Source organism: Antechinus flavipes, chromosome 5 (genome assembly GCF_016432865.1).
Source record: "Antechinus flavipes isolate AdamAnt ecotype Samford, QLD, Australia chromosome 5, AdamAnt_v2, whole genome shotgun sequence".
Taxonomy (NCBI): domain Eukaryota; kingdom Metazoa; phylum Chordata; class Mammalia; order Dasyuromorphia; family Dasyuridae; genus Antechinus; species Antechinus flavipes.
In genome coordinates this window covers 192,344,168-192,632,525 of record NC_067402.1, presented here as the reverse complement: position 1 = coordinate 192,632,525, position 288,358 = coordinate 192,344,168, and the positions used below count along the sequence as shown (strand labels likewise).

The window sequence follows — 288,358 nt, the reverse complement described above, 5'->3', positions numbered from 1 at the left end:
GTTGTGGAAAGACTTCATCTCTTTGGTGAGGTTATACAAATTATTATTTGATTGCTGGATAGTTTGAAAATCTAAAGACCAATATAATTTTATACATGTAATTGATTGTTTACAGGACAAATTCTCAATTTACAATAGAGAGATACATGAAGACAATAAGTAGGCCACTAACAAAAAATTCCATGAAAGGTGATTAAAAAGGATATCATTTGAGAGGGATAGGATAGGAAATTAAAAGCTATAGATTCATTACATGGAATTTTCCATATCTCCGATACCTAGGATAGCAAGTTCTTAAGAAATCTGGTAAAATATTGCTTTATTTTTTTACATTATTTTATATTCAATTAACATTATGATGCGTAATAATAATATTTTGTTATATATTATAATATTTATATATATTTTCTCTTTTCCTTTCTCTGTCTCCTCCTTCTTTTTCAATGTCATCATTGTCTTGCACAGAAGGGGAAATTTTATAATATCCCTTGTTAAACAATCTTGGAATTAAAAACCAGTCTGATCTTTAAAAAAAGTATTATAATACTAGTGACTTCTGTTTTACATATTTTTCATTGATTCTGCTTATTATCCCCGGCAAACTAATAGTGACTATTTCTTTTAAAAATAAGCTTTTTAATAATTGAGCAATATAGGGCTCTTGTGCCTATTTATGGACAATTCCTGTTCTTAATTTTGTTCTCAAAGACTTACATTGGTAACCAAAGAACGAAGACGCTACCACCAACAGTAGGCTTAGGATCCCCAGAATCACTGCAATGACTGCCCACAGAGAAAAGGTATTAGGAGCATCTAATAGAGACAAGTGAATAAATGTTAGAGGTGGTATGAATTTCTGTCTTGTGAATTAATGAAATAATTCTTTTTTTTTAAAGTAAATATAGCCTATCTCAAACTGCCTAAAGTTTGAAAATGACTTTCCAAATAAATGGAGGGGAAAAGAAAGAGGCTTGAAGGAAGAATTTATTTGAAGGGGAGGAAGAAAGAGGATTCATTTACAATACATTCTGACTTTAAAATATTCTTATAACTCACATATGACTAATAAAAGGATAAAAGTTTATGAATAAAAGAAATCACCAAAGATATAATAGAATAATAAAAGGGAAAGTATACCAATTTGGTATTAGAGAATCAAATCTTTCTCAGGATACTTATTATCTCCATAACTTTGGGCATGCAATTTAACCTCCAGTTAAATCAGTTTCCTCATCTGTAAAATGAGGGACACATACAGAGTAGCACACTCCTGTAATCTCTGTTGCCAAGGAGTCTTAGTCTGATGGGTTTTGAGCCCAGGAGTTTTAAGTTACTATCAGCTAAGCCAATCTGTGGTCCATCAAAGTCCAGGGACAATGTAATGAACTTCCAGGAGCTATCTTAGGAGGAATGAACTGGCAGAGAATGGAAATGACACAAGTCAATACTCCAATGCCAATAAATAGTGAGCCACGAATAGCCACTGCATTTCAAGATTAGAAGAACTAGAAGGACACAGTCTAAAATTTATATATATAAAATTTATTTATTTATGGAGTGGGACTAGATGATTTCTTTCAGCCCTAAATCTATGATCTTAAGAATGACAAAATTTCAGAGCTGGAACTTTCTTCAGAACTTTCTAATTTGATCCATCTCACACACCCCACCCCACCCCAAAAAATCTACTGCTATAATGTTTTTCCAAGATGGTGCACTGAACTGAATGTCAGAATGGGACAGAGTATGTAGAAATCCTCTAGTTTTACAGGTAAGAAAACGAAAGATTTGAGAGAGTAAAAGTAAGGTTTACAAGGCTTAGAAAAGTTGAAACTGAAACCCAGATATTCTCATTCCTGATAAAAATTCTCTTTCTACTGTAGCTTGTGCCTATTTTCTGGCAGTAAAATTATCTGCAACTAAGTTAAAATGATTATTTACTTAATTATTTTCATTTTCATGATTAATATGGACTTCTGCCATTGTCCCAAGTAAGTAGTGACGTATATGTATGTATGTGCATGTGTGTATGGATACATATAAACATATACACACATTTGTTGATATAGGTTAGGAGAGAGAATACAAATATTTATACATACATATTTATCTCGAAGATTTCTTGTGTTTCACAAAATGTTTTACCTTGGTTACAAATTTTTTTATTTACTAATTAATACATTCATGAATTAAGTCACTGTCAACAAAAAAATCTATTCTGTCCAACATTCTTATATTTATTCTTTCATAATATAAAAAACTTTTATGCACAAATATAAAAATTCATTATCTCTGGAATGCTAATAATATATAAATACATAATATATATATGTTACATATTAATATGTAATATATAATATAAAGAATCGTGATATAAGCCACTATGCAGAGAAATGTGGTTATAAAATGTAATGTTTTAATGAAATAAACACATATTCTCAAACATTTGTTAACATGAAACTTCATCAATACAACTGGCCAGACTGAAGGTTCTTTTCTTGAAATGAGAGTTGAGTTTGATCAATTCATGCTTCATTTTTGTCAATATGGATAGAATACAACCCAATTCAACAGACATTTTTAAGCGCCTACTTTCTATAAAGCACTGTGCTATTTTGTGTATTTTTTTCTTTTCTTTTTCTTCTTAATCTTTTTTTTTCCTGAGGCAATTGGGGTTAAGTGATTTGCCCAGGGTCACACAGCTAGGAAGTATTAAGTGTCTGAGATCACATTTGAACTCAGATCCTCCTGACTTCAGGGCTGGTACTCTACCCATTGTGCCACCTAGCTGCCCCATATATTATTTTCTAAAGATGATAGAATTTTAGATCTTTAAAGAATCTTAACAAATTATCTAGTACAGTCTATTTTCCACATGTGAAAACTGAGAGCAAAAGAGGTTACTTATAGTTAGTGATTAATCTAGGACTAGAACCCAAGCTTGTCCAGAGCTCTGCATTACACTATGCTACTGGAGAAATATATATATTTTAACCTTTTTGTTAGTAGACTTGGAATTTTTTTTATTTTGGTCTGTATATATTTCTTATTTACTTTTTAATCATAAGGACTCCATTTTTTGGCCTTATCTAAATTTTCATTTTGTACTATTAAAATTAGATCTACCAAACAGTAAAACATATAAAAGAAAAAATATGGACTGAGAACTGTAAATAAATGATACCTTTGATGAAGATGTCACTGGGGACTGGTCCCCACTCTTCCTTTGGTGCAGTAGAAAGAGGAGTGGTTAATTCCTGCTCTGTAGTTTCTGATGGTTAAAAAAGAATCTATAATTAGTCACACAAACATGGAAGAATGAGTGGGATTTGAATTGGGGTTGGAAGCAATTGAAATGATTAGGACTGAGAATTAATGTCAGAACAGAACAAAGATGAGTCAGAGAGAAGGCAAAGTAAAGGAAATAGAAACTTTTGGCATCAGTCCTAACTCATTCCACCAGGATGTAGGTGGGCATGCACTCTACCTTCATAACAACCTTAGGAATCAGAATGTGTGGTCCTGGTAGGAATCTGTTCCAAATGTCAGGAGAAAAATATTCTGCATGCCTCCAAACTCCATCCACTTCATAAGAGAGAGTGGAAAAAATGACACTAGTATGGTAATAGCACTCTGATAAGACATTTTAAGGCTTAAAAGTATTTTCCTCATAACAATGCTGTGAGTAATGAAAATTATTCCCATTTTACAAATGAAGTAATGAAAGACTAAAGGAGTTAAATGACTATGTCATTGTCACAATGCTAATACCAGAGCTAAGACTGGCCCTCAAGTTTCTCTGATACAATGCCTGATGTTCTTCCCAACATCCCACGCTTTCTCCCATCATCAATTACTTTTCTTACAGATTTGTTAAGAGAAACTTTAGGATGAATAATAAATAACTATATTTTGACATTTCAAATATGTGTGCTATCTCATTTGAGTTTTATGAGAATTATGTGAGAGAAGTACCATAGGTATTATTCCCATTTAACAGATGAGAAAACAGTAAGTTAAAGGAATTGAAGTCCTTTCTGAGTCTAAGTCAAGCAATCCTTCTGCAGACCACATTACCTAAGCCAGGAAGACAAATAATCCAGCTTTTACCCAACTTATCTATATAGTCACCCCCAAATCACCATAAGTAAATTCCTTCCTAGATATCCAAATTGAAAATTCATCGCCTTTCACTTTAATTTTACCAGAACCCAAATGTACTTCTCCCTTATAAATATATTTTCCATTATATCAAAATCTCTTCTTCAGATCCTAAAGAAACAAAGTTTCACTTATTCAACTTATTGACAGGATTTTTACTAGACTTGAGTATATAAAGATTAAATTTTCACAAAGAAATCCCAGAAAGATTGGATAGGAATACCTGTATCAGTATTTGGAGGTTCAAGTTTTGGTTTATCAGGGATGCTGGGAGGGTTTGTAATTGATGATTCCTCCATCCTGATTCTGTGTATGAATCTAAAAGGAAATAAAAAAGAGAAAGAAGCTGTTATCTTTGTCTAGTTGTCCAGAATTATGTGTAGATTGAGGCTAATGAGAAAAGATCATTTATAATAGCTATGTGATAGTGGTGAAAACCACAAAGGAAATGTACACAAGGTTGATATTTCCAAAGAGAAAGGGGCTTGCAATGAAAGAAATGATACCCATGACTTAGAATGAATTCCTTTGAACACATAAAAAAGGGTAATCCTAAATTATCAGTGGTATAGAGAGGATGTAAGAAAAGAAAAGTGAGGCAGAATGATAGAAGACTCATTGGATTTGAATATGTTAAAGCATACTTAACTGAATACCTATCCAACAATAATAATGATGATGATAGCTAACATTAAATATTGCCTGCTATTTGTCAAGCACTGTATTAAGCACTTTATAAATATTATCTCATTTGATCAAGCATGGGGCAGGTCATGCTTGCTTGACAACCCTGAGAACTAGGTGCTATTATCATCACCATTTTAAAGCTAAGGTAACTGAGTCAATTAGAGGTCAAGTGTCTTATTTAGGATCACACAGCAGTTAAGTGTCTGAGGTTGTATTTGAACTCATGTCTTTCTCATTACAAAGAGCATTGTATTCTACATATTATCTCATTCTCTGACATTTCCATAGCTTATCCTCAATAATGTTCATACTTTCTGTTCATGTGATGTTTTTACTTTTTTTTTTCACTGAGGGAGTTGGAGTTAAGTGACTTGCCCAAGGTCAAACAGCTAGGAAATATTAAGTGTTTGAAACCAGATTTGAACTCAGGTCCTCCTGACTTCGGGGCTGGTGCTCTATCCACTACTCTACCTAGCTGTCCTTCATGTGATGTTTTATAAAGCACATTCACATCTACTTTCTCACTTAATCAAATGAAATAATCTACATGAAGCATTTTACAAACCTTAAAGTGCTATATAAATGCTACCTATTATATTATTATTATTATTATTATTATGTCTTCACAAAATCATTCTGAAATATGTAGGATGGGCGTTATTATCCCAAGTTTGTGCATGAGGAAATCGAAGCCCAGGGTAGCAGACAGCAGAAAGAAGAGGTGAGCTTTAAATCCAGGTCTTTTTTCTCTGAGTCCAGCTTTTTTTCATGCTATGGTTTCTCATAAGAATGCCAAAATCCTTTCACCAGGATTCAGTATGTACAGAGCATCAGTGAGTGTTTCTATCCATTGAATGATGCAGACATGAAGTAGCAGGTCAAATGCCTAATCAACAATCCTGTTAATTGTTTTATGTGCTTGTCTGATTTAAGTATCACCAACCCAGCAGATTTTAAGAGTAAGTTACTGAATCCCATTTGGTTTCTTTATCAACTTAACACTTGTGAATATCCTGTGTTTAGCATTCTTTTTCTATGTAGAGTTAAATTACCTACCCCATGCTTGATTCATATTATATATACTGAATAACTTTTTTTCTAACTTCTTTATAAGAAGGTTTTTAGCTGAGATAGTGATCTTATGGACTAAGTATTCATGGGGTTTTCTTGTTAAAAATATTATGATAGCTTGCCATTTCATTCTCCAGTAGATCTTTCTGTCAGACAACCAAAGATTAAGTGACTTGCCCAGTCACACAGCTAGGAAGTGTCTAATGCTAGATTGGAACTCTGGTCTTTCTAATTCCAAGTCTAGTGCTTTATCTCTTGAGCCATTAGCTGCCTAATGAAGTCTCTAGATGTGCATTAATAATCAATCCTATCCCTAGAAAGGAAGATTTAACAAGTCAAAGAATGTGTGAGTAGAATACCTAATTCTTTTTGTGAGGGGCAGATTTTTCCAGAATTGAATCCACTCCAAATAGTGAATTTGGGTAAAGAAGAAAAGGGATATAGTATCTCAAGTGTCTCGGGCCCCAGCTGAATGGTTCCTCAATATTTGGAATGGAAATCCCAAAGAAGTAGAATCTTCAAGTAAAATTCTACCTTGAAATTAGCTGTGCTCCAGATCAAATATACATTATGATTCAGTGTGCTCATTATTACAAAGGCAGAAGCACTGGGATATTTGTTTAAAAAAAAATAGGATTGGGCAACCACAAGTAATAGATCTTCAGCTAATTGTTTATGACTCATGCATTCAATATTTAGCATCATATAAATCCTACAAATAGATGCGACTCTTCCTCATTGGGGTTGTAACCTCATAACTTGCTGCATTTGTTTTAAGCTGGTTAGGTTCAGACCACACAAAAAAAGCCTCAGATGCAGAGATCACTGCTGATATTCCACTGTCCTTATTATTGAGTTCATTATGAAGGCTCTTTCTTTTGCAACAGTCAGTGCAATCCCCACAAGGCTCTCCTCACTAAAAGTGAGGAGCAAAACCATGGCAACTGAAGTAGAAAAAAAAAATCTGCTTTCCATTGTGATATTGTGTACTAGGCACCAGTGAGAACTGGATTCAAATCTTGTACCTAATGTTTTTTAGCTATATGATCATGGGCAGGTCAATTCATGTCTCTGATCCTTAATTTTCCTAATTGTAAGACCAATATAGTAATACTAGTTAAAGCATTCTCATTGAGGTTTTTGAGATATAGTGAGAGAAATGAAAAAATAGCAAAATATTGTATAAAATGTCAACCCTCATTATTTCATTTTTCAGGCATAGATTCCAGATATGTTAGGAAGGGAAAGTGAAGAAAACTATTATGCAACTTTTAATGGCTTTTTGAGGATTTGAGAGCTGTCCAGTGAGTACCATGTCTTTAGGGCATGCTTGGATTTGTGCTTCCTGATGGGTCATATAGAGTACAATCACTTATTCTCTGCCTCCTTCCAATCCAAAATGTTGGAGATTTAGTGAAATTAATTCATTCAATGAGTCACTGAGGGGCTGGTTCTATGTGATAATAAGTCTTTTCATTGCTTCAGAGTAGAAAGAACGGAGAGAAGATATAGAAAGAGAGATACATTGCAGCTTAACATACGGGATAACATTTAAAATATAACTATACAACAATAAAATGGCTACTTTACAAGTAAAGTTATTTATTTATCTAAGTTGTAAAAGAGATTCTTTTTGGGAGGGAGTATTAATATTTTTTTTCCATTTAGATTTAAAAATTATAATTACATGTAAAAACAATTGACATTCTTTTTTTTTTAATTTTGAGTTCCAAATACTTTTCCTCTCTCTTCTTTCCCTCTCATTGAGAAGGAAGCAATTTAACACAGGTTATATCTGTATAGTTATGCAAAACATATTTCTATGTGTTATATTGTAAAGGAAAACAGACAAAATAGAAAAAGAAAGAAAGAAAAATTATCTTCAATCTGCTTTCAGACTCCTCCAGTTTTTTTCCTTTGGAGATAAACAGCATTCTATAAAGAGAAATCTTAAAATAACTGAGATATTGAACTGGATGGCCTTTAAAATCCCTTTCCAAGGATGTGGCTTCAGAAAGACCTGTGAAGACATATAAATGATACAAGTGAAGTGAACAGAACTAGAAGAGCAAGGTAACAGTAATAGCAATATTGTAATAATGATCAACTGTGAAAGACTTAGCAACTATGATCAACAGAATCATGTATAATACTTTCAAAGAACTCATATGAAAAATATTATACACCTCCATATAGAAAATTGATAGACTATTGGTGCAGGTGAAAACATATTTTGTTTCTTTTTTTCATGCTTTTTTTTCTCAACATGACTAGTATGGAAATATTATATGTTTTACATGATTTCATATGTATAATAGGTATCTTATTTGTTGCTTTCTCAATGGGTAGAAGAGGGGAGAAAAAAGGAAATATTAACACTGAAAAAAAATTAAAATTTGAAATTTTAATGGAAAAATATTTATAAATGTAAAAGGCTTTTAAAATTGCTTCCCAAAATAATATTCTGTCATTTTAAATACATCTGTCTAAGGAGCACAGTGGCTCAAAACTCATCCTCAAACTCTTGTCTCCTAAAAGCATTTTGAGGCAACTTTCTGTGACACCAAATTATTGAGTCTACTGGATGAGACAAACACAATGCCAGTGCCAAGATGGGTGAGTTACTTGGGATCAACAAATTCAACTATTCATCAAATATTTATTATACATTTACTAAAATCTCATAGCATGAAGCTTCTTATCCTTTGACTCCCTGCTGAAAGCTGCAGCAGAGAAGTAGTTCTCCATTACTCAATCTTTGGTCTCTGAACAGAATTCCACAGCCTTCAATTCCCCACAAGCCCTAGAAACTTTCCTGTGATGTGCCATTTGTTTAAAGTTCTGTTCTCTTGGGTGGAAGAGGAAAAGAAAAACAATTATCTGCACACAGATATTGTTCGAATTAATTTAACATATTTTATGACTTGAAAATGTTCATTTTTATCATTTACTGAGATTCCCATTAAATTAAAGAGAGAAATATTCTCTCTTTCTATCCTACAAAAGGAGAGAGGTGGTACCACAATTGTAAAATAGGACTTATAACAATACTTGCCTTAAAGGATTTGTTGTAAGGATCAAATAAGATAATATTTGTTACATTATCACAGTGTCTGATACATTTGTTGTAGTTGTTCTTTAGTTGCTCAATCATATCTGACTCTGATTCCATGGACCATAGGAAGCCAGACTTTTCTATCTTCCACTATCTCCTGAAGTCTGTTCAAGCTCTTGTTTGTTGCTTCCACAACACTATCTCTCCATCTCATTCAGTTTTCTTTATCCTTTTTACTTCCATCTTTCCCAAGACCCCAAGATCTTTTTTCAGTGAGTCCCATCTTTCCATTATATGGCTGAAGTATTTAAGCTTTGTCTTCAGTATTTGATCTTCCAGTGAATAGTCTGAATTGATTTCTTTGAGTATTGACTGGTTTGATCTTCTTCCTGTACAGAGACTTTCAAAAATCTCCAGCACTAAAATTTAAAAACATCTCTTTTGTGGTGCTCAGCTTTGTCCAGCTCTCTGGACTTACAAAGTCACATATTGCCATTGGAAAAACCATAGTTTTGACTAAATGGGCTTCTATGAGCAAAGTGATGTTTCTGCTTTTTGAAATGCTCTTTTATATTGGCCATAGCTTTCTTTTTTTATTATTTTAGCTTTTTATTTACAAGATATATGCATAGGTAATTTTTCAACATTGACCTTTGCAAAACCTTCTGTTCCAACTTTTCCCCTCCTTCCCCCCATCCCCTCTCCTAGATGGCAGGTAGACCAATACAAGTTAAATATGTTAAAGTATATGTTAAATACAATATATGTATACATATCCATACAGTTATTTTGCTGCACAAGAAAAATCAGACTTAGAAATGAGGTAAAAATAACCTGAGAAAGAAATAAAAAATGCAAGCAGACAAAAACAGAGGGAATGGAAATGCTATGTTGTGGTTCATATTTATTTCCCAGAGTTCTTTCACTGGGTGTAGCTGGTTCTCTTCATTATTGAACATGTGGAACTGATTTGGTTCATCTTATTATTGAAGAGAGCCATGTCCATCAGAATTGATCATCATATAGTATTGTTGTTGAAGTATATAATGATCTTCTGGTCCTTATCAGGGCTTTCATTTCATTTCACAGTTTAAGTCTCTCTAGGCTTTTCTGAAATCATTCTGCTGGTCATTTCTTAAAGAACAATAATATTCCATAACATTCATATACCACAACTTATTCAACCATTCTCCAGTTGATGGGCATCCATTCAATTTCCAGTTTCTAGCCACTACCAAAAGGGCTGCCACAAACATTTTTTCACATACAGGTCCCTTTCCCTTTTTAATATTTCTTTGGGATATAAGCCCAGTAGTAACACTGCTGGATCAAAGGTATGTATAGTTTGATAACTTTTTGAGCATAGTTCCAAATTGCTCTCCAGAATAGTTGGATACATTCACAATTCCACCAACAATGAATCAGTATCCCAGGTTTCCCACATCTCCTCCAACATTCAGCATTATCTTTTCCTGTCATCCTAGCCAATTTGACAGGTGTGTAGTGGTTTCTCAGATTTGTCTTAATTTGCATTTCTCTGATTAATAATGACTTGGAATATCTTTTCATATAGCTAGAAATAGTTTTAATTTCTTTTCCCGAAAATTGTCTGTTCATATTCTTTGACCATTTATCAATTGGAAAATGGTTTGATTTCTTATAAATTAGAGCCAATTCTCTATATATTTTGGAAATGAGGCCTTTATTAGAACCTATGATTGCAAAAATGTTTTCCCAGTTTATTACTTCCCTTCTAATCTTTTCTGCATTAGTTTTGTTTGTACAAAAACCTTTTAACTTGATATAATCAAAATTTTCTATTTTGTGATCAATAATGATCTCTAGTTTTTCTTTGGTCACAAATTTCTTCCTCCTCCACAAGTCTGATAGGTAAACTATCCTATATTCTCCTAATTTATTTATAATTTCATTCTTTATGCCTAGATCATGAACCCATTTTGATCTTATCTTGGTGTGTGGTGTTAAGTGTGGGTCAATGCCTAGTTTTTGCCATACTAATTTCCAATTTTCCCAACAGTTTTTGTCAAACAATGAATTTTTACCCCAAAAGCTGGGGTCTTTGGGTTTGTCAAACACTAGATTATTAAAGTTATTGACTATTTTGTATACTGTGAACCTAATCTATTCCACTGATCAACTAGTCAAATGGTTTTGGTGACTGCTGCTTTATAATATAATTTTAGCTCTGGTACAGTTAGGCCACCTTCATTTGATTTTTTTTCATTAGTTCCCTTGAAAGTCTTGACCTTTTGTTCTTCCAGATGAATTTTGTTATTATTTTTTCTAGTCATTAAAATAGTTTTTTGGGAGTCTGATTAGCATAGCACTAAATAAATAGATAGTTTAGGTAGTATTGTCATCTTTATTATATTCACTCGACCTATCCACCATAGCTTTTCTTTCAAGGAGAAAGTATCCATAGATGATAAGATCAGAAGCTTCACTAGACTGCCAAAGAAGTCTGTAACCCCAAAACTCTAGTCTAAAGTTTACAGTTTTATGTGTATGGTTTATAGTTGCTCAGAATATAAAATATGTTGAGGGCTAGTATTGTAAAATAAAGGTAGAAAAACATTTTGGTTACATGTTGTGGACAGTCTTAGAGATTATACAATCAAATAAGGATTACTATATGCAAAGCACTGTGCTATGGAAATATGTAGGGAAAAATAGTCCCTGGCCACTCTCATAGAGCTTACATTTTACTGGTGGCATCCAACATTTACACAAACAAACACAATATAATTGAGAAAGATGGAAGCTTTAAAAATTAGGGGAATAAGGAAAGTTTTAATGAAGGAGTTGGCAGTTGACATGAGCTTTGAAGGAATTTAAGGGTTCTGAGATATACATGTAAGTAGGTATCACATTCCAGTATGGGGATAAAGATCCAGCCTGCATAAAGATTTCGAGACTAGAGAAAATATTCTGAATTTTATAAATGAAAAGTAGATCAGCTTAATTTGGAATGTAGAGATTATGAAGGAAAGTAATAAAATAAGTCTATACAGATGAAGTGGAACCAGATCATGAATGACTTTTAAAATGGAAAGCTGAGTAGTTCATGTTTTATCATAAAGGAAATAGGGAGCCACTAACATCTCTTGAGCAGAATAGTTACATGGTCAGAACAGTGAGAGAAAGATTATTATGATAACTGTGTGGCAGATTGATTGGGAAAGAGGGCAAGGAGAACAACTTGGTGAATATTGCAATAGTCCAGGCAAGAGATTACAAAAGTCTGAAATGGAATGATGGAGAAAAGGAGAGGGATGTGAAAGATAGTTTAGAGGTAAGAATTAAGAAGACTTGGGAAATGACTAAATATGGGAAGAGATTAAAGAATTAAGGATAGCTGAATTTGTATGACTGAAAGGATGGTAGTGTCTTTAAAAGAAATAAGGACGTTTAGAAATAAGCAGCAGATTTGGGGAAAATCTCTATTTTATCTCTAAAAGTCCATTTTGAAACATGTTGAGTTTGAGATGGCTAATGAGCATCCAAGTCAGTATTTCCTTCAGAAAATTAGTGTTACAAGATTGGAGCTCCAGGAGAAGATTAGGGAGTCCTCTATATCAAGACTCAAATGAAGCACTACCCTCTGCTTAAGGAGTTTTGTTTGACCAAACACAGTAAATTCAGTTGGATGAAAAAATTTCCCTTGCCCAGATTTCAGCATATATTTGGATAGTTACAATAGGTCTTATCCATCAGTCCATACAACTGGGTCAGATGGTACAGATGGACTCATTTCAAAGATAAACAGGAGAGGAGAACAAATTAGATTACTTTCAGGAAAATTGCAAAATTTCTTTATGATGCCAACATTCCCATGAAAGCAAAGGCTCATGGATCAGATCTGTGATTTCACTGAATTAGAGAACTCCCAATAAAGAAATTTCTTCTATAAATATTGATAAACTATCTTGTCAAAAGATTTAAGTATGGAACTGATGGACTTGGAATGCAGATCAAAACATATTTTTTCACTTTATTCTTTCTAATTTCCCCTCTCTTTTGATCTATTTCTTCTTTTATAAATCTGACTAATATGGAAATGTTTTACATGTTAACATATATATAAACTATATCAAACTGCCTCCCCTCAGAAGAGGGGAGGAGAAAGAGAAAAAATTTGGAACTCAAAGTCTTGTAAAAAAAAAAAGAATGCTAAAAATCTTCTTGAAATATATGTTTAATTTTTTTAATATTTAAATATTCATTTATTAATGAGTCTCTCTTCCATAATGAAAAAGAAGCAAATGTTCATTTATTTTGTGGTTCCCTCCCTCCTCAGTTAAAAGTGATTTCTTAATTCTTAGATACTGTATCCTCTTTGGTTAATCTCACCAGCTTTAGTCCTTAATTTGGACTTTTGTACCCCTGTATTTTGAGTACAGTGATTGACCCTGCTTAGTCTTCTCTGGGTCACTTGGGTTCCTATGTTGAATGAAGTAATATATTTCATTTGAAAAATATAGATATGTAGTTGCCAACACAATCTGTCTAGTTTGTATGTAAAGTAGTTATTATTTAAATTCATAGATGAAAGAAACTGAGACACAGAAAAGGTTAGAATTTCAATTAGGAGTGCATAAGAAATATTTAATGCAGAACAAGATTGGTTTTCTGCCACTGGACAAGTTCTCATCACAATCCTAAAGAGCTTAAAGATTCTTAGAAGGCATATTGCCCTTTCAAATTAATAATTTAGAAATTTTCTTTCTTTCTTTCTTTTTTTCTGAGGCAATTGGAGTTAAGTGATTTGTCTAAGGTCACATAGCTAGGAAGAGTTAAGTGTCTGAGGCCAGATTTGAATCAAGTCCTCCTGACTTCAGAGCTGGTGCTCTATCCACTGCACTAACTAGCTGCCCCCATAGAAATTGTGATTTGATAATCTAATCCCTGAAGTGCTTTGGTAAATTTGAACTTAACATTGACACATTCTTTCCCTTTTTGAATTATAATCATATTAATGAAAATGAAGTATTTCTGACTTTATTGTTCCAATCACTAAACTTTTCTTTAAGGACTTGTACAACACCTCTTTGTCTAGCCCACTGACCAGCCAATTGTTTTCATTGTGTTTATAAAGGATTTTGGATGCTTTTAAGCTGGTATTAATAAAATACATTATGATTTTGATAATAGTTCAATCAGCTAAATTAATTAGAGTGAATTTTTAAAATCTATTTTTATCTAAGATAAAGTTTGATAGTGAAATTTCAAAAAGGTTCAACTGGAAAACTTGGATAACTCCTTCTTTTGTGCCCTTATCCTTATTTTCTTCTTTTTCTATAATAACTTCCCTTCCCCCCCCACCCCCCACTTCTTCCCTATGGTATCCTTTTCCTCTTTGAATTTTATCTACAACTGCTTTTCTTACCAATAGCATTTTCTTTCCCAAAGAAAACTTCTATCAGGCAGAGATGCAAAGTGTCTAGGTCATTAATCCCCAAAAATCCCACAGTATATATGTATGTATGTTATATATATATATATATATATGTGTGTGTGTGTGTGTGTGTGTGTGTGTGTGTGTACACACACACACACACACACACACACACACCTTCTCCTTTCTCCCTCCCTGCCCAGAAGAGCATTATAAGTACACTGGGAATTTAGTGTCAGAGAAACTGAAGAATGAGAATTTGAAGTTTTTCAATTGTCCTCAACAGATAGGAGTTATTTTCAAAAGTCAGTTGGTGGGTTTTTTTTTAATCAGTGATGATTTATTCTCTCCCTCCCCCTCAGTTGAACAAGAACACCAAGATCTCCCAGAAATAAATTCACATTGTTAAAAATGAAGAAAACTCCCTTTTTGACCTTGTCTAACAATGATTTTTTATTCTGCAGATTATGCCCATCACTTCTCTTTCAGGGGGTAGATGATATGCTTCATCATTAGTTCTCTGGAACTGTGATTTGTTGTTGCATTGAACAAAGTTCTAAAATCTTTTAAAGTTATTTTTCTCCATAAGATTGTTGTCATAAAAATTGTTGTCCTGACTCTGCTCACTCCATATTGAATCAATTCATATCAATTCTTCTTAGTTTTCTTTTACTGAATCAATTCATATCAATTCTTCTTAGTTTTCTTTTCTGAAGTGACTGTTCATCGCTTCATTTCTTATAGCACAATAATATTGCACAATTCTTTTAACCATTTCCCATTGGATATATACTAATCATCTCTCCCCTAAATGCACTTTCCAGTTTTATAAAAAGAATGGATGCAGTTATTTTTGTAGGTAAGGGTCTGTTCCCTCTGTTATTGACCTCTTTGATATTACTGCATTAAAAGATATGCACCTTTAAATGACTTTTGAAGCATTAATTTCAAATTGTTTTAAGGATGACTGTATCAATGCATAGTTCCATCAACAGTATACTGGTGAACCTGTTTTCCCATAGTGCTCCAACATGTGTCATTTTCTTTTTTCTTAACTTTGAAAACCAGATAATTATTAGGTAGAATCCCAGAACTTTAGTATTTTACTTTTGTAATTATTAGTGACATGAAGCATTTTCTCATATGACTACTGATCGCTTTATCTGTCTTTCACCATTTATCTATCATGGAATTATATCTTGTGATTACAAAATTGAATCTATTTTTATATCTTGTGCTACAAAGATCTATTTGTATCTGTATTTAGTAATTTATAATTTTCTTAGTTATCTTTTTTTGCTATAGGTATCAGGACAATGAGTATATCACAAAAGGAAACTGTAAGTCTCTTCTGTGGTGCAGAGTTCAGATTAAAAAGTATCCCACATAGAGATAGTTTTAAGAAATTTTATTGCTACTCACAAGGGAAGGAGGACAATACCTTCTAGCAGGGACAATCTCAATGTGTAAACTACATGCAGAGTGGACCGCATGCCTGAAGAGTATGTAGACCTTAATGAAGGCCCCCAAACCCTCAGAGCCTTAATTTAATTAATTTAAATATCATCTGAGACAAAAGTCAGGATTATACAATAGAAAACTATCTTATTACCTTAAAAAAAAAACAATAAAATGAGAGTATTTCTAATTCTAATAAGGAGCTTGGTATACAGAACTGAAAAGTAGAAATAAAGAATAAAGAAGTTGAAAACTTAAATCTAATGATGTCAGTTTTCTTTCCCTAGTTTTGCAAATAATTTTGTGATATTTGAATTGATTTTTCTTTTAATGTTTGACTTGTATTAATCGATTATAATTTCTTTATACTAGTTCACTTGTAAATCCTCCTGTTTTTGGAATTGTTTTTTTCTTTCAGGAATTTATTTGTGATTTGTTTAGTTTCTTTTTCCTGATATTGAATTATTGAAATGTTTCTTCTTTTTCTAATCAGAGTTTTTTACATTTTATGTTTCCTCTATTTCCTCTATATTATGAATTTTGCTGCCATGAAACTGAACAAAGAGATGATTTATGCTTTTCTCACTGATATTATTTATTTTCAGAAAAGGAGCTTTCAAAATATTCAGATGATTTCTAAGGAAAATTCCATAGACTTTTCACTTGACCATCTTTTTAGAAGTATATTTTAGCCATGTGGAAAATTCAATAACAATAAAACTAAAGAGTGGGAATTTAGGCTCTTTCAAAGTCCTTAAGATAAAGAAATAAAACTTTAACTCAGATTCAAAGTGTCTAATAACTGGAAATTTAAATTATTTTTCCATATGGTAACTTGAAGATTTTTAGCTCAAACAGTTGATGCAAGATAAAGTAAGTACATTTTCACTTCTGGAAGAGAAAGCCCAGCTAGGAAAGAGAATGATCCAAATATATTTTGTACATAAACAGTCAATATATCAATTTTAGGACAAAGTTTCTAAATGGAAATTTTCCTCCTTTGCTTCCTTCTAATCAGGAAAAAAAGTACGGATTATTATCCATAAGTCTTTCTTAAATGGATAGCTAAGGCAATAGAAGAGCATTTATGTACAGAATTCACAGGCCTTAATATTATAGCCCAAGTAATTCTCTTTTCCCTTTACTTTTTCTCCCTTCTTATTTAACTGCAGTTTCTCAGAAATGTCATCATTCTGGCATTCCCATAACTGCTGCATCACTGCTTAGGTAACTAATTCATTGTGAAATCAGAAAGGATCTAATTTTATATCAGTCTTTCCTCTATCAGTCACCATTCTTAAAGTAAACCCAAGCATCACTTCTTGGTTATTAAGTATTTTCACAAAAGTCATTTCACTAAGCACAGCTAGTGACATGTTCCTCATACCATTTTTACTATACAGAAATGACAAAAGAATGTCTGTCCAGACATTTTCACAATAAGCATGCTATTCATATGCTATTATCAGCCTGCCATTGCTATTAGTAGTATCCTGCCCTGGCAATGTGACCTGACAGACTACAATCATCTGTATGACCTCAGCTCTATTGCAAAATAGAAAAGGAATGAATATTAAGATACCTCTTATAATCTTCTTCCATGAGAGTTCTGTATCCTCACTAGCAATAATTTCTTCTTGCATGTTCTTTCTCTGCTGGTGAGTTTGGCAATAATATTCTACCATTTTATATGTCAGAGCAAAGTCAGTTGATTTATTTGATGAAAACAATTTACCTCATTGAAAGTAAGTAATAAGCTATGCAAATACTAAGTGGGAACAATCAGGAAATCAATCTCAGTCAGCTTTCTAAATCTACTTCAAGGGTACCTAACTAAAATGATTCTCAACTGACAATGTGGAGGATAAGCCCACCAGTAGGGACTCAAACTATGAAAATTAGAGAATCTCTATTCACTCCTCAGAGGTAAATCTTAAACCTTGGAGGAAAAGGAAAAACCTGTTCTGTGACCCAAGTATCACTTTTGAGAGTGGGAGCTGGAATAAAGATCCTCAGAGCTTATATGTGCTATATGCAGAAGAGTGACAATGGACTAAAAAATAATAATAATTGCTTTGTAGTCCATAGATCAATTCAACAAATATTAACTGCCTTCTATTTTTAAAAAATTCGCCATTCTGTGTTATGGAATATTATTGTTCTGTAAGAAATGACCAGCGGGATGAATACAGAGGCTTGGAGAGACTTACATGAACTGATGCTAAGTGAAATGAGCAGAACCAGGAGATCATTATACACTTCGACAATGATATTGTATGAGGATGTATTCTGATGGAAGTGGATTTCTTTGACAAAGAGACCTGAGTTTCAATTGATAAATGACGGACAAAAGCAGCTACACCCAAAGAAAGAACACTGGGAAACGAATGTGAACTATCTGCATTTTTGTTTTTCTTCCCAGGTTATTTTTACCTTCTGAATCCAATTCTCCCTGTACAACAAGAGAACTGTTTGGTTCTGCAAACATATATTGTATCTAGGATATACTGCAACATATCTAACATATATAGGACTGCTTGCCATCTAGGAGAGGGGGTGGAGGGAGGGAGGGAGGGGAAAAATCAGAACAGAAGCGAGTACAAGGGATAATGTTGTAAAAAAAAAATTACCCTGACATGGATTCTGTCAATATAAAGTTATTATAAAAAAAATTAATAATAAATAAATAAATAAATAAATATACCATTCTGGATGCTGAGAATACAGATGAAAAATATTATAGTCCATGCTTTCAAGGAGTTCACATACTAGTAGGCAGATAAGACAGACACAAGTAAATATAATACAAGTGAGGCAATGGGAGAGGTCAGAATGATATCTTCTGCATTTCACCTTTCCCAAATCCCTTATTATTCTCTCTTCCAAACTACCCTAAATTTAACTAGATTTTATATATTTATGTTTGTATACCTTAAATTTATGTAGGAATTTATTGTCTTACCTATTAATGTTTAAGTGTTTTATGAGTACAAATTATTTCTTTCATTACACTTGTATCCTTAGCATAGCATTGTATACATGGTAGACATTTAATAAGTGCTGGTTGATTGATTGGCCTGAATGATTCAAAGACGGATAAATTGCTTCTAACTAGGGAAATATTAGATGTTAAAAGAACATCCTAGGTAGCAATTAAACTGGATCTGGAAAGAAGAAAAGAATGTCCAGAGATAAGAGATGAGAGAATTTTTTCCAAGCATCGCATATGATAACTAGATCCCATTCTCTTTTTTTTTTCTACACAAGACATAATTATTATAGTCAAAAACATGGGACTGAGATTCAGGGGACTAGTTTCTATTCTGCCACCATTTTGTTTTGTAAATGACTTTAGGCAAATTACTTAATCTCTCCTAGTTTCGATTTCTTCATCTGTTTCCACCTATGAGAAGGGAGTTGGAGAGGGAAGAATAAACAAAATAAATTATAAAGTATCTTCTAGACCTAATATGTTGAACTAGAATATGAATCCTCTTTGTCAAGTACTATGGCACTGAACTGAATTTTACAAATTTTTAATTTCTCTAAGTCCTAGTGTAACTAAAAAACCCTCACCTCCAATCTCCTATACTGGTACACTTCCTATGGAGCTAAGCCTGTACTCAGGCCTTTTTTAGTAAGCCCTCTGTTTAAACCCCATACTAAAGGACATGGACAACTGTAGCTCCTGACTGATTCCCCATATTTCCTGTTGGGATATCTCAGGGATATGTCAAAGATGATAGGAGAATTCTATTTTAACTCACTATCTTTCGAACACTCAGCTTGGAGAGTTCTCTCTAGGTCTCTGACCATTCTCCTCAGACTTACAGTAGTGAGGAAAGAGGAATTTCTGTGTTCATTCCCCTTTTCAAGAAGCAGAAATAGTAGCTAGAGGCATAGGACAATGAAAGGACAGGAAAGTGAAAGACAAGAAAGTTTGCTTGGTCTAAATGAGACTAAAAATGGGTCTCAAGTCTCTGTCTGTCTCTTCTAATTTGTGTTTCTTTCCCTGTGCATAGAATACTGAACAGCAAGACTGAAAACCAGACTTTTCCATCCATGATAGCTACTTCATAAATTCTAGAGGTTTGGGGTTATTAAAAAGGTTCGTTGCTAATTGCCCAGCAGGATGTGCAAACACACCCATCCCATAAGAGATGATGTCCACAGACAAGAGGATGAATCATATATGCTTAGTTAGTTAAAAGATGTGACCTTGAATGAACTGCTCAGATCCAAGGTGAAAGTGAAGTTCAGCAGTCTCCAAAATTTTGGGGGTTTAAGTATCAGACTCCCAGGAAAATATAATAGAGGAAGGTGGGATATTGTTTGTATTTTAGGCATTTCTTTTATGGGAGGAAATTTATAGAAATCATTCACCTAATATGTACAAATTTTATACTGAATAATGTTTAAAACTGAGACCTTATAGTCTATTTTAGGAAGACCCTAAACATAAGGTCTTGGTTTATTTAAGTTTTTTTTTAATTTTATTTAAGATTTGTTCCCTGAAGTATAATGAGTCATAAAGGCTAAGAAAAAAAAAAAAAAAACTTGTCTTTAACCTTTAACATCAAGCCAAACCTGTTCTGTGGATATGCTGAACCCTTTATGGGTGAAAGTCATCACTAGACTTTGAGCAACAGCACTAGGTAGATTAGAAGAACAAAAGACTTATTAGAAAAACAATTAATTTTACTTCAAATGTAAAATTGTCATTCTAGATGTTATACATTAGTTACTTTTTTAAATTACAGCAGTACTTTTGTGGGAAAAAATGTCAACCAAGATAAATAAAACTGACATGCTAAATGTGTCAAGAAAGATATTAAAAATTCACAATACCTCAATAAATATTTAAAAAATTAATTTAATGAAAAAGTTTAACAATAAATCAATGGTCTCTTCAATATTAGAAATTGCCATTGTTCTATTTCTTAGTCATCCCATTTTATTTTCTTTGGGTAAGTCGTTTTGCCTTTGAGCAAAATAGTCCTCTTCTTGGAACCCTACTTTTGCCTCTTTTAGCAAGTGAAATAAAGCTCTAGATTTTGTAACTGCCTTGTAGGTTCTAAGAACCCACATTAATTAACAGTTGAAACTAAACCTTCTTAATGGACAATTGTCTTTTCCAACCTCCAACTACTAGCAGTGTCAAGAGGACTGATAAGAAATAAAAAGGACCATTTTTTCCTTCCTTCTAATTCTCAACCTTCTCACCCTATTGCATAAGTGAGAATCTTCTTTTTCTGTTTTTCCTATAGTCTCACATTAGAAAACAAGAGTTTCACATTATTTCTCCTAATTTTCTTGGAAGAAGTATTCCTTGGGTAATTCCAACTCTGCGCAAATGTTACCTATAATTCCCTTCTTCTTTCTATTCCCCTCATATTGACTTTCATTTGATTCTCAAATTCATAGATCTCACAATTAGAATTTAGTTGAAAAATGTTTCAGAAAGGAACTTGACTGGAAGCCACAATTAGAAAGCAGAAAGGTATTTCACTTGACCCCAGAAGCATTGTGGATTTGTAAAAATTTCCTTTGGAATATTATCCATTACACTCAAGCTGGGTCTTAAGGACCACCCAACAATCCAACTTCAGCTTCCAAGAGGTGATTTAGAAATTCATACCCAGCTCTGTCCAGAGAACATATTCAAAGAAATCTCTAGATCTGAAGTCTGAAAGGCAGCATAATAGTGGTAAGAGCACTGGTTCTGACCAACACTCAAATTCTACCTCCAGCACTTAGTACCTGTGTGACATTGGGGAAGTTATTTACTTTCCTGGGTTCAGTTCCCTCAACTGTAAAATGAGAGAATTGGACTAAATGGTCCCTTCCAACTTTTGAGAGCTATGATTCTTTGATTCATGCCCTCTCTCCCTCTTATCTTCCCCCATAATGTCCAATGTCCAATACAATTCCTAGGAGAATCAGTGCCCCAAGCATATCACTAGTGTTTTTTCATTTCAGTGATACATCAGAGGATACTGTAGCTAGAGGAAATACACTCTGCTCTGATGCCTGCTACAGATGCATACAGCTCAGGTACCACCAGCTCGGGTACCTGCAGCACAGCTTTATCATCTGCACCCTGGCTGGCAGCCTCTAGGCGAAGACGTAATTGTGTTGGGGAGGGTCGGCTGTCTTCGTGCCATTTCCAACAGGATTTCATGATGCTATACCTATAAGAAGGAGAAACAGAAGAAAAATTTGGATCTTTGATACAATGCCTGTCAGTAAGACTGCTTTTCCTTTTTACTGAATTATTTATTTCCTTTTAATATTGAAAATATCATTCCTTATTATTGTTCTATGAGAAATGAGGAGCTCTCAGAAAAACCTGAAAGGTTTTCCATGTGCTCAAGCAAAGTGAAAAAGATAATAGCAATGTTGTGGGATGATCAGCTGTGAATGACTTTGCTATTCTCAACAATACAATGATTCAAGACTACTCTCTGAAGGACTTATAATGAAAAAGGTATCCATACTCAAAGAAAGAACTATGTCTGAATACAGACTGAATCATACTTTTTTTTTCCTTGAGGGTTTTTTTTTGGGGGGAGGGGGGAAGAAGAAATCTATGTTTTCTTTTGCAACATGACTTTTATAGAAATGCTTCCCATAATTTCATGTGCCTTCTCAATGGGAGCTGGGGGATGGAAGGGAGAGAATCTGTAACTCAAAGTTTTTAAAACAAATGTAAAAAATTGTTTTACATGTAACTGGGGAAAAGTATTAAAACAACAACAAAAAGAAAATATTCCTCTCTGCTTTTCATCTTCTCCCTGATTGCTTTGCTTTTGTCATGCATGAGCCAATGAATAATTCACCTCTCCCTCTCTTTTGGTTCTTTCTTATGTGATTGCCTTCTCAAAATGGATAGTGGCTTTTGGATTTGGTTTTTGTTTCTTTGCTTGTTTTTTATAAAAGATCTTAGCTGAATATGATAACCAGCAAGATTGTTGTCAATTACTTCTAAGTTAGAGTAGTAGGAAAATTAGAATCTAGTTTTGAAAACCAGAATAGTAGAAAAATAGAAACCAACTCTGCCATTGCTATCTTTGTAAGTATCTTAGGCAAGTCACTTCCCCTCATCCTTAAAATGAAAGGATTGGATAGATGATTTCTAAATCATCTAAATGAAATCTTATGGCATGTCCAAGTTTCTAGGAAGATTTAAATAAGTAGTTTAGGTCTTCCTTCTGAGATATCTAATAGTTTGGCCACCCTTGATAATAATGCAAATTATCTCTGGATACAAGATTACTTTTTAGCTACTTGAAATTGGAGGAAGGAAGGTTAGGAAGTTTCAGAGGTGGAACAAGTCACTCCTTCCATCCTCAGCTTTTACATACACAGGGTATAGTAGATGCCTTGAAAAAAAGTTATTTCCAGAATTTTAAGTTGATCAGATTGAGGAAGTCTTTTTTTGCTTATTAGCAGGAAGGACTCCCTTGAATCAAAACTGGAGTCCCTATTGAGTCATGTTGACAGGATAGAATGATTTTTGATCTCTGGACAAAGCAGAATTCTTTTGACTCATACTTAGCAACTTCTTTAAAAGCAGGGCCACTTCCACTGAATAGAATATAAGTCCTTCACACTTAAGAGGGCAAAGTTAAGTAAACTTAGACCTTAGCTTATGATGCAACTTGACTGATAGGAGACCATGGGCAAGTCCAATCTCCTCTATAAATCTTTCTCCTCATTTATAAGGTGGGGGAATATGCTGCCTATTTCATAAGGTAATTATGAGGAAATTGCTTTATTAACCTTAAAAATAAATAGATATCTTTAGAGATATATCCTATACACACATATGAACTATTTCTCCTATCATATATGCCTCATTTTAACCTCAACCTGGTTGCTTTTAACTAGATAAACTTGCTAATTCACATCTCCATGACTTTCTTCATGCTATTTCTTTTCTCTTCTTTTCTTTTGTAATAATCACTATCTTTATAATGATTTTTCTTTCATTGTACAATTTTAGGAAAATAACACAAAAATGTTTTTTTTAAATCTAAACATTAGCATAGTTGTGACTATAATTTTGTTAAATGTAAAATTGATGTATTCATATAATTTTCATTTCGTTTTTCAAAATTAAATCCCCATGAAGTGCTTTTAAAAAAAAAAAACTATTTCCCATGAAGTATTGATCCCCATTTTCAGTGGATTCACATTATGTGACCTTTTTAAGTACTAATTATTCTTCAATAACAAGTATCACTTGTATATTTTTTGGTCTGATTATGAGTTCCTGGAAAAAATAGGTTTTGAGGGCACCTTAATGCCTTTAAATTCAACTTAATGTCATAGTTCACAAATATTAATATTTAATCCAACACCATTTTTCTTTTTAGAAAAACATTCATTTTTGAAAATTTAAAAGTTCCAATTCTCTCCCTACCTCAAGTACTACTACATTCTTTGAGTAGGCAAGCAATATAGCAAATATATATAGCATGCCATTTCTAATACCTGATGCATCCTTCCCTTCCTTTCTATCATTTCATATCCATATCTTCTGTCAACTTAATTCAAAATTTGCCATCACCAATTCTTCCCTCATTATCCTAAATTTTTCTGACATTCTTTTACAATAGAATTATGATACATAGTTGAAGTGCTCCTTATTGCTAATCATATTTCTTACATAATTATTTTCCCATTTCTCACATGAATATAGTAAGTTTACACATTACTGCACTGTACATAGAATACTAATTAAACTCCAGCCAAGGTCTGGTCAGAGATTGTACACATTAGCACAAAGAGAGCAATGAATGACCATTTTTGTTGTCTTTGAAGGAGATGCAACTAAAGAGGGTCATTGGGAAAGGGAGAAGGAAAAGGAAGAGAAGCATGTCCCAAAGGAATTGCTTACATGGTAGATGAGCAACTGGAGGGTCTTTTCATAATTTTTCTCCTCTGGAGATACTGTAGAATGCTGATAGGAGGGACCTCTGGATATGGTGGAGCCCCTGAATAGGGAGGGGGAAAGCAAAGCAGTGGGTGATTCTCCAGGAAGAATCCTGATTCCTATCTAATAAGGACTCTCCATTGCTAACAGTCTACTTCATCCTCCATACTCCATCTAGCTGAGTTAATTAAAAAAAAAAAAAATCAGTAAAGGTGCAAGAATTTTTTGAAACAGAATTTGTTTGCCATCTGATGGCCAAATCAAAGTATTGCAAGCAAAGGAAAAGGAACCGGTTGAAGGCACTAGGAACTAAAGGGAATATTGAATTCATACCAAGCAATTGTGCTTAGGAAAGTCAGAACTAAGGCCAAAAAGGGAGGAGATGCCATAAATCCTCAGTCAAATCAATCACCTAGGTTGAAGCCTGAGAGCAGTCATGACCATTATTTCGGGGTTGACCCACAGAATAGTTGAATGAAGGAAAACTTTAGAAATGGTTTATCTAGTCTGCAATTCTTAATCTGAAGTCTGTAAATTTATTTTATTTTATATTTTTATAACTATATTTAGTTATAATTGATTTGATTTATATATTTACATCCATTATTCTGAGAAGTGATTCATAGTCTTCACCAAGATTGCCAAAGGGGTCCATGATGGAAAAAAAAAATTACGAATTCCTAAAGGCTGATCCCTTCATGTTAAAGAGACCTATAGCTTGAAAACATATCTTGAGATTGGGGATGGGTGAGGGCAGGAAGCATTTTGAGCTGTCCTGTCAATTATAACAGAAATATTCAGGCCAAAGGCAGCATTCCTGTCAGCAACACTCCAAGTGAGCCCGAACCAGATTAAAAGGTATTGGGAAATTGTTAACAAAATAAGTAAAAAATACAATACAGACAACAGAAATATGTGCCAGGCAGGAATCCATATGTAGGATTTAGTGGCTATTGTTTTTATTTTGAGTTTTAAACACTGATTTATATCAGAATATGTCTAATACCCACCCACCCCCAAAAAAGAAAAATCAACAAACTGCAATAGATACAGCAGATCAATAGCGAGAGCTATTCCCTAGGAATTAAGTTTAAATTACTACACCACTAGTTTAGCTGAAAGTTCTTGTTTTATGCCCACCTTCCTTTTTCTAGGGATCATCCTTACCTAAAGTCACCATCTCATACAGCAAGATTCCAAAGGACCATCTGTAAGTCAAACAAAATTAACCTGCTCATTTTTTCATTTTTTTTTTCTATTTTGAAGTAATGTCTCACAATCAATACACATCAATAAGAGGGAAACATTAAGAATGAAGAGAAGAGGATTAAGGGTAAACATTGCCAGAGCTATAGCCTATCAAGGGTAAAAGGCTGACTTGTCTCTTCCATTCGATTTCAAGCTCCATGGGTTTAGGGGTTGTCTTGTTCATATCTCTCATCAGTGGGTTCCTAATTTGTTCACTTAGTTCTAAACACAGAAAAGGACAGAAATCTCCCACTATGATTTATTCTTTAGTTTCCCTCCCCATTTTTCCTTGCCTTCTCCCCCCACTCTCATTCTCTCCCAGGGGCCATACCACTCATTGTCTACCTTCTACTCCCTCCCCATTAGCTATTTCTCTTTTCTGCTTTTTCAGATTTCACTAGTCCATACAGAATAACTGAATGCAGTCAGCTTTACACACAAATGGAAGCAGTCTTTTTGGAGAGATTAAAGAGTTACTACACCCACTGATGTTGGATATATTATAATTAGCAATTCATTTCTTACAGTTTAACATTATCTGATTTTGATAGTACTCTAAATTTCCTCAGTGGAACATGGTGAGGAGAAAAACACACATAAAAGTCTTGAACACATTAATTTAGTATTAATGAATTTATCAGATTGTTTTCTCCTCTGGAAGAAATATGAGCCAGAGTGCTGGTATCTCAAGAGGAACCAGACACTGAAAGATGGGGGGAAAAACAAGGAAAGAGAAGAGGCTGAAGACAAACTGTTCACCTCAGATTTCTTTAGATTTAGTCCTTGTCACTAATTAGATGTTATATGATTATTGTTTTATAGATAAAGCCCTATATATGGTCTTCAGAAACATTCCATTGGTATGAGCTGAACAGAGTGAGTTTAGTGAGCAAAAACAAACCATACACATCTCCTTTGATTCCTGCAGGCTTCAGCAGGAGCCTCTCAGGAGCTTGCCACTTTAGGGGTACTATACGTTTGGAAGAGATGGCACCTCGAACGTGGACTTCATATGCCAGACCCAGCCCACAGAGTTTGGCAGTGAGGTCACCCTGGATCAGGATATTCCTGGCTGCTATATCTCCATGGAACAGTCGCTTTCCCTGAAGAAATTCCTGTTAGGATAAAAATGAATAAATAGGCTTTGAAGACCACTGAGTCGGAACAGAGGAAGAGAACAGTCCCTGTCTATCAGGTCATTCAACTCCTGTTAGACCTCATGAATAATAAACTTATGGCCCAATTATCTATGTTAATGGGTAGGAAAACCTGGTGTGTGTGACAAAATACAATGAATAATCCTCAAAGGTATGTATACTTTGTTTTGAAATGCAGTCAGAAACCATACACTAGATGCTGATTCATCCCTGATCTTTTCCAAGCATGAGTTGACTCAAGAATTGGAGATTAAGAAACTTTAAGGCAATTAAGTAATACTGAACTTAAGCAGGCAGTTTTCAGAAAAAACCTAGAAAGACTTATACAAACTAATGCAAAATGAAATGGAACAGAACCAGGAAAACACTGTATACAGTAGCAGCAACTTTGTGTGATACAATGATCAACTATAAATGACTTAGCTCTTCTTAATCACACAATGATCCAAGACAATTACAAAGCATTCATTATGGAAAATGTCATCTACATCCAAATAAAGAACTGATGGACTCTGAATGCAGATCAAAACATAACTTTTTTCATTTAATGTTTTCATGTATTTTTTCTCTTTGATTTGTTTTTTTCTTTCACAATTATAACTAATATGGAAATATTTTGCATAAATTGCACATATAAACTCTATATCAAATTGTTTATCATTTTAGGAAGAGTGCAAAGAAGAGCGAGAGGGAGAAAAATTTGGATCTCAAAATTTTGTAGAGATGAATGATAAAAAAAAAATGTGTTTATATATAATTGGGGGAAATACTGTTGTTTTTTTTTTTTTTTAAATGACAATCTTTAGGATACAAAGGAAGGTAACTAGTTGGTCCCTATCTCTAGAGAGGACCAGATGCTGTAAAAAGTTTATGCCACAGAGAAAAATGTCAGGAAGAACACTACAGATGTCTTTTTTTTTTTTTTTTAATGTAAAGTTAAAAGCAACGTTGGTGGGCTAACAATTGAATGGCATAGTGGCCTAAGGAACATTGGCAGTCAGTGCTGAGCTATAGGGGGTCAATATTTATACCTGCTTTTTTCCTCACCATCCTCTTGTACCTTCTTTCCCCAAAAGGTTGGAATTCAAACTAAATTTGGCTCAATATGAATGGTACAAAGACAGTGCTAGATTCCATGTTTGTATAACCAAACAACCTTGATAACAAAACATCATGACTAATAAGATTTCCCTTTAGGAGCATCCACACCCTCCTCTCTTTTCCTATCAGAAATTTTTCTAGATTCCAGATCTGTCTCAGCTAGCCACCTAGAATTCATCTATAAAATGAGGTTAAATTGTCATTTGTAGAGTCCCTTTTAGCTTAACACTAGAATTGTGAATATTTCTATGAGGTTTTTGGTTTTTGTTATTGGGGTTTTTTTTTTTTTTTTTTTTTTTTTGCTGAGGCAATTGGGGTTAAGTGATTTGCCCAGAGTCACAGAGCTAGGAAGTGGTAAGTGTCTGAGGGCAGATTTGAACTCAGATCCTCCTGACTTCAGGTCTGGTGCTCTCTGCACCGTGCCACCTAGTTGTCCCTCTTTCTATGAAATTTAAAGGAAAAGTTAAGGAGAGAAATTTGAGACTATCCATAAGAGAAATCAGTCAGAGTGAATACAATTATTTAGATAATTTAGGCTAAAGAGACTAGTATTACTTGAATAATTCAGGCAAAAATATATATTTCTTCCATAATTCTCAATTGCTTCTTTATTTTCTCTGCTTTTGTGGAGACCCAGAGTACAATGATGCCCTTTTCTCCATCCTTCCTTGTTTATGTTGTTTGTTTATTCTGTATTCTCCCTCCACCTCTTTAATCAGACCATATAACTAGTCTTCCATCAAAGAAGAGACAAAATCTCATGAGGAGGCCAAATGTAAACTTCAGCAATTTTGTTTGTTTTTCAAGTGTTAAAAATATATTTTTTCCATCAGCTCCTGTGGCCTTTCATCCACTCAGTTCTGTTCTAAATATCTTTTCTCATCTTACCGCCCAATTTATCCCTCCTCAATTCATAAATACTAAAAAGACACCTTAGTCCTTTAGTAGAACCATCTCCCCTGGGACCATCTTTTCTTTAGGACTGAAGAACTCTTCTAAATCCCTGCTATTGCTTCTGAAAAAATACAAATGGACTAGACTCTGAAATAAAGTTTGTAATTCTATATCTTTCTTTGTTACATACAGCGAGTATTGTTTACTTCCAATGGACAAAACATCTTTTCTCTTTCTTACCCTCTTTTATTTTCAGGGCAAGTATGGTAAAAGCTGGGTAGTTAAATGTATGGCTAAGAGCACAGGAATCAGATTTATAATTAGGAATTTCTGCACCAAAAGCAAATGCCACAAACTATAATAGGAAAAGATTGAAGGAGTATACTCTCAATTAGAGATAGAAGTAACAGATTTAAATGTGGAAATGGCTTTCTCATACCTACTGGGGATAGTTTATTTTAATTAGGTACTCTTGCCGACTACTTGCAAAAATCCTATTGCTTCTCCTGTCCTAAAGAACTACAAATGATTTGGGGCAATGCCTTGATCACCTCAATCTAATTATTGCTCTTCTTTCTCTTTCAAAATCTCTATGTTTGCCATGTCTCACCAAAGCCATGAGAATCTGCTGCCCAATATGATAGACTTGCTTCTCTGTGAGGTCATAGAGGAGGCCATCCATTGTCATCACATCCTAAAGAAAGTGAAGAAGAGAGGGAAAAATGGATTTTATCAAGAATATTCCAAAACAAGCTGGCCTAAGCACAGTAGCAAGAGAGGCAATTTAATAAAAGATACATGGAAGGCCAGAAACATTGAAAACTACAAGTAAAGGAATAAAGGCCAAGTGAAAAATATAGTAATATAATCAGTGACTGGAGAGATAAAGGAATTTACATTTTCAGATAGGAAATTCCTGAAAGAAATTGTAATGATCTAGAACTTTCCATGAAGAGCAGATCTTTCTCTTAATTCAGAAATTTTGCTGATATAGCAGTGAAACAGAAAATCCAACAGTAATTAAAAATGAATGTCACACACAGGGCAGTAAAGATTCAGATGGGGGATATATACAAGTTGCACATATAACAGTGAGGAACTAGGAAGAACAAGAAAAAAGAAATCAAAGAAATGTCATAAAAGAGATGTCATGTGGTGAGAGAGAGAGAGAAAGAGAGAGAGAGAGAAAGAGAGAGAGAGGTGAGTAGTAGAATATTTCACTGGTGTTGGGTGATATTGAGGAAGATATCCAGAACACTGGGAAGATCCCTCATGGTGAACATATGGTAGGACATAGATAAAAGTCACACAGAATTGGCAGACATGGGTGCATTTGGATCTACACTGGGGAGGAAACTTTCATATCAATTAGAATAGTTCCCATACTTAGCAGTGTCTAGTGATTAATACTTAATAATTAATAAATGCCAGTTTTACTGAATCAAATTTTATTTTCAAAGAAAAAGAAGGTAGGGGAGGATTCTGGGAAGATGGCAAAGTACGTTGGTGAATTTATTTCCTTTTTTTTTTTTGACAGATAATGAACAAATTTATTTTGCTTAATTATGTACATTTGTTACAGGTTTGTTTGTTTGCAATGAGAGTAGAAGGAAGAGAAGATAAATACTTGTTCATTGAAAAATAAAATTTAAATTTTTTTAAAATGTCTATTTTTTAAGTATAGCTTTTTATTTTTAAAATTAGAACACAGGTTGGTAAATTTCAAACTCTCCAGATTTTCCTCACAAACAGAACAAATTTGCACTTCCCAGCAAATACAACCTGGTAGAAAAAACAAAGACTTGGGGCAGAACCAGGGCAGAATCTGAGAAAATCTGAAGAAAAACCCCAGGCCTAGGATTAACCTGTATAAAGTGCAAATACCTCTGGGCCAACTCTACAGAAATTTCAATTGGAGAGCCCTAAGGCTAGTTAGGTGTGTATTTAACTTCAGCAGGAACCACAGAAACTTTCACCTCCTGGGCTGGGTATGGTGTCAGAGTATGAGTCTGAGCAGACTGAGGGAAGCTCTGCTACTTAGGAACACCAGGCTCAGCTGTGCTACAGAGATAAGGCCCTGGGCAAGAAGGAACCAGAACACTGGGTGAGTGCAGAGGCAGTGGGGCAGGGATGCTGCCAGCTGCCAGCATTTGCAAGAAGAGGAAGTTCTTGGTTTGGGGTTCCAGGTCAGAGGAGAGAGCTGAAGTGAAGCTAGAGATACCATCCTCCCACTTCACAATTAGAGGTGCTTACACTAATACTTCCAGTTAAAAAAAAAAAAACAATAAAAAATGAAGTAGCAAAGAAGAAAGAACCCAACCATAGGGATAAAACTTAATATAAGAATAGGAAAGACTGAAATTCATCTTCAGAGGAGGACATTGAAATAAAAAAATTTTTAAAAGCTTCTTCTATTCCAAAGAGTAATGTTAAATGGCTCCTTGCCCAGAGAGAATTTAAAAACTCAAAAAAAATAATAATAATTTAAAAATCAAATGAGACATTGAGGAAAAACTAAAATAAAATAAAATAAAAATCATTCAAGAAAAACAAGATTATGGGGGGGAAAAAAAGGTAACCAGGGCAGCTAGAGGGCACAGTGGATAGAGCACCAGCCTTGAAGTCAAAAGGACCTGAGTTCAAATCTGACGTCAGACACTTAATACTTCCTGGCTGTGTGACCTTGGGCAAGTCATTTAACCCCAAATACCTCAGCAAAAAAAAAAAAAAGAAAGAAAGAAAGAAAGAAAGAAAGAAAGAAAGAAAGAAAAAAAGAAAGAAAGAAAAAAAGAAGAAAAAAAAAAGAAAGAAAGAAAGAAAAAAGAAAGAAAGAAAAAAAGAAGAAGAAAAAAAAGTTAACCAACTGGAAAAGAATATACAGAGTCTCAATAATGAAAATAACTCTGAAAAGTATAATTAGGCAAGGCAAAGCCAATGGAGTTATAAGAATCCAAGAAATAACAAAACAGATATAAAAATGAAAAAGTAGAACAGAATGTGAAACATTTTGTAAGGAAAAAACAGATCTGGAAAACAGACCAAGAGAAAACATAAGAATAATTGGACTATCTGAAAGCTGTGATACAGTATAAAAAAAAATCCAAAAAAAATTGTCCTAAAGTAATAGAACAGAAAGAGAAAGTAGAAATAGAAAAAATCCACCAATCACCACCTCAGAGAGATCCTTTGTGGAAAATACATAGGAATATTCTTGCCAAATTTCAATACCATTAGATCAAAGAGAAAATTTTGCAAAAAACAAGTAAAAAACAATTCAAATACACTGGAACTACAATTAGAATTATACAGGACTTGGCAGCAGCCACAATAAAAGATCACAGATTCTAGAATCATATATACCAGTAATCAAAAGAATTTGGCCTATAACCAAAAATATGTTATCCAGCAAAATTATTTATAATATTGAATCAGAAAAAAGGACATTTAATGAACTTGCAGATTTTCAAGCCTTTCTATCAACCAAATCCAAAAAAGAATTTTCATAGAAAATTTAATATATAAGAGCCAATATCAAAAATCAATTTCAAAAAAATTAACATGGACAAATTGTTCATAATTTTTACATGGAAATTATGCCATATGTTTAAGATTGATATCAGCAAAAGAGAAAAATTGGGGCAGAGTTAAAGTAAAAATAGTAATTATGTTATAATGAGTGAAGAGGGAAGCAAAGGATGGGGGAAGATGAGGGATGGATGCATGGGAGAGGGGGAAGAGATTAAATAATATTAAGGCAAGTTAAGGATCAGAATTAAAGCAAAGAATTAGCAGGGATAGGAAAGACGTGTGTGCGTGTGTGTGTGTGTGTGTGTGTGTGTGTCTGTGTCTGTGTCTGTGTCTGTGTCTGCGTGTCTGTGTGTTGTGGGAGGACAGTGTATGTGTATATGTATATATCTATATAAGTATATATAAATATATGTCTACTTAATTGTATCCTGCTTGGGAGAGGTGAGTGGAGAGATGAAAGGGGAAAAAGAGAATTTTTAAAAGTATGTAGCAGAACAAAAGAATAATCTACAAAGAAAACAAAAAAGATGGACATTCATGAATATAATTTTTTCTACTATTATATATCCTTTCTTGAACTGGTAATTTATTGTTATATATTTTGAATCCTCCCTGATGTTCTGTTGAGCATATCTGTTTTGTTTTGTTTTCTGTTTCTGTTTTTCTTTTTTGTTATTCTTTTTTTTTATAAAATAAATTTTAAAATTTAAAAAGAATAAAAAAAAGAACAAAAAAAAAGAAAAAGAGGATATCAAAAACTACCCACCCTACTTTCTCAGCTTTTAAAAATTTAATAATAATAAACTATGTATAGATATCTTTGATGAAAACATTAGAAAAGAATAGGCAAGTTTATACAAACTTTTTTTTTCTATCACAGACCACATTTCAGAATAATGAATCATGCTGTTTATTGTTTGTTGATATGAGAAAAAAAAAGTATTTGATTCAATAAACCCTCCTCCAACCAGCCTCATCCCATGTAAATATTAAAATCACATAGAGAAAACAAGAGAAATAACTTAGCTCAACAATTTTCTTATAAAAAATCAAGCAATGCATAAAACAATAGACATGCTTACCAAAGATATCTCCCATTGTCACAGTATCTAAATGAAAAAAATTATTCTTCATATATTCTCAGACTCTCAATTTTCCTGTTAATGACTGACAAAGTTCTTCAAGCCATATAGTTTCCTTAGTAAAATCTAAGATGATTCAAAGGAGATGGATCTAACAGTTTGCCAAGGAAAAGCCAAGTTAATGAAGAAGGCCTATTGTTTATATTGTGATATTCAATTTTGTGAACAATCCACCTACAACTTTATATAGTTTAGAAAGGCAGTACAAATGGACAATGAGCTGCTCCTAAAACTGAATGGAATAGAAAAAATAGTTTGACTTTCATTTTTTAAACTATGTAGTGCTTTCAATGATCTTAAACTACCCCATTGACACCAAAAAAAGCCAATATTTACATTAGTATTCTGTTCATTGTTATCATGAGACCACCAGAATCTCTAAAGAATCAAGTGATTCAAAGAGAAATGGAGAAGATCAAGGGAGCTGTAAGTGGGTGACTACATATTAATAATGATGACTTGCATTAAAGGAAGGATATAAAATATACCAGCCTATAAATGTAGGATGGAAAATTTCCATAGGTCAGTCAAATAGCAGGAATGAATGCAGTAGGTGCCACCTGATTAGGCTAGTATTATTTAATAAAGATGTTTAGCTTTTTGGGTTGATATGCTATGGAGGATTCATTTCTGGACATGGAAGAAAATTAATAAGAAGGCTTAGATGTATTACAATTTAAGATAGGACCCACATCATTAAGATCATGAATCTACTGAAATATTGAAGCATAATATGAGATTGAGAAATAAATGTCAACATCTCTAGAAGCTAAGGTAAAACTTTAAAAAGAAGACAGAGTTTTGTCTTATGAAATAATTAAGAAAATGGAAGTTCCACAGCTTTCTTGTCCTTAACCCCAAACTTTTTCATGCACACACACACACACACACACATACACACACACAAACTTACTCGGCGGCAAGTCCAAAGAAAGTTGAGCAGGTCACCCTGGCTCACATCTTCCAATATCATGTAGAGGGGCAATGTCTGTGTACAACAACCTTCAAGTTGGACCAAGTTCTTGTGCTTGCCTAGAAGATGGTGGAATTGAATCCGTCCCAAAAAATCCTGTATCTCATGAAATCCTGCTGATTCTGCAGAAGATAGGAAACAGGGATGATAAACACAAAGATTACTATGGCTCTGGAGGAATTCATGGGATAAAGAATAGTGTAGCCTAAGATTATACTAAAGCCTCATGAAGGGAATATACATAGCTGGTAGTCAAGGAAGAACTGGATAGTCAGAAGGTTATTTTAAAGAAGCTGATATTCATAATGCTGAAATCTTTATTTACATTTTCTCATAGGGAACACCAAATCATAGATCTTAAAGCTAAAAGATACTACAACAGATCATTACATTGAAAGAATACTAAATTGGGAGCCAGGAGACTCAAAGTTGAGGACTGATTATTCAATTAGCTGCATGTCCTTGGACAAATCCCTTAACATATCCAAACCTCAGTTTCCTCATCTGTAAAAATGTTTATGGTAATATGGCATTCTGCTTTGGTTGAATATCATTCACAGGATCATAGATTTAAAGCTCTAAAGAAATTTAGAAATCATATAGTCCATTTTCCTCATTTTACAGATCAAGGATTTGAATTCCACAGTGACTTTTTACAAATGGGGAAACCAAGATCCAAGCTAATCAAGTGACAAAGGACACACTAGAATCCTGTTTCTTATAGCTTAGTGAGATATTCCTTTTACTGTATCATTTTTTTTCTGCTTGAGTATGAAAATGGGAGATCCATGTATGTTCTTATATGAAATGGTAACATAATTTATGTATGGCTTTTCAAATCAGGGATTTTCACATTAGAATATTATTACTTTTCAGTTGCCATTCCTGCTTTATTTTTCTTCCCATTTCCTACATTCCTCCCACAATATTGGACTGCCCATGAGAGAGACATAGTCAGGACAAGGTCATATATGGAGAAAAAAGAGAAATGATCACAACAAAAAACTTAATTAGACCACTAGATGTGCGATAGTATAGAGAACATGCTTCTAAGATCTGATTAGAAAAGGCTAAGCTGATTTCTAAAAGACATAGGACCCCTCCCAAGTTAACTAGAATAACAGGATAGGGAAATAAAAGAGGAATGAAGCTGGAGGAAACCTCCTTAGCTTACCTCTCAAAGTTTTAAGGACTACACTTTTAGGTTTAGCAGAGTCCCCGCTGTTCATCTTGGTTCGATAGATGGTTCCATAAGTTCCATTGTATATTTCCTCCAGGACTTCTGAAAGTTGCTCTCGAGGCACCTGTAACTTAGCCAATGTGGGTGCAGTGGCCTGTAAAAGGCCCTCTACTGAAGTTTGCTTCTGTCGTGCAAAGATGTTTCCTCCAAGCCCTGCTGCCTCCCAGCTCAGGCCCCGAGATGGAGGCATAGGGGCAATTCCTAAGGCAAAGAGAGGAAATACCTCAACTGAGCTTCAGGTCTTTGCTGAACTAGGATGCCAGAGAAAGAAGATCCAGGAGAAATATGTCAAAAAGATCCCTGCAACTTTTTCTTCTGACCAATAATATCCCCCAAGACCTACTTTTGCCACTATTTTCCAAGCTTTTCAGGTCCTCAGATACTCAAGTACTCATAGTAATTATTATGAGACAAAGGGAAATGAATTTACTTCAACCAAGTCAAACTAAGTGACTTCTATTCAGGGGGAGAAAATTATTCTTTTATCAGTTTCTCCTCTCTAGCCACTTTCATCTTTACAACCTATGCCCTTTCCCTAAAGCCCTCAGTCTATGAAAACCCTCTATATCTGTGATGTCAAACTCAAAGAGGCCATTGAATATATACATAAGGATCCCAATGAGCCATATACTAACTTAGAAAACTACATGTTACTATTATCTATATTTTATTAAACTCCTATTGATTTTACCCAGTGACATTTTAATCTGGTTCAGGCATACTTAGCAGCATTGTGGACCTGAGGTAGCCAGTGTTGATCCCTGTGCTCCAAACTATCTTATTATTTCTAGGCGAGATAATCTCTGTCCTAGTTGGGTAAAATTATTAAATACATCCAGGAAAAGAGAGCTTGCTTTTGTTATTAGTTTTTTTCTCTTTAAGGTCTTACATCCTTTCCAGGAAATATTTTGTGGGTAGGGAGGACTATTCATGTGATTTCATTGGCATAGGAAATCTCTATGAGAAAACTCCCTCTATCAATGCTGAACAATTTTCTCTCTGCCACTTCAGAGCTTTAAAGAAATGGTATTAAGAAGTGTCAGTCCCAAAGTAGGTATATGTCAGAGCCAGGATTTGAACCTAAGGCTTCCTGATTCCATGGCTGGTTCCCTATCCATTATATCACATTGCTTCTCATCTGAAAAGTATTCATTATATTTAACTTAAACATTTCTAGTAAATTCACTTCCTCTTATTGTATCTCCAGTGAAGCTAAAAATCAGCTGGTCATTTATCACCTCTGGTTTAATACCCATTCACAGACATATAATGTAATTAAGTCTACACACCTTCATCTATAAACTCTAAAAGAAAAAGTGGAATTGGGCTATCCTAGACGCCAGGATGGAAACACATCAAGCTGACAGAGTCTGAGTCCTCCCTTTTCAGCTCTATAATATTTTCTGATATCCTGTTGGAGGAAAAAGGGAATGGAACAGGAGACTTCCTCTTCCTTGAATATCTGCCATCGTAAATATACAACACTGCTTCTTTGAAATCCTGGGAAATAAGATCATTTTCATCCCACCTTCCATTTTAGGAGGGCATCCTGGTAAGACCCTTGAGCCGTTAGACATAAATTCATCTTCTCTCACTTTTCTCATTCTTCTGAAAAACCTTTACTGAGTTCTGAAGTCCCTTCTTCCGGGTTTTACCTTGGAGTCCAGATAGCTGTCTTTGGATCCTTTGTCCTCGAAAGTGGAGCCATAAAATGACCCCCAGAAGAATAAGGAAAATTGCAACAAAGATTGTGGGAACGATGACAACTTCATACTGGTTCTCCCGGAGAACTGGAGGTAATGGTAGAGAAAGAAAAGGAAGTATAAAGGAAATATGGCACAGAAGTCCCATAATCAACTTGATTCTTCTACTAACTCACATGCAATTACCTCTAAAGTGGAATATAGATGCTCCCCCACTGAGAGCTCTAAATGGCTTTGCTCTTTAGTCCTTCTATTAAGAAACAAAAATTCCACTTGGTTGAACTAGTGCTCTCCTTTATACAAAAGTTAAAATTATTGACATAGACAAAGAAGAAACAGAGCTTGAAACACCGATTGGCACTTTTTCATATAGAGAGAATATCAGAGTGTGCTAGAGCCAACTGGTGTTCAAGAACCAAATGTTAACTTTTCAGTGTGGGTATTTATACCTTAGTAATTGGCAATGGCTACAAATCAGGGCTTGGTTAATTATATAGACTAAATAAAAAGATTAGGAAAATGTTATTAACATAGATAAAAATACTATTATCCAAAAAAGGCAGAAGGAGGGCAGTGAGGTAGCATAGGATAGAGCACCAGAATTGGAGTCAGGAGAACCAGAGTTCAAATCTAACTTCAAAAATTAATAGCTATGTGACCTTGAGCAAGTCACTTAACCCCAACTGCCTCAAAAAAAGTCTTTAAGTATATTTTTTTTTTCTGAGAGCCCATTTTGAGCATTTACCAGCATACCATTGCTCTTCTGGAAATTATTAATACTACCTTCATTCCCTCTAGGTTTCCAATGTATGATTCCAAATTGCCTGAGTAAACTTGTCCTTGAGAATCTCGAATTGACATAAGTGATATGATAGTTTGAACTTACTGCAAAGTTTGTCAGTGAGGTTGCATTCCAGCAGCATCCTTGTCATCCCCCTTGAATCTCCCATTGCAATTGGGCTGCCACCTCCAGTGCCTGTTCTACAGGATGCATAAAATGTTCACAACTGTGAACAATCTCACAGGGCTTGATGACTGAAACATGGGAGAGTATATTTAGGTTTTTTTCTTGTAATTATTACAGATCAATAGTTATTAAATCGATAAGACTCTTATAGTTCTTGGAACCATCTCTCCCAAATCTTGAGGCATACATTTTCTTGCCAGCTTCTTGCCTAACATCTTTATTTTTTTCCTTAACAGTATTTTATTTTTCCTCAATTACATGTAAAGATAATTTTCAACATTCATTTTTGTAAGATTTTGAGTACCATATTTTTCTCCCTCCCTCCCTTCCCATCCCTCTCCAAGACAGCAAACAATCTCATATACAATCATATTAAACATATTTCCCTATTTTGCCTAACATCTAATTAATGTCTGTCATATTCTCTACTGTGGGGAGAATATGTTATCATTTGGGAGATTCTCCATTATGAAGAGGATATGGAACTTTTTTTTAATGAGTTCTAGATACTCTCATTTAAGCACAGAAATGTGTCCAAATTGGCATATGTATCACCAACCTAGCACACAATAACCAACTGTTGCCAAAAATTTTTGCTTCTCTCTTGTTACTCTTTTTAGATATCTTTAAAATCTATATTGTCCAGCCCCAAACCTCTGCTTTACAGATATAAACCTACATCAATAAAAAGGTGGTGACCATAAACCAGACCACAATTCCAAATATCATACGGGTTTCATTGCATTCACTGCAATCAAGGTCCAGGTTTGGGCATTCTATCCATCATCTATGTATACACTAGAGCTACCCAAACATCTTTATTATCCAGCTATACACTGTCTACATTACTGTAGCTATGGACTAAACGTACACCTTCTACTGTGTAACATATTGCATTGATGTCATTTCCCCTTGTCCTTACTCCAATATTCAGGTACCCACACAGTTTAGGCTGCCTTTAATCTATCTGAACATAACTCTCCCCTATTATCTTTGAGTGTACCAGACTTTCTCTACTCTTTGTCATACTTAATACTATATAATCTACCTCTCACATGAAATACTTTGATTCCAATCTTTCTTCTTTTGGTGGGCGTGACCTCAAAGTCCACAATGTAATGAATCCGGAGTTACTTGCCCTTTGGTCTGTATTTCAGCATATTTTACATTCTCTCTGCGATTACTTAGAACAGTCTCCTTGTTCTGTGAGGTCACAAAAAGTCTGCTGTCTTAAGGGCTATACTTCTTACTGATCTAGAAGATAATTATGGAGTTTGATTGTCTTTAACTATTAGCACATTTCACAATTTTATTGCTCTTTTGGTGGGAGTTTCCAGTTAACAGTACTTCCATTAACTGAATTTTACAGTAATACATTGTATCATGTTATGAAGATGAAACATTAGTTATACAGTCTTGCCTTATAAAACTTTATATTATGTATATATTGCATATAGTGCATACATTATACTTTGTGTTGTATTTATTTGTTCATTCTAATAATCATGGTGACACCGAGAACCAGATTTTTCCAGGGTTCAAAAAATGTACATTATCAGTACAAGGAATTTGCCACCTCTTAACCCTTGTCTCTAGTCCTATACATAGAACATGCAAATAGGAATGATATTTAATAGAGCTCTGAAAGGAGGGTCATGTGTGTGGCCTGTTGACAAAGGCCCAGGTTAAAAAAAAGCAGCCAAACTGAAGTATAGAAATTTTCAGCAGAGAGAGCTAAGTCTTAATAGGTTTTAGACTTAGTGAAGGACCTGGAAGTTAAAATGACTCTGGATAGCAGAAGCTCTATCTGAGGAAAAAGTAAGGGCAGAGAGGGCACTTGGGAGCTAGTGAGAAATTAAGGGTCAAGCAGAGGGAGGGAAATTTTGAATGTAAATATGAATTACTTCAAAGAATTATCTAGGAATGTCTATCTATCAGTTAGTTTTCTTATTACTAGGTCTCTTTGCCCTCCTTTTCAAAGTAACATCAAAAGCAATGGGGTCATTCAAATAGCCAGCTTAATGAATTTGAGCCTTTAGAGAACAAATCTTGAAAACACAACACAGGGACAAAGGTTCATAGATTTAATAATCATCTATTCCTACCTCCTCGTTTTGCAAATAAGGAAACTGAGATTCAGGGATTTTTAAGGGCTTTCTCAAAGGTACCCAAGTAGTATATAATAGGGAAAAGAGAAAGGGAAGGAAGTTGAACTAGGTCTTCTGAATAAAAATCTAGTGCCCTTTCCCTTACCAGCCTTGCTCAAAAGGCAAATGGAACCAAGGGTCATTTAGCAGTCAGCTCATATCTGCAAACTCTGCCCAGAAACCAAATGATACACCCATAGACACACACACCACAAAGCCACAGAGTCACATTTATCCCCATAAAACTCATATGGGGAAGCCACATTTGGATATGTATATATGAGTATACATCCCATAAAATGGGACAATAATAGCATTTACATTCCAGGATTCTCATGAGTATAAAATAAGATAGCATTTATTTATAAAATACTTTATAAATGATGATGTTGTCTCCCTCTCAAAAACATCATCCTCTGAACACGAAGTTAAGACTTGGTCAGGAAGAACACTTCCTAAATGCCAGCTCACACTATTAGTAGGACTTGTCTGTGGGGTGGTGCCAGATTGAGCGCCTAGCTATGTACTACTCCTATTACCTCACCTTGACAATAATGCTTTGAATGCGAAGAGGAACTGGAATGAGGGAACAAATTTCAGGGGCCATGATAGAAAGCTTTCTATGAGCTCATGATCTGGACATGTGTACAAATATTCCTTCAAATAAGCTGTACTGTGCTTTTTTGTACAGTTAAGGACAGTTTAACCTGGAGGTAAAGGGATGAACTTCATGTCTGACTCAGAATGTTTCTCAAACCTAGGATTCTGGTATTTTAAGATTATCCATACAAAAAGAAATGAAACAATAAAGGTGAGAAAACTCTTCAATTGCAGAGCTCATATAAACCAACTCCCCTGGCCATTCATAGACATGCGTGATTAGATTAAAGAAAAAATAGGTCTTTTTGGAGGTTTTTTCCCCCTGTATTTGGACTCTTTTCTCATATACTTGGCAATCCAATTTTTTAAAGATCCTTCCTAATAGTCTGTAAGGAGCTGTCTTTTGATGATTATTCAAAGCCCACTATTTGAGCATGTTGGATCTGACTTTCAAAAGGAAGTTTCTGGCAGAAGTTCCAAAACACGTTTCTTCCATTTGTATATGTCAATTTTCTCTGCATTCCTCATTAACAGTTTAATAATACTTTCCATTATAGATTCATCTCTTTTCCTACCCAGATTCTAATAATCTTAAGAATGGCAGCAACAGAATAGAAGTCAGTTAAGTAGGAATCAAAGGTCATAACTAAGTGTCAAAGAATTATTGGGAAGATTATGAATGCTTCCATAAAAGTATTTACACAGACTGTATTAATTATCCACAGCTATCTATTTTTAAACTGTATTATTTTTCCTCTCAAGTTTGTCATTTAAAAAAAATTTTTAGCTCTATGTAAGGAGAAAAAAGCATCACTTCTTCACAAAAGCAATATAACCTTGAACAGAAAATTACGAGTTTTTGCTCACTGAAATAGTCAAGTAGACGTTTGAAGGGCTTCAGTTGAAGCAGTTCCTGCCTAATGTTGTACTGGATGATTTCTGATGTTCCTTCCCATTCTGAAATTCTGTAGTTCTGTATTCTTTTCGATTTTTCTTCAGTAATTGACATGGAGAAAATTGGGGTGAAGAACGATGACAAAATGCTACCACAATTTTTATCTAGACTATAGTCTAAAAAACCACTCAGTCAATGAATTTGAATTGATATAAGTTAAATATTCAACACCTCCTTTGACATTCACATTCACAGAATAAGCCTAACACTCCTTCTGTACTACCCCACAATATATGACACACACTCAGAAATATCATGAGATACATTTAATTCACATACATGTTTGCCCATATTCTACCAGAAATTATTCCCGTATCTTACCCATGGATCCTCAGAAGTGAGGAAAAGAACTAGGAGGACCCAAGACATTATTTCCTACCCAGACATAAGCCCAAGCAGAAAATCTCTATTTCTGATATTCAATGACTTCATTCCAGAGAATTTTGATTAACTCTTCCACCCCAGCCTCACTCTGGCTTTTCTACCACATACTGAATACTGAGACCTGTGTTCCTTTTTGTTTTGTACCGTTTTTGTCTGAACCTCTGAACTTATTGGTATAGGGAACATTTAATGTGGAAAAGACTACCACTGCAAATTGACAACTTGTGTTCTAGAGTCACAGAAAATTGTCTTGAATATCAAAAGATAGAGTTCATTATTACACAGTTGTACATGGCAGAGGCAACACTTAACCATAGGCTTTACTGATAGAGCCTGGAATGCCAATATTTTTACCCAGAGTTCACAGGAATTTAGCATTGTCTTGAATTTAGCATTGATGAAGACACTGGGAAAAAGAAACATATGCATGGAAAATCCAATTTAGACAAACAATATGGGGTAGTGAAAGAAGGAAAGATGTGCTGCATATCTACTCATCCATCATATCTCTAAGGCTATCCAAAAAAGAAAGTAAATGGTTAGGGTCATTACCAGACTGAAGAGAAGACAGACTTCCCAAGGTATGAGCTTAAGCATCTAAGTGAAAGTGGCAAGTATTCTTATTCCTAGATTATGTACTAGTGCTTCTAAACTTATTCCTATTAGTATAAAAGAAAAATTGATGATCACTTACAGTGAATGTCATGATTTATTGATATTGGTTACTGAGAGTTGTTTTGCACCTAAGAAAATTCAGATCATTGCTGCCCAGCAAAACTGAGATAGGGAAAGGGAAGGATAGACTCTGAATCCCTGTGGAAGAGATCATTTCATCATCATCACCTAGATTTAGCAAGAGAAATAATTGAGGCTATACATTGTTATTACACCTAGAATGTTATTATATGGCCCATTTATGCTTAATCCATGGTAAAGCCTTCAGAGCTCATAAGTCTAATTAACACACTATACTTTAATCCCAATATAGTGATTTAGTCCCCTTTGAGAACAAAGGAGAGCAACCAACATCTAGAAGCATTGTTATGATACATGAGCACTCTTTTTCATGTAAGACTATATGTAGATGATGTGAGGTTCATCCTAAGCTTCTTTTTATGGGGAAATCTATCCTCTACATCCAGGAGCTTTCTTATAACTGGAAAATATATGTGAAAGTCCATTTTAAATACATATATTTACATACATATACATTTGAATATGATGTATGTGTATGTATACATATGTGGAAAGGCAGTTAGGTGTCTCAGTGGCCTTGGAATCAGGAAGACTCATCTTCATGAGTTCAAATCTGACTTCAGATACTTACTAGCTGCATCACCCTGGGCAAGTCACTTAAATCTACTTACTTCGGTTCCTTCTCTGTAAAATGAAGTGGAGAGGAAAATGGCAAACCACATTAGTGTCTTTGCCCAAAAAAACCTCAAACAGGGTCGCAATAAATCAGGCATAACTGAAACAATGCAACAATAGCTATATATGCATTGTGTGTATAATAGATAGAAATATAAATATATATATATATATCTGGATAGATAAATATATATCTATATCTAGATAGATAGATAGATGCATATCCCTGTCCATAGAGAGATACAAAATAATGATGATAGCTAACATTTTTTTAAATAACTTTTTATTGATAGAACTCATGCCAGGGTAATTTTTTACAGCATTATCCCTTGCTTTCACTTCTGTTCCGATTTTTCCCCTCCCTTCCTCCACCCCCTCCCCCAGATGGCAAGCAATCCTTTATATGTTGAATAGGTTACAGTATATCCTGGATACAATATAGTGCAGAACCGAACAGTTATCTTGTTGCACAGGGAGAATTGAATTCAGAAGGTATAAATAATCTGGGAAGAAAAACAAAAATGCAAGCAGTTTATATTCATCTCCCAGTGTTCTTTCTGTGGGTGTAGCTGGATAGCTAACACTTATATAGAACTTAGTATGTACTAAAAGCTACTGTGCTATATATATGATTATCTCATTTGGTTCTCGCAACAACACTTGAAGGTAGGTGCTATCATTTCCCTCATTTTACAAATGAGGAAACTGAACCAAACAATTAGTAATTGTCTGAGGCTGAATTTGAACTCAAAACTTTCTGATCCCAGGCCTAGCATTCTATCTATGGCCAGGAATAGTATAAGCTAGGATAACTGGAATTGTATCTGTTCACGATTATTGAACCTGCTGGCTATAAACACAAGCAAGGAAATTAAATATTGAGAAATAAGAAGAGAATAGATAGGAATTCTACTATTTAAATTTCTTTCTCGAATAAGTGGACTAATTCACAATTTCACCAGCAGTACATCAATTAGGGTATTTTACTATAGTCCTCCAACATTCATTTGCCATTTTCCTTTTTGTCATCTTTTCATATCTGCTGGATATAAGGCAGAACCTCAAATGGTTTAATTTTCACTATGGTAATTACTGGATTTCAATTTTTTTTCAATAAATCTATTTGTAATTTTCCCTCTTTATTTTGAAAACTGCCTGTTCATATCCTTTGACCATTTCTATTGGAGAAAAGCCACCATTCTTATATAATTGAATCAGTTCCTTCTACATTTGGAAAGCAGAATATTATCAAAAAAGGTTACTGCAAAGACTTTTCCCTAAGAACCATTCTCTCTACAAATTTTAACTACATTAGTTTTGTTAGTTTATCAATCAAAATAGTCTATTTTATCTTCTGTGATCCTTTCTGTCCCTGGTTAGAACATGAACTTTTCTCCCACCTTAAATTTGAAAGGTAATTTTATTCTTTTTCTTCTAATTTGCTTATGAGATTACTTTTTATGTCTAAATCATGTACCCATTTGAAATTTATCTTACCTATGGAATGAGATATTGGTCTTTCTGCCATATTGTTTTCCAGTTTTCTTAGCAACTTTGTTGAATTGTGAATTCTTACTATAGAAACTAAAATCTTTAGGCTGGTTGCCATACCATGCTACTTTTTATTTGCTTCTGTATTTTGTGTATGTAGTCTATTCCACTGATCAACCCCTTATTTTTTAACCAGGTTTAATTCGTTTTAATGATTTGTAATATAGTTTGAGATGCAATACTGCTAAGGCCCCTCATTTTCTACTTTGTTTCATTGTTTCTTTAGAATTCTTGACTTTTTGTTATTATTTTTTCTGCCTCTAGAAAATAATCTTTTGGTTGGCATGAAATAAGTAAACTAATTTAAATAATAGAATCATTTTTTATATTAGCACCGCCTTTCCATAAGTAATAAATATTCCTCCAATTATGTGAGTCCAACTTTATTTTTGAAAGTCTTTTATAGTTGTTCCTAGGTATGATTTGGATGTCCTCCCAAATAATTTATGCATTATCATCATTTTTGATTGACTTTCCTTTTCTATATCATTCTATTAGGTTTTATTGTAATATACAGGAAAGCTGATGCCATATAGATTTATCCTGAAAATTAGCTAAATTACAGGAATTTCATTTTAATTTTTCATTTCATTTTAATTTTTAGTTGACTTTCTATGGTTCTATAGATAGATCATTATATCATCTACAAAAAAGTGATCATTTTGTTTTTCTTTTTGCCTCTCCCCCTCAATTTCTCTCTCTCTTTTTCTTATTGCTATAGCTAGGATTTCTAGCACTATGTTATATAGTAATAATGATAATGGACATACTTTTCCCTTGACCTTATTAGGAAAACTCCAACTTTTCTCCATTACATGTAAAGCTTTCTCTTGGTTTTAGATAGACATTATTTATTTTATTGAAGAAAAGTCCATTTATTCTTATTTTTTCAATAGAAACTGGTATATGAATGTGTTGAAAGCCTTTTAAGTATCTATTAATATAATCACATAGGTTTTATATTACATTATGGTATATATAAAAATATGGCCTTTGTTTTTACAGTTTTTCTTATACTGAACTAGTCCTATATTCCTGATATAAATGAAACTTAGTCATAGAACATAATCTTTTAAAAACATTGTTGGAGTATATTTGTTCATTTTAAAAAGTTGTATCAATATTCATTAGGAATATTGGTAGTTTTCTTCTCTGCTTTGTCTCTCTCTGATTTAGGTGACCAAAGAAAAAATTGAAAGCCTCACTTTATTTCCTATTTTTGCAAACAGCTTATGTAACATTGACATTAATTGTTCTTTGAATGTTTGCTAAAATTTACTCTATAAATCCATCTGGTCCTAGAGTTGTCTTCTTTGAAAGTTCATTTATGTTTTGCTTAACTCCTTTGTCTGCTATTAGATTATTTAAATATCTGTGTGGTTTTTTTCTCTTGTATGTAGATTATTCTTGGGTTTTTTTTTAATATACGAGCCAATGGTTACAATATTTTCTTTGCCTTTGTTTGATATTCATAACATCCATTATTTTTTTCATCTCTTTATCAGTTATCTTGGAAATCAATCCTCCAAATAATCCCTCAAAATTGTGGTGCCTCCCACATAGACTTCCTCTCTATATATTTATTTTAGTCCTCCTACTCTACCTGTTTTTAAATGTCATTTTTATTTCCTGATGAAGAATATCAGGGATCATATTAGAATCTAGATACGATAAATTCACTGATGCAGAAATAAAAACTTTATCCATCTCCTCTTCCCCTCCAATTTTGTTTGTTATTCTCTTTCCAGACTCATTATCAATACTTTTAAGATGATCTAGATTGAGTCCCTTGTCAAGCTTTCTAGAAATTTATACTTTTTCCTGCTCTTTTTGCTCTTTACAAGACCATGCTATTCATATCTCATTCCATCCTCTCTTTACATTTTATAAGTGTGAATATTCTAAACTACTTTTGCCCTCACTTGACAAAGTGATTAAGTATATCCTACATAAGTTCATTTACAGACTCTTTTGACTTGCTCTGGCAATTGTTTTATAATTATTAAATGTCCTTAAGAAATTCAGTTGATGTCGTTTGGATTTTTTTAATCCAATGTCTATTTTTCAACATCTGCTATTTACATAAATCAGATTGAAAGTATCTCAATATGGGATATAGATTCTTATTTTTATTCTTATAACAAAGTTAATTTAGTGTTTTGCATCAAGTTGGTAATTCTGATTGTACAATGACAACTGATTCACAAGTGGCTCTCCTACCAGCATGTACTAGCAGTTTCCCTTCTGTTAAGAATTATTGATTCTTATTTTTGTGCAGTTATTTGTTACCATAACAAAAGACTCCTGACTCTCTTTTTTTGAAGAAAGCGAACATGATATATAAGCATGAAACTTTTTTTATAGTCTAATAGTCTTTGGCCTCTTTTCTTTCTTCACCCTAAACAATACTTTTGTTTTTCTTCTGTGTATCTATCTTTGTGCTAAAGTTACTAAGTGATAAAATATATTTATTGAATTATAGGGTTTTATCAAAGCCTTTGGAGAATTTCTCTACTTTCTTATCTTCTACAACATATTCTGGCACAGAAACTGAAATTAATGGGGCTCTTTTCCCAAATGCTTACAATGAACCCTACAATATGAAATGACCTAATAATTAAGAAACACTGTTTTTAATTACTGTGAGATATACAATAAAAGGACTTGTACTAATTCTTTTATATTCCACTCCATGAAGAATTCATATGAGCCATTTTTCTATATGGTTGTAATTTTGTTTTGTCTTCTGGTTTCATTTATGGTGAGAAAGTCAAGATTGATCTGATTCATTCCCTCCAATATTTTATCAACCTCCTGGTCATTGGAGGCCATAGTACTGACAGCAAAGTTAATGTTTCTAGATACTCCCCCAAACTACAATTATTAGCACTCTTTGAGACTACACTGATAGTAATAGAAGAGTGCCACACAGGATTGATAGCCTTCTTGCCCATAACCCCTCCAATGTGAAAGGGATAACTGTTTTATGTTCTGAGAAGATATTATACCCCCAGAGCAAAGATTCTTAACTTTTTTATGACATAAATTCCTTTGATCATCTAATGCAACCTATGGGTTTCACCAGAATGGGTTTTTTTATTTTTTAAAATAAAATTCCAAAGGAAAACAGTTAAATTTAAATAGTTATTTAAGTTTTTTTTTAATAAATTCACAGACCTCCAAATTAGTGGATTACCTCTTGCTGGAAGTCTTCGAGGTAAAAGTGAAGTAGTTATTTATTAAGCATATCAAAGAGAGAATTCTAATTCAGATAAATTTTGAAACAGATAGCCTCAGGGAATCTTCTCAAGATTTTGTGCTATCCCCCAAAGTATGTGGATTAACCAGTTGACACCTTAAATCCAGACAATCCCTGGTGAGTTTCTTCTCCTCTCGCTTTTAGCAGCTATTCAGAGATTATGATTATCTTGATCTTTTCTGCAAGGTTAGGGTTTGAAATGAACTTTAGGACTACTAGAAAGTAAATATTTGCCCAGGATTAAAAACTGGTCCATTGACAATAGAACTGAAGTTTATTAATTTTCCAGTTTCTTGAATCTGCCTATCTTCACAATCCCTATGACTAAAGAAGTATGTATCTGAGAAGGCTCATTCAGATCTTGTCATCTCCACTTCATGCACAAAGAAGAAACACAGTTGCTCAGCGAACAAACTTGTTGATATCTAGAAGCCTTTTCCTGTCTTTCTTAATCTTATGCCTTCTCTTTATTGATTATCTCCAATTTATCTTGCATATATCTTGTTAATGCGTAATTGTTTGTATGTTCTTTCCCACATCAAACTGAATTCCTTGACAGTAGGGACTAATTTTTGCCTTTTTCTCATATCACGACTACTTAGCACAGTACCTGTCAGACAGTAGGTGCTTGTAGATGTTTATTGTCGACTTGAGATAGAATTCATGAGGAACTTGCATTCTCCAAACAGCATAGAAAATATACACACCAAATCTTACTTTGTCTCATTCCTAGGTTCCATGTTACACACTTACTATCTTCAAATACAAAAATCCATAGCCATTTCCCCAAAAATGGACATTAACTGGGAACTTCACTTGAATAGAGAACTCTTTAGTAAAAAAGATCTCCTTCTACCAATGCAAATTGTCACCTCTTCTGCAATTTAGGATGCTAGAGGATTATTTGGGCCACAGGGAGGTTATGACTTGCCTGTGGGTTTGGTTCACATAACCATTATGTGAACCTGAGCCCAGCTTTTCCTGGCTTCAAAACTCATTCTCTATCTACTAAGCTGTGCTGTGAAGATGCATTCTTTCTATCCTCTAATAAACATCATTATTTTTTTTTCCTCCCCCAGTAATTAAGTGCTGGGAGAGAGAAAGAAAAGAGAACATTCCTACTTGAACCAGAAATGGAAAAAACTGAACAATCAACCACCATCTGAGACAAGCATATACACAGCAATACTAATCATCAATGTTTCATTTTTCCTACCTGAATGATAGGGCAAGGTTCATCAGCACCAACTGCTTAGAGCTACTTTCAAACAGATTGACTGTTCAACCTGAAGTCTTCAGGTACCTTATTTCCCCAAAGGATCAAGCTTTCTCTGATGCTCATTCCTGTTGTCTTCGGTCCTCTGATTTCAAAAAGGGATCTTCAGCATTTTCTTCCATTCTGTAGGGGCCTTAATTCTGTTACCTTTCTAGCATAATTATGCAAATTACCCTGTCCGCGAGCAAGGGATCAGGGAAGTAAAGTACCCTCCTCTCTCTTTCTCTGTCTTTCTCTTTCCCTGTCACTTTGACTCTTTCTCCCTGGTCTCTGTGTGTCTCTGCTTCTGTCTCTCTCTCTGTGTCTCTGACAGTCTCTCTCTCTCTGTCTTTGTCTCTCTCTCTTTCTCCTAATAGAGCCTCTGTCCCTAAGGCAGAGGTATGATTGTGCAATCAGGAAGCTACTGCTACTACCATTCACCTGAGTGCTGTGTCATGCTGGGTGTGTCACTGCAAAGAATCTGTACATAGGACTAATTGGTCTTAGCGTCACAATAAGGGCTGACACCCAAGGTCTGAGAGAGATGACAGGACATTTATGGGAGTACAGTACCCTGGAGCAAAGAGAACAAATTGCTACCTGGGGAGGTAGTCTGGGTGGTGAAGGGAGAGCCAGATCTGAAAGGAAAGGGAGGAAACGGTATTGACTCCAGGGATCTTGTCAGATCTAACTCCTAGTTCTAGTTTTGTAGATGACTGGATGGATAATCACCGTAGAGCATAGCACCTGATCTGACCATAGCTTGCCTTCCTCCTCTGAGTAACCCGGACTATATCTGTCAGAGAAAAGTTGATTCAGACACCAGAGTCACAGGTGCAATAGGAAAGGATTAAGATAGATAATTTCAAGGAAACAATGAACATGAACTTGGCCAGATTTTGAGAGATAGTGGAGTAATGTTAGTAGGTTCCAGCATGCATGGAATCACAGAGTTAGACATTACATTAGAATGTACAACAGCAATAACAACCAAAAGTTCACCAGATTAAATCAGCTAGGAAAAACTTGAAACACAGCCACTGAGGAAAATTTGTTCAAAACAGAAACTATCTATCTATCTACATAGGAAAGTGGTGATAAGAGATTAAGGATAGTATCCAGGAGGTAATAAAACACTAAACCTGGATTACAGCAACTACAGAGAGAACAACTTCAACATCATTCTTCCTTTTTGCTGATGCCTTCAATAAAAATGACCAAAACAGTAAATACATGCATGACAAAACCAGAGATGAACTTTAAGGCAGGTGGTCAATGAGTGATGGAACCCCAGTAGAATATTTACTAACCAAACCAGCTTCTCTCTTTCCATGGAAAGGTTTTTAGGTTGTTTGTTTGTTTGTTTTTGGTAGTCTTAAAAAAACAATATTCTCTGATCTAAGGACAGAGGAAGAATTAATCATTAGTGCTTCAGTATTTTCATTTGCAGTGGCTCTGCAAGAGGTCATGAAAGACCAAATCATTAAGAAGGAAAAAGAATAAAGGGATTTCTCCAGGAAAAGAGAGAAGGAAAAAAAAAAAAAAAGGAAGTGTTAAAAGCTTCATTTAGTTATCTCCTAATTATCTGTTAAGGTAGGAAGGAAAGATTAGAACTCAGCATCCAAAAAAAAAAAAAAAAAGTTCACCAAAAAAAAAAAAATATATATATATCTTCCCCTCAAATGTAAAATGGAAGCCATAATGTAGAGAATGCAGACTTTTCATTCCCCTGCATTCAAATTTTTATCTTTTATCATCTTTCCTCATCGATTAATCCTTATTGGTTTCTTCTTTAAAAAAAAATAATGAGCAAGCTGATTTTAGAAAAAGCTGGAAAGATTTATATGAATGGATACTAGAGAAACAGGAATACATTGTACACAGTAACAACAAGTTTATGTAAGGATCAACTATGAAAGACCTGGTTCTTCTCAGTGCTTCAGTGATCCTAGACAATACCAATAAACTTTGGATAAGTGAGGGATAAAAATCCTATCCAAAAATAATTACTCAGAGACTTCTCGAAGTAAAAAGAAGAAAAGTTGTTGTTAATAGATTCTCATAAGAATGAGCAATTCCACCGTGAGGAAGGAAAGAGAGAAAGCTCATGGTAGAAGGGCTAAAGAATTAGGAAAGATATACAGTTTTTATAGGTTTAGTTACAAAGAATTACATCATAGATTGGGGAGCATTGAGAAATAGGTTCCCTCTCCCCTTAATTGAATGTTAGATATTGGTGCCAAAAACAGATTAGAACAGAATGCTTTCAGATTTCCTGGTTCCAAGAGGAACCATACATCAGACCTTCAAATTCAGATTACCAGGCTAACAACATTTAACTAATAGTCTAAATATTGATAACATTGAACAGTGATAAATGTCATCATTTTAGGTTAAGTAAATATATCCAGAGTTTAAGTAAATATTGGCTAATACTCAACATACTTACACAGGTCACAGAGACATAGAAATAATGAAAAATAAAAATATAGAAAAGGAATTTAAACATTTCTGAAAGTTCTTCACTTTATCTCCATTCCACACAGATAGAAAATGCCACCTACATCCAGAAAAAGAACTATGGAGATTGACTATAAATCAACATATATTGTGTTCACTTCTTTTTTTTTCTGGGGCGTTTTTCCTCTCTCCTGGTTTATCCCTTTTGTTCTGATTTCTCTCTCCCAACAGGATTCACAAAGAAATGTGTGTTTTAAAAAGTTAATATACATGTATAACCAGAAAAAAAAATTAAAATAGAAAATTTTTTTAAAGTCCTCATTGATTTCTTAGTATCTATTAAAGTAGTAGCATCTAGAACCATAGAATATAACATTTGAGAAAATGAAGACCTGGAAAGAGGGGAGAATGTTTTTCCTAATCACACATATAATGAATAGAAAAGTTTAAATGAGAACTTCTAGATCCTCTGTTCTTTCCATTATCATACTAATCAGCAAACTAGGCCTCATATTAAATACTGTAGGTACAAAGGAAGAGAAAAAGTAAAAACAGTTCCTGTCTTCATGAAAACAGTGCACTAAATCAGTAGCCAAATGGCCTGGCTTCCCATCCAAGCTCTATCTCTGACTTAGGAGATTTGGGGCAACCCTCTTCACCTCTATGGGTGTCACTTGCCCCCATTTTTTTTTAAGTATAGTTATCATTGCACTAACTACTCAAAAAGATTTGGGAGTAAATACAACAGAAGTGACAGTTTTCAATTCTTAAGAAGATAAATGATAGAATTCAGGGGAGAAAAACTCAACATCTTCCAAATAGCTCCTGCCTCAAGAAACTTACATATTGCAAGAGGGATGAAGAGGCTATGTTAAGTAAGTGTAAAGTAATTAAAAGAGTAAATAGTGCGGTAAGGAGACTGAATAGGAAAAGGCTTTGTGTAGGAGGTGATGACATGAGATAAACTTTCAGTAATGATAAGGGTTCTAAAAAGAAGAAAGCCCAGCATTCCAAGTACAAGAGATAGTCTGTGTGAAAGTATGAAGAAATGGAATGGAAACTTCATGTAACCACTGGTAGGCCTGTTGGCTAGAACATAGAGTAAAGGATAAGAATATGAAAGGGAGAAGCCAGATTATGGAGTTCAAGGATGAGGAATATGTATTTTATCCCATTGGATCTGAAGATATTTGAGAGGGGAGTGATGAAGTTAGTTCTATGCCTTAGGGATATTATTTTGGCATCTTTAAAGAGTTGGACTGCAGAAGGAAAAAGCTAGAAACAAGCATCAATGGGGAGATGATTTATATAATCCAGGTAAGAGGTAATAAATCAACAACAGGCATTTATTGGGCTATTGTTATGTTCAAGGAATTGTGGAGTGTGCTTATGAATACAAAGAAAGGGGAAAATAGTCCCTACCCTCAAGGAGAGCATAACCTAAAGAAACAATATGCAAACAACTATATAAAGAAGATATGGTTAGTCTTTAACATTCCAGAATTTAATTTTCATGACTTCAAGCATTCCCATGATTTTAGTAATAATCTGATTGTCAGTTTTGCATTGACAGCTCAATTGAGACATGATACACACAGGTTTGTGGAATGACTAGAATTCTTCCAGGCACTTCCGTGGTCTTGTTTACCATATGATTGTAAAAAACTCCCTATGGTCTCATTTCTAAAATATATAAAGAATTGTGTCACATTTATAAAAATGTAAGTCATTCCCCCATTGATGAATGGTCAAAGGATATGAATAGACAATTTTCAGATGATGAAATTAAAGTCTTCTATAGTTATGTGAAAAAATGCTCTATATCAGTTATGATTAGGGAAAATGAAAATTAAAACAACTCTGAGGTACCACCTCACATCTCTTAGATTGGCTAAAATAATAAGAAAAGATAATGATAAATGTGGGAGGAAGTATGGGGAAAGCTGGGGTACTAAATACATGGTTGGCAGAGTTGTAAAATGATCCAACCATTCTGGAAAGCAATCTGGAACTATACCCAAAGGGCTATAAAACTGTGCATATCCTTTGACTCAGCAGTGCCATTAGTGGGTCTGTTTCCCCAGGAAATCATAAAGGAGGAAAAAAGATCCACATGTGCCAAAATGTTTGTAGCAGCTCTTTTTGTGGTAGCAAAGAATTGGAAAATAAGTGGATGCCCATCAATAGGGAAATGGCTGAACAAGTTATGGTATATAAAGGTGATGGAATATTATTCTTCTATTAAAAAATGATGAACAAATTGATTCTAGAAGGCCTGGAAAGATTTATATGAACTGATGCTGAGTGAAACAAGCAGAACCAGTAATACATTGTACACTATAACAGCAAGAATGTGTGATTATCAATTATAAAGGGCTTGGTTCCTCTTAGTGGTTCAGTGATCCACAGGAATTCCAATAGACTTTGGACAGAAAATGCCCTCTGCATCTAGAAAAAGAACTAAGGAAACTGAATGTAAATCAACACATGCCATGTTCACTTCTTTTTTCTGTGTTGTTTTTTTCCTCTCTCCCATGTTTTTTCCCTTTTGCTCTGATTTTTCTCTTCCAACATGATTCATAAAGCAATGTGTGTTAAAAAATAAATAAAAAATTTTTATTTAATTTTAAAATAATAAATAAAAACGTCCTATGAATAATTATATTTTCATTGTTACCAATACTATCATCAATTGCTGATTCAAAGCTAAAAGTCAGCGCTCTTCTGCTATGTCCCCATACTCAGAGACCCCTAAGGAGCCCAAACTGCATACGAAGCACATGTTGCTGATATATTATTTCAAGTTGTTTTTCGTTGTCATTTCCAATGCCATCCACCAGCAATGAAGGACAATGTCAAAGGACATGTCAAGACTTCATCCAGTCTCAGAGACTTCTGACAGCATTGATTTAAATCCCAGCAATCTCTCCCTTTATTTTCAGAAGGCAACCAAGATAAAAAGATTTCTAGCAATATAGTATAAAGTACAATATCCTAATACCACCATCTGACATGGTGAAAGTCATGATTCAAGTTTAAAAAATGTTTTCATTTTAAGAATGTTACTTGTACAATATTTATGGTATTATAGCTTTCATGTGTTATGAAAAGTGAATATTGTGAAATAAATATGTTTTGATATTGGGATATTAGTACAAAATGTCACAGAATTCTAAGGAATTACTAAAGAGAAAAAACTTTTGCATGTTAGCAATTTTATTTTTATGTACTGCATTTTATGATTTATTTTTTGTTAACTGTGTTCTTTAGGATTTAACTTGCTTTAATGGTGTCTTTCCCCTTAAGAATTGTGAGTTCCAGTAGAGTACTTAGTCTTCATCTTTCCTCTTGTTAATTACTAAAAATCCCTTTTCAAAATTAGCCACTGTCAGCAGAGTAATAAAATCTTTGCCTCTTGATTTGTGTAAGCCTACAAATTTTTTTGAGACACCTAGTGACACTGACCCCAAATCCCAATATTTTGGGGAGATTCAGTCCCTGCTCCCCAACATTTGGGAGACTGTAGGGGGAAATTTTGAAATCCCAAGATATTGGAGGATTCAGAGCTTCTGTGTCCCCATACTCCATCAGCAGTGCCATGATAAAACCTGATCTTTCCAGAGATCCAAAGATGGAGATCTTTAATCAGAGCATGTGAGTTGCTGGGGTACTCTAAGAGAATTATTTTTATTGGGTACTAAGACAGAAGGAATGACCAGGCTGCAGGTGAGAGGATAAGGCATCTAACAGATTCATCAGTTAAGTTGTTTTGTACAACAAGAAAAAGTCCACAAAGAAAGTTTAGGAATCTTCGTAGGGGAGAGTTTCAGAAATAAACAAAATAAACAGAGGCTAGAAGTGACCATGTCTGGTCAACCCTGGGCAATTCATTGGCCTGAGAATGGAGATGAAGGCAGCTTCAATTAGTTCTTACTCAACTGTATTTGTCATTTGCAAGAAAAGTTACAAAGGTAAAATTAACAGGATTTGCCAACAGATTAGACAGAAAATAGAGCTATGAATCCACAACAAATTTCTAGAAGAACATAAAATGTTAAAAGAACAGAACCAAAAGAAAGTTGGATAAGAGATGGTTAGTCCTCTCATGATAGAAGTACATTCTGCCCCTGCAGTCCCTCATTCTGATGGGTATCCCAATTCCATTTAACATTTTAAGAAAAGTGCTCAGGCTAGTGATATCTAAGTAGACAACATATAAAAGTAAACAAAAATGTTAATAGTTTTTGGTAGTCTAAAGACTCTAACTACTGGATGAGGAATCATTATTATATAAAAACTCCTGGGAAAATTAAAATGCAGTCTGGCAGAAATTGGGCATAGACTAATACTGCATGCCATATGCCACAATAAGTTCCAAAAGATACATGATTTAGTATGTAAATGGTCATATAAGAAAAAAAATTAGAGAAGAGAAAAAATATGCAACCATCCCCTCATTCTATTATATTATTGTAATGCTTATTTTATTTTTTAAGTTCATAATAAAAGGAAAAAAAAAGAAAATACTATGTATGATTAAAATAGGAGAAAAGTTCATGACCAGGCAGGGATAGAAAGTATCATATATGATGAAATGGATTATTTTTGATTACATAAAATTGAAAAAGTTTTACACAAACAAAATCTATATAACTAAAATAAGTAACTTAAAATCTGTGCAGTAATTTTTTCTGCTAATAGTCAGTTCTCTAAAATATATAAGGAACTGATTCAAACATATAAGAATTATTTTTTCCCCCAACTAAAAATGACTAAACTATACATGGTTCTAAAAATGAGAAATTTAAGCTATCAACAATGATATGAAATAAACTCTAAATAATTAATAAGAAGAAAAATGAAATTTAAAATAATTCTGAGGTTCTATCTTACATGTATCAAATTATCAAAATTGAAAAAAGAGAAAATAACAAGTATTGGTGGGAAAGTGAAGACTTGTATGAACTGATGCAACAGTGTACAAACCCTATTCAAGAGAACAATTTATCTTGAAATTTATACAGAAAAAAATTATAAAGAAAAATAACTTTGAATGACTCAAGAACTTTGATCAATGCAATGACCAACCATGATTTCAGAAGGCTATGTCTCCCAACTACTCCAATTGGTATATGAAGTATGAAGTATGATATTCTTCTCTTGACAGAAAGAAAGGAAGGGAAAGGAGGGAAAGAAAAAGGGAAGGGAGGGAAGGAGGAAAGGAAGGAGTGAAGAAAAGGAGGGTGGAAGGAAGCGATAGATTAGGAATCTTATGTTACAGGATCACAGAATACAAGGTGGAGTTGGGGTGGGATGGAATGAGGAGAGCAATTAAGAAGTCTGAAAAGATAGGAAAGGTCCAGATTATGAAGATTTTTGAATGCCAAACAAAAGATTGACTACCTTGGCTCCCACTGCTTCAGTACCAATTATGTTACATCTTACTTCTCCCCAAAGTTTTTTTTTAATACCTTTAAAGAGGTTTGGCTGTGTCTAGACTCTCTGCTATTGATTCCAGCCCCCCCTATGGTCTTTCTATTGTAAAGAGGATTCCTTGTATCCCAATTCCATTTAACCAGCAACAATCCAATTAGCTTTAACAAAGAAAAATTTACTTCAAAGGTATAAAAACAAATATCTAAAATTATTTCCTCAATACATGGGGCACAATCTCTCTTCCCCAAACTATTCTAGTCTATGGTGAAGGGAAGAAAGCTAAGTTCTCAATTTAGCTCAGTTTCTATTGAGTGTAGTCTTAGTTCCAAGTTAAAAGTCCTCATTGGGCTCATGTCCCAGACACCCTGTCTTGTTTGGGTTTCTTGCTGCTCAACTGATTAAATAGAACATTTCTCTTAGAATTCTAACTCTAAAGTGGTTATAGCTTAAACTCCCACCGCCATTTGATAATGAAAAGAGCAAAAGTAACAGAATGGAAACAATCTACTACAGACAACCTTTCCAAAGACACACACACAAAAGGAAGAAAATGTAAGATAAGCTAGTGGAAATGGACTAGATCAAATGGGATGCTAACGATGGAGGACACAGGAATTGGAGAGAGAGTAGGAAAGTGGCTATTAGACAAGAACTAAAGTTATGAAAGAGGGAAAGGAGGAAGGGGATGTCCTTCTGGAAAAGATGGGATGAAATGGATCATTTGTGCATATAGAGAGGTTTGCATTGGTGCAAAAAAGAGTCTCTTCTTCATGAGAGGTAAGGATAGAGGACGTAGTGGCAGAAGGCATTTGGGTCATGTGAGATGAGGAGAGGGGAACAGGGAGCTCTCAACAAACAACTTCAATTTTTTTCAAAAAAAATATGAGGTAAGGTTCTCGGATGAGAAAGTACTAAAAAGGACAAAAACGTTTGGAAGAGCTATTTTGGGGAGTAGAATAATGATTTAATTAGGAAAGTATAAAAGGATTGCTTTATTTGCAAGAAATATAGGTCAGTGAGTTTGACTTCAATTCTTTAGCAAAGATCTGGAACACAAGTATAGTGAAAGGGAGGAGAAGTTGGATGAGAACACTTCTCATATAGTTAGATATGCATATATTTTGACTCTATAGGAAGGGATATATGATCTGGTCTCTTTTTAAAACATGAGGGGAAGATCTGGATTAGTTCTTCTTCACAGAGTCAAAATGTACATTGCCATCTCCATGGGGAAAATGCTCTAATACAAGCTCCACAATCCTAGAAAGTTAATTAGTGTACATCATGAGTTAGCTTAACTTTGGCAAAAATAAGTCAGGTGAGACTAATCTGTTTTTTGTAAGGGTTATTAAGAGCTGGTAAACGCTGTGGATTTTTTTGTTTGTTTGTTTGTTTGTTTTATTTTTTACTATCACCTTTGAGATTTTATTTATTTAATATTTTCCCCAGGATGCAAGGATGATTTTTCAACATCAACCCTTGAAAAACTCTGGGTTCCAATTTCTGCCATCTTTCCTTCATTCCCTCCCCTAGATGGCAAGTAATTCAATATATGTGAAATGTGGTAATAAAAAAAAAATGTTAAAACCAATATAGGCATACATTTTTATACAATTGTCTTGCTGTACAAGAAAAATAAGATCAAAAAGGGAAAAAATGAGAAAGAAAATAAAATTCAAGAAAATCACAACAGTGCTGTGTTTTTAAACTAAATTTTAGCAAAGTGTTTTATAATGCATACTATTTTTGTGGAAAACTTTGAGAGCTCAATTCTACATTGTGGAGCAGTTAAATGGATTTTGAACTGATTGGATTCCAGATAATTCTTAACAATTCCATTTCATTTTGGAAAGATCACTATGTACTGGTGTGCCCCAGGGATCTGTATTTAGTCCTGTGTTACCTTAATATATCAGTGATTTGAACAAAGGCATAATAATATGCCTGTCAAATTCACAGATGACAAAGACCAGACAGATTACAGGCTGAATACAAAATGAAAAATCTTTTCAGATGATATAATTGGACTGACTCTAATATGATAAAATTTCATTGAGATAAATGTTAAAGTCTTACACTTGGGTTATAAAACTTTATCTTCATAAGTAAAAGGTGGAGTAGTTACGGTTAGATAACAGATTATCTGAAAAAGCAATCTGGAGGTTTTAGTGAACTTCAAGTAGAAGTTAATTATTTGATGTGGCAATAAAAAAAAGTCAATGAAATCTTGGGTTTTCTTTTGATTAGAAAAGAAAAGCTTTCAGAAATAAATTGGTAATAATCCCAATTTGTGTACACTCTGTTCTACTCAAATCACATCGAGAATATCTATTTGGAGCACTATGAAGGATATTGTTATGTCAGAGAATCAATCAAAATGGTAAAGTTTCTTCTGGCTGTACCATCAGATGGCCATTTGGAGGAACAGGTAATTTTAGATTGGAAAGCAGAACACTCACTAGAGACATAATAGCTTTCGAATATTTGAAAGGTTGCCATGTGAAGGAGAGATTACATTTGTTCTGTTTTGGCAGTACTAAGAACTGGTATAAAGTATAGGCTTATTGTCAGGAAGGAATTTCTAATTAAAAGTGAAATGAACTACCACTCTAGACAATGGGTCCCAGTCTGTGCAGAAACTTCAATTAAAGGGTCAGAAGGTGGTCAAGGATTAAACAAAGGAGACAGAAACAATGCGAAAAGTCAGAAAGAACCAAAAAACAGAGATCTCTGAAGCTGAATATGGATGACAATAGTCTGTACTCACTCCATAGCCATTAGTGTGGCAGAAAGGGATCATTGTCAGAGCTTTCATTCCCCTTCTAGCCAAGTTGTGCACAGGACTACCTTAGGAAGGTATGAGGACATAAGAAATGTCTTAACTAATTTCTTAACTAAGGTGAAGTCCTTAATTTCTGGAAAACTGTACCCCCAAAATGCTAAACATCTCCCAAGACCCAGAGTCAGAAATCTGAACCACTGCATACCGCAGAATCAAAAATCTGGGCCACAAGATGATTATATAATTAATTTGTTTGTGTTTTGATAATGGGCAATAAATTTTAAATTTCAGCTTTGATCAGCACTTATATGTAGACAACAAGGCACTGGAATATAGAGTTAAAAGAAGCTGTCTAGATCAATGAAGATGAATACTTTCCCCTTCCCTCTCCTTCTCCTCCCTCTTCCTCTCTCCTATTCCTTCCTCTTTTCTATCAGAGTTCTATCTAATAAAACAAGATTTCACAATCTACCTTGAACACTGCCCTGCTCTGATCTTAAAGTTCACAGACATAAAAACATTTGCTCTCAGACCAGTCTCTCTTGACACTGAATTTCCTCTCCTAATAGTACTTAGTCTCTTGCATATGGTAAGGTCTCAACTAATGTTTGTTGATGTTACTGCTGATAATTCTTTCACCCTACCCACAATGTCCCCCAGGTGAAAACAAAAATAAATGCAGGTTGTACTTTGAGAATGAACTAACAGAAAAATTAAAAGTTTTCTCCTATCAACAGGATCTTTTCTGCCTTCCCAAATCAGTTATTCTTTTTTTTTTAATCATAGCTTTATTTACAACATATATGCATGGGAAATTTTTCAGCATTGACAATTGCAAAACCTTTTGTTCCAACTTTTCCTCTCCTTCTCCCCACCCCTTCCCCCAGATGGCACGTTGACCAATACATGTTAAATATGTTAAAGTATAAATTAAATACAATATATGTATACATGTCCAAACAGTTATTTTGCTGTACAGCAAAATTCTTTTGTACAAAAAGAATCAGACTTTGAAATATTGTACAATTAGCTTGTGAAGGAAATCAAAAATGCAGGCAGACAAAAATAGAGGGATTAGGAATTCATAGTCATCTTCTTTCGCTGGGTGTAGCTGGTTCAGTTCATTACTGCTCTATTGGAATTGATCAAATCAGTTATTCTTAACCCTGTGAAGATAAGACAAGCTTCAGAAGAACTAAGAGAGGTTAACACAGAGTTCTGGGCTCCACCTCACCTCTTTTCATTAGTTCATTTTAGTCTTTATTATTAAGTCTTTATTTTACATTAGTCTTTATTTCACTTGCCACGTGTCCATGTGAACTATATTAAATAGTCCCAGAAAGTTACTATAAAAAAATTAACCTGATAGAAGAAATTCTAAAAACTCTGAGAATATCAAGATTTGCTGAAATCCCACAGAGTCTGAGAGTTGTGAAGGTCTTATATTACCATTAACTAAATACATTAGAAGGTTTTTATAAAATGACCAAGCCTGTATTTTAAATCTTTTATTGTTTAATTGAAAACTATTTTTGTTGTTTTGTATTATTTTGCAAAATCTTCAACCTCAAGTTGAGGACTAAATATCAGAGATAGAATGGATGGGGCAAGAATATAAATGAGTGGACATATCTTGCATGAAAATTCAGAAATAGTCTGTGAGAATTCTGACACTGAGGACATATAATACTCTGTCCCTCTCTAGGAAAGTGTCCTATTCAGAGTCAAACATCCTTCACACATTCCCATGATGCTAAGGCCCTAGGCAAAATTTCTAAGAGCATCAGATCATTACTAGTCCCTCTTTGTTTTGGAGCAGCATGCAAAGTAAGTAAAGTTAAGTATAGTTCTCTATTACTAAATGTCACATTGTTCCACTGAGGCAATTAGACCACTCCCTGTCCTCTGCAGCCACTCTCCCTTCACCCCTTGGGTGATCTGAGCTGCTCTACCTGCTAGGGAGTAGTAAAATTAACCAAGCTGATCAAAGAACCTCATTCTCAGTCCATTCTAACTCCCAAAATTTTCTCTGATTTATCAATGGGACCACTGTTTGGAAACCATCTACAAGTACCATATTTGTTTATCAATTATCAATTAGTTTATCAATTGATCTCTTACTGGTCAGGGCTGACCAGAGACTGAAGGAAAGAACCACCAAGTTCAATTCCCAAATGCAGGGCTTTCATCCTTTGGCACCCACAGCCAGATTATCACCGATTTTTTCTCTATCTGAGCCATCTTTATTACTCCCGGCTCCAGGATAGCCATCATTAAATTTTTACAGAGGCTTATCTCATTCACTATGTTTACACACAGTCAAAGGCTGCACAAGGGCCACAACCTTGCATCACTTTTGATTGCCTGAAGTTTATCTATACTGACTTTGTCATACAAAGTTCCCTAACCCCACAACTGCTGTCACTTTCTACTTCACATTATCTTAGGGAATCCACACTGATGTTATCCCAAGAGAATGAAAATAGAACTGTGTTGTAAAAAATGCAATACCCTGTAAACAATTTTAAACTTTTCATTAGTTGATCAATAATCTATGCTGGCACTATATGCCAGGAACTTTACTAGGGAATGAAGGTAAAAAGAAAGGCAAAAGACTCTCAAGGAATTCACATTTTAATGGGAGAGATCACATGCAAACAGTTGTGTGCAAGCAATCTAAATACAAGATAAATGAAATATAATCAATAGAGAGAAGGCACTAATGTCAAGGAAAATTAGGAAATACTCCCCATAGAAGATAAGATTTAGCCAGAATTTGACAAAACCCTAAGAACTTAGGAGATAGAATAAGGGAAGATATTCTAGGAAGAGGAAACAGCCAATGAAAACATCCAAAGTGTGAAGATGGAGTTCTTTATTTGAAACACACTAAGAAGGAATATTTTGGTGGGGATTAAAGTATTAAAATTGGAAAAGTAGGCATGGTCTAGATTTTGTAAAGAGTTTTAGAAGCCAAACATTCAAAGGATTTTATTTTTGATCCTGGAGGTGATACAGTAGACAATAACCATGATATCTTCCCAAAAACTTCAGGTTTGCAAAACTAGTTGAAAGTAATCTATGGCTACCTGTCTCTACAGAGTATGGTTCAGTGAATAAGAATCAATTCAAGTGTGATCCTGAGAAAGTTATTTAATCTCTCTCTTAAGTGTCATAGACAATGCTATAAGGTCATAAATTAAAGAACAGATGTTGATACATTGGTAGAAAAAGTTCCCAACAGCAAGTAGATTTCAGGTCTGATATGAAAAATCAATATTTCCCCAGTGATTTCTCATCACTACCAATGAATGGAATACATATCTCCCACTGCCATTCTTTTAGTTAGGCCATCCCTTTACTCATTATCATGATGTAGAATTGTTGAAGGCTGGATCTCAACAAATGTGGGAGTAGAAATCCCTCATCCTCCCTAAGGTGATATTGCTTTGTCAGGGATGTGACTTGTGGGAGGTGGGACAGTCAAACCTGCTAACCAGGGACATTATAACAAAGCTCTTAATTAGAAGGGTCAAAACTCTTCCCTTGAGTTGAAGTAAAAGGATCAATTTTCCAGTTGTGGAGAAGATAAGAATAATGTAAATCAAGGGCACAGAAAATGGCATAAAAAGCCCACTTGGGTAAGAGTAGCTAGCTATCTTGCCCTTAGTTGGGAGATCAATGTCTAGTGCCTATTGTAACGTGTTTTCATGGGTTTCATGTCCAGATTGTCAATAGATCAACTTCCCAATCAATGCTATACTTATAACAGTTTCACCCGATTATTTAATTTAGTAGAAGAGATATGATGTCTCTTAATGGATGCTGACATATCTCAACAAACACTATATAAGGTGGGAAGCATCTACAAATTTTTTCCATTGATTTGGACACCAAAGGGAAAAATCTTTGATTGCCCCAGACTACTTAGCCAAACCCAGGGCCACTGCCAAGGGATCAGCATAAGTGAACTATCCTTTGTATCCCATCTACGAAGTTCACAGCCCAGCCCAATACAAAGACTTGTCAGAAATTCCATTCTGCAGGATATCCTCTTTTACTATTTATAATGGCTGCTGAAGTCCAATTGCATAAATCTCTCTTGGGAAGGGGTAAGGGGGAATTACTGATGAACCAGACAAAAGAAATGCCTTAGGAACCAGAATTTCAAAAGTGGGATCCATTGGACTGATAGAAAATTGATGTAATTCTGAACATAATTCTGAACATCCTTTTAGGGAAGGATAGAAAAATATGAGGAATCTGATTTTAATAGGTCATCATGATTTTAAAAGATACATTCTCATTTGATGATGAAATCTTCCTGTGCTTTTCCCATCTTTTTAGAGACACCTTCTTGCATCACTCAACTCATAAAAGAAATTCTGGACAAAGGCTGTTTATATATCCCTCTGAACTCTGGACAAAGACTAACTAAAATGACTAACTGTCATTTTTTCAATAGCAACTAGGATTCAGAAACAACTAAGGAACTGCTTTTTGAGAAAGGAGGCCTTTATCAGAAACACTGGCTATAAAAATTGTTTCCCAGCTTTCTGCTTTCCTTCTAATCTTGGTTGCACTGATTTTGTTTGTGCAAAATCCTTTTTAATCCAAATTGTCCCTTTTGCATTTCATAATGTTCTCTATCTCTTGTTTGATCATACATTCTTTCCTTCTCCATAGATCTGATAGGCAAACTATTACTTGCTCTCTTAATTTGCTTATGATGTCATCCTTTATATATAAAGCATGTACCCATTTTAGTCTTATTTTCATGTACTGTGAGATGTTAGTTTATGCCTAATTTCTGCCATAATATTTTCAAGTTTCCCAGCAATTTTGTGAAATAATAAGTTTCTATCCCAGAAGTTGGAGTCTTTGGGCTTATCAAACAGTACTATAGTCATCGACTACTATGACTTGTGTACCTAACCTATTGGGCTAATCCATTTCTCAGCTACTATGAAATAGTTTTGATGATTGCCACTTTTTAATATAGTTTAAATATGACATGACTAAGCCCCTTTTTTGCTTTTTTTTTTCATTAATTTCATTGATATTCTTGACCTTTTGTTCTTCTGGATAAATTTTGTGATAATTTTTTCTAGCTCTATAAAATAACTTTTGATAGTTTGATTGATATGGCACTGAATAAGTAAATTATATTAGACAGAATTGTTATTTTTATTATATTAGCTCAGCTTATCTATGAGCAACTGATTTTTTCCCATTGTTTAAATCTGACTTTATCTGTATGAAAATTATTTTGTAATTGTGTTCATATAGTTCCTGGGTTTGTCTTGGCAGATAGACTCCCAAATATTTTATATTATTTACTGTTATTTTTAACTGGAGTTTCTCTTTCTACCTCTCTACTGATCTCTAGGCTTTATTGGTAATATAGAAAAATGATGATTGTTATATTGGGTTTATTTTATAACCCACAACTTTGCTAAAGTTGTTAATTATGTCAAGTGGTTTTTTAGTTGATTCTCCATGATTCTCTAAGTATGCCATTATATCATCTTGCAAAGAGTGATAGTTTTGTCTTTCCATCACTTCTTTTAATTTCTTCAATTAATTTTTCTTCTCTTATTGCTGAAACTAACATGTCTCATGTCATTTCTTACAGAACAATAATATTCCATAACATTCATATACCACAATTTACTCAACTATTCTCCAATTGATGGACATCCATTCAATTTCCAGTTTCTAGCCACTACAAACAAGGCTGCCACAAACATTTTGGCACATGTGGGTCTCTTTCCCTTCTTTTAAGATCTTTTTGGGATATAAGCCCAGTAGAAACACTGCTGGGCCAAAGGGTATGCACAGTTTGATAACTTTTTGAGTATAGCTCCAAATTGTTCTCCAGAATGATTGAATCCATTCACAGTTCCAGCAACAATACATTTCCCATTGAAATTTAATCAAATGAACTGATTGCTCCTGTATTGGTGGCAAGGAAGACCTAAAGCTTGATATCATTTGGATAGGAAATCTGCCTAGAGGGCAGTTAGTAATTGTCTCTTTCAAAGACACTGCCAACCACTGGGGAAGTGGGTGCTCCATAGCCACAATCAATTAAACCCATTTCTTTTAGGAATATCATACCACTACCTCTTTGCAGAGCCCCAATAGAAAATCAGCTATGACAGAAATTCATTTTTTGATCCAGGAATACACAGTTTCCCATCTTAAGTATCTGTGTGGAGATGAAGGAAGTTCTCTATCTAAAGGTTCTACCTGATTAAACTGCCTCTGCAAAAGGAAATCTTCTGAGAGCTGCCCAAATCAATAGTAATCTATCATCAAGAAAGCTTCCATATTGATTCCACTGGCCCATACCTTCAGTGGTAATTATTATTGCTAATTAATCATCAGATTGCTATTTAAAATTCTCTTTTAACCTCTCTACTTACTTGGTAAAAGTTCCTCCTTTATTTTCTCTATGGATGAAATCATACTCTGGGTGGCAGTAATAGGATAAATCCAGAATATTCTTGTATCTCGTTTCCAAGTTTCCTGCCCACTTTTGCTCTCTATCTTCTATCTTATAGTTCTGATCTTAAAAGAACACAGGACATTTTACAGTGAAAACTATGGGCTGAAGATGTATTTTCCACTCACAGTCCTAAACTATCAAATCCTGGTAGAGACCTGTCAGTTCTCAATATGATAATAATAATTGAAGTTATAATAAACAATAATAATTAATTGTTATAATTAATGTAACACTTACTAAATGTTGACCACTGTGCTAAGCACTTTACAATTATTATTTTATTTGATCTTCCCAACAATTATGGAAGGCAAGTGCTATTTTATTATACTTATTTTACAGATAAGCAAGCTGAGGCAATCAAAGGTGAAATGACTCATTTAAGGTTATACGATATACTTAACAACAATTTGAGCCAATGGTATTTCAATACTATTTTGCTCTAGCTGCTAATTATTCTAGTTGTAATAGCCTGGATTTGACTTAGTCCTGCCCCATGGTAGTTTGGTTCTGATATTGGATTGAAATGACCATTTGACAGTTTAAAAAAGGTTTACCTAATCATAACATAAAAAAGAATACAAAATAAGGATATCACTTAGGTCAGGTAAACAGATCTTTTCCCATGTCCATTCTAAAATGAATATCATTAGCAAGATATGGTGATGTTCAAAGCTTTAGGATATCTATCAACTCTGAAGTACCCTTCACATGCCCTTTATGATCTTAAGTGACCAGGAAGACTTGATGTGTCTTAAGCCCTAGTCCAATCAAGTCTTAGAGACAGTATCCTTGCTTTAGAAACAGATCTAGCCTAATCAATTGGAGGGGTTGGGAGACATAGCCATGAAGTAGATGAAAATCTTATTGAAAAATAGTTAACAAAAGAAATAAAAACATGGGATGGAGCCAAGATGGAGGAATAAAGTCAGGAAGCTGCTCAAGCTCTCCCAGTTTCCCCTGAAAACTACATAAAACCAAGCCTCGGAACAGAGTCTGATGGAATGAAACCACTCTCTAGTTCAAGATAAACTGAAAAAACTGCAAAAAAAGGTCATTCTCAACAAGGTGAAAAAGATGTTCAACCCAGATCAGATAGACTCTGGGAAAGCTTGTAGGAGTGTCTAAAATCACAATAAAAATCAGCAATTAAGACTCCCAGTCCTAGCTCAGTAGAGGAGCAAGTCAAGAGGGGCATCTTTTAGTTCCAGTTCAGAAGACAAATTCTGGGAAATCAAGCTATTTTCTGAAAAGAACAGGTAAAGCTACTCCCTCCAAACACAAGGGGCCCCTGCACTCAAAGCCAAGACTCAGAGCTGCACAGAAACCTTGGGACAGCACCATCTTTACCCCAGGAGCTGAGCTCTACCTTAAGAGTGAAAAAAAAAAAAAAAAAAAAGAGTAAATACCAAAAGAAAAGAAAATGAGCAAGAAACCAAAAAGAATCTTGACCATAGAAAACTACTATGGTGACAGGGCAGACCAAAACACAAACTCAGAAGAGGACAGAATGTCCCCAGAAGAAATCTCAAAGAGTGAGATAAATTGATCTCAAGCCCAAAGAGGCTTTTTGGAAGTGCTCATAAAAGATTTTAAAAGGCAAATGAGAGAGGTAGAAGAACAAATGAGAAAACAAATGAGAGATAAGCATGAGAAAGTTAATAATTTGGAAAAGGAAAGAAAAAATTGTCTGAAGAGAACAATTCCTCCTAGAATAAGACAAATGGAAAAAGAAATACAAAAGATAATTGAAAAAAATCACACATTAAAAACTAGAATACAGCAAATGGAAGCTAATGACTTCTTGAGACAATAAGATGAATCAAACAAACTAAAAAGAATGAAAAAATGGGAAAAAATGGGAAACACCTCTTTGGCAAAGTAGCCGACCTGGAAAATAGATCCAGATGAGACAATTTAAAAGTTATTGGCCTACCTGAAGGTCATGACCAAAAAAAGAGCCTGGATAACATTCTACAAGAAGTCATTAAGGAAAACTGCTCTGATTTTCTAGAAATATTCTAGGGGGATATATTCATTGAAAGAATCCATCCATCACCTCTGCAAAGAGATCCCATAAGGAAAATGTCAAGGAATATTGTTGCAAAACTCCCAAACTATAACCTCAAAGAAAAAATACTACAAACTGCCTGACAAAAACAATTCAAATATCAAGGAGCAACAGTCAGGGTTACTCAGGATCTAGCAGCTTCTACAATAAAGGATCTGAGGGCCTGGAATGCCATATTTCAAAAGGAGTTACAACCAAAAATTAACTACCCAATGAAATTCAGCATCATCTTTCAAGAGAGGACATGGAGCTTCAATGAAGTAAAAGACTTTAAATCCCTTCTATTGAAAAAACCAAATGAAACAGGAAATCTAATCTGCAAACAAAGGACTCAAGAGAACCATAGAAAGGTAAAAGGGGGGAGGGGATATAAATATATATATATTATATATATATTTCATTAGTTTTGGCTTTAAAAGGGAATAACTTAATCATTCAGTTGGATGTACAAATTTATCAAACCTTACAAAAAAGTAAGAGAAAGAGGAAAAGAAAAAAGAGGGACAGGATAGAAGGAAGAGAAGAATAACTAGGGAAAAAGGTAAGAGATGGAAGGAAGGGATGATGGAAGATAAAGTAGTGAGTGGAGTGGAGTGGGTTAAAAAAACTACTAGTAAGAGAAGGGGGTAAGTGATAGGAGATAAAGTAGTGGGTGGGATGGGTAAAAAAATCGTATGACTAAGGACAGAGTAGAAAAAGAGAAAAGTATATCCAGGGAAGAAAATAGATTGCAGGGAAATATAGAGCTGGTAATCATAACTGTTAATATGAATGGGAGGAACTCTCCCATAAAATGGAAGCAAATAGCAGAATGAATCAAAAAACAGAATCCTACAATATGTTGTTTACAAGAAACACATTTGAAGCTGAGAAACACATAGAAAGTAAAGATAAAAGGCTGGAACAATTTATTATGCTTCAGCTGAAGTAAAAAAAAAAATCAGGAGTAGCGATTCTGATCTCAAATAAAGCAAAAGTAAAAACAGATCTTATTAGAAGAGATAAGGAGAAAAAGTACATCTTGATAAAGGGTACCATAATTAATGAAGTAGTAATGATACTAAATATGTACCACCAAGTGGTAGAGCAGGCAGATTCCGAGAGAAGATTTTAAGCCAGTTACAGAAAGAGATAGACAACAAAACTATTCTGTTGGGGGACCTCAACCTTTCCCTCTCAGAATCATGCAAATCTAACCACAAAAATACACAAAAAAAGAAATTAGGGAGTTTAATAGAATCCTAGAAAATCTAGATATAATAGACCTCTGGAGAAAATTGAATAGGGACAGAAAAGAGTATACTTTTTTGTTGGCAATACATGGCACCTACACAGAAATTGTAATAGGGCATAAAAACATCACAATCAAATACAAAAAAGTATAAATAGTAAATGCTTCCTTTTCAGACCACAATGTAAGAAAAACTATATTTAATAAAGGGCCAGGAAAAGATAAACTAAAACCAATTGGAAATTAAATATTCAATTCTAAAGAACAAGTGGATCAAACAACAAATCACTGAAACAATCCACAATTTCATCCAAGAAAATGACAATAATGAGACAACATACCAAAACCTCTGGGATGCAGCCAAAACAGTTCTTAGGGGAAATTTTATATCTTTAAGTAGCTACATAAATAAAATAAAGAAAATTAAATTAAATTTGATCAAAAAAAGACAGAAAGAAAGAAAGAAAGAAAAATCATCAGCATCAAAAAGGAAAAGGGGGAACTTACAACCAATGAAAAAGAAATTAAAGAAATAATTAGGAGATATTTTGCCCAACACTGTGGCAGCAAGTCTGACAATCTAACCAAAATGGGTGAATATCTACAAAAAAGTAAACTGCCCAGATTAACAGAAGAGAAAATAAAATATTTAAATAGTTCCATTTTAGAAAAAGAAATTAAACAAGTCTTCAATGAACTCCCTAAGAAAAAATCTCCAAGACTAGATGGATTCACAAGTGAATTCTATCAAACATTTAAAAAACTATTAACTCCAATACTATGCAAATTATTTGGGAAAATAGTAAAAGAAGGAGTACTGCCAAATTCCTTCTATGAATAAATATGGCACTGATACCTAAACCAGGAAAGACCAAAACAGAGAAAGAAAATTATAGACCAATCTCCCTAATGAATATTGATGCAAAAATTTTGTGTTTTTTTTTCCCCCTGAGGCAATTGGGATTAAGTGATTTGCCCAAAGTCACACAGCTAGGAAGTATTAAGTATCTGAGACTGGATTTGAACTGAGGTCCTCCTGAGTTCAGGGCTGGTGCTCTTTCCACTGTGCCACCTAGTTGCCCCAAAGTAAAACTTTTAAATAAAATATTAGCAAAGAGATTATCATCAGGATAATAAACTATGATGAAGTAGAATTTATACCAGGAATGTAAGGTTCAATATCAGGAAAAATATTATCATAATCAACCATATCAATAACAAAACCAACAGAAATCATATAATAATTTCAATAGATGCAGAAAAAGCTTTTGACAAAATACAGCAAATTAGTACAGTTGCTTATGAGCTTAAACAATGATCAAATCTGCAAAAACCTGATACTGAGCCAGGAGAAAGCATGAACAGCACCCCTTTACCCTGAGGCCTTCAACAGAAACCATCCCTCAGAAAAAAGTGAAACTGGGTGAGCCTCAGTGAACACAAGAACAAAGAAATATCTGCACCGGGTGTTAGGAAGTGTCTGCCAATTATAGGGCGTGTTCAGTATAGTTTTCATACCTCAACTCTAGGTTAAATTAATGGAAGCCAATTTGAATTTTTGGAAAATATCTTGTATTTTTTGGCTCCCAAGAACTTATATAATGATCTCAGAATATATATAAATATACAGAAATGCAGCATATAGTCTCTGCTTTTTCTATTTCACATGATCTAACCTTGCTTTCTACCCATTGTCCTACTAGTCTCTCCATTCTTTCTTTCTAGAGCCTCTTCAGTTCTTGGTTCTCTCCTTTCCCCCTTTCCATTCATCTTTACCATGCCATATAACTTATTGGCATCGTAATGCCTCTGAGATAATAAGGAGTACTTGATCATCCTGATCTTGGCCTTCACTCAGTATCCCTTTAACCCAAGGATAACTAAATTCTTTCTGATAAATATTAGACCTTGTTTTCTTTCAGGACAGGGAGCCACTACTTTTACTTATCCTATCATCAGGGAAATTGAAATATAGGTAAAAATGGAAGAAAAGTACATGCCCATAGTCAAAAGGAAAAGAGGCAAATCTAGTTCCTTTAAAAAAGTAGATTTTATAATATAATACTTTTTTATCCTCTTTTTAGAAACTGAATAACTCTAATATGGAACTTCCCTTTTCTGGCCATGCTCTCTAAATAACCAATCAAAACAACAGCTGCCCAAAATGCTGCAATAAGATGACCCTGCAGTGGACAGAATGCTGAACCTAGAAAACTCATCTTCCTGAATTTAAAACTGGGTTCAGACATTTAGTAGTTATCCCTTAACACTGTTTGCCTCAGTTTCCCCATCTGTAAAATAAGCTGGAGAAGGAAATAGCAGATCCCTCCAGTATCTTTACCAAGAAAATCCCAGTGGAATTACAAAGAGTCAGGCACATCTGTAATAAATGAACAACAACAATATATGGAGGAAATCTTACCAGAAAATCTTTTTGCCATTGCTTTCCCTCCCAAATAGAGAATATGATTGGATGGATGGGCTAAAATGCTAACAAAGAGATAGAGAAAGGTGGCAAAAGGAAAATCACCCAGGGATGGTGAAGTCTAAAGTGTCTAAAGGAAAGTTCAGCACCATTCTAAGGTCATGAGAGTTCAATGAAAAAATAGAATTTAGAGTTGGAAAGCAAACCTTGTCCAAAAATTTTGGAAGTTGAAGAGTACTTGTGTATCCCAAACTTCTCATTTTACAAATGAGGAAACTGAGGTCAAATCAAGTGAAATGACTCGCCCATAATCCCACCATAATAAAAGAAAGAGCTGAGATTTAAACACAGCTGAAATACTTACAAATGGAGGTGGGGTGGGACTTATCCACACTTATTTATGTCTTCATTTTATCATCTCCTATTCACTTCTCAGCTTCTTGAAATCTACCATCTGACACTAGCTCTATAGTAAAACTGTTCTCTCTAAGGATACTAATGCTCTGTTTAGGTAGGTAGAACTACGTGTACAAAAATTTTTATAGCAATTCTTTTTGTGGTAACAAAGAATCAAAAATTGAGAGAATGCCCATCAACTAGGGAATAGTTGAACAACTGTAGTATGGCACTATAATGGAACACTATTGTGTTGTATGAAATGAAAAGCAGGAAGATTTCAGAAAAAATTGATAAGATTTATATGAACTGATGCGAGTAAAGTGAGCAGAACCAGAAGAGCTTTGTACACAATAATAATAACATTGTGCAATGATCAATTGAATAATTTAGCTCTTCTCATCAACACAATGATACAAGACAATTCCAAAGGATTCAGAATATAAAATGCTATCAATATCTAGAGAAAGAACTGTTGGAGTCTTTATGCAGATTGGAGCATACCATTCTAATTTTATTTTCTTCATTTTTTCCCCCTTTTGGTCTGTTTCTTCTTTCACAACATGATTAATATAGAAATATGTTTTACATACCTGTAGATATACAACTTATATCAAATTGCTTACTGTTTTAGGAAGGGCACAGAGGGAGAAATTTTGAAACTCAAAATTTTTTAAACTAATGTTAAAAATCTTCTTCACGTGTAATTGAAAAAATAAAATACTATTTTAGAAAAGGGAATAGATAGAACAAAGATAGCAGAGAAGCAGGAAGAATTACAACTAATCTCTCTCTACAACTACTTCAAATAGATATACAAAAATGTTCTAGATCAGTTTCTGATCAGGAAACAAACTGTTCTTGATGAATCCATGCTATCTCTTAGTGATACCTATTTACTTTTCTAGAAATTCACTAACAATCTCTTTAAAATTTTGTTTCAGGAGTAGCTAGACAATGTAGTGGATAGGGTACTGGCTCTGGACTTGGGAGGATCTGTGTTCAAATCTTAACTCAGACACTAAACATTTACTAGCTAGACTTATCCTGGGCAAGTCACTTAATCCCAATTGTCTTGCAATAAAATAAATTTCCCAAGGTATTGAAGTAAAAGCTCACCAGCTTATAATTTAAAGATTCTGTCATCTTTTCCTTTCTTTAAAAGTTTCAAATTCTCTTCATATTACCTGTTAGCCACAGAAATTTAAAAGACTTAGTAGAAACATAAAATACCTGGTAAAGTTGAAAGAAAAACAGCGTGGCATAATAGAATTAGCATAAATTTGGACCAAGAGAATATAGGTTCAAATTGTAATTCTTTGGCATGTCATTTAATCTCCCAAGATCACAGTTTCTTTTTCTATAAAAAAGAAGGATTGAACTAAATGAGCAAGCCTAGAAGGCAAGGAGGTAAATTTTATCTTAAAGATATCACTGAGATTTGAAGTGAAAAGTCTCATGACTGGAAAGTGGAACTAAAGGAGTATCTCTAATTAAAAAGCACCAGGATAGTTAAAATAGTAGTTTGGTAGTAGGAGAAGAAAATAACATTGTACATAGTAGAAAGCAATTGGGTGAAGATCAACAGAAGCATTGTCACTGGAGTATATTGCAAATAACCTAGACAAAAAGAAGAAAAAGATGATGTATTTAGGAAACAGATCATGAGACTTGCATAGAATCACAAAATAGACATGATGGAAGACTTTAATTATCCAGCCTACTGCTAGTGCTCTCTTTGTCAAAAGCTGAGCAACTAATAACTTAACTTGCCATAATAATAATTTCAACCTTCAAAAGTTTGAGGACACAACATAAGTATCACTGTTTTGGATCTGACTCATCAGTGAGCAAGAACTTACTGTTGGAATGGAAATTATGGGAACCTCAGTGTAGGGGATGATCAGACGTGATCACTCCATTCTATAATTTGTGAGAGAGAAGAAAAGGAAAGCTGAGAATAATCTGACAGGTGTACTAGATTTTGGGAAAGCAGATTTCAAAAGATTTAGAGGAAAGACATATAGGATTCCACAAACTAAAATTTTAGAGGAATAGTAATTAGGAGGTATAAGAAATTTCCAAGAATGAAATTTTGAGGATTCAGAGAGAAACAGCTTTGATTAAGATAGAAAGGAGATTTTTCTAAAGAGATTGATATTGATTTATAGCCAAATTAAATGAACCAAAATCCATCAACCAAATTAAATTTTTCAAAGAAATACAAAAAATTAGAAATATTGTATGGCCCTATGCAAGCTATATAATCTTGGTCAAGTCCTTTTTGGAAATATTTCTTTTTCTTTGAAATGACAGTCTCTAAGGTCCCTTTCACATCTAAATTTTTGATTCTGTGAGCCTAAGAATAAGAACTGTGAGCTCAATATGAGCTGAAATTCATAAAGAAAAGACAAAATAAGATATTAAAACACATGCAAATTGGGGAAAACAAGAGAATCATAAAAGAGATGTGACAATTGGTTAGGGTTGATGGTACAAAAGTAACTGGTAATCGAGGAAGAGAACATTCTAATTGATTATTATTTTGCTTTTATTCTTTTTTTGCCAAAGAAAATGTATTTTGTGTTGGAAAGGATGGAAGATAATGGCCCAAATGAGTGACAAAATAGAACATTTGGTTGCTGTTGATGAATTCTAGTTACCTAACCTATGTAAACTATCTTTTCACATACTGAAGTAAAATTGATAAATATATACCAGTCATTTCCCAAATGATAAAAGAACAAAGGATATGAACAGATAGTTATCAGATGAAAATTAAATCCATCAATAGTCATATGAAAAAGTGCTCTAAATTGCTATTGAGTAGAGAAATGCAAGTTAAAATATCTCTGAGGTACCATCTCACACTTATCAGGTTAACTAATATAACAGAAAAGGAAAATGATAAGTGTTGGAGAAGATTTGGGAAAATTGGAACACATTAATACATCATTGGTGGAATGGTGAACTGACCCAACCATTCTGGAGAACAATTTGGAACTATGTCCAAAGGGCAACCAAACTGTACATAGCCTTTAACCCAGAAAAACCACTACTAGATCTGTATCCCAAAAATATCATAAAAAAGAAAAAACTATCTACATGTACTAAAATATTTATAGCAGCTCTTTTTGTGCTAAAAACTGAGAAGATGTCTATTAATTGGAAAATGTTTGAACAAGATGTGGTATATGAATGGAATGGAATACTATTACACAGTAAGAAATGATGAACGGGCAGCTGGCAGAAAAACCCGGAAAGACTTGTATAAACTGATGCAAACCATGTGAGCAAAACCAAGAAAACATTGTACACAGTCTCAGCAACATTGTGTGGTGATCAGCTACCAAACATCATTAATGGTATGGTTAGCAAACACCTAGAAAAGAAAGTGATAGCTTCATCAAGAACAGGTCCTTCTAGACTAACCATTGCCTTTTTACAGAGTTATTAAAATATATAGATAGTTAACCTGGGTTTTAGGGTTATAGGGTGTGTTCAGGGAAGACAAGCACTTCTGGTGTGAAAGTTGCCAAGTACTCTCCAAGGCTGCTTTCCACCTTTGGTGTCCACCTGATCCACCTAACTCTCACCTGTGGCTCCAAGAAGCATTCATGTTGCCACAGACTCATAAAGCACTTCAGCAGACAGGCTAACCAGCTTGAGGGTAACCAAAGGCTCTCAAATATTACAGTGAGTTAGAAAGTGTCTATCCCTGATTTGTAAAGACTTCCCCTGGTGAAATGGGAGGATGAGAACAATTTGTTCCAATAGCCATAAAGGTGTTGCAGATAAAGCAGGTGTTGTGGAGTATTTAGAGCTTGGTTAGACATCAAAGTCATCCATGGCATCTTGAGTCATCATCAGTCATCTTATCTCTGTCCTGCCGGTAGACAATGTTGGCTTTAAAAGAGAGAATGAGACTGACCACTTTGTGTAACTCTGCCTCTCTTAAATTCAGTTTATACAGGAATCAAAAAATATCACCATATCACTTTACCATTTCTACCTATCTCAAAGCCTTGTGGCAACAGATGAGTGACAAAACAGCAGGTATGGATACATTGGGAGCTATAGTCACAACCTTGCCCATAGGCCATAGGGTGGTCTTCTCACAAAGCATCAGTGGAATTCAGCAGCCCCATGTGTGTTTGAGGAGTCTTTTAAGGATTGCAATGCTCACCTCCATGTGTGAGGGAGGGTCTAGAAAAGATACCTTAAAACTGTCTGCTTACCTAAACCTAGCCTGATTACCAGGGCAGCTGGGGAACCCACTCTGCAGTTGAGACACCAAAAAAATGTACAAAAGCTTCTGAAAAGCTTATTCCTCTCACCATTGGTACATGGAATGTACATACATTTATAAACAACACAAAATCTAGTAGACCTGAAAGAACAGCTCTCATTGTGAGAGAACTCAATAGGTATCACAACCAAATAGCAGTTCTGAGTGAAGCAAGACTAGCAAATGAAGGCCAGCTCACTGAAATAGGAGCTAGATATACATTTTTCCTGGAGTGGCCAATGAAAGAGACTGCCATGAAGCTGGTGTATGTTTTGCAATCAAAACTAATCTGGTAAACAAGCTCATTTGATGCCCCCCACTCCCCCCAAAAAAGAGGCTCAAGATAATGCAATTACTTCTTGCAGGAAAATGCTGTGCTACCATCATCAATGCCTATGTTTCCACCTTGATGAATCCTGATGAGGCTAAAAAAAAAAGTTTTATGAAGACCTTATCATTAATGTGCTAAAATAGGACAAGCTTATAATTCTGGGTGACTTTAATGCTAGAAGAGGCTCACACTACCAGAAATGGCACGGAGTCCTTGGGAGCAATGGAACTGGAAACTGCAACTACAATAGTCATTTACTATTGAGACTTATGCATCTCATGACCTTCTCTATATTCTGTTTATTTAAACAAAATAAAACTTCACGGATGCATCTAACAACAAACATTGGCATTTAGTGTATTTTATGATTGTAAGAAGAGACATACAGGATGTGAGAGTGAACAAGGCAATGTGTGGTGCAGACTACCGGACTGATCATAGACTTTTCTTCTCCAATATTCACATTCAACAAAAATGGTGGCTCCAAGGCAAAAAGACTACTAAAAGAGTTTATGTCAACAGATTAGAGTGCTTCTCTTTAAAGGAAGAGTTTGTTGCCAACTTGGAAGGTAAGTTGATTCAACACACAGTTGGCAACAATGGAGCATAAGAAAAGTGGATAACTTTCAGAAATTTGGTCTACAACAATGTATTTGCTCATTTGAATCAGAATACTCATAAACATAAAGATTGGTTTGATGAAAATGATGGGGAAATTCAGAAGCTGCTAAATGAAGAACGAGAACTCCAAAGAGTGTACCAGCAGGATAATTCATCCATCTCTAAGAAGGTAGTATTCAGTTACATCAAAAGTAAAGTACAATCAAAGCTTAGAGAGGTGCAGGATTCTTGGCTAAATAAAAAGACAGATAAAATTCAGTTTTATGCTGATAGCAACAATTGAAAGCATTTTTGATGCACTAAAAGCTATTTATGGGCCAAAGATCTGCTGGTACATCCCAACTATTAAGAGCTGATAGAGCCACACTGATTAATGATAAGAACATGGTCCTGGAGAGATGGGCTGAACACTTCCATAGTGTCCTCAACAGGCCATCTTCAATGCTGAAACTATTGACCATTTACCTTAAGTTGAAATCAATCACTCCCTAGTTGAAGTTCCAAGTGAAGAAGAGATTTTGAAAGTCATTAGGCTATTTTCGTGTTAAAGCACACACTACTCCAGCTGAGATTTACAAAGTGGGGGGTCCATTGTTCATGCAAAAACTGACTGAAATTTTCCAGATTATATGGCAAGTAAAAGTTATGCCCCAGAAGTTCAAGGCTACCCCCTTTACATCTTTGTAAAGGTAAAAGAAATAGATTGTCCTTTGATAATCATAGGGGAGTTTCTCAATCATTGCTAGCAAGATTCTTGCCAGAGACGTCCTCAATAGGCTGAACTTACACCTAGAAAAAGGTAATCTACCTGAGAGCCAATGTGGCTTCAGCAAGGGCTGAGGAACTGTCAATAGGATGTTTACCATCTAAGAACTCCAGAAAAAATTCCAGGAGCAGAACAGAGGTCTGTACACAACATTTGTAGAACTGACCAAGGCCTTTATTACTGTCAGTTGTGAGGGCTTATAGAAAATTATGTCAATATTCAGTTGCTCAGAGAAATTCATCATTATAATACATCAATTTCATGATGGCATATTTGCCCAAATTCTGGACAAGGGGCAATGCTCTCGAGCCTTCCCAGTCACCAATGGAATGAAACAAGTCGTGTGCTTTTACCATGATGGTTTCAGCCTTGTTGCAAAACATCTTCCATGAGAACAAACATGGAATCAAAGTCAGCTACAATACTAATGGTAAATGCTTCAATTTGAAAAAGCCAAAAGTGGAGGGAGTGTTAATGCATGATTTTTTGTTTGTGCATGATTGTGCACTCTTTGCAGCCTTTAAAGCTGAGATGCAGCAAAGTATAGATCAATTCTCTGCTGCTTATACTAATTTTGGCCTAACAGGTCCTCCATCAGCCAGCACCACACTATCCATGTGTGGAATCATCAGTTATAATAGATGATGAAGTCTTGAATGGTGTGGAAACGTTCACTTACGTTGGCAGTATATTTTCCAGGGATGTCCACATTGATAATGAGATTGACACATGCATTGCCAGAGCTAGCTCAGTGTTTGGGAGGCTCCCAAGGAAAGTGTGGGAGAGGAGAGGGATTAGACTGACTATCAAACTGAAGGTCTACTGATCCATTGTATTGACCTCATTTTTGCATGTCTGTGAAATCTGGACAGTATACTAGCACCATGCCAGAAAACTGAATCACTTCCATTTGTTTTGAGAAGATTCTGAAGATCATCTGGCAGGATAAGATACCAGACACTGAGGTCTTTGCTGAAACTAAACTGCCAAGCATTCCAACTCTACTGCAGATAGCACAACTCCACTGGACTGGCCACAGTGTTTGAATGCCAAATACATGCTTGCCAAAAATATTATTTTGTACAGAACTCCCACAAGCTCAGCACTCACAAGGTGGTCAGAAAAAGCAATATAAGAACATTTTCAAGGTCTCCCTTAAGAACTTAGATTCTCTCTTTGAACTGGTTGCACAACATGGGAGACACTGGTACAAGACTGCCTAGCACGGTGTGCTCTCATCAGAGAAGGCATTGTGCTCTATGAGAAAATAGAATTGAAATAGCCCAAAGGAAACACAAGATGTACAAAATTAGAGAAGCCACTCCAAACGTTCACAGGGACTATTTGTGTCTGACCTGTGGCAGAGCACTCTGAGCTCATTTGATCCGCTACAGTCAGACATCCTAACTTAGTGATATCATTTTGGTCCTCTTCAAGAATGAAGGGCAACAAAATGTTTGTGGCAGCCCAGTTTGTAGTGGCTAGAAGCTGGAAAATGAATGGATGCCCATCAATTGGAGAATGGCTGGGTAAATTGTGGTATATGAATGTTATGGAATATCATTGTTCTGTAAGGAATGACCAGCAGGATGAATACAGAGAGGATTGGAGAGACTTAACATGAACTGATGCTGAATGAAATGAGCAGAACCAGGAAATCATTATACACTTCGACAACGATACCGTATGAGGATGTATTCTGATGGAAGTGGATTTCTTTGACAAAGAGACCTAACTCAATTTCAATTGATAAATGATGGGCAGAAGCAGCTACATCCAAAGAAAGAACACTGGGAAATGAATGTGAACTATTTGCATTTTTGTTTTTCTTCTGTTATTTTTACCTTCTGAATCCAATTCTCCCTGTGCAACAAGAGAACTGTTCAGTTCTGCAAACATATATTGTATATAGGATATACTGCAACATATCCAACATATAAAGGACTGCTTGCCATCTAGGGGAGGGGGTGAAGGGAGGGAGGGGAAAAATTGGAACAGAAGCGAGTGCAAGGGATAATGTTGTTAAAAAAAATGATCCTGGCATGTATTCTGTCAATAAAAAGTTATTATAAAAAAAAAAAAAAAAAAGAATGAAGGGCAACAACCAACTACTTGGATTTTAACAAAACATTGGACAAAGTGGATCCTGCTATTTTTATGGAAATTAAGGGATGTGTATAACAATTATGCAGATTCTGAATTTGGTTGAACTGGCTGGTAAAGGCTCAGTGTCAAGAACATGGTCACAGTACTTATTGCTTATTCAGATATGGGAATAGACTAGATGCTGTGTGTTACCTTTCAGCTCTGAAACTCTATGAGTCTGTTAAACTGTTAAAACTGTTAAAAAGTAAAAACCTATCTTTTAAATCATTAGCAGTAAAAAAAATTAAAACCAAATCAACTTTGCTTTTTAATATCACACTCATGAGGATGTGCAAATGGACAGTAAAAAAAAAAAAATAAAACCAAATCAACTTTGATCTTTAATATTACACTCATGAAGATGTACAAATGGACATTTATATAGCACTTAATATGAGCCAGAAAATGTACTAAGCATTTTACATACATTATTTCATTACATCCTCACAGTACTGAAAGGTAGGTATGGTTACTATCTCTATTTTACAGCTGAGAAAACTGAGACAAAGAGAAGTTAAATGACTTGCCCAGATCACATAGCTTAGTATCTGTGTGTTAAACTCAAGCTTCCTGACTTCAAGCTCAGGGATTTATTCCTTATGCTACCTAGGTGCTTCTGGAATAAATTGGCCAACATGAAAAAAGAAACAATTGGTGTTGAAGGGATTGTGGAAAAATGGACATACTAATGCCTTGCTGGTGGAACTGTAATTTGGTATAATCATTCTAGAAAGAGATTCTGGAATTATGCCTTTTAAAAAAAGTGACAAAGTGCCCATATCCTTTGACACTGAGTTCCCATCAAAAGATATATCCTGAAGTGGTCAAAGTTAGAAAGGAAAGTACCACATATATCAAAATATTTATAGTTGTATTTTTTTATAGTAGAAAAAACTACAAACAATGATGAAGCTCCATCAGTTGGGGGATGGCTAAATAAATTATCTTCTTACATTCTATTCCTCTCCACATACTCTGCAACCCAGCTTCATTGGTATATATGTTGTTCCTTGTTCATGACACTCCCTCTCCAGACAAGATGCTTTTTCACTACCTATCCCACATACCTGGAATACTATTGCTCGTAATCTCTGATTTACTTGGCCTCTGTTTAAATTTTATCTTCTGTAAGAGGTCTTTCTTGGATCTCCTCACTTACTTCCTCCACCACCAGCACCTTGCCTCTAAGATCACTTTGCATTTATACTATATCTTATACAAACAGTTCTCATTAGAACGAGTTCCTGGAGGACAAAGAAGTGTTTTTGCTTTTCTTTATATCCCTAGCATATAGTCTGGCACATTTTCACCACCTAATAAGATTGCTGATTGACTGAGTGAATACTCAGAAGCATGAGAAGACATTTATACGAACTGATACAAATCGAAGTAAGCCAACAAAATATCCAATGACAGTGGAAATGCAAATAAAAGAGCAAAAAGAAAAACATTGTGTGGTGGCTAAGTGGCACAGAGGATAGAGACCACCCCTGAATGAGGGAGTTCAAAATACAGCCTCAGGCACTTACTAGCTATGTAATTCTGGGCAAGTCACTTAAATCCAATTGCCTCCAAAACGAAAAAAAGAAAAAGAAAAACATTTCAATTACAATTGCAAAGTATTAATCCTTTTTTTTTTTTTTAGAACCCACATGTGGAGTTAATTAGATTCTTTCTAAAAATGCAAGTTGTACAAGTAGTTGTTCAGTTGTGATCTTCTGTTTTTGATTCCATGAATGTAGAAATGCACACGCTCAATAAAATTTCTAAGGTTTCCCAGGTACAAAGTAACAAAATACAATATTTTTTGAAAAAATATAATCTTCAGTCTCTATGTGAAGGAAGAGGTGGGGAAGAATTCATTTTCCATTTGTGTTTTTGTCAACAGTTATGCTTTCAGTTACCTTTCTGTAAGAAGTAGAGGGGAATGGCTGGCAGGAGAAACTCAGGAAGGTGCGTTCTCATTTCTCCACTAGATTTTGCCAGTGAATTTTCTAGTGTTCCCAGAGATTCAAAGACCACAACAGGAGAATTCCTTATTCCTGATGTTGGCTGGTCTTTCTGAACTCATAGTATCCAGGAACTAGAACTATTCCTATAGAGTTCAATTCATCCTCATCACCAGCAAACATTTATTAAGATAATCTGGACTCACTTTCTCTCTCTAGTACTGAGTGCCAGGACTGAAATGCCATTACTCCCAAGAGGCTCAATTCTGGATAACTGAGCAACGCTCCTGAGCAAAACAGGATTCAGTCTTCCCCGGAGTTTCTAGTTTGCTGGCCCACAAGGTTCACAGGGTCCCACAAGGCCCTGCATGTGGTAGTCATTCACTAAATATGAGTGAGTGATTGGTAAAGCAGAGCAAAGGAGGTTAGTGGGAAAACCAAGGGCTTTGGCATTGCAGGTGCAGTAACCCTCTGGGATGAGGACCCAGAAAGGACTGTTTGGATTCGGATTATGGGGCCTTGAAAAGCTCTTCACTGGGTAAATAGCTTTCTCTTTCTAGTCCCTCTTTCTCCTGTCCCAGAGTTTCCACTGTCAGCTCTGAAACCCATGTTTTTCTGCTTTTACTCTGGCCTGCTCCAGGTGGGGAGACAGGCCCGGGCAAAGATCGCCCTGCACAGCCCATCTTCTCCACTGGGGTGGGGTCAGGATTGCATTAGGAGAACTCTAGTCCTGGCGCTGGGGGCCAGGGTGGAGGGAGGTCATCCGGCAACCTGCTTCAGGGAGTTCAGGCATGGACCCGCTCCCCAGTCACCTCTTTAGAAGAGGGATCTTCAAGAGCAAAGCTCCTGTCCCAGGTCAGGACAGTCTCCCTGTCTCCTGTGCACTGGGCCCTTTCCTGCCCCTCCTCCAGCAGCAGAGGGATACTGGGAGCCCGGCATTTCGGCCAGAGGCTTTATTTGGGGAGGATATCTAATAAAATCAAACCCCTTAGCCGAGGAAAAAACCTTTTGGTTTCCTGTGTGAAGAAATCAGAAGCTACAAAGTGAAGTGATAGAAGGCTGGAAGATGGAGTTGGGAGCTGGAGAATAGATGGGGCAAGGAACCTCGAGATTTTCTATTCACTTTTCTTCTCTCCCCGTGATTTCAAATAAATATAGGTCCGAAAGAGGTCTCGCTCACCTCTCAGGGAGCTAGCTACCAGGGGCGCCAGAGTCCGGAAGGTGGGGGGCCGGGAGGACAGCCGCCGGACCCCCGAGGAGAGCAGACCAACCGCATTCTATCTGGGGAGTCAGAGCGCAGATCTTTAGGGTTGCTGCGGGAATCCGGGGGAAGGTACTGGCCCGAGGCGCTCCGGTGCAGGTGCTCTCGGAGTCGGCTGCACACCTCGCCATCCAGGAGGCTGCAGGAGGGCAGGACCCGGGTCAGGCGGCTGAGGCAGGCCCGATAGCCCTCTCTGTAGCTGTCTGCTGAGGTGGGAGCCACGGGGCCATGGGACGTGTGCAGCTCCTGCAGGAAGCGCACAGTCATTTCTAGGACGTCTGCTTTCTCCAGCTTCGAGTAGCGGGAACTATCCTTGCCGATAAGGGGTGAGACCTTTGAGCTGGCTCAGGCTCTCGTTGATGCGCGCCCGTCGGCGTTTCTCCATGAGAGGCTTCAGGGTCTTTCACAGTTCGGCGGCGTCCCCTGGCCTTCAAGGGACGCCCATCTTGGGCTCGAAGGCCTAAAGTATTAATCCTGAAGAAGAAATAGTAAAATGAATTTCTCCTTTGCATATGTGTATGAGGGAAGCAAGGAATAATGCATATGGAACACTACAAATATTCTTTGTTAGAAAGAATAATTCGGTGGGTAGAGGAGGATGAGGGAATTGGGAAATAAAGATCATGTGAAAATAAGGATATAAATAATCTTTTTTTAAGGGAAATTTTATTTTTTTAAATTTTAGACAAGCATGAAAAAGACTCAAAGAAGTCACTAAAGTTCTTCTTTTCTATTATTTCCTGAATAATATAGGAAGTTCCATAAAAAAGATAAACTGTCCCCATAAGAATTTCATTATTGTGCCTTTATCTAAAATGTATCTCCTTGATAATCTGCTTAGAGTTGCTTTAAATTGGGTGGTAACATCATTTAAAATGTATTGGTATGACTCAGCCACAAACACTGAATCTCAAAATATCAAGACCTTCCTTTATTTCTGTTTAAATTATTTTTGTAATAACATTAATACAAGTTCTGTTTACATTTCAAGGTGGGTTAACTCTTAGATATTTAATGCATTTTGTTATCAGAAATGGCATTCTCTTTCTATTCCTTCTTCCTGGTTGGTTTGGGTTTATTTTTAGTAATATAAAAACAACTGATGGCATTTTGTGCATTTATTTTTGTGTCCAACTACTTTGCTGAAGTTGTTTAATGTGTTCATGAAGTCTTTTTTGGTGATATTGATTCTCTGGGACTCTAAATAAAGACGTTGCCAGCACAGGGCAAACAGGATTTTGCCCTGCTACATCAACCATAGAAGCAAACTTTCATCTTTCCTGTGAGTAATCCCCACAGCATTCCCAGGTCTCATGCCTCTTCACATGGTACTCTACTGATCTGCTCTGACATGCAGCATCACTTCCCTGGGACTTCTCCACCTAAGACCCCTTATTTAGGTGCCCTTCTTGTAGGAAGAGAAAATGTTTAATTGGAGGGAGAGCGGAAGAGAGTTGGTCTTTGAAAGTCAAAACCTAAATCACAGAAAAAAAAAAGTGGCAGGTAACAGGGTTCATTAACTCAGAGGTATTCCTAGGTTAGCAAAGCATAAAGATGTGTAAATAGTTACTCCTTTATAAAGTAGGATTATATCAACTACATGAAGGGGAGGGGAACCAGCCCTCCACCCCCACCCATCTACACTGTTATGAACTTCCACTCTCTGCTGTGAACTATTGATTTTCATATTTTTGTTTGGTTTTATTTCTAAAGAGATCCAACTCCAACGTTAGATGATGACAGTTTTTTAATTCATGTTCAGTTATGTCTGAATCTTCATAATTCCATTAGGGCGTTTCTTGTTCTTTCTTTTTTGGGGGGATATGAGGCAGAGTTAAGTGACTTTCCCAGGGTCACATAGCTAGTAGGTATTTGGGACTGGATTTGAACTCAGGTCCTTATGATTCCAAGATTGGTGCCTATCTATTACTAACTGCCCCATATTTAGAATTTTCTTGACAAAGATACTGGAGTAGTTTGCCATTTTCTTCTCCAGTTCATTTTACAGATGAAGAAACTGAGACAGAAGTCACTTAACTTGGCCAGAGTTACACAGCTAGAAAGTGTCTAAGGCCATATTTGAACTGAAGAAGATGAGTCTCCATGACTCCAGACCCAACACTCCTTGGATCACCTACCCACCTGGGAGAGCAACTGATTTAGAAACTGAAGAGATACAAAATTAGAAAATTAGAGACATTATATTATTCCTATTTGCAGACAATATGATAACTTACTTAAGAAAGCCCACAAAATCAGCAAAGAAACTATTTGAAAGAATGGATAACTTCAGTAAAGTAGCTATTTACAAAATAGATTCACATTTATATATAGTGCTAAGGCCAAGCTCTATGCTAAGTACTTAACAATTATTATCTCATTTGATCTTCCCAACAACCCTAGGAGGAAGGTGCTATTATTTTATGGATGTGGAAAAAGGTAAAGAGATTTGTTCATTGTCATATAGCCAGTAAGTATCTATTGATTTCAGGTGTTCTTGATTTTAGACCTGGCACTTCTATTTACTATGCCACATACCTGCATAGCAAAAATTATAACAAAAACTAGGAGGAAATAACAGAAATAGAAATTATATTCAAAATAAGTAAAAATTCATTAGATTAAAAGGCAATCTACAAAGATCTAAATCTATTTAGACCCTGCTCTTTACAAAAATGCAAGACCTAAACAATTGAAGAGGTATCCATTCTTTGTACTTGGGTCACAACATTATAAAAAAATACTACCTAAAGTAAATTTTTAGATATAATATTATACAAAACTATCAAGGATTATGCAAAATATCATCACTAAATTCATCTGAAAGAACAAAAATTCCACAATCTCAAGAGAAACAATGGGGAAAAAACCCAAAAGTTTAGTAATTAAGAATTCTACTCTTACCAAATCTCAAATTCTATTTAAAACAGTAAACAATAAAAGTGAGAGGCAACAGAGCACAATGTATGATGAATTTACTGTCAAATTGGGAAATCTTATATTCAATTCCATCTATGATACATAGCAACAATGATCTCACATTTACTAGCATCCCACAGAAAGAAGGTCTTTTAACTTTTCACTGTCCTCACAGAACTTTCTAAGACTCTGACAGAGTTTTTCTTAAATTGAATCTGTAAAGGGTGTTTCCTCACTAGGCGTCCACTGCATGGATGAAATCACAAGTGCAATACAAAAAAAAATCATGATGATATGATTCTTGTTACAGATTGGTGGTACCAATGAGATGGAAAGCTTCTAGTAAATGAAAATAATATATTAGTATTCAATCAAATCCTCAAATAAAAATTACTTGGGAAAGGATCTTCCTCCTAGTCAATTAGACCCATGGAAAAATGAAAAGTATATTATTAGAAAATAGATTCAATTACAATAAGCTCCAAATGGAAGCTCCTTTAGAGTAGAGATTATTTTTGCTTCTTATTGTGTCCTCATCTCTTAGCATGGTCCCTAGCATATTGTTAAATGCTAAGGAAAAGTTTGTTGATTGACCCAAATGCAAAAGGACAATTAATCTAGTGCTAGAATGGACCTCAGAGGTCATTTAGTTCAATCTTTCATTTTACAACGGGAGAAATGAGGAAAAAATATCTCATCATCTTAAAAAAAAGTAGAGGACAGCATAAAGACATAGTTTTTATAACTATATCTGGGGTGAATAATTAATAGAGAATCATTTGATTATTTCAATAAATAAAGAAAAAGCATTTGACAAAATCTAACACCCATTATTGTTAAAAAATAAAATAAAATAAAAAATTCTAGAAAGCACAAGAATAAATGGAATTTTCCTTAAAATGATCAATGGCATCTATTTAAAAGCCTCAGCAAGCATTATATGGAATGGGGATAACTAGAAGCATTCCTAATAAGATCAGGAGTGGAACAAGGTTGCCCACTATCACCATTACTATTCTATATTATATTAGAAATGATAACTTTGGCAATAAGAAGAAAAAGGAATTAGAGTAGGTAATGAGCAAGCAAAATTATCACTCTTTGCGGATGATATTATGGTATACTCAGAAAATCCTAGAGAATCAACTAAAAAAATTACTAGAAACAATTAACAACTTTAGGAAAGTTGCAGGATACAAAATAAATCCACATAAATCATCAGCATTTCTATGTTACCAACAAAGCCCCACAGCAAGAGATAGAAAAGGAAATTCCATTAAAACAACTGTAGATGATATAAAATATTTGGGAATCTACCTGCCAAGACAGTCTGGAACTATACGAACACAATTACAAAACACTTTCCACATAAAGTCAGATCTAAACAACTGAAAGAATATCAAGTGCTCATGTATTATAATAAAAATAATATATTAATATAAAATATAATATATGTAATATTAAAAAATGATACCTAAATTAATCTACCAATCTATTGGTGCCATACCAATCAAACTGCCAAGAAGTGGAATAGATTAGGTTCACAAGACACAACAGTCAATGACTATAGTAATCTAGTGTTTGATAAATCCAAAACACCCCAGATTCTGGGATAAAAACTCACTATTTGATAAAAATTGTTAGGAAAATTGGAAACTAGTATGGCAGAAACTAGGCATTGACTAATACCTAACATTGTATACCCAAATAAGGTCAAAATGAGTTTCATGGTTTAGATATAGTGACACTGTAAGCAAAGTAGAAGAACAAAGGATTGTTTACCTCACAGATCTGTGGAGAAGGAAGGAATTTGTGGCCAAAGAAGAACTAAAGTACATTACAGAATGCAAAATGAATAATTTTGATTATATTAAGTTAAAAAGTTTTTGTACAAACAAAACCAATGCAGCTAAGATTTGAAGGGAAGCAGAAAACTGGGGGGGAAATTTTACATCCAAGGATTCTGATAAAAGCCTCATTACTAAAATATTTAGAGAAATGACTCAAATTTATAAGACAAGCCATTCACCAATTGATACATGGTCAAAGGATATGAACAGAAATTTCCAAAGAAATTAAAGCCATTTCTAGTCATATAAAAATGCTCCAAATCCCTATTGATCAGAGAAATAAAAATTAGGACACCTCTGAAGTACCACTACACACCTCTCAGATTGGCTAAGATGACAGGAAAAGATAATAATAAATGTTGGAGAAGATGTAGGAAGTGGTTCACTAATACATTTTTGTTTGGATAAGTAAACTTATCTATGCCTATCAAACCGTGCATATCCTTTGATCCAGCAATATCTCTACTGAACCTATATCCCAAAGAGATTAAAAAAAAGAAAAAGGAAAAGGACCAATGTGTGCAAGAATGTCTGACAACTTTTTGTAGTAGCCAAAAACTGGAAACTGACTGGATGCCCACCAGTTGGAGAATGGCTGAATAAGTTATGGTATAGGAATGTAATGGAATATTATTGTTCTGTAAGAAATGATCAGCAGGATGATTTCAGAAAGGCTGGAGAGACTTACATGAACTGATGCTAAGTGAAATGAGCAGAACCAGGAGATCATCATACACGGCAACAAGAAGATTATGTGATGATCAACTCTGATGGACTTGGCTCTTTTCAACAATGAGGTAATTTAGGTCAATTTCAATAGACTTGCGATGGAGAGAGCCATCTGCACCCAGAGAGAGGACTGTGGGAACTGAAGGTGGACCACAACATAGCATTTTCACTATTTGTTATTGTTTGTTTGCATTTTGTTTTCTTTCTCATTTTTCTTCCTTTTATGATCTGATTTTTCTTGTGCAGCAAGATATATATGGAAATATGTACAGAAGAATTGCACATGTTTAACCTATATTGGATTACTTGCTGTTTAGGGGCGGGGATGGGAGGAAGAGAGAAAAAATTTGGAACACAAGGTTTTGCAAGGATGTGTAAGGGTCAGGGGAGGAGCCTCACATAGCTTAAGAGAAAGTAGAGGCCTTGAAGCCTGAAGCACCGGGAGGTAATTTCTGCAGCCAGAAGGCACCGCCCCTGGAGTGGGAACTCTCTGGTCCCATTGAGATCACATCATCAATGGGAGACATCTCCTTCCCTTACTGGCTGTGCAGGTGACCTCATAGACCCTATATAATCAGTGGGGACCAGGAAGTAGGGGACATTCAACGGGAGTCAGCGGGAGGTCAGTAAGAGTGCAGGAGAGGGCAGGTTGTGAACATGTGGGATAAAAATCTTGGTCTTCCTCGGGTGCCCTGTTGGACGGGAGAACCACTGGGAGAGGCAGTGACCAGAGATCTCAGAAGACCTCTGATTGGGCTAAGATTGATAAAGAAGCATTGTGCGAGACAGTAATCAGGGATCTTCTGAAGGCCTGGGAATTAGACATGACTGGTAACCAGTAATCTCTGGGTTGGAGGTCATAAGGATGGATGTTGAAAATTATCTTTGCATATATTTTGAAAAGAAAAGATTATTAAAAAAGAAATAGAGAATATCACAAAAGCTAAAATGGATCATATGTTATAAAATATTTAAGTTTCTGTACAAATGAAATCAATTCAGCTAGTATAAAAACAAAGTTGTTAAATAAAACAATGTTGTTAAATGGGAAAAATTTGCATCAACCAACTCTGACAAAAGGTATTTACACATAATATATGGAATTGACACAAATACATAAAATTATTTTCCTCACTAGGCATGAAAGGATATGAATAAAATTTTCACAAGAAATGTGACTAACAGCCATATCCCCTCCAAATAAATCCAAATTACTAATAAGAAAAATTAAAATGATATTTAGGTTTCATTTTAGACCCATCCAATTATCAAAAATTATAAAAGATATAAAGTCAGCATCGCAAGTCCTACCAAGTATCAAGCACACTAATATACTGTTATAAATGTATGTAACATACTGTAATGTAACCATTCTGGGCAACAATCTGGAATTATACTTAAAAAGGGGAGAAGGGTCTCAAAATACCTATATCCTTTCACCCAGTGACTGGCCATGCAGTATATGCCAAGGAGATCAGAGGCTGAAAAGTTCCACATATACCAATATATTCATCATAACATTTTCTTATAGCTGCAAAGAATTGGAAACATAGTAAGCAAGCATGCATTAATTGGGGAATAACTGAACTGTAACAATGTAAAACAATTAAATGCTATGACCAATCATTGTTCTAGATGGTGAAACACAAATGAAGGCTCATGGGTGAAAATGTTCCATTTACTATCAGACAAGATCCTCTGTCAGTTGATTTTGCTAAATTGATTTTTGTTATTTCAAGGAAAGCTTCCATAGGTTAGTTGAGAAGGCATATTGGTAAATGACTGTGATGTTTAAAAAAAAAAAAAAAAAAAGACTGGAAAAACCTTAAAGCATCAATGTAAACCTGCCGCAGGATGATGGCAGCATAAGTAGAACTATGGTAGTTATGGCAATGGCAGTAGAATGGTCAATTTGACTCAGAGTCCATGTGAAAGGTAAAGGAAAAGGAGCAATTAGTCTCCCCCTCTGACCAACTCAGGATCAAAAGAAATATTTGTGCAATTCTACCTTAGAATCTTTGGATTTTTCATTCTTTAATAATACAGTATCATTGACTTATTAAAATCCCAAGGCTTGGAGAGAGCACACCTGGATGCTAACTTGAGTTTCATAGCTAGAATCTATGGTGGGAAGGTAGAAGTTCTACATTGTAGGGGCTCCTCCTGATGGCCAGTTAGTGCTTCTAGTCAACATTCTTTTTTTTTTTTTTTTAATTAATTAATTTATTTTTTAATAACTTTTTATTGATAGAACCCATGTCAGAGTAATTTTTTACAGCTTATCCCTTGCATTCACTTCTGTTCCGATTTTTCCCTTCCCTCCCTCCACCCCTTCCCCCAGATGGCAAGCAGTCCTTTACATGTTGAATAGGTTACAGTATATCCTAGATACAATATATGTGTGCAGAACCGAACAGTTTTCTTATTGCACAGGGAGAATTGAATTCAGGAGGTATAAATAATCTGGGAAGAAAAACAAAAATGCAAGCAGTTTATATTCATCTCCCAGTATTCTTTCTTTGGGTGTAGCTGCTTCTGTCCATCTTTGATCAATTAAGGCTCTCTTTATCGAAGAGATCCACCTCCATCAGAATCCATCCTCAAACAGTATCATTGTTGAGGTATATAATGATCTCCTGGTTCTGCTCATTTCACTTAGCATCAGTTCATGTAAGTCTCATCAGTCCTCTCTGTATTCATCCTACTGGTCATTCCTTACAGAACAGTAATATTCCATAACATTCATATACCACAATTTATTCAACCATTCTCCAATTGATGGGCATCCATTCATTTTCCAGCTTCTAGCCACTACAAACAGGGCTGCCACAGACATTTTGGCACATACAGGTCCCTTTCTTTTCTTTAGTATCTCTTTGGGGTATAAGCCCAGTAGAAACACTGCTGGATCAAAGGGTATGCACAGCTTGATAACTTTTTGAGCATAATTCCAAATCGCTCTCCAGAATGGCTGGATGTATTCACAATTCCACCAACAATGTATCAGTGTCCCTGTTTTCCCACATCCCCTCCAACATTCCACATTATCTTTCCCTGTCACACTAGCCAATCTGACAGGTGTGTGGTGATATCTCAGAGTTGTCTTAATTTGCATTTCTCTGATTAATAATGAATTGGAGCATATTTTCATGTCTATAAATAGTTTCAATTTCTTCGTCTGAGAATTGTCTGTTCATATCCTTTGACCATTTATCAATTGGAGAATGGTTTGATTTCTTATAAATTAGAGTCAATTCTCTATATATTTTGGAAATGAGGCCTTTATCAGAACCTTTGATTGTAAAAATGTTTTCCTAGTTTATTGTTTCCCTTCTAATTTTGTCTGCATTTGTTTTGTTTGTACAAAAACTTTTCAATTTGATATAATCAAAATTTTCTATTTTGTGGTCAATAGTGATCTCTAGTTCTTCTTTGGTCATAAATTCCTCCCTCTTCCACAGGTCTGAGAGGTAAACTATCCTATGCTCTTCCAATTTATTTATAATCTCATTCTTTATGCCTAAGTCATGAACCCATTTTGACCTTATTTTGGTATACGGTGTTAAGTGTGGATCAATGCCTAGTTTCTGCCATACTAATTTCCAATTTTCCCAGCAATTTTTGTCAAATAGTGCATTCTTATCCCAGAAACTGGGGTCTTTGAGTTTATCAAATACTTTATTATTAAAGTTATTGGCTATTTTGTCCTTTGAACCTAACCTATTCCATTGATCAACTAGCCTATTTCTTAGCCAATACCAGATGGTTTTAGTAACTGCTGCTATATAATATAATTTTAGATCTGGTACAGCTAGGCCACCTTCATTTGATTTTTTTTTCATTAATTCCCTTGAAATTCTTGACCTTTTGTTTTTCCATATGAACTTTGTTGTTATTTTTTCTAGTTCATCAAAGTAGTTTTTTGGGAGTCTGATTGGTATAGCGCTAGTCAACATTCTTAGGAAAGAATGAAGGGGGACTGGTCCTGTCTCAATCACCCTAACAATTTGCTTTCTAGGGATGATGACTAAGGAAAACAATATGCATACATCCACAAAACCAATCATAACTTTCCCTCAGACACTTACTAACTGTATGACTGGGCATCACTTAATCCCATTTGCCTCGGTTTCTCATGTAAAATGAACTGGAGAAGGAAATGGCAAACCATTGCAATGTTTTTGCCAAGAAAACCACAAATGGGTTCATGAAGTCTGACATAACTAAAACTATTGAACAAATTAAATTACCAACCCTTGGTTTCCTCATTTATAAAAATGGAATTTGAACAAGATGTTCTACAAGATCCCTCCAAACTCAATGGACTGTACGGCACTTCCATAGCCATAGTGACATCCCTTAGGTGCTAGACAACAGTTGATTTAAATTTTAAAATCTGTAGCTTGTTTTCCATTTAACACCAAGCAGATGAGTTGTTTGATCTTTGCTAAATATGAACTCAATCCCCTCCAATTTTTTGCAATATTAATGTTGGTTTGCTAATAAATGCGACATTTTGCTTTTTAGCATATTCAGGATTCCATGAAACACCACAGTTATCAAAGAATATTATTTTCACTCAGATACATGCAGACTTGCCTTGAAAGACTTACATGAACAAAATGAAGTGGGCAGAACTAGATCATTGTAACCAGTAATCGCAATATTGTACAATGATCATCTGTGAACGACTTAGTTATTCTCTGCAGTACAATGAGCCATGACAATCTCAAAGGACTCCTGATGAAAATGCTAAGCACCTCCAGAGAAAGAACTCAGATTAATTTTTCAGTTTTTTCATAGGGTGAGTTTGTCTTTCATATGACTAAAGTGTAATGTGTAATGTGAAACACATTTTCATATGTATGACCTTTTATCAAAATGCTTACTGTGTCTATATGGGGAGAGAAGAGGGAAATTGGAACTCAACATTTTTTTTAAGGAATGTTCAATTGTTTTCATATGTAATTGGGAAAAAATATGATGGAGAAACATGGGCATAGGCTTTATGTACGCACAAACACCCCATGTACTATGAAAGGCTTCCAGTTTAAATATAGAGTTCTATGGCATAATTGATTTACTTTTGGAATTTGTCAAGCTTTTGGTGATAACCAAACAATAAACTCAGTGAATTGCACCCCAAGGTTAAAGAATTGAAGGAGACAAGGAAACATTTCCAAGTTTCATAAACCACACTAAAGAAAAGTGGTTTGATGGAAGGTAAAGCCTCTAGTCCAATCCTTTTAAGAATTTAAGTGGACAATGTGACAGTGAGAGACAGGCAAGAATTGAACCCACCATTAAAGGGCACAGCATCTTTAATCTACGTCTTCTTGCACGATCCAGATGAGGAAGGTCAAATGGCCATGGCTCCTCTTCATGGTGTACCCTTCCAGTAATAACTCACTCAGAATGCCACCCATCTACCCAAGCTCATCCTTCCCAAAAGGCAAGCTCGATGCATGACCCAGACAAGCAGATTAAGCTCAGGCTGGGTAGGACTCAACAGCCAACATCAGTGGGTCAGGGGACTCGGGAGGACAGCCTACTTTTACTGGCTTACCAAGAGATTGATAAAAAGAATGTGTGCCCAGCATGGAGGCGAGTGGGGAGGGGTGGAGTAAGGGGAGAAGATGGTTAGCTTAAGAAATTCAAGAGATTGCAGTGTGGACAAGGGCAACAAGAGCAGCTAGGTTTATGTGCCTTTATTCCTAACCCCCTCATCCCAAAGCCGGTTTTGCACTGGTAGATGAATGAGTTCAAAGCTTGCCCTCTCTCCTGAAATTAAGGGACAGAAGCTGCCATTATTAACACACAACATGGATTCTGTCTGGGTGATTAGCAGCAGGATTTCAAAGTTCTTTGTTGCCCAAAGCAGTTTTCTATTTCTTCCTGCTGCAATTTAATATATAATAATGTGATTAACTATTTCTTACATTTCTTTTTTGGAGTTGAAGCTACCTGTTTTGCTGATATCCATTCATTCTACCATCTTACAGGATAAAGGTTCTTCAAATTCCATCTTTCTCCAAGTTATCTCAAATAACTTCTAGCTTTAAAATGCTGCCATCCCTTAATATGTTTGGTTCACCCTGTATCCAAAAGTTTAGTTAAGATGTATACAAAGCTTATTTTAACTATGTCCCTGCGGTATAAAGTCAAGAACCGAGATGATCAGAGGCTATAGTTCACACATGAACATTTGAAGGGAAAAAAAATTAGAATTTGGCGCAGATCAGTAGTAAAAGATATTAGTATTAAGACATTCTAATCAGCCTGAGTACCAACATCTGTGGGCAATCCTTATAACTGCTATATATAATCATGATTTCAGGTTTTTTCTTGTCATTAAATACAAAGTAGCCACTGGTTCTATAAACCGTAACATCCACAACAAATAAATTAGCAAAGGGACATCAAGATCTTAAGTACATACACATGAAGGACACAAGGGATTGTATATTGACAAAATTCTGATACCCACTACAAGTAAAATTTCAAAGCCTTAGGTGGCTCCTGTATAGATTAGAAGTGGTACACATATACTTTCACAGGTTGGAAACTGATTCTCCTAACTTGTAATTGGAATACATGAATATATATTGAGGCAGAACAAAAAGTCCTGGTAGACTGGAAGCAAAGACTGAAAGCACCATGGATGAATTTAAGAGATGCAATTATCTTTTGAATACATAATTTTTTAAAATCTTCAGAACATTCACATACATTATGTATTTCAAATACTTCTGGTGCCTTATCTCTACAAATTTTAGCTAGGAAGGAAACAAGAAAAAAAGGAAAAAGGACAAAGAAAGATCATCCCAATACTTTTGGCTTCCAGAGATTTTAGATCTGATTACCGAGTTGTCTCATGTTACAGAAGAAACAGACCCAAGAAATTTGTGATCTGCCCAAGATTACCAGGATATTTCCCATTTGAAAATTACTTCAAGAAATGCCTTAAATTACCCCAAAATCTTGAAGTCCAGTAAACAGTTTCATTCCCCATCACCTGTCTCAAAATTCTGAATTAGAAATGCATCAGAGAGAAACGAGCTTACATGAATCTTTCTACTGGATTGATGAATCCTGGATGGTCTGACATTCCCTGACAATCAGTTACTCATCTCACCTTACCAAATTTGGTTAGAATTGATCAACTAAGATTTACAACATAATCAAAGCTGAAGGATTCCAAGTTTGATTAAATGAAGATTGAATGACACTGCTCCCTCAGTCTTTTCCTAAGGCATCTATCTCACTAGTTTCTCTTTATTTTACAACCCAGTATCAGTACATATGTATGATGTTGCACTTTCATATGTTACAATTTCAGGATGATAACAGAGAGCCAACACAAAATAATTTTACTGAGGCTAGATCGTTTTTTCCCTCAGAGGGTGAAATTTTATTTCTGAGGAAGGTCACTCATACTGCACATTTTCCAATAGTTGTTATATAGTATAAAGCAGGAAATTTCTCCTCCCCACATCCTGAGAATACAGGATTGGCAAAAGAAAAAAATTAAACCACACCTGTAAAGGTTTAGCACCAGCATAAAAATAAAAATAAAAAACAAAGCATTTACTATCATTTCTTTGGTTGGGGTCTTTCCCTTTAGAGTTGGTGCCAAAATTTTCTCTTTTAATTCATAATAGCAAAATGGTAAAGCCAGAAAAAACCACAGTTGCTGCTGAAATTGAGGAGGCTGTTCCTTTTCTATTATCTTTGGTGCAGACATTCCTGGGATCTCAGCTTGCTGGTAAAGGTGTTTATTTGTTTTTTTTATTCCTTTCATGTTTTTTAATTTAAGAATAAAAAAGTCCTCATCTCAAAAATCTTGGTTAGTTTATTCTTCCATTTTATTGCTTGAATGTTTCTTTGGTGTTGGTAAAGTGTTTCAGGTTTCATATTTCTGTTTGTTTCAGTACACCTGTAAAGTAAATAGAGTCAATTTTCAAATAGCTGAACTCAAAAGCACAAGTCAAGCACTATGAAAGTATAAAATGCATACATCATTTGAAGCATAAAAAACTTTCAATTTTAAAAACTATTCCTACTTCTAAAAAAGTTGCTGTTCAAAGCACATTTACAAAGATCAGTAGCTGCTTCCCCTCATCCCAAGAATTAAAGATTACTATCCAGAGCTGGAAAAGTTTCTGACAAATGTTCAGCTAATAAGAAAGTCAATTTATAATCTAACTTTTAAAACAAAGGAGAAAAAAAAATCTATGATATAATCCAAAGTATAAAGCATCATATTTAAAACAATTTTATATGAATTTAAAAAGTAAAAGTTCAAGCAACCTGAATTTCATTATAGCTCCCCAATTTCTGATGAAAATTACAGTATAGCCAAAAACACAATAAACAAATTGTCTAAGGTTGTCCTTCTGCTTCCTTTGCCCCAAAGTACAATTTTGTAACTTACAAAAGGAGCCTCCTACAGAGCTTAAGGCAAACAGGGGGCTGCATAGAAATCGGGCTGGATTATACCATTATTCCATAGAGCAGGTATAGAGAAGACATGTGTTAAATGTACCAATTAGCCAAAGTGGGGAGTACTTAAAAAAAAAAAAAAAAAAAAAAAAGATTTTTTCTTTTCCTTATAATTGAGGATTAGATTCACTAAGTTATAATTGGCCACTAGGGGTCAGAAAAGATTAAAGAAAAACAGAAGTAATAAATAGAATGGACAAATTCAGCTTAGAGCAACAATGATAAATTTATCTAATTTCTCCATAACACTAAGAAACTCAAACAACTAAATAATCTTCCCTTGTTATATGTGCACTACTCCAAAATCAAGAATTCAGGCTATGAACTCCAACTAGATTCAATTTGTGAGAGAAGGATTATACACTCAGAATAGTCAGATTAAACCAGGACATTTCCTGGTTTTATTTTTTACCTGTAGTAGTAAAGGTGCCTAATGGGAGCCAGACTTCACTCAGCATTGCTCGGCTGAGTGGTTGGAGCAGGGTTTTCAGTTGGTGCTTCAGCCACCTTGAAAGAAAAGATGGGGGAAATCAGGTCAGATTGTTGCCTTAATAAAGGAATCTTTTTTAAAAGTGAGATATCTGAAAAGCAAATGTACTTTAAACAGACTCTCAACTATGAAGTGCAATATCAGTCTTTAGCTATTACCCAGGAGCCAAGAAATTTGGTTCATAGTAGAAAATGTGTTCCTCCAAAGAAAAAGTGGGGAGGGCAATCCTCAGTAGGCTAGGTCTGTGGTCACTAGGGTAAGAGACAAAATTAAAACCCAGGGCATCTTACTCCAATTCCAGTACCCTTTTTTGGACTGGATGATCCCTAACAGGATTGATTTTTTGAGAAGTTTGTTTCAAAACTTCTTTCAACCATCTGCATTCTGCCCCTCATGCCCACCCCCAAAAAATCTTTTTGGTATAAGAGTTAACATGTCACAAAGAGCCTCCTAAATACTAAGGCTTCTTGGATGCCAAGCATGAAATGACCTTTAACACCTAGTTATCAAGAATCTATTTAAACTGGAAGCTACAAAGAAGTCTGGTTTGTTTAGAAATTATGTTAGGATAACATCCCAATCATCAGTATCTAGGTTTGTCTTCACACCCTTTCTTGAAGACGATTCCCTCCTTCTATCCCAGAAGTGGGTGCTGTTCTTATACTGGAATCCAATATAGTTCAGGATACAAAAATTCCTATTTACAAGTCTAGTTTGATGTGTTTTATAGTTTTGGACATTGACAAACTGGTTTGTTGGTATGCAAAAATGTGAGATCCTTCTTGAATGATCAATAGGGAAAATTCTGCAGAAACAAATCATATCATAGAGTTTATATCTCTTATAAAAATGAAAAATAAAGGGAGGAGAGGCAAAACTAGGCTGTTAGATTCTTAAAATCAGAAAACTCAAGTTCAAATCCTGCCTCAGACACTTTAGCTATGTGATCCTGGACAACTTCTTAAGCCCTCTCAGTTCAGGGCCCTGTCATCTGTAAAATGAGGACAAGCAGATTCATCTCCCAGGACTGTTGGGAAGATCAAAACAGTTCACACATTTACAGTGTTTCTCAGCCTTCAAAATATTAGCTATTATTTTCTGCTAGACTTGGTTTTACACAAGTGACCAATTCCTGAGAAGCCCAGCTCAAATATTAAGCTTGATCTGGGATCTCACTGATCACCACCTCTTTGGGCCCACCTTTCCTGAGCAATTTTCATCCATGTTTTCCTGTAAGTTTGCCATAACTCTACCCAGTGTGCCAGATTTTCCTCCTCTCTTCTGAGATACTATGCTTACCTAGTAGAGAACTCGACTTGTCTGCCTCTCTCCTTCCTCCCTCACCACTTCCTTTATTGCTATTCCTAAGAGGTCCTAGATGATTATATGCAGGAGGGTGCCCACATCCCACCCTACCCATCCAACTTTCCATTACCTTTGTGTGATGCTCATTTTTAGCTCTTCAGAAGCTATTCATTTTTTAAAGGGAAGGTGGTGAATGCCGTAACTTAAAATTCCTTTCCATCTTTTGATCCTATTGAATTTATTAATTACTAAATGCAAGATGCTGAAAATCATGAATTTCAAAGAAACTTTGCAAAATTCTAATGAAAATGGAAAACATAATACCCCCTTTTGTAATCTTCATTATAATGGGAATACATTTCAGTTGAATTTAAAACCACAATCTTTCTGCTCAAGTGACACAAATAATGCTTCTGCCTTTCAACAAGAAAAGTTATCTATGATATTGGTGTTCAGATACACTTGACCTTCTCCTTAGGTTGCTGAAGTACCCTCTTTTGATAAATTCTCTTAAGTTCCCCACTTAATATGGTAACATCTTTGAAAAAGATCACTATTCTAATTTATCATTTGAATATGTAAAGAGATCTCTTCATAGGATAGTTATTTGAAACTGTAGGAGAAGAGGAAAGAAGAGAAAGACACATCTGGTTTCTCCCAGGAGCTTCAGTGTACAAAAGACATGGAGACCCAGAGACCACAATGATCTGCCCATGTTCCCTATACCACTCTTCCTCTGGGCAGCAAGCAGAGGTAGGATTCTAAGGGATCCTAGGCTTAGAACCAGACCTCTGGATCTTCAGGGTCTAGGCCCAGCTGAACCAAAACTGCCTTTCTTATTCCCCAAGTCCGCATTACCTCTTTGCTGTCTTGTGAAGAAGCATTTGGAGGACGAGGGCGGCGGCGATAGTTGTATGGGCGCCGGTAACCCCGACGCACTGAAGGTTGCTGTGGGCCATTGGCTCCATGCTGGTTCTCCTTGTCTTCTGCCTCTCCAATAGCTGGGACAGGGCGTGGTCGGGAAGGGCCCCTTGTAGAGGAACATAAAGGGGAAAAGGGCAAATGAGTGAATGGGGAACAGAATGGAGTGGGGAGGGGAGCTCCTTAAAAATCTGAACATTTTAAAAAGTGGCAAAAAATGAAAGAGAAGTTCAAAATATGGTTTTTAAAACATTTAGGTTTTTTTTCTTTTATTTGCTGACACAGTTATAAACTGACTGCATCAAGTGACCAGCATTAGCCACTCAACACTCTATCTTGGATAGAATAAATTCAATAGATGGGAAGATATAATTAGGCCACAGAAGTCTGAAAGAACTGGCCCCTCCACCCCCACCCCACTCCTTTTGCAGAACTTATCTGCTTACTCCATGTCTGAGGAAGTATGCACAAAATAGACTGAAACTCTCAAATAAAAGTTGTACTAACTCAAAAAGCTTCCCAACCAATTTCAAGTCATTATCTGGACAATAAGGCTCATCTTTCCAAATGCATCATCTTGATGCTAATCATGAAACATCATGATCTCAGAGGAACCAAAATTACAGGTCACTAAAAATGTAATGAAAAAATTTCTCTTCTTCCCCCATTTTTTTAAGTTATTTGTTATAAGAGATGGCTTTTTGGGAGAAGGAAGGGAGGATATAAGGAAGAAACCAGTGACAATAAAACCAAAAAATATCAACAAAAAGTGAGTCTAATAAAAATAAATGATTGCAGATTACATTAGGACAGATACTTGACAGTTTGGTATAATTGTCAAGTGCTGGATTTGTAACCAGAGACACTGGGATTTGACCTCTCTTACCACCAATTTTTCTTGTTTATAAAATGGAGATAATAATAGGACCTAGCAGGGCCTCACTTCAACTTGATTATTGTAAGGCACAAATGAAATTATGTGCATAAACCACTTTGCAAACATTAAATTGCTATGGAAATAGCAAGTATCACAATTACTATACATTATCTAGAATGTGAGAGTCCAGAAAAGGGGATGGGCTGCCTAGACAGGGTCCTCATCATTCACTGACATCCACAAAACATAAACATTCCAGGAAAGGCTGTCAGCACTCAAAAGAGAAGATCTTCCCTAAAGAACTACAGATGACAGGAATAAAAGACATGCAGGTATGTGTGGATTTTAATCATCACCTATGGAGAAAACCTGAAATGTGGCTAATCAAGCTCATATCTTTTTTTCCCCATTATTTTGACAATGATAGAGAGCCAATGCTACTTTTCTTCCACTTCTCCCAAGGACAAGTCACTAGAAAACCCAGCCAGTCTGGCACCATCTGCATCCCTACAGTACACAACTGTACATCACAGGGAAAGATAAAGTGAGTTATTGGGAGAACCCCAGATACTTATACATGCCCTTACTTTCCTTTCAAAAAGATGGAGCTATTTTTGCTCTCTCATCATCTAATTAAGTCAGACAAATAACCCCTCTCTACCATTTTTAAGGCCAGATGGATGATCATTGTTACCTTCGAAAACGTGGACGATAGTTGGGATTCCGGTGTGCTGATGATTGAAGTTGTGTTCCTTCTGAGATTCCATCTTTCATCTCCCCCATCTCACCACCCTAAAGAGAATCAAGACAAATGATAAAAGACTAAGCAGTGCCTTCCCTAGACTGCAGGTTTCAAAGGTATGGTTACAATATAAAGGAACACAAACTATCTTAAGATCCATGACCATCTTGTAAAGCTATTAGTGTGAATAATAAAATGGTAAAACTACTGGGCAGATTGAGAAAAAAATTATATTTCTATAGTTATATGGCAAGAAAAATATATAACCCAACTACCTATTTTAAAAAGTATCTATTGGTTTATCCCAAAGTATCAAGTAAGAATTGTGTAGCATTTTAATTATAAAATGATTCCTATTTCAAGTCTATTATAGACCAAAGTGTCTTCTATCTCATAAAATAAAACTTGGTGTTCAAGAGATAGGGATGGCAGTACAGTAGTTGGGACTTCTCTACAGAATGAAGATGGCACCACTGGGCGAGTTTCAAATACAAGTCTCATCTTTTTTCCCCAAACACCTATTAATATGTTCCTACAATCTATGTTGTATTGAAGTCAACAAATTCAGAGTGCTAAAGGAGGAAGGAACCTCAAAGACCACCTAGTCCAGCCTTCATTTTACAGATGAGTAAAGAGAAATCCAAGAAGATGAAATGGCTTGCCCAAAATCAAACATCAGATGCAGAATTTGATACAGGATCTCCAACCTCTGAGCCAGTGCTTTTCTTACTGTTATCAGGCTAAGATTTCTCTTGACAGGGGAAAAAGTTACATATATTTTACACTAAAATATTCACTCTAAAAGTTTTACATAAGTCAGATTTTGGGAAAATGTGACATTCAAGAATAAACCAGTAATTAAATTGGCTTCTCTGACTTGTTTAATATGCCTCTCTCTCTTATTCCTTGATTCCCAAATAAATATTGATGGTCTAAGTATGGTCTTTCCTAAGGAGAGTAGCCCCTCAAGCCTCCAATCTTTTCATGTTCCTCCCTTCTTAGCAAAATTCTTATGGGCTTCCAATTACCTCCAGAGTCAAGTGCTAATTCCTCTGTTTTGGCATTTAGACTTTTCACATATCAGCTCCAACTTCCTTTTTAGCTTTATTAAACATTAATTTTTTCGCACATACTCTACAATCCAGGCAACCTTGGCCTTTCTGCTATCTCCCTGTTTCCTTTACTTGATTTTTTTGGTGTCTGTGTGTACATGCACATGCACACCCACACCTTCACCTTCACCTTCAATCTCTATCTCTGTGCTTTTGCATACATAAGCTATTCCCCCTCATGACTTCATCAGCATCCTATAAGCCAGTTTCAACCATTATTTTTTACATAAAGATTTAATGATCTCTCCAAGTGCTAGTGCTCTTCACCCCTAAAATTATCTGGTATTCACACTTTTATTTTGCATTTAGAAAATGAATGAAGTGAGCAAAACTAGAACACTTTCACAGCAATGGTTATATTTTAATGCAACAATCCATGATAATTCCAAAGGAATCATGAAAAATGATATTTCTCAAAGAGAGAACTGAATGAACTTGAGCACAGATTGAGGCTTATTTCTTTCACTTGTTTTGGTTTGGGTTTTTTTTTTGGGCAACATGCATGTTTTATTACTTCACATGTCAGTGGGTATCATGTTTCTGCTTCTTAGGTTGGGGGAAGGACTAAAGAAATAGAAAAAAATTTTAAATTAATATTTAAAAATGTGTGCATATTGCTTTTCCTCATTAGAAGAAAGTGAGCCCTTTGAAGGCTTTGTGTCCCACATTTAGCCACCTGAAACATAATAGGCACTTTACACTTAAAATGATTCAGGAATATGAAAAAGTATACCTTCCCCTGGTAGCTGACATTTATTTAACACTTTCAGATTTAAGAAACACTTGCTAGATTCTCATAATCACCCTGAATTGTTTTGAGGAGCGGGAAAAGGTGGGGGAAACCTAGTCATTTCATTTAGAAACAAATTGTTCTACTACTATAAATTGTAAAGGCTCCTAACTTAGAAGATTGTTGTTCATCATGAATCACACTATAATGTGAATTTCTCCAGTCCTTTTCCCAAAATAGGATGTCCCACTACCACCACAAACTCAATGTCCAAAAAATAAATTTTTCTTCCCCTCTACCCTTGTCCAATTCTTCTTTCTTTCTCATGTAATAATATAAAATGTCCCACAAATTTGAGTTTAAAACACTGAGCTTTGGGGATACTCTGTACATTCAATTAATCTTTGCTTTCTCCAACTGTCTTATCTCTAGGAATGGACTGTTTTTTCTCCAATCTACCCATCTCTTTTTATCCAATCTTTACTTCCTTCAAGGTCTGACTCAGATTATACCTTTCATGAACCATTCCTGAAATCCCAAAAGAAAGAAGACTTCTTTTCCCTTCTCAGTATTTCACAGTACACAAAATTATCTTAAATACTAATTAAATAATGATTTCTAACCCACATTTTCCCATCCACAAGATGACACAACCAATACCTAACTATACCTTGATCTATAATATGCTGGGTTTTTCTCTGCACTGTGTCAGTGTCTATAACACCTCATATTTACATAACACTTAAAAGATTATAAAATGTTTGGCTCACAATAGCTGGTAGATGATTTAGTATTATCCCCATCTTATGGAAGGGGAAAATTAAGGCACTAATTGTGAAACACGAAGCAAGTCACTCAAGTGTCAATGTGAGGATTCAAACTCAGATTTCTGGACTTGAAATCTAGCAACTCTTTTCCCCTAAGCCTTGCTGACACTTTGAATAGGTAGCTCTATAATAATCTTATGCTAAAGAATTTGAACAAAATATATCCAGGATAAAGAAGACATTATGTGTAGATTATGTATAGAAGCTAGTATAAAGAGAATTCTATATTCAGGTATAGACTGAATTAAGTTACTTCAAACATCCCTTCCATATCCCGAGATTTGAGACAAAGAACACAGAACTCAGGAAGATAAGCTGCCATACACCTAACCTGATTATATTAGAGATGTGAAACAGGGAATTAATGACTTTTTTCTGAACATTGGATTTTACATCATACCTGAGCAATACTTCAGGGTAAGAATGTGGATGGGGAGAAATGTAAGCTATCAATTCTTAGTGCTACAGAGTAAGTTTATACATAGTTTGCAATGTCCAACTTCTGAATTTTAATATACTAGGGGTACTTTGTTTTTCCACTTAGACACATTATAAAGGTCAAATTAGCTGCAGCAGATAGAGCAAGCCCAGAATACAATCAAATGTTAAAGAACAGGTTCAATTAATTTCCTGCATGACTTTAAACAATAATAAGAAAAAGCCTGGCAAATATGAAGATAAAATCTACAACGCAGCTTTACATAAACTCAATAAAACTCTATAGCAGCCCTGTGAGAAAGGATAGTTATTCACAGACTTAGTAGCCCATTTTATAGACAGTAAATAAACTGACTCTACAATTAAGTAAATATGCCCAAGATATATTGCTGAATTCTGTGTCAGAAGAGATATATGGCCTAAGTCTCCCCCAATTTCCAAAGCTCTTTCCATTAGAGTAAAGGGAAGCCCTGGTTCATGTGCCTGTCTATAAAACCTAACACTTCAAAAGTCTGGCAAGAAATACCTAAAAATACTCTTGAGCATACACAAGTATTATGCAAATGCTAAATAGTAAGTAGATGACTTCAAGCATGCAGTACTAACTCACTAAAAATAAAAGTCCATGACAAATCTCACTGACCCCTCCCATCTCCATTTCCTAGAAGCCCAGAGTGGTCCCCTAGAGAAATCTACTGTGTCATGTACTTGGTCCTCCCATATATGTCGTCTGCCAGTTATTTTTAGCATTCTTGTCAGAGGCAGCTGCTGAAGACAGGGAGGAAGAAAACTAAAATGTGAGAAGCACAAACATACATGCTGGACAAGAAGAGGCTAAAAAAACCCCGCAACATCCAATTATCTAACTGGACATAATTGATCAATACTCTCTCCTTGCAACTTTCTCATCCTAAATTTAACTGAATTCCCTGTATTCTCCCATCCCAGATGGCTCCAGAGGAGAAAAAAGGCTGGTGACTGCACAATTCTCTCTCTCCCCCTTACTTCCTCCCTTCTTCAAATCCAATGCATCTCCCTGATATCAGGTCATCTTGGGAGAACAAGCAACCTCTATCCATTAGGTGTCCACTCCCCTAAAAGGTGACCCAATTCTAGTTTTATTTTGACCCTATATTTTACCAGTTCATCTTTATGCTGATCTCTCTACCCAAATCTCTGGTTCTTGTATTCTATTCATCCTTCCAGTTGTGGACACTCCCCTCATCTTGCCATTTTCTCTGCTCATATTCACATGCAATTGCTTTATAGCATTTGCAATCACTTAGCTATGTTGATTGACTGCCCTCCCCCCAATTCTATTATCTAAATCAACTGGGCCTTCATGGTCCTAAAGCAATCTGCTAGTGAACTTCTTCTCACACTTCCCATAAGGGACTTAGAGCTGCTTCCTGATGCTGATTTTAAGGACACCTTCTCCCACAAGCTGAGTTCTTCATGGACTGTTTTTCAAAAGGCCCCAATCCAGCCATTCTCAAATAGCTAGTAAGAGTCTACACTATCAAGCCCCATATGGAAGAGGTACAGATGCCTCCTCTTCTCCACTGCACTCCTGTTTTTCAGCTCTTTTATGTGTTGTCCTTGTCCATTTGAATGTAAACTCCCTGATACCAAGGATTGCCTTGGCTTGTAGCCCAGCATAGTGTCTGGCCCAGGGTAAGCACTTAATAAAGACTTACTGAATAACCTTTTACTTTCTTTTTGACTTCCTTCATCCCCTACCTCTCCACTGCTTTCTGGCTCTTACCTGAGAAAAGTAGCTATTTGCTGTGAACTCCCTTTTCCATGATATTCTGTGTTTCAAACCCCCATGACCCTGCCCTCTCTCTTGTGCTTTGATCCCTGATTTTCTTTCATCCTCATCACCAAGGCCAAACCCTGTTTGTGTGCTAGAATCCTATTCTCTACACTCTCTATGCCTCTACAATCAATCAATCCCTTTCTAATTTGCTATCTCCCATTTACTGGCTCTTTCCCCACTAACTAAACAAACATCATTAAAAAAACAAACAAAAAAAAAAAAACACACACACACACACACACCCCCTTTCATTCGATATCATCTTTCTTTTGTCTAGAATCACAAAATTCAAGAGTTGAAAGAAACCAACTAGTGGCCTACTAGTCTATACACAAAAATAACATAAACTGATCTATCCAAGTAGAAATATATTAATGTTTCTCATCTAACTTCCACTTAAAGAATTCCCAAAAAGGGAGCTCATCATAGTATCTTATTCTGCTCTGGAAAGTTCTGTGAGGAAGTTTTCCCAAACTGGCCCCTGTGTAACTTTCACCACTGATCCTGGTTCTGCCCTGTGGTATTTAGATGTAGAAAATACATCTAATTCTTTCACCAAATGACAATACTTCAAATACTTAAATGTAGCCTTGGATTGTCTCCTCTACAAGCTAACTATTCTCAGTTCCTTTAATTGATTCTCTCACAAACACAAAGCCCTTTGCTATGCTAGTTTTCCTCCACTTTAGACCTTCCAGCTAATCAGTATCTTTTTTTTTTTTTTTAAACTATGAGCTCCAAAATTCAAGACAATAATCCAAAGGAAATCTGATGAGAACAGAATACAATGGAACTATTACCTTCCTATTTCTGGAAGATAGAGCCCTTCTAACACAGCTCAAAATTATATTACTATTTTACTACTGTATCACACTGCTGACTGATAATGAAATGGTGGTCCACTAAATAGCCAGGCTTGTTCAGAACTGCTATCTAACCATGTTTTCCTTCATTATCTCCTCATGAAGTCACTCAAGTACAAGTTAACATTTCTTCCTACTGAATTTACTGGAGCTCATTTAGAACTTTTTGGATCTTGACTCTCATCAAATATGTTAGTCCACCAGATTTATGTCATAAAGCATACTTAGGCATCTACGTCTTTAATCAATTAATTGGGGAAAAAAAAAAAAATCAACCATCACAGGGCCAAGCAGATTCCCTCAGTACTGTATGACAGATATATCATGAGGACATTCAACCATTAACTACTGACTCTGACCATTCAACAAACTTTGAATCTATATAATACACTAATTTTTCTTTCCAGTTTGAGGTAATCAAAAATTTTGCTAAAATCTAGAAAAAACTACCCACCATAATATTTTCCTCATCTACCACTTTCAGTAATCCCATCAAAAAGAAACTGAAATTCATCTGGCACAATCTGTTCTCAATGAAATTATGGTTCCACTGGTTATCATGAACTATTTTCCTTTTTAAATTACATTAAACATTTCCTTAATGATCTGTTCTAGAATTTTCTTAGGGTTCAAAGTCAAATTCACTGGCTTATTTCCAGACCCTTGTTCTCCTCTTTCAAAATATCAAGATGGGATAGCTAGGTGGTGCAGTGATAGAGCACTGACCTTGGAGTCAAAAGGATCCAAGTTCAAATCCAACTTCAGACACTACTTCCTAGCCAGTGTGACCCTGGGCAAGTCACTTAACTGCCACCCCCCCCCCCCCAAAAAAAAAAAAAAAAAAACCAAGACATTTGCCTTTCAATTTTGCACTATCTCCTGCCAATATTCAATTCAATAATAATTTCAAATTATTACCAACAGTTCTCAGCAATCCTATCTTTATCAGTATTCAAGGTTATACTTCATCTGGGCAGAGTGTTTCCTGACTAGTCATTTTTGTTTTGCCATTTCCAATTCAAAGGTCTTTATTTTTGAGAGAGAAAATAAAATTGGAATTGGCTGGCTCATTCTTCAGGTAGCACCATTATTCTGCCCACTCAAGGATTTGGCTTCTCTTCTTGGAGTCTCTTCTTTCTCCCAGTATGGCTTCACAAACAAGTGTTCCTTTTTTTCCCCTCACCAACCTCAGCTAATGCTGAGCTTCATCACTCCTGATACATTCTATAGGACTCTTCCCACTCTTTTATGCCATCTTTTTTCCCTGGTCTTGTTTCTGTGCTCCATTCATTTCTTTTGTGAGTTGGTTAACAAACCCCCAACCATGCAAGTTCTTTGTACAAGGCTAATTTTTCTTCTGTATTCTAAATATTTCCCTTTGTATCTTCATCATTTTATTCTTGAGCATCTACATCTTACTATATCCTACTTTTCTTCGGAACCCTTTGAACTATGCTCTCTCCCAAACATAGAGCACAAACTATACCAAGATTTCCTCTCCATTTCTATCAAAAAAGGAAGGAAATGATCTCTTGCCCTCAGGATTTCTCTAATTTCCACCCTAGTGACAACTTTATCACTGTTGAAGAAAATTCAGTTTCAGAATATAATTTCCCCTTGTACATATCTTTACCTTTTGAAGGTTAACATGTATAATATGGAAATAATCTTTTTCACTCAAAAATTCCCTTCTCTTCAATTTACTTATTTCAAAGATACCACTACCACCCGGGGTTCATGACCTTTTGGACTCATGCCCAAATCTTCCATTTCCCAATTGTGGATTTTATTTCCTCCAGCTTCTCTCTCCTCAAATGACCACCATTCTATTCTAGTTCAAGCTTGAGCAGAACTAGACCTAGACTATTTCAAAAGCCCGGGCAGCTGATCATGCGGTGGATAGAGCGCCACCCTGAAGTCAGGGAGATTCATCTTCTCCATTCAAATCCGGCCTCAGACACTTGTGAGTTGTATGGACAAGTCCCTTAACCCTATTTGCCTTAGTTTCCTCATTTGTAAAATTAGCTGAAAAAGAAAATAGCAAAGCCGTCTAGTATCCTTACCAAGAAAACTCAAGCAGGGTTACAGTCAGACAGGATTGAAAGGAATGAGCTACAAAATTCCAATAACCTGTCAGTTAATGGTCTGATCCATTCTTGTTCCAAAACAGCTTTCACCTAGGTGGAGGCCTCCCTTTTAGAGTCCCAGCTGCGGGATATTGCTTCTTTTGTCTAACAGTTTCTGTACAATATTTAAAGCCCTTCACATTCTGGTTCTATCTGACCTTTTCAACTTATTAATCTCTTCCACATGCTCTAGGTTCAAGCCAACTTGGCCTCCTGACCACATGACATTTCATTGCCCATCTATCTGTCTTTCCATAAGCTCTTCCATGTGTGGAATGCACTTCCTCCTCACCTCACCTTAAAAACCTTACCTTCTTAGAAGATTCCCTCCAAAGAGTGTATCCTACACAAGCTCTAGGCTAATTCCTCCAGGAGCTAGAACTTTCTCGTCTCCCCATCCCATTAATAAAATTGAACACATCAGAGATAAAAATTTTCTGCTGACCTAAAAAAAACCTTTATTCTATCTGCCAGTATATTTTTCCTTCCTTCACCTCAAAAGGAAAAAAAAAAAAAAAAAGCAAGTTTCAAGGGCATTGATTAACACTGACAATGACGATTTAGGCAAAGAATGGAGATCAAATAGCTTCAATGTACTCCCGCAGAATCTCAGGGAGTCGGAGGTAGGAGCCGGCTTGCTCACATGGCTGAAAGCACTACTGCTGTTAGCTAGGACGGCCAGGCAAAAGTACCCAGGACTAGGGACGCTGGGGGGTCCGCTCTCACCCGGCCGGAGAAGGAGGAAGGAGAGCAGGAGGAGGGCGGAGAAACAGGAAGGACCAAGGGGGAAGAGCAGCCGCAGGGCAATGAGAATGTGGGCGCCATTTTACCTGCATGCTGTTGGCATGGGGAAAGACCCGTGAGCGACGGTCAAAGGTCTGTCCCACGTGGTATGGCGGGAACCGCCGCTGCCGGTACTGTGGGCGGCGCAGCTGACTCCGAGCCCCGGGGAACTGCCCGTCAGCGGTAGGGGGATCGAATCCTTCACTGCTGCCACTCCCTTCCTCCTCCTCCCCAGGGTACTAGCGAAGCAAAGAAAGGCAAAGAATCAGAACAGCGAGAAGGAGAGCCTGGCCAGGGCAGCGGCGCGGACGCAGCGCCCAGGGCGCATCCCGAGAGGAGAAGCTGCACACGCCCACTAGAGGTCGCTGGCATCCCAGGCGAACAGCACGGGCCTGGGTCCACTCCATGCAAGCAAGCGAGGGGAGGCACAGAGCAACGTGAAAGGAGCCCGGGGTCCATCTGGGGGCCCTGGGGGAACCACGGACTCCTGACTCAGCAAAACAAAACGTCAGCATTTTCCCCCAGGGTTCTCAGCGCCAACGTAGCTTAGGCCTAAAAATCATGCCAGGTCCTCTCTTTGTAATGAAAAAGGTGACTGAAGGTTGGATCGATTCACTTCGTGTAAATTGCACTCAATTACCCGACCTGCATATATAAAAATTCCGGATTAACGGTTTAAGATGTTATCTCAAATCCTAAAATGACAAGGTAAGTAACACGTTACAAACTAGCATAAACATCAAAAAACAAAAACTTTATTTCCCTGATAGGGAAAAGTTATTAGTAAAAAGTTATTTAAAACCGGTCCATATCCTTCATAGAAGTTTAGCAGCCATTTCTATAGATGCAATCTAAGATGTCAAAAATTCTCAAAGGTTATTTAAAAAATAAATACATAAACCCTCAGATTACTGCCAAGGGAATCCCAACTATCCTCTAGTCTTCTTAGTTTTTAGAATAGGAAATAGGAAATTTCTTCTATTAAAGAATGTTAAAAGAAGAAAAAAGACCCAACCATTAAACTTGTATTTGAAACCTGTTCAAAATCATGAAAGAGAAAATGTAGCCACCAGAGGGCTACGATTTTTAAAATTCTACAACAGCAGAGAATGTCTATATAGGAAATAAAGAGGTTTTATTACTATTTCTCAATAAACTTTCTAGAGATAGTATAAACAGTTAAATTTTTAAAGCACAATTAAATATATTTAGAGATTTTTTTGTCATTTTTAATAAATAGTTTATTTCCTTATGAGCAATTTCTACTTGGGGAAGCTTATAGATTTCCAAGAACTCTTTAATACCAGCAACAGTCAGTCCCTATGGGGAGGTATTAACCTAGAAAAACCAGTATCAGCATTATTTGTTTTGTGAAGTACTATTTTTATCTATTTTGCTAACCATTTCCCAATGATATTTTCATCTAGCTGGGGCAGCTCTGGAGTATTTTGAGGTCCTAGAGGAGCCCCAGTTTGACACCTCTTTTGTAGCTTACCCCAAAACCAAAAGTTAGAGCTAAAATTCTTCTTACTCCAAAACTACATCTTACTGAGCAAAGAATAAGTGTGTGTGTGTGTTGGGGGGGGGAAAGGGGGGAGAAGGAAATTTTAAGGTGGAGTAGATTAGGAAGGGAGATAATAAAGAAAACACCTAAGAAATCCAAGATTATGAAGGGAGTGGAGTGGGGGGTGGGAAGAAAAGAAGAAAGGGGAAGACAGTATAACACAAAGGAGAATAGGCATGATACAGTGGGAGTCATTAGTGAAAAATCATGAAAATAAAGCCATCAGAATTAGCAAATATTCTAACAGGGCATTTCTAGAACCCTGAAATAATTCTGATATAATTCTTTTTTTTTTTTATGGAATAATTTAAAAATTTGCTGGATCCTTTATGGAGGTTAAAAAAAAAAATTCTACAGGTCTCCAAATCCAAACTAATGTTTCTTGGGCACTTAGGATTATAAGTGACTTGGTGATGTGCTACATAAAGCTATGAACTTGGGAACCAGAAAGACTCAAGTCTGAATCCTTCAGACTCTTCACAGATATATCACTCTGGGAAAGTCACTTAACCTCTCTCCCTTAGCCTTCCTCATCTGAAATGGGAATAATAGCACTAATATGCTATTATGAGGATCAAATGAAAAGTTGATATCTGACATGTACTTTGGAAATCTCAAAATTGTGTGTGTGTGTGTGTGTGTGTACGTACATGCATGCAGAGATAAATATGTATTAAGCTATTGTTATTATTAAGGACACGGGTTACCTTTGATCTCTTTAGATATTTTTTTTTTTTTAAAAAAGCAAGTCTTTCAAGAGAGCTGCAGGCAAATCAAAATCCAAAGGAATAGAATCTTATAGAAGAACCAAGATTGATACTGAAAATAGGAGTAACTGCATAAGGTAAAAATCAGTTATAGCTAAAAGTGTCCTCTTTCTTCAGCAGTTCTCTAAGGAATATTCAATAGCATTTCCCCTTTTAAAAATGCAGGTTAACAGAAGTCAGCAAACCTAAAGTATAACTCAAATTCAGGTTAAAGATTGGTTCTAAAGTCAGTTTGGGCCATAAAAAGCAGGGTTATGTGCAAATTCCTATTTTTCATCTCATGCTAACTTCAGAGTATACATTAGAAATGGCAGAACTATACTACTTAAGTGATATTAAATAAGTTAAATGTGTATGATGTAGATTCCACAATGATATCATCAAGGCTCAATATAGGAAAAATATTTGGAAGTCCAAATTAGCCAAAAAAGGTAAGGAACTTGTTCAGGGTCACACAGCTAATAAGTGGCTGAAACTAGATTTGAAGTCAGATCTTCCTGACTTCAGGATTAGGCAAGTTGACAGTGAATTGTCATCTCATACTCCCCTATTTCGAGTATTCACAGATGATTAAGGGTCTAACAACAGTGATTAATAAAGAAGTAAGTAGGGAACTCCAAGATGCATCATAAATTGTACATGCACTCAAAACTAGATTGCTGAAATCCCATGTACTAACATTACAAAGCCTAAGCCAGCCCCAAAGGAAAAAAATGCTCAAGAATAAAATCCTGTAGACACAAAAGAAACAATCTTGATTAAAAAGTTACATAAAGAAATTAATGGGGATACAAAGAAAAATCATCAATTAATAAATATTTTTAAAATTTGTAAAGGGCAAACTTTTTTCTGATTTATATATAAGAAAACAGAACATGCAAATCATAGTCCAGTAAAGTTTACTTCAATTCCTTGCAAAATTCTAGGATTAATTACTAAGAGAGATGACAAGTAAATAGCTAGAAAAGGAAAAAGCAACAACAGCTTCATAAAAAAACAAATAATTACAAACAAAACTCACTTCTTTTTTTGATCATTCTTCAATAATAACTTGGATAAAGACACAGACAATACATACATAAAATTTGCTGAGTTAAAGATAAGAAAGAAAGCTAACAGTCTAAAATCCATAAAGGTCTCAGCAGGCTAAATAAAATGTAATAATGATAAGTGTGAAGTCATCTCTAATAAAAGAAGAATGACTAATAAGTTTATCTGAAAAAAATCTTCAGTGGATTCAGTGAGCTTTAGCAAAGTACAATTTGAATTAGTATATAATATGTAACCTAAAAAACTTAACATGAATGCATTACAGTTTATCAGTGTCATTCCTTAAATATGATATCCCATATTTATTATATATTTAAGGAATGACACTGATAAACTAAGCAACTAGGATGTTGCAGTAAAAGGATGAAGGGTACGATCATTAATTCCACTATCATTAATCAAAGAAACTAAATAAACTGGAGTAAACACTAAGGGAGAGATTGATGGCCATCTCACAAGATAGTGTTTTCCACTGCAAGGTCTTCCTCCAGTCAGATCAAAATTTGTTGGGTATATTATTGAAGGGATTTTTATTCAGATATATGAGTGGGGCTCAGATTATTTCCAGTTCTGAATCTGCTGACTACTCACACTACGAGGAGGCCCACGACGCCGGCCATAATAACCACGTCGGTAACGGCGCCGATCTGCAGCATAGCGGCTACCTTCCACAGGAACTCCATCTGGGCCAGTTACATTAGCTGCTTCTGCCCCCTGGAAAGAAAATTTTACTTTTACTTTTAACAAACCATAAGAAAGCAACTTAAGAAAGGTTAATAAAGATATGTAGTGATACGGACTAACCACTTATGAACTAAAATAACAAGTTTTAAAATATGTGAGCTCCTTGAATCTGGACATTCAAAGCCTGGAATGTGTCCAATGGACCCTGAACATGGAGTCAATTGAAACCAAACTCTCACCATCCTCTTGGCCTTCGCTATGTTATGTAACTTCTGAGCCCCAGCTGCCTTACAAATGACACTGGAACGTTCATATTATTGTGAACTGACACACAAACAACATCTAGATAGATTATAGAGCTCAGGTCATCTAATTTAATAACTTCTTCAACAGTGGTTCCCAACCTACACATCAGAGATCCCTTGCGCTGGAGTGGAAAAATAGTGGAAAAATGACTCAAATTAACATTCTTTCTAGAGACAGAATAATGTACTGCTTTTCTATTTCTCCCCCTGAATTTAGTATAGCTTTGTCATCATGTGATTTCCTAATCAATTGAGTATGATCACTGGCTATCAACAAATGTGACTAATTAAGAGTGTCCATACTTGAAAAGGCTATAAATCTGACATCCCTGACAAGTAGATACCCCATATCTTCCTTCTGACCCTTTTGTGAAGGGGAAAAAAAAAAAAAAAAAGGCTACCACCCATTTACCTTCCAAGACAGCTCCTCTCTCTTTTCCACAGCTTTCTCCCTGCACACAACCCTCCAACACACTGAATTCCTTGCTTCTATTTCCCACCTTATACCTATCTACCATATTGTGCCCACCTTTCCTTTTCAAGTTTCCCAATTATATAAGTTTTCTGAAGACAAGGACTTTTTTTTTTTTTTTGAGAGGAGAGTTGTAATATGGATTTTCAGCACTTAATGCAGTGCTGAACCTCCAGTAAGCCCCCAAAAAGCTTTATCCAATCTAATGATGGACAGCTGGGTGATTAATGGAGATAAAACACTGGCTTGGAGTCAGGAAGATGAGTCTTCAGTTGATATCTGGTCTCAGACACTTACTAGCTAAGTGACCCCGGGCAAGTCATTTAATCCTGTTTGCCTTAGTTTCCTCATCTGTAAAATGAGCCAGAGAAGGAAATGGCAAACCATTCCAATATCTATGCAAAACAAAACAAAAAACCCCACAGGGTCAAAAAGAATTGGACACAATTGAAAGAAATGACTAAACAACAACAATTAATGCTTCCCACATAAGATTACTTTATACATACTTTACATATATACGGTCTTTTCAGAAGAATGAACACTCCTGGGGGTAGAGGACTTCTTTTGTCCTGGCATCCCTGACCTGGTATGTAAGGGATTCATAAGTGCTTGTTGATTAATATATACAGAGATTAAATTTGCCTCTCTATATCTCCCATCACAGAAATGTTAGTTTTGCCCCTTAGAACTCTTTAAACAATTGAAAACAGATATGTTATCTTCCTCCAAAGTCTTCTCTTCTCCTAGTTACTCATTCCAAATGTGGGCTACCTAAGACAAAGCATATAGCAAAACTATTATTTAGCTTGTTCCAGAACCACATTAGACCTCAGCTCATTCAGCAACATGTTTTTGAAAGTATTTTTTCCCTTCTTAAAGCAATTTAAAAAATAAATATTCATCAATGGGAAAACTACCAGATAATACCATAAAGTATGATGATATTCTACTACATCTAAAATATCACTTTAACTCATGGACCAAAATGACTGAAAAATGCAGTAACAAAAGTGACACTTGATATTGTACTTTATTGAAAAGGCTTATCATCCAGGAGTTCATAAAATTCTTCTCCCATATTTTGATAATTGTAATTCAATAAAAATAGATTTCCTATGCAATTCTGTGTATTTTATGCATTTAAAAATATTGTTCTGAGAGGGGTTTTTCATAGGCTTTAAACAACCGCCTAAGAAGTTAGAAAAAGATAACAAATTCCTACTATGGACCCTCTAGAAATCAACACAGAAGTCTGATTGTTCTCCAAAATCCGTAGTAAGTTCTTCATTAATAAAGTAATGTTTGTTTTCTATCTAAGTGATTTCACAATCAAAATTTGAATGGTAACAGCAAGTTCATCACTTACAACATTTTATTCTATCTTTGCATTGTTTTTTTTTTCCTCAGGTCAACTCAAGTTAGATTGGCTTGGGATGAAAAGCCTATCTACACTTCCATATGCACATGGGAAAGATATTGAGAGGTTGGAGGAAAGGGCAGAGAAAAAACTATTCAATGACTGGCAAAAGAGTGGAAGTTAGAAGGGGCAGATTCCTATTCAATATAGATGAATGGTTTATGTTCTGCTTCAGTTTCAAATGTGCTCAATTAAAAGCCTCTGATCAGCCAGGATTAAAAAAGAGCTAGTGCTGCTCCCCAAAAGATAAGGGCTGGGCCAAGGGCACAATCCAAGTTCCATTAATATGCCTGACTCTAATCTAATCAACCACCTTAGTTTTGGAGATTATTCTACAAGAGAATAGTTTATAATATTATCCCACCTAGAATTTCCCTAAAGCCAAAAAGTGGGAAAGAAGATATTACAAAGGGGACAGGCCATAAAGAAAAGATTTAAATGATAAGTTTGTTCTTACCTTCTCTCCTTCAACCACATCAAACTCTACAATTTCTCCATCGCCCACACTACGCAGATATTTCCGTGGATTATTTTTCTTGATGGCTGTCTGTTGAAAGAGGCAGAGAACACTTATCAATAGATGTAATTAATCCTCCCCTATTTTTGCTCCTATGATCCTAAACCATTTTTCTGAAAAGATACATCAATAGCTACCGAAATTATCATACTCCAATTAAGGTGACTCGCCAATGAGAAGAGAGAACTGCTTTACTTCAAGGGGTAATGTGTAAGTAATAAATTTTGTAAATGAATGCCACATTCAAAAATTCAGGTTAGTAGGCGCAGTAACCAGGACTGAAATTTATTTTTCCTGTTATTAAAAATACCATGATATAGAAACATGCTTAAATTCTTCAAGTTCCCTCTTAAGATAAGCAACTTCAAACTATGTAGCCTTTTATATTGTACCTGATGATTTCTTCAACAATAGGGATGTAGGGAGGATATTTGCAATGTTAAATGGAGAGTTTCTTCCTATCTATAGTTAGGCAAAATCAGTTTCCAATTCAAAATGAGCTCAAAGAATTAAAAATCAGAGGGAACAAGAAATTTAGAGAGAGTTAAAAAGTCTCTTTGAGCAAATATTTTAGTCCTAGAATAACCCACCTCGTTGGATTCATTCATAAGCTGTATGGGATCCAAAGTAATTCCAATAGACTTTGGACAGAAAATGCCATCTGCATCCAGAAAAAGAACTAAGGAGACTGAATGTAAATCAACATACATCATCTCCACTTCTTTTTTTTTTTTTTTTAATCTCTTCCACAATATTTCCCTTTTGCTCTGATTTTTCTCTCCCAACATGAATTCATAAAGCAATGTACATTAAAAATAAATTTAAAAATAAAAATAAGTTGTATGGGAAAATTGAGAATACAGAAATGTCTTTTGGTTTTCCTAATTTTCTTGTCTCCTGACTTCATATCACATAGGTGTCCATTCCTAAATGTTCCCTTAAATGATCAGATTAATGGAAAATATTATAGCCACAAGTCAAAATGGTTCAAAGTTACTCTCACTTTCTCATCCTCTCACCCTTGACAAGGGAAAAGAAAGAAGGGAAAACATAATTTCCTTTAATGTTCTAACTCTCCCTTGAAAAGCTACTGTATAACTGGTATGGTAATAGAGGCCTAGTTTCTACACAACTAGGCCAATCTTATTTTAAAGCGATTAAGTATGTGTAATCCAGACCCTCCCCTATTCTCTGTGAGTAGGAGGGAGGAGGGAGAGTTAGCCAACAGAGCAGAGACATCACCCACAAAGGGGGCAGGAGGACTAGAGAAGGGAGGCAATTAAAGACAGGATGTGTGCTTATATATGTGCAGCTACTATTCTAATAACAACCCCTCCCTGCCTCCTAGTTCCTTTTTCCTGTTAAACTGGGCAGGCCTCAGCACATCTGGATGAATCATAACCTTGGAGAGGGTGTAATCAGATCATTTTTATAGGATAATCAAGACTGCACACCAGACAGAGAACTCAGAGATACCCTACTGAAGCAGAGGCAATGCCAGAGAGGACTTTATTTACTTAGGACACTGCCCTCCTACAGGGAGTAGGTCTTGGGAGGTAGGTGGAAGCCACACTAAACTGATCTAGTTAAAGATTTCTGGGCGGAAGAGAAATGGCTCCAAAAAGAAATATTATAGCCAGACCAATGAAATAATGTATGTAAAATGCTTTGATCACTTTCAAATAATTGTCAGTTTAGAGACCTAGAGCTAGAATGGACCTTGAAGCCGCTTCATTTTAATTCTAGTTCTAGGAAAGCTGAATTGACTTGCCCAAGGTCAAACAGCATAGTCTAAGTCAAACTGAGTCTCTGAGTCCTGGTCCCCACACAGCAGGCACTAAGTGCTTTTTTCACCGTGCCATACCGCCTTTAGGGTTTCCAACAAACAAAAGGCACAACAGTCATAGGGACAGGAAGAAGGAAAGAAAGGAAGAGGGGAAAGTATGTAAAGTGAATGGCAAGAAATTCAGTTTGCCTGAACTGCAGAGGGAAGATAAGATTAGAAAGTAAACACAGGGTATAATGGGCCTCACAATAGCACTCTAAGTAATCTAAACTTTACTTAGTATTTATTCAATAACTATTTAAAAATTTTAGTAGCAATAATATGACCTAGTTTGTGCTGAAGAAAGACCATACCGCATACCTCTTATTATATTAATCTGTCTTGGGAGATAGAGGTCAAAGGCTACTATGGCAGTACAGAAGGGGGAAATGAGGGATTCTAGTAGGATCACAGCAAAGGGAGAAAGGGATGAATGGAAGAGCTCAGGATTATAATACTGGATTAACCAAAAGGATATGAGGATAAGGGAAACCCAGTCCAAGATACCACCAAAGTTCTCTACAGAGGAGATTTGGATCATAATCCAGACAAAAAGTTGTATCAAAATGAAGAGCAGTTTTGGGGTTTCAAATTAAATTCACTTTATTTTGACACATTTCGCCTGAAGGAGATCAATTCCAGCAACAATATCCCATGGCCAGCTTAACGTACCAGGAATGGAAGAAAGGTTCTCAGTTTCTACCTTTAAAAAATAGGGAAGTGGTAGATGAGAGGGCATGAGGTTCCTTCTAAATCTTAAAATCTATAAATTCTATGAAGGCTGAAGGGAGGTCAGAGAGCTAAATATAAATCTGGGAACTAAAGTCATGGGAATAAATGAGATTGCTCAGGGAAAGCAAAAATATAATCTCAAGAACTACCCACCTTGAAAACAAGCAGGAAAAAAAAAAAAAAAAGAGGTTTGAAAGAGGCAGGAAGAGAACAACCAGGAAAGCATAATATCCCAAAAGCCAGAAAAAAGGGCAAAAGTTCATGAGGGAACAGGTAATGATAACTGCTACACAGGGGTTGATGAAAAATAAAATGGTGCATGAATAGCGGTCGAAGTAAATCTTAAAAAGAGGGAGTTGGGAAGATAAGAATGGGAGAAGTTAGAAGAAACTGAACACACAAGGGAAGGAGACAAGGAAAATTATTAAGGCAGGGAAAGGAATTAACTGTCCTATCTAGGCAAGAGGAAAAAGGATTATATGACAGTTTTACAGTAGAGTTGAAGGAGCTAGCATCTAATTGTCTCACAAATCCACAACTAGATAATTGTGTATCTAAGACAAGAATATAAAATTATCTCCCTCCTTTGTAATGGGAAGGGGAGCAGGACATGCTTAAGATAACAGATTTATTTGTGATTCTTCTATACCTCTGATCTTTGCTAAATCTAACAAATATCTCATTAGCTCCACTTTTGTTACATCTCTAAATTATCAAGCAATGGTAAAGGCCTAGCTCAGGTTATGCAATGTATAAACTTTCCAGGAATGACAAAAGCAGATAGGATTTAGCACTTATTCATTTGAGCAACCTAAGGCCAGGTAATAGGAGGTGCCAAGTAGAGTAGACCATCGATGTTTCTCCTCACCAAGACTGAAAATCACCAGTTCAACAGTGCCGAGGGATTAAAATTCTAGAGCAAATCAAAACTGATTTTTTTTTTTTTTGCTTTGATCCTAGAATTCCCACCAACTAGACCGCTTCCTACTTATTATCACAGACTAAGAAAGTTTGTGGATACAATCACTTGATACATACATCAATTCACATAAACTTTTTAAAAAACACAACCCTTTCCTACAAAATATAGACAAGGCTCTTTTTGCAACCCTGAATACAACCAAGTGCTGGATAGCCCACTTAGTACAGAGGGTTATGATGCATGAAATGAGCCTCACTTGCAGCAAAGGGATCTGTGTTTTCGTGCCTGCTCCTCTAGTCTTAACCATCAGAGGATTTAGATCTATTTTCAAATGAAGCCTACAGACCTGCTCCTGAATCATGCTCCAAGAACTGAGGCAGCAGGAATTCATCGGTCTCTCAACCACTGGCTGAGACTGGCTGAATGAACGGCCCCTTCGGCAAAGGCCTAGGGAGGAAATTCGAGGCTACAAGGAAGGGCCACTCACACCTCAATAGGTTAAGCAGCAGCAGCATTCTGAAGCAGAGGAGTTAATGATTTCATTAGCTCTCCCATTGCCTTCAGGATAAGATACAAATCCTAAGCCTGACATTCAGGCTAAGTAGGCTGCCACCTACTTTTGCAGCCTTATTCCATGCAACTACCCCCTTGAGAAAATATATTCTAGACAAACCAAACTACTGGATGCTGCCCAAATCTCACACTTCATCTTCTTCCTACCCCTCTCCATGTGCCCAAGCCACTCTCTATCTCTGCTTCAATCTTCTGAATTATTATTCAAGAATTTTCCCCTCAATTTCCAGATTCCCCATTGCTCTCTCTCAATTTGCTTTTTCTATACATATCTACATCGCTTCTAGTAGATTGTAAGTGCCTTAATGGCAGGATTTGTGTGCGGGTATTCACCCAGCACAGACATTCTCGGCCTTTTCTGCGTCGTGGGCCCGTTTTGGCAATCTGGTGAAATCTAATGTGAAATTGTCAGTTAGATACTTATAAAAATAAAGATGAATTTTTACCCAACTTTATTAAGTCCCCTAGAATCTATCCATTATTTCAGAAGTTAAAAATCTGTGGCTTCATAAACTATAAAGCTCTTTCATTTGGGGAAGGAATTGTTTCTGGTTTTGTTTTTATATTCCCAGTGCCAAGCAGGATGCCCAGTATGCACAGAGAAGGCACTTAAGTGTTTGTTGGATTGAAGCAAGATGTTTGCTAACAGTAATAGGGAGCAAAAAACAAACAAAAAAATTATTTTAAAGACAATAGCTTTTAAAGGTATGTATGTATCAGAATTATGGATGATGAGAATAAGTCATTTTTAAAAAGCAAAATAGAGAAAGGCAGCTGGATGGATAGAGCATCAATCCTGCAGTAGGAGGACCTGAGTTTAAATCAGGCCTCAGACACCTAACTCTTACTAGCTGTCTGATCCTGGGCAATCATTTAACATCAATTGCCTTGAAGAAGAAAAAAAAAAATAGTACATTCATTTATCTACTCCATCCCTTCTTCCACAATTTATAATAAAATCTGATAATGTTGAATACCTCAGATAAATTCTGAAATCTATGTTATTTAAATTAAAGTCTTATAACATTCTGAATTGGGAAATCTACAAGTCTAGCATCTATCCTTCTTACCTGATGTACAAACACATCTTCTTTAGTGTCATTTCTGTGGGAAGAAAAAAAGGAAAAAAAATTCTCAGTTAAAAAGCAAATATTAAGTATGGATTTTAAAAAATACACACACACACACACACACACACATATATTAGATTATCTTCATGAAGAACAAGGATTCTACCTCAGACTAAGAAAATCACTCAGCAACTCTTTCTAAGATAAAAAAATATACAAAGGTTTTTTCAAAATCCCCTAAGAGTGATTCCCAGCCCCACAAATCTAAAGATTTAATATTCCTCATACTAATATTTAAACATCAAAATACTGCCCCCAAATGTCAATCCTGACACCCTTTTTGCTTCATCACAAAATCAATGGAATAAGATCCAACTTTAAAACACTTAACAGACCCAAGTACCTCTTCTCCCTTCACTTTCTACTTCCCACATGGTATGTAACCAGAGCCCCAGTTTGTTCTCTCAGCAAAGGCAGAAAGAGACTGTCAAAAGGACAGGGCACAGCTGTGTGCTAGGCTCTCCTTACACTGATATTCAAAACAGTCCCCCCAAATGGGGGGGGGGGGAAGGGAAGGGGAGGAAGGGTAGGAAACTCAGGGAAGATGTCAAAAATAATATTATATTCTCAGTCAGTGCTACTCCAAGGAGCCCCAAATCCCATTCCAATTCTATGAGGGCAAAAAAGACTACCTAGCTTGGCAAGATACTTATATTGAGCCTGCTTATCTGGGTTTTAATTCTAATTCTACCCTTACAAGTTTTATGATTTAATATCATGTAAGTTCTCTGAGCCTTCTCATATATATAGTAACCTCTAAGTTCTTTCCAGAATAAAATTTCTTCCCATTTTATTTTTTTAAACAGTTTTCTATATAGAAACTATGTTAAAGATCAAATTAATTCTTCACTCTTTTAGGAAACAATAATTAAAAACCTTACTGACAAGTGATCTTTTCTTTATAGCACTAAAAAACCTTAACAGTCATTAATAAGTTTTAAATAAAAAATATCTGATAGAACTACTTGGAGCACCATAGAAGTTACTGTTAAATAAAATTACATACCGATTGATAAAACCATATCCATTTCTGACGTTGAACCATTTGACAGTGCCAAGGACTTTGGTGGCTAAAGTAAGATTAAGGAGATAATTTAGTTAATAGCCTACAAAAAGATGAGGATTCCCATTAACAAAAGTCTAAGTATTATTCAAAAAGCACAGGATGAAACACTTTAAATTTTAAATACAAAGTTAAATTTTTTTATACTTAAATATTTACTTATGTAAATACAAAAAATAGATGAAGAAATTGAATAAGGAGAATGAGAATAAATAAACCTTGCTCTTGGTATAAAATAGAAGTATTCACTCAACAGAAATCAATTTCTATATTATTCAAAATTACCTAGAATATTCTAGATTATTGTAGTGACTAAAAAAGAATATGGATAAGTTGTATTTAATAATTATATTCAGTATCTGAAGATTTAAAAGTATAAAAGTATACTCAGATAAAAGAGAGGAACTAAAAAGATCTATCGATTCTCACTTTGAAATCTAATTAATGCTTTATTGCACTCCCGTTTTCATGACAGAAAAACCCAAGCACAGAACTGAAGAGGGGGTTGTCCAAACAAGGGACTAAACATGAACCACTGTACTAAGAACAGAACTGAGACTTCTCTGGTTTCATCCTGGTACCTGAATCACAAAACATAACAGGCCTTTTCTAAATGAATCAAACTCATATTCCCTTCTATAGTTAATTGAAGTAAAAATCAGATTTTTCTTCTAAATTTTCTTAACTCCCTCATAATTGCTGCCTATGTCCTCCTTCTCCTCCATGTCCACTCCCACTTTCCCTGTTACAGGGCTATTTACTAAGCTTTGAGCAGCTTCTTACTACAGTGAGAACCTGTCTTCCAAACAGTCACTTTATTCCACTTTTAATTTATTCACTCATCTTAGGTACAAAGCCTTTATAGCATTTTTTTTTCAATCAACTCTACATTCCAACAAAAATCCACCTCTCAAGGAAATTTTTATTTTAATTAAAACTTCAAGAAACTAGTACAAAAATTCAGAAGATGCACCAGAATGAAATATTTCACAGAAGAATAGACACAAGTTTACTTAAACAGTATCAATATCAGAGATGAAGCTTATAACCTATCTTCTGGATATCTGAATCACCTAGATAGAATTATCCTTTTAATAACAATGAAGTTTGAGGTACCCTAACAGAGCAATTTTTTATAGTCAACATGTGTATAACTAACCTACATACTTCCTAAAAAGTTAACAGTTGATAAGCATTCGTTTGTAAATTCAAGACTCTGGTACTAAGTCACTACTTCTGAAATTTGCATCAGGTTGTAATTTTACTCTGACTTTCAACCAGATTGATTATAATGCATTCACAGTTGCATTTGTATTCTTAACTAAAAAAAAAAAAAAAATCAGTAACACTAATAAATGCAAACACTTTTACATTTGCTTCCTATTTCAATTAAAGCTGACTGAAGGATTTAAGTGAAGACCAAAGGAATAATTTTGCTCCCTTTCTCAAACATCTTCATGCCTCTGACCTAACTTAAGAGGAAGTTCAGTAAGGATTTCTTTTTTCCAGTTTTTCTAAGGGCCAAAATTCAGACATAACAAATTCATCCTATAGTCCTCAATACAAACAAGTGATTTCAGGACTAAGTCTGGAAATTTCATTTAAGTGAGGTGTCAAAAGAATCAGAAAGAGTAATTTTTTTTTGTATATGTTAAGTCACAGCCTTAACAAAATGATTTTTATTTTGGCTCTAAGTCTGCCCTAAACCTAATAATGTGGAAATGTATCAAGATTAGAAAATCACACCACTCTTAGTGTGCACCATGTAATTGACAAAGATCTGTGTTGCCTTCTTATAATGAACATAAACTGTATAAAAATCCCACTTAATCTGAAGCTTATTCTGAATGACACCAATCCAATGATTTGGATTAAACTTTTTTATTAACCATGCTTATAATAAAAGATTTAGAGTTGTGGGGTTTTAGCCAATAACCTCTTCATCTGTCTGACTGGGGGAAAGAAAACAAAAGCTATTAGAAGTAGTTAAGAGTTTGAAGACATAAGGAAAGATGGTACTAATCTGAATTTTTCCATCTAAATTTGTTTTCAAACCAATTCCCTCAAATAAAATTAAGCAGTCCTTAACTTAACTAGCAATCATTTTAGCATCCAGATTTTCAATATGAAGGCTGAGGACAACAAAAATGACCTCCTTTTAACATTTTCTAGTGTCAAATACACTGCTTTCTCCTTTGAAAATGTGGTTATTACCAAAGACTGGGTTAGAAACAAAGAGATATATGAACACTTTATTTTTAAATGCATTTCTCTTATTTTGTTATTGTGGTTGTGGATTTAAACTCTCTACCAAGTTAAGAGATATAAAAGCATGGAATTGGATTACATCATAGTACTATTACTATACTGTTCTGCAGAGTAGATCCAACATAGGTATAGGGAGGGAAAGGTCCATACTGCTCGAGAAAAAAATTTCAATTGTTTTTTTCTCCATCTTAAACCTAACCCAGCTGTCCCAGCCCAATACACATATAAATCTTCCCCGAAAAAAAGGGTGTGTGGGTGTGAATGTGCAGGATTTCCACGTTGATAATTTCACTCTTTTTTTCCACCCAAGTTTGTTTACCAAAGCTAAGAGGCAGAGAACAAGATATCTATGAAGAATTAAGATAGGGATATTAGCAAAATACTAATCTAAGAAATTCCTCTGAAATTTACTGCCCCGGGGTATTTTCTTAATGTAATTTCTGAATGAGGCATATTTAAAGTACATCAAATATCAACTTTTTTCTATTATTACATTCAGGGAATTTTTTTTTTTGCATATGCAAAAGGATGTACATTTAACTTTTTAATCAAATTCATTTTTTAAACCCAATGGATGTTCATAGGATGCTGTGAATATCCGGGATAGAAGTGATAGTTTCACCAATCCTTCACTCGAGTATATTTCGACCGTTCCCCCCCCCCCCCCCCACTACCCCCGTTAATGGCACTATTAGCCAGGTCACAAAAGTAAGTATCAGGGGAGTGGCAAATGTTTTCCTACATAGGCATCTCACACCCACATACTAACTTTTGAGTTTAAGAGAGTGAATGACAACACACACACCCTTTAAGGAGTCATCCTATTCGCCACCCACACGCAAGCATACACACCTGATTACAGCCCGGCTCTCGCCTTCCCTAAACATCGTCAACAGGGTGTAACGAGAGGAGGAGGGGAAGAGCACCATGTGGCTAACTAAACCTTTAAAGGATTTCTATATCCCTGTCCAACCGATAAATTTCACCCATTTTCCTGCCAACTTTTCCAGGAGAAAACTAATTACAATCCCCACGAATAAGATTTTATTTCACAGCAGTTGTAAGCATATGTGGGTCCCAAAGTAGAGGGGCAGAGGGCGGGGAAGAGTGCAGAAAGCCCAACCCAACAGAGTTAAGTAGTGTGGGATTCTCCTTGTGGGGGAAGGGTAAGAACAGATGAGAGAAAGGCTTGTGTCAGCGAGTTTGGGAAGATTCTCAGACAGGAAAGCAACACCCCTTTGTTGGTAAGATGCGTGGCTCTGACGAGAAGAAATGGCGTCTACCCCACGAGGAAAAGGGCATCCGGGACCGGATACATGCACCTTGCAAGGAAAAAGAACCCCCCTTTCCCTGCCTTCTCTTTAATAGAATTCTCCCGTTTTCTTCCAGGACAAACAAGTCCCCGCGGGAAAGTGAACTTGAATTTCCTTCCCAGTCTTTTACCCCCCTTAAGACCCTGAGACTTTCCCTAACGCTTCTCCTTCCTCCCGGGAGGGGGAAGAAGCAAGGGGCCGGACTAGGAACTCGGAAAAACTTTTACTCGGGGGAGAAGGGTCTCACTCAGAAAACAGGAGCACGTGGACGGTGCGGGGTGAGCTCACCTGAAGAATGGGGGTGGGGGGATTGTCAGGTTCAAGGTGATGGGGGCGGACGCTTGTCAACCACGCACACACTCACTCACACGTGCGCACACTCACACGCGCGGAGCCCGGCTGGCCAGCACGTGCTTGCCGCTCTAGACTCCTCCAGACCCCCCCACGTGTAGCCGCGCTCTCCCGGGGGCAGCCACGACCCCAGTGCCCCGCGTGCACTGGAAGTAGGTGCTCTCACCGAGGACTTTCTTTTCCGGGTCTTCAGTGGTTGCGGAGGCGGCGGCTGGGGCCGGGACCGGGGCAGCCGCTGCGTCGCCGCTAGGGTTGCTCCCCTGGACGGCGGCGACTAGGCCGGCAGGCGGGGGGGCGCCGCTGCTCGCGGGGCTCTTGGGCGCGGGGTCTGGGGCCGCCGCCGGGGCCGCGGGGGCCTGGGGTTGGGGGGTGGTCTCTCCCGCCTCGCTCATGCCGCCGTCCGTCGCTCTTCCCTTGGCCACCCGCGGCGGTTGGTCGGCGGTTGGTGGTGGTGGTGCTGGTGGTAGGGGGGCCGGCGCGGCCGCTGCTGCTGCTGGAGATGCCGGTAGAGGCGGCCCGGGGCTCGGGGAGGGGGCCGGTGACGCGTCGGGGGTGGACGCTGAGATGTTTCCAGCGGCGGCTCGAGCTGTCGGGGCGGCGCGCGCACTCGATCTTACTGCCCGGAAAATGGCCCACTCAAGTTTTTCTAGGTGCCCGGGAGGGGATAGGGGAGGGAAGAGGCGGGGCGGACGGGACCGGGCGGGGCGGGGCGGGGTGGGGTGGGGGGGGGGGGTCATGGGAGGAGGGAAGAAAAGCTCGGGCTCTTTAGCTGCCTGTCCTGGTGAGTCCTAATTAGCATTTAAAGGGACCGCTTAGGGCCCTTAGGGAAGAGTCATTTCCCTACGGGATGGGACTCTTGCTTCTCGTTCTAAAGTCTTGGTCAAGGCTGCCCCTCACTCCAACCCCGAGGACTTCGCACCTTCTTTATACGTATGGGCTCCCCGGCGGGACTGAGAAGTTTAAAGAGTTAGATAGAGATCCGAAGACCCCAGGGCTGCACTGGAGCTGGAGCGGGGTGGACTTGAAGTCCTTAAAGTTACAAGGAGAAGCTTAAATCCTAGAGCTGAAGGGGGAACCCAAAGTCCCTAAATCTAGAGGGTCGGACCCGAAGACCCTAGAACTGGAGGAAAGAGACAGGAAGTCTCTAGAGCTGCAGAGGGGACCTCAGAACTTATCTAGTCTAAACTATAAGATTTGGAGATGAACAGAGGCAGAGTGATTTGTCCAACGTGCTTAATAGCAGAAGTAGAGAGAAAAGGGTAGATTTGTCACTCTGATACCAGTCCTCTTGCCTCCACTCTTTCTTTACTGGAAGTGAGGAGACAAACTGGTTGTCTTTGCACTTAGGACCCCAGAACCCCGGCCAGACCAGACTATCTCGGTTAAAATGTTTTCTAACAGATCTTCAATCTGTCCAGTTTCTTGGGATCTTATATATATGTTAGAAACTTAGAAATCAGTGAGTTTCAAGAAAACAGCGTTGATTGGAATCAGAGGACTTCTGTTCAGATCTACCTTCTGACATTTGCTACTTTGCACAAGTTACTTAACTCATCTGTAAAACAAGGGAGATGAACTAGAGATTTTTTGAGGTCCTTTCCAGCTTGAAATCTAGACTCCTAAATGGACTTCCTATGTATTCTCTGTCTATATTGTAAGGACAAGTTAACGTTTTAAATCCATCAGGATATAATTAGACTCTTCCCTCCCAAAATACATACACACACACACACACACACACACACACACACACACACACACACACACCTTGATGCCTTTGCTGCATCTGTATTCTCCTTGCTACATCTAATTCCTTGGGATTTGGATTTAGAACTTTCAATTCTACTCTTCATCTCTTAAAAGCATTAGATAAATATTAGAGATAAAATGCAATGAATAGAAGCCTTACAAGATTGTCATGCATGGGATGACAATATTTCAATGAGCCTGACTCACTTAGGATCACTAATTCTGGATTCACAAAGTGAGACAAGCTCTCCTCCAACTCCAGTACATTATAACCTCCATTCTGGATCATTTGGGAAAGTCTCTTAAATCTTTGGGGTCTTGATGCCTGTCTATGGTTTCCCCAAAACAGATTATAAGGATACAAAGTAATCCACATATAAGACTTCTATTTATTTCCTTCACACCAAAAAATATTTAAAATACAGAAGATACAAACAGGTGCATTAACAAAGCCTGAAACAATAAGTCATAACTCATTTAACACCATCTTGCCAGGTTGATACTTAAAAAAAATTGAAACATGAAACCCTTGGTGGTCTAGCTTGCTGAGCAGGCATTTCACTTTCACCTTGGAGCTACACTGTCTGAGCAGTTCTAGGTTTATAGCTTCTGGTGGGCCACAGCAAGGCATGGGCTTGCCTTGTTGTCAATATCATGCTCTCCAAGGAGCAAAGTTGGAACCAATGAAGGAAGTAGCTGGGCAATTAGCACTCAGCTCCTACTGACTTAGAAACTCACAGGGTTGCTGCCAAGGGGGAGAAAAAGCCCTATGTCTGAATCACCTTTCAATCACCTATGCTCAGAGCAATAACAATTGAGAAGAGTCATCTAAATACCAGAGGTCTAGGCTCAAGTTCATCTACTAGAGAAAACTTAGTCTCACTGCTATGTGTGAGCAGCCACAATCCTTCCTTTCCTCCCACCACTTTGCTGGAAGTCTGAGAGTTGCACAAGGTTACTTGACAGATGACAGAGAGCTTTTTCCTTTTGAAGTTTATTTAGTGAACTATCTTTCCTGGGCATGTGGCCTATTCTCCCAGTTCTGGATTTATTTCTTTCTTTCTTTTTTTGGAAGGGTGGTAAGAAACCAACTTACCTTCTGGTAAGAAAACTTTAGTTTTACATGTCCATTAGCAAGGGATTGCTGCTTCTGTCTCATTCCTCATAGAGCAAAGCTTATGTTCCAGTGGGATCATCTCTATCTTAATGGTATATAATTAAATGATAAATTACAATATAAGTGTTACAAAAGAAGAAACAGAACTGTGAGGATCTGAAGTCAGAGGAGCTTAAATTTGGAAAGATCTTGAAGAATGAGTAAAATTTGTTTAGGACTGAAAAAGTATTGAGTCAGAATACCTAAATAATATCCCCAGCTCTGTCACCTGTTAAACTTGTAGCCAGTAGTAAATCACTCTATCTTCTTGAACCTCAGTTTACTCATCTGTAAAATGGGGATAATAATTATACTACCAGTGTGTGGCAGACCCATGAGGAGAGTGCTTTTTATAGAGTTACATAAAAGTGGGTTGTAGGTTGTTGAGCAGTATGAAAAAAGGGGAGGGAGTGTAACATGATCTAAGGCACAGAGGGAGGAGTGAGCATGACTTGTTTGTGGGACAGTGACAAGACTTGCTTGGGGGAGGGGAAGGAGAAAGGAACTTGTTGAACAGTAGTGAGAAATAAAGTTGGATTGATAGAGTAAAGCACCTCAAAAGGCCGGGGAAAAGAATTTATGCTCCATGAAATGCAATGCCACACAGTCTTATTAAGGGCTTCCAGTGGAGAGAGAATTGTACTGTCTTGGGGGACATAGAGTTCAGACAAAAACTAGTTCTTGCCTTCAGAAAGATTACATTCTAGGAGGGGGGTAAGATACCCATATAGATAACTATATCTAATTATGTAATAATAGTTGAGAGTTACAAAACAAAGTGCATTAGAAAGTGTGAATGAAGATACTCCATAAGCAAGTCAACCTCATTAAATCCAGACAGATACAGGTTCAAGAAACTTATCTGGAATTAATTTTGGAGAATTAGAAATTTTGAAGCCTTCTCTCTCTCTCTCTTTTTTTTTTTTTTTTTGATTCATTACTCAGAACAAAACTAATTCATGCCTTCTTCCCTTATTCAAATAGTTTTGCCTCTAATGCTGTTTTGGTGATAGAAGAAACTGATTCCAATAAGCAACGGAATTTACAAACTATAAAAGATAAGAACAGAGAGAGACAGCAGAAAGTATCAGTCTTTATCTTCAGCTGTATTTTGCACTTTACTAGGAAAAAATATACTAAAATATTCTGATTAAAGATATTCCACCAAATTTCAAAAGACCTGGATCCTTTGGAAAGCTAAATCTTCCCCAATCAGTAAGCTTTTATTAAGGCTTACTATGAGCCAGACGATGGCTAAACTAGAGATAAAAGACAGGAGTGAATAAATTGAAACACTTCCTGCCCTTTTACGAGTTTACATTTTAGTTTGAAGAGAAAGGGGCATCAGTGGCATATATAAGTACATACTTATACATAAAAAATGAATAGAAAGTGTTTTGGAGTGTGAGTGTAGTAGTACCAAATAGACTTAATATCTTGTCTTCATAAATCCATTGTCTTTGCATATCCTAAAACTAACCTATCTTTTATCCTACTTTTTCCTTACTTCCGCCTATTCTAGGATAACAAAAATAAATAAATAAATTGACAGAAAACAAATCAGAAACACATGGAGAATGGAAAATGACCTTTTTTCTAGATGTAATACTTTTGGTCATGCCTATAATGCATCTAAATTTGTTAGATCATAATTTCCTAACGTTCACAATCATGTTTTAGTTTACAATTATGTGGCACAAATGGAGAGAGCTCTGGATTTGAGAATTGGGATGATTTATCTTTCTGAGTTCAAATCTGGCCTTAGATAATTCCTAGCTGTGTGATTCTGGCTGGGTAAGTCATTTAACCTTATTTGACTCAGTTCCCCATCTATAAAATGAGCTGGTCAAGGAAATGGCAAACCACTCCAGTGTCTTTGACAAGGAATTCCTCAAAAGGATGACTGAAAATCAGACATGATTAAAATCCCTGAACCCAATGATAGAATTTATATGGGATTTTAAATTTTGCACACAGCTTTGCAAATATCAACCCTGGGTGAATACTATAGTAATATTATAATCATCCTGTTGGAACTTAATGAATACTATTCTGATTTTTACATTTCATTAATTATAGTTGGGCTACAGGAAACTGGCCAATATTCATTGGTCTTCTGGTTCAAAAAAGTAACATTATTTACCATTGACAAGCATTTATTCTGCATAAGACATGTTTAATCAAGGCAGACCAGATTTATTTAAATGCCAAAGCCTTTTCTTTGGAAAGGGTGTCTTATTCAGAAACCTGGATTAAGTGAGAAGGGAAAGGGGTAAATGGATTTCAATTCAGGGCCCTTGAACAAGCCTTTCAGAAATAAACAGGTGAGGTTCCCACCCTCTGAGAGATTCTAACACAATTATGGAGCCAGTTCACCCCAGGCTTTCCCAGAATTTGTGCTGGAAGGGCTCCCATAAGGACTCTTCTTCATCCAAAAAAAGCACTGAGCAGCTGGGTCTACATGCTAGTGTTAAATAACTACTATGCAGAATGAACAAAAACACTCTAGACCACTGAAATCATAGATCCTGTCCCTATCCCTAACCTTACTAAAACTTAGACACAAAATCAATGGCTTTTTCCTCAAACAAGCATTTAGTAAATACCTGCTATAAGCAGACACTGTACTATGCACTGGGTTTGCTGAAATAGTCCTTACATTCCACTGGAGGGAGGGGGAAGGTTTGGGACAGAATAAAACAGTCACAAATAAGATTTTTTTTTTTTTAAGTTTTAAAACCTAAAGGTGGGGAGTTTGTATTTGTTCTTAATGAAAATAAGGAGCCATAGAAACTTCTTGAACAAAAGAGAGACCTGTGTCCTGTGCCTTAGGAATATAAATTTGGCAACAATGCAGAGGATAGTTTATAGAGGAGAAAGTGGATAGAGAGAGAGCCAAATTGGAAGCTATAATAGCCCAGGCAAGAAGTAATGAGGATCTAGATTAGGGTGAATGTCAGTAGTTTTTGATAGTGTTTTTCAAATTGGAAATTGAGATTTGTCAGGGTTATAGAAAGAGTTACAAAAGCAGTAATTTCAGAAAATCATATGTAACACTGTACTTGGCAAGTACTTTATAAATACTTGTTATATTTTATTGTTTAGTCATGTCTGACTCTTCATGATTCCACTTGGGAATTGTTTGCCATTTCCTTTTTCAGCTCATTTTACAGACAAGGAAATTGAGGCAAATACGGTTAAATGACTTGATCAGATTCACACAATTAGTGTCAGGACAGATTTGAACTCAGGAACAGAAATCTTCCTGACTTCAGGCTCAGAACTTCTATTACTGTTTGGCTCAGGGCAAGTCACTTAAAGTTTGCCTCAGTTTCCTCAACTATAAAATGGAGAAAGTAAAAACACCTATCAGGGTTGTTATTTTCAAATGAGATAATATTTTTTGTGTTTAATGGTAGGGGGAAGAGGGAAGGGAAAAAAAGGAAAACAATTTACATAACTTTCTATTTCAAAGGAATAGCAAATTGTGTATAATAGATATGCATTTTTACATGAAATCATTTTTTAAATTATACTATGCTGTTACCCAGCACTGTGCCACTTGGCTGCCCCGTACTTTGTTTTATTATAATTCTAGTATATTCAGTCATAGGTGCTACATTTTAGGATTAAGAGCATCCAGAAGATGACTCAGATGATAAAAGTTCCTAGAGGTCATGCCAGGTAAGGATCAGTTGAGGGAACTGGGACTCTTTAGTCAGGAAAAGCAAAAATTTAAGGAAGACATGATGTTCCTCATTTGTAAAGTGAAGGGATTGAACCAGTTGACTTTTCAGTTCTATATGATCTTTTGATAACTTTAAATATTTGAGGAATTGTACAACATAAAAAAAGATTTGACTTGTTGGCTCATCCTGGATAGAACTAGCAACGATGGGTAGAAATTGCAAAAAGACAAAAAATTCAATTTAATATTTTAAAAAATTATGAAATTGACCATCCCCAGAAATTAGTCTAGTGCACTGATAAATGTTTAACAACCAATTCTAAGCATAAAGGGGTGGGCAAGGGACTAATGTACTTAGAACATACTTTAAAATTCACTCTGCATTATTCAGATTTTCACCATTTTCTTAAGTCTAGACTATCAACAAATCAATACACCAAATCCTGATTTATACCATTTTCTAATTGTCAAGGTATAAACACTTACACTGAAGATTTAACAATCCCTTGATCATTACATAAAGAATAGGCTCCAGCATACCACTAAGGTTCACTATCACCAAAACATCTTCAAGCCAGAGGCTGGAAGTTCATTTGTAAAGAATGTAATAGAGGATTCTTCCCTCTTCCCCCTCCTTCAGGTTCAAATTGGACTAAATGACCTTGAAAGGCCCTAAGAATAATGAGATTCTACATGTCCAGTCCTATGTCACTTAACTTCTAGGTGCTTCAATTTATTCATGTGTAAATTAGAAAGAAATAACGTTTTCTATGGCTACTTCACAGAATTGTTATGAGCATCAAATAAAATAGTAACATAAAACCATCTTGTAATTACTATTTAAATATAAGGTATCATTATTAGAAAATCTTATTCATTAGTTCCAATAATTATTTGAACTTACTATGTTTATTTTCATGGATGTTTAGATTTGCAGCTGGAAGGAACTTAAGGAGTCTTTTTTTTTTTTTTCTAGTTTAGCTCTCTCATTTTTCATATGAAGCAACACAAGGTTAAATGACTTATCAAGATTTTACACAGAGTAAGTAGAAAATTCAGGATTCACATGCAGATCCCCTGACTCTAAATATAACTATAACTCTCTTTCCACTATCAATATGCAAGTTCTAGGGTCAATAATTGGCATTATTTAAAAGTAATACTTTTAATGTTTTATTAATACATTTTTATTTTTATACTACATTTCCCAATAATCCTCTCACCCTTCTTGTGTCCTTTCCTTTTCTTCTACCATCCTTTCCCCTTTGGTCTATACTGTAATTATATCAATGTAGGGAACTCCCTTTGTGGTCTATCATTTATAGAGTTAGGTCCCTGAGGGGATAAAAAGTGACTTTCTCACAGTCACCAATGTAATCTGTGTTAATCAACAAGAATTTTTTTATTTTTTTAAAATAACTTTTTATTGATTGAACCCATGCCAGGGTAATTTTTTACAGCATTATCCCTTGTATTCACTTCTGTTCCGATTTTTCCCTTCCCTCCCTCCACCCTCTCCCCCAGATGGCAAGCAGTCCTTTACATGTTGAATAGGTTACAGTATATCCTAGATACAACATATGTGGGCAGAACCGAACAGTTTTCTTGTTGCACAGGGAGAATTGAATTCAGAAAGTATAAATAACCCAGGAAGAAAAACAAAAATGCAAGCAGTTTATATTCATTTCCCAGTGTTCTTTCTTTGGGTGTAGCTGCTTCTGTCCATCTTTGATCAATTAAAGCTCTCTTTTTATCGAAGAGATCCACTTCCATTAGAATACATCCTCAAACAGTATCATTGTTGAGGTATATAATGATCTCCTGGTTCTGCTCATTTCACTTAGCATCAGTTCATGTAAGTCTCGTCAGTCCTCTCTGTATTCATCCTGCTGGTCATTCCTTACAGAACAGTAATATTCCATAACATTCATATACCACAATTTACTCAACCATTCTCCAATTGATGGACAGCCTTTCATTTTCCAGCTTCTAGCCACTACAAACAGGGCTGCCACAAACATTTTGGCACATACAGGTCCCTTTCTTTTCTTTAGTATTTCTTTGGGTTATAAGCCCAGTAGAAACACTGCTGGATCAAGGGGTATGCACAGTTTGATAACTTTTTGGGCATAATTCCAAATTGCTCTCCAGAATGGCTGGATGTATTCACAATTCCACCAACAATGTATCAGTGTCCCTGTTTTCCCACATCCCCTCCAACATTGCACATTATCTTTCCCTTCACTCTAGCCAATCTGACAGGTGTGTAGTGGTATCTCAGAGTTGTCTTAATTTGCATTTCTCTGATTAATAATGCTTTGGAGCATATTTTCATATGTCTATAAATAGTTTCAATTTCTTCATCTGAGAATTGTCTGTTCATATCCTTTGACCATTTATCAATTGGAGAATGATTGATTTCTTATAAATTAGAGTCAATTCTCTATATATTTTGGAAATGAGGCCTTTATCAGAACCTTTGATTGTAAAAATGTTTTCCCAGTTTATTGTTTCTCTTCTAATCTTGTCTGCATTTGTTTTGTTTGTACAAAAACTTTTCAATTAATCAACAAGAATTTATTAAACGTGTCAGCCATAGTGACAAGCCTTGGAGAAAACAGCCTCAGCTTTCTAGAAGGGAAGTTGTTATTGTCTTTTTTTTTTTTTTTTTTTTTTTTTTTTTTTTTTGGAAAAATACTGACATTAGGGAGATAATGCTATGACATGCAGGTGAATTGGATTTAAGTGAGGGAGGGCTATGTAAGATCACAGATGGGTCCAGAATTCACATTTTCCTTCTAAGGCCAGTCCTTTATCCATTATACCATATTCCTTGCCGAAAAACCCTTAGGACTTTAAAAAAAAATTAAGCAATAAAGCAAGCATTTTTGTTTTCCTTAGTTTTTTTTTTCTTTCTAGATCTGATTTTTCTTGTGCAGCAAAGATAACTTTATAAATATGTATACATATATTGGATTGGATTGGACTACCTGACACCTAGGGGAGGGGGTGGAAGGGGAAAATTTGGAACAGAAGGTTTTGCAAGGGTCAATATTGAAAAAACTACTCATTCATATGTTTTGTAAATAAAAAGATATAATAAAAATAATTTAAAAAAGAATAAAGCAAGCATTTTCATAGCATAGCATAATTTAAAAAAAAGTTTACACATAAAATTGCAAATCTATTATGTATAACTTGGTATTCCTTTAAATATATAACAAAGTTATCACCTAAATTTCTTTTTTTTTCCTTTTCCTCCCCTTTCCTTCAACCCCTCATCCTAGAGATGGCTACTGTTAGACAGAAATAAAATTATTCCACTTGAAAATAACTCTGGGAGGTAGACATTTTTACTTTCCCCATTTTACAGTTGAAGGAACTGAGGCAGCATTTAAGTGACTTGCCCTAGGTCACACAGCTACCAAGGGTCCCTTGCCCCACCCCCATTCCTCATGCTGAGAGCTAGTCATTAAACATTTACCAATGCACTGCTTTACTTTCTGAAGACTGCCAATTTCGGTTTTTCCTTATATTAAGTTGAAATTTTTAACTTTTTGCAACTTCTATCCATTGTTGCTAGTTTGCCATCTGGGAGGAGTCATCAAGCCAAATCTCCTTTATGTTGGACAATTCCTCGACAACTCTGGGAGGTAGGTGCTTTTATTTTCCCTATTTTACAGTTGAGAAAACTGAGGCAAACATAGATGAGTGACTTGCCCAGGGTCATATAACTAATAAGTGTCTGAGGTCATATTTGAACTCTGATGTTCCTGACTGTAGACTCATCACTTTATCCACTTCTCACCTCACTGAATATAATAACAGTAATATTAAGGAAAGGACAATTATGTGTAATGAATACAGAATTGGCTTTAAAGTCAGAAGATTTAGGTTGAGTTCCGCTTCTGAGACATATTGGCTTGTTGACCCCTGAACAAGTCATTTAACTTCTCAGTGCTCTGGGCACTGCATTAAATTGCAGAGAAGGTATTTCCTCACCTGGAAAGGGTTTCCTTACCTGGGAGTACTGTATACCAATGAAATCATGAGTCTGTCCCCTTCTTATCCTTTATAGAAGACAACATTAAATGATTTCAGAACTCTGAGTGCATTGACCAAATATTATTCAGAGGATTCATGTCTCCTATTGCCCCATAAAGATGTGGAATAAAATATTTATTTTTTTCAGATGTGGCCAATATGTTATTTTTTTCTGATTGCATTTATTATCCTATAAAATAAAGTTTTGTGGAGTGGGAGAGGGAAATCATCAAAGAAGTTACAGTGGTATTAACAAAAATTAACAAGAAATAAACTATTTAAAAAATAAAATTGGCATAACGATGCCTCTTGTTAAATCTTATCTCAACAATCATTATGAAGCTCCAATGAGTTCATTGATGTAAAACAATGAAACTTAAGATAATATAAACATACATACAGTATATGTGTATGTATGACAGAGACAGAGGGAAACCACAGAGAGCAATAGAGAGAGGGAGATTAAGAAATTGATCTTGAAATTGGAGAGTTTTTTGGATTTGGTTTGACGTTTTTGGTTTGTTTTTTTAAGTCACATCTGACTCTTTGTGTTTTCACTGGAGTATTCATGGCAAAGATATTGGAGAGATTTGCCATTTCCTTCTCCAGATCATTTTACAGATAAGGAAAGTGAGGCAAACAATCAATAGACACGTCCAAGATTAGAGTTAGTAAATGTCTAAGGCCACATTTAAATTTATATCTTCTTAGGCCTGAGGTTTTATCCATTGAGTAAGCTTCTGTGACAAAATATTAAACTAAGTAGAAAATTTCAGACAAAGTGATCCCTTTGTGAAATATGAGATCTTTGAGTTAATTAGAAAGAAAACAGTGTGATAGAAGGAATGAGAAACCACTTCTACAAGAAAGTTAGTCCAGTTACCACTCAAAGAACCAAGCTCCTTAATAAGCAAAGAAGATGCGGGAATTTGGAGAAGAAAACCTTGAAGAGCCATACAGAAATAGGAGAGGCAAAGGCCAAGCAGAGTCAGCTGGCTCAAGAAGCAGGACAATAAGGTGCTATGTGGGCTAATTAGGCATGAGAATTATTGGGACAGATACTTTACTGCTGCCAGCACTACAGACCTACTATTCCTTGGATTTCTTCACAGGTACCTAAAGACTTTTATTTCTGAGCACCAAAAAGTTTTTTTTCCCCTTTCTTTGCTTTAAATATCTACTTTGTCTTTGTAAAGTAGATATTTTATATAATAACCAAGAAGTGTCGAGTGGAATTGAAATACATGTGACCACTTCATTATTGGCATTAATCAGAACCTAGCTGTATTATAAAGTAATCTTTCTATTTCTCTCCTCTCTTTCTTTTGTGACTAAACAACTTGAGAATTATGTCCTTTCCTTTCTTTTCTTAATTCTGTATAATCTAGTTTCTGACCTCATCATTCAACTCAATATGTTCTATTCAGTTATTTAAGATCTCTTAATTGCCAAATCTAATGGATATTTCTCAGTCCTCATTCTTCTGAACCTCTCTGCAGCCTGTCACACTGTAGACTGAAGTCTTAAATTGTAGGTCACGATCCCGTGTAGGTATCACATAAATTTTTTGGCTAAAATTTTTTGCTAATTTTTTTTTGCTAAAACTTTTGCTAAAAATTTGACAACAGTAAATGGTATTATATTCCACCAAGATTTAATTATGTACGTAAAAATAAATAAGCAATGCATCTCATTAGCATGCAAATTTGCTTTCATCTTTAATAAATGATAAAAATCATATGTATACCAAAGGAATATTTTAAAATAAATTTCTTTATAATTTATTATCAACAAATGTTTTATTTGCATATCTATTTTATATGCCTATGTACTCAGGGTTGCACAAACATTTCTCAGTTGAAAGGGGGTTGAAAGTGGAAAAACTTTAAAACCTGCCATTGCCACCTTCTTCTCTCTAGGTTTTTGTGATACTACCTCCTCCTAGTTCTCCTTCCTGTCCCCTTTTCAGTCTCCTTTGCTAGATCTTCATCCAGGTCATGCCCAGGTTATGTTCCTCTTGTCCTGGGCCTATTTCACCTTTATACTGTTTCACATGGTGATCTCATCAGCTCCTGTGGATTTAATTATCATCTCTATGCAGATGATTCTCAGATCTTAATCCTGCTCTAGCCTCTCTCTTGATCTATAGCCTCACATCTTCAATTACCTATTGGACACCCAAAACTCTTATGTCCTATAAAACATCTGAAACTCAAAATATTCAAAACTTAATTAAGTTTTCCTCCAAACTCTTTCCTCTTCGTAACTTTACTATTATTGTCAATAGCACTATCATCCTCCTAGTCACAGAGGTTCTCAACATTTAGCAGCCTAGACTTTTTATTTTCATACTTCATAAACAAAGAGTTGCCAAGTCCATGACTTCTTCCAACATAGCTTCTTTCCTAGATTCCCCCCCTTTTCTCTTCTGCCACCACCACCACCCTGGTGCAAGCCCTCATCATCCCATTTGATTTACTGCAATAGTCTCCTGATTGGTCTTTCTACCTCAAGTCCCACCCCTACCAGTCTATTTAAATGTCAGATTGATGCAACTAAACTAAAAGTCTAATTATCTCACACACACACACACACACACACTCCATTCAAATACCAGTGACTCTAAGATCAAATATAAAATCTTTTGTTTGGCATTCAAAGTCCTTCAAAACCTGGCTTCCTCCTACTATTCCAGTCTTCTTATATTTTAGTCTCCCTTCCACCAGATACTCTAGAGATAAACACCTTGTGTGTGTGTGTGTGTGTGTGTGTGTGTGTGTGTGTGTGTGTGTGTATGTGAGACAGAGAGAGAGACAGACAGACAGACACAGAGACAGAGAGATAGAGACACACACAAAGACAGACAGAATGGCAGTATGACTGAGTGCATAGGTGTGTGTGAGAGACCGCGTATATCTGTGTGTATGACTTTGTGTCTGTATGATAGGAGTGAAAATAGCTTGGAAATCAAAGATTAATTAGATATAAAATAGATATAGGCCTCCTTCCCTTGAAAACTCCTTTATAGCCTATATTTTCATTTGCTTGTCATAAAGCAAAAATACTGGATAGTAAAATTCTGAGCAGTATTGTTTTCATTCTGTCATTGTCTCATATTTCAAATGGGAAAGGAAATTACTAGAATCAAGAAAGTTACTATGAAACTACATTAAAAAAAAGATGTAGGTAAAGTATCATGATCATCAAATAACATTCAGTAACTCCTTTTAGATCTGAGAAATCAGAAAATCTCTTCTGATCCTCACAACATACTTTAGCTTTTTACTTTTCCTCTCAGATCTAGGATAAATAGCCCTAGTTTGCTTTCTGCCCTTACTTGCTGTCTGATAATTAAAAAAAAAAAATCAATTACATTTACTTCAACAAACAACTATAAAGTCTTAGATTCACCCTGATTAGGGCAAGAGGCACTCACAGTAGGCCAAGGACTGCTATTATATACAGTTACAACTCCTGAGCTACCAAGGTACATAAACTAGGTCATCAGCATAAATGACATCAATAATAAATACTCGCAATCATTTATACTTTGTTGTTATAGTCCAGTCATATTTGATTCCTCGTGATCCCATTTGTGGTTTTCTTGACAAAGATATTGAAATAATTTGCCTTTTTTTTTTTTCAGTTCATTGTAGAGATGAGGTAACTGAGGCAAGCAGGGTTAAGTGACTTAACTTGGTTACATATCCAGTAGGTGTCTGAGGCCAGAGTTGAACTCAGGAAGATGTGTGTTCCTACCTTCAAGCCCAACACTATATATCCATTTTGCCATCTAGCTGCCCATACCTCTTAAGCTCCATCAATCACAAGGTTATTTCAATGTGTACTGCGCATCAAGGATACCCACCACCACCACTACTCCTCCCAGGGAAATTAAGTTACCTCTTAAAATATCTCAGGCATATTGTAAGAATATGTCTGCCAAGTGATTGAGCTCTATTATTGTAGATTTTTTTTTTGGGGGGGGGAAGAAATGATATTCTAAATCAGTCAACAAGATTTTTTGGTTTTTGTTTTGGGATTGTTTTTTGGGGGAGTCTGTACAATTTTTTCAGTTAGTATTTACTTTCCCTCTCACCTTCATCCTCCCCTAACCCTCCCCAAAGCTGGAAAACAAACAAACATATGTATGTCAAGCAAAATAAATTCCCCTATTGATCCTGTCCAAAAATGAGTGCCTCATCCTGCATGGTTAATCATTTCTGTTTTGATTCATTTTTGTTCCTATAGGTTAATGGATGTTCATTATATTGACCTCAAATCTTAAATCTTTTAAAGTTTTTTGTTTGGCAATGTTTATTAAATACTTACAATATCCTAGACATTGTGCTGAGTGCTGAGAATACAAATAAAAGCAAAAACACATAGACCCAGCCATTTGGAAACTTTCATACCCAAAACAGGGTGGAGTTGAGGAGGGAATGGGGGAAGTACCTAGAAATGGGCCTGGCAGTGAAAGAATGGGGAAAACTGGTCTAGTACAAGTCACGTCTTCTCAGAATTGTGTTTAATTCATCTGTTTTTACTATTATGCTCAATACACAAAAATTCAAGTGGATGGATATATATGTTTTACTGATGTTACTATTGCTTCCAGTGATACAGATCCCAACCTACTTAGGCTGTTCCTACAAGACCCTTGCCGCCCATATTCTCTTAAGTTTAACCTAAGGGGTTGATCCAATCTTGTAGATTTAAGTTCATTCCTCAAATTCTTCTGACGGATCAGGAATAAGGATCAGGAATCCCAGTGAAGAACAGTAGGCATCGATCCTGCTGTGTGCTGGGAAATGTTTAACAATTGTTCTCAAAAAAGCTAACACACTTTTAATTTTCATGTGAATTATTACCCTTTTCTCCCTCATTCCATCAAAAATATAATTAACAAAACACTAACTCAAGCCTTGACTTGTAGCATTTGCCCGTTTCTGAGGTGTCAATGCTCCCAAGAACGGCTCTCACGACCCAGCTAGCGCTCACAAACCCCGGGTTCTCCCTCAGCCCAAAGGGAGGGAGTCACTCCCTCGCTGCAGAACACAGTGTGCTGACGGCCAGAAGCTTCACTGGGAGGCTGAACCAGGGATCACTCCTCACCAGGGCTAGAGTTCTGGCAAATTTAGCTGGATTCCCACGGCTACGCTCCTCGTGAGCCTTGCAATCTCGGGAAGCTCCACAAGGTCGTCCCATCCCTGACATCCCCTCAGGGAAGAATAAACAACCGGCAACGAGAAGCTAGAGGAGTCCTAGGTACCCGAGACCACGTGGGGACGGGGTGGGGGAGGGGCGCGGGGACAGGATTCTTGCCTCCTTTTCTAGCCGGGGGAGTAGAGGAGGCGGGAGTAGGGAGAAGGGAACAGACTGACGCACAGAGACAGTTTCCCTCTGTTTTTGCCTTTTTTATGTACCCTTACTTTCGGCAGCCAATGAAAAGGCTTTTCATCACCACGACGCAAACAAGAGATAGTAAGCAAAAACGTGTATGTGTACCAAAGTGGGGGAGAGTAGGGGTGTCCTCCGGCGGAAGGCTCACCGAGCCAGCTGGACCGTGGGGCAGCCCAGGCTGAGCTTATAACGCGCGCTCCGGGGAACGGCCCCATCTTGCCACTTCCTCCCTCTCCCTCCTCGCTAGTCCCCTTTCCGCCCCCTCTCTCCCTCCTTTTCCCTCCCTTATACAAAAGAAACTTCTGAAAAGGACTTGGCTTGACCCCAGTAATACACTCGGAGGTTCCAGAGCCCGGCTTTGAAACGAGACTTTTGATTTGAGCCCACTGCTCATCCCTCTGACTCCTCCAGGAAGGTTAGAGAAGCAGCCAACTACGGGAGGTGTTTGACACTTCTTCCCTTCCTCCAGCGGCAGACGCGGAAGCCGCTTGGCCTTAGTTCTTCTTCATTCTTTTTTTCTGGGAGATGGAAGGACAGAGACATCCCGTTTCTTTGGTTTCCCTTCCAGCTTCTCTCTTCCCCCTTTTCTGGCCACCAAAAGACCCAATTAGGTGTTGTTAGGTATTAGGGAGTGATTAGTGATAATAACTTAACAAAGGTTAAGTGCCTACTATAGTATAGTATAGATTCTTCTGATCCTCACAACAAACTGCTTTAGATTTTTACTTTTCCTCTCAGATCTAGGATAAATAACCCTAGTTTGCTTTCTGCCTTTACTTGCTGTCTGATGCTTTAAAAAAAAATCAATGACATTTATTTCAACGAACATCTATAAAATGTCTGATATAGGAGGTAATGTTCTAGATCCTAGATAGTCCCACTAAATCCAGAAATAGTCCCTACTCTAAAGAATGGTAAAGTCTACTTGAAGAAAATTGCATAAATAACTATAATAGAAATTCAATGATAAATGTGTTGTACTGTCTGATATAGGTTTTTGTTTTTTTATTTTTCCCTTTCCCTTGGCATTTTGTACTGTTCTTAGCCTGAAATCAGCAAAAGGATGGGAAGAGGAAGGCTGAATTGCCTGGGAGTGTTTTAAGTTAAAGTTAATTGCTAAATAGGGAAAAGGCCCCACATGTGCAAGAATATTTGTAGCAGCTCTTTTTGTGGTATCAAAGAATTGGAACATGAATCGATGCCCATCAATTGGGGAATGGCTGAATAAGTTTAGTACATAAAAGTAATGCGTCGTTATGATCTACAAAAAAGTGATGAATAAGCTGATTTTAGAAAGGCCTGGAAAGATTTGCACAAACTGTTGCTGAGCAGTAAGAGACTTTTTCTTCTTTCTTTCATGATTATCTTCATTGGTAGAAAGATTTTCCTCACCCTAGTTCCATCTACCAATGAAATTATGGATCTAATCTCCATCCCTAAGATATGATCCATAAAGAGAAGCATGGGAAGACTGACATGAACTGATGTAAAGTAAGAAGAACTAGGAAAATAATGAACACAAGAATGGCTACAATAATGTAAATGAAAGAACAAAGGAATTTAAAATTAGTTGTAGTATAATTATCATGACCAAATTTAGCCCTAAGATGAACATAAGAGAAGAAAAAAGATATAAGAACATATCTTCCTTTGTTCTTTGCAGAAACGAGAGACCAAAGATGTAGAATACTGCAATACTCTTAAAACTTAATGAATGTGTTGGTTAATTTGGTGAACTCTTTCTATTCTCTTTAAAAAAATTTTTGTTATAGAGCAAAGCTTCTTAAATTATGTCACAACTCCATATGGGGTCACGTAATTGATTGGGAGTCACAAAATTATGATTTATTATTAGTAAATGTTTGATTTGTATATCTATATATCCAGGGTCATTTAAAAATTTCTTGGGAGGAAAAGGGATTGAGACTGAAAAAAGATAAGAAACCTTATTACAAAAGATGGCTCCCCAGGTGGAATAGGGGAAGGATAAAAACAGAAGTAGAGAAAATATAAAAATAAAATACTATATATGTCATTTAAAAAAACAAAATATCATTTATTTATGGGAAAAATTCCAGAGGTTCCTGGCCATCAAAGGACAATCCTCTGTTGACTCAGATAATTAAAATGGAAAAGGAAAGTTTTTTCTCTTTAAAAGTTTTCATAGATGACTCTTACCAGTTTGTTACTGAGACACTATGAGGATTTATGTGTAAACTAAAAGGTTTATCTCCTCCACTTTTGACATCTGAGCCCCAAATGCTGAAGGGCAATCTTTCTATAAATAGGATATGTGAGCTCATCTGTGAAAACTTTAAACATGAACAAATAAGTAAAGAAAAGATTTCAGATCTCATTAGTAGATATTTTCTTTCTGTCTTAAAGTCTTTTATCTTTGACTTTTGGTTCCATTCAGTAAATAGGCAGATCTCAATCTTACCCCAGAATCCCTTTACACCCTTAAAAATTATTGAGGTCCCCAAAGAGCTTTTTTTTTTTTTTTTTTAGCTGAGGCATTTGGGATTAAGTGATTTGCCCAGGCTCACACAACTAAGAAGTGTTAGGTATCTAAAACCAAATTTGAACTCAGGTCTCCCTGACTTCAAGGCCGGTGCTCTATCCACTGGTCTACCCACAGAGCTTTTTTAAAAATATAAATCATCTCTATCAAATATCAATATATTGATTTAAAGTGGCAACATTTAAAAATATTTAATTTTAAAATAATAACAAGCCCATTAAATGTTAAATAATGTTTTATGAAAATAACTATTTTCCAAAAAAATATTGAATAGATTTATAATGTTTTACATATTTTTGCAAACTCTCTGATGTCTGGTTTAACAGAAGATAGTGGGAGTTTCCTATTTGCTTCTGCTTTCAATATGTGGCTCTCTGTTGTTTCAAATAAAGTATATAAAAGCAAAAAATGTCTTAGTATTAGGAGGACTTCCTGAAAGAGTTTTGAGTTGTCAAAAAATTATGGGATGGGGCAAGCCAAATCATATAAGTGATGCTTTATTAGGAATCTTCATACTTCATCTCCTAGAGGAAGTGAAACAAAATTTGGGCTGAGGATAATAAATGGTAGGGAATCAAGAGAACTAGACAGACAACTCCTATCTATGCAAGAGTAAAGGAAATTTAGGTGAGGTCCAAAAGATGCCTATGCAAAGGGATTGGTTTGGCAACTCAGGGTTTGGAATACTATCTAGAAGTTGACACAGAGACTGCATACTGAAGATTTCCGGCCCCTCCTCCTAGGAGGAACAAGTACTTTGTCTGCCCTTGACCTAATTACTTTTCTGCCTATGGTGTCAACTTAAAATAAGAGCTTCTCTGAAAAGGATCATCCCCTCCTCTTTAAGTGGAAACAAATGGTCATTGAAACTTGTATTAAAAGTCTGGGAGAAGAGATCATTTCCAGCTGTAGCCATCAGAACATCATGGAGGCACCTGGAGTTTAACTTGGAAGAAATCAAAGAATTTATTCAACAGGTAGATGGAGATGGGAGTGGAGCAGAAGCCAATTAAAAGCATGGAAAACTGGAAAGGGGAAGGGAAGAAGCACTTATTAAGCACTTGCTATATGCCAGACACTGTGTTAAGCACTTTTAAAGTATTACTTCATTCACAGCAACTGTAAACAGGATAAGTAAAGACAGGGCATAGAGAGGGCAAAAGGGAAAAGGAGGATATTTTCAGCTTAAAAAGAACATTTCAAAGCAGCATATTATAATAAAAAAGACACAGGCATTAGATCTTGGATCTTGGATATGATCTAATCAATCTAAAGAGAAGAAAATTGAGTCCCAAAAAAGTTAAATGAGTGTAGTCCGTAGCAGAAATTCATGACTTCAAATGCATTGATCTCTCTATTGTGCCAAGATATGTTCCTTTCATTTTCTTTTTACCACCCCCTCACACAACCACTTGAAATTTGGCTCTTCTCATTAATTTATTTAAATTGTTTTCTTTGAGATCATTTCCTAGTCACCAGATCTTTTCTTGCTTCTCATCCTCCTTGACTAATTTGCTTGACTCTGTAAACGACTATTTCTGTACATGCATTTCTTCAGCTTTTGGAAACATTGCACTTTCCTAGTTTTCCTAATTTAAAACATATTTCTTTATTTTGTCTCCTTTGTTGACTTTTCTTATGTAAAAAAGCATTTTGTGTGGATCCACAAAGTCTCTTCTATAGTCTTCAACTCTTTTTTTTATTGATGTTCTCTAGCTTGAACTTATTAGCTCTTGTGGCATCATTTATACACTTTACTTGGATGACTAATAAATCTATATGTTTATGCCAAACTTTTCCTCAGAAATAGTTACATTTTCTACTACTTTGTGGATATCTCACAGTACCTGTAATTCAAAAGTCCAAGATAGAGAATTTCATCTATTCCTTCTTTTAATTTACCTCATTTTATTGGACAGTACCAAAATTCTCCCAGAAGACTCTGGGAAATTTGAAGTCCAATTTTCTTTGACCTTTCATGTCCCAATCTAGTTAAGCACTCCCAAGAGGGAGAGAGTTTTAAGCATGAAGGACATTCAATGAAAGTGTTTTTAGTCAGGAGTGCAAAGAGCAGCCAGGAAAGTAGTGTTACTCGATAGCTATAGCTAACAATATTTCATGGCATTTATGTAGCATTTTAACATTTGCAAAGCACTTCACACATGTGATCTCATTTCATCCTCACAACAATCCTGGTAGGCAGGTGCTAGTTATTATATCCCATTTTTAAGAGAATAAGAGAGGTTAATTAGCTGGCCCAGTATTCACTCAGCTGGTAAATGTAGGAGTCTGAATTGAACAAAGGGTTTCCTAATCCCAGATACTGCACTCTAGCAACTTTTTGGGTCCAGCAAGGATTGTCGCTGAAGGGCAGATCCATGGAAGGAAGGCAAGTGTAAAAGGTAAAAGGTAAAAGCTACCTTTTTGTAAGGTACCTGGAAAAGTAAAAGAGGGCCAAATTATGAAGGACTTTAAAAATCAAACCGTAGATTTCATATTTGATGGTGGATTTGTAGAGGGTAGCCAAATAATAGATTGCGCATCAGCAGAGGTGATAGAGTGCTACTGGAGTTTATTAAGTTAGCCCATAAAATGCTCATACCTGGGCTTTCATAAGATCATTATGGTGACTGAGCAGAGGATGAATTGAAATGGGAAGAGACTTGACAGGGAACCAACAAATAAGCTAATGAGATTGTCCAGGTGTGATGTGATGAGTTTGTAGTGTCAGAAGAGAGAAGGGGGCATATGTTCTAAATGTTAAATGAATTTTAATAACACGTTATTCACCCAATACATACACACACAGAGACACATAATCCTCCCTACTTTCTACCTTCACTTTTACCTTTGAGGGTAGCACCATCCTTACAATTCCTCAGGCTCAAAATCACCCTCCCCTCCATATTTAAATTGTTGCCAAAATCTGTTGATTCACCTTGGCTATACCCTCTCTTAAATATACATATATGTATATGTGTATGTATGTGTACATATGTATATGCGTGTGTATATCTCTTCCTTTGTATTTGTTTGCATGATCTCTCCCCAATTGGAGAGTAAGCTTCCTTGGGGCAGGAATTGTCTTTTGTCTCTTTTTGTGTTCCCAGTACAGCTTGGCACATAGTAGGTATTTAAGAAAGGTTTATTGATTGAATCTACCATCAAATATGAAATCTTCTGTTTGACGTTTAAAGTCCTTTATAATCTGGTCCCTTCTTACCTTTCCAGATCTTTTACATCTACTTTTCTTCCATGGATTCTGCCCTCTCTCCTCAATGGACCCAGAAAGCAGCTAGGTGGCAAAGTGACTAGAAGAAAATAAATAGAAGGAATAAACATAGGCAAAGAAGATATGAGATGGTAATTTCTTGCAGGTGATACAATGGTCTGGAGAATCCTGAAAAATCAACTAAAAATTATTTGAAATAGTAAATTCATCAAAGTTGTAGAGTATAAAATAAAATCATATAAATCCAAACCTTTTTTATATTAATAACAAAATTCATCAAGATGAGGTTGAAAAAAAGATTCCATTCAAAATTACTACAAAATGTATAAAATATTTGCTCATCTAAAGTATTTGGCCCAACATTTTATCCATTGCACTTTGGGGATAGAATGAATTCCTAGGATGAGAAGGTTTCTGTGGTACTCTTCCTACTAGTGCTAATTGTATTTGTGGTAGTATAAATCCCAAGTCTATAGTTGAATGTTCTGTTATCATATTTCTTATTATGCCATTTCAGTAAATGCCTTTGGTAATTGTGCATTGGTTTACTGTGAAATATCAACATTCCATTGGGGATTCATAAGCTACATCTAAAAGTGTAGGTCCACGGCGTAACCTGAACCCAGGGTTCTCTTTGAGACCTCTCATAAATGTGAGTTGGGAGGTTGCCCCAGAAGGCTCTATGCAAACAAATATTTACAAATATAATATGAGATCAACAAAACCATTCAAATACACACACACACACACACACTCCTCCTATTGCCCTTTATGTCTCAATTTCATCCCTGTTTCTTAAAGGAATGGAATATACGTGAACAAGAATTTCAAAAGATTGTTTTGAATAGTTTATAACTATTATTTGAAGATTTACAAAAAAAAATTCCATTTGTATTTATATTCATATATAATTAATATGATAAATAATGATATAACTAAAATAATGAAATGCAAACATAATTATATTTACATTAACTTTAATAAGATTATCATTGGCCTGCTTTTTTCCATCTTCCCTTCTAAATTTATCTTTTCTAAATGTGTTTTGATATTGGTGGTCCTAAACTCAAGATTCTCCTTGTATCCAGCTTTGTGGCTATAAAAAACAAACAAAAAACAAAAACACAACCTACACACTGAAGAGTTTCCTTCTCTTTTGGTTCTTACATTTCAAAAGTGTGCCTCTATGTCAGAAGTACCTCATTTTGTTGTTAGTTGTCTTTTGGGATCCATGTAGCTCTCCCAAAGCCCACCAGGGCTCTTTCTATTTAAATTCCATCCCCAGCTTTCATAGAAATTAAGTTGTTGGACAAAAAAAGGCAAAAACAATTCAGAAGACTTGTTTTGATATCAAGTGTAGAGGTTTGGATGGAAAAAGTCAAATACAATCTCAGATATATTTGTATTGTATTTGTAGAAATAGAGCTCTATATCTAGAAATAGAAATTATTTTTTAAATTTGCATATATGGGGCAGCTAGGTGCATAGTAGTAGATGGAGTATTGGGCTTGGAATCCTGAGTTCAAATTGGGCCTCAGACACTTGCTAGGGGTGTATATTTGGCCAAGTCACTGAACTCTGTCTCACTTTCCTCATCTGTAAAATGAATTGGAGAAGGAATAACTACTTCGGTATGATTAGCAAGAAAACCTCAAAAAGGATAATGAGTTGGACATGACTAGAAACAAAAAAAAAAACAAAATATGGACATAAATATATGCATACACACATATATATATGGTACCATGCGACTTTCCAAAAAGATTATACCATAGTAAAATTTAGTAGCTTTACAAACTTCATAACTTTTCTTTCTGACCTAGAAGCACAGAATTTTATCATTTTAAATTACTTTTTTTCCAATTTAATGGGGAATAGTATTCTCAAAATAGCTTTAATTTGAATTTTACTAATTATTGGAGAATTTGAACATTTTTCCAGTTACTAATAACTTTTAAAAATATCTATTATAACATAAATATTGATAATACATTGATATTAATATAAATATATACTAGCTACAAATATATTCATAATTTATAGATATGCTATATCTATAATTATAATGTTTATAACATATTGTAAACTATAAAATATATAAATATATAGGCTTTTAAATAGTATATGATATGAGATGTATGTCAATTTTTTTCTATTTGGGGGCTATACTTTTACCATGGAAATATTTGCTAAAGCCATTTTGCCAATTCATTGTTTTAGCTAAACAAGCCATCATATTATATGCAAATAAAAGTATTTTAGCCTCTTTGCTTATTTCTTTGAGTTATTTTCTTAATTTATTACTATATCTAACATTTCTATATGTAAATTGTGGCTCAGAGTCCCAAGGCTTAGAATTTATCAGAGCTAGATCTAATTTTGAAATAACAACACCAATCCCACTATAATGCCAGAGTCCAAAATTTAACACTTGTCTTTTTCTTCAAGAAACCTTTCCTGCTTCCCCCTATTGCTAGTACTTTCCCTCTGACATTACTTCTAATTTATCCTCTCTTTGTAAACAGTTTGTATACAGTTGTGTGTATATTGCCTACCTCATTAGAATATGATTTTCTTGGGGGCAGGGATGAGTTTGTTGCTTTTTTGTTTTGTTTTTTATTGCTGTTGTTGTTTTTATCTTTCTTTATAATATTAATCAGATTCTGCAACACAAGAATAAAGCTTCCTTCATTGGCCATGACTTCCAGCCTTCTTATTCCCTCATACCTATCCACATCATGCTTATCCATATTTATCTCTCCAACTTTATCTTCTCCTTCCATTGTTTTCTGTGGAACTCTTGTTTTATTATTAACAAACTGTCCTTCATATTAGAACTTTTCTTCTTGTATTCTTTCCATCTCCCTGAAGTCACAGAAACCTGGCTCTCTTCCAAAGACATTGAATTTCTGACTACTGTTTTCAGGATTGGATGTATCTTTTCTCAAGGCTCCCTTCCCCTTCCATTTGAGGTTTACATTAACTAAAAGAGTGGTTCTCAAAGACTATGCAACAATACACTAATATTCCATGAAATTTTGCATGATATTGCAGGTAAAAGAAAATTTATAAATAACTTTGTTTAATGTTAAGTTTTGCTTTCCCACTAACTGTATTATAAGTAGAGTATTCACAAAACAAATAAAACTTGACTTCTTTATGTACTTACTTACCTTGAAATGAATCAGACCTTGAACTTGCAAAGAACTTAATAAAAACAGCTGCTCTTATTGAAGAGAAACTACACACGTGTAAATCTCTTTATTCTCCATTTCTGTTGCCAACTTAAACATTCAGTATCTTGATAATCCTTATGGCAAAGAATAAGCAAAAAAAAAAAAAGAGAGAGAATCATTGATCCATGCATAACATATTACATAATATTTTAATAATATCAAAACAGTTAACATTAATGTTATCCTATGAGCAGGTTATGCGTTGATGTAATGATTATTAATATATTATTATTAATATGATATGCACATATATACATATATAGACACACACTTACACATATAACATATACACATACATATAACTAGGGGACACAATGAATAGAGAGTTCTGGACCTTGAGTCAAGAAAATTCATCTTGATCAATTGTAATGAACTTGGATCTTTTCAATAATGAAGTAATTCAAAGCAATTCCATTAGACTTGGGATGGAAAATGTCATCTCTATGCAGAGAGAAGAACTATGAAGACTGAATGTGGATCAAAGCATAGTATTTTCATCTTGTAATTGTTGTTTTGTTTTCTTTTTTTTCTTTTCTCATTTTTCCCCCCTTTTGATCTGATTTTTCTTGCACAGCATGATAAATATGGAAATTTATTCTTAAAAAGTACACTATTTAACCTATATCAGATCTCTTACTGTTCTTTGCAAGAGGAAAGGTAAAGGATGGAAAGAGAAAAATTTGGAACACAAAATTTAAAAAAAGAATGTTGAAAACTATCTTTATGTGTATTTGGGAAAATAAAATACATTTAAAAATTAAAGGAATGCCCACTAAAAACAACAAACAAATAACAACAACAAAATCCCAAACCTTTCACAAATAGCACGAATAACAAATTACAACTCATCTTTCTGAGTTCAAATCTGGCCTCAGACTCTTGTCAGTTGTGTCACTTTGGACAAGTTACTTAATCCTATTTGCCTCAGTTTCCTCATCATTAAAAGGAGCTAGAGAAAGAAATAAGAAATAACTCCCGTATTTTAACCAAGAAAATCCCAAAATAAGTCATGAAGAATTGGTCACAAAAATATACACACATAGAACATATATATATTCCTATAATATAGAATGCATATGTTAAATGTAATATGGCTATGCATATACATATCATATATAGATATATATTATATATGTAATTGTGTGTGTGTGTGTATATATATATATATATATATATATATATATATATATATATATACATACCTACCTACCTATCTATATACACATATATGTCTCCTTTTAACTCTTCAAATTTTTGTGGCTATCTACTTTTTCTTTAGGATATTTTCCCTCCTGTTTTTTTTCTCCAAAGAGTTCAATATCATCACAGTCTTTTCTTAAGATTTGCCCTTATTTATATTTGAGAACCTCAATTACATGTTGATAACCGCCTAAATATCCTTGCTTCTCCATTTATAAAATTCCTCACTTCCTATGGTCTATATCTCCACTCTACTTCAGCCATAGAAAAGACTAGTAATACCTTTGATTTTTCTCATTATTCACAAATATTCCACCTCCATAATCCATAACTTTGAAATTTCTCTACTTGACCACAGCCTCCTGTCCTTCCAGTTCTCCCTGTGACTCACTCCTCCTAAGCCTATTTTTCTATCCTCACCCCAAGCTCGTGTTACTCCACCCCTTTTTGCTTTCCCAGGGTATCACCCTTCCTCTAGCCTCAATTTTTTTTTTCCTTCAAAATTTCAGTCCTTCAGTTAAGTAGTTCTACTTTGCAGGATATTCTTTGTCCAATTATCCTCTTGATGCTTGGGGGTCTCTTTTTAGACTCAGCCTTAGAGTACCATCACCATCTATATTCTTCACTCCTGTTCATGTAACTAAATTGAGATGGAGGAAGCCACAGAAGTTTGTTGACTAAGCCAAATCCAATCTCATTTCTCCTCTCTTTCCTTTTTTTCTCTTTCCACCTTTCATTGCCATTTCTCATGCTTTCCTGAAGCAATTCAGGCTATTCTTGGGGAGCAACCTTGAGGTGTATGAGGTATTCAGGGAGCATCTCTTGGATGAGGGCTTGTTGAATCCTTTTCAGGACTGACTGCTCATCCACCTTTGGTGCTCACCTTCACCCAACTCTCATCTCTGCTCCAAGAAGCTATAGAATGTACAGTAACCACAGTCCAGTAAAACTATCTTGACAGATGGGTTAAACCAGGTTGAAAAGCTCTCAAACTCGATCGGTGAAGACATCCCCCTGAGGAATGGGTAGAGGAGAACAGTTTGTTCCAATAGGCCATGAAGGTGGCTATGGCAGGTATTGTGGGTGACTTAGAGCTTGGTCAGACATGGAAGATGTCAAGGTCATCTCCCGCATCCCACGCCATCACCAATCACCCTGACTTTTGTCTTATTGCTGGACTCCAATAACTCTGAAAGAGATAGGGCACATTTCAGGCAACTCTATCTCACTTAAATCCAATTCACACAAAAGTCAAGATATCATCCCATGCCATTTGAATTGCCTTTATCCATTGATTCCTTTCTTGATGTTTACAATCAAATCCAGGCCTCACACATTTAGTGCATTCTGTTGTTATTTTTCTCTTTGTATTTCTCTTATATTTGTATACCTGTTATTTCTCTTTCTTTTCTACCTAATTTTTGTCCAGACTACAGAGAAATATTGATAACCTTTGAGCATTTTTTATATTGTATTACTTTATTGGCAAAATTGTCTCAATTATTTTAAAGTTTATTCAAAAAACTGTCATATTGCCTGCAAGTCAATATACATTTTTTTCTTTACAAAGTTTAGTACATTCTAATTCTTGTTGCTGAAAATGTCTATTAAACTGTTAAATAATAATGTTAAGATTGAGTATTATTGTGATGAAGAGAGTCCTCTATACCCAGAGAGAGGATTGTGGGAACTGAGTGTGGTCACAACATAGTATTTTCACTCTTTTTGTTGTTGTTTGCTTTCTTGCATTTTGTTTTCTTTCTTATTTTTTCTATTTTTGATCTGATTTGTCTTGTGCAACAAGATAATTGTGAAAATATGTATAGAAGAATTGTGCATGTTTAACATATTGGATTACTTGTTGTCTAGGGGAGGGGTGAGGAGGAAGGGAGGGAAAAAATTTGAAATACAAGGGTGAATGTTGAAAATTATCCATGCATATGTTTTGAAAATAAAAAGCTTTAATTTAAAAAAAAAAAAGAAATAAAAATAATGCCAGCCAGCTCTTTTATAGTGGCAAGAAACTGAAAATTGAGTTCATGCCCATTAATTGGGGAATGACTGAATAAATTGTGGTATATGAATGTTATAAAATATTATTATTCTATAAGAAATGATCAGCAGAATGATTTCAGGAAAGTCTGGAAAAACCTACATGAATTAATGCTGAGTGAAGTAAGTAGAGAACATTGGACATAGTAACAAACAACAATTTTATGGACTTGGCTCTTTTAAACAATGAGATGATTCAAGGTAATTACAATAGACTTGGGTTGGAAAGTAACATCTACATCCAGAGAGAGAACTATGGAGCCTGAATGTGAATCAAAGTATTGTATTTTCATCTTGTTGTTCTTCCTTCCTTCCTTCCTTCCTTCCTTCCTTCCTTCCTTCCTTCCTTCCTTCCTTCCTTCTTCCTTCCTTCCTTCCTTCCTTCCTTCCTTCCTTCCTTCCTTCCTTCCTTCTTTTCATTTTTATCTCTTTTGATCTGATTTTTCTTGAGCAGCATGATGAATATGGAAATATATTTAGAAGAAATACACATGTTTAACTTATATCTCATCACTTACTGTCTTGAGGAGGGGGGGCATGAATAGGGGAGGAAGAAAAATTTGGAATATAGGGTTTTGCAATGATGAATGTTGAAAACTATCTTTATATGTATTTGGAAAAATAAAATTCTATTAAAAATAAAATAAGAATAATGTTAGCTCTTGGTTTTAGGTAAATGCATCTAGATAATTCTAATGAATTTTCACTCATGATGCTTAGTGGTTTTTAACAAAAATTACTATTATAGTTTGTCAAAGGTGTTTTTACATTTATGAACACCAATATATATAATTTTACTTGATATTATTTTACTGTACAGTTATTTTACTGATATTAACTTAGCCTTATGGATAGCCCATGTTTTGAGGCAACTACCCCCAACTCCTACTTTGACTGACAAGTGAATTTTCAGAGTAAAGCTGCTATATATCCTCAGTATTTTAGCTAAATCTCTGAGAGTTGTTTTGTTTGTTTGTTTTTTTGGTGTGTGTGTGTGTGTGTGTGTGTGTGTGTGTGTGTGTGTGTGTGTGTGTGTGTGTGGAGGGGGTTGTTTCTAGATCTATAGCTTACACAAATCTTTATTGGTGTGCTTCCTGTTATGATTATTAATTGCTGGCAATTAACTTGTCAGTCTTAATTAGTTTTTGAAAGGCCTATTTGCTCAATTAGGTTAGTAAAAACATTTGGTACAAAGATCTTTCCAAAAGTCTAGGCCACGATTACCCACAAGTATACAGAAAACTCAGGGTTAAAGTAAGCTCAAGCTTAGGGCTGATATGTAGCAAAAGAGTAATACAGAATTCTAGGATGTTCTTTTGATATAGTCCTCAAGATGTGCTCCTTAGATATGGTATAGATTTTCTCCTAGGTTCTTTGTAGACCCTTAAATTTTCCTTTTTTAATACAGTATGATTTGTACCAGAATGGCTCATGATAAATACACTACCACCAGCTGTTATCTTGGGGAACTGTTAGGACACTGATGAAAATGTACAAAATTCTCTGGACTTTTTGAAGTTCACATGATCTTCTTCTAGCTTTTGTTTCTATTTTGTATCTTTTCACTTTCCCTTCAAACACTTACTTCCTTCTGAGGGTTTAGCTGATTCCTTCTCTCTACTGATAGGCACTTGAACCTTTCAGGACTAAAAAGGCTCCATATTTAATAAACAACTCACAGGGTGTATCTAAGTTTCCTGGGCCAATTTGAACAGACTTCCTCTGCAATATTACTCTGGTTAATCAAGAATGTTTTCATACTAAGCCTAAAGCCAGTGAAATTTTCTCACCTGGCTAAGATATCAGGGCTTAGTATCTTGATACATTATTTTACATGGAATGTGGCAATTAGGTAGATTTATTAAATCAACCCACACCCTTATACTTGTATTACTTGATCAAAATCAATTTTTAAAAGTTTAATATTCTTGCATCAGAATACCTAGTTGATATTAGTTCTTTTTCTCACTTCTCCCACGCTCACTCCCAGGTTTTGGCCATGTTTGTTTATAGACAGCCTGGTAGATTTTTTTTTTTTAATTTAACTTTGACAATGGTTTTTGTAGCACAGAAACTATCTGTCTCCTAATTGTTTGATAGATTTTATTTATAAATCTGCATGGTCCTAGTGGTTTTCTTTTTTTAATTATTGAGAATATAATTTTAGTCAGTACTTAGGGCTGTTTTTTTTTAAATTAGGATTGCTTAATTAATACTAATGTATTGTATTATGAGATGTAAAATTACTTAAGATTTTTGCTTTTCTGCATTTGCTTATTAATTCTTCAGGTGCTAGAATGTGACTAATTTTTGAATATCATTAGAGTCTCTTTTTAATATATATTTTTATAGTCCTATCTAAGAATTTCCAAAGATTTGTCCAAACCAGGTCTTTTGTACTTTTCTTCCTTTTCAAAAAATTATTGATATATTTTATTTGGACATATTTGGACATAACAGACTTTTTCCGACAAATACCCAAATGAATCCCCTTACAAGGTAGTTCTCCTCAACCAACAATTTTTTAGTTCTTAACACTGCCCAAGCTCTTTGGCATATTGTTTACTTTTAAAAGTAAAGTTTTCATCATATCTGGAATAAAAAAATTCTCTTTGGAGACATAAAAATAGGGAAAGCTCCATAGCACAGTTTTACAGGAGAAGCTACCCAGGCAAACACCTAGTCAATCACCCAGAGTTGCACAGCCTGGCCACACCAAGTTCTCATCATTCTCTCTGGTTCTTTTGCTCCTTCTCATAACAGCATGACTTTATCTACAAATTGAGGGCCAGCCTAGAAATAGCAGTCCAGCTGTATGCATCAGTTTAGTTTTTGTAAACTAGCTACAGCTATTTTCAGAAAGGGAGAGATGCTGTTCTCCTTGTCAGGGCAAGTAGTTCTTCTGCCTCACTAATCTATTTCCTAACCTTCCTGATTATGATAACAGCAACTTTCAGATTGAAGCTGTGACTCATATAATTATTGTTCATTAACTCCTGGTATACTCTGGGTCTGAGTTCCGGGTTAGCACAGAATCTGCCCCACATAGATACTTTGGGAATACAGTACACAAGTTCCAGATCTCCTTTGTAGAGTTCTACAGGAGCCACAGATGGAAATTTGGAGAAACTCCTCCCAGATCTACCCAGCAACTCTCTTTTGCATTCTTTATTACACTGCACAATGAATTAAGTTGATATTTATACCAGAATTATCCTTCAGCAGTGATCTTACCCAAAGATAACTTTTTTCTAACATGGGGTCAGGGTGGGATGTTTGGCTGGCCAAAGGCCTTGGGTGCTATTCCTCTATTCCTATGTTATTGCTATTCAGTCATATCTGATTCTTCATGACCCCATTTGGGGTTTTTCTTGACCAAGATACTGGAATAGTTTGCCATTTCCTTCTCCAGTTCATTTTAGAGATGAGGCAAATGGGTTTAGATGACTTACCCAGAGTCACACAGATAGTAACTATCTGGGGCTAGATTTGAACTCAGAAAGATGAGTTTTACTGATTCCAGGCCTACTACTCCATCCATTGTACCACCATTCCATTTAATTACCTGTTGTATTCCCATATCTATTACCAAAATGAATGTAAAATTCTTTGCCAACCTAAAAGCACTAAAATTATATAAATGCTAGTAATTATTATTAGTCACTAACTGCTGATCTTTAACAAATAAAAATTGGAAATGATGGCAGAGAACCTGGAAATGAACAATTTTTTAAAAGTGAGGAGGTTTTTTCAATTCAGTAAATAATTTTTAGGAGATGAGATCACAAAACTGGAAGAGAAATTTTTTTAAAAGGCCTTTCTGACAGGGAGATCATAATCTAATAAAAACAATGTGACACTTAAATAAATATAAAACAAATTAGAAAAATAATAATTGCAGAGGAAAAGCTAAACATTGTGTTGAGGTCAGGAGGGAGTGATAAGTGAAAGAAAGTGAATAGCACTTTGCTGGGTCTTGAAGGAGGGGTGAGATATCAATAAGTAGAGACAATTGGGGGGTTCTATTCTTATCATGGGAGTGGTACAGACTTATGGAGGTAGATAGGAGCAGGAAAACATAGGAGATATAATGAGTAATTTAGATAGAAACATGAAATATGTGAAGGGGAATACTGTAAAATAAGGGTTGAATATAGGATTGGAATTTCATGAGGAGGGCTTCAAATGCCAGTAGGTGGATCAAATAAGGGTGGATGAATCTAACATTGTGGTGTTGTAGAAAGAACATATAGTCAGAAATCTAGGTTTAAATTCAGTCTCTGTCATTGGCTGTGTGACTGATAGCAAGGAACTCATTATCTATAAACTTCAGTAGCCTCAACTGTTAAATGAAAATAATAATACTTTTTACTTACCCTAAAGTGCTGTGAGGTAAGTTCTTCATAAACCTCATAGATGGACAGACAGATAAAGGGATAGATATGTATAGATAAATAGATGTGTGTATATATATATATATATATATATTTATACACACACATATACATATATATGTGAATTGTTATTGTTGTAAATTGACATTAATTCCTGGTTAAAATTTTTCTACAATACTTTATTAAAAGAGAACACAGAATGTAAGAAAAGGGGAAGGTGATTATTTAGAACTAATATGGGTTTATAAAAAACTAATTATACTATCCTAACTATCTTTCATTTTCTAATATCAATCATTAGATCAGTAGTTTTGATATGGGTATAGTTTTTTTAAATATATATTTTATTTTATTTTATAATAACTTTATATTGACAGAATCCATGCCAGGGTAATTTTTTACAGCATTATCCCTTGCACTCGCTTCTGGTCCGATTTTTCCCCTCCCTCCCTCCACCCCCTCCTCTAGATGGCAAGCAGTCCTATACATGTTATACATGTTGCAGTATATCCTAGATACAATATATGTTTGCAGAATTGAACAGTTCTCTTGTTGCACAGGGAGAATTGGATTCAGAAGGTAAAAATAACCCGGGAAGAAAAACAAAAATGCAAATAGTTCACATTCATTTCCCAGTGTTCTTTCTTTGGATGTAGCTGCTTCTGTCCATCATTTATCAATTGAAACTGAATTAGGTCTCTTTGTCAAAGAAATCCACTTCCATCAGAATACATCCTCATACAATATCGTTGTTGAAGTGTATAATGATCTCCTGGTTCTGCTCATTTCACTCAGTATCAGTTCATGTTAAGTCTCTCCAATCCTCTCTGTATTCATCCTGCTGGTCATTCCTTACAGAACAATAATATTCCATAACATTCATATACCACAATTTACCCAGCCATTCTCCAGTTGATGGGCATTCAATTTCCAGGTTCTAGCCACTACAAACAGGGCTGCCACAAACATGTTGGCACATACAGGTCCCTTTCCCTTCTTTAGTATTTTGTTGGGATATAAGTGATATGGGTATAGTTTTTAAGAATACATTTGACAAGTTTACCCAGAATAAGTCCAGCTTTAGGACTGAGCCTCTATTTCTTTGAGAGTACATGTGATGTCCTTCATGGATACAAAAAATAAAACAAACAAACCAACAAATGAAAAGGAACAAAAACCAAACAAACTTTCCTACTCTACCCAAACTCATGAAGTACTATCCATGGAATTTTTCCTTTTAGTGTATGTGATATGATCTTTAACATAACGTACAGCAAAGAAATGATACTTTTTAATTAGTAGCATTTAGTATTTCAAAAGAATATTAGATTTATAATGCATTTCTAGTTTTCTTCATGGAAAACACCAAAGAATTTATAGTATTCCTACAGATGAAACAGAAATGGTGAAAATAGGATTATCATTCCTATGCTTTGGATTTAATTGTAGTATTAAATACCCCAACTAAACAGTTATTTTCTCCTTTAATGAGTAAATTTCCAGGCATGAAACTGACTCCAAACTAGAACTGTAAATACTTAGAGCAAATTCAATTGAGTTAGGTTGGGGCAAAGGAGTTAAATTTCTACAGTATGATTATTCCTATGTATGATTATAGTAGACTAGAGAACACAAATCATAGGATTTGAAAAGATTGAGAACTGGGAAACCTTCATACTCAAAAGTGATAAGAGTTGAGTGGAAAAAAGACTATAAGCCAGGCACTAAGTATTATGGAGGAAGAAGGAGAATGACCTAGAGATCCATAGTTGACAAGGATGTAGGTAGAATGGAGGGAGCTTTATAAAAGAAGAAGGGTGGTTGCCGAGTGACAGTTGCAGAAGCAAAGTCTAAAAGATGCAGTGAGTAGGTAGCATGATAGGCTTGGAGTAGGAAGATCTGAGTTTAAATCCTGCTTTGGACACTTACTGACCGTGTGACCCTGACCTTTAGTTGCTAAAACGAGGAGACTGGATTCAATCATCTCTAAGTTCCTTTCCATTGATAAATATTGTTATTCTGAATTTGTGAGTCAAGGGATGTGAGAAAATGAGCAATTTGGGGGCAATGTGCCTTTGAAATGCTCATAGGACATGCAAGGTAGGCAAAGGATCCAGATAGGATAATAGGATCCAGAGGGAGAGAGTCACACAAGTAATATGGGGCAGAGATTAAATTCAAATTTAGATACTGTAACTACAAGTCATTTCCACTGTACAACAATGTCTTGGGGATGGAAGGGAGGGAAACTAGATTTTAATTAGCACTAGCAGCAGGAAGAAATATGAAAGAAAGAAATCCAGGATAAAAAGATGTTTATAAGAGGAAGAACGATGGGACCTTTGTAATGAAAAGAATTTAAAGAGGAAGGCAAAGGAAAATAAGGATTGGAGAGGGCCAAATCTGAGATTATTTAGGGGAAGGAGGAATGATTGGAGCATGTCACCAGCACCACATCATCCGTGTGTGGAACCATCAACCAATGTGGAACCATATCATAGATGAATGCTATGGGTAAGTTCACTTATCTTAATAGTATACTTTCTAGGGATGTCCACATGGATAATGAGGTTGGCACATGCATTGCCATTGCTCAGTGTTTGGGAGGCTCCAAAGGAAAGTGTGGGAGAGGTATTAGGAGAGGTATTAGACTGACTAACAAACTGAAGGTCTATAGAGCTGTTGTGCTGGTCTGCTTGTTGTACGCTTGTAAAACTGGACAGTCTACCAACGCCACACCAGGAAACTGAATCCCTTCCTTGGGAATTATTTTAGGAAGATTATGAAGGTCACCTGGCAGGATAAGGACATTGGGGTCCTTTCTTGGAGTAAACTGCCCCAAACATCCCAACTCTACTGCAAAGAGCACAACTCCATCGGGCTGGCCACAGCATTTGAATGCCCAATATACATTTGCCAAAAAGACTTTTATGGAGAACTCACGCACAGTAAACACTCACCAAAGTGGTCAGAAAAAGCGATCCAAGGACACTCTCAAGGTCTCTCTCAAGAACTTTAGAAATGATAGTAGGACATAGGAGACACTGGCACAGGACCACCCAGCATGGCATGCCCTCATCAGAGAAGGAGCTGTGCTCTATGAACAAAGCAGAATTGTTAACTCTGAGTAAATACAAGATGTGCAAAGTTAGAGAATCTGCCTGAGATATTCTTGGGGACTATTTGTGCCTGATCTGTGGCAGAACATTCCAACCTCATTTTGGTCTGATAAGCCTCGGTCAGACACACTAACTTGACTCTAACATAGTGATGTCATTTTGGGCTTAGAGAATAAAGGACAACAACCATTACTTTTCCTGTTGATCCCTTCACTAATTCTGTTTTTATTCAAGGTGTACCACCTGACTCAGGTCCCCAGGTAGTTAACCTTGCTGAGAAGGCAGTCCTTGAGAGGCAGGACAGTCATAGGATACCAAGAGTAGTATCTTAGGAATCAGGTGAGACAATGGAGATTTGCTTTCCCCTATAAAATCAGTGTCTGGTCAAAAGTCTCTTGTACTAGTTCTGGATTTAGAAAAGAAACTCCCCTGGAAATAATGAAATTTAACTCTTTCTCAGTCTTCAGTCAAGAAGCTGAGTTTTTTTCACATCCAACTAATATCATACTTATTCTAGTTTTGAGCACATTTCTACATGTTTTCAATTTTTATCTTCTATTTTTTTATTTTGTTTTTAATCTGTTATTTCATCAGTGTGGGAACTTGTTTTATAGCAATTCCCTTTGTGAATGCAGATTAGAAATCCATCTGAAATGTCTAAATTCATATCTCACAGGTTAAATGACTTTTTGCCCAACATCACCCAGCTGATAAGTGTCTGAAGCAGGACTTGAACCCAACTATAGGTCCAAGATATACCTTGATGCCTCTTATTTCCTGCTCACAGATGGCTAAACCGAAGCATGGGGAAATATACATGCTATAAGTTAGTAGTAAGAATTAGGAATCCTAACAATCTGTCTGATGTTCTAGTCAAGAAACAAGTTGTTTTTCCTTGTTAATACTGGGATTTGAGCCCAAAAATGTGTCTGGATACTGGCTTTCTCTCTTTGTCTACTGTGTCCTTTGGCAAATCAATTCCATCCTGTCGGCTTTAAGTTTTCCCTTCAACAAAATTAAAGAGATGGCATAAATAGAATTCTTATCAACTCTTGACATTCTGTGAAAAGGGATCCTTCCTCAGAGGATGGTGAGAACCCGGCTTTATTTTTAGTTCAGTTCTATCGCCATCTTGTGGGTTTTTCTGATAATACAATCCAATTCCAGGAAAGAATAAATTGCGAACTTCTGTTAAACTTCATTCTGAACTCCCTCTTCTGGACACTTTCATGAATGTTTCCTGTCATCCATTTTCTGCTTGAATTAAACACTATCTTGTATGGGAATGAAGACTAGATTATAAATCCTATTTCCCCTGCAAGGGAAAAAAATGTGATGGAAAGAACACTGAACTTACAGAGAGCAAGAAACGATTTGAGTCTTACCTCATCCATATATTAGCTAATGAAATTTGAACAAATCCCTTAACCTCAATGAATTTTAGTTTCTTTCTTTTTTTTTTTTTTTAATCCACTAAAAGGGTAAACTAACAGGATCACTGCAAAAAGAACACTTTCTTTTCCTTATTTATTTAGTGACTAAACCATCATTTATTTATTTACTTATTTTAAATTAAATACAAAATCAGGGGAAAAAAGCAAAATAGGAAAAGAGAAAGAAAAGGGAGCAAACACTATTATGTGCTTAGCAGAACAACAGAGAGGAGTCAAAGTATGTAACAATACATTTTCATTTCAAGAAAGCATGTATTATAATGTAGGTTATTCTTTTGTTCTCTGCTGTGACCTTTTTACTTTTTTTTTTTTTTCCTTTCATCTTCCTCAAGTAGGCTACAGTTAAGCACGGATATGTATAAATGACAGATAAATATAGATATAATAGCTATATATACATAAACACACACATATAAATATATGATATGTATATTCAGAGGAGAACATTTTCTAAAATTTTATTGATAGATTTTGTTTTCTGAGATGCAGCATGTCTACATGTGAATAGAGAAGAGCCAGGAAGAACTAAGTTCAAATCCTTAATCTGACACATTGTGTTTCTATAACCTTGGGAAAATCCTTTAACCTTTCAGTGATTCTAGACCCTGACTTCTTAAACTGTGGTTTTTGTCCCCATAAGGAGTCATGTAAAAGGATATAGGGATTGCAAAATTATGATTCATTATCATTAAATGTTTGATTTCTATACCTTTTTTCTATACCCATATACACAAGGTTGAGTAAAATTTTCTTAGGGGAAAAGAAGTCCTGAGTGGAAAAAGTTTAAGAAGCAAGAGATGATAAGGGCATGAGAGATAGTGGTGGCAGTGACTGGGGAGACAGAGGGTTAGTTGTCTAGGGGAGATAAGGTGACAATAGATGTGATAAGATTTGACAATAGAGTGAATATATTAGGTGAATGTGAGTGAGGAATCAGGGATAATAAAAGTTTTTGAGCTTTTGACTTGAAAGATAGCAAAACCATCAATATTTGAAAATAAAAATATTTTGAAAATAAACTCTAATAATTAAAAAAAAAGAGAAACTATGGTTAAATATAGAGTGATCAGCTATATAGAGAATTTAGCTAAAACCATGGGAACTGATGAGATCACCAAAGGAAAGCATAAGAGGATCTAGAACAGTATATAAATATATATATGTATATAATAAGTAATATCTATAAGAGATAGGGGATTTGATTCTCTTCTCCACTATAGCTGAGAAAATCACAGAAAACAAAAAATGAATAACAGACAACAAGGTATTAATATTCAGTGTATAAAGAATGAACACCTTTCTCTGAACTAAAAAGGCAGGAAATGTGTTATTAAACAAAAATTGAAGCTTTAAATTGCTAATCTCTAAAGGATTTCATCAATTTGGTTAAATTCAAACTAAAAGCTCAAAATGAAAGAGAAAATTAATCGTTGAAAAGAAATCACTCTTGAGATTGTGGAAAAATTGGATGAATCTGTGTATGAATTTAGGGGGAAAATACTGCTTCCTAAAAGAATGACCAAACAAAACTAATGGATTGTGTATTGACAAATCCTCAAACTATATTCCATTCATCTAATTGACAACAACTAAACTAGACTGCTACTTCCCATTCTATTCCTATGCAAACAGAAGACCCTGATGAGATTAATTACTGAGAAACTATTATCTCTTGGTAACAAACCTGATAATTGGCAATTACTGAGAGGCCAAAGTTAAGACCTTTTCCCCCAAATCATAAGACATCTTGTCCTTATGACTCAACTTCCCAAATAAGGAAAGTGGCCAAGCAGCCTCTTCTGATAGACCATTTGAACTTTTCTTTTGCCCTGTAATAAAACCCTAAACAAGTATCTATCTGTTTATGTTGGAGCTTTTGCTATCTACCTGACAGCTCCCCATCTTGTGATATTAATTACATTTTTTAAAAAAAGCTACTTCATCATTACTACATCATAGTTTTGGCAAACAAATCAAGATGCAACAAAGTTCATTTCACACTAATATATTAACTGGATTTTTGTTTAAAAAGGGAGTTCTCTTTTAAATAAAAATCTTTCACTTTGACCAGTTCAAGAGGAAATCAAAGGAAATTAATGTATCTAGAAGAGAGTCATGAGTCAAGTATGAAGCTCAAAAATCTTGGGAGGTATGGATACATTCCATTAGCACTTGGTATAGGAAAATCATAAGTCTCATTGGGCATGTGAAAGTACCCATAAACTCCATTGGGTCTCTCACCTCTGAAGGCTTGGGCAGCCACCTGTAGCATTCACTGTCAAACTCAATAGTGTCCTCTGCTATTAAAGTAAATATAGCCGATTCTTCCCAGCCACTTCCTGCTGTGTCTCTCACTGTGAAATTTGCACCAAACACTGACTGGTTGGTCTCTTAATCCTTCATTAAGTAAAACAGCATCATGAATGACTGCATGGAGTCTTGAGCAGAAAAATAACTGTAAAGAGTCATATAGAGGCTGCCTTTCTTGGTTCCTTTGAAGCATCTGTCATGTGATTCATGGCACTGAAGACTTGCTCCCCACAATTGTAAGTCATCAGAATGTTCTGTGTGTCATTGACTATGTTCTCCTAGTGGTTCTGGTTGAGTGCCAAGACAGAAGCCCCATTTCCAAGTGTTCCAATTAACATTTTTATCTTCTGGTGGTGCCTCCTGATTTATTGGCTTTCAGGCAAAATGGAGGATAGGAGGAATCATCTGTAGGAGAATCTTAAAACTTCTTAATTATATTAAGGAATTCTCCCTCAGAGAAAGAGGGATTTTCTTTCTCCTGTTATCTAGAGTACTCAACTGAGATAATTTAAATGAGATCCAACAAATCCATATATAGGGAATTTTCCCCTCCATATATAGTAGCAACATGAATTAGGAAAACCCAAATGCTTGGAAGCAATTCAGAAGCTCAAAATATATGTTTCTTTCTGTCTCAAGAATTATACATCCAAACCCTTTGATGATTTTGTGTTGGCCAGATGTTTCTACTATTAAATTGAGTTGCTCTAAGTAATATTTGGTGTCATTGACTGGACATTGCCCAGTCCAATTATTATTAGTTTCTCTGTGTAACCTATGATCAGTAACCAAATTCTCATTTTCTTTTTGTGACTTAATCACATTTTGTACCATAATCATAGTACATTTCAGTTGTCTATACTTCTCCACATAGGAACCTTAACATTCTTTAGTTTTACGATCTTTTTATAAAAATAGCTGTGCTGTCCCAAATTCAACAGCCTAATCTGCCTAAACCAAAATAAATAAATACAAAAATATAATTAAAATAATCAAACCTAAAAATAACATCATCCCTGATATTTCTGGATTAATAAGCTGCTAAATATGAAAATAAAGAGTCTAATTTCTTCTAAGGCATAATGACTACATATAAGACAGATAGCAGTGAAGATCATTCATTCGTACCTATGAATCTGAGGCAAGCAATAGCTCTAGATAAGGGGAAATTCTTCATAAGCATAAAGTACAGATACTTCTTTGTTGTTGTTTTTCAGTTGTATCCCAGTCTTTATAACCCCATTTAGGATTTTCTTGGCAAGGAGACTGGAATTGTTTGCCATTTCCTTCTCCAGATTATTTTACAGATGAGGAAACTGAGGCAAACAGAGTTGTCCAGGATCACACAGCTATCAGATGTCTGAGGCTGATTCCCTGAGTCCAGGCCCAGTGCCCACCTAGCTGCCCAACACTTACTTACATTTTATTTGAAAACTATTAATATAACCACTCATTTTCTCAGTTCCTTGGGAAACTCAGTTGAGATTACATTTAAGTGGGATTCAATAGAAATGAAATTTTCTATCCATACGATAGGTGGCACCAGAGAGAAATAAATAAGCCTAGAAAAAAAAAGTCAATGTTGACTGAATGTACAGAATTAATAATCCATAAAAACTAAATTTTGGGTTGCTTTTCCAGGAAAGATAGTAATTTTGCTAGTCTTTCTTGTGCTTAACTATAATTTTTGTAAGATTGGAATTTTGTAAGATTGGGATTAAAAAGTAGAGTACATGGTCATGGAATATAGAATTAATGGATCAGCAATGATTGCCAAAAAGGTTGCTTACGTTTGACAAAGGCTGTAAAGAATAATAAGGAGCAGGGATTTTACATCTGCTCTATTACCCTCCCCCTTGAAGATTAGTCATTAATATAGGACCAACAACTTCCCTGAGACCCTTCTACACTTTCAGGAGGTGTTCTGAAGTGTGTGTGTGTGTGTGTGTGTGTGTGTGTGTGTGAAGGGGGGGTGGGAATGAATACTTTAAACATGTCTTACCCTTCTATGCACCCAGCGAAAGAACTACAGTAAGCCCTATCCCTAGGACCAGGCTGACTCCTGGTAGTACCCTGTTCCCCTTCCAATTTTAATTAGATACAGTTAATTAAATTAACATTGTCCTTGCTTCTGTGAAGGGAATCTCCCTGATTCTGAGTTGTAGGATCCTTGGAGGGTGTGGATGTTTAGGAGGACTAGCACCTTTGGTCTTTCTGAGCCTTTTTCAGGGCTGCTTATCCATTTTTAGTGTCTGCAAGCCACCCAACTCTATGCTGTGACTCTAAGAAGATGTAGCAGGTACAGGGGTCGTAATCCAATAAAACCATCTCACTGGAATGAATAAATCAGGTTGAATGTAACTAACAGCTTCAAACCCATCAATAAGTTAGGGAGATGTCTACTCCAAACAAATGAAGGCTTTCCCAGTGGAATTGGTAGATGAGAACAATTTGTCCAATGACTATGAAGATAGCTCAAACAGATGCTGTGGAGTATTTAGAGCTTGGTCAGACATTGAAGATGCTGAGGTTATCCGCTGCATCCTGGGCCATTGCCGATGAGCTTAATTTTTGTCCTTCCACAGTGTGTAAGAGGGCAGCTAGGTGGCGCAGTGGATAGAGTACCAGATCTGAAGTCAGGAGGACCTGAGTTCAAATTTGATCTCAGACACTTAATACCTCCCTAGTTGTGTGACTCTGGGCAAGTCACTTCACCCCAATTGCCTCAGCAAAAACAAAACAAAACAAAACAAAAAACAGTGTATGAGTAACAATAAAATCCATAAGTTGAGATGAGATGGCCTAGCCTGCCTAGCCTTTGGTAATAACAATGATGACGATAAGATCAGGGGATTAGGATGGTTACATGATTTGGGGCAAAGGATAATTTCTACTACCTGACATTGCTTCCCTCAATAACTGAGATTTTTTAAATTTTTATTTTTTTATTAGAGCTTTTTTTATATTTCAAAACGTATACATGAATAATTCTTCGACATTAACCCTTGCAAAATCTTGTGTTCCAATTTTCCCTCCCTTTCCCCACTTCCTCCCCTAGATGGCAAGTAGTCCAATATATATTAAACATGGTAGAAATATGTAAATAACTGAGATTTCTAAGTGTGTGGCACAGTAAAAAAAAAAAAAAAAGAAGAAGAAGAAGAAGAAGAAGAAAGAATGTGAGGAAATATCTAAAAAGATAATAAAATACAAATCAGTTATGAGAGAGTTCAAAACTGAGCCTTCATGTGCTTTAATTCTCTGAAGGTCAGAGAAAGAATAAAGGAGGAAAAAAATAAGGATATACCTCACAAATCAGAAAATAAAATTCAAAATAGATTAGAAAGGGAGCTGCATAACAAAGAAAACAAAGGAAAAATATAGAAGGACAATAAAAGTTGTTTGAAAAAAACATTTAAAAAATAAAGACTCATAGAATTGAAATGTGAGGATGGAGCAAAATTTATTAAACATCATATAATATAAAAAGAGCAGCTGAATACAATCTATGGAATGCGCCAATGAGAATTGGATAATAAAGTGAAGGCCTTGGAGTGGCACCAGAAGTCAAGAACGGGGTGGTGGCTGATCTCAGGCTCCTGGGGAAGTCCACTCATAAGTCCAGGTGTGTGAAAGACAGATAACTATTTTATCAGACTCTAGAAGAATTACCTGAAACAGATAAGCCCATTTAAGCTTGGAGAAACAGTATGATTTTCAAGCAGAAAATCAAAGCTGTTATATGAACTATTCACCTCTGGTTTACATACTGAAAGAAATTTTCACCAATGGGAAGAACAGGTCCATCATCAGATGCCAACTGGGGATGCTTGTTAAACATTGTGTATAAATAGTGCTGGTCCAAGTCCTCATCTGAGCCCTTGGGAAGGGACTGCTATTGAGAGAAAAACCAGAGAGAGACAGAGAGAGAGAGAGAGAGAGAGAGAGAGAGAAAGAGACAGACAGAGAGAGAGACAGAGACAGATAGACAGAGAAAGAGAAAGAGAGAAAGAGACAGAGACAGAGAGACAGAGACAGAGAGACAGAAAGAAAGAAAGAGACAGAGAGGAGACAGAGAGACAGAGACAGAGAGACAGAAAGAAAGAAAGAGACAGAGAGGAGACAGAGAGATAGAAAGAGAGAGACAGGGAGAAAGACAGAAACAAAGAAAGAGAGAGAAATAGAGATAGAGAGACAGAGACAGACACAGAGAGAGACAGAGACAGAGAGAGATAGAGAGAGACAGAGACAGACAGAGCACAGAAACAGAGATAGACAGAGACACATAAACACAGAAACAGAGATAGAGACAGAGATAGAGAAACAGAAGACAGAGACAGAGACAGAGAGATAGAAAGAGAAACAGAGAGAGAGAGAAAGAGAGAGAGAGAGAGAGAGAGAGAAAGAGAGAGAGAGAGAGAGAGAGAGAGAGAGAGAGAGAGAGAGAGAGAGAGAGAGAGAGAGAGAGAGAGAGAGAGAGAGAGAGAGAGAGAGAGAGAGAGAATTCTTTTACCAAATGGTAATCAAGCAGGGCCATGGTGCTCCTTGCTATCTTTAAGAGACAGTAAAGCTACAATAAAGGTTTCACTACCCAGAGGACAACTCCAGTATTGTTTCAGAACCACTTAGTAGAAGATAATTACTCTTTCTCCTTGTAACATGTCTCTTTACACAGAGACAATTCTAATATCTTCTTTGGGGTTGCATCTCGGAAGCAATTTTTTTAAATAAAGTTAAATTGTCTGGATCAAGAAAAATAAAAAAGTCTTGTCAAATTATTTTAATAGGCATTTTGAATAATGACAATTTTGTACAAAAACATTTCTATCAAGGGAATTATGACAAATGAACACTTCTAACAACTTCTTTTTTGGAAGAAGATTGCTTGCTACTGTGCCATATGCATGATTGTGTATGATATATTTAACCCTGACCGCAAGCTGAATCAGAATCATTTGTCTTGCTGATTTTGGTTCAAGAAATAAAGAGTCAAAAAGTGGTTTGTGCTTCAAAAATTAAAGTCATGATACCAAAAAAAGCAAATTTAAAAAAAATTTTTATAGCTTTTTATTGACAGAACATATGCATGGGTAATTTTTCAACATTGACCCTTGCAAACCTTCTGTTCCAACTTTTCCCTCCTTCCTCCCATTGCCTCCCCTAGATGGCAGGTAGATTAATATATGTTAAATATGTTAAAGTATATGTTAAATACAATATATACACATATCTTGCTGTGTGAGAAAGATTGGATCTAGAAAGAAGGCTAAAAAAAAAAAAACCTGAGAAGGAAAACAAAAATGCAAGCAATAACAGAAAGAGTAGAAATGCTATGTGGTGGTCCACACTCATTTCCCATAGTTCTACCTCTGGGTATAGCTGATGCTTTTCATTACTGAACAAATGGAACTGGTTTGGATCATTTCATTGTTGAAGAGGGCCACATCCATCAGAATTGATTATTGTATAGTCTTGTTGTTGCCCTGTACAATGATCTCCTGGTTCTGCTCATTTCACTTAGCATCAGTTCATGTAAGTCTCTCCAGGCCTTTCTGAAATCATCCTGATGGTCAATTCTTACAGAACAATGATATTCCATAACATTCATATACCGTAATTTATTCAGCCATTCTCCAGTTGATGTGCATCCACTCATTTTCCAGTTTCTGGCCATTACAAACAGGGCTGCTACAAACATTCTTGGACATACAGGTCCCTTTTCCTTCTTTAGTATCTCTTTGGGGTATAAGCCCAGTAGAAACACTTCTGGATTAAAGGGTATGCACAGTTTGGTAACTTCTTTTTGAGCATAGTTCCAAATTGTTCTCCAGAATGGTTGGATTCATTCACAATTCCACCAACAATGTATCAGTGTCCCAGTTTTCCCACATTCAGCATTATCTTTTCCTGTTATCTTACCTACTGACAGGTGTGTAGTGGTATCTCACAGTTGTCTTAATTTGCATTTCTCTGATCAATAGTGATTTGGAGCACCTTTTCATATGACTACAAATAGTTTCAATTTCTTCGTCTGAAAATTGTCTGTTCATATCTTTTAACCATTTATCAATTGGAGAATGGCTTGATTTCTTATAAATTTGAGTCAATTCTCTATATATTTTGGAAATGAAGCCTTTATTAGAATCTTTGACTGTAAAAATATTTTCCCAGTTTATTGCTTTTTTGTGGCTATAAAATGCTAATATAATAAAAGCGATCACATTGCCTAAAATCATTTTTAGATTTTATGCTATACTATTCAAGCTACCTAATAATAATCCATTAAATTAGATAAAATAATAATACATTTATTTAGAGGGGGAAAAAGATGTAGAATCTCAAGGTCCAAGTAGAGGTGGGCGTAAAAATAGAGAACAGAATGTTCAGAAGTCAAATTATGTTATAAAGCAGTAATCACCAAAATTATCTGGTGTGCATTTTTTAAAAATTTAAAAATAAATCAATGAAAGATTAACTAGTTAAGAAAGAATCCAAAATAGATGAATTAAATAAATTAGTGTTCAGTGAATCCAAGACCATAAATAACTTGGGGAAAAATCCCCTACATTACAAAAATTTCAGGGAAAAAAAGAAAGCGACTAGTCAAAAATTAATTTTGGAACAATATCTTACATGATATAAAGCTTAAAGACATATGTGACCTGGATATTAAAGATATATATTATATTATCATTTATATACATATATATTATGTATATATATGTGTGTGTGTGTGTGTGTGTGTGTGTGTGTGTGCATATATAAATAAATAATTATAATTTGCTTGGAGGTGGGGGAAAATAAAAGGGGGGAAAAAGAATAAAGTAAAATAAGATGCACAACACAGAACCAAAGAACGATTTATAAGGAAGTAAAGAAAAAATGGACATTCATGAATATAATTTCTTCTATTAACATATATTTTTTCTTGGTCTGGTAATTTGTTGTTATATATTTTGAATCCTCCCTGATGTTCTGCTGGGCACATGACAATGTTCACTTTTGTTTTGTTTTGTATTCCTTTTCTATTTTTCTTCTTTTCTTACTCTGTTTTTTCAAATAAACTTTAAAATATAGAAAAATAGAAAAGTAAAGAAAAAATGAAAGCTAAATATATGTATATGTATATCTACACATAAATTCTAAAAAGATTTATTTAGGAGAAGAGGTACAGACAAAATGAAAAGATACAATAGACACCAGGAGGGGTAAATATGAAATAGAATTGGGAGAGCAGACAGTTAGCAAGAAAAGGAGTTTTAACTATTATGATGGAAAAGACAAGTTCCCTTGTAGAACTCAACAATTAACCAGGAGAAAAGGAACACCCTCATGAGATTGAAATATATTTTTAGCTGAAAAGCTAAATTCACAGAGGAGTTTAGCATCCTAAAAGAGTTAGTTAGCTATAAGAAAGAGAAAGACACTATAAAGTATGGTGGGGAGATAACAAGAGAGAGACCATGTGGAATAGGGAAGGGGGAGGAGAAATACATCATGAGTCAGAATGTCATGGCGGGCTATACCCCAAAACATAGTAAGGTGGATCTGCCCATGACCTCCACAGAAGGTGGGACTATGAAGCTAAACTGATACCCATAAATGCCCTTCCCTGTCTGCCTTAGGGAGCACTTCATTAATACTTCAGTCCCTTTCTGCCAACCACACCCAGTTTCTCAAGGCCTCATGAATATTCCTTTCAGTCTATCAATCTCCAATAATTTTTTGATCAAATAATGAATTTTTATCCCCAAACTTAAGTCTTTATACTTGTCAAATGCAAGGTTATTATATTTATGCAAATTTTATGTCTACTCTGTTCCATTGATCTTTCTATTTCTTAGCCACTATCAGATAATTTTGTTAATTTAATGTAATTTAAATCTGGAATTGCTAAACCTCTTTCCTTCAGATTTTTTCATTAGTTTATTTTCATGTGCAATCATCCTTTTTAAAATTATACTACATTAGGGAAATGTTTGTTTTATTCTACAAATTAAAAAATAATAATAACTACTACTAGCATTGCTTTAGGCTTTTAAAGTATTTTATATGTGTGTCTTATGCAGTTGAATATAAGCTGACTTTGCCTGATCAAATTACCTGAATAAAAACAAGAAGTTAAAAGAAGTATTCTTGAAACTAGTTTTAAAAAAAAAAGAAAGGAGCCTCCATCCAGAGTAAATGTTACCACTTTCTAGTCTCCCTCACCTTCTCTAAGTACTTTTAGTTGTTATGCAAAGCAACTTTTGTGACAGCTTTCCAAAGCTGTATTTCTTGTGAGATTCTCTTCTGGTTATTGTGAATTTAATATTGCCACTGCCCATTTCCAGTCTTCTTAAGCACTCTAGGATTTTCAAGGTGCATGGACCTCAGATTGTAATTCCTTTGCTACCTCATATTTGAAGTTAGCTTCTTGTGTGTTTTAGAGACTCAGAGATTTACCTTCCTTATATAGTCGCAGAGAAACAGTTAATATTCAGAGAACCTCTGTAGAATTCCTTTGTGACCTAGGGCTTTCCCCTTCACAATTTACTTTGTTTCAATTTTGGTTATTTTTTTATTAAAGCTTTTTATTTGCAAAACATATGCATGGGTAATTTTTCCAACATTGACCCTGGCAAAACCTTTTGTTCCAAATTTTCCCCTCCTTTTCCCCACCCCCTCCCCTAGCTGGCAGGTAGTTCAATACATATTATATATGTTGAAATCCATGTTAGATCCAATATATGTATACATATTTATACAGTTATCTTGCTGCACAAGAAAAATCAGATCAAGAAGGAAGGAAAAGAAAAACTGAGAAAGAAAACAAAATGCAAGCAAACAACTAAATAGAGAGAGTGAGAATGCTAAGTTGTGATCCACAATCAGCTCCCAAGGTCCTCTCTCTGGGTGTAGATGTCTTTCTTCATCACTGAACAATTGAAACTAGTTTGAATCCTCTCATTGTTGAAGAGAGCCATGTCCATCAGAATTGATCATTGAATAGTCTTGCTGTTACTGTGTATAATGATCTCCTGGTCCTGCTCATTTCACTTAGTATCAGTTCATATGAGTCTCTCCGGTCCTCTCTGTATTCATCCTGCTGGTCATTCCTTATAGAACAATATTCCATAACGTTTATATACCACAATTTACCCAGCCTTTCTCCAATTGATGGGCATCCACTCAGTTTCCAGCTTCTAGCCACTACAAACAGGGCTGCCACAAACATTTTGGCACATACAGGTCCCTTTCCCTTCTTTAGTCTCTTTGGGATATAAGCCCAGTAGAAACACTGCTGGATCAAAGGGTATGCACAGTTTGATAACTTTATGAGCATAGTTCCAAATTGCTCTCCAGAATGGCTGGATGTGTTCACAATTCCACCAACAATGTATCAGTGTCCCTGTTTTCCCACATCCCCTCCAACATTCATCATTAACTTTCCCTGTCATTCTAGCCAATCTGACAGGTGTATAGTGGTATCTCAGAGTTGTCTTAATTTGCATTTCTCTGATTAATAATGATTTGGAGCACCTTTTCATATGGCTGCAAATAATTTCAATTTATTCATCTGAAAATTGTCTGTTCATATCCTTTGACCATTTATCAATTGAAGAATGGCTTGGATTCTTATAAATTTGAGTCAATCCCCTATATATTTTGGAAATGAGGCCTTTATCAAATCCTTTGGATGTAAAAATGTTTTCCCACTTTATTGCTTCCCTTCTAATCTTGTCTACATTAGTTTTGTTTGTACAAAAACTTTTTAATATAATCAAAATCATCTATTTTGTGATCAGTAATGATCTCTAGTTCTTCTTTGGTCACAAATTCCTCCTCCACCAGTCTGAGAGGTAAACTATCCTATGTTTTTCTAATTTATTTGTAATCTCATTCTTTACATCTAGATCATGAACCCATTTTGAACTTATCTTGGTGTACAGTGTTCGGTGGGTCTACGCCTATCATTAGTATTGAGCATATGATAGCTGTCTAACAAATGCTTATTGAATGAATTAATATAGTAATTCAACAGTGTTTTGTGTGAGCAATCTATAGAGAGGTGTGCTTTGCAGGTCCAAAAAGACCTTTTTTGAAGGTCTTCATTAATCCCAAGGAACAAAGCTAATATTGTTGAATATTGGAATCCTTTCTCTGCTGGAGCCCAATTCATTTGCTTTGGATCACTTATCATTGATTTTGGTTTCCTTATTGTTTATGTGGTTATGGAAGTCACCTGATGTCAGTTTCAGTTGTGAGTGCCTCTTCCTTAAAATTCCTAAGGATGAGAACATATAAAGATTAAAATAACAATCCTTTACTTCAATGTCAGGAGCCGAGCAATGTTAGAAGGAATTAAAGAAAAAATTACCAGATTTATCAGCTCCACTCACTCCCTTTCCATCCTACCCCAGAATTGATTTGGTCTAGGATTGACTTTTGGATGTCTTCACATTGGAAGGAACAATAGAAAACCTTTTTCTTCTACATGTTTTGTACTTTTGTAAGCTAATTAGACAACAGGTTCTTCTGTTGTGACTTTTATGGAACACAACTATTGTCTGGGTTTTGTTTTTTTTGTGTTTTTTTTTTTTACCAAAACTGGTTATGATAAGTAATTGTATTTTATGGTGTTTTCATGATATGATATTTAACAATGGGGCTAAATGGAACATGGCTATAATGTACAAGACTTAGAGAAAAGTCTTGCCAGCTGACCAAGTTAGTTGTACTAAACAAGATACTGATTTGTTGAACTGATAAACTGATAAAAATCACCCCAAAACAGAAAGTGGGGTTAAAGGTAACTTCAAGCACTGAGTGTATATGTTTAGTGAGTTAATATTAACTTTTCCTCCCACAAAAAGGAGTTTTTTTGTTGTTTTGTTTTTTGCCATTTTTGAACATGGATTGTATGATGAGCGAGAGGGAACATGTTAAAGAGCAACATGCAATGGGAGGATCAAGAAACCTGTTAATTTTGTCATCTCAGCCAATTGGAGAGAATGGGAAAGAGGCCTTTAGCTTCTGGATGAGAAATAAAAGGCTTAATCCCAGTGTAGATCTACCCAGGGATTGTCCCAGGGTGCACCACCCATTTCTTGTAAAAATTGTAAAGAAACCGACTTATTTCATACACTCCTGAGTCCTTTTTATCTTTGCAGCATATTTATAACAGTTTGTATTTTTATTATTATTAGTTTTTAAAGACTGGCTGTCCCTACCTTTTACAGGCTAGAAGTGCAGGTATAATACCCAGCCAGATACTTCTCTGATCAAGTATTTTTCAAGAGCTTTTGAACATTGGGGAAGATACCAATGGTCTAAGATGGAAAAACATACAGAACAGCTGGAAACAGAGTTGAAGGTAGGAGGTTCATGGGACATGGAGGAAAAAAATAGCTGAAGTCAATTCCTGTAATAAAGGCTGGAGGAGAAAACCCCAGTGAGCATAACATGACATGGGCAGCAATATCCCAAACCTGGCCACTGGCAATAAATTCTCTTCAAAATCAAATGAAACAAAGAAAAGTCAGAAAATTTTGTAAAAAGAAACTTCAACTCTTACTGAAGGAAATATAAAGCAAAAACAAATACATGAAAGGGATCTAAAAACCTTAGTATCCTAGGAGTAGAGATGGGTTTTGGACCTTTCTTGTTCATTATACCAATAGTCAGTCTGAAAAAAAATAAAGTGAGGTAAATACATTCAAATTGAACTTACTGTGTCTGTAGATTTTATTCTTTTGTAATGGATACAAGAAGTTATCTAAGAAAAAATAATGGCAAGGCAAAATAAATCCATTTCTCTTACTCATCCTTTTAGATTCATGATGACATTGGCAGTTTATAGTGGGGAAAATAGTAATGGTCTCAGATGGAAAGGGATACAGAATAGCATGTGGAGAGAATCAAGTAAAAATTCTAGAAATGCAGTTGAAGGGAGGAGATTCAGGGATGTAGAGAAAATAAATATCTATGGTCAATTTCTATAATTAAGGCTGGAGCAGAAAACCCCAGTGAGCATAACATCTTGAGCAGGAGTATCCTAGACCTGTACCCCTGGCAACAAATTCTCTTCTCTTATATGTGGTATATAGTTATAACCACCACATTTTTAAAAAAACCCAGAACATTCAGGGGTTGAAATGTCCTCAATTCTTCACACGAGTCCTCCCAACTTTAATGCATCATCCAGGACAAATATCCCCTTGGAGCCATCAGTGGACTCTGTTCAAGGTGCTCTACTATCTTTCAAAGATATCTTTGGCAGGTACTATTATTCATGAATACAAATACCATTGGAGCTCATCTGGAAAAAAGTGTAGGAAAATTGAACATCAAAGCTATTTGGATATAAAATGATCATCATAATTCAAGAGTTACTGTGGATATGGAAAGGTCACTTTAGAATTTTTCTGGAGAAGTTAGAACATCCTATTCAATGATAAGAATTTACCTCCTGTAATGTTCTGGTTGGTTTTCTGGAGGTCTTGGAGCAGCCTTCATATCAGCAAAGTAATCACCACAAGAATAGCCAGATTTAAAGTCAAAATTCTTTATTTTCTCTTTCACAGTCTAGTTTTCTTGCCTGGGGCCCAGCTAGCTTACTTATGGCCTTCAGACCGACCTTGGTCTCAGTGCAGGGAGCAGGAGGGCATGACAGCCACCATGAGGCTGATGAAGATGGAATGAATGTCTCTCCTTGGCTCAGAGAATTTGAGCTCCCGCCTCCAGTGCTCTGTCTTCTCTGGCTCTGTCTCCAAGCCTCTTGGTCCTCCAGGAGAGTCACCAGGAGCCTGACTGAAGATGGAATGAATCTTGTCCAGTCCTTGCTGGCTGTTATATACTCTATTATAATTACTTTATCATAGGTGTGAATCTTGTGGAATTATATTAAGTACTAAGTACATGTACTGAACTAGAGAACTATTAATCACCATGCTTAACTAGTTAGCCATTGTATTATCAATTCCACTTAGCACCTTATAAGAATCCTTGTTTCAAGTACAGAGTTCTGGACCATAACATCTCCCAATTTCTTTTGTTTTAGAACATAAGTGGTCATACGCCCCCTGACTTCTCAGGGAGTTGAGAACCCCCAAAAGGAAGTGATCACATCTTCCCTGACTTCTCAGAAAAAGGAATGAAAACACCAAAAAAGGAGGTGATCACACCCTCCCTGAGATCTCAGGAAGGGAGATGAAAACACCAAAGGGAAATGGGTAATCAAACCAAATTAATGGATTTCTAAAGGGTCTCACTTGAAACAGGTATACATAAATCCATCAACATGGGAGGTATTGCATAACAAACAACATGAACCAACATGAGGAATTATACATGTCCATAAGTTCTAGAAATAGTCCAAAACTAATCTATTGTTCATCACTTCATATGTCAGGGAATGCAATGATTCCTGCAGATTTTGAAGTTCTGCAACAGTCTTATCAACAATTTTTTATCTCAGGGAATCCAATGATCCCTGCTGCTTTTAAAGTCCTGCCACAATCTCATTATCAGCTATGCTCTTTCAGTGTCATGCGCCTCTCAAGTCCTTGTTGCATTCTGGACAAGGTTTTGAGTCTTGTTCTTTCACCCTGTCTTCTCACTCTATCTCTTTGCCTACATTAAGTTCTCAGGTGCCTACTTTACCACATTGAAAGCATTGACCAGTTTCTCTGGAAGTCCCTTGCCAAGAGGGAGCCTGTCTTCCCATGTTCTGCATCATAGCCTGGGTATAAAAGTTATTTGTGCCCACTGTGGCACAGCATTTTATGATCTCCTCTAAAGGAGCATCTTTGTGTAGTCCCCATATAATTATTTTACAAACTTCATTAGCATTTTCTTTAGCAAATTGTTTGATCACTATTCCTGTAGCTGCATTTTCTCCAATCATTCATGTGACAGCTGTTTGCAGACATCCCACAAAATCAGCAAAGGGTTCATTTGGATCTTTGCTCTATTTTCGTGAAGGCTTCCCCTCTATCTTTTTTCCTGGGAGGGAGTTCCATGTTTTGATAGCAGCAGCAGTAATTTGCTCATATGATATCAAAGGTTAATTAATCTGCGCTAAAGTATCTGCATACTGACCTATACTTGCTAGTTGATCAAAGGTGACTGGCATATTAACTCGTTTGCCTATTTCATTAGTCTTGTATTCTATATAGTCCACTATACTCTGAAAGCTACAAGTTTTGTCCAGGTTCTAAACATGTCCTTGCTATAGATTTCCAATCACTAAGGGTTAAAATTTCATAAGCCAAACTTTCTAATACTATCTTAACATAAGACAATGTAGCCCCATAAAGAGTGCAACCCTCTTTCAAATCCTTCTCCTGGCTTGACCTGAAGAATAAAATCCTTCAATCACAGGGTATGCTTCTATTAAATTAGATATATCCTGTCCTTCGTTTTTTGGTTTAACCAGTAACTTTTGTAATCTTGTCATAGGCTGCTTCATAGGTGATGCTGATTGTGTCACAGCTTCTCCCCTTCTTGTTCTCCATTCACCCATGAAGGGTTAATTGAGGGGAGTGTGTCAATGGTTGGGGAATGCCCTAATGGCTCCTGCTATGAAGTACCACACTCCTTAATTTCATCAGCTTCATATTTAACTCCATTCTTGTCTAATTCTTCATGCTTTTCACCTAGTTTGTCAGTATCCTCCCTCCCCCCCCCCCCGTTCATTCTTCTTTTTTCTTATTCTAACACTTATATAATTCCTTAAAGCCAATTGTATTAAGTTAGATGTATAGAATACTTCTTTAGGAATTGAATCAGGACCATTATCATTGTAATATTCACATAGTTGCTCTCCTGCTAATTTCCACTCGTCTGAATCTAAGACAAGTGGAACCGAGGAGATGTGTATTGTAATGTTTCTAAAAGTTCAATGATCTGCTCGTGTTACAATCAAACCTTAATTTTTTTATTAATTTAACTATGCTTTTGACACATTTTCCTTGAGATGGAAAAGGCTCCTTTCTAAACATTTGTCCCATTTTAACTAAAACACTACTTTAGCCCTTAACAAAATTTCCTTCTTGTCTGTTTTTGTACTCATCCTAATTTCTGGGTTACGGGGACTTTTCCACCAAACTCAGGATTGGAGACTTTTCCACTGAACTCACAATCGTGAACAATGGATCTGGTGACTGCTGATTGTAAATCCTTATCCCCATGTTGGGTGCCAAAATCTAATATTCTGGTTGGTTTTCTGGAGGTCTCCGAAGCAGCCTTCTTTTCAGCAGATTAATCACCACAAGAATAGCCAGGTGCTAAAGTCCAAAGTCCAAATTCTTTAATGTCTCCTCACCTGGGGCCCTGTTAGCTTTCTTGAGGCCCTTGAGATGGGCCTTGGTCTCAGTGGGGAGAGCAGAAGGACAGGCCAGCCACCACAATGGTGTGAGATGGAGTGAATCTTTCTGAGTCCAAGGGCTTGTGCTTCAACCTCCAGCCACCACAAAGGTGAACAATGGAATGAATCTTCTCTGAGTCTGTTCCAGCTTATATGCTCAATTACAGTTTAATCCATTCATCATACTGAGTATAACCCAATTATTATATCCACTAGGGAACTATTATTTGTTGTAAGATTAAAACAATCATACTGAACTAGAGATTTATCAATCACCATGCTAAACTAGATCACCATTGTATTATCAATTCCACTGATTTAACATTTTGTAAGAATCCTTATTTCCAGTACAGAGTTCTGGCCCATAACAACCTTGTCTGCCTCTTTCTGACTCCCCATAAAATCTTAGCTTCCATATCATGAATCATTTAGGAGAATCAAAGGAACCTAGAAAAATTAGAGCCAGACTCAATTCAGATGTCTAATTTTCAAGACATTGTACATTTTACTAGTACTCCAGCAAGGACCTGTACACTTTCTCTCCACTGCACCTGTTGATGGAAATGGAAACCGTTTCAATGGCAACAGCAGAGAGGTCAGAATTTAGAACAGAAATTGCTAAGCATACATGAAAAATAAAGGATATTTGTAAAAATCAAATGGAATAAAGAAAAAGTCTGAACATACTATGAAAAAAAACTTAAGCTCTTACTGAAAGTCAGATAGAGCAAAGGCAGATACCTAAAAGGAACCTAAAAACCTTTGTTAGAAGTCAGGCATTAGAAATGGGCTTTGAGCCTTTCTTGTCCATTACAAAACATCAGTCTCAAGAAAAACAAGATGGGAAGAAAAATAAATTAAACTTAACTCTTTTATTGCTTTCTCCAGGTGATTGTAGATTGAAATAGTTATCTGAGAAAAAAAAAACAACGGAAAGGCAAAATAAGTCCATTTCAGTTATTGACACTTTCAGATTCATGATGACACTAGAAGATTATATTGGGCAAAATACTAATTGTCTGAAATGGAAATGGATCCAGAATAGCATATGGAGAGAGGCAATAAAATCCTAAAAATGGAGACAAAGGAGGCGATGGAGAGGACATGAGAGAAACAAATAGCTGAAGTCAATTGCTAGAATTAAAGCTGGAGGAGAGACAATGAGCCTACCAAGATATAATACTAGAGGATGGGTAGAGTTTTTTGAGAAGGAATATATCAGGCCTGGCCACTGGCAACAAATTCTGTTGTCTGATGTGTGTGTGTATAGGTGGAGCCACAATGCTTAAAAACTCCCAGAATTTCAGGGGTTTCAAATATCCCCTTGGAGCCATCAGTAGACACTGTTCAATGTCCTAAATCATCTTTCAAAGATATATTTGCATGCTACTATTATGAATGAATACAAACAGCAACGGAGGGCATCTGGTAAAAATATAAAGGGACTCACCATTAGTTATTGGAATATAAAATGACCCCCATAACTTAGGAAAGGAATTTTTCTATGCTATGTAGAACACCCTTATCAACAATCAGGTTCGACACCTGTGCCTCTTTTTTACTGCAGAGTAATCTTAGTTTCCATATCATTAATCATTTAGGAGTCCAAAGGAACCTAGAGCAATTAGATCCAGGATCAGTTCAGATGTCCAATCTTAAGACACTGTACATTTCACTAGTCCCTTAGCAAGAGCCTCTACACTTCCTGGCTGAGAAATTTCAATGACAATTGCAGAGAGGTCAGGATTTAGAAAAATAATTAGTACATGAAAAATTGAGGCTATTGGTAGAAATCTACTGATATAAAGTCTAAAAATACTATGAAAATCTTCAATTCTTACTGAAGGAGGGATAGAACAAAGGCAAATACCTGAAAGGGACCTAAAGCCTTAGAATCCAAGGAGTACAGCTGCTTTTTGGTTTTTCTTGTCCATTTTAACTAAGTCAGTCTGAAATAAAATAAGTCAAGTTAACTTATCACATAGATTATTTTGCCCTTGCTCTTCAAAACAATCTCTTTCTACCCCTTGAGAAAATCAATTAAAAGACAAATTTAGCTTCTTTCTGTTATTGACCCCTTTGGATTCATGGTGACCCCGGAAGTTTGTATTCTGGAAACTTAGGAGGGTGACATAAGGAAAGTGTTGGAGGTTGATGCTCAGAGTTAAGCTTAGAACAGAAAATCCCAGTGGGATTTTCTACAGATGCAAAACAAGAAAGTAAGTGGGGCCTTGTGAGAGGGTCCTGCTCAGTGACAAGTGAAATTGTCTGACATTCAGTATGTGGTTGTTGTCACTGTACTAAAAAGAAAAAAAAAAGTTTCAGGGATTGAAATTTCCCTGGATTATTTATAGATCTCCACCCAATCTTAAAGCATGGTGTAGGCTCTAGCCCTAGGAGTGCTCAGTGGATATTCTGGAGATCATTGTCCTGAATCTTTTTTCAAAGACATATCTAATAGGTGCTACTCTGTTGGAATACAGACAAGGAGTGGAGAGCATCAGGGAAAAGCAGAATTGAAGAACCAATCTAGGACATTGCAATAGAATATAGTTATTTTTTTCCCTAAAACTTGACATGGGTCAGAAAAACTAAAATGTGATTTTTTTTCTGAAGCAATTGAGGTTAAGTGCTAGGGTCACACAGCTAGGAAGTATTAAGGGTCTGAGGCCACATTTGAACTCAGGTCCTCCTGATTTCAGGGCTGATGCAACTGTCCACTGTACCACAGCTGACCCAAGATGTGAATTCTTTCTGGACAAGATAGGACATTGAATTAGGAGTCCTAATAAGGAATGGAACTAAGTTTTACTGCCTCTTCCTAACCCCACCCAAAACTTAGTATTTGTATATTTTCACCTTCAGTGAGCATTATTCATTTACATTACAGAAATATAATGAAATGAAAGATAAGTTCACTCCAGATGTTCAGTTCCTAAGCCATCATAACATGTGTTAGTCCCTCAGCAGAGACCTAGATGCATTCACTCACTACTGGTTTTGAGAAGTACAGGAGCGAGGTATGATATTTGAGACATTTTAACAGTAAAAAAGGAGATGCTGGGATTTAGAATAAAAATGGGCAGGAAAGAGGAAAAATAAAAGACTATTTGTACAAATCAAAAGTAAGAAAGAAAACTCCTGGAAATACTAGGAAAGGATTTGAATTCCTACTGTGGAATTAATAGGGAAAAGTAAGCCAAGTGAAAGAGACCTAAAAATATTTGAATCTAAAGACTAGAGGTGAGTCTTAACCTTTTCTGGTCAATTATTCACTAGGTTAGTCTGAAAAGACATTTAGGAGTGACAAGAAAGTCAAGTTTACTTACCAGTGAGCTGAAAATTGTCCATAAAAAAGCCATAATATGCTGAAAAACAATTCAGAGAGAAAATGAGCCTACTGAGATCATTAAACCTGCTCATGGTGACACTGAGAAACCTCCCAGAGAAACAAGAACTTCTGGTCTAAGGTTGAAAAGTATCCAGAATGTCACCAACAAGAAAATTCTGGAAAGCATATAGCTGATAAGGCTCATGGGTGGCAAGCAGCATTTTTAAGGCCTCACTTCTGAGTCTGGGCTGAAGGGAAACAGCAGTGATCATGCAAAGATATCAAAAGTCAGAGTTTGTGTACCCCTGTGAGGAGCATCATTATGTACCACATTTCTAGTACAGTTGCACCCATGACCCTTAGAAAAACCAGATTGACATTTTGCTTTCTAATAGAAAGAAGTCCATCCCACCCTAAAGCAAGGTCTTCCCCTGGGATTGTCAGGGGATATGCTAGAATAAAATATCCTGAACCTTCTTTCTAAGGACTATCTGGCAATTGGTTTTCTGTATGCATGTGGACAACAGTGGAAGCAATCAGCAAAAAGTGTGGTTGGAAAAAACTATTAAGGACATCACAATACAGAATAATCATTTATTATGTATAACCTATGTATCTAGAAAGCTACATTTTGGAATCTTTATGGATAGTATAAGGTTCATGCATCCTAACTATGGATGAAACAAGAATTTATTACTCCATGGAAATCCAGAAAAACTTGACTGTTTCTGAACCTTCTCAATCCTCATGCTCTATTCAGTGATAAAGTGTTCAGACAGAGAGACATGAATCAGATCAGTCCAGACAGCCAATTCCCATGGGGATTGAGGTGTAGTCCATGTTCACCTTCTTTCTAATGGACTTTATGGAAGATACAAGTTGGTTATGGAGGCTGAGAGATTTCTTTGGGAACAGTGGAGAGGCTGGAATGGAGACTAGAGACTGGAAGGAATACATGAAACAGAAAGATCTTTTGTAGAACTCAAAGGATGTGCAGAAAAGACCTGGAAATTCTGAAAATGATGTTGGCCCTTACTGAAGGACAGAGAAAGAAAGAGGCAGAAGACTAAAAGAGCCTCAAACCTTAGAACCTAAGGACTAGACATGAACCTTAACTAAGTCTCTCTGTCCTGTCATAAAAATAATGACAAAGAGCAAAAAAATCAATCCATAAATGTTGGAATCCTTACTAACTGCTAAGTAATTAGAGTTGATCTAACCTTACAAGAAGATGTTTTGGCCAGAACCTGAAACAAGGTACTAAGTAGAACTAATTAAGACAAGGCTTGTGTTCACACCTTTACTCATTGGAGTCCACAAGTATGCTAGCTTCACAAAGTACACTTTCTAACTTCAAGAGAGTTCACACCTCCCTTAAAGTCATTGGGCCAGAGAGCACTATGGGAGAAAACCCATAATCCCATTCTCTCAGAAGAGGCATATAAAAGGCCAGCGATGAGGGATCTATGGCAGAATACATTTTTTCCTCTTGGCTGGCTGATCGCACTGGACTCGAGAGGAACGACTCTGGTGCAGAGAACACTTTTGACGGATTTCAGTGGAGCTACGCCAGAAGCCCTCTCTCTGCGGCAAGTTGGTGGCTGGGCTCCCCAGAAGGAGATAAGAGAGACCTTCCATCTCTGTCTTGGTTGGAGGCAGAAGAAAGCAGAGGCAGAGGCTGAAGAACAGAACCTTTGGATTTGGAGACATCCGAAGGGCTCTAAGCCTCTAAACCGGCTGTGCTTTGAGAAGAACAAACTCCAACATTTGAACTCTAACACATAAAAGTCAAATTAACTTTCTTGATTTATAAGAACCTTACTGTTAAAATTTCCTGCCAAAAAATAAAAAGACAATATAAGCTCATTCTTGTCATTTACCTTTCTAGGCTTGGGATCACACCTAGCAGGTTTGGGGTGGGGTCTAGTTGAAGAACTATTACTGCTCTGATATTGAACATATATCCAACATGTGAAGAGAGACAGGGAAATTCTGGACACTGATGAAGAGGTAAAAGATGCAGGGCACATGGGGAAAATGTCTGGACACAAATCTCAGACTGAAGACTGGGGTGGGGGGGGTAATCTAAATGATTCCTGAAAGGTGCTAAGAATGTGATATTCTGCACCTTTGTCAAAGGGAACATGTCAGACCTGGTCAATAGCAAGACGTTCTCTTCTAGGCCATTGAGTAGGTATTTCTCTTCATGACCCTGACAAAAACCAGTAGATTCAGATGCTGAAATGTCCATAGATTTGTGGCAGAAATCCACCTCGATCCCTCTAAAGCCAGGTTGGACAAACATGCCTCTTGAGCTGTTAGGGAACAGGAAGGAATTCATTGTCCTGAGTCTTGTTATGAAGGCTTCTCTAACTTTTGCTCTTTAGATCTAGATCTTAGTTCTAGAGAACTAAGATTGGGGAGATTTCCAGAGAGGACATCTATTGCATTCTAATTATTGACAAGACTGATCTGTCTCCTTCAGACAATCAAAGAATCTTCAACCATTCTAATCTATTTATGTTAATTAATCAGAAGAAAATTGGTTCAAGAATAAAAAAGGACTAAGTTAACTTACCTATTTGATGAGGTATGTTTCAAAAACACATATTTATGTCTGAGGAAAATAATTCAAAGAGAATATAAGTCATTTGTGTCATTGACATGTTTCGGCCTGCTGGCGATGTTGCAGAGTGACAGGGAGCAAAAGAAGGGCTACTGGTCTGGGGATGGGAAAAAGTGCAGAATGGCATCTGGAAAGGCAAAATAATCCCCCTAATTAAATATAAGCTAGAGGACTCAAGTGGTCTGAGAGAATTTCCTGAGGTAAAATCTCAAACATAAAGCAGGAGAGGAAACTCCCTGTGAGCGTGCAACTGTACAATATTGGACAATGGAGGGTCCTGAATTTTGAATACAAAAGGGAATGGAGGGATGAAAAATAGAGGACATCAGTAGAAGTCAAAGGAGAGTAATACAAGACCAAGAAATACTGAGTGGATTGAAGCCCTCTCAGTGGGCCAGCTCTAAAAGAGGAAGAAAAAATCAAGTAGAACTAAAAAATGGGATGTAGATTCCAAGCACTGAAGACTGGAATCTTCAGCTTTTCCTATCCATATATAGAGTACATGAGACTCAAGAAAAATTCTTGAGTGACAAAAGGGATGATTTAACTTATAATTATTTCTGCTGGTCTGAGCTGCTTCTGGGATATTTTGCACTGAGGAAAAAGAAGGTCAGAGAGTTAATACAAACTCATTCCTGTCATTATCTTTTCTAGCTTCATGGAGACAATGGTGAGGCTGTAGGAGAGAAACAAGGAAGAGGATTATGGAGGCTGAAAGCACATCCAAAATGATCTATGGGAGTTTCCTGAGGCCAAAAACTATCTGGCTAAAGAGTGGTCAGAATCAGATAGATGGGGTATGAGAGTTTCCTGAGGCAGATTCCAAAGCCAGAAGACCCAGGACCACTGACCCATTAGAACAGAAGCCCCCAAGGTCAAGGGATCACAAAATCACATTACATGTATTTTATGCCGTTTTCATGATATGATATTTAATAATGGAACAAAGTGGTACATGGCTGTAATCTGGGCTCTTGAAGAAGCTGAGGTGATCATATTTCTTGAGTTAGGGAGTTCTGAGCTGCTATGGGCAATGACGATTGGGTGTCCACCCTAAGTTCAACTTTAATATGGTGAATGAGGAGACATTAGTTTTCTTTAGAAGGGGAGAATGGGTTTAGAAGTAAAACAAGAAGTTCAAAATCTCATATTTGATCAGAGAAGTATCTGGGTGGGTATTGTACCTGCACTTCTAGCCTGTAAAAGGTAGGGAGATCCAGTCTTTAAAAACTACTAATAATAAAAATACAAATTGTTATAAATATGCTGCAAAGATAAAAAGACTCAGGAGTGTATGAAGTAAGCTGGTTTCTTTACAATTCTTACAAGAAATGGTTGGTGTACCCTGGGACAATCTCTGGACAGATCCACACAGGGATTATTAAGCCTTTTATTTCTCATCCAGAAGCTCAAGGCCTCTTTCCCATTCTCTCCAATTGGCTGAGATGACAAAATTTACAGGTTTCTTGGTCCTCCCATTGCATGTTCCTCTTTAACATGTTCCCTCTCCCTTACCATAGAATCCATGTTCAAAAATGGCAAAATAAAAAGACACCTCCTCTTTGGGGCAGGATAAGTTAATATTAATTAACTCACTAAGTATATATATATATATATATATATATATATATATATATATATATATATATATATATATATATATATATATATATATATTCAGTGCTTGCAGTTACCTTTAACCCCATTTCCTGTTTTGGGGTGATTTTTATCAGTTTATCAGTTCAAAAGATCAGTGTCTTATTTCGTACAACTAACTTGGTCAGCTGGCAAGATTTTTCTCTAAGTCTTGTACATTACAGCCATGTTCCATTTTGCCCCATTGTTAAATATCATATCATGAAAACACCATAAAATACAATTATTGTAACCAGTTTTGGTAAAAAAAAAAAATTGTGGTCCATAAAAGTCACAACAGAAGAACCTGTTGTCTAATTAGCCTACAAAAATACAAAACATGTAGAAGAAAAAGGTTTTCTATTGTTCCTTCCAATGTGAAGACATCCAAAAGTCAATCCTAGACCAAATCAACTCTGGGGTAGGATGGAAAGGGAGTGAGTGGAGCTGATAAATCTGGTAATCTTTTCTTTAATTCCTTCTAACATTGCTCGGCTCCTGACATTGAAGTAAAGGATTGTTATTTTAATCTTTATATGTTCTCATCCTTAGGAATTTTAAGGAAGAGGCACTCACAACTGAAACTGACATCAGGTGACTTCCATAACCACATAAACAATAAGGAAACCAAAATCAATGATAAGTGATCCAAAGCAAATGAACTGGGCTCCAGCAGAGAAAAGATTCCGATATTCAACAATATTAGCTTTGTTCCTTTGGGACTAATGAAGACCTTTAAAAGAGGTCTCTCTGGACCTCCAAAGCACAAAAGAAACAAACGCCAAAATGCTGCTGATTTTTCTTTTCGCCGCCTTGCTGGCCTTATCAAACTCTGCTGAGCAAAAAAGTCAGCAACAACCTTTTGGTAAGTCTAAAAACGATAAAATATTGGGGGGAAGTTTGCTTTTGGGGTAACCTGACTACAATGTAATAGACTGACCATAACCTGACTCAGGTGCTTTTTTTTTTTTATCAACAGAGCTGACAAAGAACAAAAGTTAAGTGTGGAAGAGCTCTTTCTACACCTAAAATTTTATAGACACATAGAATGTTTAGTAAAAACTGGAAGAACCTTGTATATACTAAAATCTAAATCTCTCATGTTAATATTTTTTATTTATGGTTCCCAAACCAACCTGGATAGCTTCCTTGGCTTCATCTTTAGCAGAAACCTTTTTCTGCTTCCCTTCCTTATTCCCTACTGCTTATTATACCTTCCCTGTGCTATTATCTTCTATTTGCATTTTGTACATCTTCTATGTATAATATGTTGCCTCTTATCTTCCCCACTAGAATATGAACTTCTTGGGGGCAGGAACTATGCTTTGCCTTTCTTTGTATCCCCAGCAATTGACACAATTACTGATACATAGTAAAAGCTTTAAAACACTTGTTATTATTTAACAGATAGTATAGTACTAATGCATGCAGGCTAGCAATTACTAGTTCCAAAAGATGTGTTTGGGATTCAGAATGAGATTAAGGAGAGTAATTGGTACCAAATGTTGGGCTTTAATCATATGAAAAATTCACAATGGCCATTTTCTTTGGCAAAAGGCAGGTTTATTTAGGAGAAGAGATTTCAGACAAAATGAAGGGGTAAAATAGACACCAGAAGTAGTAAATATGAATAGTATCAGGAGAGCATCTAGTTAGCCAGGAAAGGGATTTGAACAATTAACAATAGAAAGGACACTTTCCCTAGAGGAACTCACAATTAAACAGGAGAAAGGAAATATTCCATATGAGGTGGGAGTATGCCCTTAGCTGTCAGGCTAAATCCTAAAAGATATTTAGCACCCTCAAAGAATTAGCTTTAAGAAGTGTTGTGTCCTACTTTCTAGAGCTCCCAAGTTGGAGTGACAAAATATATTGTGCTTTCTAGAGCCCCCCCATGCTGGGGTGAAAAAATACACCATTTAAGAGGAGGAGTGATGAGGCAAGACTCCTGAGGATGGTTAAAATATGGAGTCTATTTATTCCAAGGTCTTCCCCCTTTTTATACCCTAATATGCATATGCTAAGTATATACTGTGCACATGGGACCACATAAACAACTTACTATTGTATATAGTTTGCCACCTGCTATCACTCTGCTTCAATCATAAGACAGGTTGTCACCGCCCCCGATTTCTCAGGAAGGCTGAGAGCCCTTAGGGGAGATAGAGAGCCGAACCAGACATTGTCAGCAGGTTCCCTCTGGGCTGAAGGATCTTACACCTCACCCAGAGTTCCCCCCACTGTCTGGGATCCTCTACAAAGAAGGACAAAGATACCATGAGGTAGAACCCATAGCAGGCTTTGGAAGGCTTACCCTAAAAGGGATTCAACAAAGATAGCATGGGTCATGGGCAGATTTATAGAGGAAATTTAACCTCAGCAGTTTAACATAATTTGGATTTCTGACTGGATACTGCAAGATAGGGTAGGGCTACCCAAGACTACCACAGAGGGTGGGACTATAAGGTTAAACGGATCCCCATCAGTGCCCTTCCTTGCTTGCCTCAGGGAGTGATTTTATCAGTATTTCAGGTTTTTTCTGCCAACCCCACCTAGTAATTCAGGACCTCCTCAGAACTATTACTTAATTTTTGGTGATTCTTAAAATTAAGTAACAAGAAGAGTCTGGAAATTGACATTCTTTGCCTCCATATTCTTGTCTCTCACTAACATATCCATTCTTACATTCTGGCATCACCCAACTGAAATGACTCTCTCTAAAGTTACCAAAAGTTGAGCTCTTAATTGACAAGTCCAACAACTTCTTAATCATTATCTTTCTTGATCTCTCTATAGCATATGACACTGTTGACCTCTCACTTCTTTTAACCACTTTCTGATCTCTGGGTTTTCATGACATCTCTCCAGGTTCTCCTCCCACCTACTCCAGATATCCCCCAGTTTCCTTTGTTGTATTATCATCAATATCCCAGCCCTTACTGTGGAAGACATAAAGTGAAATCTTATAGAGACAGATGAGAAGATCAAAAAAGCTAGTCTTTCCTCTTTGACCCTACTTAGAGTTATGAGCCAGTTACATTTTCTTCAAATTGTGGTCAGAGAATATAGACTGAGTGGCTGAGAACAAAGGTAAATTTTCCTCTTTGCAACTTCTATTTATTATTCTTAGTTCTATCACTCAGGGCCAAAAAGAATTAGTTTAACCTTATTTCCACAAGATAGACCTTCAAATACATGAAGATATAATTTCACTGTTTTTCTTTTCTCCAAATTATACAAACTGGGTTTTTTTTGTTGTTTTTTTAATTAGGTAGGCGTTAATAAAAACATACTAAAGATTTTTCACCATTTTGGTTAACTTTTTTTTTGTATTTTCATGATCTAATATAGTGCTTGGCATATAGAAATCAATTAATAAACTCTAATTGATATGACTTGGTTGCCCTTTCATAGATTCTGTCCCCTAAACTGAAGGACCTAAACCTCAATACAGTGTTGCAAATGTGATGTGACTGAAGCAGGGTATAGCTGAAACATCAACTCCTTATTATAAGAAATCATTGAGCTCAATGCTGTCCAATATTGCATTGGTGTTTTGTTTTGTTTTGGTTTTGAATGCCGATTTACACTACAAACTAATGTGGTATTTGCAGTTCATGGAAACTCCAGAATCTGTTTTCATATAAATTATTTAGACATGCTTCTCTCATCTTGTACATATGAAGTCACTTTTTTCGCTCAGACTCAACATGCTATTAAATTTCATCATGTTAAATTCAGCCCAATATTCTAGCCTATTGATCTATTTTGGATATTGACTCCATATTCCAATGTCTTATCTATTGTTCCTGGGCTAATGTAATATCCAGATTTGATAAGCAGATTATCTTGTTTGCCTGTGACATTGTATTGACAGAATTGAGCCCCAAACATGCAGTACCTCTTAATGAGACAGTCACTCAAAAGGATTCTGTTGAATTATCCAAATGTGAAAAGATAAGTGAGTGAAGAATGGCTGATGTCTAGACTATGCTATGCAGTTAGATGGGCAACTCAAAGAGCAATGTTGGATCAGAACTGCAAATGGACAATAAATTTAGTCCAGAATTAAATAGAAGAAAAGAGCAGCCTGGATTGTGTTTCAGATATTGTGTAGTAACTTTAATGATCCCAATTTTTTTGCCTAATCAAAAGCCCATTTTCAAAAACATCAGTATCCTTCTGGTGATGTTCTATGGTCATGTTGTGAAATATCACAATCTCTATCCAGGAAAATGAAATACAAACACACAAACCCATTTAAAAAATATGTTCTTATATAATAAGAATAGAATCCTTAATAGTAATTAGAAAGACATGAGGCAAAAAACTATTCTTGAAAGGAGAATAGCATTTGATTTACATTTTATGTTCTCAATCCCACTTTCCATACAATCATCTGAAATGAAGGAAGACACAGGCGAAAGCCTTTTGGCGAGAACCAAAATATATCCTCTGGCCTATTATAATTCTGCATTCTTAGGAAAGAAAAGACAGAGGAGCAAAACCCAAAATTCTGCTCTGCTATTTAGGCAGAAGTTAGGGGGATGAACCAGAGCCTTCAGAAGACCTGAGCATTTAGCTCTGTATATTATTTCAGCTCTAGGAAGGTATTTCTTCCTACCTCCCTCTTTTCCTAGTCTTCCATTGAAAGTTAGAGGCAACATATTTTTTTTTGCTCTGGAATCTTTGATAGCTCTGAAAGTCAGGGATGGTACTGCTTTTTTTCAAAGAGTCAGTTTTGAAGCCTTTATTTTTCTTTATTTATTTTTGTCTTCGTCCTTTAAATAAATGGAAAAGTCACTTGTATCCAGTCAACACTTTGAATTAAAGTGATCCTTAGCCTTTAAATAAATACTCCTGTCAACACCTCTCATTAGGGTCTACTTTCTGACTGGAGCCAAGAAGAGAAAAGATGAGGTGTTGTAAACATTTAATGCATTTAAAATGTTATTCAGAGAAGAGGTTCATAGGTCTATTAGATTGAGAAAAGTTTCCAAGAAAAGACTTATTATTCCTTTAAACTGTTATCTCTAGGGGAGAAGTCTGAAAAATTTATCTTACTCTCCTTTACTCTGCAGATGAAAATCCTGGTCTGTGTCCTCCCCGTGAATTCCCAGGTTCCAAATATCCTTCAACTATGAAAAAATCTTCCAATTCTGATTTCTTATTCTGCAAATCACAATGTAATAAAGATGTTGATTGCAACTTTTCAATGAAATGTTGCCCAATGGGTAATAAATGCAAGCAGTGTGTGCCACCCATAATGTTCTAATTATCTCAGTCTTTTGGAAAGTAGTAAGCACAAGTAAGTATCAACAATGGGGGCCACTTCAATTCTTACCACATTTTTACATGAATTCTCTGCTTTTCATGTTTTGTGTTATTTGTCCCAGGCTCATATTTCCTTTCTAGTTAATTTCTTTTCTTTTTAAAAGCAAAGGAATATTTACTTTAAAGGTATAGAGAGAACAAATATGCCCTTTCCTAGATTCTGTCCCCCTAAACTGTAGGACCTAAACCTCAATACAATGTTTCTCAGGGCTTCCTTCTAACATCTGGCCAGGAATTCTGTCTTCAAAGTTCCCACAGCTTGATTCTGATTCTGGAAATTGTACCACCTGTGCGTGGAGTAGAAAAGGAGAAATGAAAGAAAGTAGAATAAATTCCCAACTCCATTCTCGGAGCCACAAGGTAAAAGTGAGAAGGTGGAAGGTAGTCTTTCCCTTCCCCCAGTTAAATTCATGATATCTATGCTATGGTGAATAGGCCCTGCATTCCTGGTTGTCAAAGACAAAAAACTATAGTTTACATTCTCATATACAGCCTTTTTGTATGTGTTGTGGGCCCTTTGGCAATCTGAAGCTTTTATACTACTCAAAAATAGTGTTTTGAAATTAAAATACATAATTACAAAAGAAACAATATATCAAAATACAGTTACTAAAATATTTTTTAAAAAACAACTTCACAGACTAAGACATATTTTTATATTTTTACTCCCACTTCATCTTATTTTCACATTTACTCTCATATTTACAGAGAGCGAGACATTTTCATTTTCTTAGTGTTTTTTTCCCCATTTTATCCAGACTCCTTCCTCAAACTGATATGATTTCTTTCCTTTTAAGAAGCAATAGTAGATAGACTTAGCAGCCTTAAACTGTTAGTATTTTTTGGTTCTGACTTTTGGCTTTTGTTTCAGATGCTGGATGAAGATATGGGACCAAAAAGGGGGAACCATAGAATTTCTTTCCAGACATTGCTATTTTTCAAATTTCTGTTCTCATCAATTTTAATCAACGAAAACTTCACACTATTAAACCAGCATCTGTTAGCAAGTCTTTGGTTTCTTTTTTTTGATGTTAATATTTCTGAATCCTCTGTTGGTCTTTTGAACAAACTTCTGGACAAATGGATAATTGACTTTGTAAGAGATCTGGGCAATAATGAATTAGTGGGAAAACCCTCAGCTTATCCAGAAGATTACCTAGACCTTCCAGAATTGGCCTATTTTATGAGACCTACTAGATAATTCAGATTATGATCTGAGTGATTTGAAAGATTGCACTATCTGCCTTTAGATAATAGTTGAGAGTTTATCTTGGTCTTCCTGGCTCCTGGGTTTTGGGTTATCTTGTGATATGATTTAATTTGGTTTAATATTTTCTTGTATATTGTACTTACCTCCTAATTCTTGTCAGTGAGAAAATAGTATACTTCAACAAACATATATTATATACCTATTATGTATAAGTGCTGAGCCAGGTGCTAGATGCACAAACACAAGAACAAATTTAATAGGTAGAGGGGACACTTCCTAGGTTGACCTGGACTTTTTGTTCAATCTCCTTACTATATGTTTATCATACAATGAACACTACTTAATACTATGGAATATCAGCCACTGCTTCCATAACCTTCTGCAGATCTTTTAAGAACTCTTTGGGATCCAGATTTTCATGTTAATATAGGATAGTGATCCCTGAAACGAGAGGTTTTTTTTTTAAATAAAAAGCTTTATTTTCAAAACATATGCACAGATAATTTGACAACATTGACCGTTGCATAGCCTTCTGTTTCAGATTTTTTCTTCTTTCTCCCCACCCCCTCCCTTAGATGACAAGCAATCCAATATATTTTAAATATGTTAAAATATATATTAAATCCAATATGCATAAACATATTTAGATAATTCTCTTGCTGCACAAGAGAAATCAGATCAAAAAAAGAAAGTAAATGAGTAAAACAAAATGCAAGCGAACAACAACAAAGAAATGTTGTGGTCCACATTCAGTTCCTACAGTCCTCTGTCTCTGGGTATAGATGACTCTCTTTATCACTGAACAATTAGAATTGGTTTGAATCATCTCATTGTGGAAGAGAACCACGTCCATCAGAATTGATCCTCATATAGTCCTGTTGTTGCCATGTATAATGATTTCTTGATTCTGTTCATTTCATTTAGCATCAGTTCATGTAAGTCTCTCCAGGCCTCTCTGAAATCATCCTGTTGGTTGTTTCTTACAGAACAATAATATTCCATAACATTCATATATCATAATTTATTCAGCCATTCTCCAATTAATGGGCATCCACTCAGTTTCCAGTTTCTTGCCACTACAAAGAGGGCTGCCACAAACATTTTTGCATATGTGGGTCCTTTCCCTTCTTTAATATTTCTTAGGAATATAAGCCCAGTAGAAACACTGCTGGATCAAAGGATGTGCACAGTTTGATAACTTTTTGAGCATAGTTCCAAATTATTCTCCATAATAGTTGGATCCATTCACAGTTCCACCAACAATGTATCAGTGTCCCAGTTTTCCCACACACGCTCCAATATTCATCATTATATTTTCCTGTCATCTTAGCCAATCTGAGAGGGGTGTAGTGGTATCTCAGAGTTATCTTAATTTGCATTTCTCTGATCAATAGTGATTTGGAGCAAGCACCTTTTCATATCACTAGAAATGGTTTTAATTTCTTCATCTGAAAATTGTCTGTTCATATCTTTTGATGATTTATCAGTTGGAGAATGGCTTGAATTCTTATAAATTTGAGTCAATTCTCTATATATTTTAGAAATGAGGCCTTTATGAAAACCCTTGAATGTAAAAAATTTTTCCCCAGTTTGTTTAGAACTTGATTAGAAGAAATCTTGTCTGCATTGGTTTTGTTCATACAAAAACTTTTTAACTTAATATAATCAAAAGTATCCATTTTGTATTCAATAATATATTCCGGTTCTTCTTTGGTCACAATTGCACAAAATTGTGCCCAAGGATGAAATGGGGCTAGGCCAGGCGCAGACTCAGATGGGTAGACAGCGAGAGCACAGAAAACAGCTCACAATGAGCAGACCAGCAGAGGTGGGGTGTGATCTTCACAGGCTGAAAATCTGTGGAGAGAACTCTACTGGGCGCAAGCAAAAAAAGACCTTTTCTGGTGAATTTTGAGATTATTTTCTTCTGGTAATGTGTTATACTCCCAATATTCGTGGGTTTTGGCAGTCAAGCACTAATTCCAAAACTGAGTTTCATAAAAAATAGTTTGAGGATAAAGGAGAGTTCAGAAAGATATGTGTGTCCTCTCTGCCATCTTGGCTCCATTCCTCCCAAGTATTCTTCCACTCCATTCCCTTCCTCCATTTTATAGGCTCCAATTTTTTTTTTAATTCTGAGATACTGGTTAACCCTAATGGCAATTGTAATATAACTGTACCCAGACAGCCATAACAGCAGCATCTGGGTAGGAAACATTGAGAACATTTTCCTCATTCTGCATTACCCCAAATATACAATCAGTTATCACATTTTGTTTCTGCTTCCTCATTCATGGTTCTGTTCTCTCTACCTACACAGTCACTAACTTAGTTCACCTCTCACTTGAACTATTATAATAGATTTCTAAATTCTCTCCCTGCCTCAAATCTTTCCCTTCTTCAGTCCCTTCTCCACACAGATGCTATGGTAATTTCCTAAAGTGTAAGTCTGACTATGTCACTTTCCTACTTATTAATTAAGCTGCAGAAATTCCCTATTGACTTAAGGTACAAATATGATTCATCCCTTTTAGTTTTGATTTTTCTACAAGTTTTATATTTTAGTACAATAATACATTAGATAATTTACAAATAAGTAAATATACACATTGGAAACTAGGTGATTAAGTGAATAGAAGCTCTTATAGTCAGGAAACCTGAGTTCAAATTTAGACTTAAGAACTTGTTAGCAGTGTGACCCTGTGCAAGTCACTTAACCCTGTTTGCTTCGATTTCCTCATCTGCTAAAGGGGCTGGAGAGGAAAATGGCTAATCATTCCAGTTTCTTGATGAAGAAAATCTCAAATAGGATCACAGAGAGTCAGATATGGCTTAAATGAAATCAACAACTATATATATATATATATATATATATATTTGACCTTCAGACTTAATATTTTTTAAACTGATAGAAATCTATGATCAAAAAAATTTGAAGACTACTAGTCTAGGTCAGTGATTCTCCAAAAGTGTCCTGAAGAATTCTTTAAGTCTTCCACAAAACTACCTTTTGACATAGAAAAAGATTATTAGTTTTATTCCTGAGACACAAAACTGTCCTCTTTCCTGACAGTCCTGAGGAAGTACAAGAAGAGGATGGGGAGGTAGAGGAGAGAAAGGAAAGGCAAAGATGTCTGGACTTGCTCACTAGAGGATTTCAGTACCATCTCAAATTCTGATTATGGGTGAAGAGTGAAGGGGCAGAGCTCACAAGGGTGATCAAACAGGAGTCCATTTATTTAAAATTTTCTCAGCCTTATATACCCTAATATATTTACATAGCTATAGCATACAGCATATGTACTAACTATAGGATACTGCAAATGCAGAACCACACAACTTGCTATTGTGTGCAAATGTTTCCTTGACACTTTAGTATACAATTACAATTGTATTACAATATAGATTGTCATACCCCCTGACTTTTCAGGAAGGCCTAATCACCCCTAAGGGGAATGGGAAGCCAAACAACACAACAGTAGGGTTCCTTTTTACTGGACTAAAGGATCTTATGCCTCGCCCAGGATTCCCCACTATTTGTGGCCCTCTACATCTCCTGCTTTCTTTTGTTTTAATTGAAGCAGCTATACATCAATGGTTAAATCCATCAAGTTTCTGCATGGGAAGAATCAAACAAGCAAGTAGTAATATAACAAGATGAATAAACAAGATACTATAAAAAACTTCCATGAGTCCCAGAAGAAAGACAGAGAAAATAACTATTAATTCACAACCCCATATACACTTCCTTTAGTAGCCAACAGACAGTCCAAAGCCAATCTATTATCCATTACTTCATATGTCAGGGAATCCAAAGATTCCTATAGGTTTTGAAGTCTTGCATCAATCTCATTAGCAATTATTTTTATGATCATGGTAATATTCATTAGTTAATTGTCATACACATAGAGCTAACAGCCATGTTTTTTCAGTGGCAGATATAGTCAGAGATGGAACCACTCAGTATTCCCTGGGTCTTCTTCTTTGTTTCAAGAGTCTTCTCTTTTTCTATCTCTCCAATGGACAAGGTGGATATGGCATGAAGAGAGACACAAACAAACCCTCTGCCTCAAGCACCTAACCTATCTGGTCCCTTCCATTTACCACTCTCAGGATCTTTCCACATCAGCTGGCGATTATCTAAAGATAGTGGAACTGCTCGCACTGGACACTGCCCTTTCGGTGGGTTATAAAACTTGTCTGCTGGAGCCAATGTATCCTCATCAAAAACAAAAAAATTCATAGTATATAGGGTTAAATTTAGAAGTTCTCTAAGATTACTTGTTTTTGTTTTCGGAGGAGGATCTTGATGTCTCTGTTTCTCCTCTCTACCATTGCCTGTCCTAGAGGATTAAAAGGTATGCCAGTGGTGTGTAGAATCTGATACTGTGCGCGAAAGTGTGCAAAATGTTTGGAAGGATATGCAAGTTCATTATGTATTTTCATTGCTTATGGCATGACCATAATTGCAAAGGCCTGTGTAAGGAATTCAGTGACCACCCAGACCATCTCTTTTGCCATTGTATACAAAAGTAAATCCTGAGACGGTGTCCATGACAACATGAATAAAAGACAGATGGCCAAAAGATATATAATCTGTCACATACATCTGCCAAATTTCATTGGGTCTCAAACCATGAGGGTTCTTCCCTGGAGGGAGTGTAGGAGTGTGGAAAGGGAGGCAAGTTATATAAACTTTTCCTACTCTCCTAGCTTCTTCTTCTGTTATTCCAAACTGCAGACGTAAAGTCAGAAGAATATACAGCATAATTGTAATATTTGGACACAACTTAAAGATGGGTGGTCCTTTAAGAGGGATCTTAGAAAGCTTTTCTTCAAAAACCCATGGCTAATTATGTAATAGCCAGGCTATTCCTAAGGAGGACCTATGTGTAAAATTTGAAGCTGTGGCCAATAAGATTTACTACTCTGGGATGGTTTCACAGAATATATTAATTTGTACATTGTAATTTGTACATTGGTGTTGGTATCTTTACAAACTGCTAACTCATTAGAGTTGATAGATTATTGATCTGATCTTACAAGAAGATATTTTGGGCCAGAACCTGAAACAAGGTACTGAGTAGAACTAATTGATACAATGCTTGTGTTTACACCTTTACTCACTGGAGTTCACAAGTATGAGAGATTCACAAAGTTAACTGTGGAACTTTGTGAATTCACACCTCCCTTGAAGCTCTTAGGGCCAGAGAGCACTATGGGAGAAAACCCATAATCCCTCTCTCTCATATCCCACAATTCCTCTCTCTCATATATAAGAGACAGACAGAGGCTCTCGGTCAGATTTCAGCTGAATTACGCCAGAAGCCCTCTCTCCGAGGCAAGAGAGATCCATTCCATTTTCTACTTGGTTGGCTGGAGAACTGAAGGACAAACCTTTGTATTTGAAGACATTCGGAGGGAGCTCTTGGAACCAAGCAGAGAGATAGGCCTCTAAGCTAACTGGGCTATATTGGAGACAATAAACGATCTGAACTTTCATCACTTGGCTGTGTTTTGGGTGATTATTACTTTCAACTGAAACTAAGGCTGCCTCCAGAAAACCTCCCCGAGAAACCTGCTTTCTCCCAGAGAGAACCATCATCTTATATCATTTTAAAGAAGAAAAAGATCACCACACATTGGTATAAAAGGTGTATATCTTCTCAGGTCTATTCCATATAATTCTATTACTTATTTAATGGCCTTTAACAAGATACTAGCCACAAACACTGGGTAAGGAATAAGGCTTTGGTCTGGTTGTGCTGTTTTTGCTAGGGATTTCCAATCATTAGGGGTTAGGATTTCATAAGCCAAATTCTGTAACAGCATTTTAACATAAGATGATGTAGACCCATAAAGAGAGATATACAAATATATAGACATATACAAAATATAGATATATGACAGATATACAAATGAGTATTATGCAGGATAGGTTATAATGAATGCAAACTGCTCTCCTGCTTTAGGCAGGAGAGTATTTAATAGCTCAGCTGCACAGGACTGGACAAATCACTTAACTGTTCACATCCTTAGTTTCTTCACCTATAAAGTGTGCCCATGAACTTCATAATACATTTTTTAAAAAATCAAATGACTTTTATAAACAGAAGGTCTACAAAAAATATTTGCCAGGGACCCTATATATAGCCCAAACAATGATTTTTTAAATATAATCGAAAATCTTAAAATTTAATAGCTATTGTGCAAGAATATGAAACATCTCCTAAACAGGTGGGGTCTGAATGTCTTAAAGTCAGTCTTGTGGAGATATTATTTTTAATGATCATGATTCATCCTATCTGTTATTGTTTGAGCATTTCAGTTATGAATAACTCTCCATGATCCCATTTGTAATTTTCTTGGTAAAGATACTGGAATGTTTTGTCATTTGCTTCTCCAACTCATTTTACAGATGAATAACTGAGGCAAACAGAGTGCTCTGTCTATGGTTACACAGTTAGTGAATGCCTGACACCAAGTTTGAACTCAGAGAGATGAGTCTTCCTGATTCCAATCCCAGCACGCCATTCATTGAGACACCTAGCTGCTCAAGACTAGGATCAAACAAAAGTAATGTCTTACAAATGAGTTTAAAAGCACACATGTGCACACACACATGCACACACATACACACATACATTTATACATAAGACAATTGCATCAAATGTTAATTCTCTACCACTGTTACATTACAAAGAAACTTTTTATTTTCCTTAAGGTAATATTAAAGGAAGTAATTTTTATAAATCTTTCAATTAATATTCTGCATTAGAGTGCCATTTTTAGAAGGTGAAAAATTATTTCATTGGATATCTTAGCTTATTTCTCCTAGTCTAAGTCTGTCATAAACTGACTTGATTTTAAAGGAATATGTCAAATTTGTCAAATGCTTCTTTAGTTAGTTCTCTCCAAAGCTATATAATTTCAAAGATCCTGGGCTGAGTTGCAGTAGTTTTCTACCTTTTTAACTGTTTTGCTTTTGTAAGGTGTATGTTTATTTAGGTGATTATGTGTGTATATGTGCAATAGGATAATATATAGCAGTTTCCTCCCTTTCTTATCCTTCTGCTCCAAAACAAGGTTTGTTTTGCTTAGTCATTTCAGCTGTATTTGACTCTTTGTGACCCCATTTGGGGATTTTCTTGGCAAAGATTTTGAAATGTCTTGCCATTTTCTTCTCCAGTTCATTTTATAATAAGGAAACTGAGGTAAACAGGGTCAAGTGACATGCTGAGTCACATAGCTAGTAAGTCTAAGACTAGATAACATAAAATATTTGGGAATTTTCCTGTCAAGATAAAGCTATATGAGCACAGTTTCAGAACATTTTCCACACAAATAAAATTAGATCTTAATAATTGGAAGAATATCAATTGCTCATGGGTCGTCTGAGCTAATATAACAAAAATGGCAATTCTACCTAAATTAATCTACTTATTCAGTGCCATACCAATCAAACTGCCAAGAAATTATTTATAGAGCCAGAAATAATAATAACAAAATTCATCTGGAAGAGCAAAAAAAGAATTTTGTAGGAATGAAAAAAATGCTAGTGATGGCTAGCTGTACTAGATCTTAAAAAACTATATTATAAAGGAGTGGTCAACAAAATCATTTGGTACTGCCTAAAAAACAGAATACTAAATCAATGGAATAGATTAGGTACACAAGATACAAAACTGAGTGACTAGAGTAAGCTAGAGTTTGAGAAACCCAAAGACTCCACCTTCTAGGATAAGAACTTACTGTTTGACAAAAATTTCTGGGGAAATTGGAAAATGGTATGACAGAAAACAGCATGGCATTGACCAACACCTCAAACCGTATATCAAGATAAGATCTAAAAGGGTTCATGACTTAGATATAAAGGGTAATACTATAAACAAATTAGGAGAACAAGGCATAGTTTACTTTTCAGATATGTGGAGAGGAAGGAAGTTATGACCAAAGAAGAACTAGAGAACATTATGAAATACAAAATTGATAATTTTGAACTTATAAATTAAAAAGGTTTTGAACAAACAAAACCAATTCAATCAAAATCAGAAGAGAAGCAGAAAAATAGGAAAATTTCACATCCAAGGGTTCTGATAAAGTTCTCATTTGTTAAATACATAGAAAATTGATGCAAATCTTAAGAATACAAATCATTCTCCAGTTGTTAAATGGTCAAAGGAAATGAATAGATCATTTTCAGATGATGAAATTAAAACTATTTCTAGTTGTAATGTTCTGGTTTAGCTTTCTGGAGGTCTCAGGACCAGCCTTGGTTTCAGCAGCATAATCACCATGAAAATAGTCAGGGATAAAGTCCAAAGTCTTCATTGTCTTCTTCACAGTCTGTCTCCTTCTCCTGGCACTGGGCTAGTTTTCTGGGGGACCTCCAAATGGGTCTTGGTTTCAGTGGAGAAATGAAGGAGGCAGAAGAGCCACCACAAGGCTGGTCAAGTCTTCTCTTTCTCTGGCTGAGTTTGTCCCAGTTTATATGCTCAATTACAATTACATCATTACAGTATACTGAGTGTAAGCCAATCATTATATCACTAGGGAACCATTATTTGTTGTAAGATTAGATCAATCATACAGAACTAGAGAACTATTAATCACCATGCTAAACTAGATAACCATTGTATTATCAACTCCACTGAGTTAAGACCTTGTTGTAAGAATCCTTGCTTCAAGGATATTTCTCCAGAGTTCTGGCCCATTACATCTACTCATATGAAAAAATACTCTAAATCACTATTGATTAGAGAAATGCAAGTTAAGACTACTCTGAAGTGCCATTACACACCTCTTAGATTGGCTAGGATGTTAGGAAAAGATAATGATAAATGTTGGCGGAGATGTGGGAAAACTGAGACACTGGTGCATTGTTGGTAGAGTTGTGAACTGATCCAAATATTCTGGGAAATAATTTGGAACTATTCTCAAAAGGCTATCAATCTGTGGACATCCTATGATCCAGCAGAGTTTCTCATGGGTCTGTATCTTAAAGAGATAATAAAAAAAAGAGAAAGGACCCACATGTGGAAAAAAAATTTGTAGATGCCTTTTTTGTAGTGGCAAAAACTCCATCATTTGGGGAATGGCTGAATAAATTATGGCATATGAATGGTATGGGATATTATTGTTCCATAAGGAATGATCCACAGCATGATTTCAGAGAGGGCTGGAGAGACTTAGAGGAACTGATGCTCAGTGAAGTGAGGAGAACCAAGAGAACATTGTACACAGCAACAACAATAATATGTGATGATCAACACTGATGAACATGGCTCTTTCCAACAGTGAAGTGATTTAGACCAATTCTAATATATTTGTGATGGAGATAGCAATTTTCCCAGAAAGAGGTCTGTGGGAACTGAATGTTGATCACATCATAGTATTTTTGCCTTTTTTGTTGTTTGCTTCTTTTTTTCTCTTTATGTTTGATCTGATTTCTCTTATGCAGCATGACAAATGTGGAAATATGTATAGAAGAATTGAACATGTTTAACATATAGTGGATTAGTTGTTGTCTAAAGGGAGGATGGGTGTAAAGGGAAGGAGACAAGTTTGGACACAAGGTTATGCATGAGTAAATGTTGAAAACTATCTTTGCATATATTTTGAAAATAAAAAACTATTATTAAAATTTTAAAAATAAAATATGAGGGAATAGTTTAACAAAATCAATAAAAATAAGATAGAATATATATGTGGTCCTCTGTGGCTTCTTAAGTCAACATAATGTCACAGAGACACTTCTTTATAGTTTAATGTATCCATTTCTCTTTGAATTTGACACCAGCCTTCTATGTCTCTTATGTGACTATCTTCCTCAGCACAGTAATTATGAGAGTGATAACAAGCTCAAGCCTTATACATTTTAAAACAAAAGGTATTAATCTTTTTGTGTGTCATGCAGCCCCTTGGAATTTGGTAAAGTCTGTAGATTCTTAGAAGAAAATCTTGTTTTAAAAAAAACTAATAAAGGATGAAAATGCTAAATTTCATTTTGTTTTTAGTGAAAATGAAAATACATTTTTTAATACAATTATGCAAATTTCTTAAAATTTATCCTTGAAACTCTTATGAGTTTTTAAATACCAGATTAAGAACCTCTATATGAAAATGTTGAGTAGTCTATTTTTTATTTTATCAAATTACATCAATTACTTAGTTTTACATCACCTTCATTTCTCAACATATCCACTCATTGCTCCTCCACCCAAAATGAATAGGATCCTTTCTTTGCAGCAGAAGAGAATAAGCAATTAAATTTCAATTGAAGCTGACTGGTATGTCATGTTCCATCTACCTAAAATTTCTACTAGGAAGGAAGATGTTGCACTTTCTCCTCTCTTAGTGGTAAGTGCCTACAACATTGCTAGAAACCACAGAGACCTTTAAGATGGGATCTCACTGAGACAACAAATGCTTTGCTTTCATGGTTTTAGGCATGATATGTGATGGGGGCAGCAAAGAAGAATGGGCACCATTGGACTCATTATATTTTAGAGTATGAAGATGGTATCAGCTATGACAAAAGAACCAACAAAAGTGTTGGCTCTAAGGAATAGAGGAGAATGTAAACTGATCAACAGACCTCTTTTCTAGCTCCAGAAGAAACTGGATGGTTACTATTATACAGTTTTTATTCATGGGTAGGAGAGACTTTTCCAATTTTGCTCTCTATGTGGATGACACCAGAAGGGCATAGAACCAACCTTGCCTGTACCAGGCATAGGATTGCTCACGGTGTATATCTTAATCAGTCATGTACCTGTGCAGTAGGAGACAAGTTGCCTTTAGCATTCTCAGAACTCTTCCACAGGATTTAGGTTAAATAATCTATTTATCAACCAGGCTGGGCAAAATTCCTAGTTACCATATTGCTGTCGGGCTATTCTTGATTCCATCATTCCCTCCTCTGTCTAGATGCAAAAAAAAATATCTTATAGACAGACTTTGCCTTTAAAGCTATCCAAGCATTTTCTTTTTCTGATAGAAAAAAGAAGGTATCAGAATTCTGTTTCATTCCTGCTTTTCTCTCATCTTATTTTTGTAACTATAACTTAGTTTTAAAATGCCTTTTGAAAATATTGTTATGAACACAAGCCACCATTTTGGAACATATTCTTATACTTCACAAAATGCTTCCATGTCAAAAAGAAAAGATAAGTTCTGCCTAACTAAGCAATGTATTGACCCTGTCTTACAATATATGAAGTTCTCCACCTCTTTGCTAAATATAGGGAGACATAATTCATGACCAGGCCTCTGAAATCAAGGCTTTGGATGCCTTTCCTTGTTGATTATCTTGACATTATTATAGCTCTTTGCTTGAATTGTTTTCTTGGTTCTGCTTACTTTTTTTTTATTTCAGGTCATACAAAATTTCCTGTTTCTGGAAGTCTCCCATATTTGTTATGACTTATAGAGCAATGATATTTCAGGATATTCATGTAAGAGAATTTGTTCAGATACTTCTCAATCTTGTTTCTAGTTCTTTTCAAACACAGGAAGTACTATTATAAATTTACCTTTCCCTCTGTCTTTGATTTTCTGGTGATCTATGTGCATTGGTATTTCTTGTTCTTTCCCCTGTTCTCTCCAAACCTGTGAGTAGAAATGGAGTTAAGTGAGGTTAAGACATCTCTGAATACATGCTACATTATGTGCCTGAGTAGAGATCTAAGAAAGAATTAGCAGGGACTGGGGAGGATGCGAGAAAATTCTTTGCTCTCTTTTTTATGATTAAAAAGTATGCATATGTTTTTAATTCCGAATTTAATAGCACTAGAGAATTCTGGGAAGATGATAGAATAAGGAAGAAAATTATCTGATCCTCCCAAATTCCCCCAAGAAATAATTTAAAATGATGCATCGAAGTGAACTTTAGAGTGACAACAATAATGTAAATTTGGCATAAACAGTTGTTCAACCTAAGACAACTTGGGAGGACTTTAGGAAACATCTGACCTCTCTGGGTAGTGGTCTGGCCTGATAAAATTTCAGATACCCCAGGGCAGATAGTGGTAAATTAACAAGCAGCAAGCAGCAAGCCCTGGAAGCTGTTACATGAGCAGCAGCCTCAGTTTCATGAACTTTCATGCCACAATGGTAGGGAAGGGGGAAGATTAGCTGATCAGAGGAAGATTGCAGGGTCCTCCACTGATGTTGACTCTGGGTCCAGATACACTAACCAGATGCAATTTCAGGCTGTGGCAGTTGGTGAGGAACAGCAGGTACACACAGGTAAGTATACTTGCAGAGGTGTGGGAAGGTCCTTGCTGGCTGTGCTAACTTGAAGGAGAGCGATGTCCCTAGTTTTGGTTCCAGAGCAGAGGAGTGAGTTGAAGCTTGCAGCCATGGAAGAGACCACAGGAAGAATAGTGTGTGGTGACAATGTCACTGAAGTAATGTAAATTTGGCATAAACAGTTGTTCAACCTAAGTCACTACTCAGAGGTAGAGAGGAATATGGATGGTCAGACTCCCAACTAGAGCTCAAACAACAGCAGGGAAAAAAAAAACCCTGAAGCTTAAAACATTACCCTTCACTCCTTGGGACTAGTGTCTAATTCTAACATAAAGGTAATAGCCAAGAAATAAGCTGCTAAAAATAGTGAGAAAAAAGAGAAAAATCCAACAACCAGAGATAGCTAGTTTGGTAATAAAGAAGATCTGAGTTCTACTCAGCAGAAGACATTGAAGTTAAAACAGCTACTTCTACTTCAAAGAAAAATATAAAATGGTCACAAGCTAAAAAAAGTTCCTGGAAGAGTTTTAAAAGAATTTTTAAAATGAAATAAAAGAAGTAGAAAAAATATAAATGTAATGCAAGAAAATAATGAAAATTATGAAAAGAAAGCCAACCAATTGGAAAATGAGATACAAAAAATAGCAGAAGAAAATGACTCCTTAAAAATAAGAACTGGGCAAGGGGAAATTACTGACTTAACAAGACACCAAAATAATATGAAAATTGAAAGAATGTAAAAATAGATGAAATTGTGAATTATATTGTTAGAAAAACAAATAATGTGGAAAACAGAATTATGAGAGACAATATAAGATTACTGAAAACAAAATTAAAGTTTAAATGGATTTAATTAAAAGAGGTAAACAAAAACACTATATTAAAATAAAAAGTACCATATATATAAAGTAATATCTACTGTCTTTTTTTAAAAGTGCTAACAAATAGCTTATTTTGTTTTTTGGGGGGAACATCTAATTTTATTTATTAATTCAATATTTTTCTTATATATCATTTTGGTACTCTCATCTTTAACAATTAGAATTTCCAAGTTGGTGTTTGAGATTTAAAAATTTTTTATTTTTCTAGTTTGTTTTTCAAATTGCATACTCAAGGATGTTGACATATATAATTCTCTGTTTTTCTGCATCTCAGGTTTTGGTGTGTTGTCTTATTATTACCATTAAAAATAAAATTATTTATTATTTCTATGATTGATGCTTTAACTCACTCAGTCTTTAAGATTAGATCACTTAGACTCCTAATAACTTTTCATCTGTTTCTATGGTCCTTATTAAATACTTTTAAATTATTTGAAAAATATACATTTAATTTTTTTATTTTTCTGCACTTCACTACAAAGTTTTATCCCCTAATTTATGACTAATTATTTTAAAAATGACTATGAAACATTTAGGTAAAAGTGTATTCTTTTGTATTCTCATTTAATTCTCTGCAAATATCTAAGATTCTATTCATTTCCTTGACTTATTTATTTTTTGGTTAGATTTATCTAGTTCTGAGAGGAGAAGGCTGAAGTACCTCCCTGTTATAGTTTTGCTATCTATTTTCAGCTATGTATGGGCCAGCTGAGATTCTTAGGATACAGCTTTGGATTAAATGTCAGGTTTAATAGTTTAAATTTTAGAAGTGCTTCATAATGTTTCAGCAGTATTCTAGTCAGTTTGTGACTTGGGGAATGTAGTTTGTCCCAATAAAGAAGGTGGTCAGGAAAATCCCATGTTGCATGTGTAACATTTGACTTGATTGATCAAATTATATGAGATTCTCTCCTTCTTGATGGAGAGATGGGTAGAGTTGGTGAAAGAGAAGGGAGAAATCTGGGTTCTTCTGGATTCTCACTTTGAGAGAGAAAATGTGAAATGCCAACTTCTCTTCCAGTCACTGAAGGAAGAGAGACTGTGTGAAGAAAATTATATGGGAAGAGTTGCCAGTTTCTAACAAGTTTTTCTCCCCAACTTGTCACTCTAGACACTTGCAGAATTTGGGTAGAATGTTAGATTCCCTTCCTTTTTCTTGGATGGAGGGGAAGGCAGGCTAGAGGGAGAGGGCAAATCCCCAAGCTAGAGGGTATTTAGTCTTCAATAGAATGGAAAGTGATTCACCATACACAACAGTCACAGAAGATGATTGTTTTTCTTCCACAATTGATGCAGATACACAAGATCTGGTACCAATATACTCCCACACATGTAGATCCAGACTCATTAAAATGCCATGTAAAAGACCCAAAGCCAGAACTAATCCTAAGGATCCAGCACTGAGGATCAAATGGTGCATATTCCCTAAGTTTGGGCTGGAAATCCAACATCCCAAAATAACTGGGAGATGAATTTTTGGACTGAGAGACAGGAAGACCTACTCTTACTATGCCCTCTATGGAGTCCAGCAGAAGACCGCTAGGTAGAGATAATAAAGAAAAGCCAATCTCAAAGAATAGAATATTTATTGTTAATGAGATAACATTGAAATCAAAATCAGCACAAGACAACAAAATTTGAGGGCTAGTGTGGACTGAGAAGATTGTCTTGTGAGACCACATTGGGAAACTGGAGCTGGAATTCAGCAGCCTCTGAAATGGAGGAAGAAATGGACTGAACCAGAGCTTGAAAAATGATTCATTCTTCTCCAAGACGGTGAGCTAAGCAAAACTTCTCAACTGATATTGATGGGTTTGCACATACTTCTGGTTCTGAATCCATGATACTATCATCTTATGTGCAATCCTGTAGAAATGGGTCTGTTCTGAAATTCAGCATCTGCTGGAATTCTTATCGAGGGGTAGAGGCTCCAATTCTCAGAATGGTAAGACTGATTTGGCTTCACTTTCTAAAATGAGAAAGAAATCAGAGGTAAGATGTTGGGTATCTGAGAGTTAAAGGAGGTATTTCCTTTGATCTCCCTTTGAGTAGCATTCTTTACTTCAAATTCAAAATTGTTTTTGATTGATCATGATGAAATTATGTAGAGTTGAGTAAGACATTCCTTATTTCTGTGCAGGGAGAAAGAACCTGAAGATCTGAAAAGAGTGGCAATGTCACAAATGAAAGTGAGAATAGAAAGCTAGAGATGCATTTCTTCAGCAAACTTAGAACATTATTCCATTTCACCAGCCTGTTAGATGCAACTCCCCACATCACTATGCCCACACTGATCATATAGTTGCATCAGATCCAAAGAATCAGGCCTGACAAGTATTGGAGGATCATAAGGAATACATAGGTTGTCTTCTGCCTAGCATTAAGTCAGCCTCAATCATTATCTTATGATTTGAGGGATGCGCCAAAGCTCCCCTCATATAAAGAAACCTCTTTTGTCCCCCAAGGAATACCTCCCAAATTGGCTTACATATTACTTTCAGTCCTTTCTTCAGACTTTTCATACTTTAGATAAAATACATATCCCCTGAGTAGCAGCTTGCCTGCAACTTAGCTTTCTCTGTAATTTGTACTTAAGTGTGAAATCATTTATTAACAAATTCTTTCCTCAGAAAGTAGAATTTTTTCTCACAAAGACCTTGAGGGCACAATATTTGGTCCTGAGAAATTACTATTTACTGCCAAAAAAGAAAGTTTGCAATAAATGGGGGAACCACCAAAGATAGTTTTTCTCATTTCCCCATATTACTCAGAGTTATCATTGGCTGGCCAACCATTATTGTTATCCAAACGTCCTTTCTTTTCATTTTCCATATAACTCAGCCATGCAACCAATGTGATCGCCAACAAGCAGCTTCCTCAGGACTTTTGTCTAACTCAAAGTTGAAAGGAGAGGTCTCCATGAAATTTCCTCATATAGCATTATCAATCCTGTGCAGGTATAACACTGCATTCACTTGGAAAAAGAGAGCAGTGGGTAGAGTGCAAAACTAGACTCAGTGAGACGTGAGGGATTTGTCATCTCCTCACTCTGAGGTAGGAAATGGAGAAATTTTTAAAATCCAGACCAGAACTCACAGGAAGATATAAAGGCACACTTTCAATGTCCTTTCCTTTTAAAGCTGTAAAATGACTCTAATATGATAGAAAAAATAACATTATTTAAATTTTCAAGCACTTTTAAGCACTTGCTCTATACCAGAAACTAAGATAGACACAGGGTTTCCAATACAAATCATAAGGATATGAAATGACCATTTAAAATATTCTCTGTGAATATTTTCAGTACTGGGGCTTTCTTCTTATTTCTATTCTGTTGGTCTGCAGATAACTCTTAGAGTAGACAGGGAAGTAGCTGTTCTTTAGAGGATCCTTACTTAGTGGTTTGCAAATCATCTAGAGCAGAAACAGAAGGGGGAATCTGAAGAGATCTGTACATCTTACCTGGTGAAGTTGTTAAGCTTTTAGAAGTGAGAGCAAATACTGCAGGCTAGAAAGAAGAAAATGCAAAGATAAGACTTAAGGAAATACAATTTCTACTAAAATGAAAATGAGAGTTCCTCAGTTTTCATTATCAAAAACGGGGCCACAATTGAATCCTTGAGAGAAGAGGATAATGGGGAAACTGATATTTACAGCTCTGACAGAATGACTGAATCTTGCAAGTCATGACATGAAGATTCAGAGTGGAAGCAAAATTAATTTGAGGTTTTTAAGAACATCTTCAGCAGGATGATGAGGTAGAACTCAGTGGAATTAGACATGATCACGCCTTATATAATCTCAAAAAGGAGTGTTGATGTTGCCTGACACCTATGAAAAACTCAAAAATACATCTGTCAGTACAAGTTCAGGGATCGATTGGAATGGAACACTGGCTAGATTTTCATGATCTTCTTTTTGTTTGAAAAACTATGTACTCTCATTTTTCTATCTTGAGTCTTACATAAAAATAGAGAATAGTTATACTATTGCAATCACATTTGATTGCAGTAAAATGACTGGAAAAATAAATCTAAATGAAGAACCTATAAACCATCAAAACAATGGTCATTTATACATCAGACAGAGGGTATAAAAAAACAATATATATTTTGGACACAATACAGAGGATGTTTAGTTAAAAACTTGCCTGTACTGACAGAAAGTAAAACTAGAACTGAAAACAATTCCTACAATGTCAAAAACAATGACAAAAAATAGCAAATGAAAGATTTCAAAAGGTAAACACCTCATGACTTCATGAATGGTATGACTTCAAACTTGCCAGAAAGTCAACAAAGTTCCTGTTTTTATGTAAATAAATGCTTAACTCTAAGAGACAGATTTTGCCCTTAAGCTGGGTTGCTTTGTTTAATTTTGATTCTTTCTTATTAGGAAATATTCTACTGGGAACCAGTTTTGGAGAGTCATTATAGAAACAAATGAGACATACAAAAGTATCCCTCAAACATTTCCAAAGCAAAGGACTTTGTGAAATAATGGGTTCTTTAATACTGAACAACTGAGTCAAGCCATTTCAAGAATATTCCCTGTGTAAAATATAATTTAATATTCCTTCCTTAGAAAGGGATGAAATAAAACCAATAGAAAGAAAACAATGGGCCTTCAAATATGAAAGGCCATAATTTGTCAAGTGTTGTGATGGATCTAGAAAATTCTCATTATGGAGAATTCTTAGCTAAAACTTCATGTGACCTTTGGATATAAGACTCAGTGTTTCCCTGTATTTTCAGTAATTATGAGTTAATCATTTTCAAGTTTCCAAAACTAAGAAGAATCATATACAGAAATAGTCCAGATAAAAATATCTCTAAAGTTGGATTCCATACATGAAAACAATGAGATCCCTATTAGGCACCCATGCAGGCTCTCTCAGCAGTAACAGTGGAGATTTCTGAATATATGGCACATGGACATGAAAGTAAAGGATCTTTGCAGAAGTCAAAAGGTATGAAAAGAATAATCAAAGATATTATGAAAAACTGAAGGCTTTTATAGAGAACAAATAATAATGAAAAGAAAGAGAACTGAAAGAGACCTCAGAAATCTTCACTGGAATTAAAAGAATGAAAATAAATCTATATTTATTCTTGTACAATATTACAAATTACAATATTAACAAAAACGGTAAAGAGTCAATCAAAGGGTCAAGTTAACTTACCATGACGGTTTGATTGTGTTGTGAAAGGCAGATTAACAAAGCCATAATTCACTAAAAAGGAAAATTTCATTTAAAAAAATGAGCACATTATCATCTGTAAACTCCTGGCCCAATGGTAACACTAAGAGTAATGCTAGTCTGAGATTGGAATTGGGCTCAGATTGGCATATGGACTGAGAATGGCAAAGTTGGGAACTTAGTGGTAGGTATGATACTCAGGCTATTAGAGGAGAGAATAAGCATATTAATCTACCTCAAATATTGAAGTTAAAATTTGGGATTTTTTAGAGAGGATAGAATAGTGCATCTATCCTTATGAAATTCAGACCAGCCTCTGCTGCCAATTTCTGCTTACAGAAAAATCTTCATATTTCTATGCTTTCACATTAATTGAGAATTTATCATTGACAAGGCCAAAGGAACCCACAGAAATGAGAACCAGCCTCAGTCCAAATGTCCAAATCCCAAGGCATAGTGTAATTTGCTAGCCCTACAGCAGCACCCTATACATAAATACTCCCTCTTTGCTGGATGTGACAGAGAGGACAGAGTGGGCAGGCAGACTAAGGGGGTTTCATTTGTAATAGTGGAGAGGTCAGAATTTAGAAGACAGAAAGGTAATCATACAGAAGAAATAAAAGTTATTCATAGAAGATAAAGGGTATAATGAAAAGACCTGTAAGTACTATTAAAGAACTTCAACTCTAAATGAAGTACAAATAGAGCAAAGGCAGATACTTGAAAGGCACCTAAAAACCTTAGTTAGAATCCAAGAAATAGAGATGGGTTTGGAGCCTTTCTTGACCATTTAAAAAAATCAGTCTGAAGAAAAGTAAATGTAGGGGGAAGAGTCAAATTGAACTTACCTCTTCTAAAGCATTCCCCTGCCGAATTCAGATCAAAATAGTTATCTGAGGAAAAATAATGACACAAAATAAGTCCATTTCTGTTACTGACCCTTTCAGATTCATGATGACACTGGAAGGATATAGAGGGAAATATTAATGGTATGAGATGGCAATAAAATCCTAGAAATGAAGTAAAAGGGACCAGATATAGGACACAGAGGAAATACACAACTGAGATCAATTCCTAGAATTCACACTGAAGGAGAAAACCCTTGTGAGTATACCAGGATATAAAGTGAAAGGATGCCTTGAGTGTTGTACCAAGGAGTATATCAAGTCTGACCACTGACAACAAATTCTGTTGTCCAATGTGTGGTGTACAGTTGTGCCCAACACAATTAAAAACCCCCCAGAAGATTCAGGTTTAAAATGTACCTGGACTTTTTGCAGGAGTCCACCCAACCCTAGTCCATCATGCAGGACAAACATCCCCTTGGACTCTGCTCAAGGTACTGAATCATGTTTCAAAGAAAACAGATACTGTTATGGATGAATATAAAGAGCAATGTAGGGCATTTGGAAAAAATATAGAGGGACTAAAAAGCAAAGTTATTGGAATATAAAATGACAGAAACTAGAAGTTACTGGGGAAATGGAAAGTTAATTTTGCAATCCTTCAGGAGAGGATAGAGTATCCTAATCAATGATCAGACTCAACTCCTCTACCTCTTTCTGACTCCAGAAAAATCTTATCTTCTATATCATTAATCATTTAGGAGCTCCAAAGACATCTAGAGATATCAGAGCCAACGCTCAGTACTGATATCTAATACTGTAGACATTGTATATTTTACTAGTCTCCCAGAAGGGGCCTATAAACTTTATTTCTAGTGTACTTGGTGATGGAAATGGAAATGGAGAAGTTTTAATGGTAGCAGTAGAGAGATCAGAATTGCGAATGGAAATTGCCAGGCATATGTGAAAAATAAAACATATTTATAGTAATCAAATACAATAAAGAAAATGTTTGAAAATATTATGAAAAACTTCAATTCTTACTGAAGGACAGAACAAAAGAAGATAGATTACAGGATCTGAAAACACTAGACTCTAAGGAGAGGTTGGGGTATTTCCTGTCCATAACAGTAAAAGTCAAGTTTGAAGATAGCTAAAGTGGGAGGAAGTAGAGTCAATTTGAACTTACTTTGTGGCCGTGGATGTGGATAGATGAAGTTATCTGACAAAAAAAAATGGAAAGGCAAAATAAGTGCATTTTTATTTGACCTTTTTAGATTCATGATAACACTAGTAGGTCACATTGGGGAAGATACCAATGATCTAAGATGGAAAAGGATATAGAACAGCATGTGAAGAGACCAAAAAAAATTCTGGAAATGGAGTTGAAGGGAAGAGGTTCAGGAGACATGGAGAAAACAAATAGTTGAAGTCAATTCCTATAAGGTGCAGGAGAAAACCCCAGTGAGCATAACATGACATGGGCAGCATTATCCCAGACCTGGCCACTGGCAATAAAGTCTCTTCTCTGATATGTGGTGTATAGTTATACCCACCACACTTAAAAACCACCAGAAGATTCAGGGGTTGAAATGTCCCTGGATTCTTTGCAGGAGTCTACCCAACTTTAATGCATCACCCTGGACATACATCCCCTTGCAGCCATCAGTGGACTCTGTTCAAGGTGCTGAAGTACCTTTAAAAGATATATTTGGCAGGTACTATTATTGATGAATACGAACACCAATGGAGCACATCTGGGAAAAGCATAGGAGGACTGAACATCAAAGCTATTGGGATGTGTTTGTATATATATGTATATATGTTTATATACATAATGCATATAAATGGGACCATCATAATTTAGGAGTTACTGTGAAAATGGGAAGGTGACATTGGAATTTTTCTGGAGAAATAAAAAATCCTAATAAATGATGAGACTTGCCTGCTCTGCCTCTTTCTGATTCCAGAGAAATCTTAACTTCCATTTCACTAATTATTTACAAGTTCCAAAGGAACCTAGAAAAGTTGTCATCAGATTCGGTCCTATCTACTTCTCAAGACATTGCATATGTCTTGTGCACATGGGGCTAGTCCCCCAGCATGGTCCTATACAGTTTCTCTCTGCTGCATCTGATTACGGATATGGAGACTCAGACATTTCAATGGCAACATAGAGAGGTCAGAATTTAGAATAGAAATTCCTAGGCATATGTGAAAAATAAAACATATTTATAGTAATCAAATACAATAAAGAAAATGTTTGAAAATACTATGAAAAACTTCAACTCTTACTGAAGGACAGATAGAACAACAGAAGATAGATTAAAGGGATCTAAAAACACTAGAATCTAAGGAGAGGTTGGGGTATTTCCTGTCCATAACAGTAAAAGTCAAGTTTGAAGACAGCTAAAGTGGGAGGAAGTAGAGTCAATTTGAACTTACTTTGTGGCCGTGGATGTGGATAGATGAAGTTATCTGACAAAAAAAAATGGAAAGGCAAAATAAGTGCATTTTGATTTGACCTTTTTAGATTCATGATAATACTAGTAGGTCACATTGGGGAAGATACCAATGATCTAAGATGGAAAAGGATATAGAATAGCATGTGAAGAGACCAAAAAAAAATCTGGAAATGGAGTTGAAGGGAAGAGGTTCAGGAGACATGGAGAAAACAAATAGTTGAAGTCAATTCCTATAAGATGCAGGAGAAAACTCCAGTGAGCATAACATGACATAGGCAGCATTATCCCAGACCTGGCCACTGGCAATAAAGTCTCTTCTCTGATATGTGGTGTATAGTTATTATACCCAGCACACTTAAAAACCACCAGAAGATTCAGGGGTTGAAATGTCCCTGGATTCTTTGCAGGAGTCTACCCAACTTTAATGCATCACCCTGGACATACATCCCCTTGCAGTCATCAGTGGACCCTGTTCAAGGTGCTGAACTACCTTTGAAAGATATATTTGGCAGATACTATTATTGATGAATACAAACACCAATGGAGCACATCTGGGAAAAGCATAGGAGGACTGAACATCAAAGCTATTGGGATGTGTATATGTATATATGTTTATATACATAATGCATATAAATGGGACCATCATAATTTAGGAGTTACTGAGAAAATGGGAAGGTGACTTTGGAATTTTTCTGGAGAAATAGAAAATCCTAATAAATGATAAGACTTGCCTGCTCTGCCTCTTTCTGATTCCAGAGAAATCTTAACTTCCATTTCACTAATTATTTACAAGTTCCAAAGGAACCTAGAAAAGTTGTCATCAGATTCGGTCCTATCTACTTCTCAAGACATTGCATATGTCTTGTGCACATGGGGCTAGTCCCCCAGCATGGTCCTATACAGTTTCTCTCTGCTGCATCTGATTACGGATATGGAGACTCAGACATTTCAATGGCAACATAGAGAGGTCAGAATTTAGAATAGAAATTCCTAGGCATATGTGAAAAATAAAACATATTTATAGTAACCAAATACAATAAAGAAAATGTTTGAAAATACTATGAAAAACTTCAACTCTTACTGAAGGACAGATAGAACAACAGAAGATAGATTAAAGGGTTCTAAAACACTAGAATCTAAGGAGAGGTTGGGGTATTTCCTGTCCATAACAGTAAAAGTCAAGTTTGAAGACAGCTAAAGTGGGAGGAAGTAGAGTCAATTTGAACTTACTTTGTGGCCGTGGATGTGGATAGATGAAGTTATCTGACAAAAAAAAATGGAAAGGCAAAATAAGTGCATTTTGATTTGACCTTTTTAGATTCATGATAATACTAGTAGGTCACATTGGGGAAGATACCAATGATCTAAGATGGAAAAGGATATAGAATAGCATGTGAAGAGACCAAAAAAATCTGGAAATGGAGTTGAAGGGAAGAGGTTCAGGAGACATGGAGAAAACAAATAGTTGAAGTCAATTCCTATAAGGTGCAGGAGAAAACCCCAGTGAGCATAACATGACATGGGCAGCATTATCCCAGACCTGGCCACTGGCAATAAAGTCTCTTCTCTGATATGTGGTGTATAGTTATTATACCCAGCACACTTAAAAACCACCAGAAGATTCAGGGGTTGAAATGTCCCTGGATTCTTTGCAGGAGTCTACCCAACTTTAATGCATCACCCTGGACATACATCCCCTTGCAGTCATCAGTGGACCCTGTTCAAGGTGCTGAACTACCTTTGAAAGATATATTTGGCAGATACTATTATTGATGAATACAAACACCAATGGAGAACATCTGGGAAAAGCATAGGAGGACTGAACATCAAAGCTATTGGGATGTGTATATGTATATATGTTTATATACATAATGCATATAAATGGGACCATCATAATTTAGGAGTTACTGAGAAAATGGGAAGGTGACTTTGGAATTTTTCTGGAGAAATAGAAAATCCTAATAAATGATAAGACTTGCCTGCTCTGCCTCTTTCTGATTCCAGAGAAATCTTAGCTTCCATTTCACTAATTATTTACAAGTTCCAAAGGAACCTAGAAAAGTTGTCATCAGATTCGGTCCTATCTACTTCTCAAGACATTGCATATGTCTTGTGCACATGGGGCTAGTCCCCCAGCATGGTCCTATACAGTTTCTCTCTGCTGCATCTGATTACGGATATGGAGACTCAGACATTTCAATGGCAACATAGAGAGGTCAGAATTTAGAAAGAAATTCCTAGGCATATGTGAAAAATAAAACATATTTATAGTAATCAAATATAATAAAGAAAATGTTTGAAAATACTATGAAAAACTTCAACTCTTACTGAAGGACAGATAGAACAACAGAAGATAGATTAAAGGGATCTAAAAACACTAGAATCTAAGGAGAGGTTGGGGTATTTCCTGTCCATAACAGTAAAAGTCAAGTTTGAAGACAGCTAAAATGGGAGGAAGTAGAGTCAATTTGAACTTACTTTGTGGCCGTGGATGTGGATAGATGAAGTTATCTGACAAAAAAAAATGGAAAGGCAAAATAAGTGCATTTTGATTTGACCTTTTTAGATTCATGATAATACTAGTAGGTCACATTGGGGAAGATACCAATGGCCTAAGATAGAAGGGGATACAGAATAGCATGTGGAGAGACTCAAAAATAATTCTGGAAGCAGAGTTGAAAGAAGGAGGTTCAGGGGACATGGAGGAAATAAATAGCTGGAGTCAATTCCTCTAATCAAAGCTGGAGGAGAAAACCCCAGTGAGCATAACATGACGTAAGCAGGATTATCCTAGACCTGGTCACTGACAATAAATTCTCTTCAAAATCAAATAAAACAAAAAAGTCAGAACACGTTGTAAAACAACCTTCAACTCTTACTGAAGGAAATATAAAGCAAAAACAAATACATGAAAGGGACCTAAAAACCTTAGTTAGTGTACAAGGAGTAGAGATGGGTTTTGAGCTTTTTTTATTCATTATACCAAAAGTCAGTCTGAAAAAAAAATTAAATGGGGTAAATACATTCATGTTGAACTTACTGTGTAGATTTTATTCTTTAGTAATGGATATAACAAGTTATCTGAGAAAAAAATGGAAAGGCAAAAGAAGTCCATTTCTCTTATTGATCCTTTTAGATTCATGATGACATTGGCAGTTTATATTGGGGAAAATACTAATGGTCCCAGATGGAAAGGAATTCAGAATAACATGTGGAGAGAATCAAGTAAAAATTCTAGAAATGCAGTTAAAGAGAGGAGACTCAGGGGATGTAGAAAAAATAAATATCCATGGTCAATTTCCATAATTAAGGCTGGAGCAGAAAACCCCAATGAGCATAACATGTATTGAGCAGGAATATCCCATTCCTGTACCCTGGCAACAAATTCTCTTCTCTTATGTGTGGTATATAGTTGTACCCACCACACTTAAAAAAACCCCAGAACATTCAGGGGTTGAAATGTTCCTCGATTTTTCTCAGGTGTCCTCCCAACCTTAATGCATCATGCAGGACAAACATCCCTTTGGAGCCATCAGTGGACTTTGTTCAAGGTGCTGAACTATCTTTCAAAGATAATCTTTGGAAGGTACTATTATTCATGAGTAGAGCGCATCTGGAAAAAGTGTAGGAAGACTGACCATCAAAGCTATTGGAATATAAAATGATCATCATAATTCAGGAGATACTCTGGAAATGGAAAGGTCACTTTAGAATTTTTCTGGAGAAGTTAGAACATTCTATTCAATGATAAGAATCACCTCCTTTGCCTGTTTCTGACTCCCTGTAAAATCTTAGGTTCCATGTCATGAATCATTTTGAAGAATCAAAGGAACCTAGAAAATTTAGAGCCAGACTCAATCTAGATGTCCAATTTTCAAGATATTGTACATTGTACTAGTTGTCCATCAGGGACCTGTACACTTTCTCTCTACTGCTACTGTTGATGTAAATGGATGCTGTTTCAATGGCAACAGCAGAGAGGTCAGAATTTGGAACAGAAATTGCTAAGAATACATGAAAAATAAAGGATATTTGTGAAAATTAAATGGAATAAAGAAAAAGTCTGAACATACTATGAAAAAAAGCTTCAGCTCTTACTGAAAGACAGGCAGAGAAAAGGCAGATACCTAAAAGAAACCTAAAAACCATTGTTAGAATTCAGGCATTAGAAATGTCCATTACAAAACATCAGTCTCAAGAAACACAAAATAGGAAGAAAAATAAAATTAAACTTACCTCTTCTATTGCTTTCGCCAGATGAATGTGGATAGAACTGGTTATCTGAGAAAAAAAAAACAATAGAAAGGGAAAATTTCAGGTATTGACACTTTTAGATTCATGATGACACTAGAAGGTTTTATTGGGGAAAATATTAATGGTCTGAGATGGAAATGGATCCAGAATAGCATGTGGAGAGAGGCAATAAAATCCTAGAAATGGAGTATAAGGAGGTGATGGAGAGAACATAAGAGGAACAAATAGCTGGAGTCAATTGCTAGAATTAAAGCAGGAGGAGAGCCAATGAGCCTACCAGGATATAATGCTGGAGGATGGACAGAGTCTTTTGAGAAAGAATATATCAGTCCTGGCCACTGGCAACAAATTCTGTTGTCTGATGTGTGTGTGTATAGGTGGAACCACAATGCTTAAAAACTCCCAGAATTTCAGGAGTTTCAAATATCCCCTTGGAGTCTTCAGTGCATACTGTTCAATGCCCTAAATTGTCTTTCAAAGATATATTTGCATGGTATTAGTTTGGATACAAACAGCAATGGAGGGCATCTGGTAAAAATATAGAGGGACTAACAATCAGTTATTGGAATATAAAATGACTTAAGAATTATTGTGGAAATGAAATTTTTCTATAGTATGTAGAACACCCTTATCAACAAGCAAGTTCAATACCTGTGCCTCTTTCTCACTCCAGAATAAAATTAGTTTCCATATCATTAATCATTTAGGAGTCCAAAGGAACCTACAGCAATCAGATCCAGGATCAGTTCAGATGTCCAATCTTAAGACATTGTACATTTCACTAGTCCCTTAGCAAGAGCCTCTACACTTCCTGGCTGAGAAATTTCAATGGCAATTGCAGAGAGGTCAGAATTTAGAAAAGTAATTAGTAAACATACATGAAAAATTGAGGATATTGGTAGAAATCTAATGGCATAAAGAAAAAAAATCTAAAAATACTATGAAAAACTTCAATTCTTACTGAAGGAGGGATAGAGCAAAGGCAAATACTTGAAAGGGACCTAAAGCCTTAGAATCCAAGGAGAAGAGCTGCATTTTGGTCTTTCTTATCCATTTTAGCTAAGTCAGTCTGAAGTAAAGTAAATCAAGTTAACTTACCACGTAGAGTATTTCTCACTTGCTCTTGAAAACAATCTCTTTCTTTCCCTTGAGAAAATAAATTAAAAAACAAATTTAGCTTTTTTCTGTTATTGACCCCTTTGGATTCATAGTGACCCTGGAAGTTTGTATTCTGGAAACTTAGGAGGGTGACATAGGGAAAGTGTTTTAGGTTGATGCTCAGAGTTAAGCTTAGAACAGAAAATCCCAGTGGGATTTTCTACAAATGCAAAACAAGAAAATAAGTGGGGCCTTGTGAGAGGGTCCTGCTCAGTGACAAGTAAAGTTGTCTGACATTCAGTATATGGTTGTCCTCACTGTACTAAAAAAAAAAAAAAAAAAAACTTCAAGGATTGAAATTTCCCTGCATTATTTATAGATCTCCCCCCAATCTTAATGCATGGAATGGACTCTACCCCAGGAACTCTCAGTGGATACTCTGGAGATCAATGTCCTGAACCTTCTTTCAAAGACATATCTAACATGTGCTACTCTGTTGGAATACAGACAAAGAATGGAGAGCATCAGGGAAAAGTGGAGTTGAAGAACCAATCTAGGACATTGCAATAGTATATTGTCATTTTTTCCCCTAAAACTTGACATGGGTCAGAAAAGCTAAAATGTGATTTTTTTCTGAAGCAATTGGGGTTAAGTGGCTTGCCAGGGTCACACAATTAGGAAGTGTTTGGGGTCTGAGGTCAGATTTGAACTCATTTCCTCCTGATTTCAGAGATGGTATACTATCCACTGTACCATAGCTGACCCAAGATGTGAATTTTTTCTGGACAAGATAGGACAATGGATTAGGAGTTTTAAGAAGGAATGAGGCTAGCCTTTGCTGCCTCTTCCTGACCCCCCAAAAACCTTAGGATATTTCTATATCCTTCAGTGAGCATTAATCACTTTCATTACAGGAATATAGTGAAATGAAAGATAAGTTCACTCCAGATGTTCAGTTCTTAGCCATCATAACATGTGTTAGTCCCTCAACAGGGACCTGGATGCATTCATTAACTGCTGGTTTTGAGGAGAAGGAGAGGGGCGAGTATGATATTTGAGACATTTTAGTAGTAACAAAGGAAACGCTGGGATTTAGAATAAAGATGGGCAGGAAAGAGGAAAAATAAAAGACTATTTGTACAAATCAAAAGTAAAAAAGGAAACTCCTGGAAATACTAGGAAAGGATTTGAGTTCTTACTGTGGAATTAATAGGGAAAAGTAAACCAAGTGAAAGAGACCTAAAAATCTTTGAATCTAAAGACTAGAGGTGAGTCTTAACCTTTTCTGGTCAATTATCACTAGGTTAGTCTGAAAAGACTTTTAGGAGTGACAAAAAAGTCAAGTTTACTTACCAGTGAGCTGAAAGTTGTCCATTAAAAAGCCATAATATGCTGAAAAACAATTCAGAGAGAAAATGAGTCCACTGAGATCATTAAACCTCCTCATGGTGACACTGAGAAACCTCCCAGAGGAACAAGAACTCCTGGTCTAAGGTTAGAAAACATCCAGAATATCACCAACAAGAAAATTCTGGAAAGCATATAGCTGATAAGGGTCACGGGTGGCAAGCAGCATTTTTAAGGCCTCACTTCTGAGTCTGGGCTGCAGGGGAAACAGCAGTGATCATGCAAAGATATCAAAAGTCAGAGTTTGTGTACCCCTGTGAGAGGGAGCATCATTATGTACTACATTTCTAGTACAGTTGCACCCATGACCCTTAGAAAAAACCAGATTGATGTTTTCTTGCTAATAGAGAGAAGTCCATCCCACCCTAAAGCAAGGTTGGGCTTGTCAAATATCCTGAACCTCCTTTCTAAGGAGTATCTGGCAATTGGTTTTCTGTATGCATGTGGACAAAAGTGGAAGCGATCAGCAAAAAACCATTAAGGACATCACAATACAGAATAATCATTTATTATGTATAAGCTCCCATGTATCTAGAAAGCTACATTTTGGAATTTTTATGGATAATATAAGACTCATGCATCCTAACTATGGATGAAACAAGAATTTATTACTCCATGGAAATCCAGAAAAACTTGACTGTTTCTGAACCTTCTCAATCCTCGTGCTCTATTCAGTGACAAAGTTTTCAGACAGAGAGACATGAGTCAGATCAGTCCAGACATCCAATTCCCATGACAGAACTTAATCTCTCAGCATCAGCCCATGTGCACCTTCTTTCTAATGGACTTGATGGAGGGTACAAGTTGGCTATGGAGACTGAGGGATTTCTTTGGGAACAGTGGAGAGGCTGGAATGGAGAATAGAGACTGGAAGGAATACATGAAAAAGAAAGATTTTTTGTAGAACTCAAAGGATATGCAGAAAAGACCTGGAAATTCTGAAAATGATGTTGACCCTTAATGAAGGAAAGAGAAAGAAAGAGGCAGAAGACTGAAAGGACCTCAAACCTTGGAACCTAAGGACCAGACATGAATCTTAACTAGGTCTTTCTTGTCTGACAATCATAAAAAAAACAATGACAAAGAGCAAAAAATCAATCCATAAAAGTCAAATTAACTCACCTTCTTGATTTACAGGAGCCCTACTATTAACATTTCCTGCAAAAAAATACAAAGACAATATAAGCTCATTCTTGTCATTTATCTTTCTAGACTTGGGGGTCACACCTAGCAGGTTTGGGGTGGGGTCTACTTGAAGAAGTATTACTGCTCTGATATTGAACATATATCCAAATGTGGAGAGAGGCAGGGAAATCCTGGACACTGAGGAAGAGATAGAAGATGCAGGGAACATGGGGAAAATGAATCTAGAGAACTCTGGATCTAGAAAACTAAAACTGGGGAGATTTTCAGTGAGGACATCTATTACATTCTAATTATTGACAAGACTGATCTGTCTCCTTCAGACAATCAAAGAATCTTTAACCATTCTAATCTATTTATGTTAATTAATCAGAAGAAAATTGGTTCAAGAATAAAAAAGGACTAAGTTAACTTACCTATTTGATGAGGTGTGTTTCGAAAACACATATTTATGTCTGAGGAAAACAATTCAAAGAGAATATAAGTCATTTGCGTCATTGACATGTTTCGGCCTGCTGGCAATGTTGCAGAGTGACAGGGAGCAACAAGAAGGGCTACTGGTCTGGGGTGGGAAAAAGTGCAGAATGGCATCTGGAAAGGCAAAATAATCCCCCTAACTAAATATAAGCTAGAGGACTCAAGTGGCCTGAGGGAATTTCCTGAGGTAAAATCTCAAACATAAAGCAGGAGAGGAAACTCCCTGTGAGCATGCAACTATACAATATTGGACAATGGAGGGTCCTGAATTTTGGATACAAAAGGGAATGGAGGGATGAAAAATAGAGGACATCAGTAGAAGTCAAAGAAGAGTAAGACAAGACCAAGAAATATTTAGCGGACTGAAGCCCTCTCAGTGGGCCAGTTCTAGAAGAAGAAGAAAAAACTAAGTACAATTTTAAAATGGGATGTAGATTCCAAGGACTGAAGACTGGAATCTTCAGCTTTTCCTGTCCATTATATAAAGTACATGAGGCTCCAGAAAAATTCTTGAATGACAAAAGGGATGATTTAACTTACAATTATTTCTGCTGGTCTGAGCTGCTTCTGGGACATTTTGCACTGAGGAAAAAGAAGGTCAGAGAGTTAATACAAACTCATTCCTGTCATTATTTTTTCTAGCTTCATGGAGACATTGGTGAGGCTGTAGGAGAGAAACAAGGAAGAGGATTCCGAAGACTGGAAACATATCCAAAATGATATGGGAAGAGGCAGGGGAATTTTGGAAACTCAAAAGCAGCACAGGGACTGATATAATCTGCAGACATTTTCTGTAGGTAGTTCTTACACTTAAGGATCCACCTAAGGACCTTGCACTTAAGGAAAAGCTCCAGGCTCCAGGCTCCAAGCTCCAGGTAAGGAAGAAAAGTGGGAGTATTTGTGGTCCTGTATGAGGGGGCATATCTGACCTCCTCAGGGGCAAGGATTCATGGTGTCTAACCTGAGCTCCTACTAAAGATATTTAAAGAAACAAGAACTTTCAACAATTGATAATTCTCTTCGTTTTTTTTCCCACAAAATTTGCCCCATCCTCCAGTTTAGTAGTATTTCAGAAACTGGCCCTTGGGAATAGTCTGGAAGGTGGGAGAAACCTGGAAATGAATGGCTGAGCCTTCCTTTAAAAGGCATAGTTGTAGATACTATTCTCTGGAATCTGCAAAGCAGTGGAGGGCATCTGGGCAAAGGGAAGGCAGAAAACAAAAATGGAGGACAGAAATTTTTTTTTATCAACCATTGATCTGAAAGAGTAAGATTTGTCAGATTATTGAAAAGGTCTGCATCCATCTGATACCAGAAGAAACCTTAGTGAGTCCTTCCTTTCTCATTAATTGAGACTGAATGAAGTAAAAAGAATCAGAAAAAATAGGAATAAAAACCAGGCTTAGTTCATATTTACAATTCTCAGGTTCCATTTACAAAAGCAATAGAATGGACTCCCCAGGTTCTCTTTTTTCTTTTCTTTCTAATTCTAATTTCTAATTTTCTACTTCTTCTTCCTCTTTCTCTCTCCCCCCTCATCCTCCTCCTCATCTTCTCCCTCCTTTCTCAAATTTTCTGTGTGTGTGTCTCTGTGTGTATCTCCTCTCTCTCTCTCTCTCTCTCTCTCTCTCTCTCTCTCTCTCTCTTTCTAGTTCTGACTTTAGAAAGAAGACTTGAAAGGATATTTGAAAAATGAAAAAAAAAACACTTATAGAAGGTAAAAGAGATCAAGCAAGACATTGAAATACTATCTAACTCATTATGGATTGCCTAGAGGAGAAGAAGAAAATTGAGAAGAGCATAAAAATCAGTTAGAATGCAAGAAATTCAAGATTTTCTAGCCATTAATAAGCCCCTCAGTCTCAATAAAAAATATCTGAATGAGAAAAGGAAAAGATTAACTTACCACCATATCCTTTGCGAACATGGGCTGCTCCAAAGATATCAAAAAGAACTGGAAAAAAAATTCAAAGCATATGTCATTGTTTAGCAACTGCCATTTTCTCTTTTTACCTCCTGGTGAAATTGCGTGCCATACTAGAGGAATGAGAGGTACTATTAGTCTAGGATGAAGAAGGCATCTAGGAGGACATGAGGAGATCAGAGAATTCTGGAAAATGAGTAGCAGATAAGGGATTTCATTTATATGGAGGTGTTTTCTGAGGTCTACTCATGACTAAGGCACAAGGGAAAACCAAGGCACCAAGCCCAGAAAGAAGGTGGAAAAGTAGGTAGATTGAGGTGAGACCCATCAGTTAAAAAAAAAAAATTTCATGCTAAGATAAGTGAAAAGAACCCAAGGTTGAGAAAAAGAGCAACTCACCGTTGTCTATGGCAAAGGAATAAGTAGAAGCATGTGGGATATACTTGAAACAGTCTGGATTCTGAGCATCATGTATATTTTTGAGAGATACTAGAAAAGATAAAAAGAAATCAGAAGGGATCTCATGCTGAGCAGCAAATGAAACAATTCCCCAAAATGCCTTTCCTTCATCTTTATAAACTGAGCGATACTAAACATTTCTTGAGGGATCTTTTGGCCTCATACGCTGATAATATATGTTCCTCTATTGAAGACATGGAATGTTCACAAGTAGAGAATTTAGACAGAAGGGGGAAGCTGCATCACATTCTCTAGAGGGGCTTTTCTGCCACTCCAATGTTTCATCCCACTCAAGATTTTTCTTGGAGAGGTGCAAATAAAAAATCTAAGAACGGAAAGTATTTTCCTAAGAATGAAGTTGGAATAGATCAGAAGCGATATTTTAAAAAGAAAAGATATTTGTAGAATTGAAAAGGAATCAGGACAAGACCTGGGAACAAAAAGAAAGGATTCTGCCTTCAATAAGAGATATTTAGACAAAAGGAAGAAAATGGAAAAAGAGTTGAAACACTGAGGTTAGATCACAAGGACTTGGAGATAAGAGTCTATCAGTGGTCCTCACAGTGTAGTCCAAAGAATTTTGTTGGGGTCTCTGAAACCCTTTCAGAAAGTCTACATATTCAAAATTATTTTTTATTTCTAATACAGTAAAGAGCTATAAATATAACCCATGTGAACAAAAACTCTTTGAACAGATCCTCGATAGGTTTTTTTTTTTTTTTTTTTTTTTTTAACAACATGAAGATACTGAGAACAAATATTTGAGAACCACTGGCTCTAAGCCTTGACTGGGAAAACTTTTTTCCAAAGTCTAATCTCAGATTTGGGAAAAGGCTTCATACTCAAGACTTTATGAAGTAAGGAAGGGAGTTGGTGGATTGAGGATAGAGGAAAATGTTATGGTTAAAAAAAAAAAAAGGGAGGGGGAAGGAAATAATTCTTGGCTTTGAAAATCAGCAGCTCACTTTCAGTTATATGCTTATTTTCCTCAGTCTTTGTTGTCTCCTCCTTGGCTATAGTTTGGGGGGATGCTGAGAAAGCCAGAAAGAAAATAAAAGTGATTACCATGCCTGAGCTGGAAAGGAAAAGGTCCCACAGAAATCTAAAGTTTTTTTGTTTTTCACATCTGCAGATCCAACATGATTTCTCATGAATTCTTCCAGAGAGCAGCGTCATATCCTCAGACTATTCTCTATCTCCCACAAAGGATTCTAACTTTGAAACATCATATTTGAAGTCTTATCTCCTACAATTATATAAATGTCATCTGGTACACGAGACTAACAATACCATGGCATTCCATAGTAGAATATGACAGCTCAGAGTCCCTCAGATGCAACATCAAAAAGGTTTAGGTTGTTCAATTCAAAGCCTAATGGATGTTGAGCATCTGACATATCTCTTCTGTTTTCTAGATTGTGGTGGCTAGAAGGCTTATTATTGCCATGAAAGAGATTTCCTTCCTACCCCTCACCCCCATCATCTAAATCTCACCTTGGAAATCAAAATTAGGTTGGCTAATAAAAAGCGCAAGAGCAGAGGAGGCCATGAGAATTATAAAAAGGGAAAACTAAGTAATGTTTCTTCTCAGTGAAGAACAACTAACTCTTCCAATTGAATTTCTAGTTTTGGTATTTTTGTAGCCACTGAAAAAATGAAGAAAATGAAAATAAAGGGAATATAATGACAAAGAGAAAAGCTGTTCGTCACTAAGTGTAGGATTTTGGATTTATTTGGAAGAGATTCCCATCCATTTGCCTCTTTAAAGTTAGTCTATTATTATTAATATGGTCTTTGGCCTTTATTAATGCCAGCAGGCAGGCAAGCACAAAGGAATGTCTCTTCCTCTCCCCAATGCTCACCACTTCCCCCACATTCACACCCACACACACTCATCCTTCACAGGATGTTGCATCACTAATTATTTCCCCATCAGATTCAGATTGTTATGGACACTAGAGAACATTAGTTTGATTTCCCTCATTTACAGATAAGAAACCTAGGGCCCACAAAAATTAAGTGATTTTTCTAAAGGTTACACAGGTGGTGACATAGTAAAATGAAGATTTTTAATCCATGTCATTGACCTCTAAAAACAGTTCCCATTCCCATAAATTGGGAAAACCACGCACAACAACTGGATTTTACCTGCAGAGAAGAGTTGGGAGAAATGGCAGAATAGTTTCTGAAATCAGGACATCAACTGCATTCAGAATCACAAGCTTACCTGGCATCAGATAGGAGTTCACCAGAGCCAACAGGGTGGCAACAAGAAGCACCTGCTTCAGCATGGTGCTCGGTGGTACAGGTAGAACACTCAGAGAATGAAGACAAGTGCTTTTGATGTGTCTGGGAAGTGTATTTATAGTTCCCAGTCCCATAGACTTCCTCATATCCAACTCCACCCCCTCCTATCACTTCTCCCTAAGGCAACATTCCAAAATGTAGAGATAGAAAGAATGCCCCTGGAGAATTACACTTTAAGGTGAGGAGGAAAATGTTTGTAGGTAACACATGGCTTCCTTGGTCCTGGTAAAGTTAACAGGGATGTCCCCTTTAACAGACTTCTCCTTGGATAATATCCCTCTGGAAGCACTGAAAACTTGCAAACTCCCTATGGATTTGTAAAAGCAGTAAAAGGAAGTAAAATTACACAAGTTGGGCCAGAAATGTACCCCTCCCACAAGTACAATGGAGAACACTGAATTGAAGTAAAACCAAAGTCAAGAAGTAGAGTGGGGAAAAGAGCAATGAAAAAAGGACCCAAGCATCAAGAACTATTATGGTGACAGGGAAGCTTACAAGAACTTTGATTGGGGCAGCAGGTGACACAGTGGATAGAGAACCAGCCCTGAAGTCAGGAGGACCTGAGTTCAAATTGTCTCTTCATAAGTTCTCAGACACTTAACACTTCCTAGCTGTGTGATCCTGGGCAGCAAGTCCTTCTCAGGGGATGGGGGAAAGGCTTTGATGGCAGAAGCTATCAGCTTTTGTCCCTCCATTTCTACTGCCCCAGACCCCCATCAGGTGCCTACTCTACATCACACAAACCATAAATCAAATAGCATCAGAGGGAGCCAGAAGGTGCAATAAGTACATAAGGGAACATTTTTAGATAAAAGTCAGTTTGTGAACCTTGGAACAGACATTGCAGTGGCCAGTGTTGTGTCTGTCTTGAATTGGTCACTTAGAAGAAAGGATTGAGGGCAATGGGCCTAAGGGAATAGGCAGTGGGAGTGTGGACAACAGGGTTTCGAGTTATTCATGTGAGCAGAGTGTGATAGGATGAGCCAACTACTGAAGTCTTATTTCAGCCAGGTTTTTAGTGACTGAAGTAATGTCTGTTGAGGAATAGATTAAACTGTTCTAGGACTTCCCTTGATGTTTAAATTGGGGGGATCAGGGGGAATATGATTTTGAGATATCTGAGATACAGTAATTCTGACTCCCATTAGGCAAAATAGGCAAAATTACAGCCTTGAAATCTGGGAAAAGAATGATGAGCTGCAATTGGAATTTGTGTCAGCTGGAAATGAATTCTAGATTACTGGAAAAGACCCTAAGCAGAGCCAGAGGCTAAACATCTGAGCTGTATATCCAGGAGACATATGACACATCTCATCTCATGAGGAGACTCAGAAGGATGCAAGTAGAGTAATATTTTTTCTTTTTTCTTTTCTTTTCTTTTCTTTTTCTTTTTCTTTTTTTTTTTTTTTTTTTTTTTTTTTGCTTTTCCATGCAAAGTTTATTGGGATTGCCTTGGATCACTGAACTCCTGAGAAGAACCAAGTCTTTCATGGTTGATCATTGCACCATCTTGTTATTACTCTGTAGATATATTCCTGATTCCACTTGTTTTCCTCAGTATCAATTCATGTAAATCTTTCCAGGCCTTTCTAAAATCAGCTTGTTCATCATTTTTATAGAACAATAATATTCCACTTCTTTCATATATCATAATTTGGCCATTCCTCAATTGATGGGTATCTACTCATTTTCTAATTCTTTGCCATTAGAAAAAAAAAAAAAAAGATACTACAAATTTTTTGCACATATTTATTTTTCTCTCTTTTATAATTTCCTTGGGATACAGACCCAATAGTAGTGCTACTGGATCAAAAGATATGCACATTTTTGTAGCTCTTTGGGCATAGTTATAAATTTTTCTCCAGAATGGTTGGGTCAGTTCACAATATATAAGTGTCCCAGTTTTCCTACATCCCCTCCATCATTTATCATTATCTTTTCCTATCATCTTAGCCAATCTGAGAGGTATGAGGTAGTACCTCAGAGTTATTTTGATTTGAATCTCTCTAAACAATAATGATTTAGAGCATTTTTTCATACGACTATAAATGGCTATAATTTCATCTGAAAATTATCTGTTCATATCCTTTGACATTTTGCAATTGGGAAATGACGTATATTCTTATAAATTTTACATAGTTCTTTATGTATTTTAGGCTTTTTTTTTGAAAATACCAGCTAAAATCAAATTTTTCTCATATTTGTACTTCCCTTTTAATCTTGTGTATGTTAGTTTTGTTTGTCGCAAAATCTTTTTAATTTAATGTACTCAAATTGTCCATTTTGCATTTCACAGTGTTCTCTAGTCCTTCTTTGGCCATAAATCCCTCCCTTTTCCAAAGATCTGATAGATAAATTATCCCTTGCTCTCCAAATTTGCTTGTGATATCACTCTTTATGCTCAAATCATGTACCCATTTTGACCTTATTTTAGTATGGAGTGTGAGATGTAGGTCTGTGATGAATTTTTGTTATATTGTTTTCCCAGCAATTCTTGTGAAATAATCCTAGAAGCTGGAGTTTGGGGGTTTATCAAACACTAGATTACTACAGTTGTTGATTACTATGTCATGTATATCTAACCTATTCCACTGATCCACCACTCTTGACTGGTTCCAAATAGAGTTAATTACTGCCATTTTATAATAAAGTTTTAGGTCTGGTACTGCTAGATCATCATCCTTTGTATTTTTTCTTCATTCACTCCCTTAATATTTTTGACCTTTTGTTCTTCCAGACAAATTTTTTGTTGCTATTTTCTAGGTCTATAAAATAATGTTTTGGCTGTTTGATTGGTATGGTATTGAACAAGTAGACTATGTAGGTAGAATTGTCATTTTTATTCTATTAACTTGGCCTATCCATGAGCACTTGATATTCTTCCAATTGTTTAGATCTAACTATATTTGTGTGAAAAGTGTGTTCATACAATTCTTGAGTTTGTTTTGGCAGATACCCAAACATTTTATTTTGTCTACAATTACTTTTAATGGAGTTTCTTTTTCTATCTCTTGCTACTGGGCTTTTTTTAGTAGCATAGAAATACTGATGATTTGTGTGGATTTTTATTTATATCCTGCAACTTTGCTCAAACTGTTGTTTCAAATAGGTTCCTGGATGATTCTATAAGACTGTCAAGGTACACTAGCATATCATCTGCAAAGAGTGATAGTTTTATCTCTTCATTGCCTATTCTAATTCCTTTAATTTATTTTTCTTTTCTTATTGTTAAAGCCAAAATTCCTAGTACAATGTTGAATAATAGTGGTGATAATAGGTATCCTTGTTTCAGCTCTCATCTTATTGGGAATGTCTCTAGCTTCTCCTGCTATTCCTGCATTCCTGATATAAATCCCATTGGTCATAATATATTATCTACCTGATAAGTGTTTGTAATCTCTGCTAATATTTTATTTAAAATTGTTGCAGCAATATTATTTAGGGAGATTGGTCTGTAATTTTCTTTCCTTGTTTTGGCTTTTCCTAGTTTACATATCAGTATTTAGTGTCATAGAAGGAATTTAGCAAGACTCCTAAGAGGAGTAATTTCACCAAGGAATGGTATAGTGCTGACTGGGATGTCTTAGATGAAATAAAGAGATTACCAGATGACTAGCTAGATTCTGGGTGATTGAGATCTCTTGAGCAGTATGCTCTCTTGAGGCAGATTGATTGCTAAAGGGTTGGAAACCTAAGATGTTTTCTCACCTCAGAATATATCTGCAGGCTCTTTGTGTGTCCTGTGGTATTTCCATGATTTCAGTACCTTAGAGAAGACATACTTTTATTCCTCTTCCCTTTCCAGATGCTTCATTTTCATAGATGGCATTTATGTATTTATTCACTGAAATAAAGCAATTATTGCTATAATTTCTTCTTCATTGGCGGTAAATTCATGCTTTCATTTTTGATGCTGATAATTTGTTTTTTCTTTTCTTTTTCTATCAAATTAACTAAAAGTTTGTCTATTTTGTAGAGTTTTTCATAAAACCAATTCTTAGTTTTACTAAATACTTCAATAATTTTCTTAATTTCAGTTTATTAATCTTTCCTTTGAGTTTCAGATTTTTAAATTTTGTATTTAATTGGGGGATTTTAATTTGTTCTTTTTCCTAGCTTTTTTTTAGTTACATGCCCAATTCATTGATCTCTTTATTCATATAACTATTTAGAGATATAGAATTTCTTCTAAGAACTGCTTTGGCTGTATCCCATAGATGTTGTCTCATTATTATCATTCTCTTGGATGAAATTATTGATCATTTCTATGATTTGTTGTTTGACCAACTCATTCTTTAGAATCAGATTTCCAATTGGCTTTTATTCTATCTTTCCCTGGCTCTTTATTGAGTGTAATTTTCATTGCATCATGATCTGAAAAGGAAGTATTTACTATTCTTCCTTTCTGTATTTAATTGTAAGATTTTTATGCCCTAATACATAGTCAATTTTTGTGTAGGTGTCATGTACTGCTGAGAAAAAGATATATTCCTTTCTGTCCCTATTCAGTTTTCTTCAGAAGTCTATCATATCTAGGTTTTCTAAGATTCTACTAACCTCCATAATTTCTTTCTTGTTTATTTTGTGATTAGATTTACCTAATTCTGAGAGAGGAAGATTGAGGTCCCCCACTAATATAGTTTTGTTATCTATTTCTTCCTATAATTTCCTTAATTTCTTCTCTAAGAATTTGAATGCTGTAGCACTTGGTGCTATATATACTATTTCATTGTCTAAAATAGTAGTTTCTTTCCTCATCACTTTTAATTAGATCTATTTCTACTCTTGCTTTATCTGAGATTAAAATCACTACTCCTCTTCTTTTGGCTTCAGCTGAAGCATAATAAATTCTGCTCCATCCTTTTACCCATATTCTGTATGTGTATATCTGTTCTTGTAAACAACATATATAAGCATAACTCCATTTGCTTCCATTTTATGGGAGAGTTCATCCCATTTACATTCATAATCATAAATACAGCTGTCTATTTCCCTCCATCCTATTTTCTCCCCCATATGTACTTTTGTTCTCTTTCTTCCCTCCTTCATTTGTTTCTATCCCACTTTGCCCTCAACCCGTCCTCCCTTCTATCACTCCTCCTCCTTTCTTTTACCCCTTTCTCCTACTATTTCTACCCTCCCTTCTATCCAACCTCTCACTTTACTTTCCCATTTCTATTTCTACCCTCCCTTCTATCCAACCTCTCACTTTACTTTCCCATTTCTCTCCCTACTTCCTTGTAGGGTAAGATAAATTTTTATACCCAACTGAATGAATATGTTATTCCCTCTTTGAACCAAAATTGATGAGATTAAGCTTCAGACAATGCTCATCCCCCTCCCTTCTTTCTCTCTATTGTAATAGCTCTTTTGTGCATCTTCATGTGATTAAATTTTTCCCATTTTCTTTTCTCTTGGCACAATCCTTTTTCTACTTTTTAATGTCTTTTTCTTTTGATCTCATCACATCAGAATTCATTCATATTCACACCTTTCATCCATGTATGCTCCTTCTAACTGTCCTAATAATGGATACAGTTCTCAAGAGTTACAGGTATCACTTTCACATCTAGAGATATAAACAGCTTAACCTTTAAATAATATATATATTTTTTCCTATTTACCTTTCTATGCTTCTCTTGAGTCCTATGTTTGAAGATTAGATTTTCTGCTTAGTTCTGGCCTTTTCGACATAAATGATTTATATAACACTGGTCACTGCAATGTCTGTTTCATGGTTCACAAACTGACTTTCATCTAAAAATGTTCCCTTATGTACTTATTGCACCGTCTGGTTTTCCCTGAGAACTGGCTTCCTCTGATGCTATTTGATTTATGGTTTGTGTGATGTAGAGTAGGCACTTGATGGAGGTCTGGGGCAGTAGAAATGGAGGGACAAAAGCTGATAGCTTCTGCCATCAAAGCCTTTCCCCCCATCCCCTGAGGAGGACTTGCTGCTAAGTAGCACAGTAGATAGAGAGGGGGAAATGGAAGTTAGGAAAACCTGAATTCAATTTCTGCCTGGGACACTTAATAGCTATATGTCCTGGCAAGTCACTTAATCCTCTCTTTGTTTCAGTTAAACAAAGAGTTAAACAAAATACAGTTTCTTCATCTGTTAAATGGGTATAATAATAGCACCTACCTCCCAGGATTCTTGTGAGGATAAAAGGAAATCAGATTTACAAAGCATTTTGTAAATCTTAAAGTGGTATATAACTGCTAGTTATTATTGTTTTATGTCAGTCATTATTATTATTAGCTATTCTATTTCCCCTGTCTTCCTTTCTCCATGCTAAGCATTCCAAATTTCTTGAATGAGGCTCCATATGATCTGATCTCCAGGCCCTTCATCACTCTGCTTGATCTCATCTAAACATTCATCAGCTTACCAAGTTCCTTCTTAAAATATATAAATTTAAAATAATTTAAACAAAACTCATCTTAAAGGCAATCAATTTTTTCAGAGAAACATCTGAGGTACACTTTGAATAGTTTTAAAATCATGTTTAATTTTTGTTTTCGCTACTTGTATTATTTATAGTGAAGAAATCTTCCTAGTCCTTTTCCTCCACCTTTAGGCTGGTTTGAAATCAAAGAGAATAAACATGATATATCAAAATAAGCTCTGGTTCATTTTGATTCAAATCTCACTTTCACTGCTTTCAAACTTTCAAACTATAACTACAACTTTGGGTAAGTCATTATAATAACCTTGTCCCTTAATTTCCTCATCTATAAAATGAGAGAAGAATGGAATAGATGGCTTCTAAGAACCTTACCAGCTCTTAGCTCTATTTTCCTATAATATAAACATTGTGTGGCTCCTTAAATCTCAATTACCCATTATAATAACATTTGACCCTTGTAATATAATATATATATAAAATATACAATCACCCTTTAACGTTTATTACAGCCCTTCATCTCAGCTTCATGGTAAGTCTTTTAATTTCCTTTCTTCAAAGTTTGTCAATTATAGGCCAAGTCTTAGATCAGATGTCTCCATTCTTGTTCTAAGAACCTTCTTTCTTTTTTTATTTATCTATAACAAAATCATAAAACTATATCATTAGAATATGAAGGATCCTTGGGAATAATTGTGTACAACTAAATCAAATTTTGGTGTACATGTGAAATAGTAGACCAAAAAAATTTATTGAAGTTGTATATATTGAAGTATTTGAGTATTGAATATATTAAGACTAGCTTCAAATGGACAAAGTTAAGGGAGTCCCTAGGAAAGGGGATGAGTGTCACCTGCTGGAGAAGATCTGAACTGGAGAGAGAACTTGACCCGATGGGTAACTAGAACAGCAAGAAGCAGCAAACATAACTGAGAATATCTTTGAAAGGAAGAGATGGTACCTGATAAAAAGCACTTTGGTAGAGAGTCATATCAGCAAAGAATGCAAAATAGAAAAAAATGCCTAAGAATGGAAAATAATGCCAGGTGATGGGGTCATTGCAGTGAACAAAAAGTACAGGGCAGTTAGAGAAGCAAACAACTGACATTCACAGAGGAACTACCAAATAGAAACTTAGGTTTGATTGCCCCAGCTGGAACTGTATGCAGAGTAGCACCATAACTCATAGATATTATGGAGATCCCTGGAGTAAATTTACTCATTTTTTTATGGATTCAGGTTCAAGTTCAATCTGATTTCTATTAGATTTTGTTTAATAGTCATGTTCAAGATTGGCAAGCCTGTATAGTTGCTAAGCTTAAAGCAATACTTGGGGAATACTAAGTACTTATATTTCTTGTTTGAGATGCAGTTAATCATTTGGAGAACTGAGAAGTCTCATCAAAGAAAGCCAGGTTCTTGATGTCAAGATGAATCCTCTGACACAAAAGCTATGCATACGTCACTTGATATATACATGTATATTAAAATATAAAGAAATAACAGTGTGTTGTCTTTGTTTATCACATTTTTGTGGATAATCAATTGGAACTTCATAAGTTTTTTTATTGTCATAATTTTTAATGAAATATTTTCTTATAGTTCAGATGTTTATTTATTTATCAAGAATGGTTTGTGTACAACCTAACATAGATAATATGGATATAATCTAACATGGAACAATTCCTTTTTATCTCCTTATATCATTTTTCATGCTATAGAAAATCTTTGAAAACACATTTTTCTCCTCCTTCACTTGTTATGTTAATATACAGTTTTCATCTTCTATATATCCAAAAACTCTATCTTTATGTGTGAACTCCAAGTTCATGAAACTTTTTCAAAAGGAGACAAATACTGAAGATGAATTTAGAGAGTAAGAATCTGAGTTTTTTCAAATAATTTCCCAAATCCATCCACTCAGGTGATTTCAGTTGATAAAATGATTATAGTTGACACCTAATGATGTACTTGGACAAAACAATTTTTTAAGGACTCAAAATTCTTTGATTCTTTCTAAGTAGAATACAAAACTTAAATACATCTAATTCATTCATACTATTTCCTATATTGTGCTAGTTATATGAATATCAGTAAGCTCAGGCCTTTTATCTAACTATCTTCAGTGAGTGACCTTTCACTAGAAATAAATGAGATCACTGGACCATGACAAGAAAAAAATAACAAAACTAACTTTATCAGATGCAATAATAGATTGATGAGCCCTTTGCCATCTTTAAATGATAGTGCAGGGGACAAAGAGGAGAAAATATTTCTGTTTTTAAAATAAATTTTCATCATTTTTTCTTTATCACTTACATTCACAATTTATCTCCCCTCTGACTCTCAGGAGACCATCCAATAAAAAGAATAAAAAGGAAAATTATATAAAATCTAACCAACATAAAGAAAAAAATTGATATTATCTGTGTTATTCATGCCTTCAGTCCCTTGCCTCTGCAAAAAGGAAGAGAAATAAGTACCTTTTCTCTCTCTGTCTCTGTTTCTCTCTCTCTCTCTCTCTCTCTCTCTCTCTCTCTCTCTCTCCCTCTTTAAGTTCTAACTTAAGTAGTAGATAAACTGTATATTTCCATGGACATACTAGTAAAGAAAAAGAAAATAGCATCAAGGTCAGCTACCACACTAATGGTAAATCATATAAATTGTAAAGGCTACAGGCAAAAACTAAAGTAGAGGAAGAATTGATGCATGATATTTGTTGGTTTCCAAATTATTGTGTACTCAATGCAACCTCTGAAGCTGAAATGAAATAAAGTATAGATTGATTCTGTTGCTTATGCTAATTTTGGCTTAATAAATAACATCCAGACAACACAAGCCATTAGCCAACATCATATTATCCATCAGTTACAACAAAAGGAGAAATTTTGAATACTGTGTGTGTATTCACTTACCTTGGCAGCATGCTTTTCAGGAGTGTATATATAAATAATGAAGTCAATGTATGAATTGCTAGAGTTAGCACAGTGTTTAAGAGAGTGAAGGAAAATATAGGAGAGAAAGGATATTAGATGACACCAAAATAAAGGTCTGGAGAGCTATTGTGCTAACCTCGTTTATATAGGTCTGTGAAACCTGGATAGTCTAGTGTCACACCAGGAAACTGAATTGCTTCCATTTGAATTGTTTTAGAAAGATTGTGAAAATCACCTGGAAAGATAAAATACAGGACACTGAGGATCCTTCTTAAGTTAAACTTCCTAGCATTCACAATACTGCAGAGAATACAACTCTGATGGTTGTTCAAATGCCTAATGTGTTTGTCTAAAGGAGTATTTTACAGAGAAATCACACAAAACAAGTACTTACATGGAGGTCAGAAGAAGTAATATAAGGATACTCTCAAGGTCTCTCTGAAGAATTTTGGAGTCAATTGCAAGACGTGGGAGATGCTAGCAAAAAAGTATCCAGCACAGTGTGCCTGCATCAAGGAAAGTACTGTGCTCTGTGAATGAAGCAGAATTGCAGTAGTTCAAAAGAAATGTGAGATGCACAAATTTAGGGATGCATCTCCATTCCAAGAGTTCATGTGGACTATTTGTGTCTGACTTTTGTTAGACCCTGCAGAATTCTAATTGGTTTGATCAGCAACAGTCAGACACACAACATCTTGACTCTAACATAATGAAGTCATTTTGATCTTCTTTAAGAATAAAAGGCAACAACTATCCCACCAGTAAATTTTCTTTACTCTACAATTGCTTTGCATAGGATTCTGCTCAGGATGGACAGGTAAAAATATGTTTCTTGGATTAAACTGAACAGAAAAAAGACTGGATTTTAAACTTATCTAGAGATTAATAACAAAAAGTTCTTCTATTAAAAAATTTGCAGTCATAAAGAGAATGAATTGCTAAAGCTTGGCTTGATTATGTTACAATTGTAATAGATATATTGCACAATTTTCATTTAAGAAATTTATTGTGTACTTTTTCCAGATAGGACATGAATTGTCCTTTGTAACTGGGATATCTGGGAAATCCATTCTTCACCTGAACGAGCAATTTAGTTCAGCAAACACTGAGTAAGCAACTACTATGTTCAATGCATGGTATAATGCTTGGGATATAAACCTCAAACAAGACTCAGTCTCTTCTCTCAAGGAGCAAGAATTAGGACAAATATTCCTGAGTATATGATAAAAGCTATAATGTGATAAGTTCATAGAAGAAATTTTAAAAATATTGTTTTGGGATAGTTTTGGAGAGATTTCTACTACCTAGTAGAAATAGGGAGAGGCTTTTTATGAGAAAACATTTCAGAAGGTAAATAATGCAAGATCACTCTAGGAAGAAAAGTATGGAAGGGGACAAAGGAAAGGATTAGTATTAGGAAAGAGTTGATTCAGTTTGGGTAGCACACAAGATAAAGAGGAGGGCATGCTATAAAATTGAAAAATTAGAACCAAATTCTGTAGAATCTTGAATTTCAATTTCTAGAGAATGTAATTTACTGGATAAACTTTTAATAAATAATCACTGAGCCTTTCCTTTGTACAGCATTGTATTATGAACTGTGGACACATACTGGTAATAAGATATTGTTGTCCAATAGGAGTTGAAGATATTTCCTTCCCAAACAACCAAAGACCAAAGGAACAGCTATTGTTCCTCATTGTGTTTATGATTCTAGAAGATTCTAACCCTGGGAAGGCAGCAGCCACAATGAGACATGTAAATTGATTTCATTTTGTTGGGATGCTATTTATTTAAGATACATCCTTGTTCACAATTTTCTCTTTCTGAATTCTTTTACCACTACTAGACCCCTTCTCCTTTGTCTAAATGACCTTGGAAAATCAGTCAATGAGAATTTCCATGGGAAATAACTTAAACAGTTATTGGAATTTTGATGACATGCCTGAAAAATGACATCTCCTCAGGGGAGCAATTAATATCATCTTGAAATTCTACATTCATTAGACATTATAATATAAACTTATTGAAACTGGGTCTCCCTAATTCCAGCATCTGTTCCTACCTTCCAGTTAAGTAGGAAAAATTGAATACTTTCCCTGAAAATAGAAGTATAATACCAGGTCTGATAGTTAAAATCTGTATGAATATGGTCAAGTCATCTAATCCTCTTTGGGTCTAAGATTTCTTATTTGTACAATGCAGATAATAAAAATATTTCACAACTCTATGCCACTTTAAAATGGTACATAGATAATCATCCCCATTTTACAGATAAGGAAACTGAGCCACTACAGGATTTAACCACACAGAGATGATTTGAAACACTTGTGTCCATAAATCTGATTAATATTGTTTGATGTAGGATTTAAATCTAGATATCTTGGCCCTTCTTCAAGACTCTGTTCTCAACATTACAGGTATCAAGCAGGGCACATTGCAGTGTGTAACCCTCCAGGGTGACACCAGAATAAGATGAAAATTTAATAAGGGGGGAAGGGTTGGAAGGGGAGCTGAGTCAAGATGGCAAAGAGTAGGTAGGTCTTTGCCTGAGCTCTTACTGGCCTCCTTCAGAATCAACACCACATCAAGCCTCTGAATGGATTTTGGAGTAGCAGAACCCACAAATATTTGGTGTGTAACAAATTTCCAACAGAAGATATCTTGGAAGATATATCTTCCAACAGAAAACTTCAGGAAAGGTCTTTCTCAATCTGGCGGGGGAATGTAGCCCAATGCAGACACAGCCCAAGGATGCTGAGGGCACAAAGGCCCCACATGTAGAGAATTTAGTGGGAGGACCTTAGCCAAAATACAGCAATATTGGCTATATTAAGAAGCCAGTGGTTCAACAGACTAACTGTGAGGCCTTCAACACAACTACAACAAGTAAATAGTGAGCCCCTGAACCCAGCATAACAAGTGGGACTTGCTCACACCCACCCAGCACAGAAAGGAAGCTGGCAGCATGGGTGCCAGGGCAGCATAAAACTCCTGTCATGCCCTATAGAGGAAGCTTGGAACAATCTTCTCCTTGCCCTAGAAGCAGATTTCAACCTTTAAAAATGAGCAAAAAAAGAAAAAAAATCTAACCATAGATAGCTATAATGGAGACAGGGAAGAACAGACCTCCAACCTTGAGGACACTAAAGGCAACATGTCCCAAATTGAAGCCTCAAAGGCTTATATGAGTTGGTCTTTCACTCAAAAGTCTCTTAAAAGAATTCAATAAGGATATAAAAGAGAATTAGAAGAAAAATGGGGTAAGGAAATGTGAGCTTTGGAAAAAGAAACCGAAATTATAGAAAACAACACCTTAAAAATACAATTGGTGAAAAGTAAAGAAATATACTGAAGAAAACCACTCCTTAAAAATAATTTGGTGAAAAGGAAAAAGAAAATAATTATTTGAAAAACAAAAATGGTGAAATGGAAAAAGAGAACAAATTCTTTAAAAATAGGATTAGTTAAATGGGGAAAAAATCCATTGAAAAAACAATTCCTTTAAAAGTTCATTTGGCCAGATTCAAAAGAAAAAAAAAACTAACTGAAGAACATAATTCACCAAAAATTAGAACAGGACAAATGGAAGTGAATGACATCAAGAATCAGTCAAACAAAACCAAAAAATAAAAAATAAATAAGAGAAGAAAATGTAAAATATCTCATTGAAAAAACAACTGATTCAGAAAATAGATCCAGGAGAGACCATCTAAAATCTGAAGTTCAGGGGGAAAAAAAAGTCTAGAAACATCTTCCAAGAAATCATCAAGGAAAACTTCCCTGATGTCTTAGAATCAGAGGGTAAAATAGAATCCACTGATCACCTCCTGAAAGAGACTCCCAAATGAAAACTTCAAGGAATGTTGTAGTTAAATTCCCAAATGATCAGATCAAGAAGAAAATTCTGCAAGCATCCAGAAATAAACAATTCAAATATTGAGAAACCACAATCAGGATTACCCAGGCTCTATCAACTTCCACTTTAAGGGATGAAAGGGACTGAAATATGATATTCCAGAGAGTAAAGGAGCTTAGGCTGCAGCCAAGAATCAACTACCTAACAAAACTCACCATCATCTTTCAGAGAAAAAGATGAACAATCCATGAAATAAGGGATTTTCAATTATTGTTGATGAAACAACTAGAGCTGAAGAGAAAAGTTGATCTTCAAATACAGAACTCAAGAGAAGCATAAAATGGTAAAAGGGAAATAAAAAACTATGGTTTTTAAAAGTTAAAATGTTTATATCCCTCTATGGGAAGATATGTTTAACTCTTGAGAAACATATCTTGGCGAGGAGTATACTTAGAGGGTGTAGGCATAATTTGACTTCATTGTAATGAAATAAAATAGAAACTAGGTGGAAAGGGGATTGTTTTGGAATAAGAGGAAAGGGAAGATAAAATGAGAAAATTTGCATCAAATGAATAGGCAAGAAAGGCCTATTACATTTGAAGAAAAAAGAAGAGCATTATTTGAACCTTAATGGCATAGGATTTGGCCTAAAGAGAGAATATCAGACATAATTAGTTTGATATAGAAATTTGTCTCATTGAGGACCTGGGCAAGAAGGAATCAGCACCTGGTGAGAACAAAAGCAGTGGGGATGGGGCATTTCTGGCTGTGAGCACTTGCAAAAGGGCAGACCTCTTGGTTTGAGGTCCCCGGTCAGAGTGGAAAAATGAAAGGAAGCTTGATGCATCATCCTCTTATAACACAATTAGAGTTGCTTACACTAATATCTCTTTTAAAAAAATGAACCAGAAAAGAAAAAAAGAACCTCACCATTGAAACATTATGGGTGGACTTCTGGGGATGGAGCCAAGATGGTGGAGAGCAGACACTTCTCTCTATAACCTCCTCTAATCTTCTCTCAAACCAATAGCAGATTAAGTGTCTAAACAGGTTTTAAAGAACCTACAAATATTTGGAGTATAACACATTTCTAGAAGATGTTACCTTGGACAAACTTCAGAAAAGGTATGTTTCAATTGGGCAGGGGGACAGACTGCCAAACCCAGACCCCAGCATAGGGAGACAGAGCAAGAAGCTGGAGTGGAGAGTCAGAGTGCTGGAGCTTCCATGCACCGGGAATCTTCTGTGAGCCTCTTAGGCCACTCTGTCCTGATTGCAAGCAAGTGGTTTGGCAGATTTGACCTTTGTACAAACACAAATTGTAAAACCACTGAGCCCCAGAAAAATGTGGGATCTAACCACCATTACTCAGCAGTGGAAGTCAATCAGCAGAAGTTCCCCAGGGCAAATTAAGGGAGCTGTCATTCCTTTGCATTGGATAGACTTCAAGCCTTAAAAAAAAATGAATTAAAAAAAAGAAGCCTCATCATAGATAGCTTTTATGGAGAGAAAGAAGACCAGATCTCAAATTCTGAGGTTCCTAAAAGCAAAGCAACTGCAGAAGAAGTCCCAAAAAGAGACATGAGCTGGTCCCCATTTCACAAGGCTTTCTTTGAAGATTGCATAAAGGATCTTAAAAGAGAGTAAGAAGAAAAATGGGGAAATGAAGTGAGATCATTGCAACAAGGAATGGGGAAAAAATGGAAAAAGAATGCAACGAACAAAAAAATTTAATTGGCCAAGTGCAAAAGAAGCTAAAAAAAGGTAACTGAAGAAAATAATACACTAAAAATTAGAATTGAACAAATGGAAGTAAATGACTCAATACACCTTCAAGAGTCAAACAAAAAGAGAAAAAATAGAAGAAAATATGAAATATTTCCTAGGAAAAACAACTGACCTGGAAAGTAGATCTAGGAGAAACAATCTAAGTATTATTGGGCTTCCTGAAAGCCATGATGAAAAAAAGAACCTAGATGTTATCATACAGGAAATCATAAAAGAAAACTGTCCTGATATATTAGAATCAGAAGGTAAAATAGCCATCTAAAAAATCCACCAATCACCTCTTTCAGAGATCCCAAAATTAAATCCCCAAGGAATATCGCGGCTAAATTTCAGAACTATTGTACCAAGGAAAAGATATTTCAAGCAGCCAAAAAGAAACAATTTAAATACTGAGGAAACACAATTAGGATTGCCCTGGACCTAGCAGCATCCACCTTAAAGGATCGAAGGGCTTGGAATCTGATATTCCAAAAAGCAAAGGAACTAGGATTACAACTAAGAACAAGCTATTCAGCTAAAATTAGCATTGTTTTTCAGGGAAGAACATGATCATTCAATGATATAGGTGAATTTCACCTATTTCTAATGAAAAGACCAAAATTGAACAAAAAATTTGATCTCCAAATACAGAACTCAAGAGAAGCATAAAAAGGTAAAAAGGAAAGAACTCTTGAGAACTATATTGATGTTATGGATATACTTAGGGAATGCAGGTATAATTTGATTTTATTATGATAATATGAAAAAGAAACTAGATATGGAAAAGGGATCATACTAGAAAAAGAGGATAAAAAGGTAAAATAAGGGAAATTACATTTCACAAAGAGGCAAAGAAAACCTATTTTGATAGAGTGAAAGAAGGAAGGGGCATGAGCATTGTATGAATCTCGCTCTCATCAGATTTGGCTCTAAGAGAGAATATCAGACATATTTGGTATCACAAAGAAACTTGTCTCACATATAAGGAAGTGGGAGGGAAATGGGGGAAAAGAAAGGGAAAGACTAATAGAAAGGAAAGCAGAAGAATTAGGGGAAGGGTGTAAAAGGGGGAGGGGCTCTAAAGGGGGAGGACTGTTTAAGGGAGGTGGTCCTCAAAAGCAAAATACTGAAGAAGAGGATAGGGGAATAGTAAAGAGAAAAGCATAACCTAGGGTAAAAAAGATGGCAGGAAATACGAAATTAGTTAATTGGTAAAAGCAAAGATAGATCTAATTAAAAGAGATAAGGAAGGAAACTATATCTTACTAAAAGGTATAGATATAGATAATGGATAGATAATGAAGCAATATCAATACTAAACTACATGCACCAAGTAGTATAGCATGGAAACTCCTACAGGAGAAATTAAAAGAGATGCAAGAAGAAATAAGACAGAAAAACTATATTAGTAGGGGATCTCTACCTGGCTCTCTCAGAATTAGATAAATCGAACCACAAAATAAATAAGAAAGAAGTTAAGAAGGTAAACAAAATGTTAGAAAAATTAGGTATGATAAAGCTTTGGAGAAAATTAAATGGAGACAGAAAGGAGTTTACTTTTTTTTTTCAGTGGTTCATGGAACTTATACAAAAATTGTCCATGTTCTAGGGCATAAAAACCAAATGCAGAAAGGGAGAAATAGTAAATGCATTTTTTTTTTCAGATCATGATGCAATAAAAATCACATGCAATATAAGGCCAGGAGAAAATAGACCAAAAAATAATTGGAAACTAAATAATCTCATCCTAAAGAATGAATGGGTGAAATAGCAAATCATAGACACAATAATTTCACCCAAGAAAATTACAATAATGAGACAACATATCAAAATTTGTGGGATGCGACCAAAGCAGTAAAAAGGGGAAATTTTATATCTCTAGATGCTTACTTGCATAAAATAAAGAGAAAATCAATGAAGTGGGCTTGTACTAAAAAATCCAGGAAAAGAACAAATTAAAAACTCCCAAATATCAAAATTGAAATTATTGAAAGCAAAAAAAAAACTATTGATTTAATAAATAAAACTAAAAGTTGGTTTTATGGAAAACCCAACTAAATAAATAAGCCTTTAGTTAATTTGATTAGAAAAAGGAAAGAGGAAAATCAAATTGTTAGTCTCAAAAATGAAAAGGGAGAACTTTCCATCAATGAAGAGAAAAGTAGAATAATAATTAAGAGTTACAGGGCAGGTAGATGGTGCAGTGAATAAAGCACCAACCCTCAAGTCAGGAGAGCCTGAGTTCAAATCTGGTCTCAGACACTTAACACTTCCTAGCTGTGTGACCCTAGCACTTAACCCCAATAGCCTCAGCAAAAAATAAATAAATAAATAAATTAGGAGTTACTTTGCCCAACTTTCTGCCAATAAATTTGAAAACCTAAGTGAAATGGAGGAATACCTACAAAAATATGGATTGACCAGATTAACAGAAGAGGAAATAAATTATTTACATGGTCCCATTTTATTTTTTTTTTCACTTCTTTCTTTTTTTACATATAACTTTTTATTGACAGAACATATGCCTGGGTAATTTTCACAACATTATCCCTTGCACTCACTTCTGTTCCAACTTTTCCCTTCCCTACCTCCACCCTCTCCCCTAGATGGCAAGCAGTCTTATACATGTTAAATATGTTAGTATATTCTAGATACAATATATATGTGCAGAACCGAACAATTCTCTTGTTGCACAGGGAGAATTGGATTCAGAAGGTAAAAATAACCTGGGGAAGAAAAACAAAAATGCAAACAGTTTACACTCATTTCCCAGTGTTACTTCTCTGGGTGTAGCTGCTTCAGTCCATCACTGATCAATTGGAACTGAGTTAGATCTTCCCTATGTCGAAGAAATCCACTTCCATCAGAATATATCCTGATACAGCAGCATTGTTGAAGTATATAATGATCTCCTGGTTCTGCTCATTTCATTTAGCATCAGTTCATGTAAGTCTCTCCAAGCCTCTCTGTATTCATCCTTCTGGTCATTTCTTACAGAACAATAATATTCCATAACATTCATATACCACAATTTACCCAGCCATTCTCCAATTGATGGGCATCCATTCGTTTTCCAGTTTCTAGCCACTACAAACAGGGCTGCCACAAACATTTTGGCACATAGAGGTCCCTTTCCCTCCTTTAGGATCTCTTTGTGATATAAGCCCAGTAGTAGCACTGCTGGATCAAAAGGTATGCACAGTTTGATAAATTTGGGGTCATAATTCCAGATTATTCTCCAGAATGGTTGGATTCATTCACAACTCCACCAACAATGCATCAATGTCCCAGTTTTCCCACATCCCCTCTAACATTCATCATTATTTTTTCCTATCATCTTAGCCAATCTGACAGGTGTGTAATGGCATCTCAGAATTGTTTTAATTTGCAAAATTATCTTTTCATATTATCATTGCATATCTTTGCAATGATATGATGGTATACTTAGAGAATCACCTAAAAACTGCTAGAAACAATTCACAACTTCATCAAAGTTGAAGGATACAAAATAAATCCCCATAAATCATAAGCATTTCTATATGTTACCAAGAAAATACAGCAACAAGAAATAGAAAGAGGAATTCCATTTAAAATAACTGTACATAATATAAAATATTTGGGAGTTTTCCTGTCTAGACAAAGTCATATGAAACAGTTTCAAAACACTCCACATAAATAAAGATAGAACTGACCAACTGAAAAAAAATATCAATTGCTCATGAGTAGGCTGAGCTATATAATAAAAATGATAATTCTACCAAAATTAATCTCCATACAAATCAAACTGCCAAGAAATTATTTATAGAGCCAGAAAATATAATAACAAAATTCACCTGAAAGAACAAAAGATTAAGAATTTTAAGGGAATTAATGAAAAAATGCAAGTGATGGTGAACTAGCTATACCAGAAACAAAGTACTGGATTAGTGGAATAGATTAGGTTCACAAGACACAAAATTCAGTGACTATAGTAAGCTACTGTTTAATAAACCCAAAGACTCCACCTTCTAGGATAAGAACTTATTATTTCATAAAAATTGCTGGGAAAAATGGAAAACAGTATGGCAGAAATTAGGCATTGACCTACACCTAACACCCAATATCAAGATAAAGTCGCAATAGGTTCATGACTTTGACATAAAGGGTGATACTATAAACAAATTAGGAAACCAAGGCATAGTTTACCTCCCAGATATGTGGAGAAGAAAGGAATTTATGACCAAAGAAGAACTAGAGAACATTATGAATTGCAAAACTGATCATTTTGACTATATTAAATTTAAAAGGCTTTGTACAAACAAAACCAATTCAATCAAGATCAGAAGGGAAGCAGGAAACTGGGGGTGGGAGTGGAAATTACATCCAAGGATTCTGATAAAGTCCTTGTTTTTAAAATATATAGAGAATTGATTCAAATTGTAAGAATACAAGCCATTCATTGATGCACACTTAACACCATATACCAAGATAAGATCAAAATGGGTTCATGATCTAGACATAAAGAATGAGAATACAAATAAATTAGAAGAACATAGGATAGTTTACTTCTCAGACTTGTAGAGGAGGAATTTGTGACCAAAGAAGAACTAGAGATCATTATTGATCACAAAATAGAAAATTTTGATTATATTAAAAAGTTTTTGTACAAATAAAACTAATGTAGACAAAATTAGAAGGGAAGCAATAAACTGGGAAAACAGTTTTACATCCAAAGGATTTGATAAAGGCCTCATTTCTAAAATACATAGGGGATTGACTCAAATTTATAAGAATCCAAGCCATTCTTCAATTGATAAATGGTCAAAGGATATGAACAGACAATTTTCAGATGAAGAAATTGAAATTTTTTGCAGCCATATGAAAAGGTGCTCCAAATCACTATTGATCAGAGAAATGTAAATTAAGACAATTCTGAGATACCACTACACACCTCTCAGATTGGCTAAGATGACAGGAAAAGATAATGACAAATGTTGGAGGGGATGTGGGAAAACAGGGACACTGATACATTGTTGGTGAAATTGTGAATACATCCAGCCATTCTGGAGAGCAATTTGGAATTATGCTCATAAAGTTATCAAACTGTACATACTCTTTGATCCAGCAGTGTTTCTACTGGGCTTATACCCCAAAGATATACTAAAGAAGGGAAAGGGACCTGTATGTCCAAAATGTTTGTGGCAGCTCTTTTATAGTGACAAGAAACTGGAAACTGCATGGATGCCCATCAATTCGAGAATGGCTGAATAAATTGTGGTATATGAATGTTATGCAATATTATTGTTCTGTAAGAACCAGCAGGATGATTTCAGAGAGGCCTGGAAGGACTTACATGAATTTATGCTAAGTGAAATAAAGAGAACCAGAAGATCATTATGCACGCAACAACAAGATTATACAATGATCAACTCTGATGGCTGTGGCTCTCTTCAACAATAAGAGGATCCAAACCAGTTCCAGTTGTTCAATAATGAAGAGAATCAGTTACACCCAGAGAGAGAACTATGGGAAATGAGTGTGGACCACAACATATTATTTCTACTCTTTCTGTTATTGTGTGCTTGCATTTTTGTTTTCCTTCTCAGGTTTTTTTTTCTTTCTTTCTAGATCCAATTTTTCTTGTGTAGCAAAATAACTATACAAATATGTATACATATATTGGTTTTAACATCTATTTTATCATATTTAACATGTATTGGACTCCCTGCCATCTGGGGAGGGGGTGGGGGGAAGGAGGGGAAAACTTGGAACAGAAGATTTTGAAATGGTTTATGTTGAAAAATTACCTATGCATATGTTTTGTAAATAAAAAGCTATAATAAAAAATACAAGCCATTTTTAATTGATAAATGGTCAAAAGATATGAACAGAAAATTTTCAGATGATGAAATTAAAACCATTTCTAGTCATATGAAAAAATTATCTGAATCACTATTGATTAGAGAAATGCAAATTAAGACCACTCTGATGTGCCACTACATACCTCTCAAATTGGCTAGGATGACAGGAAAAGATAATGATAACTATTGGAGGGAATGTGGGAAAAACTGGGACACCAATACATTTTTGGTGGAGTTGTGAGCTGATCCAAACATTCTAGAGAACAATTTGGAACTATAACCAAAGGGCTATCAATCTGTGCAAACCCTTTGATCCCGCAGTGTCTCTACTGGGTCTATATCTCAAAGAGATTATAAAAAAAGTAAAAGGATCCACATGTATAAAAAATATTTGTAGCAGCCTTTTTTGTAGTAGCAAAAATCTCATCAGTTGGGGAATGGCTGAATAAGTTATGATATATGAATGTTTTGTAATATTATACTATCAGCAGCAGCAGCAGGATGATTTCAGAAAGGCCTGGAGAGACTTACAGGAACTGTGCTAAATGAAGTGAGTAGCACCAAAAGCACATTACACACAGAAACAAGAAGTTATGTGATGATCAATTCTGATGGACATGGCTCTTTTCAACAGTGAGGTGATTCAGCTTAATTCCAATAGATTTGTGATGGAGAGAGCCATCTACATCTAGAAAGAGGACTATGGGAACTAAATGTGGATCACAACATAGTATTTTCACGTTTTTGTTGTTAGCTTTTTTTTTTCTTTCTTTGATCTTATTTTTCTTGTGTAACATGATAAATGTAGAAATATGTTGAAAGACATAGGTATAAGGATATAAGATTTTGGCCAAATCCACCAAGGATGTGTTTATTTGTGTCCTGGAGCTAGCCACTCCAATAACAATTTTCCCACCCTTGACCTTGAGGCCATCCTTCTGGACTCTAGACTTGCTCAGGAAAGAAAAGTTAGCTTTGCTGACATGTAGCCTTCTTTATTCCTTGGGTTATTTAAGTCCATTAGGCTAATACACAAATTGGAATCTCACCCCTATGGGTGAGGACATTCTGTCTGGAACCCTCCTGGTCAGAACTTGCAGGATTCCAAGATCTGCAGTGTTGGTGCTTCCCTGATTCAGTGATGTAGTCTTTCTTCTCTTCTCCCTTTGCCTATGTATCACTTTGTATTATGGTAGTTATATTATGTATTATGTGCTTTTGTTGTAAGGACAGTACTGTTGATTCCTGTTATCCTTCTTTATAATTCATTATTATCAAATATTTTCATAATCATACAACCTGATATCTCAGATCTTATTATAGGAATGAGCCATTCTGTAGGAGCAAATTCATAAACCTTAACTTAACATATGTATAGAAGAATTGCACGTTTAACATATATTGTATTAGTTGCTGTCTAGGGAAAGGATAGGGGTGAAGAGAAGGAGGCAAATTTGGAACACAAGGTTATGCAAGGGTGAATGTTGAAAACTATCTTTGCCTAAATTTTGAAAATAAAAAGCTATTATTAAAAAAAGAAAAAAGAAAATACAATAGGGAATAGTTTAACAAAATAAATAAAAATAAAATAGAAAATATATATATGTGTGTGTGTGTGTGTGTGTGTGTGTGTGTGTAATGTTTCTCTGTGGTTTCCTACGTCAACATGGGGCTACAGGGATGCTTCTTTATAATTTAGTGTGACCATTTCTCTTTGAATTTGACAGCAGAGTTCTATGTTTCTTATGTGACTATCTTCTTCCCACACTAATTGTGAGGGTAATAACAAGTGCAAGCCTTATAAATTTTAAAGCAAAGGATATTAATCTTTTTGTGCATCCTTGGGCCTCTTGGCATTCTGGTAAAGTATATGGATTCTTACTCAGAAAAAAAGTTTTGTTTTAAAAAAAATTAATAAAGGAAGAAAATGCTAAATTTCAGTTTGTTGTTAGTAAAAATGAAAATACATTTTTCTAGTACAATTATACAAGTCTCCTGAAATTTATCCTTGAAACTCTTATGAGTCTTTGAACATCAGATTAAGAGCCTCTAACTAAAAATGTTGACTAGACTATCTTTTATTTTATCATATTATATCAGTTACTTCAATTTATACCACCTTGATTTCTCAACATATTCATTCACTGCTCTTCCACCCAAAGTGAATCAGATCCTTTCCTTGTAGCAGAGAAGAGAATAAGCAGTTAAATTTCAACTGAGGTTGACTGTGTGTGCCATGATCCATCTAGCTAAAATCTCTTCAAGGAAGAAATCTTCAAGGAAGGGAAAAGTTACACTTTCTCCCCTCTTAGCTTTAAGTGCCTACAACATTGCTAGAAGCCAGAGATCCTTAAGATAGGATCTCACTGAGACAATTAAAAAATACTTTGATTTCATGATTTTAAGAAATGATATGTGATGAAAGCAGCAAGGAATGTTTAATGCTGTCAACCTTTAAGGAGGGCACTATTGATTTTTTATTATCTTTTAGAGTATGAAGATGGTATCAGCTATGACAAAGGAGTCAATACCCATTCCTTAAAGAAGAATGTAAACTGATCAACAGACCTCTTTTCTGGCTTCAGAAGAAACTGGTTACTATTACACAGTTTTGATTCATGATTCATGGGTAGGAGGGATTGACTTTCCAATTTTGCTCTCTATGTGCATGACACCAGAGGGGCATAGAACAAGCCTTGCCTGTACCAGGTATAAGATTGCCCAGCATATGTGGTCTTAACCACTCATGTACCTGTGCAGTACGAGACAAGTTACCTTCAGCATTTTCAGAACTCTTTCATAGTACTTAGGTTAAATAATCTATTTACCAACTAGGCTGGGCAAAATTCCCAGTTAACAGATTGCTATCTGGCAGATTGATTTCTTCATTCCTTCCTCTCTCTAGATGCAGAAAAAAAATCTTATGGACAGACTTTGCCTCTGAAGCTAGCCAAGCTTTTTTTTTTTTTTTCTGATAGAAGAAAGGAGGTATCAGAATGTTTTCCCCTCATCTTATTTTTGTAACTATAATTTAGTTTTAAAATAAATATTTTAGGGATGCCTTTTGAAAATGTTATGAACACAAGCCGCTTTACTGAAACATACTCTTACACCTCACAAAATGCTCCCATATCTACAAGAAAGGGATAATTCTGTCTAACAAAGCAATATATTGATGCTGTCTTATAATAGATGGGTCATTCTCTACCTCTTTGCTAAGTATAGGGAGACATAATTCATGACCAGGCCTCTGAAATCAAAACTAGAAACAGGATTGAGGACTATCTAAACAAATTCTGGTACATGAATGTCAAGGAATATTATTGCTCTCTGAGTCACAACAAATATGGGAGACTTGGAGAAACTGAGGAAATCTTGTAAGACCTGAAACAAAAAGAAGTAAATAGAACCAAGAAAACAATTCAAGCCAATAGCTATAATAATGTCAAGGTAATTATCTTTGTTTAGATAGTCCTCAATCCTGTTTCTAGTTCTGTTCAAACGCAGGAAGTACTTTCCGCTCTGTCTTTGATTTTCTGGCAATTTATGTGCATTAGTATTTATTGTTCTTTCCCCTATTCTCTCCCAAGGCCTGTGAGTAGCAATGGGGATAAGACATTTCTAGTACATGCTACACTGTGTGCCCAAGTAGAGACCTAGGAAAGAATTAGCAAGAACTGGAGAGGATGCTCAAAAATTCTTTGCTCTTCCTTTTTAGGATTAAAAAGTATGCACATTTTTTATTCTGCAATTAATAGCACTAGAGGATTCTGGAAAGATGCCAGAATAAGGAAGAAAATTACCTGGTTAATTCCTCTAGAAATAATTTAAAATGATGCATCAAAGTGAACTTTGGAGTGGCAAAAATAATTTAAATTTGGCATAAACAGTAATCTAGCCTAAGACAACTTGGGAGGACTTTAGGAAAGAGCTGACCTCTTTTGGTGATGGTGTGGCCTGATTAAATTGCAGATACCTCAGGGCAGATATTGGTGAACCAACAAGCAGCAAGCCCTGGAAGCTGTTACATGAGCAGCAGCTTCAGTTTCATGAACTTTCATGTCACAATTATGGGGAAGAGGTAAGAGTAGCTAATCAGGGGAAGATTGCAGGCCCCTCCAGTAATGCTGAACTCTGGGCCCAGGTGCACTGATCAGGTGTAGTCTCAGGCTGTGGCAATTGATGAGGAGGAGCAAGTATACACAGGTAAGTATACTTGCAGAGGTGTGGGAAAATTCTTGGTGGCTGTGTTAATTTGAAGGAGAGAGATGTCCCTAGTTTTGGTTCCAGAGCAGAAGAGTGAGTTGAAGCTTGCAGCCACGGGAGAGACCACAGGGAGAATAATGTGTGGTGACAATGTCACTGGAGGTCCTAGTCATTACTCGGAGGTAGAGAAGAGTATGTGAGGTTAGACTCCCAGAGAGAGCTCAAACAACAGCAGGAAAAAAAAAAAACCTGAAGCTTAAATCATTATCACTCATACCTTGGGACTAGTGTCTAACTCTAACATAAAGGTAATAGCCAAGAAATAAGCTGCTAAAAATAGTGAGAAAAAGAGAGAAAACAAACTATAGATAGATAGTATGGTGATAGAGAAGATCTTTCAACTCAGAAGAAGACATTGAAATTAAAACAGCTACTTCTACTTCAAAGAAAAATATAAAATGGTCACAAGCTGAAAAAAAAAGTTCCTGGAAGAGCTTTAAAAGAACTTTAAAAATGAAATAAGAGAAGTAGAGAAAACATAAATGTAATGCAAGAAAATAATGAAAATCATGAAAAGAAAGTAAACCAATTGGAAAATGAGATGCAAAAAATAGCAGAAGAAAATGACTTCTTAAAAATTAGAACTGGGCAAGGGGACACTACTGACTTAACAAGACACCAAAATAATATGGAAAATCAAAAGAATGTAAAATAGATGAAATCGTGAATTATATTATTAGAAAAACAACTAATATGGAAACAGAATTAGGAGAGATAATATAAAAATACCTAAGACAAAATTAAAGTTAAAATAGATTTAATTAAAAGAGACAAACAGAAAAACTAAATTATAATTTTAAAAACCATAGATATGAAGTAATATCACTAGTAAGTCTATATGAACCAAATACTATAGCATCAAAATTTTTTATTTAAAGGAAAAACTAAATGAATCACAGGTGGAAATAAATAGTAAAACTATAACAGGGAAGGACTTTAACTTCTCTCAAAACTAGATAAATCTAATCAAAAAATAAATAAGTCAAAGAGATGAATAGAATCCTAGATAAACTGGATAATACAGATATCTGGGGAGAATTAAATGAGAATAGAGAAGAATACTTTTTCCTCAATGGTACCTAATATCTTTAAAATAATTGTTCATAAATCAGGGCAAAAAACTTTATAGTTAAATGAAGAAAAACAAAAATATTAAATGCATTTCTTCCAAATAATAATGCAGTAAAATTACTTAATAAGGGACCATGGGAACAGATTAAAAATTATTGGGGGACTAAATGGCCTAATCTTAAAGTCTGAGTAGGTTAAAGAATAAATCATAAAAAATAGTAAATAATTTTATTTTTATTATAATAAGTCAACATACCAAAAACTATGAAATGCAGCAAAAACAATAGATAGATATAGATGTATAAACAAATCTTTGAGTATGCAATTAAAAAAACACATTCAAAAAATTAAAAATTTAAAATTTCCAATCAAACACCAAATTGGAAATTCTAAAAGTTAAAGACAAGAGTAATAAAATTAAATATAAAAAACATTGAATTAATAAATAAAACTAGGAGTTGTTAGTATGATTTTTAAAAAAAGAAAAAAAGCAAATCACCCATATCATAAATGAAAACAGTGCATATACCCATTAATGAAGATGGTATAAATTTTTTATCAATAAAATTTTTAGAAATCATTTTGCCCAATTATATGTTAATAAATTTAACAATTTAAGTGAGATGGAAGAATACTCCTCCATATAAACAGAAGATGAGATAGACTGTCTAAATAAAGTTATTTTAGTAAAAGAAATTAAATAGATCATAAACGAGCTTCCTACAAAAAAAGGCATCAGGATCAAATGAATTACAAGCCAATTCTACCAAATATTTAAAGATCAACTTTCCAAATTATTCCAAATAATTCCAAATTATTTGGGAAAATAGATAAAAAAGGAACCTTAACAAACTCCTTTTATGGAAAAAAAAAGTCCTGATACCTAAAGCAAGAATAACAAAAATAGGAAAAGAAAATTATGGGTCAATTTCATTAATGAATATGAGTGCAAATATCCTAAATAAAATACTAACTAGGAAACTGCAATAATATATCTCAAAGATTAACATTGTGGCTGCTAGGAATTTATTACCAGCAATGCAAGGATGGTTTAACATAAGGAAAACTATTGACATTGTTGATCACATCAATAAAGAAATGATAAAAAAAATATCCAATTTTATCAATAGATGATGAAAAGGATTTTGACAAAGTATAGCACTTGTTCCCATCAGAAACACTTGAAAGCATAGGTATAAATGAATTTTTCCTTAAAATGATGAGAAGTATTAACCTAACATCCTCAGCAAGCATTATTTGTAATTATGATAAGCTAGAAGTCATTCCAATAAGATCAGGAGTGAAAAAAGGATGCCCGTTATCACCAATATTATTCAATATTGTACTAGAAATGCTAACAATGCAATAAGAGAAGAAAAAGAAATTGAGGGACTTAAAATGATCAATGAGGTAATAAATCTCTTTTTGCTGATGAGGTAATGAAATACTTAGCAAATTCTAGAGATTCCACTAAAAGACTAGTTCGAATAATAATTCTAACAAAGTAACAGGATATTTTTAAAAACAGATAATTTAACAGCATCATAATATATTACCAACAAAACCATTCAAGAAGAAATAGGAAGAGCTACAGCATAACTGCAAACAACATAAAATAACTAAAAATATACCTGCCAAGAAAAACCTAGGTATTACATAAACATAATTTAAAAAAAAACTTTTTATTTAGATAACATCAGATTTAAATAATTGGAGAAATATTAATTATTCACAAATAGGCAGAGCCAAGATAACAAAAATGACAATTTTACATAAACTGATCTATTTATTCAATGTCATCCCAATTAAATTACCAAAATAAATTTTATTAAGCTGGAATAAATAAAAATAATTCATTTAGAAAAACAAATGTAGAGAATATCAAAGGAATTAGTGAAAAAATATATAAGGGAAAGAAGTTTAGCAGGACCAGATTTTAAACTGTGTTTTAAGGAAGTAGCTATCAAAAATATCTGATATTGTCTAAGAAACAGAAAAATGGTTCAATAGAACAGAGTAGGCATACATTACATTTTAGTTAATGATTATAGTGACTTTGTGCTTGACAAATTTAAAGATTTAAGCTTTTTGAAAAAGAATTAAATTTTTAGTTGGAAAACTGGAAAATAATTTGGCAAAAATACAGCATAGATCAGTATCTTTCATCCTTTACAAAGATAAAGGCAAAATGGATACATGACATAAATATAAAGGGAGATATTAAAGCAAATTAGAAAAACATGGAACATATTACCTATTAGACTTATTAGTCGAAGAAAAATTATGAATAAACAAAATACAGAAAGAATTGTGAGAAATAAAATTGATCATTTGGACTACATTAAATTTAAAAGGTTTTATGTAAATAAAACAAATGTAGCAAAGAATAGAAGGAAAACAGAAAATTGGGGGGGAGGAATTTTTAAGAATATGAATCATTCTCTAGATGATAAAAAGGTATGTACAAGCAGTTTTCAGTGAAGAAACCAAGCTTATCTACAATCATAATGAAAAAAATGCTCTAAATAATTATTGATTAGAGAAATACAAATTAAAATAACTTTGAAATATCATATCATACCTATCAGATTGACTAAAATGATAGAATGAGGAAAATGACATTGGAGGGAATGTGGAAAACTCTGAAAACTAATAGTCTTTCGGGGGAATTGTAAACCAATCCAATCATTTTGGAGAGAAATCTGGAATTATACTCAAAGAGTTAGAAAACTGTCTATACTCTTTGACCCAACAATAACACAATTAAGTCTGTTTTCCAAGATGATCAGAGAAAGAGAAAAAATGCCATGTATGTTCTAAAATATTTATAGCAGCCCTTTTCTGTGGCAAAGAACTGAACACTGTGGGGATGACTATCAATTGGGAATGGCTAAACAAATTGTAGTATGTGATTATGAGGGAAAATTACAGTATTATGAGAAATGATGAGCAAGTTGATTTTAGGAAAACATGGAAAAACTCACATTAAATAAAGAATAAAATGATTGGAAGCAAGAGACTGGTATATATGGTAACAGCGATATTGTTCAAAGAGTAACTGAATAATTAAGGTGTTCTTAGAATCAGAAATATTCAAATCAATTACAAATGACCTATGAAGAAAGATGCTATCCACCTCCAAAGAAAGAAGTGAATACTGTGGATAAGTTCCGTTGTCTTAGCATTATATTTTCCAGGATATACACATAGATAATGAAGTTGATGTACTCATTGGTAAAGTTAGTCCAGAGTGTGATATTAAACAGAAGAGCTATTAGGCTAACAAGCAAAATGAAGGTCTATAATGCTAAAAACCTCCTTTTTGTATGCCTGTGAAATCTAGACAGTATATCAACAGCATTCCAAGAGGACTCTCACAAAACAATGAAAAACAAAATGAGTAGAACTAAAAAAACACTGAAAAAAAATAACAGCAATATTTCTTTAAGAGCTATATGGGGTTGTATAAGAACATGTGAAGAAAGATGCTATCTTTGGTAACATCTGGGAAGGGAGAGAAAAGGAATTTACATGATAATATTATTGTATGTTTGAAAATGAATAGTTAGTGTGCGCAATAGATTTGCAATCTTCATGTGCAATCATTTTTTTATGGTACTATATCATGGAAATATTTCTTTTATTTCATAAATTTAAAATAAAAAAATAAAATGTAAAAAATACAAATTAAAATTTTAAAATGTAAAGTCAGGAAAAGCAGTAGGCAATGATGACAAAGAAGAACATTCCAGGCATCTAGAACAGTCAGAAAAAATACTTAAATTCAAATGATGGAGTATCTTGGGTTGTGGAACAGCCAGAAGTCCAGTGTCACTACATTGTAATGTATAGTGAGGAGTAAGATAGATAGATAGATAGATAGATAGATAGATAGATAGATATAGCTACCTATAGCTATTGATATATAGATCAATATAGGTATTGAATACTATGGTTACATGGTTAGAATTGTGCTATAGGAAAATCATTCTGCTGGCTGAACAAAGGGTGGATGGAAGCAAGCTGACTCACCAAAATGCTACGGCAATAATTCAGATATCAGGTTCTGAGGACCTAACCTAAAAAATTGATGATGTCAGTGGAGAGAAGAGGACATATGCAATGGCTTAGATGGGGAAGGAGAAATTAAGGAGGGTTCCCAGGAGTTGAGTTGGAAGGAATGAAAATATGGTCTTGCCCAGAACAACCCAACCACAGCTAAAGGAAAAATTTCTGTGTCCATTTCTTCTCTCCTTCATTGTCTCAATTTCTTATTCTTTTTCCTCCCCTATCACCTTCTGCTTCTGTGGGCTTTTCTCTCTCCCGATTTCACAGAAAGAGTAAACTGAAACTCAGAAAGCTTTCAATGAGCCAAAAATCATAATCAAGAAGCAACAAAACCAATATCATTTGGACTTCCAAATTTTCATCCAGTACTTTCTCCATATTACTCTGAAAATTGAAGACTTCATTTATCCCAGCTGGAGGAAAATCATTTCTACATTTTATTTTTAAGACCAACAATTCTTCTCAGACTAAAGGAACTGTTAAGGGGTTGTTTTAATTTCTTTGAGTTGAATCATTATACACTTGAACAAAAGATAAAATAAATTGTAGAATTTCTGAGAAGAGGTCCTTTAAGAGCCCAGGAAGAATTGTCTCATTACACTTCTACTACACTAGAGGGCAGATGAAGTAAAAGCCAAACTGAAAGGAAAAGAATTGTACTGGCCCAAAAAGACTACTGTTGGGAACAAATTGAGATTCCTAGTATACAGCTTTGGTTTAAATGTCAGTTTTGATAGTTTAAATTTCAGAAGTGCTTAGAGGACAGACCCAATCAGCAATATTCTAGTCAATTTAAATGGACTTGGGGGATGTAGTCTGTCCCAATAAAGAAGGTGGTCAGGAAATTCCTATGTTGAATGAGTAACAATTGAATTGATTGATCAAATTACATGGGATTCTCTCCTTCTTGATGGAGGGATGGGTAGAGTTGGTGAAAAAGAAGGGAGAAATCAGGGTTCTTCTGGATTTTCACTTTTAGAGAGAAGATGAGAAATGCCTCAGGTCATTGAAGAGAGACTCTGGGAAGAAGCTTATATGGGAAGAGTTGCCAGTGTCTAACAAGTCCTTCTCCCCAACTTGCCACTCTAGACACTTGCAGAATTTGGGTAGAATGTTAAACTCCCTCTCTCTGTCCTTCTCTTCCTTTCTCTGGGGAGAAGAAGGGAAGCAGGTCAGAAGGAGAGGGTAAATCCCCAAGTTAGAGGGTATTTAATCTTCAATAGAATGGAAAGTGATTTATCCAACACAAAAAATCACAAAAGATGATTGTTTTTCTTCCATAATTTATACAGAGACACAGAATCTGGTACAATATACACCTACACATGCAGATTCAGACTTGTTAAAATACCCAAAGCCAGGGCTGGTCCTAAGGATGCAGCACTGAGGATCAAATGACACATATTGCCTAGGTTTGGTCTAAAAATCCAACATCCCAAAATAACTGGGAAATGAATTTTTGGACTGAGAGACAGGAAGACCTATTTTTGCTATGCCCTCTATGGAGTCCAGCAGAAGACCTCTAGGTAGAGATAATAAAGAAAAGCCAATCTCAAAGAATAGAATATTTATTGTTAATGAAATTACATTGAAATCAAAAGCATCACAAGACAACAAAATTTATTGTAAAGCAGGTGAAATGAGAGACATAGAGGATTGAGGGCTGGTGTGGACTGAGAAGATTGTCTTGTGAGACCACGTTGGGAAACTGGAGCTGGAATTCAGCAGCCTCTGAAATGGAGGAAGAAATGGACTGAACCAGAGCTTGAAAAATGATTCATTCTTCTCCAAGACGGTGAGCTAAGCAAAACTTCTCAACTGATATTGATGGGTTGACACATACTTCTGGTTCTGAATCCATGACACTATCATCTTATGAGCCATCAAATTTGAAATGATAACCTATTAGAAATCTCCATTTAGACAAAAATCTTCACTGGTTTGTGCAATGCTGTGAAAATGGGTCTGTTCTGAAGTTCAGGATCTGCTGGGATTCTTATAGAGGTGCTGGGGAAGAGGCTCCAATTCTCAAAATGCTAAGACTGATTTGGCTTCACTTTCTAAAATGAGAAAGAAATCAGAGGTAAGATGTTGGGTATCTGAAAGTTAAAGGAGGTTATTTCCTTTGATCTCCCTTTGAGTAGCATTCTTTACTTCAAATTCAAAATTGCTATTGAATTGATCATGCCAGTGATGAACTTATGTAGAGTTGAGTAAGACATTCCTTATTTCTGTGCAGGGAGAAATGAGCCTGAGCATCTGAAAAGAATGACAATGTCACAAATGAAAGTGAGAATAGAAAGCTAGAGATGCATGTCTTCAGCAAACTTAGAACATTATTCCATTTCACCAGCCTATTAGATGCAACTCCCCACATCACTATGCCCACATTGATCATATAGTTGCATCAGATCCAAAGAATCAGGCCTGACAAGTATTGGCGGATCATAAGGAATACATAGGTTGTCTTCTGCCTACCATCAAGTCAGCCTCAATCATTATCTTATGATTTGAGGGATGCTCCAAAGCTCCCCTCATATAAAGAAACCTCTTTTGTCCCCCAAGGAATATCTCCCAAATTGGCTTACACACTACTTTCAGTCCTTTCTTCAGACTTTTCATACTTTAGATAAAATACATATTCCCTGAATAGCAGCTTGCCTGCAACTTAGCTTTCTCTGTAATTTGTACTTAAGTGTGAAATCATTTATTAACAAATTTTTTCCTCAGAAAGTAGATTTTTTTTCCTCACAAAGACCTTGAGGGCACAATATTTGGTCCTGAGAAATTGCTATTTACTGCCAAAAAAGAAAGTTTGCAATAAATGGGAGAACCACCAAAGATAGTTTTTCTCATTTCCCCATATTACTCAGAGCTATCATTGGCTGGCCAACCATTATTGTTATCTAAGCGTCCTTTCTTTTAGTTTTCCATATAACTCAGCCATGCAACCAATGTGATCGCCAACAAGCAGCTTCCTCAGGACTCTTGTCTAACTCAAAGTTGAAAAGGAAAGGTCTCCATGAAATTTCCTCGTATAGCATTATCAATCCTGGGCAGGTACAACATTACATTCACTTAGAAAAAGAGAGCAGTGGGTACAGTGCAAAACTAGACTCAGTGAGACGTGAGGGATTTGTCATCTCCTCACTCTGAGGTAGGAAATGGAGAAATTTTTAAAATCCAGACCAGAACTCACAGGAAGATATAAAGGCACACTTTCAATGTCCTTTCCTTTTAAAGCTGTAAAATGACTCTAATGTGATAGAAAAAATAACATTATTTAAATTTTCAAGCATTTTTAAGCACTTGCTCTATACCAGAAACTAAGATAGACACAAGGTTTCCAATACAAATCATAAAGATATGAAATGACTATTTAAAATATTCTCTGTGAATATTTTCAGTACTGGCGCTTTCTTCTTTCTCATTTCTATTCTGTTGGTCTGCAGATAACTCATAGAGTAGACAGGGAAGTAGCTATACTTTAGAGAATCCCTAATTAGTGGTGTGCAAATCATCTAGTGTAGAAACAGAAGGGGGAATCTGAGGAGATCTGTACATCTTACCTGGTGAAGTTGTTGAGCTTTTAGAAGTGAGAGCAAATACTGCAGGCTAGAAAGAAGAAAATGCAAAGATAAGACTTAAGGAAATACAATTTCTACTAAAATGAAAATGAGAGTTCCTCAGTTTTCAGTATTTCAGTATAAACAGGGCCACAATTGAATCCTGGAGAGAAGAGGATAATGGGGGAACTGATATTTACAGGTCTGACAGAATGACTTAGTCTTGCAAGTCATGACATGAAGATTCAGAGTGGAAGCAAAATTAATTCGAGGTTTTTGAGAACATCTTCAGCAGGATGATGAGGTAGAACTCAGTGGAATTAGACATGATCACGCCTTATACAATCTCAAAAAGGAGTGTTGATGTTGCCTGACACCTATGAAAAACTCAAAAATACATCTGTCAGTACAAGTTCAGGGATCGATTGGAATGGAACACTGGCTAGATTTTCATGATCTTCTTTTTGTTTGAAAAACTATGTACTCTCATTTTTCTATCTTGAGTCTTAACTTACATAAAAATAGAGGATAGTTATACTATTGCAATCACATTTGATTGCAGTAAAATGACTGGAAAAATAAATCTAAATGAAGAACCTATAAACCATCAAAACAATGGTCATTTAAATCTGTTATATATCAGACAGAGAGTATAAAAAACAATATATATTTTGGACACAATACAGAGGATGTTTAGTAAAAACTTGCCTGTACTGACAGAAAATAAAACTAGAACTGAAAACAATTTCTACAATGTCAAAAACAATGACAAAGAATAGCAAATGAAAGATTTCAAAAGCTAAACACCTCATGACTTCATGAATGGTATGACTTCAAACTTGCCAGAAAGTCAACAAAGTTCCTGTTTTTATGTAAATAAATGCTTAACTCTAAGAGACAGATTTTACCCTTAAGCTGGGTTGCTTTGTTTAATTTTGATTCTTTCTTATTAGGAAATATTCTACTGGGAACCAGTTTTGGAGAGTCATTATAGAAACAAATGAGACATACAAAAGTGTCCCTCAAACATTTCCAAAGCAAAGGACTTTGTGAAATAATGGGTTCTTCAATACTGAACAACTAACTGAGTCAAGCCATTTCAAGAATATTCCTTGTGTAAAATATAATTTAATATCCCTTACTTAGAAAGGGATGAAATAAAACCAATAGAAAGAAAACAATGAGCCTTCAAATATGAAAGGCCATAATTTGTCAAGTAGTGTGATGGATCTAGAAAATTTTCATTATGGAGAATTCTTAGCTAAAACTTCATGTGACCTTTGGATATAAGACTCAGTCTTTCCCTGTACTTTCAGTAATTAAGAGTTAATCATTTTCAAGTTTCCAAAGCTAAGAAGAATCATATACAGGAATAGTCCAGATAAAAAATCTCTAAAGTTGGATTCCATACGTGAAAACAATGAGATCCCTATTAGGCACCCATGCAGGCTCTCTCAGCAGTAACAGTGGAGATTTCTGAATATATGACACATGGACATGAAAGTAAAGGATCTTTGCAGAAGTCAAAAGGTATGAAAAGAATAATCAAAGATATTATGAAAAAACTAAAGGATTTTATAGAGAACAAATAATAATGAAAAGAAAGAGAACTGAAAGAGACCTCAGAAATCTTCACTGGAATTAAAAGAATGAAAATAAATCTATATTTATTCTTGTCCATTTGAAACAATACAATATTAACAAAAACGGTAAAGAGTCAACCAAAGGGTCAAGTTAACTTACCATGATGGTTTGATTGCGTTGTGAAAGGCAGATTAACAAAGCCATAATTCACTAAAAAGGAAAATTTCATTAGAAAATGAGCACATTATCATCTATAAACTCCTGGCTCAATGGTAACACTAAGAGTAATGCTAGTCTGAGATTGGAATTGGTCTCAGATTGGCATATGGACTGAGTCAAGCAGAGTTGAGAACTGAGTGGTAATTAAGATACTCAGGCTATTAGAAGAGAGAATAAATATATTAATCTTCCTCAAATAATGAAAGTTAAAATTTGGGATTTTTTTCTAGAGAGGCTAGAATAGCCCATCTATGTTTATGAAATTCAGAGCAGATTCTGCTGCCTCTTTCTGCTTCCAGAAAAAAACTTTACATTTCTATGCTTTCACAGTAATTGAGAATTTATCATGTGACAAGGCCACAGAAATCAGAACCAGCCTTAGTTCAGAAGTCCAAATCCCAAGCCATAGTGTAATTTGCTAGTCCTACAGCTAGTCCTACCTATACATAAATATTCCCTCTTTGCTGGATGTGATACAGAGAACAGAGTGGGCAGGCAGACTAAGGAGTTTCATTTGTAATCGTGGAGAGGTCAGAATTTAGAAGACAGAAAGGTAATCATACAGAAGAAATAAAAGTTATTCATAGAAGAGAAAGGGTATAATGAAAAGACCTGTAAATACTATGAAAGAAGTACAAATAGAGCAAAGGCAGACATTTGAAAGAGACCTAAAAACCTTAGTTAGAATCCAAGAAATAGAGATGGGTTTGGAGCCTTTCTTGACCATTATTAAAAAAATCTGAAGAAAAGTAAAGTGTGAGGGAGAGTCAAATTGAACTTACCTTTTCTAAAGCACTCCTCTGGTGAGTATAGATTAAAATAGTTATCTGAGGAAAAACAATGACACAAAATAAGTCCATTTCTGTTACTGACCCTTTCAGATTCATGATGACACTAGAAGGATGTAGGGGGAAATATTAATGGTTTGAGATGGCAATAAAATCTTAGCAATGAAGTGGACTAGATGGAGGAGACATAGAGGAAATAAATAACTGAAAACAATTCCCAGAATTCACACTTCAGGAAAAAGCCTTTGTGAGCATACCAGGATGTAAAGTGAGAGGATGCCTTGAGTATTGTACCAAGGAGTATATTAAGTCTGATCACTGGCAAACAAATTCTGTTGTCCAATATATGGTGTACAGTTGTATCCAATACAGTTAAAAAAAACACAGAAGATTTAGGTTTAAATGTACTTGGATTTTTTGCAGGAGTCCATCCAACCCTAGTCCATCATGCAGGACAAACATCCCCTTGAAATCTGTCCAAGGTACTGAACCATGTTTCAAAGAAAACAGGTACTGTTATGGATGAATACAAAGAGAAATGGAGGGTATCTGGGAAAAGTGTAGGGGGACTAAAAATCAAAGTTATTGGATTATAAAATGAGAGTAACTAGAAGTTACTATGGAAATAGAAAGTTAATTTTGCAATCCTTCAGGAGAGAATAGAGTATCCTAATCAATAATCAGAGTTACCACCTCTACCTCTGCCTCTACCAGGAAATGTCTCTGGATTCTTTGCAGGAGTCTACCCAACCTAAATGCATCATCCTGGACAAACATTCCCTTGGAACCATCAGTGGACTCTATTCAAGGTGCTGAACTACCTTTAAAAGATATATTTGGCAGGTACCATTATTGATGAATACAAACACCAATGGAGCACATCTGGGAAAAGTGTAGGAAGACTGAATATCAAAGCTATTGGGATATATATATATGACCATCATAATTTAGGAGTTACTGTGAAAATGGAAAGATAACATTGGAATTTTTCTGGAGAAATGGAAAATCCTAATAAATGATAAGACTTGCCTGCTCTGCCTCTTTCTGATTCCAGAGAAATCTTAGCTTCCATTTCACTAATTATTTACAAGTTCCAAAGGAACCTAGAAAAATTGTCATCAGATTCGGTCCTGATATCTACTTCTCAAGACATTGCACATTTTGCTAGTCCCCCAGCATGGTCCTATACAGTTTCTCTTTGCTGCATCTGATTATGGATATGGAGGCTCAGACATTTCAATGGCAACAGTAGAGAGGTCAGAATTTAGAACAGAAATTCCTAGGCATATGTGAAAAATAAAAGATATTTGTAGAAATCAAATACAATAAAGGAAATGTTTGAAAATACTATGAAAAACTTCAAATCTTACTGAAGGACAGATAGAACAACAGAAGATAGATTAAAGGGATCTAAAAACACTAGAATCTAAGAAGAGGTTGGGGCATTTCCTCTCCATGACAGCAAAAGTTTGAAGGCAGCTAAAGTGGGAGGAAGTAGAGTCAATTTGAACTTACTTTGTGGCTGTGGATGTGGATAGATGAAGTTGTCTGACAAAAAAAAATGGAAAGGCAAAATAAGTCCATTTTGATTTGACCTTTTTAGATTCATGATAACACTAATAGATCACATTGGGGAAGATACCAATGATCTAAGATGGAAAAGGATATAGAATAGCATGTGAAGAGACTAAAACAAAAATCTGGAAATGGAGTTGAAGGGAGGAGATTCAGAAGACATGGAAGAAACAAATAGTTGAAGTCAATTCCTATAAGCTGCAGTAGAAAACCCCAGTGAGCATAACATGACATGGGCAGCATTATCCCAGACCTGGCCACTGGCAATAAAGTCTCTTCTCTGATATGTGGTGTATAGTTATTATACCCAGCACACTAAAAAACCACCAGAAGATTCAGGGGTTGAAATGTCCCTGGATTCTTTGTAGGAGTCTACCCAACCTTAATGCATCATCCTGGACATACATCCCCTTGTAGCCATCAGTGGCCTCTGTTCAAGGTCCTGAATTACCTTTAAAAGATATATTTGGTAGGTGCTATTATTGATGAATATAAACACCAATGGTGTGCATCTGCAAAAAGCATAGGAACACTAAACATCAAAGCTATTGAAATACATATATGTGTGTGTGTGTGTGTGTGTGTGTGTGTGTGTGTGTGTGGTGTGTAGAAAAATAACATTAGAATTTTTCTGGAGATTATAGAAAATCCCAGTCAATGATAAGACTTGCCTTCTCTGCCTCTTTCTGATTCCAGAAAAATCTTAGCTTCCATATCATTAATTATTTTAAAGGTAAAAAGGAACCTAAAAAAATTGTCATCAGGTTGAGTCCTATAATCTAATTCTCAAGACATTGCACATTTTATTAGTCCCCTAGCATGGGCCTATACAGTGTCTCTCTCCTGCGTCTGATTGTGGAAATGAAGGCTCAAACATTTCAATGGCAACAACAGAGAGGTCGGAATTTAGAACAGAAATTGCTAGGCATATGAGAAAAATAAAGGATATTAGTAGAAATCAAATGGAATAAAGAAAATTTCCAAAAATACTATTTAAAAATTTCAACTTTTACTGAAGAACAGATAAAACAAAAGAAACTAGATTAAAGGGATCTAAAAACACTAGAATCTAAGGAGAGGTTGGGGCATTTCCTGTCCATAACAGCAAAAGTCAAGTTTGAGGACAGCTAAAGTGGGAGGAAATAGAGTCAAATTGAAAATATTTTGTGGCTGTGGATGTGGATAGAAGTTATCTGACAAAAAACAATGGAAAGGCAAAATAACTCTACTTTGGTTTGATCCTTTTAGATTAATTATGACACTGGGACATCAAAGCCATTGATATATATATATATATATATATATATATATATATATATATATATACATACATACATACATACACACTCAACCATCATTATTTAGAAGTTATTGTGAAAATGGAAAGTTAATATTGGAATTTCTCTAGAGATTATAGAAAATCCTAATCAATGATGAGACTTGTCTGCTCTGCCTCTTTTTGATTCCAGAAAAATCTTAGCTTCTATATATCATAAATTATTTAAAAGGTCCAAAGAACCTAGTAAAAATATAATTATATTCAGTCCTGTTATCTAATTTTTAAGACTTTGTACATTTTGTTAGTCCCCCAGCATGTTCCTATACAGTTTCTCTCTGCTGCATCTATGGAAATGGAGGTTCAGATATTTCAATGGCAACATAAAGAGGTCAGAATCGATAATTGAAATTGCTAGGCATACACAAAAAATGAAGGATATTTGTAGAAATCAAATACAATAAAGAAAATGTTTGAAAATACTATGAAAACATTTCAACTCTTACTGAAGGACAGATAGAACAACAGAAGATAGATTAAAGGGATCTAAAAACACTAGAATCTAAGAAGTTGGGGTATTTCCTGTCCATAACAGTAAAAGTCAAGTTTGAAGACAGCTAAAGTGGGAGGAAGTAGAGTCAATTTGAACTTACTTTGTGGCTGTGTATGTGGGTGGTAATTATTTGAGAAAAACAATGGAAAGGCAAAATAGGTCCAATATTGACCCTTTTAGATTCATGATGACACTGGGAGGTTATATTAGGGAAGATACCAATGGTCTAAAATAGAAGGGGATACAGAATAGCATGTGGAGAGACTCAAAAAAATTCTGGAAACAAAGTTGAAGGAAGGAGCCTCAGGGGACATGGAGGAAACAAATAGTTGAAGTCAATTCCTATAACCTGCAGGAGAAAACCCCAGTGAGCATAACATGACATGGGCAGCATTATCCCAGATCTGGCCACTGGCAATAAAGTCTCTTCTCTGATATGTGATGTATAGTTATACCCACCACACTTAAAAATCACCAGAAGATTCAGGGGTTGAAATGTCCCTGGATTCTTTGCAGGAGTCTACCCAACTTTAATGCATTACTCTGGACATACATCCCCTTGCAGTCATCAGTGGACCCTGTTCAAGGTGCTGAACTACTTTAAAAGATATATTTGGCAGGTACTATTATTGATGAATATAAACACCAATGGTGTGCATCTGGGAAAAGCGTAGGAACACTAAACATCAAAACTATTGAAATACATACATACGTGTGTGTGTGTGTGTGTGTGTGTGTGTGTGTGTGTGTGTGTGTAGAAAGGTAACATTAAAATTTTTCTTGAGATATAGAAAATCCCAATCAATGATAAGACTTGCCTTCTCTGCCTCTTTCTGATTCCAGAAAAATCTTAGCTTCCATATCATTAATTATTTAAAAGATCCAAAGGAACCTAAAAAAAATTGTCATCAGGTTCAGTCCTGCAATCTAATTCTCAAGACATTGCACATTTTGTCAGTCCCCTAGCATGGGCCTATACAGTGTCTCTCTCCTGCATCTGATTATGGAAATGAAGGTTCAAACATTTCAATGGCAACAGCAGAGAGATTAGAATTTAGAACAGAAATTGCTAGGCATGTGTGAAAAATAAAGGATATTAGTAGAATTCAAATGGAGTAAAGAAAATTTCCAAAAAATGCTATTAAAAAACTTCAATTCTTATTGAAAAACAGATAGAACAAAAGAAACTAGATTAAAGGGTTCTAAAAAATCTAGAATCTAAAGAGAGGTCGGGGCATTTCCCGTCCATAACAGCAAAATTCAAGTTTGAAAACAACTAAAGTGGGAGGAAGTAGAGTCAAACTGAACTTATTTTGTGGCTGTGGATGTGGATAGAAGTTATCTGACAAAAAACAATGGAAAGGTAAAATAGGTCCATTTTGGTTATTGACCTTTCTAGATTCATGATATCACTGGAAAGTTATATTGGGGAAGATACCAATGGTCCAAGATAGAGAGGAATACAGAATAGTATATGGAGAGACTTAAAAAAATTTCTGGAAACGGAGCTGAAGGGAGGAGGTTCAGGGGACATGGAGGAAACAAATAGCTGAAATCAATTTCTATAGGCTGAGGGGAAAAACCCCAGTGAGCGTAATATGATGTGAGCAGGATTATTCCAAATCTGGCCACTGGCAATAATTCTCTTCTTTGATATGTGGTGTATAATTGTACCCACCACACTTAAAAACCAAGTTTCAGGGCTTTAAATGTCCCTACAGGACTCTACTCAACCTTAATGCATCATCATAGACAAATATCCCCTTGGAGTCATCAGTGCACTCTGTTCAAGGTCCTGAACTATCTTTACACATCCATCATAATTTAGAAGTTACTGTGAAAATGGAAAGGTAACATTGGATTTTTCTGGAGATTATACAAAATCCTAATCAATGATAAGACTCGCCTGCTCTGCTTCTTTCTGATTCCAGAAAAATCTTAGCTTCCATATCATAAATTATTTACAAGGTCCAAAGAACCTAGTAAAAATGTTATCATAGTCAGTCCTGTAATATAATTCTCAAGACATTGTACATTTCATTAGTCCCCTAGCATGTGCCTATACAGTTTCTCTCTGATGCATCTCATTATGGAAATGGAGGCTCAAACAATTCAATGGCAACAGTAGAGAGATCAGAATTTAGAACAGAAATTGCTAGGCATACATGAAAAATAAAGGATATTAGCAGAAATCAAATGGAATAAAAAAAGTCTGAAAATACTATGAAAAAAATTTCAACTCTTACTAAAGGACAGATAGAACAAAAGATAGATTAAAGGGATCTAAAAACACTAGAATCTAAGGAGAGGTTGGGACATTTCCTGTCCATAACAGCAAAAGTCAACTTTGAAGACAGCTGAAGTGAGAACAAGTAGAATCAAATTAAACTTACTTTGTGGATGTGGCCGTGGATAGAAGTTATCTGAGAAAAAACAATGGAAAGGCAAAATAAGTCCATTTTGTTATTGGCACTTTTAGATTCAGGATGACACTGGATGCTTATATTGGGGAAGATACCAATGGCCCACGATGGAAAAGGATACAGAATAGCATATGGAGAGACAAAAAAATTTTCTGGAAGCGGAGTTGAAGGGAGGAGATTCAGAAGACATGGAGGAAACAAATAATTGGAGTCAGTTCCTATAGGCTGAAAGAGAAAACCCCAATGAGCATAATATGATGTAAGCAGGAATATCCCAGACTTGGCCACTGGCAATGAAGTCTCTTCTCTGATATGTGGTTTATAATTGTACCCACCACATTTAAAAACCACCAGAAGATTCAGGGGTTGAAATGTCCCTGGATTCTTTGCAAGAGTCTACCCAACCTTAATGCGTCATCCTGGACAAACATCCCCTTGGAGCCATCAATGTATTCTGTTCACTAGATATATTTGGCAGGTACTATTATTGATGAATACAAACATCAATGGAGCTCATCTGGGAAAAGCGTAGGATGACTGAACATCAAAGCTATTGGGATGTATAGCTAATCTAAGAGTTTCTGTGAAAATGGAAAGGTAACATTGGAATTTTTCTGGAGATATAGAAAATCCCAATCAATGAAAAGGCTTGCCTGTTCTCCCTCTTTTTCTGATTCCAGGAAAATCTTAGCTTCCATATCATAAATTTACAAGTTCCAAAAGAACCTAGAAAAATTGTCATCAGATTCAGTTCTGTTATCTAATTCTTAAGGTATTGTACATTTTGTTAATCCCCCAGCATGTGCCTATACAGTGTCTCTCCCCTGCATCTGATTATGGAAATTTCAGACATTTCAATGGCAACAGTGGAGAGGTCAGAATCTATAATAGAAATTGCTAGGCATGCGTGAAAAATAGAGGATATTTATAGAAATCAAATAGAATAAAGAAAATGTCTGAAAATACTATGAAAAAAATTTCAACTCTTACTAAAGGACAGATAGAACAAAAGATGATAGGTAAAAGGATCTAAAAACACTAGAATCTAAGGAGAGGTTGGGGCATTTCCTTTCCATGACAGCAAAAGTCAAGTCTGAAGGCAGCTAAAGTGGGAGGAAGTCAAATTGAACTTACTTTGTGGATGTGGCCGTGGATAGAAGTTATCTGAGAAAAAACAATGGAAAGGCAAAATAAGTCCATTTTGTTATTGGCACTTTTAGATTCAGGATGACACTGGATGCTTATATTGGGGAAGATACCAATGGCCTACGATGGAAAAGGATACAGAATAGCATATGGAGAGACAAAAAAATTTTCTGGAAGCGGAGTTGAAGGGAGGAGATTCAGAAGACATGGAGGAAACAAATAATTGGAGTCAGTTCCTATAGGCTGAAAGAGAAAACCCCAATGAGCATAACATGATGTAAGCAGGAATATCCCAGACTTGGCCACTGGCAATGAAGTCTCTTCTCTGATATGTGGTTTATAATTGTACCCACCACATTTAAAAACCACCAGAAGATTCAGGGGTTGAAATGTCCCTGGATTCTTTGCAAGAGTCTACCCAACCTTAATGCGTCATCCTGGACAAACATCCCCTTGGAGCCATCAATATTATCTGTTCACTAGATATATTTGGCAGGTACTATTATTGATGAATACAAACATCAATGGAGCTCATCTGGGAAAAGCGTAGGATGACTGAACATCAAAGCTATTGGAATGTATAGCTAATCTAAGAGTTTCTGTGAAAAATGGAAAGGTAACATTGGAATTTTTCTGGAGATATAGAAAATCCCAATCAATGAAAAGGCTTGCCTGTTCTCCCTCTTTTTCTGATTCCAGGAAAATCTTAGCTTCCATATCATAAATTTACAAGTTCCAAAAGAACCTAGAAAAATTGTCATCAGATTCAGTTCTGTTATCTAATTCTTAAGGCATTGTACATTTTATTAATCCCCCAGCATGTGCCTATACAGTGTCTCTCTCCTGCATCTGATTATGGAAATGGAGGCTCAAACCATTCAATGGCAACAGTAGAGAGATCAGAATTTAGAATAGAAATTGCTAGGCATACATGAAAAATAAAGGATATTAGCAGAAATCAAATGGAATAAAAAAAGTCTGAAAATACTATGAAAAAAATTTCAACTCTTACTAAAGGACAGATAGAACAAAAGATAGATTAAAGGGATCTAAAAACACTAGAATCTAAGGAGAGGTTGGGACATTTCCTGTCCATAACAGCAAAAGTCAACTTTGAAGACAGCTGAAGTGAGAACAAGTAGAATCAAATTAAACTTACTTTGTGGATGTGGCCGTGGATAGAAGTTATCTGAGAAAAAACAATGGAAAGGCAAAATAAGTCCATTTTGTTATTGGCACTTTTAGATTCAGGATGACACTGGATGCTTATATTGGGGAAGATACCAATGGCCCACGATGGAAAAGGATACAGAATAGCATATGGAGAGACAAAAAAATTTTCTGGAAGCGGAGTTGAAGGGAGGAGATTCAGAAGACATGGAGGAAACAAATAATTGGAGTCAGTTCCTATAGGCTGAAAGAGAAAACCCCAATGAGCATAATATGATGTAAGCAGGAATATCCCAGACTTGGCCACTGGCAATGAAGTCTCTTCTCTGATATGTGGTTTATAATTGTACCCACCACATTTAAAAACCACCAGAAGATTCAGGGGTTGAAATGTCCCTGGATTCTTTGCAAGAGTCTACCCAACCTTAATGCGTCATCCTGGACAAACATCCCCTTGGAGCCATCAATGTATTCTGTTCACTAGATATATTTGGCAGGTACTATTATTGATGAATACAAACATCAATGGAGCTCATCTGGGAAAAGCGTAGGATGACTGAACATCAAAGCTATTGGGATGTATAGCTAATCTAAGAGTTTCTGTGAAAAATGGAAAGGTAACATTGGAATTTTTCTGGAGATATAGAAAATCCCAATCAATGAAAAGGCTTGCCTGTTCTCCCTCTTTTTCTGATTCCAGGAAAATCTTAGCTTCCATATCATAAATTTACAAGTTCCAAAAGAACCTAGAAAAATTGTCATCAGATTCAGTTCTGTTTTCTAATTCTTAAGGTATTGTACATTTTGTTAATCCCCCAGCATGTGCCTATACAGTGTCTCTCTCCTGCATCTGATTATGGAAATTTCAGACATTTCAATGGCAACAGTGGAGAGGTCAGAATCTATAATAGAAATTGCTAGGCATGCGTGAAAAATAGAGGATATTTGTAGAAATCAAATAGAATAAAGAAAATGTCTGAAAATACCATGAAAAAAACTTCAATTTTTACTGAAGGACAGATAGAACAAAAGATGATAGGTAAAAGGATCTAAAAACACTAGAATCTAAGGAGAGGTTGGGACATTTCCTGTCCATAACAGCAAAAGTCAAGTCTGAAGGCAGCTAAAGTGGGAGGAAGTCAAATTGAACTTACTTTGTGGATGTGGCCGTGGATAGAAGTTATCTGAGAAAAAACAATGGAAAGGCAAAATAAGTCCATTTTGTTATTGACACTTTTAGATTCAGGATGACACTGGATGCTTATATTGGGGAAGATACCAATGGCCTACGATGGAAAAGGATACAGAATAGCATATGGAGAGACAAAAAAATTTTCTGGAAGCGGAGTTGAAGGGAGGAGATTCAGAAGACATGGAGGAAACAAATAATTGGAGTCAGTTCCTATAGGCTGAAAGAGAAAACCCCAATGAGCATAACATGATGTAAGCAGGAATATCCCAGACTTGGCCACTGGCAATGAAGTCTCTTCTCTGATATGTGGTTTATAATTGTACCCACCACATTTAAAAACCACCAGAAGATTCAGGGGTTGAAATGTCCCTGGATTCTTTGCAAGAGTCTACCCAACCTTAATGCGTCATCCTGGACAAACATCCCCTTGGAGCCATCAATATTATCTGTTCACTAGATATATTTGGCAGGTACTATTATTGATGAATACAAACATCAATGGAGCTCATCTGGGAAAAGCGTAGGATGACTGAACATCAAAGCTATTGGAATGTATAGCTAATCTAAGAGTTTCTGTGAAAAATGGAAAGGTAACATTGGAATTTTTCTGGAGATATAGAAAATCCCAATCAATGAAAAGGCTTGCCTGTTCTCCCTCTTTTTCTGATTCCAGGAAAATCTTAGCTTCCATATCATAAATTTACAAGTTCCAAAAGAACCTAGAAAAATTGTCATCAGATTCAGTTCTGTTATCTAATTCTTAAGGCATTGTACATTTTGTTAATCCCCCAGCATGTGCCTATACAGTGTCTCTCTCCTGCATCTCATTATGGAAATTTCAGACATTTCAATGGCAACAGTGGAGAGGTCAGAATCTATAATAGAAATTGCTAGGCATGCGTGAAAAATAGAGGATATTTGTAGAAATCAAATAGAATAAAGAAAATGTCTGAAAATACCATGAAAAAAACTTCAATTTTTACTGAAGGACAGATAGAACAAAAGATGATAGATAAAAGGATCTAAAAACACTAGAATCTAAGGAGAGGTTGGGGCATTTCCTTTCCATGACAGCAAAAGTCAAGTCTGAAGGCAGCTAAAGTGGGAGGAAGTCAAATTGAACTTACTTTGTGGATGTGGCCGTGGATAGAAGTTATCTGAGAAAAAACAATGGAAAGGCAAAATAAGTCCATTTTGGTTATTGACCCTTTTAGATTTATGATGACACTAGAAGGTTATACTGGGGAAGATACCAATGGTCTAAGATGGAAAGGGATCCAGAATAGCATATGGAGAGAGGCAATAAAATCCTAGAAATGGAGTAGAAGGAGGTGATGGAGAGGACATGAGAGAAACAAATAGCTTAAGTCAATTGCTAAAATTAAGACTGGAGGAGAGACAATGAGCCTACCAGGATATAATATTGGAGGATGGGTAGAGCCTTTTGAGAAGCAATATATTAAGCCTGGCCACTGGCAACAAATTCTATTGTCTGATGTATGTGTGTATAGGTGGAGCCACAATGCTTAAATAACTCCCAAAATTTTCAGGGGTTTCAAATATCTCTTTGGAGTCATCAGTGGACACTCCTAAATAGTCTTTCAAAGATATATTTTCATGGTATTATTTTGGATGAATACAAACAGCAATGGAGGGCATCTGGTAAAAATATAGAGGGACTAACAATCAGTTATTGGAATATAAAATGAACCCCATAACTTAGGAGTTATTGTGGAAAAGGAATTTTTCTATGCTATGTAGAACACCTTATCAACAATCAGGTTTGACATCTGTGCCTCTTTCTCACTCCAAAATAATCTTAGTTTCCATATCATTAATCATTTAGGAGTCCAAAGGAACCTACAGCAATCAGAGTCAGGATCAGTTCAGATGTCCAATTTTAAGACACTGTACATTTCACTATTCCTTAGCAAGAGCCTCTACACTTCCTAGTTGAGAAATTTCAATGACAATTGCAGAGAGGTCAGGATTTAGAAAAATAATTAGTACATGAAAAATTGAGGCTATTGGTAGAAATCTAATGGTATAAAGAAAAAGTCTAAAAATACTATGAAAAATTTCAATTCTTATGAAGGAAAAATAGAACAAAGGCAAATACCTGAAAGGGACCTAAAGCCTTAGAATCCAAGGAGAAGAGCTGCATTTTGGTCTTTCTTGTTCATTTTAGCTAAGTCAGTCTGAAGTAAAATAAGTCAAGTTAACTTACTATTCAGAGTATTTCTCACTTGCTCTTGAAAACAATCTTCTTCTGCCCCTTGAAAAAATCAATTAAAAGACAAATTTAGTTTCTTTCTGTTATTGACCCCTTTGGATTCATAATGACTCTGGAAGTTTGTATTCTGGAAACTTAGGAGGGTGACATAGAGAAAGTGTTTGAGATTGATGCTCAGGGTTAAGCTTAGACCAGAAAATCCCAGTGGGATTTTCTACAGATGCAAAACAAGAAAATAAGTGGGGCCTTGTGAGAGGGTCCTGCTCAGTGACAAGTGAAGTTGTCTGCATTCAGTATGTGGTTGTCCTCACTGTACTAAAAAGAAAAAAAAAACTTGAGGGATTGAAATTTCCCTGCATTATTTATAGATGTCCACCCAATCTTAATGCATGGGGTGGACTCTAGTCCCAGGACCTCTCAGTGGATACTCTGGAGATCAATGTCCTGAACCTTCTTTCAAAGACATATCTAACAGGTGCTACTCTGTTGGAATACAGACAAAGAGGGGAGAGAATCAGGGAAAAGTATAATTGAAGAACCAATCTAGGACATTGCAATAGAATATAGCCATTTTTTCCCTAAAACTTGACATGGCTCAGAAAAGCTAAAATGTGATTTTTTTCCCCTGAGGTAATGGGGTTCATTGACTCGCCCAGGGTCACACAGGAAGTGTTCAGGGTCTGAGGCCAGATTTGAACTCAGGTCCTCCTAATTTCAGGGCTGGTGCACTATTCACAGTACCACAGCTGACCAAAGATGTGAATTTTTTCTGGACAAGATAGGACAATGGATTAGGAGTTTTAATAAGGAATGAGTCTAGCCTTTGCTGCCTCTTTCTGACTCCCCAAAAGCCTTAGTATTTCTATATTTTCACCTTCAGTGAGCATTAATCACTTCCATTACAGAAATATAGTGAAATGAAAGATAAGTTCACTCCAGATGTTCAGTTCCTAAGCCATCATAACATGTGTTAGTCCCTCAGCAGGGACCTGGATGCATTCATTAACTGCTGGTTTTGAGGAGAAGGAGAGGGGAGAGATATGATATTTGAGACATTTTAATAGTAACAAAGGAGATGCTGGGATTTAGAATAAAAATGGGCAGGAAAGAGGAAAAATAAAAGACTATTTGTATAAATCAAAGTAAGAAAAGAAACTCCTGAAAATCCTAGGAAAGGATTTGAGTTCTCACTGTGAAATTAATAGGGAAGAGTAAGCCAAGTGAAAAAAGACCTAAAAAATCTTTGAATCTAAAGACTAGAGGTGAGTTTTAACCTTTTCTGGTCAATTATCACTAGGTTAGTCTGAAAAGATTTTTAGGAGTGACAAAAAGGTTAAGTTTACTTACGAGTAAGCTGAAAGTTGTCCATTAAAAAGCCATAATATGCTGAAAAAAAATTCAGAGAGAAAATGAGTCCACTGCGATCATTAAACCTCCTCATGGTGACACTGAGAAACCTCCTTGAGGAACAAGAACTCCTGGTCTAAGATTGAAAAGCATCCAGAATATCACCAACAAGAAAATTCTGTAAAGCATATAGCTGATAAGGGTCACGGGTGGCAAGCAGCATTTTTAAGGACTCACTTCTGAGTCTGGGCTGCAGGGGAAACAGCAGTGATCGTGCAAAGATATCAAAAGTCAGAGTTTGTGTACCCCTGTGAGAGGGAGCATCATTATGTACCACATTTCTAGTACAGTTGCACCCATGACCCTTAGAAAAACCAGATTGATGTTTTCTTGCTAATAGAGAGAAGTCTATTCCACCCTAAAGCAAGGTCTTCCCCTGGGCTTGTCAAATATCCTGAACCTTCTTTCTAAGGACTATCTGGCAATTGGTTTTCTGTATGCATGTGGACAACAGTGGAAGTGATCAGCAAAAAGTGTGTTTGGAAAAAAAACATATAAAAAATAACATTTATTATGTATAAGCTCCCATGTATCTAGAAAGCTACATTTTGGAATCTTTATGGATAGTATAAGACTCATGCATCCTAACTATGGATGAAACAAGAATTTATTACTCCATGGAAATCCAGAAAAACTTGACTGTTTCTGAACCTTCTCAATCCTTATGTTCTATTCAGTGACAAAGTTTTCAGATAAGAGACATGAGTCAGATCAGTCCAGACACCCAATTCCCATGGGGATTGAAGAGAATGAGGGACTAAACCAGGCCATGTTCACCTTCTTTCTAATGGACTTTATGGAAGATACAAGTTGGCTATGGAGGCTGAGAGATTTCTTTGGGAACAGTGGAGGCGCCAGAATGGAGAATAGAGACTGGAAGGAATACATGAAAAAGAAAGATTTTTTATAGAACTCAAAAGATATGCAGAAAAGACCTGGAAATTCTGAAAACGATGTTGACCCTTACTGAAGGACAGAGAGAGAAAGAGACAGAAGACTGAAAGGACCTCAAACCTTGGAACCTAAGTACTAGACATGAATCTTAACTAAGCCTCTCTTGCCTGACAATCATAAAAAATAATGACAAAGAGCAAAAAATCAATCTATAAAAGTCAAATTAACTCACCTTCTTGATTTACAGGAGCCCTACTATTAACATTTCCTGCAAAAAAAATACAAAGACAATATAAGCTCATTCTTGTCATTTATCTTTCTAGACTTGGGAGTCACACCTAGCAGGTTTGGGGTGGGGTCTACTTGAAGAAGTATTACTGCTCTGATATTGAACATGTATCCAAATGTGGAGAGAGTCAGGGAAATCCTGGACACTGAGGAAGAGGTAGAGGATACAGGGAACATGGGGAAAATGGATCTAGAAAACTCTGGATCTAGAAAACTAAAACTGGGGAGAGTTTCAGAGAGGACATTTATTACATTCTAATTATTGACAAGACTGATCTCTAATCCCTTCAAAGAGCCAAAGAATCTTCAACTATTCCAATCTATGTTAATTAATCTGAAGAAAATTGATTCAGGAATTTAAAAGGACCAAATTAACTTACCTGTTTTCTGAGGTGTGATTTGAAAACACATATTTATGTCTGAGAAAAACAATTCAAAGAGAATATAAGTCATTTGTGTCATTGACATGTTTCGGCCTGCTGGCAATGTTGCAGAGTGACAGGGAGCAACAAGAAGGGCTACTGGTCTGGGGGTGGAAAAAAGTGCAGAATGGCATATGGAAAGGCAAAATAATCCCCCTAACTAAATATAAGCTAGAGGACACAAGTGGCCTGAGGGAATTTCCTGAGGTAAAATCTCAAACATAAAGCAGGAGAGGAAACTCCCTGTGAGCGTGCAACTGTACAATATTGGACAATGGAGGGTCCTGAATCTAGAATACAAAAGAGAATGGAAGGATAAAAAATAGAGGACATCAGTAGAAGTCAAAGGGGAGTAAGACAAGACCAGGAAATATTTAGCGGACTGAAGCCCTCTCAGTGGACCAGCTCTAGAAGAGGAAGAAAAAACTAAGTACAATTTTAAAAATGGGATATAGATTCCAAGGACTGAAGACTGGAATCTTCAGCTTTTCCTGTCCATATATAAAGTACATGAGACTCAAAGAAAAATTCTTGAGTGACAAAAGGGATCATTTAACTTACAGTTATTTCTGCTGGTCTGAGCTGCTTCTGATACATTTTGCACTGAGGAAAAAGAAGGTCAGAGAGTTAATACAAACTCATTCCTGTCATTATCTTTTCTGGCTTTATGGAGACAGTGGTGAGGCTGTAGGAGAGAAACAAGGAAGAGGATTCCGAAGACTGTAAACACATCCAAAATGATATGGAAAGAGGCAAGGAAATTTTGGAAACTCAAAAGCAGCACCGGGACTGATATAATCTGCAGACAGTTTCTGGAGGTGGTTCTTACATTTAAGGATCCATCTAAGCACCTTGCATTTAAGGAAAAGCTCCAGGCTCCAGGCAAGGTGTGAGGGGGCAAGGACTCATGCTTTCTAACATGAGCTTCTACTAAATATACTTAAAGAAACAAGAACTTTCAAAAGCTGATTTTTCCCTTGGTTTTTTACCCGCACAAAATTTTCCTCATCCTCCAGGTTACTAGTATTTCAGAAACTGGCCCCTGGGAATAATCTGGGAGGTGAGAGAAACCTGGAGATGAATGGCTAAGGCTTCCTTTAAAAGGTATAGTTGCAGGTACTGTTTTTTGGGATCTGCATAACAATGGAGGGCATCAGAGCAAAGGGAAGGCAGAAAACAAAAATGGAGGACAGAAAATGACCTTCATTTCCTTTTATCAACCATATATATGGAAGGGTGAAATTTGCCAGATTATTCAAAAGATCTGTATAGGCTTACTCTTCCCTATTAATTCCACAGTAAGAACTCAAATCCTTTCCTAGGATTTCCAGGATTCCTTCTTTTCTCATTAATTGAGATTGAATGAAGTATTTAAAAACCAGAAAAAATAGAGATAAAAGCCAGGTTCAGTTCAGATCTACAATTCTCCAGCTCCATTTACAAAAGCAATAGAATGAATTCCCCAAGTTCTCCTTTTTTCTCTTCTTTCTCACTCTCCTTCTTCTCCCCCCTTTCCTCTTCCTCATCCTCTTTCTTTTCTTTCCTCATCTACCTTTCTCAAATTCTCTCTCTCTCTCTCTCTCTCTCTCTGTGTGTGTGTGTGTGTGTGTGTGTGTGTTGTTCTCTCTCTTTCGAGTTCTGACTTTAGAAAGAACACTTAAAAGGATATTTGAAAAATAAAAGACGTTTACAGAAAGTAAAATAGATTAAGCAAGATATGGAAATATTAATTCATTATAGATTGAGTAGAGGAGAAGAAAGTAGAGAAGAGCCTAAAAATCAATTAGAATGTGAGAGATTCAATATTTTCTAGTCATTAATAAGTCCCTCAGTCTCAATAAAAAAAAAATTTCCAAATAAGAAAAGGAAAAGATTAACTTACCATTATATCCTTTGCGAATATGGGCTATTCCAAAGATATCAAAAACCACTGGAAAAAAAATTTCAAAGAATGTCATTCTTTGACAACTGTCATTGTCTCTTTTTATCTCCTAGTGAAAATGAGTGCCATACTGGAGGAATGAGAGGTACTATTAGTCTAGGATGAAGAAGGCATCTAGAAGGACATGAGGAGATCAGGGAATTCTGGAAATTGAATAGCAGATAAGGGATTTCACTTATATGGAGGCATTTTCTGAGGTCTACTCATGAGTAGGCACAGAGGAAAAGCCAGGCACCAAGTATAAAAGGAAGGTGGAAGAGTAGGTAGAATAAGGTGAAACCCATCAGTTAAAAAATATTTGCATGCTAAGAAAAGTGAAAAGAACCCAAAATTGAGAAAAATAGAAACTCACCAGTGTATATGATAAAGGAATAAGTAGAAGCATGTGGGATATACTTGAAACAGTCTGGGTCCTGAACATCATGTCTCTCTTTGGGGGATGCTAGAAAAAGCAAAAAGAAACCAGAAGTGATTTCATGCTGAGCAGCAAATGAAACAATTCCCCAAAATGGCCTTTCCTTCATCTTTACAAACTGAAAGAAGCAAGGGGGTGATACTAAACATTCCTTGAGGGATCTTTTGGTCTCATACACTGATAATATATGTTCCTCTGTTGAAGACATGGAATGTTCACAAGTAGGGAATTTAGACAGAGGGGGAAAGCTATATCACATTCTCTAGAGGGGCTTTTCTGCCACTCCAATATTTCATCCCATTGAAGATTTTTGTTGGAGAGGCAAGAATAGAAAATCTAAGAGAAGAAAGCATTTTCCTAAGAATGGAGTTGGAATAGCTCAGAAGCGATATTTTAAAAAGAAAAGATATTTGTAGAATTGAAAATGAATCAGGACAAGATCTGGGAACAAAAAGAAAGGATTCTGCCTTCAATGAGAGATATATAAACAAAAGGAAGAAAACATAAAAAAAGTTGAAACACTGGAGTTAGATGGCAAGAACTTGGAGATAAGAGTCTAAAACTTGACTGGGAAAATTTTTTCCAAAGTCTAATCTTAGATTTGGGGAAGGACTTTATACTCAAGACTCCATGAAGTAAGGGAGGGAGTTGGTGGATTGAAGAGCAAGGAAAATGTTATGGTAAAAAAGAAGAAAAAGAAAAGAAAAGGACTCTTGACTGAGAAAATCAGCAACTCACTTTCAGTTGCATTCTTAGGTGAAGGAATAGAAGAAGTCTTTTCCTCCATCTTTGTTGCCTCCTCCTGGGCTGTAGTTTGGGGGGTTTCTGAGAAAGCCAGAAAAAAAATAAAAGTGATTACCATGCCTGAGCTGGAAAGGAAAAGGTCCCACAGAAATCTAAAGTTTTTTTGTTTTTCACATCTGCAGATCCAACATGTTTTCTCATGAATTCTTCCAGAGAGTAACTTCATATCCTTGGACCATTCTTTTTCTCCCATAAAGGATTCTAACTTTGAAACATCATATCTGAAGTCTTATCTCCTACAATTATATAAATGTCATCTGATATACTAGACTAACATTACCGTGGCATTCCATAGTAGAATATAACAGCTCAGAGTCCCTCAGATGCAACATCAAAAAGGTTCAGGTTGTTCAATTCAAAGCCTAATGAATTGAGCCCACTGTTTTCTAGGTTGCAGAGCTATTAGAATGAGCACAGACAATTCTGATTCATGGTGACTAGAAGGTTTTCTATTGCCATGAAAGAGATTCCCTTCCCGCCCCCCACCCCCATCACCTAGATCTCAGCCTGGAAATTAAAATTAGGTTGGCTGATAAAAAGCACAAGGGCAGAGGAGGCCATGAAAGCAATAAAGGGGGGAAACTGAGTAATGTTTCTTCTCAATGAACTAACTCCAATAATTGAACTTCTAGTTTTGGCATTTTTGTAGCCACTGAAAAATGAAGAAAATGATAATAAAGGGAATATAATGACAAAGAGAAAAGCTGTTCTTCACTAAGTGTAGGATTTTGGAAAAATTACACAGATTTATTTGGAAGAGATTCCCATCCATTTGCCTCTTTAAAGTTAGTCTATTATTATTAATATGGTCTTTGGCCTTTATTAATGCCAGCAGGCAGGCAAGCACAAAGGAATGTCTCTTCCTCTCCCCAATGCTCACCACTTCCCCCACATTCACACCCACACACACTCATCCTTCACAGGATGTTGTATCACTAATTATTTCCCCATCAGATTCAGATTGTTATGGACACTAGAGAACATTAGTTTGATTTCCCTCATTTACAGGTGAGAAACCTAGGGCCCACAAAAATTGTGTTTTTTCTAAAGGTTATACAGATGATGACATAGTAGAATGTAGATTTTAACTCATGTCATTTATCTCTAAAAACAGTTAGTTCCCTTTCTCATTGATTGAAAAACACATCCACACAACAACTGGATTTTACCTGCAGAGAAGAGTTGGGAGAAATGGCAGAATAGTTCCTGAAATCAGGACATCAACTGCATTCAGAATCACAAGCTTACCTGGCATCAGATAGGAGTTCACCAGAGCCAACAGGGTGGCAACAAGAAGCACCTGCTTCAGCATGGTGCTCGGTGGTACAGGTAGAACACTCAGAGAATGAAGACAAGTGCTTTTGATGTGTCTGGGAAGTGTATTTATAGTTCCCAGTCCCATAGACTTCCTCATATCCAACTCCACCCCCTCCTATCACTTCTCCCTAAGGCAACATTCCAAAATGTAGAGATAGAAAGAATGCCCCTGGAGAATTACACCTTAAGGTGAGGAGGAAAATGTTTGTAGGTAACATGTGGCTTCCTTGGTCCTGGTAAAGTTAACAGGGATGT

General features: G+C 35.7%; 3 protein-coding genes, 1 long non-coding RNA gene and 1 pseudogene across 15 annotated transcripts; 1 reads left to right on the top strand and 4 right to left on the bottom strand.

Annotated features, from left to right (window-relative positions):
- Positions 1-7,534: 7,534 nt before the first annotated feature.
- STYK1 (serine/threonine/tyrosine kinase 1) lies at positions 7,535-50,691 on the bottom strand. 2 transcript variants are annotated; one of them, XM_052000104.1, is made up of 11 exons: positions 50,223-50,691; positions 38,659-38,807; positions 37,725-37,859; positions 36,004-36,270; positions 34,770-34,951; positions 29,797-29,880; positions 26,941-27,149; positions 25,954-25,994; positions 24,751-24,847; positions 21,922-22,039; positions 7,535-7,939 (listed from the first exon to the last, which is right to left on the bottom strand). In XM_052000104.1, exons 2-11 carry the CDS (start codon positions 38,720-38,722, stop codon positions 7,802-7,804), a joined length of 1,335 nt encoding a protein of 444 aa, XP_051856064.1. In that variant the 5' UTR covers positions 38,723-38,807; positions 50,223-50,691; the 3' UTR covers positions 7,535-7,801. The 2 variants fall into 2 exon arrangements, with proteins under 2 accessions (XP_051856064.1, XP_051856065.1); XM_052000105.1 differs by lacking the exon at positions 7,535-7,939 and having other exon boundaries at positions 20,704-22,039; positions 50,223-50,690.
- Positions 50,692-84,737: 34,046 nt separating this feature from the next.
- LOC127563937 (transcription factor HES-2-like) lies at positions 84,738-85,385 on the bottom strand (annotated as a pseudogene).
- Positions 85,386-97,813: 12,428 nt separating this feature from the next.
- Positions 97,814-129,672, bottom strand: YBX3 (Y-box binding protein 3). 2 transcript variants are annotated; one of them, XM_052000100.1, is made up of 10 exons: positions 129,087-129,672; positions 124,932-124,995; positions 123,866-123,899; positions 118,684-118,773; positions 115,937-116,059; positions 112,012-112,203; positions 103,219-103,316; positions 101,585-101,756; positions 99,344-99,438; positions 97,814-98,365 (listed from the first exon to the last, which is right to left on the bottom strand). In XM_052000100.1, exons 1-9 carry the CDS (start codon positions 129,655-129,657, stop codon positions 99,379-99,381), a joined length of 1,404 nt encoding a protein of 467 aa, XP_051856060.1. In that variant the 5' UTR covers positions 129,658-129,672; the 3' UTR covers positions 97,814-98,365; positions 99,344-99,378. The 2 variants fall into 2 exon arrangements, with proteins under 2 accessions (XP_051856060.1, XP_051856061.1); XM_052000101.1 differs by lacking the exon at positions 112,012-112,203.
- A 14,969-nt stretch (positions 129,673-144,641) lies between these two features.
- On the top strand, positions 144,642-197,760 carry LOC127563939 (uncharacterized). Its single transcript, XR_007954151.1, has 4 exons — positions 144,642-144,825; positions 191,972-192,284; positions 196,501-196,727; positions 197,625-197,760. It is a non-coding gene; the product is annotated as an uncharacterized LOC127563939 (long non-coding RNA).
- A 14,947-nt stretch (positions 197,761-212,707) lies between these two features.
- Positions 212,708-288,136, bottom strand: LOC127563929 (pinin-like). Of its 10 annotated transcripts, XM_052000107.1 has the most exons (21): positions 286,721-286,982; positions 285,920-286,009; positions 285,508-285,555; positions 284,187-284,228; positions 283,584-283,622; positions 283,148-283,183; positions 281,962-282,000; positions 280,609-280,656; positions 279,509-279,538; positions 278,344-278,373; positions 277,179-277,208; positions 276,008-276,037; positions 274,844-274,873; positions 222,085-222,117; positions 220,837-220,869; positions 219,587-219,619; positions 218,331-218,363; positions 217,145-217,189; positions 216,279-216,329; positions 214,559-214,604; positions 212,708-213,065 (listed from the first exon to the last, which is right to left on the bottom strand). In XM_052000107.1, exons 1-20 carry the CDS (start codon positions 286,977-286,979, stop codon positions 214,579-214,581), a joined length of 1,005 nt encoding a protein of 334 aa, XP_051856067.1. In that variant the 5' UTR covers positions 286,980-286,982; the 3' UTR covers positions 212,708-213,065; positions 214,559-214,578. The 10 variants fall into 10 exon arrangements, with proteins under 10 accessions (XP_051856067.1, XP_051856076.1, XP_051856077.1 ...); XM_052000109.1 differs by lacking the exons at positions 212,708-213,065; positions 214,559-214,604; positions 216,279-216,329; ... (3 more) ...; positions 220,837-220,869; positions 222,085-222,117 and adding exons at positions 264,442-264,949; positions 266,459-266,504; positions 268,199-268,249; positions 269,041-269,085; positions 270,562-270,594 and having other exon boundaries at positions 286,721-286,983; XM_052000116.1 differs by lacking the exons at positions 274,844-274,873; positions 276,008-276,037; positions 277,179-277,208; ... (8 more) ...; positions 285,920-286,009; positions 286,721-286,982 and adding exons at positions 223,843-223,887; positions 224,959-225,006; positions 226,312-226,350; ... (4 more) ...; positions 230,309-230,398; positions 288,035-288,136.
- Between the last annotated feature and the right edge of the window lie 222 nt (positions 288,137-288,358).

Bases quoted from the DNA above. Each gene is read 5' to 3' on its own strand.
- YBX3 (XM_052000100.1), bottom strand. From the start codon at position 129,657: ATGACCCCCCCCCCCCACCCCACCCCGCCCCGCCCCGCCCGGTCCCGT. The intron at 118,774-123,865 runs GTAAGAAGGATA...CTCTTTCAACAG, and splicing joins AAGATGTGTTTGTACATCAG to ACAGCCATCAAGAAAAATAA. The intron at 116,060-118,683 runs GTAAGAACAAAC...TTTTCTTTCCAG, and splicing joins ATGTGGTTGAAGGAGAGAAG to GGGGCAGAAGCAGCTAATGT.
- LOC127563929 (XM_052000107.1), bottom strand. From the start codon at position 286,979: ATGGGAGAAAAAGAATGGTCCAAGGATATGAAGTTACTCTCTGGAAGA. The intron at 220,870-222,084 runs GTAAGTTCAAAT...TTTTTTTGTCAG, and splicing joins TCCACATCCACGGCCACAAA to ATAACTTCATCTATCCACAT. The intron at 214,605-216,278 runs GTAAGTTAACTT...TCTTCTTTCTAG, and splicing joins AACACAATCAAACCGTCATG to CCTGCAGTATTTGCTCTCAC.
- STYK1 (XM_052000104.1), bottom strand. From the start codon at position 38,722: ATGGGAGATTCAAGGGGGATGACAAGGATGCTGCTGGAATGCAACCTC. The intron at 24,848-25,953 runs GTAAGGATGATC...CTCCCTATTCAG, and splicing joins GTATGAGATGGTGACTTTAG to GGGCTCCACCATATCCAGAG. The intron at 22,040-24,750 runs GTAAGCAATTCC...TCCTTCTTATAG, and splicing joins TCCAGTTGCTCATCTACCAT to GTATAGCATCATGAAATCCT.